The 246,051-nt window shown below is 42.4% G+C and overlaps 8 protein-coding genes across 23 annotated transcripts; 6 read left to right on the top strand and 2 right to left on the bottom strand.

Moving 5' to 3' along the window:
• Window positions 1-2,621: 2,621 nt before the first annotated feature.
• myo10l3 (myosin X, like 3) lies at window positions 2,622-60,107 on the top strand. Its single transcript, XM_070975631.1, has 41 exons — window positions 2,622-2,864; window positions 17,243-17,341; window positions 27,330-27,488; window positions 28,368-28,555; window positions 28,762-28,896; window positions 29,388-29,512; window positions 29,625-29,638; window positions 29,744-29,828; window positions 30,091-30,197; window positions 30,477-30,606; window positions 31,580-31,698; window positions 34,049-34,195; window positions 34,869-34,969; window positions 35,324-35,390; window positions 36,020-36,112; window positions 37,405-37,473; window positions 39,736-39,818; window positions 39,908-40,016; window positions 41,312-41,392; window positions 43,207-43,331; window positions 43,522-43,636; window positions 46,673-46,779; window positions 48,539-48,946; window positions 49,053-49,083; window positions 49,211-50,038; window positions 51,433-51,556; window positions 51,881-52,124; window positions 52,242-52,337; window positions 52,542-52,635; window positions 53,748-53,803; window positions 53,907-54,049; window positions 54,162-54,356; window positions 54,494-54,651; window positions 55,076-55,199; window positions 55,737-56,034; window positions 56,145-56,352; window positions 56,451-56,587; window positions 56,684-56,807; window positions 56,890-57,345; window positions 57,928-58,119; window positions 58,300-60,107. Exons 1-41 carry the CDS (start codon window positions 2,844-2,846, stop codon window positions 58,402-58,404), a joined length of 6,300 nt encoding a protein of 2,099 aa, XP_070831732.1. The 5' UTR covers window positions 2,622-2,843; the 3' UTR covers window positions 58,405-60,107.
• A 1,332-nt stretch (window positions 60,108-61,439) lies between these two features.
• On the top strand, window positions 61,440-65,342 carry pttg1ipb (PTTG1 interacting protein b). The gene is made up of 7 exons (XM_070975738.1): window positions 61,440-61,603; window positions 61,949-62,004; window positions 62,683-62,791; window positions 63,308-63,410; window positions 63,797-63,862; window positions 64,362-64,408; window positions 64,789-65,342. The coding sequence occupies exons 1-7, from the start codon at window positions 61,486-61,488 to the stop codon at window positions 64,830-64,832; spliced, it is 543 nt and encodes a 180-aa protein (XP_070831839.1). The 5' UTR covers window positions 61,440-61,485; the 3' UTR covers window positions 64,833-65,342.
• Window positions 65,343-66,211: 869 nt separating this feature from the next.
• sumo3b (small ubiquitin like modifier 3b) lies at window positions 66,212-69,889 on the top strand. The gene is made up of 4 exons (XM_070976429.1): window positions 66,212-66,344; window positions 67,163-67,291; window positions 67,447-67,518; window positions 68,603-69,889. Exons 1-4 carry the CDS (start codon window positions 66,324-66,326, stop codon window positions 68,666-68,668), a joined length of 288 nt encoding a protein of 95 aa, XP_070832530.1. The 5' UTR covers window positions 66,212-66,323; the 3' UTR covers window positions 68,669-69,889.
• Window positions 69,890-74,800: 4,911 nt separating this feature from the next.
• fmnl2a (formin-like 2a) lies at window positions 74,801-124,927 on the top strand. 10 transcript variants are annotated; one of them, XM_070976687.1, is made up of 30 exons: window positions 75,172-75,371; window positions 92,037-92,120; window positions 95,769-95,849; window positions 101,280-101,356; window positions 104,453-104,536; window positions 105,757-105,912; window positions 106,787-106,822; window positions 107,444-107,488; window positions 109,208-109,316; window positions 109,540-109,616; window positions 110,618-110,711; window positions 112,049-112,123; window positions 113,329-113,439; window positions 113,725-113,874; window positions 114,336-114,437; window positions 114,708-115,029; window positions 115,239-115,433; window positions 116,421-116,441; window positions 117,318-117,442; window positions 117,530-117,732; window positions 117,872-118,106; window positions 118,222-118,290; window positions 118,375-118,455; window positions 118,548-118,677; window positions 118,783-118,946; window positions 119,058-119,159; window positions 119,332-119,427; window positions 119,914-120,037; window positions 121,013-121,132; window positions 122,933-123,065. In XM_070976687.1, the coding sequence occupies exons 1-29, from the start codon at window positions 75,258-75,260 to the stop codon at window positions 121,102-121,104; spliced, it is 3,354 nt and encodes a 1,117-aa protein (XP_070832788.1). In that variant the 5' UTR covers window positions 75,172-75,257; the 3' UTR covers window positions 121,105-121,132; window positions 122,933-123,065. The 10 variants fall into 10 exon arrangements, with proteins under 10 accessions (XP_070832791.1, XP_070832788.1, XP_070832789.1 ...); XM_070976688.1 differs by lacking the exon at window positions 121,013-121,132 and adding an exon at window positions 122,426-122,472 and having other exon boundaries at window positions 122,933-123,036; XM_070976686.1 differs by lacking the exon at window positions 121,013-121,132 and having other exon boundaries at window positions 122,933-124,927.
• A 104-nt stretch (window positions 124,928-125,031) lies between these two features.
• prpf40a (PRP40 pre-mRNA processing factor 40 homolog A) lies at window positions 125,032-140,165 on the bottom strand. Of its 4 annotated transcripts, XM_070976692.1 has the most exons (27): window positions 140,111-140,131; window positions 137,233-137,313; window positions 136,937-137,080; window positions 135,661-135,744; window positions 135,104-135,122; window positions 134,981-135,000; window positions 134,795-134,836; window positions 134,514-134,624; window positions 134,178-134,298; window positions 133,872-133,896; window positions 133,427-133,642; window positions 133,091-133,196; window positions 131,345-131,409; window positions 131,082-131,246; window positions 129,951-130,059; window positions 129,697-129,847; window positions 129,421-129,554; window positions 129,185-129,299; window positions 128,803-128,894; window positions 128,557-128,673; window positions 128,095-128,232; window positions 127,847-127,942; window positions 127,676-127,762; window positions 127,490-127,580; window positions 127,335-127,396; window positions 127,073-127,228; window positions 125,032-126,275 (listed from the first exon to the last, which is right to left on the bottom strand). In XM_070976692.1, exons 1-27 carry the CDS (start codon window positions 140,111-140,113, stop codon window positions 126,186-126,188), a joined length of 2,640 nt encoding a protein of 879 aa, XP_070832793.1. In that variant the 5' UTR covers window positions 140,114-140,131; the 3' UTR covers window positions 125,032-126,185. The 4 variants fall into 4 exon arrangements, with proteins under 4 accessions (XP_070832793.1, XP_070832795.1, XP_070832796.1 ...); XM_070976694.1 differs by lacking the exon at window positions 137,233-137,313 and having other exon boundaries at window positions 140,111-140,144; XM_070976695.1 differs by lacking the exons at window positions 134,981-135,000; window positions 135,104-135,122 and having other exon boundaries at window positions 134,795-134,873; window positions 140,111-140,165.
• A 26,932-nt stretch (window positions 140,166-167,097) lies between these two features.
• Window positions 167,098-168,227, bottom strand: rprma (reprimo, TP53 dependent G2 arrest mediator candidate a). The gene has a single exon (XM_070976146.1). It carries the CDS (start codon window positions 167,968-167,970, stop codon window positions 167,662-167,664), a length of 309 nt encoding a protein of 102 aa, XP_070832247.1. The 5' UTR covers window positions 167,971-168,227; the 3' UTR covers window positions 167,098-167,661.
• A 2,446-nt stretch (window positions 168,228-170,673) lies between these two features.
• Window positions 170,674-206,645, top strand: galnt13 (polypeptide N-acetylgalactosaminyltransferase 13). Of its 4 annotated transcripts, none has more exons than XM_070975942.1 (14): window positions 170,714-171,148; window positions 174,705-174,972; window positions 182,723-182,891; window positions 185,250-185,416; window positions 186,212-186,419; window positions 188,387-188,557; window positions 189,300-189,417; window positions 190,143-190,323; window positions 192,076-192,215; window positions 195,413-195,511; window positions 196,124-196,258; window positions 196,556-196,585; window positions 199,636-199,853; window positions 204,875-204,973. In XM_070975942.1, exons 2-13 carry the CDS (start codon window positions 174,831-174,833, stop codon window positions 199,819-199,821), a joined length of 1,746 nt encoding a protein of 581 aa, XP_070832043.1. In that variant the 5' UTR covers window positions 170,714-171,148; window positions 174,705-174,830; the 3' UTR covers window positions 199,822-199,853; window positions 204,875-204,973. The 4 variants fall into 4 exon arrangements, with proteins under 4 accessions (XP_070832045.1, XP_070832043.1, XP_070832042.1 ...); XM_070975941.1 differs by having other exon boundaries at window positions 199,636-199,845; window positions 204,875-204,966; XM_070975943.1 differs by lacking the exon at window positions 196,556-196,585 and having other exon boundaries at window positions 199,636-199,845; window positions 204,875-204,966.
• An 8,878-nt stretch (window positions 206,646-215,523) lies between these two features.
• On the top strand, window positions 215,524-240,262 carry kcnj3a (potassium inwardly rectifying channel subfamily J member 3a). The gene is made up of 3 exons (XM_070975806.1): window positions 215,524-217,077; window positions 218,650-218,866; window positions 238,406-240,262. Exons 1-3 carry the CDS (start codon window positions 216,400-216,402, stop codon window positions 238,999-239,001), a joined length of 1,491 nt encoding a protein of 496 aa, XP_070831907.1. The 5' UTR covers window positions 215,524-216,399; the 3' UTR covers window positions 239,002-240,262.
• Window positions 240,263-246,051: the final 5,789 nt, after the last annotated feature.

The raw sequence follows: 246,051 nt of genomic DNA, 5'->3' as shown, positions 1-246,051 counted from the left end.
GTTTGTTTATTTAGCTATATGATTAAAAACAGTCTGAACAATAGGCCTTGAAGTATTTTTGTCTCCTTAATAATTCCTTCCTCTTCCGAGAACACAGTTAGGGTGATCTGTAGCTGTTTTCCTGCTGCAATCATCCACCACTGGATATTGAATCCTCTTCAAAACAAGACCACACTTCAAAAGAATTGCTCACACTTCACCTGCACAATTGTTCCACTCAAACGATGAAACCAGCATATGTTGAATGATTGAAACCGTGGCAGGAGTCGAGAACTGCAGGTCATATGATGATCCTGTCCCCTCCCCCCGTGGGCTCTCTGGGGATCCTGATGACCAAATGGATGTTTTGTTCTCTTTGTCCTCTCAGGTAGAGTGGAAGAAGGCCTTGCTCTAAATCTACTGTCTGCCTGTCAACTTGCCACAGTTTCGCACTGCGGGGTCAAATTAGTGACTGTTTCAAAGAGCAGCTCTTTCACTATTGTTTAGTTTTGGCAAATGTGTAATGGATAATGCTTAGTCAGTGCAATGCTGAATATCCTCAGCAGACCTCCTTGGCTGCTCTCCGCCAGAGCTGGCATTCATCTCTGATTTTACGATTAAGGTCAAATCTTTACCTGATGTGACATGATGTGGACTGTTCTACACAAACGCCCCTTTGTTGCTTCACTGTATATCCATATCCACTGGTTTATGCATCTGTTTTACCACTAAGGTCAGGAAAGGACACAGTTTTCATAAAAACAATACTTATTCAGAAAGTGAGTGTTCTCGATGGAGAATCAGGTGAGTCTGTCGACACTGCCTGAGCTGAAAGGTCTCTGAGTGGTAGACAAGCTTTGGCATTGGCAAAAGGATTATTCAAGTATTATTCTCTTAAAGTCCTTCCAGGAACACACAACAATGATTAGGTTGTTCTTATTAAAGCTGCTGCTGACCTAATAATAAGGAATTACTGACCCACTCCATTAAACCTGTGTACTGTAATACAGACGAAAAACACTATGCATTTTAAATGAGCAGAAAGATGCAAAAAGGAGCTAGAGAGTACACATATACATATGATTTCTCTTAATTCTAAGCTGCTTTAATTTATTGAATTTAATACAATATGTGTGCATTAAAGCAGGCCCCTCAGAAATACTTTGAGCTCAGCTTAACATCAGTAATTCAAAGAAAAACTGAAAAGCATTTCCAAAATGTATCGGTTGGGCTGTTGGTCTATTAAGGATCAAATTAAATTGTGTCAAATATAGAATACTATAATTATATACATTATACTTATTTTAGCATAAAGAAACTGCATCACCACATTTGCCACCCAAACCAAAATCCTGAGAAAACCAACAACATTTAATAAGGAGAAAAATAGAAAATACAAAAAAACAAGACAGAAAAAAAAGACTTTCTGTTTTAGAATAATGCTGAGATTGAACAGCAACATGCAGCAAAGCCACAAGGATCCAACCTGAGGGCTCTGGACAACATCATGAAATGAATTTCAGAGACTGGTTAAAACATTGTGACATGTCGCTCTATTAGCTTCCACACAGTCAACACTGATTACATAACAGGCACAACGCAGTTTACTGGACTGCTGCAGGACTGTTGCATATAGATTAATGTCTGTCTATCCACTGCCATCCACAGGTCATGGCTGGCTCATCTTACTGGAATAAGACTGCAGATTAAAACGTGTGTGTTTTCCTCTTGTTCATCGGAATCGATTGCATAACCTTAAAAGACAACCAGCACAATTCAATCTGGTGAATCTTGAAAATACTCTCACTGGAAGTAATTATTATCTCAAATGGGAGAGAATAGGACTTAGGAATAGCACCCTCTAAAGAAAATGGCAATAAACATCTAATTGCATTTTTACTTTATCCACATCAAACTTCAATCTGTCAGTCTTTAATTCATCGTGAAACAAATCAGCTTTACAGGAACTAGATCTAAAAAAAATGTAGACTGGAATTAGTTTTTTTGTTTGTTTGTTTGTTTAAATAAGGATATTTGATCAAAGATTAGTACAAATCTGTTGCCAAACATTTAATGCTGCCTTCCAGTGCTAGACAATCTGATATACCTCGGTGCCAGAGGCACATTTATGGTCAGTGCCCCAGCCAGGGTCTCATCTATTGGACTGGAAAATCTGGTCTTTTCATGTCAGCCTTGATCACAAAATGCTTGCATTCTGTCCAATGCAGAAAGATCAGGCTGCACATGTCCTGAGACCCGCAACAGTCAATGACTAAAACAAAGCAGACTGGCTCCCCCTGATCTTCCTCTTCCTCTTCCTTCTCAGTTTATTTTTCCCTTAGGAGGAAGTCAGAAATAATTCTTAATGCTAAGTCTGACACACACTTGGAGAACTTGGTGAATTCAGTATCAGCAAGCAAGTCTAATTTGGCAACAATGCCTCCCTTTGTTCATTTACTCCTGTCTTAAATATTGCTGTCTGAAATGTGCACATCCTTAAAAAGCATGCAAGCCTTTGTAGAGATGGACACAAAGAGGGCGTATGCTGAGGGGAGGTCCGGGACCCTGCAGGCTCCACCTCCCTGCATAATATGCCGGGTTCATTGAAATGACTAGACAGCAGAAACACAGCACCACACAGGCTGCACGGGACTCTGGACAAACTGCTCCGAAGTGGAAGAAAACAGGACTGCGCGATGGCTGTTTCTGACTGGTAGAGTCTGAGCCGGGGACGAAGAGAAGATCCTTTCCTCTGTGCGGAGGCAGCGGATGGAAATCATTCGGGAATACAGCCTCCTCTCCTCCTCAGCTGTGGTACCCTGAACTCAGACTACAAAGGGACGTGAGGTCGGGCACTGGTTAAAATGGATACTTTCTTTTCAGAGGTGAGTTTGACCACTTTCTCTTCACGGGAAACATGTTTTTGCGCTTGTGTTTCTACTTTCAACGTGACCCCTGAAGTCTTTTGGGACCGCGTCGCTCTTTGTTTTGTTTGAGGCTACTATGCGGCGCTGTGCCCGTTTCTGAGCCTGGCTGGTTTCAGATCAGCTTTAATTGTAGCTTCTGTAAATTGTTAGTTAACTTATCAACAAAGTGCAGCACTTTGTCTACATTTACCCTGCTGTGCTTGTGCTCTTTGTGATTATTTTTCAGCCATTTATACATATACATGTACCCCAGACTGGAGGTGGTGGTGTGGCTGCACTGGGCTGGTTTTCAGGATGCAGCTGTAGTGGCAACAAGCCTCAGACACATTTAAAAACACAAATGCTGTGCATTACTTTTTCTGCCCAGATCATCTAATTACTGGCAAACAAAGACAAACAGTACTTGAAGCACTCACGTGAGAGCATCCCTACCAATCTCTGCCATCAGATCCATTATTTTTTCCTCTTTTGTACTTTTGTGGCAGAGAATCCAGCGCTCACTGCCTGTAAAAGGAAGCTGCGTGTGTGCCCATGTAGGCTGGATGTGTCATCTTTAGATCAGCCCAGACAGGAGCACACTCACTCGCTCAGAGAGGCCATGTAGAGACCGGCTATAGGTCTGATTTGTCATCCTCCTCTGACTCAGAGGGCACACGGAAAGACAGACGGTGTGTGAGTGAGGCGAGTCTCATCCACTCATCGTCCCTCCACTCACCTCCTCTGTCAACAGCATCAGCAGTACCTGACCCTCAGTGATGTGCTGCTGTGACGCGGAGGTGATTGTGCTGTTTCTATAGAGGCTGCTCCATACTCTCACAAGGCGTGTGTGTATGACACTTTGGAAAAGTTGCATTTAATATTTCCTGTTCCATACTAACTATTAAAACTCGTGGTCTAAACTCATATTACAAGGATGGGAAAGAACTGAATTCTTGTCATTTTTGGCAAGATAGTGGTTAGACTGAGTCATGTTTCTCAACAAAACGCCATCTTTTTTTGACCCCAGTCAAACGATTAAAGCATTAGCCTCCAAAAGCCCATAAAGGTAGAACAATGTACTAAATTCTCAATATTCTATTATGTAAACCAACCGTGTAGTGAACAGATTTAGATGAGCTAAATTTTGGGTCAGCAGAGATCATTGTTGTAATTTGGTGTGTGTCCTTCATCCTGTACCAACTGTGTGAGATTTCCCCAAAGATTAGTTTGAGTTCATCCAGGAGTCCTTCTTTTCCTGCTGTGGCTACGTAGCGCATCGCTTCTCATCCTGCGATGTAACCAAACTATGCTTTCCTGTGTCTTGATTGACAGAATTTATTTGGGAACAACTAAGTTTCTATGTGTAATTTTGGTCAGAACGTGTCGGTCTGAATGATGACTGCTGTCGTTCGATGCTTCTGCCTTTTTTTTGTCAAAATATTCAAGTGGGATGTCCCATTTTGACCACACCATAGTGACAATGTCAGGAGTGGTCATGAATGGGCTGCAGCTGTAGAAAAACAGCTAAAAAGAGGTATTTGATTTATATTTTCTATGAAAAACAGCCTTCAAATGAATGAATGAATGCACTGTCCTGGTTTTATTTTAAATGACTTTGGGGTCATGGAAAGAAGCCAGCGTCCTGAACTCCTCAGTGCGACCAGCGTGGATTTAATTAAGCAGGAATTCTGGAAGTGAAGTAAGAAGAAGATTAAACTCAACTCAGTGAGAACAAATGCAGTTGGATAAATTTTAGGCCTCATTCATTACTGTGTACCAGCGAATCAGTCGTGATGTGGATGTCAGCACATGAATGATATGATCTTTTTTAAGCCTTTGCATATAATTTTTTAACTATGTTTAGTGATTTATCTCAGTCAGTTTGTCTGGTTCTGATCTACTGTCAGCTTCCTCTTGCCTGTCACAGTTTGTGATGGTGAATATGATGACAGGGGTTAGAGATAGGGGCATAGTAAGAGGAGTGGCAGGTAAAAGGGGTGTGTGCCCAGAGGAAAGCCCATCCTGTCCATCAGTGTGACCTTTCCTCTCAGGAGTTGACACAACGCCATAAAACCCTCAGCGACGCAGCCTCAACTCCACACCCAATCCGTCCTCTGAATGGATGTGACACTGACACTGAACACACACAAACACCTGGAGTGTGTCACAGATCTGGCCTGTGCCTTCTGACATTTTGGTCATCTTAGACTTTCATATGTCACTAAATATGATCTCTATCTGCTATGTATTCAATTCAATATTCCTCAATTCAATTCAGTATTCCTTTATTCGTCCCTCGAGCTTGTTTAAAGACAGGTTTGTCTCTCTTCCTCCCTTTCATCTCTTCACAGATGAAACATTGTTCACACAGTTCCCACAGCACAAGCCTTTTCATATTTTATGTCTTTGTGAAACATCCTGTTGACGAAGTTGAATCTCAGGTATGTGCATTTCTAAACTTGGTAATCAGTTCCTTTACAGCAGCAGCTGCCACACACTGTAAAGCCGCATGAGGACCTTTCCACACCCGTTAACTCCTTCCTTGCATTACAAACCAAATTTGTCTCACTCAGAGACACTCTGACGGAGGGAATCCCAGATTCCCAGCCTTGACCCCTCAAATTCCCGGTCATGGCCGCCTGTCATCCGTGCATTGTGAAGCTGTTGTGACGAGGCTTTAGGTTTCACACCATCACTACTACCAACCCCCCCACCCCCCTCACACACACACACACATTCTCCCCCATGCTGAAACATCCCTCGTAGCCCTGTGTGCTGTTTATGTCTGGATCTTTGAAGTCGGAGCCGTGGATCGGCATGCTCGGTAAGCATTCTGCGTTGAAATGGGTAACGTGAGAAAGGCCAACCTGCTCCAAAGGGTGGACTATTTTTCTACTGGGGATCTTTCTACCCAGTTGTCACTTCCTCCAGCTGCCACTTTAGAGAGCTGAGAATCTTCTGTCTTCACTTCCAGCCATGCAGACGGCTGAGGAAGGAAGGAAGTAAAGTTAGGATGTAAGGAAGGGTGCAGAAACGACAAATGTATCCTGCATTCCTTTGAATTTCTTCTCCCCTGACTTGTAATTAAGATTGAAGTGGTTATTGTGTGCATTATCACATCCAATTAGGGGAATTTCAAACAATGCTGTAGAGTCTTGAAGCTGTGGTGAATCAACAGCGCTGGTTATTTATGAACAAACAGAGGGAGGTACTATTAAGGCAGTGGTTTATGTGTGTGTCAGCAGAAGTCCTGCAGCTTTGGTACAGTCTGGAGGTGGTTTAATCTGTCACAAGAGTGCTCGGACTAATTACCAACAGGCATTGTCTGACCACACACCAAATAACATGGATAATCCTTCCTCATAATGGCACAGATGCCTGGTGTTAGGGGAGGCGGTTTAGGTTTGGAAACCACCGCTCATGGTAAGAATTTGGTGAATTTTCCATTTTAACAACATTTGTCCATTTTAAGTCTGCTCTGAAACTAGAATCAACCGTTTGCACTAGTAGTCTGAATCTTCCCTTTTCGCCTCACTGGCTTGTGTTTGCATTTCTTGTGTCTCTATCAGTAACCTGACCCTGGTCTATCAGCCCGCGGACCGTCACATGGAGGGCTCAGTGCTGTGATAACCTCCTGCTGACACCACGCTGTTGACTTTAGCTTTGTCACCATCACTACATCACCGAGCTTTTCAGACAAGCTCTCTGTGTTTGTAGGGATTAAAGGAAAAGAACGTCTTCATACTAATAACAAACGATGCAGCGCTGGAGCTCGCTTCTGTGTCTATTAGCTCATGGTGATGGACAAACAGTGGCAGAAGAGTTTTGACGACTTTTTCCGTGGAGTAAATTGATCTTATGGGAAATGTGCTTAATCTCTTTCTTGCAGAGGGTGAGATGAGAAGATTGATACCACTCGTAAAGTTATGAATAAATGGTTATAGCCTTATAATCCATAGCATGACCTTACAGTTAGCTTAGCATAAAGACTGGGAATGTGGAAACAGCTAGCCTGACTGTGTGAAGGTAATGTGAAGGTAATTTAAGTGACCCTTAAAGCAATGAAAACAGAAGGGGTTTTTGCTTGAAAAAACACTGTAATTTTGCAAAATATTATGTCCTATACCACTAATACAGTAGAATTCAATACTGGAGATAAGAAATTGTACCCTACTTTGGACAGAGTCAGGCTAGCTCTTTCCCCTCTTTCCAGTCTTTGTGCTAAGCTAAGCTAAACTACTGCCAGCAGTAGCTTCATATATACCGTAAAGACACAAGTATTAATGTCTTTCACTGATAGCCTTCCTGGTTATAGTTTGCAAACCTTGTTCGTTACACTCCCTCCAGTCACACAGTGTTCAACAGAAGAACGTCATATAATGTTTTAAATTCACAAGACACAGCTTATAAAAACATGTTGCGTTCGGTCTACTCTCCAACACCCATCCTTCCTGCCCTCCCTGTGTGTGTGTGTGTGTGTGTGTGTGTGTGTGTGTGCGCGCGCACATATCTGTATCAGGGCAATCCCGGGTGTGTCATTCTCTGAAATATAAATCACCCTAGGCATTTGGGCGATTCACAACTTTTTTGCCACCTCAACAAGGTTATGATGAAAGAGAACACCCTCAATCAGTGTCTGAGAAACCTGAGAATTGAAAGTGTCATGAAGAAGTCATTGTCACGTAGAACTACGTCAGGATGGTTTGACGTACTCGTAAGTAAGTGAGTAATTTATTTATATAGCACATTTCATACGCCAGGTGTAGACTCAATGTGCTTTGCATGATACAGGAAGACAAAGGACGCGATAAAACACATACAACGCTGGATCCTGACACAGTAAAAAGACAAATCGGATTAGAATAAGGGTGACAGGAAACAAACAATATTTGATAGGAGACAAACAAGATATACAGTTTCTCATTTTGGCAAATCAACTGTAAGTACTCTCACATGGGAACCTTCATTAAAAGCTTGTTTAAAAAAGAAAGTCTTTAGCTTGGTTTTAAAAGAAGACACTGTTGGAGCTAACCGAATTTCATGAGGAAGAGAGCTCCAAAGAGTGGGACCATAACAGCTGAAGGAGCCATGAGTTTCTTTGAGGTGTATTCTTGGTACTGTGAGGAGCCCTTTGTTTGATGTAGATGATGATGTGTGTGTGATGATCGTAGTGATCGGACTAAAAACAACAGGTACATAGAAAAGTGGCATTTGTGTACAAGGGAGTTAAGAAAAACAGCTGTTTAAGAGAAGCAAGCTGTTCATTTAAATTTTTTTAATCTAGTCTGTCGTAAACGCTTTTAAATTTCATTAAAGGAATAGTTTGACATTTTTGGAAATAGGGATCCATTTGCCGTTTTACAGGGCTTAATGTGCTGAGCTGCTTCTTGCTAACCTAAGCTAAGCGACTGCTAGCTGTAGCCTCATATTTAGCCTATATTTGTAAGAGTGATATCAATCTCAGGTGTGGTGTCTCTTCTCCATGTACACCTCCAGTGGGTGAATCTGGGCTTTGGACCCAATCAATCCCGACAATCCGCAAACACAACAATTATTTTTTATACCAGATTTGCCCGCAGCGTGCGTCAGGATTCTTACATATAGAAGATTGATCTGTCCTTTATCTGTTAAGCAGCTGGTTATCGCCCCGCTCCCCGCACACAATAAAAGTCTGTCGGCCTTCACCTTGGCTGCGCTACCTGACAAACACTGTGAGCTGGTAATCAGAGTCGCTTAAATCCTCTCAGTTCGGAGGTCTCGTCTGGCAGCTTAATAACAGCCAACCTGTGATTACTGCTCCCGGCCCAGATGTTGACTTTCCTTTTTTAGCCCCCTATGATTACTGCGCACAGAGGCAGCCTATTACTGCATGGAGTGTGTTTCTCTACACACACTTGCCTGTATATTACATTTTCCTTAGGGTGTAAGTTCCACACATCCACGGGGGAATGTAGTTAAAAAACATTTTTTAAAAAGCAGTAAAACTGTTGACTCCCTCGAGATGAGGTTACTGCTATAGTTGTAATTTCAGGACTAATTGTATGATGAACGCCCCGCCGGGCCTAAGTACACGTCCCACACTGCGTGACTGCCATGGCCTGAAGAGTCCAACTGGCACCTTGGCGCTTAACAGAAGCAAAGAACACAGCATGGCACAATCCACAGTCATGACCTGTTAGCTTTCCCATCCACTCCCAGTTTGTTTTATTAGACGTGAGTGTGTGTGTGTGTGTGGTTTGGCCTGAGGTTGTTTGTGGGATCATACACTTTGATACTGAGACTCTTCTGAGGAGGAATGTATCATGTTTTCAAGACTCTACATATGTTTATCTCTCCCACTTGAACCCACATCCTCAATCCTCTGGCAGAATATAAAAATAATCTCCACATTCCCCCGTAAGAGGGAACATTTCTTTGTCTTTTTGTCATTGTTCAGCCGTTCCCAGAAAGAGGCACATCAGCACTGTGTGAACTTTGAAATGCTGCACGACCTCATATGTACATCTCCTGTGTGTCCAGGCGTTTGGCCCACGGTTACATCATCCTGACCACCAGAGCTCCCTCCCTCTGTACCATTATAAATTAAGAGCTTTAAATGTGATGTGTGTGCATGTGCAGCTGGTGACGCAGCTCCTGAGAGTAGTGGGTGGAGGCTGCTGTGAGAATATTGGAAGTAGCTGCATTATTTTCCATCATTCATCATTTTCATTATTGATTTATGTCCTGATTCGTTTTTTGTTTTGTTTTAGGGCTGTGTGTATCTAAGTGTATTGATACCAGTCTACAACATGAGAAAGTAATGACAAATACCCAGAATACATCCCAATATATCCAATTATATTGATCATTACATTGATATATTTTGTCATCTAATTAGTTAATCATTTGTGTTAGAGGTACAACACACACCCAAATTTGTGAACTGTGTAAGAAAGGAAGGTCCCTGTGAGTCATAACGAAGGTCAAAAGCAAAGTAGCAGGTCACCCAGTGATGGCTCCACTCAACCCTAACAACCACTGCCCTGCTGGCCGCGCCCCAGATGTCTCACGTGGTCAAACACACACATCCTCCGTCTCTGACAGCCCTGACTGAGCAGCATTCCTGAAATATCTCTGGCATTCCTGCTGTGTGACCCCATAACAGTCCACAGATGAGTACAGAGAGGGCAGATATATAGATGGCAGACAGCAGGAGGAATGTGCCAGGTGGCTCCGCAGATACTCAAAGTCACGAAGCTTTGCCGATAATCCAATCAAACGGGCAGTAATAATAATATTATTTGCTGCCTCTTCATCCCATTTTGTTGTTTGGAGAAGTATCGTAACCCTGAGCGTAGGATCAGACTGATACTTCGATCAGTGTAGAACAGTAGTGGAAGGAAAATATGTTCACACAGGATAAGACTGTAAACCAGGACACTGTGCCAGGAGTCTGTGGCGGAGTGTCAAGTGCTCCTCTTCTTTTTGTTGTGCTCCTGAAGACATAATTTGTTATGCAAATTCTCTTCAATGTACTCATTAGCAACATGGCAGATTAGCTACATGAGATGATGGTGGGGGAGGTGCTTTTTAACTCCCCCAGACAGACAGACAGTAGACACACACACTCCACCAAACACACCCAGACACATAAACACAAAACCTGCCCGCTTTGTTTGCAGTGAATGTTGTGACTTGGTTGTTCCGTTTTGTATGTTAATGAAGACAGTTTAAAAGACAGTGATGACAGCAAATTGCTGCTGCATTGCATGTGTTTGATTTCCGTCAAACCAGTGACACAGTTGCATTTAGAACGTCAGCATTTGCAGACCGTCTGCTGCAACAAAAACAGTCTTTTAATATGAAAATGGAGTACAGGTTGCCTCACAGTGTTAACCGTTCAGGCTGCTGCCTCCAGGCCATCCTGCTTTAAGTCTGTTTATAGCTTCCTCATTGGGGGGGGGGGGGGGGGGTCAGGCTGCTCCTTGGAGTCAAGAACAATTGATGAACTGCACCCTCCACCCTTTAACCCCCTTTTCTTTCCACCACAGAGTGGGGGAAGCCCTGCTCCCCATGGGACTCCTCCTCCTCCATTAGCTAATTTCTGATCAGCTGCTCCCTCCATCATTAATTCATAGGTCTTCCAGCACAGATGCTGAAGGGTTGCCTTTAATCATCTGATTTCTCCCCCCGGCCGGTCACACACCCCGCCCTTCCCCGCCCCTGCCCCATGCTGGCTGTGGGCATCGGCTGCAGTGCGTGCAGCAGGCTGGCAGACGTTACAGGAACAAAGAAACAATGAAATGTAAAGGGGGCATGCAGAAGCACACTTGCATTCAAATCACTGTTAGTTATTCTCAGCTCAGCAGTTACATGCAACGTGATGAGCCGGGTGACTGCGGCCTGATGGTTACAGAAGCTAGCATGTTGCCAGAGGGCTGCATGACTGAATGCGTGGAAAGTTGGTGCAAGAAATTTCCCTCTTGAGAATGACGCTTAACCTCAGTGGAGCTGCTCAGCAAAAGAAAAGAAAATACAAAAATGCCAACAAATATCAAGCTGAGTGAAAATGTTGCTGTAACAAGATAAGAAATAACTGTCTTGCTTTATTTGTAATGTGAAATTATATCCAGTAAGTTTCAGCTGAGGTTTTGCAGGCTGCACAGCTTGTGCCTGACTGGAGAGCTTGTGGCCAAAGACCCAGAGCAACCTTTGCCCAGATTCTCCTCCCAGCTGCACTCAGCCCATTTGTTTAATCTCACCAGCTACTTGGTGGATTCACCCTCATTTCACTCACTCAGCATTCAGGAGATTTGATTTCAATCCCTGAATTTGGCTCCCTTTTGATGGGACAAAGCAATGAACTCCTGCATTGTTACCTGTTTTCTTTTTTCCCCTGGCTACATACATTCCTGTTTCATTATTATTCTTTGCATATATCCATTACAACCAAATTTCAAATGCAAAACATTAACTTTTTCAGCCACAAAAGACAGAATCGGCTAACCAGCTGACCGCCTTCCTCATGTTTTCACCAAATCTGTTTCAGCCTACAGTCCAAAGCCATGCAAGTTAGATAGACTGGAAAATGTCACTGGTTTTTAATGGTTTTAAAAGTAATTTTACCAACAACAGACTTACTTTGCACACACACGCTGGCAACATACAAGCATCAATATGCTATTTGACCTTATTAATGGCAGGCCATCCAGCCAGCCAGTGTTCTGGACTGCACATCTGCCCAGGCATCATAAGTGAGGTCACAAAGAGTTAAATGACTTGGCCTCATGCCTCTCTCTTGTCATGATAATGCTGTTATGTTCTGCTATTTGAGGTGCAAATGAGGTGCTGGGCCGTGGTCCTCTATATAAAAACAAGACATGTTTTTGAACATCTGCTTCTAAATGAGATGCAGTAGGTCGCTGGAACCTTCTTGACCAAACACGACTACAAAACAAATACTGATGTTGAAAAAGTCATTAAGGAAGAAAGCCAGGAAATGTGAGAGGGACAAGTGAAAGTAACAACAGCTAGAGTTTCTTTTAGAGGAAAATGTTCCTGTGAGTATGTTCCTGTGATCCTCCTCCACGTCTGACCACAACAAATGAGATGCTTGTCAGGAATCCAGCTGGATGTGCTCATCACTCAGCCAGGCATCAGTCCTGGCCAGCAGTCAGCCCTACCTACAGCACCAGCAGCCGTTCGCTGCTGTCTGCTGGGCAGGCGTTCACTCACCGCTCCATGAAACCACACAGCGATCCAAGAAATTGTCTTTTCATAACTAACTGTTCACCCGTGTTCAAGTCAGGCTGAGTTAATTAGCTTTCTTTTGTCCTGACTGATGCGAACACCTGATACCGCCTGTGCTCATGCTAGGGCAGACAGCAGAGAAAGAGCCATGGCACCTTGTTCTGTGTACGCCCTTAAATATTTAAGGCTCGTTCATTATCAAATCTCCAAGCTGGATGTCATTATGCAAGCTGCAGAAACTCAAGCCTCCAGCTTTGCGATCAAATCATTCAACCTGAGTGGTTTCTGTGTCAGAAAGCATGATGGGACGTCGGCGTGTGGCCTGCTTTGGTGGATCGGTTTACAGTTGTCAGCTGGTTCTGCCTCAGCGGTGCTACACGCGCTCTGTGACATGCAGCATTAAGAATTTGAAATTAGCCTGAGCTGGAAATGTCACGGCAGGAGTTGAGCTTTGCTTTTTAATGGAGCTATTAAAACATCTGGTTACTGAGACCTGATAATTAAACACAGTGAAGGCTACTAAATGCACACTGTACTTTTCAGTGATTGTTATCCATGAAGTACACACACTGTTTCTCTGGTTTGGTCAGTGGTTAGTGGTGCTGCAGCAGGTGATCCAAGTTTGGGGGACTTAACACAAGCTGATACCCGTGTCCTGTTAGGTCCCAGCTGGCCTTTGTTTGGGATATTTCCGCCTGGTTAACTTCTGAGCTCTCAGTCAGAAGTGGTTGCCTTTGTCCTGACTTAGTGACGGAGCTCCTGAGGATGTAGGGGACGAGGGGGTGGAGTTTTGGAGAGGCCATCTGTTGCTGACACAATTCATCTCTACTTTATACCCTTCAGCTTCAGACACACACCAAGCCAACATATAAAGACACAAACAAATGGACAAACACATCTGGTGTTGCTTTCTTGAGCCCTTGAGTCACTGGAGAATCCCACCACTCTACCAACTTTAATGGCTGATCAGTCATCCAGACAAATCCCTGTTTCTTTAGGGCAGACCTAAATGTCTAAATGTTTTCAGGATAGATTTTTATAACATATGACCATTTGCCAACAGCTAATGATCTTTACTTTGGCAAGACGCAGCAATGAATGCTCTCTAGAGCCAGTGTTTGGTTTGTCCGTTCTGGGCTACTGTAGAAACATGGTGGTGCAACATGGCAGACTTCATGGAAGAGGACCCACTTCATCTGTAGATGTAAAGAGCTCATTCTAAGTTAACAACAACACAACAATTCTTATTTTTATGTCAATATACACAAATGAAAACATGCTACTGAATATTACATTACATTTCTGCCAATAGAGCCCCCTAAAGCTCACACACTGGTCCTTTAAACCCTTAGAAATTCAAAACAAATTGAGTCATATTTGGGACAAGTGTTCTTGCATATATTAAGGATGCAACAACTCAAAGAGGGTAAGGGGTTTTTTTAAGTATAGTTTTGTCTATTGTCTTTTTTTTTTTTTTTGACGATTTAGTACAATGTTAAAATAAAAGCAAACTAAAAAAAAAGCAATGTGAGTGTCAAATCATTTGTAGAATCTGATACATGTGCAAAGTAAGGATCGTTTTTTTGGAGCTGTTTCCACTAAATGTTCATTGTGGTGCCTTGTGGGCAGTTCTCCAGAGAGCAAGCCAAGCCAGAATCTTTATGGGGAGCTTGTTGCTGACTTTTGGTTTCCCATTTCCGGTAGCGTTGCCTCATTTAATTAACAGTTATTATGTTGATTATTTGGTCTCTTATTCCAGTTGAAAGATTAGAACTGTGTGCAATGAGCACGCTGTTTGCAGATTCTTTATCTGTCTTTATCTAAATGGAAAGTCCGAATGGAAAAGCTCCAATGTTCTGACTCAGCAACTGAACCATTCAAGTCTGGCTCTTGGAAAATTAATATTTGCGTCACTGAAATTGAAGCAATACTGGGATGTGGTGTATAAACACACAGCCTCATGAGCCATCCCACTGTTTTCCATGCCACGACTTGCCTGCTGTATTGTTCTGTGTGACATGTCATGTAATCTGCCTTTTGTAACAGCCTACTCGCTGCATGTTTCTTTGTCAGCTCCACTGCGAGTACAAACAGCCTCTACAAGACGACAAGTACCGGCAATACTTTGCTGAATTCAAGTCCCTGTGATTTCCAGTTATGTAACAGCAGCTGATCTTCTTAAAATCTATAGAGTAAACACTATTAATCTCCTCGCTGGACCTCAGAGAACTCACGTGAAGCAGCTTTTCCCTGAACTGGCCTTGAATGCCATGCTGGTACCAGGCAGACACAGTTGGTTACTGGTATGGAAGTCGCGAATCGTCTCATATTAAATGGAAGTTAATGTGTGGCCTTGTGTTGAGAAGAATACCTCTGATACATTTGCATCCTGATGTTTGTCTGCCTCTTTTTCCAAACAATGGGAGGCGGGACTTTATCAGGTGCCTGCACCCTTCCTCTTTCCCCTCTTGGTCCCCCCACCTCAGCCTCCGCCTAATTTACCAGACCCCCTTTATCCCACTCCCTGCTGTCCCCCGTGGTTTGAGAGAGCCACATTTAGCTGCCCTCCATTAGCTGACTGAAAGAAAAAAATCCTTGATGATGGAAGTGGGTTTGCAGACTGGCTGCTTGGGCTGAGTGACCCTTTGTCCAAAAAGGACGCCTGAATCACAAATTAAAAGAATGAAGACCAGTCATTACTCTGGGCTGTTGAGCTAGCAAATTTAATGGACACAAAATAATTCTTCATTGACCTAATTTCCTCTTTGTCTGTGATTCAGTGCTGTGACAAGCAGCTTGCATTTCATGTAAATATGTAGTGTATTAAACAAAAGCATCTCGATCTTTGTTCTGACCCTGGCGGCAAACGCGTTGTGCACCATGGATGAGAGTGAGTGTGCGCACTGTTGTTAATAGTTAATGAGGATTGATGTCTGGAAGTGGTGACCTTGTATAAGGTTTCCTAGTGGAATCCATGCATATTGATCTCTTCAGTTTTATGCTCTGTTGGACACACAATTCCCTTTCGCTCCGTGTTTTCCTCGGCCACCTCAATGGTGGCGCTTGTGATGATTAATGATGTTTCTTAGAAGTGCACATCCTGTGAATCTTACCCTGGAAGACAAAATGTGCAGGTTGTGTTACATGAGTTGTAGGTCAGACTGCAGGTAGGGGAAATACAAACAGGATTCTTAGTGGAAAAGTTTGACATTTAGGAAGTGACGCTTTCTTGCTGCAAGTTAAGTGAGAAGATCACTCTTATAACCTCGCATTAATCCACAGTTAATTATTTTTACACTTCAGTTTTTGTACAGTTTAAACAAACCAGATGTGGCATGTGAATTGGTGAGCTTTAGAGGTGTTGGTAGGCAAATTTTCTGACCTTCAAAGTCAGCCAGGCTAGCTGTTTCCTCATGTTTCCAGCCTTTATGCTAAGCTAAGCTAATTGCCTGCTGGCTGCAGCCTTAAATTTAATGGATTTGAGAGTTGTATTGATCTAACTCTGACAAGAAAGTGAATATTTCCCAAAAGGTTAAGTGTTCCTTTAAAGGTCATAGATTCAGGTGTATTTCATCTATAATTCATATTGTTTAACCAGAGGCCACATTTGTTGTTTTTGAACCATACAAATGTGGATTTAGTCTGAAAATATTTACAGTTTAGACAGTACAGGCATTGGTTCACTACTCACCCATTACAGTCATTAAAGTGGAGCCTGTTCTATAAATGTATCTTCCACCCCTGTAAGGAAATGACAGTCAAGTCTGAGCAATCAGTCCCAGATTCCTGTTATTGCTGCTTGTTAGTGAGCCGCTAACAAACATGTCTGGGAAGGTGACTTCACATAAATACACAAACATTGGAGACCAGGCGGCCCAGATCAGCTGTAGTGCTGTTTTTAATCTGCGTCTGGAACCAGGACCTATTCTGGGACCAAGGCAAGAGGTGTGTTGTTTATTCCCTGATTAAAATCTAAAACAGAAGAGAGGATCATGGTCATAGACACATGCGTATTGATTGATTTGCTAAAGTGGCAAATGCTCGTTTGGCACCATATTCTTCTATTTTATGGAGTGAGTTAGCCCTCACAAATACTAAAAATCTTTGTGACAGTTTTACCGAGTGAGTATGACTCTGAGTAGTAGTTTTAGTCTCAGACACACCCTCTGCATGCAGGTCTGGCAAACAGCTTTGCTCTACAAAAAGGCAATGACAGTTTAATAAGAGGATGACTGTGCCAAGCCTGTGTGGTGAAGCAGTAGCTATGAGGCAAAGAGTGGTGAGCAATGCTGAGAAAAAGAGAAAAATGGAAAAAAGGATCAAGGAAGAAAACTTGAATCCCTGCTTTTCTAAAGTAGTCTCTGATGTCTCTTCTGACTGAGCCGCTATTACTCACCTGGCACATTCATGTTCCACCTAAATGGCTATGGATATTTCTTTGATGTTTTCCTGGATTGAACTTTGCTCTCTAGTAATGATCTACATAAGTGGCAAGCTTGTTCATAATATGTGTTTGTGATGCAAATGTACAGTATGTTCCTCATCAAACAGATGACTCCGATCTGACCGCTGCTCCACTGCTTCTGCCTCCAGATGTTGATGGTGTTGTTGTGGCTATTGTCTTGCAGGGGGCCCATGTCTGGCTGAGACACAAAGAGCAGCTCCTCCCCTCCACCGTCAGCTCTTGTGATGACTCGTCCCTGGTCCTCACCACTGACTATGGAAAGGTAAGAAGACCTCTTTTTCCCTGCTGAAGCGTTTATACTACCAGTGATTCACTTTAAACCATCTCAGACTCTCTGTGCCCACATTTTATAAACCCATTGAAGTTGTAATCCTTAAGATTTCCGTCCTGGTTCATTCCATCATATGAGCAACCATGTTCTGATTTTATGCTGCACATGGCTTGCAGACAGCAGACAGTAGGGCACACTGAAAGGAGTTGTTGAGAAGTTGGAGGTTTGCAGCCTGCCGCCTGCAGCTCTTCATCTAACAGCTCACTGTGGCTCCTCCTCCATTTCATTACATCCAGCAATATTTTTAAACCAACCAATCAACGCTGAAAATGGCTCTTGTCTTGTTTTGTAGACACATGAACTATAGCCTCAAGTGCAAAGCTCACAGACAAACATTGCATTTCCTGTGACTACTTCATGATAGAAGTCAACTCGTGTATCCTCAGTTAAGTAAGGGATAATGACCGACGAGGTGTCTCTCTCTCGTTGTGACGCGTTACCAAGGTAACCGGCTCTGGCCACAGAACGTGCAGCTCGGTCGGCCGCAGCTGTTATATTAGGCCTAATCAGTGGAGGGAAGTGAGATGATTGCTTAACGTTATGTTACGTGATACAGAGTATAATTTCAGAGTGCAAGTGCACCTCTTACTGCTTGTGTGTGTCCAGAGGATGATGCAAAATTTTGTTTCAAAGAATCAAAGTCCACAGATAGTTTCCTAAATCGTTTTTATAAATATTATCCACCATTCACTCTGTATGATGCAAGTAAGTAAGTAAGGCAAGCAAGACAGAAAGACAGGCGATGAACTATTTAAAATTAAATGCACTGTGAAATAATGTATGTTAACATATGTTCAGAGTTTCTGTTGCCATGGTTACCAACTAGCGTTTGAGCCAGCGCAATAATTTAGAACAATCAGGCTATTTGACCGGAACTTTTTTTATAGGTGTCCCACAACACTTTTCAACGGACACCCTGCAGCCAATCAGAATCGAGTATTCTTCCAGACCATGGTATAAAGTCTTTTAATGTGAAGCTGCAGCAGTGATAAATGTTCAGTTTTCATTAGAAGTAAGTTAATAGAGCATTTTAGAATGCTGTCACCAACACCTAGTTCATAATACTGCAAATATATAAGTATTGCAATACTCTCATCATTGGGCCATAGACTCAATCATTGTTGTGTCACCTCAACTGCCAACAGACATTTATTGAAATGAAAATCTTCAAGTCAGCACTTGCATTTAAGTCTTACAGGCTTTAACTGGCATAGTGTAAATGTAAAGCCTCCCCTCATCTGTCATCTGTAATTTGAAAGACTGCATCATAACTTGGGAGCGGCCCAGTGTGTATGTAAGACGACTAATTGTTTGCACATGTGTTTCATGTCAGGGCATAGCGGTGGGATCAACACCTTTTGTAATAAAGTAAGAATGACAGGAATGGGCTCCTTGTGTCAAGTCACAGGCCTGAGCTTATCTGTTTGGCACTACATGGTGGTCTTTGTGTCTGGAGGAAATCCTGTTCGAGAGAGAGAGGCAGACAAACAGAGAGAGAGCGAGAGAGGGAGGTGGCGATGGATGGTTAAAAAATAGTTTCAAATGTTTGTGGGTCAGAGAGTGTAGATTGAACACGAGCTTCCCGTACCACTTTTATCTTGTGGAATGCCTTTATAGCGAACAACCCTGTGAGCGGTGCATGTGATCGTCTGTTCATTTGGACTTTGTCAGGTCAGGGCCTGGGGAAGGAACAGGGTAGGGTCCAAGGACTGACAGGATCTCAACATGTCGCATCATTTCCACCTCCAGACTCTGTCACATGGCCATCATCCTAACCTCAAGCCAAGGCCCTGTGTTATTCCTCCACTGCAGTCCTTGACGGTTCATACAAAGAAGGGTGACGTGTGAAGGAGAGGAAAAGCTGCTGCCCTTTGTGAACATTAAGAGCGTTTAGCTAAGACGCGGTGCTCAACAGTCTTATTCTCACATCGGAGTTTAATACAACTCACTTTTAGTTTGTATGTGGGAGAAAGGAAGGAAAAACGGTATGTAAAGAGTTAAAAAAGATGTCCACGTCCCCTCATCCTGAGCATATGTGTTTGATGTTTCCATGGTCAGCGGTTTGGATTCTTGTAGCGTGAGAAATCAACCACGTGTTTTCAGAAGGGCAGGGATGACTCTGACTGATGGAAACACCATCTATAGCCCTTTTCACACGTGCAGTGCACCCCTGAAATGTTCAGGGACATTTCCTGCATGAGGTCATGTGTGAATGGGAGCAGGAATCGATATTTGGGTAAATCTGCAATCCAATCGGCCAATTTCCCACCGCAAACCCACCCAAATACATTTCAGGGAAAATGCTGGTACGGATGTGTTTGAATGAAAGTAGTAACATTGCAGGGACGAGCATGTAAAGGGTTACATCTGTCTGAGGAAAGAGGCTTTCATCTGACGCGAATGAACTAATCATAAGACTGCACTGATGATGTATTGAATGCTTTTTATAGTTGAAGCAGATCACGAAAAAACCATTACTTGTCTCGCAAACTTGCTGAAATGCGAGAGCAAAGACAAAAACAGCTCCTCATCCGCCACATTCCTAAAAATAATAAGATCTTCTTCTTCTATTGAGTGTTTTTGGTGGCGGTTATCCATAAGTGTTGCATTATTGCCTTCTGCTGGACTGTCCATTGTCCAATCTATTCCACCGTTGCCAAGACAGAAACGCGTCTGCATGTATCTGCATGTATGAACAGTGAAAATCACTAATGATGCCCAACACGTTAAACCCAGTAATTTTCCAGGACGTATGTGAGGCCATCACAGCTGGGAAGGATTCACCACACCAGGTCAGAGGTTGAGAAATCGCTCAGACCACACTTCTTATTTGTTGTCCTAATATGACGGGGGAATACCACAGGGTGTTGTTCTCAGTCCAAAAACATTTCACCATCCTCAGTGGGATTTAAAAAAATATCCAGTCATATGTATGCGTATGACTCGGGGTGGGATCAGGGTGTTGCAGCTTAGCTGAAGCTGGTCTCATATGATCTTCACATGCGAGCTCAGGATGTCATCAGGCCAGGCGTATGGGTGTCTCCTCTTTGTCCTGAGACTCTGCAGCAGAATGACAGGAATGTGAGACTGAAAAACAGACTGTCTCCGTCTCCAGGATCGCCGGCTGACCTTATGTGATCCCCTTATCCTGGATGATGTATCTGCTGTGTTTTTTTGTTTTTTTTTGCATTTCCCTATTCAGGCATAATCTTTATTTTACCCAGCTCCTCTTGTATGTTTGGGGTATTATGTGTGTGTTGTCTGTCTGTGCAGTGTCAGAGGCGGTTTGGTAAATGTATCCTGGCAGCATTCTCCCCTCGGGGGGTGGGATATACTATTATCCATTGCTCACTGCTCACACTTATGGCAGCTCCCTGCCTGAGTGCTCAGCCCACAGACTCAGGAGTGTCCGCCCCAGCCTCAGCAGGCTGACCTGGATGCTGTCACATTTACGATCATATCAGCATTCATCACTGTCTCATCCCCGGTGCGCCACAGACCTGAGTGGACCTGTAGGATACAGCAGGCACACTGAAGCTGAATGTGGCTTTGTGTGTGTTTGAGTGCATTCGTGTGTGTGTGTGTGTGTGTGTGTGTGTGTGTGCACGCGCGCGTGCGTGTGTGTGTGTGTGTGTGTGTGCGTGCTCCGTGGCCAGATGGCACCAGCTGGATTAACAGTGTGCGAGTTATCCCCAGAGGGGTGCACATGTAAAGAAAAGCAGGAAGAGGCTCTGTCACCTGAACTAAATAGCTGCTGCTGGTGGTGATGTCATCTTCAGCTCACTGAACACAATAAATTGAGACTGAACTGTGTTAGTGTACGAGCCCCAGATGCCATTTTTATTCATGAGTCATTTGACACATACAGCATATAATACTGCTGTAGCTCATACTCTATATTTCTGTCAGGTAAAAACACTATTTTGCAATTGACGTTGGGCTGAGAGAATTAGATGATTAATCTGTAAATTGACTGACAGTAAAATAATCCACAATGATTGATAATTGATTGAATGTTAGATGAAAATTTCAAGAAAAATACCTTCTTTAGTGTGTCTAAATTGTGAGGATTTGCTCCTTTGCTTTATGTGATAATAAGCTGAAAACCATTGGGACACTTGGCCAAACAAAGCAAGCAATGTGATGACGTCATATTAGTCATTCTTTGCCATTTTTTTTTTTTTTTTTTTACATTTTATAGACCAAACAGTTAAGATTTAGCAGATTAATTAATGCAATTTTAATAAAATGTAATTTAATGAAGGTATTTGCAGTCCTAAGTTGATGGTCATTTCACAAAATGAAACGTCCCTGAAAAGTAAAGACATTTTCCTTTTCATCTTTTGCACAAATTATTATTAAATCCAATAAAGACAGCCGTTATTTTATTCTTTGGCTTTGCTTTGAGATGAGGTTTGACTCCTACCAAGTGTGATTTCTGAAGTCGTCCACGGCCTGCAGCCTTACAGTCTCTGAGGTTTAAAATAGGTCATTGATGGCCCCTCAGTCTTTTCTGCATTATTGGTCAATGGAGCCTTTATGTGAGCCTTTATGTGACTGATGTGCATTCATGTGTGCTCAGAAATAACACACGCACACAAACATTAATATGAACATCTGTGTGTGTGAAACAAACACTTTCAGGATTTGGGTTTGATGTTTGTTAGGTGATACAAACATGAAAAATATTGCAGGATCTAATGTAAAACTGTTTTTTCACAGTTTCTCCTATTAATAAGTCTGTCTCCTTCTGCTCCCTCCGTGTCTCCGGGGTCTGGGTGTGATCCCCCTTCAAGCAGATGGATTGAGTGTAAGACAGAGAGAGAGTCAGACAGAGAGAAAAAAGGAAAAAGAAAAGGAGGCAGTGATAAACAAGACAGTGTTTGTGTACACAAGCCTGTGATTTTCTATCTGCCCATGTGTCATTTCCAAAGGCTTGAATATATATCTGCCAGTAGAAGTCCACCGAGGCTGACCCGCCCGAACGTGAATATTCAGCAGGGCTGGTCGAACAAAGCAGCAGCAGGGTGTGGTTTCAGCGAGGAGGAAACAAAAGCAGAAAAGAAAGTTTTAAATTCAGACGGCTGCCGCGGTGAGGAAGACTGCTCCCAGCATTTAGTCTGTGCCGTTTTGGTGAGACTTTGCATTTCCTCTGATGCATTTTAACTGATGATCACCTGAAAACAAACAAAAAGAAAATAATTAACCAAGACTCAATGAACAGTAGGGATGCAGCTAACTGTTGTTTTCATTATAGACCAATCTGATGATTCTTTTCTCAGTTAATTGATCAATTGGTTTAGGAAATTTCAGAAAATCCAAAAATACCACAGACAATCATGGAATTGTTGTTTTGTCCAACCAACAGCCCAAAACCAAAAAATGTCCATCACATAAGACAAGTAAGAAACATTTGAAATAACAATAAATTATCAAATAGCTCCTGATTGTTTCATCCCAAAATCCAAGACTCAAGGAAAGTTGTTTGTTTGTCTGCCGTGTGTCCAGCAGTGTACGAGTGTCAACACCAGGCTCCATTTGGAGAGGATCAATCTGCTCAGTGAACGTTTTCACTAATCAATAACGAGTCACATGCTGTTGTAAGTGGCATGAAATGAATCTCCAGCCATCATTACAGCACTCACATCAGTAACACTGATGCTGTTGCTGCATCCCCACCTGAAACAGGCGGTGCAGTGATTTCCTGACATGCTCTGAAATCATGAGCAGGAATGAATGAATCGCTTTGACTACAGCCAGTTTATGCTTTTTGATTCTGAATTCGGGCCACATCCAAACTGATTTTGCTTGTTTGTTTTTTTTTGTTGTTGAAGTTGGGAATCAATACCAGTAGACGCACACTGTTACATCACTGCTGGGTTAGTCAGGCTTTTGCTGGAGCGTTGTAAGTTGTCGGCAGTGCCATGTGGGTCAGAGTATGATGGTCTACAACTCCTGCAGGAAAACTACTCCACGATAATTGTTTTAATGGACCCGTAATAGAACGTTATTGCTCCTCCTGAGGACTGAACTGGAAATAGTAAAGAGTATTAGTCTGTCTCGACCTGATCTGCTCCATCTGCCTTTTAGCTGCGTCTACAGGATGCCGTTTAGTCTGCAAATTATTTGGAAACCAATTTATGAAGACATTAATAAATATTGATGCTGTGGCTGTGAGGACAGAGCTCAGTGACTTATCTCACAGGAATGAAACCAACAATGCAATAAAAGCCCACAGCGGGGCAAACCGGAGGAATGTGAGACATCTTTTGATGCTGGAAACTCCGGCTCAGTTTTCCTCGGAGCATCTCTGATGTTTCCAACATGACAAAGTCCCCGAGGCTCTGAAATCTGAACTGTGAATTATCGAAAGAAGATAAAAAACAAAGGTCGCATCATATGATGAGGAGACAGAATAACAACACGTACACACACACACACGCACACACACGCACACACACACACACACACACACACACACACACACACACACACACACACACACACACAGTTCCCTTCTCTCTTGTCTTATCTGTTTTTCTTGAGAAGTGATGAGGGTGCTTTCCAAGTACGCAGCTCATTGTGCGTTTGGCCAAAGCAGCCATATTTGTTTTCCTCCTGTGAAACACGAGGACGTCACTGCAATCGAGAGTGTAACATGGACCTGCCGCTTCTTCTGATTGTTTGTTATTCTGTATTATCTTCGCTCTCAGTCACCTCAATGCATCTTTGAACGTGTGCTTTGAGAATGTAAAGAATGCCTGATTTCTTTGGTTCGATTGGGTGTTGAACAGATGCAGTGCAGGCTGGTAGTATTTTTCATTTTACAACACATTATTGTTAATAAGATAAAAAGATAAATAGTTGTAATATTGTATATGTAATACTTTTATTTTGACACATATGAAAGAATGCTCTGCATGTCCAGCAAAGACAAACAGCTACGACTGCTTTTTGTTTCACTTTAAAGTGGCATTGTGAAGAAATAACACACTCTTCCTCTCACATATGAAAAGTTGAATGCATAACTAATAAAATACACACTTTGCCAGTTCAGGACACCCAGGGGATTTCCTGTTACAGCCTCTCCTAGTCTGGTAAGAAGAAGAAGAAGAAGAAGAAGAAGAAGAAGAAGAAGAAGAAGAAGAAGAAGAAGAAGAAGGACAATCCCCTTTATTTGTCACACAATTACATACATGCAACACACGCCATGCAATTTGGTGAAACTTGTCCTCCACCTTTAACCCATCCTGGTCGCCTTCCTCCACGGCAGACCAGGAGCGGTGGGCTGCCATTTGACCGCCGCCCAGGGACCCATTCTCTTTTGTCACCATTGGTCAGGTGGTGATCTTCTTGCATGTTTTTAGTGGGGGTATTTTTATGGAGGATTCCCCAGGTGAGCACGGGGAGAACACGCACACAGAAAGGCCCTTTTTCCTCAAGCAACAGGCAGGAGGACACGCCACCAGCGCCCACAGTGGGATTCGAACCGGGACCTTCTAGCTGTGAGGTGACAGTGTTAGCACTTGTACGACCGTACCACCGTATGACCACTAGCTTATGGTGGCTAATGTTAGCTAATTTAGCAAACTCATGAGCAGGATGCCATTAATGCTTTTAATTGATATATTGTTCACATTGGAGATAAAAACTAACTTGGATTTGTCTGTCAAATAACGTTTCACTCTCACTCATTATCAAATTAAAGTGTTTGTATGACGACACTTTAATCCACCGGAGCCCAGGTGTTGTCAGTGACGTCAATCACATTAAGTGAGTGATGTCATTGAGTGTAAAATGAATATACTGATTAAGGATGTAAAACAAGTGAAAAGCCTGTTTGATTTATTGGTCAGTTCGGCTGTGTCTGGTGAATCAGGGCCAATTTGCCAGAGAGGAGAGGGTGGGGTTAAAACTGAATGTTAAGGGACATCTGGCCATAAATCTGCAAGCTTCTGCTGGATGGATGACATCACTGCACGTGCCGCTTTTCTCCCCAAGGTTTTCAGCCTTTCTTGATACAGCAAACACATGAAGCAACCCACCGATTACTGCATTGTTATTGTGCTTACGCCCATTCTCTAATGGACATCTAGTGTCCAGAGTCAGCTTATCAGTCCACATACTGGCGAGGCTTTTTGCACACTTTTATACAGATTCGATTTAGCTAATGCATTGCTTAAAGATGAAAAAGATGGATTTTACACATACATATCAATGCAGTGGTTTATACAGAGTCAGCCTTTCAGCAATTTTATCTCCTTCAGTGCTTTACATATCTTTAATGTGTAGAAGCAGACACGGATATCGTCTGCTGTTGCATATCTTATTCTTATCTGACTCGTGCTATTTATAAATGTATATATTTACTCTATCATATCATTGTTTTGGGACAAATGCACGAGGAGGGAAGTTTACATGATACACAACAGCCTTGGCACAGAAGTGTCTTTGATTGGACAACAAAGACAGTAATAGAAGAACTTGTGGCTTTCTTGTGTTGCCACTGACTTTTTTTAAAGCTGCACTAAACAATATTTTCATGTTAACAATGGGTCAAATGGCTGCCTCTAAATACAGAAAATTATCAGACTCTGCAGTTCCCCTCTGCTTACGCTGCATTTTAGCAACTTTCAGCTCATTGGTTTGGTTTTATGGCCCACACTTTACTGTAATCCCACCACTCTTGTCAACCCTCCTGTATTTAGCTTTAAAACAGCATAAAACCCCTGATAAACATACTGTACAGGACGCGCCCAGCACCAAACATCAGGTCAAGTTAGTGACTAGCTGTTGATGATTTAAATAGTCAGCCATTCTGTTCAGACAGTGGAGCCCAAAAATAGAGCTAAAAGAGGAATATGAATGTGGGACTTATGTCTGTGTTGAGTTTGCAGCTTGATCCACTGCATCAAATTGGCCCAAAAATCAATGAATGCTGCTTTTGATATGGATTACATGAGGGGCTTTATTCCCAAACATTACTCACCCGTTACAGAAAGATTCAGTAGTTGTACCTTCAAAGATTCAACTTTCATCTCGAATCAATCAGCAGCTTCCTGAGATCCCCAGCAGCCTGACTCAGCACTTCAGTGAAAACCAATGTCTGGTCCCAACTGGGACACAATTAACCATGCCAGAAGAGCCAGCAGTAATGCACTGGGACACCACAACGCCAGCTCCTTGTCCATCAGTATTGATCTAAACACTGCTTCCATCAAGTGGCCGAAACAGTTATAAAGCACTACTCTGTTCTCTTAGCTCATGTATCTTCCATTAGACTTCTGACAGCCACAAAGTCTCTCTGTTGGTTTATTGGACTGTTTTTATGCCACCATAGAGACACTGCTTCTTCTTATTGATCCCTTTATCTTTCTCACAAGCTCCATTTTGATGCATTTCAAGTCAAAACTTTTCTGCTGCATCTAATTGTCCTGTGACATGTACCATGGCGAGAAACTTCATGTACAGAGATCAAGAAGTGAGTTGAACAAATCAAGGTGAGATGTCAGGGTGTGAGTCAGACAGGGGGCTCTCTGCCTGTCAGGTATGCTGGCAGCAGGCGCAGGCAGGCACACAGCAGGGATCCAAGCTGTCATTTTAACCTCAGTTACCCCTGTATCATCACTCGAATCTGCCTGTCATCCATGCATGCCTGTGCCATGGTCACGGTGGAAGACTGATGTTGTGCCAGCAGTTTGGTTCAGATCTGTGTAAACTTGTCTACCTTCCATCATTTCAACCCCGAACAGTCAGCCTCTGGCTGCCTTTTGATGGGAGATACCGAAAGCGAATAATTCTTGCACATGATTCAAGCCCCCCTAATGCTGCATGTTGATGCTATGCCGTGCAGGCTGCTGGTTTACATGCAAGGTTGTGAAAACTAACTTTCTGGATATGTTTGTGTGTTTCCTTCCAGGTGATCTACTTGCAGAAGGCGGAGGTGAACAGGGAGACGGTGTACCCGATGCACCCCAGCAGCATCCATGGCGTAGAGGACATGTCCACACTGGCAGAGCTGCATGAAGCCGCCATCATGCACAACCTCTTTCTGCGCTACCAGAAAGACAACATCTATGTAAGGCACCATCTTAATCTGTGAGCGCATTTATCACACGCCGCCATGAAGTACCTGGAAACTGTGGGTCCATTGTGTTGCTCAGGGGTGTATTTTTCTGGGAACTGGGGATTTGCAGCGCAGCTAGACTGAGATTTCAAAGTGAAACAAAGCATTGAAACCATCAAAAACATCAACGGGAAGTCTGAAGATATGATTCTGATATCAAAAATAATAAATAACAACTCAACATTATACAGATAACTCCTAAAATACAATGAAGAGTATTCAGAGCTGGATTTTCTTTCAAGAATGTAAGATTATAGATATGTTTGTTTGACCCCGTCTCTCTGTCCCAGGATTATTTTCACAGCAGAGCACTGAAACACGACCCACGCTTTGTTAAAGTAATCACTGCCCACAGACTAACTTTGTTTTTTGGAATCCTATCTCCTAATCTCATCTCCGAGGGCTCGCCCGGCCTGTCTGCGTGGCATCGCACAACGATTTCATTGTGGAATGATGACCCACAAACACACTTTTGTGAGGCACTTTTCCCCAAAGCGCATTACCCGAGCAGGAGCAATGGATCCTAAAATATTACAAGCCTTGGTGCAAACTAGGCCATGTGCACTGCTTTAAGAGTATTACTGAGTCCAGGTAGTGTGTCAGAGGAAGGAGACAGGAAACTGGGTGAACCTACTGAACGGATAGTTTGTAGTAGTTGTACTGCAGAGCTCGTGCCTTCCAAGATATACAAGCTGCAAATTCTAGTTCAAAATACCATCATTTTCCTTTCCTCCCATGTGTATTCTGCAATCATTTTTGATAATCTGTGACTTCCTCTCTTTTCTTTTATCCTCCTCTGTCTCCCTTGTGCTGTTCTTTCATTTCCCTCAGACCAACATTGGTTCTATCCTGGCAGCAGTAAATCCCTACAAGCAGATCACGGGCCTGTATGACGGCGCTGCCGTCGACCTGTACAGCAAACACCAGATGGGGGAGCTGCCGCCTCACATCTTTGCTGTGGCCAACGAGTGTTACCGCTGCCTGTGGAAGAGACACGACAGCCAGTGTGTCCTCATCAGGTGAGGAGAAATGAACAGCTTCGCTTTGAAATATAGGATCCACATTGAACTAAAGAAAAGATCCCTATTATTACAAAGCAGCATGAAGCCAGTCAATTCTAAATATACATTAAATTATGATTTTTGATTGCCTCTGAAAAACTGAAATAAGTTGATCAGGTTTGATAGATCCGTTCATGCATCCACTCCTGTCTTTGTGTCTTCAGCGGGGAGAGCGGTGCCGGGAAGACGGAGAGCACCAAGCTGCTGCTGAAGTTCCTCTCAGTGATGAGTCAAAACTCTGCAGGTACTCCTCTGTCAGAGAGGACCACCAGGGTGGAGCAGGCCCTCGTCCAGAGCAGGTACCGTCTGAACCCCAAGTCTGTTCATGCATAAGAGGCTGTATGTTAATATGTTTAGGTCATTTGACTCATAAGTCATAACGTTTTGGCACTTTAAGGTATATTTTGTCATCAGCTTATCTTTCATGCTTATCATATTTTGTTTATTTTTATGCATTTTGTTTGTAGAGTGGTTTTAGTAGTAAGCTGAGTTGAATCTTGTCATATCTGTGAGTTTGTTATAATGCATTGTGCTGCTCTAAAACACCATTTTTACCATCATGAGTCACAAAGATTTCAATCAAAAAGTGTAGAATTTAAGGAAATAACCAAAAAGGTTTGTTTGGTTAGTGGCTCGGTATGAAAACCAGCAATACTGATCAATGACACGGGAGTCTCTATGTCTGGATCAACATCTGGATCAGAATTCAGAGTGAGTGACAGGTATGTTTAAGAAAGGAGCCTCTTTAGTTGAGGTTTGATTTGTTTGATTGTGTCTCCTCTGTCTGCAGTCCCATCATGGAAGCCTTCGGGAACGCTAAGACCGTGTACAACAATAACTCCAGTCGCTTCGGGAAGTTTATCCAGCTCCACTTCTCCCAGAACGGAAACATTCAGGGAGGCTGCATCATTGACTGTATCCTTCAGCGGTTCACTTATATTTACTGTAGAGAGGTCAGATGTCCAAAGTGTCTGTCTCAGAGGACGTATTCACTGTGAGTTTGTTCTCCTTGACTTTCAATCATCAGATTTACTGGAAAAGGTAAGTCTGTGCAACAACTGGGCTCAGCGAGTGAATTATTTGATTTAATCAATATGTAAAAGCATCGTCATCAGCAACATTTTAACATTTTCTTCTCTCTCCAAGAACCGTGTGGTTCGACAGAATCCCGGAGAAAGAAACTACCACATCTTCTACTCTCTGCTGGCAGGGGCCGACAAAGACCACAGAGGTTCGTTTTTACAGACTTTTAAAGGACACTTAAACACACACTTGTATCAATTAAAGGCAGGCAGCGAATCTGAGGTGTTATGCAGAAGATCAATCAAATACATGCAAACTGTAAAAAAAAACAAACCCCTAATTTGAACAAACAGGAGCAAATTAATGTGTGATAGTTGATTTTGTCTCTCTAGCTATCTCTGAATCCATTTAATGACTAAATGTTCTGCATGTTTAAGAAAAATATACTGATACATGTCTTTGTGTTGCAGACATGTACTTCCTGTCTGAGGGTCCTGAGGCGTATCACTACCTGAGCCAGTCAGGCTGCGTGCAGGACAGCAGCCTGGATGACAAGCAGCTCTTTGACAGTGTGATGGTAAGTGTAATGGTGTGTTTCACCCCCAGAGGGCGCCATAACCCTTTAAGATGAGCAGAACGCCTCTTCACCAGGCAGAAACTAGACTTCTAGGAAACATGAGCCTGGGAAAATTTTGATTTGATTGTGTTATGTTGGCTTTGGAGGCACATTTTGAATTCTGTTCATACAAGTGTTTTATAGCTCCAAGGAGAAACAGAATTAGGTTTAACTGCTGTCACGTCTCGAGCGTGTCCTTGTAGTGACATGTTGTCTGACGTAGTCTGTGCTGCGTTGCAGGAGGCCCTGAAAGTGATGGAATTCACTGAGGAGGAGATCAGAGACGTGTTCAAGTTGCTGTCTGCTGTCCTCCAGATGGGCAACATTGAGTTCATGACGGCTGGCGGCGCTCAGATCACTTCTAAAGGCGGTACGAGAAAGAATTAAGTGAATAACAAGTTACAGATTGATTGATCCTGACAGAGTTCTCAATCTGTGCCACACTGTTGAAACTGCAGGACACACAAATGTAAAACACATGAGATTCTAGAAATACTTTAACTTAATTATTTCATTGGAAGTTTTCTATAAGGAACTATGTAATGTGGGCCTAATTCTAAAACTGCTTCCTCGGGAGTCATTAGGAAATGATTTGGAAATGACAGATCCTTAAATGAAAGTGCCAGAGAAATGACTCCTTACCTCGGAAAAACCAAAGTATTTTTAGTCATCAGAGCGCAGTGCTTACCAAACAGATTCCCATTTTGGAACCAAAGATACAACCAGCCTTTTTAACCTCGGGGGCTCTTTGGTGAAGCCATCATTACTACTTTTACTATTTTACATTCTGGTCAGTTTGCTTAGATTTTTATACATATCAGCAACAGAAAAAGCTGCAGACGACAGCTTGAAGTGTTGGAAAAGTGGATACTGAATGTATGTGATGTTTATCAAACAGTGGAAAGTATTTTATCATTCTTTAATGCTCTCTTCGGGGTTTAAGCAGAAAAACAAGGTGCAGTTAAAAAGACTTTGTTGTTTCTGCTTGAATTTACTGAAGAAAGCTCTCTTATCTCCCTGCTGATGTTGGACCACTGTGGAGTATTCCTTATGCCCCTGAGTTTGATTGACATTGCACCAGCAGACAGCAGACTGAACAGGCTGTAACATGAGCTCAAGGCTCCTTTGTTCGCCGTGTCTGACCTCTTTTCCAAAGAACCAGTGAACTACAGTGCCTGCGGAGTACTACAGCCCCACCACAGAGTAGAGTTTCCTATAGACTGTACAGGATCGCAGTCTATATGTCACATCTGTTGTTTGACATCAATAAGAGTCACCTGAGCCGTCTGCATTCGGCATCAGTTGTACAAACACTACAGCGAATGCATGCGTGTGTGTTTCAGTGGTCAGTAATGTCAGCGAGCTGCTCGGCCTGGACTCCTTCCAGCTGTCGGAGGTGTTGACCCAGCGCTCCATGATCCTCAGAGGAGAGGAGATCTGCTCGCCTCTCACCGTGGAGCAGGTAACAACACATCCAACCCAGCCTCCTCCTCCGCTGCTCCTTATAGGAATCACACAGAACAATCCTGAAACATGTCCTCCCAGATTTCAGGGATTCTTCAGAGGTTTTTCTGCATTAAAAACACTGAAACATACAGTAGATGTCTGTTTGTTGCCCCCTGTCCTCACTCATCTCCCCCCAGTCCTGGTGACACACACAGCCTTTCTTCCAGCGCTCTCCCCCACATGCCTCTCCAGATCCCTTGCGTGACTCCCAGCCATTTCCTGCTTTTTGTCTGCCAGATTCCTGGCACAATAAAGCCATCATGATAGTGATCTGAGTCAAAAGCACAATAGAGCCAATGACTGAGGGTGAAGTGAGAGTCTTCTCCTCACCAAGACGTTGGCGTAATAATTCACCCGTGTCTCTCTGGGCTTGAAATGTCCACGCTGTAATTACTGTGAATGTTTCACGAGTCTTTATCTGCATGTGTTATCCTTTTCACCGTGTGCCACAAGCACATTCTGATGCAGTCCTTTTTGGCTGAGCTCAAGCCTCGGGCCCACTCATACGCATAAATATCAGCCAATATGCAGAATGGACCTTTGCTATTATCACAGGGACACGAAAGTCACAAGAAAGCTTTTCATCACCAGACAAAGACCCTGTGCTGTCACCCTGCTGCTGCTTGTTCTGCCTGGCCTTTGAAGCAGCTTGTCTCTTAATAGAGTTCATTATTCCAGCCCTGGAGTCACTAAGAATGGCTTCTTCTCACAGCGGCCAGGGGTCACCCACCCCGCAACTGCCTGTGCTAGCCCCTCCACCCCCCACCCCCACCCCCATCCTGGACAAACAGCCATTCTTCTCACCCCTGTGACGGAGATCCTGGAGCCACCAGCACTCAGTTCACACCCGCTAGTTGCAAGAGGTGACGGGGCATGATGGATTACTCAAAAGCCCAGGAGCATTGTTGCCCCAAATACAGTACACACCGCCGACTCTCTTGTTTTGTTTTCAATTCAAGCACAATGCCTGTGGAGGAAGTGTAGCTGGCAAGCTCAAGCTTTTTATACGCGTACACGGATGGTGTCTGGCCGCAGAGGCCGACTTCACGGCAGCTGGAGAAAACCAGAGCTCGGTCAAATGGCGATTAGAAATATCTTTTGTTTGACATTTACCTTGCCAGTCACAGAGAAGCAGAGTCTGCAGTAATGACAGTTTGAAACACACTTACTTGATGTGAAATGGTCTTCCTCAGCAGAGTGAGTTGCTCAGATGGATCTGTTAGATGTACATACTTTCCATGATTCTCAAGCTCTCTAGGACTTCTCATCCACGTGGGCTCCAAAGATGAGGTTTTACACTTCAGTTTGTTTCTGACACTCATGTTATGCGTATGAATAAAACTCCCACTAGTCTGCTAATCCCAGCAGGTTAAAATACATGTAATACACGAAAAACACATATAGATATATGCACAGTATAGGCAAGATATTATTTTAGTAATGTTCCCATTATAAATAGTGTATGGGGTGGAAGAAGTATTCTTATCCTTTATTTAAGTAAGGGAACCAATACATGTAAAAACACTCCATCACTAACAAAAGCCTGCATTCAAAATACTACTGAAGTAAAAGTACATAGGCGTTATTAGCAAAATGTACTCATAGTATCAAAATAAAGTACTTATTTTACAAAAAAAATAGTCAGAGCATTTTTCTAATATATTATTCTATCATCTCTATTACACATTTTTTTGTAAAGTCTTACTCTGAAAAGTAAATGTAGTAAATTAAAAAGTAACAGCGTTCACTGTGGAGTAGAAGTATAACATAGAGTAGAAATACTTCCTTCCATCATTAGGGCTTTTCTGCCTCTGTGGGAGGTGAGAAGAAACAGCATAGGTGTCATTTCCTTGTGCGGGATTTAAAAAAGTAGAGACAATCCTCTCCGAATGCACATTTATACATTACTTTGATTTGCCTTTGTTTTCCCTGGATTGTTGAAGTACAATAAATGCCGCCTGCGGTGCGTCACTCTGAAGATATGCAGGCGATAAACAATGCTGTCTGTTGTGACAACACACATTGTCTTACCTGCTGCCTGCAGACAGACGCTGACATAACACACCTTTGTCTCCAAACCGCTATTTGTTTCATAGAGGCCTCACACACCCCATCAGTCAAACAATCAAACATGGCGTGTTTTTAAAAGCTTCGACCACCATCAGATCGAACTGATGAAGTGTATATGGTGAAATGTTGTATGTTGTGTTGAGTGTACAGTCTGCAGAGTTTCCTCTTGCTTGTTTTTCATGCCTGACTTGGTATCCAGGCTAACTTTTCTTTCTCTTCTGTCCTGATTTTTGCAGGCTGTGGACTCGCGAGACTCGGTTTCCATGGCTCTTTATTCCCAGTGCTTCTCCTGGATTATAATGAGGATCAACCAGAAGATCAAAGGGAAAGACAACTTCAAGTCCATCGGCATCCTCGACATCTTCGGCTTTGAGAACTTTGAGGTGAAAGTTCACTCGTCCTGTTTTAAGCTTCATTCAGCAAAAGAGTACAAGTCCTTACCTGAAACTTCTCACTCAGCTTCCCATTATGAGTAAAGAGACAGTTTTAGTTTAAACGTATTCCACATGAGAGACTTGAGTATTTTCTTTTCCTGCTTCTGTGCACCAGCTTTACAAACATGTCCATCAGCTACTTTGATAGTAGGATTTGACAACATTTGGCTTGTTTGGTCACCATCAGTCAAATCTGATCACTACATCACATAGTCCTGATGAAGCATGTTAACTTTAAGCATTTACAATTTGAAGGCAAGTTTTCAGGAGATTTAAAATATTATTTAAACCTTTTAGTGAAGTGAGATCAACTTTAGCATTTTATGCACATTATTTGCTATTAAGAACTGATCTTTGAGTCCTCCTCCGCCTCAAAAATGCCTTCTGCTTATTGCCTCTTCATCTGGATGTTTGATCCTCGCTGTGCAATGAAAATTGAAAACATCCCCTGTGCTCACCTCAAATCTGACTTAAACACATAAAGACATCTCGTTTAGTAGGCAAACTTTTTAAGGAAACACATTTGCATGCTCATGGATTGTGGAAGTTTTAGAACATGTCTGAAGAGGATCTTTAAGCTGTAAAACCGATGGTTTTGAAAACATGTTCTTCCGTCGTGCAGGTGAACCGGTTTGAACAGTTTAACATCAACTACGCCAACGAGAAGCTCCAGGAGTATTTCAACAAGCACATCTTCTCACTGGAGCAGCTGGAGTACAACAGGTAAAGATGTCTAATATGTGTAAACAACTAGAGACATACATTTCTAGAGTTTAGGCCCGTATGCTGGTGGATGCATTGCAAGTAAAACAAGACTTTTCATGTGCTGGAGACAGATATGGCTGGGGATGGGGGTCGGGCCTCCTCATGGTAATGCAGGCAAACTGCCAGAGGTTTGCAATTGGCTCAGTTTCTCCCCCAGACAGTTGTTTTCTTGTATAATGGGCCAGGAGCTTGGACATGGCTCATTTCATCACATGTCCATGCAGGACAATACAGCCATTGTATCTTCCTAGTTGTTTATATTTGTGCGTATACATGGTGTGTGTCTGTGTGTGTGTGTCTTTGTCCTCACAGGGAGGGGATCCAGTGGGAGGCCATAGACTGGATGGATAACGCAGAGTGTCTGGATCTCATAGAAAAGGTAACAGACAGTCAGTCAGACCCCGAGAGAGCAAAGTCACAACGAGGGTCAGCCGCTAACCGCCAGCCAGAGTGTGCCGACCCAGACGCCACATTGTGCTTACATTGACCTCCACCTCCCACTCTATTATTATATAGTCTCATTTTGCATGTTGTATGCACAGTAATATACACCAGCCAGCGGTTGGAGGTATGGTTGAAGTGAAGCATGAAGACACTTGGTGTTATTCTATCACCGTAGTTATAATGATGGTTAAAACTGAGCTCCTGCAGAGCTTCAGGGCTTGTGTCTCAAAGGTTTCTGGGTCAAAATCACAAACGTGAAAAGTTCAGGGGAAGAAGAAAAACTACACTATAAACGTTTTATCCCTGCTATCCCTGTGATCCCTCCTGTATAAGCATGACAGTGTGTAGCTTTAGAAATGTGGAGTAAGGTGTTGCCAAACATCGTGCCTGCTCAGTGAACCCTCTTTTTCTACATAAAAGAGAAAATTGAATGAATTACTATGCTGTTTCCTGGATGCATTGTTATAATAAAAGCTGCCAGATGTGGCCCAATGGGATTATAACTAGTTCCATCATGACTGTGGTGTGTTTCCTCTCTGCTCCTCTTGTCTGTCTCCCCTTTAGAAACTGGGCATGTTGGCTCTTATCAATGAGGAGAGTCGCTTCCCCAAAGGCACGGACTACACCCTTCTGGAGAAACTACACAGCCGACACGCAGTGAGTCCACACGCACACACATGAAAACATCTTTCACACATGCCGCAGTGCACACATAGCATATCCCTCCCAGGCAGCCCCTCACAAAGACATAAAAATGACCTATATCCCTCCACCAAAGCTCCTTAACCCCAGCTGCAGAAATGCCTTCACCACCCACCAGCTCAGACAGCCTCAAAGAGTTAAACCTCCCTCCTGTTGCCTCTGGTGCAGCACTGAACGTCTGTCTGTGCGCCACTTGTACACGCCCCCGAGCCGCTCTCACATGCAAACACAACAATGCTGAAATGTGATCAGCCATTCTCCAGGCCTGATCAGCATTGTGCGCAGGAAAAAAGAGTGTCCTCAGAAAACCCAGCAGGGTTTTCTATGGCTGATGGAAAAAACAGGAGGGTCACGAAGTGAGAACTGCCTGACCTCTGTCTGAGGTGTCTGCCTTCAGGGTGAAGCATGTGCTGAGCTTTAAGGTCATGGTCGAAGGAGTGAGAGAGAGTGGCTGGGTTATTTTTAGAGCCAACATCATCAGTCGATTATTTCATTAGTTGATTGACAGAAAACTAATCCGAATGAATTATGAATCATAATTTCATTGAGGGAAATGTTTCTTCAGCTTCTCAAATGTGATTTAACTGAATTATTTTTAGTCAAATCAGCAGATAGAGAAACAACTCAATGCAAAAGTAAAATCAGAGCAACCTTACCAAACAGGCCTGTAAATTAAGTAGAAGACAAAAAGTAAGGACAAACAGAAAAAAGGAGAGAAAAACTCTGTTTGTAATGTAAAATATCGCAAGGTCATCTCTACAGTGCTAATGAGTGCAAGGCAAGTATCAAAAAGCAATAAACCGAACCACATTTATTTTGTCTCGAGGTCATGTTAGGTCATGTTAGGTAAAACATGATGAAGTGCCCTTTAGGCGACACCTCTAGTGGAGAAAACGTGATGGAGGCACACTTCCAGTGCAGAAAATTTGTTGTTATTGGTCATATAACCATATTTTTAATGTACGTGTGACCTGAAATGTTGAATTTTAATAAACCCCACCTAGAAAATATAACACACTTTTAATGGAGAAAAGTAGAGTGTGTTGCTCTACATGCTATAAGAGGGTTTTGAACTGTTTCGCCATGAATGCATCATGACTTTCTATGTGCTCGTGCCTCACTGTCTTGCCCCTTACAATCTGCCACTGCTCAATATAAAACCTGCTTGTGTGCTTTATTCGATTAGTGCTAACTAAGAGGACATGAACGGCATTTCAGTCAGTGCTGTCTTTGTCTTTCCTCCTCAGACAAACCCATATTATGTGAAGCCCAGAGTGAACGACCACCAGTTTGGCATCAAGCACTATGCTGGAGAGGTAATTAACACTGTGCCAACACAAACACACACAGATACAGAGCAAAACCAGGTTCACCTTCTTGCATGAATAAAAGGTTGGGGAAGTGAGGTAGTTGTTGGATGGATTGCAGGATCGTCTTTGCCAAAATCTGCAACAGGATGTTGATGCCGCGCCCCTCCTCCGCTATCTTTTTCCCTGAGTCAGGAGAAACGGCAGCACCGTCACCCTCTCCTTCCTTGGCTGACACGGTGGCAGAGATTACTCCTGACGGAAGTGTAGAGAAGGGCGAAAGACATGAGGGGAAGATGCACAAATGGAGAGTGGACAGGGCAGGAGGGATGGGATGTGTGTGTGTGTGTGTGTGGGGGGGGGGGGGGGGGGGGGGGGGGGGGGGGAGAAAGATTCGCCTTGATTAAGAATGGCCTCATGAAGCCAGCCTCAGACAAGGTCTCTTCAGTGTGAATGTGGCAGCACAGTCACAAGCCTGGCATGGATGTCTATGGTAATGACCAGAGAGGACAGGCAGGCCAGCCAGTTGTTCTCTCTCTCTCTCTCTCTCTCTCTCTCTCTCTCTCTCTCTCTCTCCAGTGTGCCTCTCTGGAGAGTTTTAGTCTCCTCTCTGAAAGCTCCTTCTGTTATCTGAAACGCTGCCGTGAGTTCAGGGAGAGAAATAGTAGCATCCTCCCATAGATTTAATTATCCATGCGGTGCCAGGGAAGCGAAGTCGATGTAAATGAAGTCTCTCCTCGTCAGACGTGAACTTAAACAACAATCAAAGAAACACACTTTTTGTGAGCTCGGGTGAAATCTGAAATTTATTCCTAACTTTGCAAACGCAGCATTGCAGATGGACTGAATTTTCTTTCTGTGGATTCAGCATATACCGCATGCATGATTAGTGCACTCGCGTTCAAACTGTGCATCTTTCCTCTTGATAAACGAATTTCTCTGCATCCTAGTTAACCGACCCTGAAACTGTCAGACACAGAGAGCCTTTTGTGTGAGTCTTTCTTCCAATGACAGAGGAATGGAGTGTAATTAGTGTGTCTGTGATTTATAAATACATGTGTCGTCAAGTTTGGATCTCATGGCTCCCCGTGAGCCTCAAAGCTTGGGAATGGGGGATGGGGGGTTGTTATTGGACTCTAGTATACACACACAGCTGTGAACAAAAGCTCACACACACACACATGCACACAAATGGGCTTATGATGAGATTAAAGTATGTATTTTAATATTATTTCTATGCATCTTCCAGCGTAAGATACTTCATATGCAATTTTATTTTCGTGACAAGGAGGCACACACGCGAGCAAACACCCATACACACACAAACAAAACCTCAGAGAGCATTACTGTGGGTCGGGGCGAGCAGAGGAATGCTGTGTTGCTAAGACGAAGGCTGAACAGAACTCAACAGGTGACTGAATTTACACACAGGCGCACTGCAGAACACGAAGAGGCCCGCCCCCTCCTCGCCTTTGTTCACGCCGAGCACTCAAACACACGTCTATAGTCCCCACTGGTGTCACACTGTGTGCACATATGTGCGAATGTTCTGAAAACATCGATCACCCGGTCTGGATAATGAGCCTTCAGAAGATAAAAAGAGTGCACGTAAATATGGAAGAATTAGCTTTATTTCCATTCGGTCTCTAAGCATTTAAATTAAGGGTCTATAATGACACCTTCACTGTAGAAAGTCATAAACATGCCAGACTTAAGATATTTCATTTTCCTTTGATTTCGCTTTTTGCAGTTTGCACACAAATAGTTTGACTGTAACTCGTCTCCACCTGTGAGTCAGGAAACACTGTCTGAACAAAGCCATCTGATTTTGCAGTACTCATGCGCTCACAGGCACCGACTCAAGGTTCATTAACTTTCAGTCTAATTTGAATCAATATTTTATGTCTTCCTTTATGTTACAATAGCAGATATCTCTGTGGTTATGCATCATGATTCCCAGACAACAAAAATGGTAAACAGGTGTTAGTGTGTACTACTTTTATGTCTCAAATGATATTAACCGCTGACTTTTACAGCTGGATGTGTTCTCTTGCTTAATAGAATATTTGATAAACCCGGATTATATTTGGATAATGCTGCAAATCCAGGCAAATTGCAAGTTTGTTACTTCTGCTCATATATATTTGCACAATGCGCAAATCATATTTCTTCTTTTGTTGTATTTCTTATGTTAGATAATTGTTCTTTCTTGTATCGCTGTAACATGAATGAAGTCTTATTCTATCTCTGCTCTTCTCTCTGGTGATGTAGGTGCTTTATGACGTGCGTGGGATCCTGGAGAAGAACAGAGACACCTTCAGAGACGACATCTTGTTCATTCTCAAAGACAGCAGGTGAGTCTATCACACTCCGAACATAACACACACCTGTATGATTCGCTTCACATGCACGTTTTCACCCGCTCTGCACCGTGTGCCCGCAGACTCGACTTCATCTACGACCTCTTCGAGCGCGTCGGCAGCAGAAATGGAGATGAGACCCTAAAGATGGGCACGGCCCGACGCAAGCCCACCGTCAGCTCTCAGTTCAGGGTGAGACTGAAGCTTCCATGATCTAACCATCTGATCCCAGATTGTAAGATTGTGCCCTCACACAGACGGTGAATTGTCTCCCATGTGCCGCTGCATATGATGATCACTTAACCCTTAACACTTGGCCCCTTCCCTCGTCGTGATGAGTGTGAGCGTGGGGGCACAGAGAAAAAAGAGGGCAGAAATCATGGAGAGACGGAGGGAGAAGGAGAATGCAGTCAGTGTATTTGATCTGATGGGTGATGGGATGTATGAAATATGTGGTTGTGGCGGTGGAGGGGGTGCAGTGGAGGGCTTAGCTTAGCCTGTCCTTACTGCAGTGTGGAGAGAAGGAGCAGGGGAGGATTTGGCAGGCTGCCCTGGCTTACAGTTTCTAAAGCCAGGGGATTAGGGTTGATGGCTGGGCAGAGAGGGGCCAACCAGGGGCCAATCACGCTCGGCTCTGCCAGGCCAGGCCTCGCTGGAGACAGACTGTCTGAGGCGGCGAGGAGAGCGAGGCTGACATAGCCTGCGAGGTTCAAGGGTCCTCGGAGTGTGTGTTAAGTGCCTGTGTGTGGGTGTGTTAAGGTAAATACAGACAAAACCCTGTAAGAGACGGGAAGTAACAAGTTGCATTTAATCTGCATGGTTTGAAACATGTTGTTCACAATACTTTTCAGATGCTGCACACTTTAATGTATCTGACATTCTCAGTTTCAGTATTTGTACATTGTTTTATTGGTGCTTTAACTTAAGCTTAAGCAGGGTCTGTTGTTCTTCTACAATTGAGTACTAAACATTTACACATGAGTATGATCTTACGTTACTTGAGTGTTTCTATTTTCTGTTACTTTATGATTTGACTTCATCGGATTTAGAGAGAAGTATTCTAGTTCCGGGGAGAGGGAAGTCTGGGCGTCCCTGCTCAGACTGCTCCCCCCGCAACCCGGCCCCGGATAAGCGGAAGACAATGGATGGATGGATGGATATTCTAGTTTTTTATTCCCTTACAAATTACAAAAGTAATTTGTGTCTGTAATTGAGTCCTAAAAGTCTTATTTTCGTAAAACAAATGAAAAACATACACAAACACACACACACACACACACACACACACACACACAAACACACACAGCCGCCGAAGTACTGAACTAATGGCGTGTGGCTTCATATTTCAACTTTTCTTGACTTTTGCATTTGACCGCAAGGTGAGAAGCACATGAATAGATAAGTAGACATTGCGGAATATATTTGGGCTGAAGAGCCAGCGTCTCTGCTGTCTCGATCTTAATCCTCTTGTTGCTGATGTGTTTCAGGACTCTCTTCATTCCCTGATGGCCACACTAAGTGCCTCCAACCCCTTTTTTGTACGCTGCATCAAACCAAACATGGACAAGGTAGGTCATGCAAATTTCATTGCACCAAAAAAAAAAAAAAAAAGAAATGTCAGAAAGCCCTGCCAGGTCTTGTCAAGGTCAGCGCTTGCAAAGTTAAACCTCCTTGGTGCTATACATAGCTCCCATTTCTCAGAGCTAATATTTAGTCTCATTACCACAAAGTCATAGACATGTTCCACCTGAAAAGGAACTTTTCTTTTTGTTTTTGCTGCAAATTTTCACGAGTAATAAACTGATGCTGCACGCCTGCTTTGGCGCAAAGACTCTCACTCCTCACATAAAAGGCCTGTGTACCAGCACATTCCTACCACTTTATCCCCTTTACCAGAGGTCAGAGGTCACTGCTGGCCACTCCAGCTGCAGCGGCTTGGCTGATGCTCTGCTGATCTGGCTGCATCAGTGGAATGCCAAGATAAGACTACAGTGCTGTGGCTGAGGTGCAGCCAGCGGGACGTTTATTTACTAGGCCTCCTTTCCTCCGCTAATCTTTACCACATATCTGCAAACCTTTTCAAAATCTGCACTTATCCAAATTTACTGGATTTTGGATAGTTGGAGCTCTCTGTGTGAGAGAGTGAATTGACTGCTCTGTAATCTAGTGACACTCTTTCTGCTACTGTTACTTATTAAAGTGCACAGTGTGGTGATTGTCTCCTTGCCTCCCACACCTGATGCGTCATTCCCCAACTTCTTGCTTACTTATCACCATGGAAACTGCACCATCTTCCTCTCGCCTTCCTTTTCTCTACCTGCCGCCTTTTCTCCATCTCTCTCTCTCACTGGTTCTGCCTCACGTTCGTTCACCTGGCCTCGGTCGGTTGAGATGGAACAAGCCGCATTTCTGTAAATCCTGCAGAATGACAGGACTGCGTGCACGATCCTCACGGGATTGCATGCATGCAAACACGCGCCGGTATATTTGTGTGATTTGCATGCACACACTCTCCTTGGAAAAAATGTCATGGAGGGAAGGGTCGGCTTGTTTTCGCTCAAACAAGTCCACATGCCGTACCTCTTACAGCTGCCTAAATCCTCTGCTAAAGAGCAGAGTTCAGAGCCCCGAGGGGGATACACCTTTATGTGTGTGTGTTTAATTACGACCATGAACACATGCAAGCATACAAGTGCCTTTTGTATCCAAGTGTGTGTGTTTCCATGCATAGTAGCATTAGCCTGTAATTAGACTGACACATTTTGGGAATGCTGCAGTCCTGTGCGAGGCTTATCCAGTGTCGTGTGTCCTCTGGGTGACAATGGCCTTCGCGTGGTCCCCCCTGTGCGATTGGACAGCCTGTGTAGAGGTGTGAGGCGGCAGACATCACAGATCTTTCTGATAAGCGGGGCCTGAGGATCACTGGTAACACAGAGCTGTGAACAATGCAGCTGATTATTCCAGAAAGAAAGGTCTGCCCGGTTGGCAAGGTCTTGCCCAACACTGTTCAGGTTTCTCTCTGATGGCGTGTGTTTTCTTTTCAGTAACCTGATTGTTAATGTAAAATGATAGCGCTCACCATGGTAATTTACTTTTTAGTTCAAGTTTAACTTGACTCAGCAGTAAGTTCTTTTGAATTAGGTGTGTGGGCTCAACATTTGGAGGACTGTGTTTGCCTGCAGTGTTTAGCTGCCCCATAGCTTCCTCCAACAGATAATCACCAAAACATCAATTGTGCTGAGTAAAGCGTTTATGCGGGTCAACTTTCAATGCATAGCTGCTGCTGGAAAACGACATTATCGAGTAAAGATAGAGCTGTTAGTGTTAGCAGACATTTTGGTGCTTGTAGTTTTCATGTTGTTTTGTTGTTTGTGATCTACAGAAGGCCAACCAGTTTGATCCTGATGTGGTCCTGAACCAGCTGAGATACTCTGGCATGCTGGAAACTGTCAAGATCCGCAGAGCTGGATTCCCTGTCCGTCGAACCTTTAAGGACTTCTACAGCAGGTCAGCAAAACACCAAACCAATACTGTACACGTCAAGGCTGAATTATGTCACACAATGGAAAGAAACAGACCAGCCAAATGAAAGAAATCAACCTCTCGCGTGCTGAAATCCCAAATAAGGAATTTTGCCTTCCGCCGTTCAGTTTATCTAAATGTGTTTCGGTGTGTGTGCGTTTGTGTGTTTCCACAGGTACAAGATGATCCTGAAGAGCAAAATCCACTCAGACGATGAGAAGCACAGCTGCTCAGAGCTTCTCACACTTCATGACAAAGCCAAGAAAGAGTGGCAACTGGGGAAGACAAAGGTGGAGCGCGCACACACACACACACACACACACACACACACGCACACACACACACACACACACACACACACACACACACACACACACACACACACACACACACAAACTCCCACACACACATGCCCAAACTTGTTTTTGTCACTCAGGAGTCACTTAAGCATGACTTACATTCATGCCCTGGATACTCACAGTAACCATAACCGCTGCCCCATCCTAGCCCCAACCCTTAACATAACTTTCAAGCTTATCCCTAACATTATCCAAAAACAAAGTCCTAACCCTGAATTTTTAGGTTTTGCTTTGTGGGAACCTGCTTTCTGTCTCCAGAATGGAAGACGAGTCCCCGTTATGCAGCTGTGTGAACATATTTTGTCCCCAGAGTGTCATTAATACAAGCACAAGCTGGGCTGAGGGATCAGGTGAAATGTCATTATGTTTTCCACTAAAATGGACTCAGCAATCAATCACCTACATGCCGTTCAAAACATGCCCAACAACACAGAAATCACTGTTTTTCTCATATTTTTCTAAATGTGTGGGATACAGACGATGAGTCTGCAGGAAATCATGATACACTGGTTCAGTCTGGTGTCTTCTGGGAATGACTCTTTCTCAAGAAGTCAAGCTGCTGTCATTCCCGAGCTGTTAATGTGTGCCACAGTTTGGACGGCCCCAGCTGTGACTCATGTCCCAAAGATTTTTCTGGCCGGTTGTGGTCAATCTACTGCTCTCCTGTTGACAACCACACAGTTACATGGCTACTCCTAAAAACCCTGACACCAACAACTGTTACTGTAACTGCAGCCCAGCGCATGGGCTTACAGTAATCCTGAGGCAGCTTTATTGTAGCTGGAAGAGTGTTAGCCTCTTGACACTCACCGATTTAATAAACTAAACTCCCGGCGAGCGATTTGGAGGCGGTGATGAAGCGTTGCAGAGGTTAGAGGAAAGCCACATCTCATGCATCCGTCTTTAGAAAAATCTGTTGCAGCTCTTCTGATTCTTATCTTTCCCCTCTCTGCACCTCTCTGCTGCCTCTTAATTTCAAACAATCATCTACTAACCCTCACAAAGCCCTTTCTTTTTTTTCTGCACTCTCATTGAATGATTAACCTTTAATGATTTGTTTGATCCAGACAGCAAAACCTCTTTGCTTCATGTTGAACTCAGCAAAGTTGCAGCAGCAGAGAGGGGATATAAATAAAACAGTTTTATGGGCTTTCTTAAATATCAGCTTGTCACTAAATCCACATTTGTCCCACTGTTACATCCTGCTCTAAGTTGTGGTTCCTCCGGCGGCCGTTAGATCACTGAGACGTTTCAAATTTGTTGGTTCCCTTTTGGACAGTTTTGTTGTAATGCCCTGTTTGGCTGGCACACTATGAATAGCATCAGCTGCACACATGGCATGCTGAAATATACGTTGAGACCGAAAATGTTTGATGTGAACCACATGTTGGTTCATAATAAACATATAACCGGTGCATAACCACTAATGTGCACATGCCTGTGTATATTAAAGTTGTCACACATGCACACAGTTTGTCTGGAGTCGGAGTGTATTGCTGAGTTCAGAGGGAGAAATCATTTTTCCTGTGTGTGGGTTAAACTTTTTTATGCGTCCAGGGTCAGCTCTTTGACCTCTGGCTGACTCTGCTGATGATTGCTCCACCTTACACTGTATATATAAAGAATATATATATATCATGTGTTTTATACTTACATAGAAGGAGAAGGAGAAAGGAGAGCACTGTTTTCAAACTCAGTCTGGCTGAATCTGTGTCAGATTTTGTGTGTTTTTGACAGCAGCGTCATATTTTTGGGCTCAGGGAAATGTAGTGTGGGTTGTGGGAAGGGGGCTGAGAGACAGAAGGGGGCTACATTTCCTTTGGAGAAACAATCTGTGTGTAATTATATACGTGCTGATTGTGTGCAGAGGAAGTGTGTGCCCAGAATTAGGGGCTTGTGTGACGTTGCACGGATTGTGTGTGTGTGTGTGTGTGTGTGTGTGTGTGTGTGTGTGTTTGCAAGCCATTTGTTTTACAGACGAGGGAAGGATGTGGACGAAGTGGAAGCTTCCTCCTCTCGCAGACTTTACAGAGGCAGGCAGGGCCGCAGCTGTGGGATCCTTTGATTAGTGGAACATCTGGGACACAAACACACACACAGTCACTCAAAGGTCTCTCCCCCTTGTAGACTCAGTTGATCCTAAAGGCAAGCAACAGATATCGCATTATCACATAAACCCAGATAGGCAGCTGGCTGGTTCTCCCAGCCTGCTCACATGGTCAGACAGACCAAATCTGATTATGTTTATAATGTCACATCGCTACTGTGTGTTCATTTCTCGCTTAAGGTTAGGAGGAAGTGTAGGCTGTCAAATGTCCCACAGAGGCTGTTCCAACTTTGAGAAAGAGTCTCCAGGAGCGAGGGAAGGGTTAACTAAACTCTTCCCTTCATAAGAGCAAGGAGGGGTGTGGCTTTCTATCTGGACACCAGCCACCATCCCTCCCCCTCATCCCTCCATCCCTCCTCTCCCTACCTCTCCCTCCCCTCCCTCTCTGTGCCTCTCTGCCTGTGCACGTCAGTCGAGCTACCAACGCAGCGGTAGCAGCAGCAGCAGCAGCAGCAGCAGCAGCAGCAGCAGCAGCAGCAGCAGCAGCAGCAGCAGCAGCAGCAGCAGCAGCTCAGGAAGGACGCCTGAACACAATGAGGCTCTGCAGCAGCGGCATTAGCAGCGACACTGCGGTCTCGGTGCCAGTTTTCCCCTCTGCTCTGCTCTGCAGTCAGGGCGAGTGGCGAGCCTGCTAGCCTCAGCTGCACCACAGCTTCCTCTGCAGCGGGCACAGACTGCTGCCAACAGACAACAGGGGCCCTTCACATCTCTGTGGGCCCTCTTTTGCAGCCTTACCAAGAAGAGGAACTAACCCATCCCGTTTCCTTCCACCCCCCCACACACCCCACCCCCCATCCTCCCTCTCTGTGTCTCTCTGTCTCTGTCACTCCCCGTCGGCCGTGGCGCTGCTCGTCCCGCAGGTGTTCTTGAAGGAGGCCCTGGAGCAAAGGCTGGAGAAGGAGAGGGAAGAGGTGCGGCGCAGGGCTGGCATGGTGATCCGCGCCCACATCCTCAGCTATGTGGCAAGGTGAGCGGTGGAGTGTGGAGGAGGGGTGGAGGCTGAGTGGCAGCGACAGTTGTCAGTGTTTATTTTGTAATAGAGGTGTACAGCCTGTGTGTGTTTGGGGAGGGCTTGGATTATGTGCATATGTGCATGCCTTTGCACACGTGTTTACCTTTTTGTCTGTGTGTGTTATGTGGGTTCATATACAGTAACAGAGCATGTTGTACACACACAGATTCTCTAGTACATGAAAGGTATACAGTTATTTCAGTTCAGTTGAGCGAAGTATGTATGAACCTCTTCAAGCTTGCTGACTCGCCAGTGGTTCACTTATTACAGACTCATGCATTGTTCAAATCTACTGAACTTTCCCTACTGAAATTCCCAGAGTTTCCAAAGATACCAATTGTGTCAGCAGAATTTTGGAGAAATGTGTCGCACTTACTACAAAGTTCTTGGACTCCACACAGGTGTGCGAATCATAAACTCTGATTGCAAAAGAATATACAAAAACCTGCACTGTGGATCACTTTTACTCACTTTGTTAATGATGTTTCAGTCCTGAGACCCTAATCAAGTACAGTCTTCTCAAATAATATTTTGTTTTGAACATCTGAGGAACTGAATGTCATTAATAAAGTGAGTGGACAGTGTACAGGTTTCTCTTGTTCTTTCACAGTTGGACAAATGTCTAAAATGATGCACAGGACATCTAGAGTCGATCTATATGATATAACAGTGCCATAAAAAACACACAAGTCTTTAGATTGAATGTTTCAGACAGTGAGGAATAAGATCAACCTTAACGCCACTTATGAAGTAAAAGAAGGGAGGAACTGCAAGTTATATGATGATCACAATGTCTAAAGCACTTGGCAAGTATGTTTTGAAAAGACCTGATCTGGAGTGATGTGCACGTCACGCCCCTTAGTTGGACAGACTTAGTTATATGCGGGCATGAACAAGACTTTAATTTGTTGCTACACTATCAGCCGTTCAGCTGATGTTTATTTTCGCTGAATAAATCTCAACCTTTTCAGCCTGAGCAGCAAGTTTCTTTCACCACTCTGCCTGTCAGACACGACATCCATCACTGTGGTGGTTAAAAAAACCTGCACACGCAGACACCCCGAGGCATGTACCGTAATATAGATGTGCCCCACCTGCGTGCTGCTCTATGTAAGGTCACATACAGTCCTCTGAAAGGCTCCATTGGGAGAGTATAATGGGACTGATGACAGCGTCCAGGTTGCGAGTTCCCATCCCTTCAGAGCCGCTCCTACTAAAGACAGAGGCTCGGGAAGTTCCCTAAAGACACAAGTAAAGCCTTTGTATTATTCCTTGTAACATTATCTCTGTCCTGAGACCAGTCAGAGGCCATGGAGTGATTACTGTGGAGACTAGGCCAGAATAAGGGTCAGAGAGTCACAGCAGTGTGTGTGGTCCTTTACAAGTCACGTGCGTTTGTGTGTGCGTGTGTTTTATACGTGTGTGTATTCAATGCACAGTGGGTGGGTGATGGGGCTTAGTCACAGGGCTAAACAGAGCAGCCCACACGGCCGCAATGGAACAGCACAAGCTCATCAGACTCTAAACATTGCGCAGTTCACAATGTACAGGCTTTTTTACCAGTGTGTTTATTTAAACAGAGAATACCAGCGGGCTGCACAAGCGTCACAAATATGTCTGTGGTGACACACAATGTTCTCAGATAATGTTGGATTAGATACGGGACTGTGCTGCGATGCTGACTGCCAATGTGTGCCTTTGATTTCTTCATCAGGAAACAGTATAAGAGGGTTTTGTCCAGCGTCGTCACCATCCAGAAGAACTACCGCGCTCACTTTTGGAGACGCGCCTTCCTGCGCCTGCGCGTGGCGTCCGTCATCCTGCAGAAACACCACAGAGGCCAGCTGGGCCGAGCCCTCTATCGCCAGCTCCAGGGGGAGAAACAGAAGCGAGAGGAGGAGGAGAGGAGGCGAGTAGAGGAGGAGAGGCGGAGGATGGAGGAGGAGAGGAGGCAACGGGAGGAGGAGGAGGAGAAGAGGAAGAGGGAGGAGGAGGAGAGGCAGCGGCAGATGGATGAGGAGATAAAGAGGAGGGAGGAAGAGGAGGAGTTGATGAGGAGGGAAGAGCTGAGATTGATGAAGGAGAAAGAGGAGAAAATGGCGGCTAAAGCAGAGGAGAAGAGGTAGAGTGATTGACTTTTTGTGATACGTTGAAGAAGTGTTTATTGATGATCTATCATTCCTTCATGAGTACGTTTGTCAACCCAATGTCTTTCATCTTGTTTGTAGGAACTCGCTGGTAAACGGCGTTTCTCAGAAGGTAAATCTTCAATTAACCCTAAAAACAAAAAAATATTATTCACATAACTGAGCACATCATGAGACTTGAGTGTGGTGGCATAAAGTATTTGAATATGTCTCTCCGTCTTTCCTTGTCCCGTCTACAGAAGGAACTGTCTCAAACTCTGTCCAACAGTCACACCTCCGAGGAGGAGAGCCGTCAGATGGAGGAGATCCTGCGGCTGGAGAGGGAGATCGAGCGTCTGCAGAAGCAGCAGGAAGACGGCGTCTCTCTCCTCGGAGATGTCTCTCAGGAGGAGCGACGCCAAATGAGAGACGCTGAGATCTACAGACTGGAGAAGGAAGCCTCCCGTGTGGCGACAGAGTTTCTGGAGCTCCTGGACTTTGGCGGTTTGGAGCCGTCCCTCTCGAGTGAGGAGAACCTCCACGACCCGACTGAATCTACCGCCCCTCTGGCTGAGGAGGAGGTGGATGAGGGTTTCCACGCTGAGGACGAGTGCATTCCTTTGCCTGACTTCCCTCCTCCGGCTGTGGTTCCTCTGGACAAGGAGGTGTTCCACAGTATTCCCCCTCCTCCACCTGCTTTTGCAGAAGGACTAGTGGACACCCCTTCCTCAGCCTCCTCTCCTGCCCTGGCAAAGCTCTCCTCACTTACCCCCAATGGACTGAGCAGCGCCCCTCCTCACACAGACTCCCAAACCTCCAGAGCTTCTCCTCCTGCTGTAGTCACTAATGGAGAAAGGCAGTTGTGCCAGACGGCCAGCAGGGGGTCAGACTTTGAGCCTGTGAGCGAGGAGCCGTCCCACTCGAACCTGCCAGACACAGAGTCGGACTACGACCAGGAGGAGTTCGAGGAGGCTCACGGGAGCTCGGGGGCTAGCATCAATGATGGCCATATCACAGATGAGGAGGTGTTACGAAAATCCTCCTGCACCCAAAACAGCCTGGACTCCTTCAGAGGCAGCTCGGACTCGGTGAGAACTGCGAGGCTAAGGCCGTCGCCGCATGTATACGGATATTATTTAACACGAATGCCCCCCCCCACATGGCGTTTGTTTTACAAAATATCTCCGTACACACATGAACTTAAAAATGATTAGAAAACAAGCATGCCAGGTCAGCAGGTGGCGATAAAGTGAACGTCAAACCCCAGAGAAGAACATTCTGAGCGTGGCTTATTTTCCTTGGGTGGTAGTCACTTAAAATCACAAACAATAGTAGCTAATTGTTAATTTACTTACAGTTATTAAACAGCACAAACTAACCAGTCGTTCACTATTGTTGTCTCAGATGTGTGCTCATTGCACAAAGCAACATTGGATGCGTGCAAATTGGCATCACCATTTCCCAAACACTCCATTTTACATAAACGCATGGATACACAGAATCTGGAGTTTGAAAAATCTGCACTTTAGAAAAAAAAAAAAAAAATTTCTCTGTTTTGGTGACCTAAAACGCTTCTTTCCCAAACGCAGGGGAAAATATCCGCGTGGTCGGGGTCTAAGAATCATTTCTATCTAATGCTACACATCAAATCCAGATGGGTAGTCGTTTGGAGTCCCATCAGAGGGACCAGTGGAAGTAGATTTTGTAAATTACAGACATTCCTTTTGGAAAAAATGGACATTATGAGTGACTTGAATTACAGTTGAAATGGAAAAATTCAGATTTTTTAAGTATGTTTTGCCCTCATATTGTTTCCAAACATGGAAATTGCTGCATTTTCCATTTCCATGTCAGATCTAACTTAAGGCATTGTTCACACATACACTGGCAAACACCTAGATTTCCTCCGGGTATATTATTCTTCCCACGCATCCACTCAACACCTAAACTGCATACCCAGTATCCAGTGTGCACATGTGCAAGCCTGAATCTCTCTCTCCTAACATATCAAAAAGCTCAGCTCATGTTAGGATCACAGTGAAACACTGTTGCAGTTATTTGTTTTGGCTCTGCTGATGAGCATGTGAATCTATTCCCAGATACTGCGAGTCAAGCAGAGACCTCAGACACTGTCAGATCAGCAAAATGTCAAAGGGAAAGGAGGGACTCATTGTGTGTGTGTGTGTGTGTGTGTGTGTGTGTGTGTGTGTGTGTGTGTGTGTGTGTAGATGTGTATATACCAATTTTATGACGATGTTGACAACATAGGAACAACGAGGTCAGACAGATTTTGGCTCTGATTTAAACACTGAAATTGCAAAATCTGCCTTCTTGACTCCAACTTCCTGTTGTCCTCAGGAACCCCAACCTATTCTTTCTTTAAACTGAATTACCAAAGTGCAGGTTTTAATATTTAAATGGGCGGCACACTTCTTGCTCACATCAATCGCTTCTAAAATCCTAAATGTTGTTTGTGTTTCAGTTCATTGACAGCGATGAGGACAACAATGGCTATGTGGACACAGATGAGGAAGTTTCCAATGGCAGAGTGAATCTGCTGAATGGCAGCGGGCCTCCGTACTTCCACGGCTACCTCTACATGAAGAGTGAGTAGTTTTACCAAATCACTGGCCAGAAGCCACGCAGATGATTTATGTGCAGCTGAACCCGGATTGTGTGGTTGTTTCGTCAGTTTTAGAAACGTCAAACAGGCTTTCTTTGTCTCGTTCTTGTTTGCTTTTCTTTTATTTAGGTTTTAGTGCTCGTCTGCTCACACTGTATATTTTTGTTAAATGCAGTTTATTGTTTGTTTTTCATGTATTGTATTGAATGTGCGTGGGTGCTGTTTTCATTTTGAGATCTCGCATGAAACAGCATAAATAAACTGCCTTTCTTCCTCCCTCGGCCCTCCGCGCCTCTCCCTCTCTCAGGTGGTCTCATGATCCCTTGGCGTCGTCGCTGGTGTGTCCTGAAGGACGAGACCTTCATGTGGTTTCGGGCCAAGCAGGACTCCGTCAAATCCGGCTGGCTTTACAAGAAGGGAGGGGGTATGTCCACCTTGTCTCGGCGCAACTGGAAGATGCGCTGGTTCGTCCTGCGGGATTCGAAGCTCATGTACTTTGAGAATGACAGCGAAGAGAAGCTGAAAGGAACCATCGACGTTCGCACAGCCAAGTACGTGTAAAAAATCATGCTTTTCTGTCTTTTTGGTCACTTATATCGGGGGTCTGATTATTATTTCTCAAAAGAAATGCTTCACTAAGCTTTGGTCTACTTTGGGTCTCTCTGCAGGGAGATCCTGGACAATCACGAGAAGGAAAATGCACTGAATATTGTGACCGAGGAGAGGACATACCACATCTATGCAGAGTCTCCAGAAGATGCCAGGTGTGTTATTTCCATATATTCTACAGAAATAGTCAACTAACTGTGGCTGCTCTGTAGGTGGTGTTTTCCTTGGTCAGCGTCTCTCTGACAGTGATGTGTGGAGATGAAGTTCCCCCTTGTGGTCGCCAGTGGAAGTTCATGGTGTAATTTTCAATTACATGTTTGCTGACTTTTACTTTCTGACCTCCCTCTGACCCCATCCAGTGGTTGGTTCAATGTGCTGAGTCGGGTCCACAGCGCCAGCCCGGAGCAGCTCATGGAGATGCACCACGAACAGGCCAACCCAAAGAATGCAGTGGTTAGTGCTGTTTTACCTCTCTACTGCCTGGGCCCCAGCCTCAACTCCACTTTTCAACAGTAATGATGGTGAATGTAACTGAATCAGATGAAGTATGATGGTCCAGATTTGGGTCATATAGTAATTTAAGATGAAGAGGCAGAATACACACACTGGTGTATCATTGTTCATTTTTATGTATGTCAAATGATTGCATTGTAGTCATAAATTAAACAAGGCTGAAAAAATAGAAAGCAGCTAACAAATATATACAGCAGGGGTCTGCCATATGAGAAAATGAGGTATAGGCCTGCATGTGCTGCTGTGTTGGAGGTTAATTATTAAATGTAATGTGATTCACTGTCAGAGTTAAACAAGTGTTGGGATTAGACATCTCAACCTCATGAAGCGATTGCTAAAATTGCAGGAAGTGAACAAATTTCTCCCCCAAACTTTTTTTTTTTTCAAGCTATTACTTCCTTCCCTTTTCATGTGTGTGGACAAGGGCAACACCCTGGATTCACTCGAGGAGGGGCTGTTCAAAAATCTGCCATTGTCTGTATTCGTTCCGCTCATTGTGCCTCACGTGAATTTTGCCTGACTTTCGAGCCGTTCAGAACAGCTCTGCACACATTTGCCTTCAGACTGCATACCAGCAGACCATGGCCAGCAACCCCAACTCCCTCTGGAACCCCTTCTCCTTTTCACTCCAGCCCTCAAGGATCCAGTGTGCCAAATGTGCCTGTTTCTACATCTCCTTGACACCAAGAACTTTTTTTTCAAGTATTTGTCAGTCATTTTCTTTTCTTTTTTTGTAACCTTTTTTGTTCGCTCTCCCCACAATCCACTTCTCCAGACCCTTCCACATAACCCAAAAACAAAGCATTGCACTAACAAGAATGTATAACTAACAAAAGACTAAATGTGTGGAAGACGTTACAGTTCATGATTGAGGCCTTAAATCATACTTTCAGATTAAAACTGCTCTCCGGTGTTTACTGTCAGGTTAAGTTAGTTAGTTTTAATCATAGAAAAATAATGCAATTTGAAGAAAACCCACCAAGGAAAATATTCGCTAATGAGCGAACAGCTAATAACATTATTTCACTTCACCCACTCTTTTCTCTGTCCAGGGCACACTAGATGTCGGCTTGATTGATTCTGTTTGTGCATCAGACAACCCCGACAGGTGAGGAACGACCAGTAAAGTTAAAAGATGCATTGATGCAACAGCCTGAGTGGTATGACACCGTGTGCACAGTATAACAACATCTGTATGTTGTGTTTCGCAGACCAAACTCATTTGTGATCATCACCGCTAACCGGGTGATCCACTGCAACACAGACACGCCCGAGGAGATGCACCACTGGATCGGCCTGCTGCAGAAATCCAAGGGCGACTCCAGGGTTGACGGGCAGGAGTTCTTAGTCAGAGGTCAGTCAGCTGAGACACACACTCATTGAGAGGGGACTCATGGACTTATGATGCAGTCGGATACTAAAATCTAATCTAATCCACTCTCGCTTATTTATTTATCCTCTTTCAGGCTGGCTACATAAAGAGATGAAATCAGGAGCCAAAAGCACTTCTCTGAAGCTGAAGAAGCGCTGGTTTGTTCTCACCACTAACTCTCTGGACTACTACAAGTCGTCGGAGCGCAGCGCCTCCAAACTGGGAACTCTGGTCCTCAACAGTCTCTGCTCTGTGGTGCAGCCAGATGAGAAGGTCTTCAAGGACACAGGTCAGTTCAGATCAACCTTACTTATCTTCCCAGTTATCAAGGCAAATATACGACTATGAGTTTAATTTGGTCATTTTTCAGAGCACTTTGTGGAGAAGAGTGATTTTGTTTCTAATTGCTTTCTGCCTTGTTGCCAGGTTACTGGAATATAATCGTCCATGGACGTAAACACTCTTACCGACTTTACACCAAAATGCTGAATGAAGCCATGCGGTGGGCGAATGCCATACAGGGAGCGATAGACAGCAAGGTTCCCATTGAAACGCCCACACAGCAACTCATCAGGGACATCAAGGTATCTCCTTTCCTCCCACTGGTGTGCTAGGTTGCTAATGCTAATAACGCTCGCTATGCTAATAACTGTGTGCAATGTCTTGCTATGAAATTTTGTGCTACGTGTGATATTATTTTAACTCCAATTCTTTTCAGTCATGCAAACCTTTGGCAGGGACACACACTGTGTTAAAGTGAGGTACTTGTACTCACTAAGTGTGTGCTGTTATCTCCTTTAAGTCTTCACCTCAACACTAAAGTTTACCTTTTTTCCTGACATACAGTGTTTCCTAGCTGTGCTGCAATGATGATATCAATCACTGCTGTTTCTAAACTGACTTGATGAACTCACTTAAACCTAAACTTCCGCCTGTTTAACATCTGTTTGATCATAATTCATGACCACTTTGCTTTAAGATGACTGACCCAGCTGTCTGTCTGCCCAGGAGAGCAGTTTGAATGTGGAGGCTGTGGAGCAGACCTATTGGAGGAACCCCATCCTGAGATACACCCAGCATCCTTTGCACTCCCCTCTTCTACCTCTGCCCTATGGAGACGTCAGCGTCCACTGTGAGTGTTGCAAGCTATTGCTGTTGTCCTCCCCTGACCCTGACCAGATTAGATATTGCATTTGCATTGTTGGATAAAACACATGAGAAGTGAAGCTGGACCCTGGAACTTTTAACAACCTCTAATTGATCTGAGGCGATCTCTGACTGATCTCGGAGCAGAATAAGGGGTTAAGAGTTATGAAATGTAAAGCGGTGCCACACTACAGGGAGCCAGTGTAATTCAGCCAGGAGTGATGTGTTCCCTGCGTCGAGTGTTTGTGAGAGGTACATAAACATAAAAGCTCATTGGCAAGAATAAAAAAATACAGGTGTCATTATTTTCACAGAAAAATAAAACAGATGGCTGTGTGATCCACCTCTACAGCACTGTGTACTTGGAGGAATATGACAACTTCAGACCAAAAGCCTCCCACTCACTGCCACTTCTGTTTGAAAGTCATCTAATGCCATTTGATTCATTACTACTTAGGGCAGGTATGAAGCCAGGAAACAAGTTTGAATTGGAATTAAAATCCCGTCTCTGTCTGTCTGTCAGTGCAAAAGGAAAAGGGTTACACCAGCCTGCAGGATGAGGCCGTGAAGATTTTCAACTCACTGCAGGAGATGGAGGCAGTGTCAGACCCTGTGCCGATCATCCAGGGAATCCTGCAGACCTGTCAGGACTTGAGGTCATTGAGAGATGAGGTTTACTGTCAGCTGATCAAACAAACCAATCACGTCCCACACCCCAACAGTCCTGCCAATCGCGCCCACTGGCATCTCCTGACCTGTATGAGCTGCACGTTCCTGCCTAGCCGAGGCATCCTACGCTACCTCAAGTTTCACCTCAAAAGGTGCTGTGTGTTTTGGACCCGTGCCGTCAATTCATAACAATCTTGTGGTCACAGGCCACAACTGGTTGAAACTTCTTCTTCATTGTCTTCTTGTCTTTGGGTGTTTGCAGGATTAAGGAGCTGTTCCCTGGTACAGAGATTGAAATGTTCGCTCATTTCATCGGCGAGTCTCTGAAGAAGACCAAGACCAGAGAGTTTGTTCCCTCTCAAGAGGAGATCATGGCACTGCTTACCAGACAGGAAATGACCACCACGGTGTACTGCCACGGAGGAGGCTCCTGCAAGATCTCCATCAACTCACACACCACCGCTGGAGAGGTGAGCGAGCTGCAGTTGCTGCTACACAGGCTATTTTAAATCTTCCTCTGACTATATGCTAATACTAAGCTTTTTTTATCTTGGATTGCTTTGTCAAGGTGGTGGAGAAGCTAATCAGAGGTCTGGCGATGGAGGACAGCAGGAACATGTTTGCACTCTTTGAACACAACAACACTATTGACAGAGCTGTGGAAAGCCGGGTTCTTGTGGCTGATGTTTTGGCTAAATTTGAGAGGTATGTTATCTAACTATTAGATACTATTACAAAGGAAACCAAATACCCATTGAGGTACACCTGTTTTGAATGACAAGCTTGTGTCTTTTCCACCAGACTGGCTGGCAGTGAAGAAGGTGAGGACGACGGCCAATGGAAACTCTATTTTAAGCTGTACTGCTTCCTGGATGTGGAGAGCATGCCAAAAGAAGGAGTGGAGTTTGCCTTCATGTTTGAGCAGGTGTGTTTTACTCCTCTTTTATTCAGATTCTTTCTAATCACATGTTGCAGTTGGTGCTAATGATGATTTGTTGTTCTTTCAGGCTCATGAGAGTTTGACCCGGGGCCACTTCCCTTCCCGAGAAGAGACCCTGCAGCACCTGGCTGCGCTACGCCTGCAGTTTCTATACGGAGACAAAGCACGAGTCACCTGGAGCCTGGAAAACGTCTACCCTGTGGGACGCCTGCGCAGCCGCATTCTCCAGTTTACCAAGGTGGGGGGAGCTTCAGGGTCCGGCCAAACTCTGGAGCGTCGGAGGACCAGCTTCCTGGACGGGACCCTCCGACGGGGGTTGAAGACGGGTTCGATGAAGAAGCAGCGCATGGAGGAAGAGCAGATGTTGGAGATGTGGATAAAGGAGGAGATGTCTGCCACCAGGGCGAGCATCGTGGAGAAGTGGTCCCGCCTCAGGGGTCTGGACCAGCATCAGGCCATGCTCAAATACATGACCATCATCAAGGAGTGGCCAGGGTATGGATCCACACTGTTTGATGTTGAGGTAAGCTTCCTGGGTCTTCGATTTTGGGTTCAGTCAAGGTTTTCTCAGGTTACCTCGCTGAGAAATTGGAAGAGTGCAGCCTGTCGCCTGCAGCTTCATCTGTGGCTATAACTATCAAAAAATGCAAAAAATGGTCATTGACTTGTTTTGTAGATGCAATTTTGATGAACAATATACTTCATAATGAAGGTCAACTCATGTTTCACCAGTTAAATGCTTTTAATATGAAGCTGCAGTATGAAGTGTTCAGCTTGCAGTTTTGCAACATTATGCAACATTTTTTATGGGAATGTTGAGACCAGTTCACAATATATTGCAATATATTGCTGTACTTTCATCAGTGGGCCTTATGCTCAGTCACCATTGTGTTACCTCATCTGGGTTTAGATAGTGACTGAACATTTATTTGTTCAAGATTATTACTTTAATGTGAATCTGTCAGCTTGGTTGATGCCCAGTCTTGTTAAAAAGGTCTCTATCGTCCTCGATACTAATCCAGCAGATTGGATCAGTGCATTTCTATTTGCCATTCCACTGCTCACATTGGACCATGCTCATGTATTCCTGTGCTTGTCTTTATAGTGCAAAGAAGGAGGTTTCCCTCATGATCTGTGGCTGAGTGTAAGTGCTGAAAACGTGTCCGTCTACAAGAGAGGCGAGCCCAAGCCTTTGGAGACTTTCCCATACGAGCACATCATTTTCTTTGGCGCTCCGCAGCCCTGCACCTACAAGATCACTGTGGATGAGAGAGAAATGTTCTTTGAAACACCACAGGTACATCACCTTGTCTGCAGATATTAAATTATGCATGTTTGTAAGAGGAAGCAGGATTTCTGAGTTTCATATGGTTGAAATGCCAGAAAAAAAAACTTGCTTATAAGAAAGTTATTGTAGAAACATCTGTGTATCTTTGCCAGTCTTCTGACCATGTGGTTCATCTGCACATTTCTCCAGGTTGGAGAGATCACAAAGATCATGAAAGCCTACATAAACATGATCGTGAAGAAGCGCTGCAGTGTGAAGTCTGTGTCCAGTTATGGAACCAGCTGGATCAGGTGACTGACTTGACAGGACCCGAAACGTACTCAGCGATAGTTCACCTGACGGATAACAAACAAGCCTGGGGAGAAGAGGCAGAGATGGCGAGAGGATCAAAACACTTGGACAGCTTTTGACTGGCGACACAGACAAACTCCATCCAGAAAGATTCCTTTCTGTACAGACACAAAAATGTTCATCTTTACTGCTTGTGGCAAAAAGTAGGAACATTCAAGCATCTGCACCATTTTAAGCTTTACAGTCCTGAGTGTGGCTTCCCTCTAAACATGTTACTCACTCTCATTAGTCACACTGGTCATGTCTCACATCTTACTTGAAATGTACTTCAGGTATCTTTTAAATATCCTGGAAAACCACACAGAGCTTGCACTCTCATTTTCCACCAAACCCTGTGTCTCACAGTTCAAAGCAGGCATTCATTCAACATCTGAATTAGCATTTTTTTTAATTTCCAGAAGAGTACATTTTATTTAAAATGAGTCAAAAGAATGAGTTGCAGTAGCAAACATACTATGAGTGAGTAGACACCTTTATCCATGTTATTTGGACAGATATTATACCCCATTGTAATGAATGTTCTTCTGAATGGAGATTCCCTCAGGTTACTGCTTAATATAACTGTCCCAGGGAGATTATCTCCCTCATCTTGCCTTATTTGAGTTTTTATTTAACTTTCCTGGACTAATAGATTCAGTGCAGATACAGCCTTTCAGGAATGGAATATGTTAAGTTTCAATGGTAGTTATGGCTTCCAGTGTTGCATTTGCCTCTTAGAAGTCAAATAAATGCAGCAAAAACAAAGAAATTCAATATGAATTACCACTGCATCAGTGGAGATGCAATGTCAGTAACCACTGCAGTCAAGTATTTTCTCAAAAATCAGTTGAGCTGTTTGTGCTTCTATCTTTGAATGAGTCCTTTGTGTTGAGCTGTGTTGCTGTGTACTGACTTGAGAGCACGTCTTTGAAACTCGTAGCTGAAAGTGATGTGTTTTGAGAAGCAGGCAGAATATCGCTAGTTCAGAACGTCTGTGTCTAAAGATGTCTGTTACTGTGTTTTTTTCAGTGATGTCAAAGGCCATGTGAGGGTAGGGTATTTATTTATTGAAGTATCAGTGAATTGGGAGAACAAGCAGAGTGAGCGAGGTGAACAGTGTGCTGGAAATGTGTCGATGCCGTTATCCCACTGCTTTTGTTTATCTATTATTTGTGCATTCAGGGACACAGAAGTGTAGATCCAGAAATAGACAAGTTGTCCATAACTTACTGTTGATTTTCTCCATTTTGTGCCCTGTGTCTGAGCTCTTGTCAACATAAAATAACCTACGTTAAGTGTGTTGTCCCCAACATGCTAAATTCCTTGTATTATCCTGCTAACCTGAGGACACGTCCGCTCCTCCACTGTAAAGGAACACAAAGGAGTCAAGCCTATGACAGACGACTTACAGTATAGTTCATGATAAGAGTATGGTCCAAACATAATGAGCTTAGTATTTACCTCACACTGCATCACCGTCTTCCATTGCTCTCCAATCGTACTCACTTAGGCGATCTGGTCAGCTGCCGGCGGCCACACCAGAGACTGATCTTGCCGTTGACGATGACTGTATTTCTGAGATTTCTGATTGTTTTGAAGAAGAAAAATCAGAAAAATGTTTTATATCAGAATTTAAAGATGCTTTAATAAATTATTGTATTTCAAAAGCTGTTTGTTGTGTCATGTTCTGTCATGTCTTCCAGAGGACAAAACAGTATGTACAGCAAATAATGTAAAAATATATCATGAGACAGCTAGTATAAGTATTAGCACCTATGTGTATTTATACCAAATCACTCTCATTTTTGTGAATAACAAAAAAATGAAATGATAAGAAAAGAGTGAAATGAATGCATATGGTGGGACAAATTATACATTTAGCATTCCTAACAGTATATAAAGTTTGGTGACCTCACATAATCTCCACAATAGCTGCACAATTTATGCTGTGATCATGCAATATGGATATCCGATTCTGATTGCATCAGTGTTAATATTGGACTGTACTTAAATGAAGATGTGATGTGGCATTGCAGACATATTAGCAGCTCTGTACTTGTACTTCTATATCTGTCAGATATCCCAGATGTCTCGGAATTATAACCTGTACGGTTTTTCGCACTCGGGTTCTCGTTATTACGATCTGAACGATATGACTGGAACGCACCATTGGAGGTCTAATCAGCCGGAGTGATTGTCGACACCTGTGCAGGTCAGCAGGGCCTTTGAACGTTCCACAGGTGAAGGTCGCTGGTTAGTTAACTTTTTTAAAATGGTGAACTGAAATAAATGAGTGGATAAATTAAAAAAAAAAAAAAAAAAAGAAAGGGAAAAACTACCCGTTAGCTATGTTTCACTTTGTTTCACGGTTTCTCTACATGTTTTCCAAGGTGCAACAGATAACTTCGTAATGCCTATAAGATCAAGATACACTGTTTCATAGATCAGTTAAAACTGTAGCAATTCATTTATAAAGAGTAATGGATTTAACGTTCCAGTCAGCTGTCAATTCTGCTCTTTCAAATGTCACTAAAGTCATTTATAAGAGGTTTCTCTGTTTCTAATAAGCCGTCAGCAAAGTCAGGTATCTGACTGAATCTTAGTAAGTCCGTATAAGTCTTTAGCTGTGGACGCTGATCTGTTGATAATGAATTAATTTTAGCGCAGATGCTCTGAAGCCTTTTTGCAGAGAGGAAATAGCCAAAAATGAATTTATAATATATCTGTCGATGTAATGTGTCATGCTGAAGGAGGATAAACAGCTTTTTTCACAGCTTGAGCTTTATGTCCTATTCAGCATTAATAAAGTCATTATTTAAAGCATTTAAGTGTAGAAAGGAAGCCTTGTTGAAAAGCAGCAAAGGCAACATAAATGATCTTTTACATATATTGAACATTGCTGAAGACTTTTCGGATGTTTCCCTCTGCAGCTGTTTTCATGACGTCAGCGTCAGGAGTGCATGACGTCAGCCTCGTAAACTGGAGGTCCAGCCTTCAGTGTGGCTCCTCACACGCGTTAGTTTGTTCCTTATTTCCACGGAGTCGATGGTTTCCTCTCGCTTCACAATGTCCGGAGTTTGCAGAGCTTCAGTCGCGGTGTCTGCCTTGATTTTCTGCGGTATTATCATGACCGCAGAGGCGCAGACTCCTTCTCCGGCTCCGAGTAAGTGTCTTTTTTTAAGCTTTAGCTGCTGTGCTTTGTTTTGTCCAGCCACAGTCAGATCAGGCGGCTGTCACATGACAGCAGCAAAATGGATTTTCTGTAATCATATGAACGATAAACATCTCAGTTCACTCGCCTCGTTACGGACAAACAGAGAGAACTTTACCCTGTTTTTTTCTTGTAGTAAAGTATGTCAGTCTGACTCGCTGAGAACTTTGTTGTTGGGAGTACTGCAAATGATGTCACTGCAGAAAATCAGACCTCTTTATTTACTTTCTTGGAAGCCCGTTTATACAACGGCTGGGACCCACAAAAACCCCACACAGTTCCTTACCTCTGTTTCAGATCCTTGTGCCTCCAGATCCAACACCAGCTGTGCTGAATGCCTGCAGAATGTGACAGTAAGTCAAACCAGGGCAAACACCATATTCTTTATTCTGCATCCTGATTCTGATATCATCCTGATTCCAAAGAAGTTGGAACTTTGTGTGAAACATGAATAAAAACAGAATGCAGTAATTTTCAAATGAACTTGTGTAATTGCAGCAGTTTTAGGAAGTGTCCCTGAGCCCATGTAGTCATATCCTTTATGCGGTCACGTGTTCACAAAGTGGTGAACCTCGCTTTATCCTTGTGAAGAACTTTCACAACTACCCCTTTCATACCCAATCATGACACTCTCACCTCTTACCAATGAACCTGTTTATCTGTGGAATGCACCAAACAGGCGTTCCACAACTTTCCCAGTCTTTCGTTGCTCCTGTCCCAACGTGTTTGAAACGTGCTGCTGACGTCAAATTCAGAATAAGCAGATATTTACAAAAATCGGTGAAGTTGATGAGGTCAAACATTAAATATATTGTCTTTGTACTGCTTTCATTTGGACATATATCAGAAATTATTAGCAAATTGTCACATTCTGTTTTATGCATCTTTTATGCAGCGTCCAAACTATTTTGGAATCAGGTTTTTGTATACGAGCATATGTATACTCTATACTTTGTTTTGTTCATGATGTTTTACTATAAATACCGAAGATAAGACACTAAGCACAGTGTTTGTTGCTGTTTTTGTTGCAGTGCTTGTGGTGCACGCCAACCAAACAATGCCTTGACTACCCTATAGGAAACATCCTGCCCCCCAGCAGTGTGTGTCCATTGAATGATGCCCGGTGGGGGCTGTGTTGGGGTAAGAACTTTAGGCCTTAGATAACCATTAATCTGAGTTTTACCTGCAAGTATTTTGGATATTTTAGGGTTTGATGGTTGGAATGTGTGTGAATATTTTAAGGCTTTGAATTGTCAGTCCCACAAAAAAGCTATGTGAAGACCTGACCTTGCCTTAGGAATTTGGGATGAGCATTGATCCTGTGTTCTGTAATTATAGGGGTCAAACAACAAATCAATCAGCAGATTACTCAATAGTGAACATAATTGTTAATTACAGCCCTTTTATAGGACTTTTTTCAAATAAAGTCAGTAGATGCGTCTTACTAATTGATTACTTGACTTCATAATGATTCAGTAGCTAATTATCTCCACAGAAGAACCATATCAAACTTCTAACTGGCTTATCATCTACTAAAACCACCCAGTTGTTAACTAAAATCCAGAAGTGTCTGTTCAGTAGGATTTATGATGTGATGACCTTTATTGAACATGAGTGTTTCCTGTCGCTCTCTGTGCATGTGCCTCTGATTTCCAGTAAACTTCCAGATTCTGATCATCACCATGTCAGTGCTGGCTGGCATCATCATCATCAGCATCTTCATTTGCTGCTTCTGCTGCTGCAAGTGTGAACGATTCGGGTAAGCATCGAGTCACATGAAGCGTTAACTGTGAAATCTGGTTCAACGTGGAAGGAGGAGGACGGGTGGGGAGAAAACACAAAGGGCTGCTTTTCTGCGAGGGTGGGCTGACACCGCCGTCTCCAAAAGCCTGCCAGAATTTGTATCTGCAGTTTAGCTCTGAAAATAACATTGCCATTTTTATTAAGGCATGCTGTTGCTCCTTCTAAAAGCTTATTCATTGACAGTGATGTCTTTGCTTAAAATAATTCACTATGGGACTAATTAACTGACTATTATTTGCACTGTATTTGGCTTAAGTCTCACCATGTCATTTATATATTGCAATGTCAGTGTGGATTCTTTTATCATTATTACTAATATAATCACATATTCTTGAATTCCAGAAACAAAAGGGAAGACGCAAAGGTGGAGCGACAAAACCGCATGAGGAAGGCTCGACAGAAAGAGAGGTCAATAACCAATTTAATGACTTTATACTCAAATACAAAATGCAAGGATTAGTTTCCGTCACTCAGTAGAAATATAGCCGTAAACAGGCTCTCCTACATGTGGCACTGCTGTCATGTTAGGTAAATAAACACATATTCATTATGATCAAGGGTGCAAAAAGAAACCTTTTTCCTGTCTCGCATGATGCAGATGGAAAACTAGCGGCCACATTTAAACACATCTCATCGATCACCACCTCCATGCACTAAAATGAAGTTTTATTCATATTAATGTTATTTTATTGATTATCGGATTTATAATGTGTATGATTTTGGTCCAGATAAACAATATAATATAATTTTTAATGTTATTTAAGATGTGAAATATGTTTTTGGCGTATACCATCAGCATATTACAGCAGTGCTTTGTGTTGATCTGCCAGGAGTCAAACACTGCAGGCTCGAGTGCAGCCAGCGATCTCTGTTGTCTAACAGTTTGTCTTTGTTTCTTCCCCAACAGGAGAACAGAAATGCAGCTGAGACATGATGAAATCAGGCAGAAATACGGTGAGACACATTTCTTGTTTGAAGGGATTAATACACGTAAACCTGGAATGTCAAAGGTGTTTGTTTTCACTCAGCTTTTTTTTTTTCACATGCACAGTGATGAAACAGTACAGTAAAAAACACAGAAAGATAACATAGATACAATAAAATAAAGAAATTTGAATGATGAAACAAGGGAACAGCAAAAAGTCTTAACTGTTGAGACAAAAAAGGAACAACAAATTTGATTCAGTAGTGCCATCTACTGGTGAAAATATACAACGCACATACCTGATACACGTTAAATTTCAACATTTTTGACTACAATGATGGCAAGGATGTTGGAGTTCATTGCATTAAACCTTCATTTTTAATATCATTCTCTCCATTGTTCTTTTCAGGTCTGGCAAAGGATAATCCATACGCCCGTATGGACAATCATTGAGAAGAATCTCAGCTGTGATTCCTTAAACAAATCCCTTAAGATGATCTTACTGATGCCATAGATGATACACACGTAGCATTTGATAAACTGTGATTATCTGATTGGATTTCAGACGGTTGGTGTTGTCAACAACACGCTCTGAAATCGTTTTGACGGGGTTCGCACTATATTTTAAACATGATCTCATCACCTAATATTTCTTTTTTTTATACATGATTGCTCTCTGCTGTTATGCTAGATTAATATTTCTTATGCCTTCATTTTGATGTGAGGAAATTAGAGGGAATTCTGGTCAGTTAACTTGTTTTTCTGTCCACACAGGAAATTACAAAGCAAACACAGTAAGATTTTATATAACTCCAGAGCAGATCAGTGCATGTGGTGCTTCTTTTATAATACGCAGTCTCATTTTTACACTATATTTGTAATATACACAATTTTACTGATCGTCATTCATGTCTAAGATACAACATCTTGTATAAATGTTCATTTATAACATGTAACAGTTTTTACACTTTTTTTGGATCAAATTGTGACCATCTTGAAATTAAATGGATACGTTTTTTTTGGGGGGGGGGGGGGGACCTTTTAATTTCCAAATTCACAAATTTGCTCAATTTTTATGCACATCCACTCAAACACAAATACAAGTGGGGTCAACCAAAATACAAAGTGTTTTTTGTGAAAATAAAAACAAAAGAAACTGTTTAATACCGACAAAGTATGAAACCATAAGTCCCACGTGAAAATCAATGTCATCATTTTGCTCTCATCTCACACTTCCTCTTTGGTATTTAGTAAGGACATGCAAACCTTTCTTCTCTATTCGTACATCCTTTATGATGTCCCTTCAACTTTCATATTCAGCAACCCTTGCTAACTCTATCACCGTCCTGACAAGGAGGCACACCGTGGACATTTCATTTCAAGAGAACAATTTGCCATTTAATTTTTATTGCCATCTGGGCCCAGCCCTTCAGTGATTATCGAAAAAATAAAACATAGTCTCCCAATAAATACTAATAATCTTTTAAACTGAGTCTTCGTGACCTAGTGAGTTTGTGTTTCTTTAGATTTTATCCCATAAATAAGAACTGTTTATCCTTCATCAGTCTTCTTTCTAAAGGAAACATTTATTACCATCATATTTGTGGTTGGTTTGTTGTCTCTCTTGCTCAAACTACTGTAGAGTTCAAGTTTAATAAGTGAACTATGTGAATCTTTAGTTTAAATCTTCTGAGTGGGTTAAAGGGGGGTTTGCAGAGGGGCCCTTTTGTTTTACGTATCTCACGGGTATGCGCAAATTATCTTGCGCGCTCACGTATCCGCGGCCCCGAGGAAAAGCGGAGCACGTGACCGTTTTGGTCGAATTACAGCCCACGTTTCAGTGCGCGCTCCTGGTCCTAGCGAAAGAGCCGGAGGAGCTGATAACCCGCTTCACCGTTAACAGCCTGTCTGCACGTTTTCAATAAATCCGGGGAAAATAGCACAATGTCCGAAGAAAAGCCAAAGGTCAGTAACTCTCACGGTGTTTCTCTGCCGCCATCCGCTCATGATGCCAGCTGTAAGTTAACGTTAGCACGTTCTGCTAAGCTAGCCCTGCTTCCAGGCTCCAGATACCGCATTTGAGCGGGTCGACGGAGAAAACAAAGGTTGACCAATTTGCGGATCTTTTGGCTTTAGGCGCACAGTCGTCGTGTTTGCACTGCCCCACCAGCATCAGTGTCTGCTACTGCTACTCACGGGTTTGCCGTTAAACGGAGCGAGGTTCGCCATCGTCGGTATCAGAGATTGGCAGTGAAATGAATGATTTGTTTTTCCTTTCATTTGCGCCATTGTGGCTCTCTGCGCCAGTTCGCATGGGGACTAGCTTGCTATGCTAACCAGGGGAAGAAGCTAAAGGAGTAACGGTGTATGAGAGCGCTGTTTGGACGCTGAAGCCCGCCTCTAGGAGCAAGCTGGTCTCATAAATATGGCTAACTTAAATTAGCCGGCTAGTTAACTTTGCTGTTGTTGCAGATTGACGTTATGCCGGTGTTCAGATTAACGGGCGGCCATCAACGGAATGCGTCGGTGGTTGCTTGTAGTAACGGCAGATGTTGAAAACAGGAAGAGGAAGCGTCTTCCTGAATGATTTTTAGTCTTAATAAATTTCAATACACTCTCATCTGGGTCTTTGTGTCGCCTGTAAGTTACGTGAGTGTAATGGTGTCACGATTCAGTGGCCGCACACTGAAGTCGATGTCATTCCAGTAAGGACAACAGTTACCTGATCACAGGTGTGTCGCTGCTGCTGCTGATGATGATGATGATGACGGGTTTTGTTGCAGGAAGGAGTGAAGACGGAGAACGACCACATTAACCTCAAGGTAGCTGGTCAGGATGGGTCAGTCGTACAGTTCAAAATCAAAAGGCATACTCCACTCAGCAAACTAATGAAGGCATACTGCGAAAGACAGGTACGTTTATTCTGAAAGGCTGAAACATAAACTTCTCATACCGTGTGCTAACTGTTGACTTCTGAGCTTACTATCAAGCTGTTTATATTGTTTTGATGATGACTAACTGAATGCAAAATCTCACTAAAATGCTGTTTGTCTGTTTTCTTTCACAGGGATTGTCAATCCGTCAGATAAGGTTTAGGTTTGATGGACAGCCAATTAATGAAACAGACACACCTGCACAGGTTGGTGAAAGCTGATTGTTGAGTGTGTTTTTACAGTTCGTTTTTGGTCAGTCATACTTGATTTCTATTTCTTAAAGCACAAACTGAGGAGTATTTGTCAGAGCACATGCATTAGTTCTTTACTCAACATCCATCCATCAGTGATGGAGACAGTGAAGATGGCGCCATTAATCGTCGTTCATTATGTGAGCCTGTGTGTGCTGTGAGTCCTCTTGGACTGTGTGGTGGAGAGGAGACTCCCGCTGTGATTTTTAATTGCACATTATATGTCTTTATGATATCTAAATTGATTTGTATCAGAAGTGAAAGACAGTTTGCTCCTTTTTAAATGTCCCCATTTATTGGCCTAATTGCAGTAATCATTGAGCTTCATCTAACAGTACGTAACTTTTGTTTCATTTCGACACACCCAGCCCAGCAGATTCCCTGTTTCCACTCATAATGCTAAGCTAAGCTAATCACTAGCTGGCCTCTAGCTTCATTTTGAGCTTACCAACATGAGAGTGGTGTTGATCTTTATCTAAATCTTGGCAAAAGCACTGATAAGGATATTTTCTCAAAATGCCAGATGAATGTTGATCGTATTTGTGTGATCAGTGTGAAAATATATGATACTGTCATGTGGAGGGATGGGTGTTATCTTTGTTGGCTCAAGGTGAAAATGATTTTTGGAAGACACCTGATAACACACCCAGCGCGAAGAGCAGCGTTCATTCAGGGCTGCGTATGGTTTTAAACGTACCCCTGTATGATACCAGAGTTTGAGTGCTGAAACTAAAGCAATGCGTTTCTTCAGTAACTTACTGTGAGGATGTTTATTTTGCAACCTTTTTCTTTCATTTAACAAAAGAAGCCAAAGGTTAAAACACAAGCAGCCATCCAGGAAATTACAAATTACACACAAGACATTTGTCTAAAAATGCTGACAAAAACACAAACTAATGCCAGCTTGTGGTGCTTTTGACACTTTGGTATTTGTGCCAAAACGTTTTGAGGGTTTGATGCCCAACTCTTAGCATATCCTCAGGAATAAATGACTTCTTGGCTCTTAAACGACTGATGTCTTCTTGTTTTGTTCTTGCAGCTGGAGATGGAGGATGAGGACACTATTGATGTATTTCAACAACAGACAGGAGGAGTCTGTTCTTAAGTGGGATGTGGACTCTTGGAAGAACATCCACACCATTATTTTCATGTTGTATTTGTTTATTTCTGTTTTTACTTGATTCTTTTTTTTCCCCACTGTGCGTGGCTACACGTCAGGCTCTTCACAACATCAAAGATCCAAGTTGTTGGTTGTTGTTTTTTTTTTCATTTGGGGCCAAATCCTCACTTTGAGATGCAGGGTAATTTTTTAAAAAACAGGCTTTCTTCACATAAATGGATGATTTGAAATTATCCGAGGCAGGGACACGGCTCAGACCAGATATGGCTCGTAATGAAAAAAACAAAACAAAACAAAACACTGCTTTCTTTTGATGTTGAGACGACCTCCTGCATGTCTCATAAACCATAAGCTGAACTACATGCCAAAATCTTTTTGTTTGTTTTTTGTTTTTTTTTTAATTTTTGTTTCAGTTTCCCAGACCATTGTAAACATTCAAATTCAGGATGGACGTGTGTGTTTTTTCCATGTACTTGATATTGCAATGAGGAAGACTGCTGGAAAGGAGCCTGTGGTTTCTCTCCACAGACGGGAACCGCTATGACATATTTCTCATGTAACTTTTAGTAGTCTTCTTTTTAAATGAACAGTTAAATGATTTGTTGTATCCATGTCCATTTTAGCTTAAATATTTGCTGAGAAAAATGCAGAGAAAGATGCATATGGATGGTTTACCTCATTGCTGTCACCCTCAATGCAGATTTTACTGAATGGTAAATAAAGTACAGTAATGTTTCTGGACCAAAAAGCTAAATGAACAGTGTTCTTTTATAAAAGGGTTTGGTTAATATATAAACTGTGGATGTAAAAGGGATACCGTGACTCTAACAGTGGTCTCAAATTGATTTTCTTTCCATCTTTTCAGGGCTTAAGAATAAAAATAATTCACCTTCACCAGTCCAGAAATTGAGTGATCTCATCTAAGATTATACACATCTCATATTTCGTTGTACAGACAAATATTGAGTCAATGCTGTGTTGCCAATCTGAACCCATTTGTCCATCAGTTTATCCAAACATCATCAACAGATGCTTAGTTTGTTTTGACTCGTGTGTTGGTAGAAATCTTGTTTTATAAGAATGTCCGCCTTCATTTTAAACATTCACGTTTGTTAGATTTGCAAGGTGACCATGGCAGATATTCCACTTTTTGTACATTATTTGTTGTCCCTATACTGTATACAATAAATATAGTTTGATACTCAACCTCTTGAATTATATACATATATTACCCTCCATTTGCATGCTATAAAATTAATATTTTAGCTGTTCTGCACGACACAATGCGGCGCAAATGTTTTGAAATATTCACATCTTGGGTAGAAATGAACATGCAGCTGTTAAGAGGTGTAAGGGAGGACTGCTGGCTGCATGATGAAATGATCAGGCCTAGCCGGGATGGTGGTTTGATCTGCGGTGAGCGTTTAGTGTAACCAGAGTCGCAAATAAACATTCTGGCCACTAATTTGTTATTGTGGAAACCAGGAGTCATTGTCTCCAGATGTGAAGCCAAGCAGCAGAGGTGAATTTGTCCAAGGCCACAATTAAGTGTTGTTTTAGTGTCCCTTGAAAAGACTTGAAGATATTAAAAGAAGCTCATCTGTAAGCAGGGATTTGATCCCGCGTGGACGATACCCTTTACGTACACTAGAGGGCATTGTTGTTCTGAAGATCGAGAGGGTCACTGCTCGCGTTGCTGAATCCACACATCTCCAGCTCTGAAATTAAAACACAAAGACACGTTTGTTGCTCCACTCCAGCCTTGTGAAGGCCATAACTTCACGAGTCTTCTCTTATTTAAGAGGACTTCATTTCACAGATGTTGCTTCACTGTGCAGCCAGATGAACTCCCTGGGAGCCTCCTCACACTGGTCTGATTGTGCTGCCTTTATTTTTGGCATCTCCTTTGCATTTTATATTTCCTCGTGGAGATATCTGAAGCCTCGCGTATTTCCCCAGACCTCTCAGAGATGCAGCTGCAAGGTGCCCCCTCCACCCATACATTTGAACCCCCCTCTGGTTTCCAATGCACAGCCTCTTGGATGAATATATGTTGTGTTTGATGAGAAGCTAATTCACCAGTTAAACTGTTTCAGGGTTGTTTTTCATGGTGCCACTTTCACAAATCACCTGGATTGCCTGAATTTGTGGAAAGAAGGACAGGGCCAGAGACAGTAATGAAACACATTTTACATAATTAGAGCGTATGAATACACCGTATAACCCAAACTCTGTCAAGCAACAGAAGAACACACTGACATTAACAAAATTCATGTCAGCGTATTACAGTTTTTTTTATTGTTGTTTTGCGGTGAGTCACCATCAGCTGTCAGGGACGCCCGTGAGGCAGCACATATCCTCCATTGTTTTTTCACTGCAGTTAATGGAGAGACACTTGGTATTATTGTTTTACAGCTCCTTCATTGTCTGTTTTCTGCCATGCACTGCTCTGCTGTCAGCGTACAGTAAGGCGCATTTGTTTATTATTGTGACAAGATAATAGGTGCATTACTGAGTCTAACTACACAGCCACTTATGTGTATTTAGAACAAAAAGGACAAAGGCATGGCAACGCATGCAACTGCTTCTGGCCTCCAGACCCCCAGGGGCCCCCGAAAGACCCAGTTTCACTGTGTGGCGATTAAAGCCCATTTTAAACTGGTATGGGCCTTCAGCTGGGTCCTGGTTTATTGCCTGACTTGTAAGTCCTGTCTTGAAGACAGTAGATGTGTCAAAATCTAGATTAAGATGCTGTCCTTAAATGGTGCATATTTCAGAAGTAATTTGTGTTTAATTTGAGTACCACACAGCAAAAATGGTACATTTACTGTACTGTACACATGCACAGAAGAGTGGAAGAACAGGGGCTTAATGGGGGTCCAACAGCTCATTTTTGCACCTGAGCTCTCTAGCAGGTTACCCCTGGCCATAGTCCTTCAAAATCCTCCAGTTTCCTCCTTATTTTCTCAGGATTCTCTAATAATTTATTCACTACAGTCATACATGTGCCACTGGGTGCAGAGACAGGACAAACTCATACATTACATTTATCAAAATAAATAACAACATAAGCATAGATGGTCTGCCAATACTTTCACCAACTTTTCCCTGGAAAGATATGTGCACACTAAACATGAGCACAACTCACTAATCATTTTATTTCCTATGTATTTATTGTTTTTCATATTGGTTAGGCTTAGGTCTGACCTTTAAGCTCCTGCCCTCACAGTGGTAGTTGCATTCTTGATATGTTACCAGACTGAATGAGCAGCATCCTCTGAGTAAATAAAGTAAGTGGATAAACATGTAGCACACAGTACATAGTACACAACACAGGAGGAGGGGGTCTTCAGACTGCAAATCAGCTTAACGTGGAACACGTAATGATCGTATGAGGTCAGTCAGCTGTGTTTTGTGTCCGTGGTGCGTCCAGCCAGCGACCTCAGTTGTGACGCCCTCCACTGTTGAACCAGTCCAGCAGCCTGAATGAAACCACTGTGCATCTGGAGAACCTCTGGATCGTCTCCAGAGTGCTGCATGCTGATGTCACCCTCTTGTGCGTAATGTGGTCTCCACCCTGTCAGCAGATCAGATTTCACCCAAATGCATGTTGAGATCCCGATGGGGAATAAACGTGTCAGTGACTGCGTTATCATAAAAGATGTATAATAATTCTTGAGTTTATCTATTGTAGCCTTTAAATGTACTAGAGGCACCAGAGTGAAGGGTCACTGAGTCACTTTGAGTGATCACGCCTTATTTTACTGCTGATGTTTTGACTTAATGATAGCTTTGTTCTATTCACGTGTCCCAGTATGACATGACATTACACCAGGATGCCCAGTACAGGATCCTGTAACTGAAGCAGCCATCCATCATTTTATTATTTACACATGTAATTTACATGTCAAAGACAGACACATTGCTCTCACAAAGGGATTATTTTTACGTCAAACACCCAGATATAATCTAGGCAAGAGACCTGTGTGTATTTGCTAAAGGATTTGTCCCGAGGATATTGTCTGCACAGAGATGTTAGAGACAGGAGTAGGAGATAGAAAAACATTAAATTCATCACACATTCCCCTCAGGTACAGAATCTAATTTGAGAAAAAGAAATTAAGTAAATGAATTTTATTTCTCAATTTGCCAGAAATCCACTGAAGGCATCTCATGGAGCCCTCTGAAGTGGAAACTGAGATTAGTGATACAGCAACACTCACGCTTAAGCTTTACAGTTATTCAATTTAATGCAACTTTATTTATCCAGCTTGCCATCCTGATCAACAGATACACACAATAGAAGAAGAAAGACAGAAAAGACAAACACCAAACTTATCTGCACCTGCTGTTCTCGTCCCCAAGCTGAGGTTTAACGGTCCTATGTTATTTAGCTTCGGCTTTCAAACATTGTTTGACTCAGGATACAACTAATGTTAATCATGTTGTTTTAAAGCACACACGGTTTATTTACAAGACTAATTACTGAATGCAACATGCTCGGGATTTTCCCACTGTTATGGCTTACAGAGACATTTATATGGAAAGGCAGAAATGTTAGTTACACCTGTGCTTTCCCTGCTATGGCAGGCCAAACTGTGTGCTAAAACAATTAGATCATCATAATCATAAGTAGTGACACATTGACTGGAGCTGCTCGTTTAGAAATGATTGTATAATGTGATGGTCCGTCTGGTTAACCACAAATATGAGACAACAACTCATGTGTGAGTGTTTTCTTATTCCTGACTGACGCAAACCTTAAATTTTCCACAGTGTTGAGAGGGATTCATTTAATTGGTCATATCATAGGACTTTCTGACAAGTATAACTAATAACTTATCATGACTAAATCTACATGTGATGCATGGACTGGAGCTGCTGGTTAACACGCTCTCAGGCCATTTTGGAAAGTGCTGTTTTATATGATAGTTAGTCTGGCTAACCTCAAATGTGATAATTGACTGACACAAATCAGACACTTTCCTCAAAGTAGAGCAGGGTTACGCTTTCGGCTAATTACTCTAAAACGTTCTCTGTGTATTTCTTTCCAGCGGTGAAATGCAACTAAGTACATTTACTGAAGTTTTGCAATTAAAGTATTACAATTTTGACATGCATGTACTGTACTTGAGTGTTTTCATGTTATGCTTCTTCAACTCCTTTACTTTTCAGAGGGAAACGTTGGACTTTTTACTCCACTACATTTATGTGACTCTTGTTACTTTTCACATAAAAAACATATCATGTGCTTATATGATATGATGCAATACTATAATACTAAACTACCCACATTACACAACACTGGGTACTATATGTGTTATTACACACTTATATTCTTTCCTTAAGTTTCTCTATTTAGCTGTACTAATTCTGTCCTTCTTTCCTGTTTTGTACTTATTGCATTAATATTGCATCTGTGGAACACAAATCTACTACTGCTACAGTAGTAGTACAAATATATCTTAAATACTGCAATACTTTCATAGGTTTTCCATGAGCTCAATTACCATTGCATGAAAATCTTATTAGAATTCTAAATTACTTTTCTAAATCAGGACTTTTACTTGTATTAGAGTATTTTAGATTATAATAGTAGTTCTGCTTTTATGTAAGTAAAGGATCTGACTGCTTCTTCCTCTGCTGTTACTTTCAAAAGCGTCTACTGGCAATAAAATGGTCCTATAATCAATAAATCTACACATTAAATGCAACAAACTCAACATTTTAAGGCACATAAATTGAGGGAAAGGCATACAAATCTACTTCATAGAGCCCCTGTAAGTTTAATCATTTCTAAATTGCCTAAGGGGGGCCGGGGGTCGCTAAGGTTGCTCTTTCCCACAGCACTCAAAGTACCACAATGCAACACAGAAAATATCTCCTTAGCTACGGCTTTGGGAGCTACGCCCCAAGCAGAAGAAGAAGAAGAAGAAGAAGAAGGAGAAGAAGAAGAAGGAGAAGAAGAAGAAGAAGAAGAAGTGGGAGGCTTGCCACTGAAAGCGCTCATTGTCGAGCGGGATGAGAGTGTGTGCAGCCGCGGTGTGTGTATGTGAAAGAGAGTGTGTGTGGAGCCCCCTCCCCTCCTTAAACTAGCTGGTCAGCAGCGGAGGGATTAGTGAAGCCAGCTCCACTCACCAACTCACAGACAAGGAGGTGGGGGGGATTGCAACAAGCGTGAATCATGCACGTCGTCATTACTACCGACTGGGAGTGGAGCCGAAATTGTGCAAGATACGGATAACAGCGAGGAGAGGGTCCGTGCGGATCGAGTCAAGTTTCCAGCTCCCCTCATTCTGCCGTGAAAATGCCTCACCGGGGGCTCCGCCGCCGCCGCTGCCGCTCCTGCTGCCGCTGCTCGGACCCGTCGCGTTATGCCGCCTCCCTCACATGCGCTTAATGTGGAAGAAGTGACCAGGAGGAGACCCGCGAAGGAGCCGACGGAGCAAAAAACCTAAGAGGATATTTTCCCTTTTTTTCGGCGCGTGGAGACTTTTCCTCAAGAAGTGGACGAGAGAGGAGGAGAAGGAGGAGGAGGGGGTGAAAAGTTGTACTTGTTGGTCAAAGAGGAACCATGGGGAACGCAGGGAGCATGGACCAGCACACTGATTTCAGAGGACACAACATGCCTCTGAAACTGCCCATGCCCGAGCCAGGTGAACTGGAGGAAAGGTTCGCAACCGTGTTGGTAAGAGCGAGAATAAAATCGTTTCCATCTGTCTGTCTCTTTGTTCCCTCCATGCGTCAGTGTCCTGGGACGTGGACAGCTGTGTGTGTGTGTGTGTGTGTGTGTGTGTGTGTGTGTGTGTGTGTGTGTGTAGGTTGGACCTCTGTTCATCCAGCACGCCTGTCCTTTGTTGTTCAGAAAAAGCACTATTCTGACTAAAAGAGCACAGATATACAATAGATTTGCATCTGTTGCCCTGCTTGATTGAGTCCTTTAACCCTTAGAAAAGTTGTGATGAAGTTCTTGACTCCAGCAGCCACTTAAATCTTTTTTTTTGACTCAACAAGTTTCTCATTTCAGTATCCCGATCTGAAAACACACACCAGCTTTTCATCCAACTGTTGAAATCCTTCGAACATCACATTCAGGCTCGTGCCTTGACTCCAAATAGGAGATAATAAATATTTACTGCGGCCTGCGGTACGTCCAGCCTCGGTGCTTCTGTAAATTTCCAAGTGTAGTCACATGAGACACCTGCAGTCACAACATGGCAAATGATTGGTTTTATGGCAGCCTCCCCCCCCTCAACTTTATGAGCCCAGACGCTGGCTCACTACTGAAGCGCCCAGCATGCCAGGCCCCCTCAAACATCTGTCACATCATAAAGCGTCAAACACGTCTGTCAACAATTATGTTACCTGGGAGCGAACGCTGAACATTCCTGGTGCAGTTGAGAGATTTGACAGCGCTTAAAGGGGATCTGATGTCAGATGGACCCTTAATAAAGACCTAAACTAAGAGGAAAAGTGTTTTTATTGATGGTGTGCTCAAAACCTTCCATCACCAGTATGCTGACTGGTTTGTGGGAGTGCAGTTGTAAGAAGGACGGAGCTTTGCCTCTGAAGCATTGTTCAGCACCTTCTCTTGTGCTCCAAAGCATCGTTATATAGGCCATGATAGACTTTTTGCTGATCAGGAGAATTTCCGGTACACAGCTCCCCCAGTCTGTGAATAAAGGCCTAAACAGAAGAACAGTGGAGTGATGGTGAAATCTGAGAGCTGGCAAAATGTGGGTCAAACGTGATTGTCGCCCGGCCAACTGCGCTCACAAACATTAGCCGCCCTGTAGAAGGAGTTCGGGTTCTTACTGCTGCGTCACTGTAAACGCGTGATTAAGACGAGGATGAAGGGTTAAGTTTTCTACCTTTTGCTGCGGGTTTCTGCCGCAGAGCTCTGCTTTTGTTAATGTTGGTGGCCTGTAAGCCCATTACAGAAAGTGGATCAAGTTGAGGCGGAAGCGTGTGTGTGTGTGTCACGGTGTTGTGTTGTGATTGCTGCTTGTCAGACGCTGATGAATCCCATTCAGCAGACTTTGGGGCAGAGAGTTTTTGACGTCACACCGCGGAGGGATTTGAGCCTTCTTCTTAATCACCTCCTGCCTCCAGTTTCTGAAGGTTTCCCCTCTCGCATGTGGGCCTGTAAGCGCTCTGAGCAGTAAATGCCCGGGGTGAGAGAATGATGAGGTAGGTTTGGTTTAAAGCTACCTGTCTGACTGGAGGATTTCGTGGGGCTGGCTGTCAGAAGAGCTGATCCTCATAGCATGTGAGGAACTCCCCCACTCCCTCCTTTCCTCCTGCCTGCTGCCAGCATGATGCCTCAGCTCTTGGCGGGATGGAGGACCTCCAGCATCAGAGGAATTTAATGCTGTAATCACGGCATTTAGTCTTATTTACCGCCATTTTAACCCTAATGTGCCTCAGCCGTGCCCGATGGCAGTTGGCTCCATTGATTGCCAAAGCGAGTGGTGCTGTGTGACCCTGATGACCCCACTTCACTGTGTGTCCCAGTGGTTTCCAGCGCTGGTGAACATTAAACATTACAACATTAAACAACATTAAAGTGTTCTTGGCTGCTGGTCAGTGGCCCTTTCACCTACTTGTTAATCATTTCTGATATTGTTTGAGATACTAATCGTACTTTACTCTGGCATATTAACACCCACAGTCTTTTGATTGCCCTTTCCTGTTGTAAAATATGAGTAACAGATTTGCCTTTAATGCTTGCTGTACGTGTGTTTTGGACTTGATGCAATACAGACTCTGTAAAACTTCTCAACCTGGGCGTGGACCAGCAGCAGGACTGTTTACCTGCCACTCCTAATATGTTTGATCATCAGGCCGGTCCTGGATCACAGTAGGGAGCGGGTTGGATTAAAGGATTGTGCAGCGTTTGACCACACTCAGCCACTCACCTCGCCAAACCCTTGAATTTCTTATCAAGGACGTACAGTCTTTGAATTTGGGTCCGTGCTGCGTGATGTGAAAAGCCTCCTTTCAGACGTTAGCTCATGACCTCCATCATCTGAGCTGACCACAGTTGCGTATAACCACATGCGTAAAATAAAGCCATTCCTACAGTAAGAATTGTGTGTAGATCTTCAGCTGTGGAAGTTATTTGATTCTTGGATCTGCAGCCGATATCGGCCTCTGCTGTACAAGCATTTATTGGCATTTTAATATGCGTTGTTCCCGTTTAGATTTCGATACAGAGCCCAATACGCCCAGTGCAGTGTTTGATTTAAAGTTAGCTTTGACTGTATAAAGGTTGTTCATAAACCTTCTACTTAGCCTGCGTATGATGTACATTTCCAAATTATGTAAACTTGAAATAACAGTTTTAATCAACTTCCGCTCATTCAAAGTTAAATTTTAACACTCCTTGCTTGCTTAAGATAAGGCTGTGTCTGGCATCATACAAGCATTTGGCATCGATGTTTTAACTCTGTGGCTCTGTCACACGCAGTGATGTGTGCGACTCTACTGCTGCTTTCCAGAAAAAAGTCGGGGTTCACTGCCGGCTGAGTCTGCACTTTCTCCTAAATGAAACGCTCCCATTGAGGTCTGTGTCTCGAGAATCCCCAGAGCCAAGGGCTGATCTTTGAAATAGGCTAATTGTAATGCAAGGCCTCTGCCATGATAAGAGAGGCTGATTCATGTTTGACCTTGGCCTGTGAGGTGTTGTTTAACCCCAAATATTCACTGGTTAAAGTAGTAAGGGGAGGTAGATTTCCATGCTGCTGGAGTTTCTCCCGTGTTTACCAGTTTGCTTTTTGTTTGAGGCCACCTCTTTGCTTTGTATGTCTCATGAATATTACTGTGATGCAGTGTTTTGAGGGTTTTCCTGTTCAGCTTCAAGGGAAGATGGCTCTGTAGTTACCCTGTGAAGCATGTTTTCAAGCCTTCACCTCTCCTTTGGTTGCCATAGTTTTGGTGAGACAAGTCTGCAAGAAGAAGATGGGTCGCACATGATGATTAGCCAGTATCAGGGCAGCCCGCTTGCACAGCACAGCACTGATATCCCCGTGAATATACTTTAAGCCTGATCATATCAACATCCTGGTGGATCAGTTTGCTCTGCGCTCATTACCTCAACAATCCAACACTGTTAGCCGTCCATTAGAGGGTATAAGCAAAGCTTCAAAGTGGCAAGTTTGTCTCTCGGTCTGTAAGTGCACACTGGCTGAAAGCATGTGAAAAGACTGTAATCAATCTCTGTGAGTCACATGTACAGCATGAGCCGGTCTATATGCTTCAAGCTGAACCACAGGAAAATGACTCTGTGCAGCAGGAATTCAGCTCGGGCCTCATGTCTGCTCCTCTGCCTCAGCCAACCACACAGCTGATATCAAATTAGATCGTACCCACATCCAGGATGCCGTCCACTTCAATCTGATCATGTAGCGTTCGCTGAATATCACGGCTGCTGTCGGCGAGGCAGAGACGTTTACAGCTATTGCTTGTTTAAATGCCATATGGGGGACTATAGGCTTAGCCGTCGTTGTGGCTGCTCCTCTCAATCGTCTGCCCAGATTACATCTAAGCTGCTTTGTTTAAAGGCTGCTGAAGCACCTCGAGCTGCTGTTATTTGTGCTGTGAGGCCCTGCATCTGAAATCTACTCCGCAGATTAATCACTTGAGTAGCCTTCGTGTTCAACTGAAGTGTAATTTGTCACTTTGACAGGTCCAAGCTTTCCGCGCTTTCATCCTGAAGACCTACCCATAGGTATTCAGCTGTAAACCCAGACTGAAGGTGTATTTAACGCCGTACCAGTCAGTATTTTTATATGAACAATGGGTCAAATGAGCATGTGTAACGTGAAAGGTGCAACTTTCAGTGATGAATTGAGAGGAGTGTCACCGACTCCCTCAGTCCTACAGAGGGTTTTAATGAACAGATGTTTTTCAGAGGAGCAGGAAGAGACCAAAGCAGAGCTACAGGAGAGTGAACACTGGATTTTGTCAGATGGTGAGAAACTTGACTCCGGTGAATGCAAACGTTGCCTTCTGTCTGCTTGCTGTGTAAACAGTCGGCTGTTTGCTAACATAACAGAAGCCATAGCGACTTAATTCAGCCGTAGTGTATCAAAGGTGTGGGTGATGTTCAGCTGTTGAAGTTGTAGCCCCTGACTAGAGGCGGGCTTTAGGACCCTTAAGTAATATCACAGTATGCTCTGCTGAGCCAGAGGACTTTGTCTGCTTGGTCTAGAACTTTCCTTGTGCTCAACCAGGTGCTTCTGCTTGAGGTGGTGAAATAAGTTTGTTGTAAGCCACCTCCACGCTCCTGTAGTCGCTCTCCTTTTTGGAACTAACTCCTCCACCGTGGAGCATCCAGCAGTGCTTGTTATTGCTGTGTGTAACAGCACAACGTGATTGTCAACAATGATATGATTTTTTTTTTTTTATCATCTGAAGATCATAGCAGCAGCAACGTGAATGATACGGCACAGGCCTATACAGACGTCGATGAATGCTCCTTTGTCGTTTTTTTCAGCATGATGTTGTTGTGGAAAAGATGTTTTTTCTTTAATGTTTGCTGCATCTGCATATATATTCTTCAGACACACTGATGTGAATCAAAGCCAGTAGAGTTTCACAGACCTGAGCGGTCTGTATCTGGAGGCCTGTGGTGGTCCAACACCTTTACCAAGACACCTTATATTGATGTTTCTTTAATTTGTCACATAATTGTATATGAATGAAAAAACTAAGAAGAAAAAACAGTTTATTCTGAAAGACGGTTTGACTTTCAGAGTTTGACAGACTGTTAGCTTGTGCGAACGCAGCCATCCCTCCATCTCCTACATGGCTATACAGGACCCAGGAAATGACTCAGCGAACCCTCCTAGTTTTTCCATGTTGACTCTTCTTCATTAAAAGCCAGAACAATGGGTATTGTCTGAGGAGCAGAGGGTGAACAGTGGCTGAATCCCGTGCAGCGGGCCCGGAGAACAGAGTCGCTCTTTATTCTGTGGAGAGCCCACGACGGAGCCTGGCACTGGACCCAGACCCGGCAGGCTGCAAAAGGCCACCGCGCATACCCAAATATGCGTGTGTGCGTACATGCTTGTGTATGGCCATGTGTGCCTCCGCTGTGTCGGAGCCCCAGGACGCTCACCCGCCAATTAGCTGTAACAGAGCTGAGCATGAAATGCTTGGGGAGCAACGAGATCCGGCAGCCGGCGTTGCCGGCCTTCGCTGCTTCCCAGAAGGGATGCGAGGTGCTGCGGTGTTGAACGATAATGTGCTGCTCAAAATCCCCGAAGCGGAGCCTGGGGGCATCTTGCCTGGCTGGCAGAGGGTCCGCTGATTATGTGGGAACAGGTCTCTTGGCTGTGTGCAGGCACCGCTGAGTTGAAACCACTGGGGCTTCAATCAGTATTGTACTTCTCGGTTCAGTTTTGACATCTGCACATTCGGGGGTGCTGTGGTTTTCTGCACTGTGGCGGGTGGCAGAGAGTACGTCCAATATCGACCAAATGCTGCAAAACCTTTCAGAGGTTTCAGTATGATCATACCTAATGACGACAGTCCTTGACCCCTGTTTGGGTGCTGGATTAATTGTCTCAGGAGTCTGGCTTGTCGGAGTGACCCTCTACATAAAAGCGAAAGCAGCTGAGCTTTTGTTTGCTGTTTTGAACCAAAGAGAAACTTTCCCCGGCAGATTTTTCACATCGCTCACGATGAAGGGTTCAGTTTTGGACGCAGCCTCGCTGCCAGTGTTGTCCAACAGGACCGGTCTAAGGGCCACACAGAAGAACAGGAGCGTCGCTGCCGTGTGGAGAAGTGCATTATGGTCGAGGATCTGTCCGGGCTCCAAGGTGGCAGCTGCGCTTTAAAGCTGAGATTTCTGAGCCAAAGTGCGGCACAAGATTGGGCGCGTTGTTATGAACTGTTGAGAAGTGTTTATGGTGCCGAGCTTTTTATCAGGAAGCGCGTCCAGAAAAGCCTTCAGCGGTCGGTGTCACTGTGACAAATGAGTGGCGTGTTGTGACTTCAGGGTCGGTGATGTTATTCTGTCTTTTAGGGGCCTTGAGCTTTAGTGAGTGTGTTTACTGTTTGATTTTCGGCTGAATCATCGTAATGGTTTCATCTGTTGGCTCCGTCGTGTCACTTTTTGGAGCTCATAATGTGGATCTGCGAGGCTCTTATACAGAGCAGGACTCGTCATCTGTCAGCTGACATTTTGGAGTTAGTACACGTTATCCATGTTTTTGGACTTTTTACAGTATTTACGCTCTGTCCTTCCCTCCAAATGTATGTTATCCTCACTTTGTACTGTAAGACTTTGGCTGTTGAAAAGGCTCAGCTGCTGACTTTAAAGCAGCCTCGCTTCTTTTTAGGCTTTTCGTCCTCGGTCTTTTTTTATTCCCGGGACATATGCTCCCTTTGAAGCTGCCAGTGTCAAAAAAGGCAGGTTTTGTCGAGTAACGACTCGGCGGAACGAACATCTGCAGAGCCAAATGAGAGGGCCTGTTGCATTTGAATGTGCTTCAGTGCTCTTTGCTGGAGTTTGATATAGGCCCCGTCACAGCTCCAGACAATGCAGCAGTCTGTTGTTTCAGGCTGTAGTGGACAGAAGATGTGCCTCTCACAGTGGACCCCCCACATGAAACCAAAGCAGTGTGGAATGCTCATGGGTTCGGGTTTAGATTAAGTAATTCAGCTTTTTCCAGTAAAGCTCAAAAGCCAAAGCAGTGATAAAATGTGCTGCTGAAATGAGTTTATTGTTTGAAGATTCATGGCATCCCGAGCTTCTGTAGGCTTTATTCCTTTCTTTCTTCAGGCAGGCATTTGGTTAAAAACCCATTTTGAATTAGTCTCTCTCAGAATACAGCAGATCACCGAACTTATTATCAGAGGGTCACTGGGGCGAAAGCAAAGGTGAGCAGATCATTTTTAATGAAAAGCCTGTAATGACTGGCTCGTGATTCATAATGCAGAACAGATGAGTGCATGTATCTGGTTCTTATAGCAGTGAGTGAACAGGATCAGTCACTCAAAGGTTTTCGTTTTGCCAAGTTTGACAGCGAAGACACAAATTGGATTTGGGCCAATCATAATTTCTCTGTGGGTCAGGCACTTTGTCCCTGTGTGGCTTGCTGGATTGCTTCTTGCTGCTATGTTTTCTGCGTTTTCTTCATTGACAGTGAGGCAGTGATGTGATCAGCGCTGATGTATTTTCATTTATTGTCATGTATTATTAAGCTCCCATTAAGCTTTTCTTCATTGGATGATACAGGAGCACATTTCTGTGATGGGAAGCTGCAGCTCAGAGTGCATCACTCATCTCATCAGCGGAAGGGACTGTGCAGCTCTTAGTGATGAATTCTCCAGTGCTGGAGAGATGATGCTTTCAGATGTCAGAGAAATCACAGTGATGGGATTACTGGGTTAAAGTTTACTATAGTGTGTTTGGGCTTTTTAATTCATCCATTTAGTTCAGCCAGAGGTATTAGCAGCTCGTACCAGAACTATCCCAGACGCTGAGATTAAGCAAAGAAACCAAGCCTGTTATGCAAGAGCTGAGTCAGTAAGGTGTCAAAGCTTCTAACTATGAAACGATAGAATAGAAAACATCTCCAAACACCAGTCAAGCCTGCCAACAGATAGTTTCCGTATCAGCAGATACAAACTGAAAGCACAGCTTTCAGGATGTGCGCTCATGTTTGTGCCTGCTATTAGTGCGTAGGCCGTGTTTAAAAAAAACATATTTTCCACTTAAATTAGTCTGAATCTGCTATTATTTCATGTTGCATCAGATTATTTTTATTATGACGCCTGTTTTGTGAAGTTTGTCGGCACTTATTGTACAATTCTGTTGTTCTAAGGCAAACTGATAGACTCATTAAAAAAAGGATGGATTTATTACAGAAGCAAAAGTTGACCGTGCTAAAAATGTGAACTTAAAGCAATTAACTAATTTCTACATCACAACTTTGCAGATGAGTGTGTGGTCGTATATGTTGGGATGTTGGAGTTGGCAGAAAACAGATTAAAAGCTCTAACAGATTATATACTTAGCAGCATCATGAAATTAGTCGGCCCTCTTTTTGTGAGCTCCTAAACTTCCTGTTCGTCCTTCTGCCACCTACTGAAATGAAGTTCATTACTGTAGAAGTAACCAAAACTTTATCTGGAGGTGTTGTCCTTAAACCTTACATAACACATTTGAAGTAAACCAGTGATTTCACTCTGTAACCCGCTGCACTGTTGGTTTGTCTCACAGATAAACAATGTTTCTGATTCGTATTCTTTGCTCGCTTCAACACGGACTCCACCTCAGTCCAGACACTTTCGCAACCTCGCAACATCTGGCCTGGCTGGAACTCCTCTGTGTTCGTGTATCACTTGTTTTATTTGGACAACTTCCCGTTGCTCCAAATCATCTCCATAATGTTTGCGGTATTTGGGTAACGTCCAGCGTGAAGGCCACTCTGCATCAAGATTTTACCCACGATGTAAACATTGCACCACCCTTTTTTGCAATGTACTTTATGTTCGCCCACAACACCGCCAAGTGTCTTCCCTTCCCTTAAGATATATTGAACAAAAGCGGAAACGGAGAAGCTTGGCGTTAAACTCAGATTTTAAGATTTTGCACAGAGGAAGTTAAATGTGATTCCATTCGCTTGCAGCTGCTGTATTCTGTCACTGCTGATTTCACTGCGTTATTAATCATACACAGCGTGGCATTGCATGTCTGTGGTAAGGCTCACTGAATGCACTTCCATAAAGCAGTCTGGTGGCAGTAGGTATGATATGGAGACAATTACACCAACGAAGTGATAGCTTGCATAGACTAGCTGGTGCAGACTGATGAACTGCTGACACTCGGTAATATCATCACACTGAAGTAAATGAAAGAAAGCTCACTGGAATGTGCTCATAACAAGTCTGTTTCAAAGCTGGTTTAGGATTTGCAACATTAATAAAAGATGGAAAATATATTCACGTAACTAAGCATAACAACTGATAGTGAACTGTGGGAATGTTCGGCATCAGTGGTGTAAAGTGTGTAAGGATGAGTCGAGTGTGGGTGGTAGAGTTACAGGAAAATGACCGAAGACAACCTAAAGTGAAAGCAGAGTGGAAGCGTCCTGGCTGCTCAGCAACAAACAATAAACAACTCCAAGGAGCCTCTTGGCATCCTTTGGCCACTCCCTCCTGAGGTGCAACTAGCCGGCTCTGATCAGCATCTAAACACCAGCACTCCTTAAAGACAGGGAGCTGGAGTGAGATAGAGAGAGGTAGATAGGAGAGAGGGTTACCGACAGGCTGTCATAACCCCTCCCATAAAGATGAGGTTGGGTTGGTTCCTCAGCCGCAATCAAAAAATGATGTCATTCCAAAAAATCTAAGGACATTTCAATAACCTCACTCTGTGTTTGCCCTTCAAACCACCCACTTCATATACTCAGACTGAGCAACTTTAATATGTAGAAGAAGCAAATTAAGAAGAGTAGAGGAGCAGGGGCTGTGGTCAGTATAAACTACAAGGGGCTTACCTCCACCACCCACATAGGCCCAGATAAGAGACAGGACTCCTGTCTCCACAGTGGAGTAATTCGACCGGTCAGAGTTGAATTTCTTGGAAAAGAAACTGGCCGGGTGGTCAGTATCATCCATTATCCAGTCTGCAAGAGTGCAGCTACCAAATTTGCAACAAGAAGAGAGAATCCACACTAATGAAAAATGGAAAAGCTATTTATTTATTAAGCACAACAACTCATTGTGAAATATGTTGACCATCAGTGGTGTAAAGTATGGGTGGTAGAATTAGAGGAAATGAACCAAAAGCAACCTAATCTACAGTGAAAGCTGTACTCAAGGCATCCTGGCTGCTCAGCAACTTCTCGGAGCCCTTTTGGTATCCTTTGGCCACTCCCTTTTCAGGTGCAGCCAACCAGCTCTGACCAGCCTCCGAACACTGGCGCTCCCGGAAGACCGACAACTGCGGAGAGCCAGAGAGACGTAGATCGGAGAGAGAGGGTGGAAATGAGAGGCCGGGCTCAAATGTTTGAACTCACCATTCCAGCGAACAGCTTCACAAACACAAACACTACTGTCTCGATGGAGGAGGCTGCTGAGCCGGAGCAGGGGGTCCTGGGGATTACAAAGCTAATCTGAGGACAGACAGGGGACACCTGTGCCCTCAAAGAATGCCAGGGATTACACATCCACGCTGCGCTAATGAGGGGAGGACAGCTCGGTTTGGATAGCGCATGCCTCGGGGCTGTTCTCCCTTATGTAGGCAGTTATCGCTCACAGCCTCCTCTGTGAATATGTCACGTTTTGACTGTTATGCGTTTGAGCTGCAGGGCTCCTCCACTTCCATAGCTGGAGCGTAACGCAGTTGTGCAGTTTGTCATGTATTAGTATACCTGGGGAGGTGTTTTACAACTCTGAGAGTAGCCCGCGGCGCTAACCTCATTATAACAGTGTAAATGCCTTGAAAACGCAAAACACTCCCGTGACTGATGAAGCAAGTATTGAGAGAGAACAGTACAGCATCCAGTCATTTCCAGAGTATTGAGCAATTTGCGAATATTTGTTATGACTAATCGTCAATAACTGTTGCAGCCAGAGGTTTTCTTGTTGTGGCATGTCACACGATGTCTGTAATGCTCATTTGGAAAGACAGCGAGCGGTCTTAAAGGCCAGTAATGAATTAGAGGTTGGAACATTGCGATGAATGATGCAAACTGGGTGTTTACAACAGAAAGAGATGCGACCGGTTGGGGTCATTCGATTTTTTTTTTTTTGCCTTGTGTTGTATTCTGAGAGCGGGAAAACAAGCCTTGATGATGTGGATCAAATACTGCCGGATCTGCCTGAAAGGAGGTCTTTCTGATTGTGTTGCATTAGCAGGAAAAAAGGTAGAGATGGTCGAGAGAGGAGAGCGTGGGCATGTCTCCGGTCCCCGGGGACAAATCAATCCCTGAAAGAAATGTGAGAGGAGGCTGGGTGGATGAGAGGCGCTGCAGTGCTCACTGTTGTCAGTATAGTGCATACATTAGAGGAAGTTAACAGGGTGAAGCATGGGCTTGTTTCCAATCACTTAACTGCTTTCAAGAAATGATTTTCCAGCCACGGTAGCTTGGTTTTTAGATTGTGTGTTGGAACAAGAAGGCTGTCTAAGTGAGCACTTCACCTCCAGTTTTTGGCTTTGCTTTATGCTTTTTGCTGCCCAGCTGCTCCAGTTGTATCTGGTTCATTTGATGAGTGCCCTCCAGTCAGAGAATTCCTCAAGAGTAAAGTGAGGCGAAAGCCAGTATGTGGAAGTTAACTCATGTATTGCTTATGTATGGCAGAACAGTCCACTTTCCCTTCCCGTTTCAGTTTCATTCCTGGTGCTTGATTATCAAAATAGTTGGTTTTAATTTTCTTTTGAGTGACTAATTGATCAGTTGACTAATCATTGCAGCTCTCCTATTGTTTTCTGATGGACAAGAACAGAGAACACAATGCACAGGCCATGAATGAACTGACATATTTGTAATTAAAGACACTTTTAGTCGAGTGAGGGCTGACATTATTAACAAACTGTCAGATTGCCTTATAGTACGTGCACACGCTGTCTGCAAGAAGAGAAAAAGGTTGTCAATGAGCCCGTGGTCAGTTTGCACACCTCGTCTTTACACTCGCTGCCATTCAAATTGCTTCTTCTCGGTTTTGTTAGCATAGTTTTCATCTTTTCACAGCAACCACAAATAAAGCAGGCCCTTCACGTGGGCCGTGTGTTTGCTTTGGGAGCCAGCTGTGCTGCCTCCACAGACCTCCTGGAAGGTAGTGGGCTGGTTGGTGGGCTTTGAGCCAGCTGTCTATTTTTACTCTTTTTACGACTAAAGCGCACTAATGAGAGGATACATGGACGCTAACAAGTCAAACAGTACCATTAGATCGATACCAGGAGCTAACACACATCCTTGACCGATCAGGTATGGCCTACTGTGGCTGCACCGTGATGCGCTGAGATGTGATGTCCGCTGTTTTCCAGGCTCTGTGAGTGCAATAAAGCATTTGCATCACCATGCTTTTGCTCCTTTTTCAGCTCCTGAGCAACACGAGAACCATTGTTTTGGAGTTTTGTTCTGCAGTTTCACTTTCCTCAAATAGATAGCGAAGACTAAGCAGACTCGCTGTCTGATCTGCGCTATTACGGCTGTATTTTAGCTGCAGCGCTGAAAGAAAAGACAGTGTGACAGTGGGCAGTTTGTGTTGTGTAAGTAGTTACTGCTATTCAGGCTTGACTGTACATAGAAATGTTAAATGGAGCATGAGTGGTGCTTTTCGTATAATTGTGACTCCTCTTACAGCACTGCGCACATTTTGCCGAGTTAAAGATTCTCTTTTTTCTTCTCTTTCGATTCAGTATTCCTTTATTCGTCCCGCAAGGGGAAATTCCAAAATTTCTAATTCAGCAAGCCTCATTTTAAACTAGAATTTTTGCCTGCAGCCAAGTTTGCAGCAATAACATTATGTGGCTTTTAATCCCCGAAAAAGTTAAGGTTTATTACCCGTGCCTTTAAGATATAGCACTTTCTTCACTTGGTGTCCTCACTTGATTTGTGCTGCTCTCCTTTACTCAGCAAGATTTTTGCACACTAAAACCAAAAAGAATACTACATTAATTATCTGCTGATAATCCACCGTTCAGCCTGGAGCGCTCAAGCTGGACAATAAACCAAATTTATTGATTAACATGTTATAGGAGACTTATTGACCTAAATTTGCTCATACCACCAGTGTTTCCTATAACCAGTATGTCAAGAACTCGCTGGCATCAATATCGTTATTCAGAGCAAATGTATCAGGATATACATCCGTCTCTAGTGACACAGGATTCAAGTTTGAGCTAAAAATCACAGCTTTAGCCTTTTCCAGTGTTTGTGAAGGAATTTGCTCTCTCACAGTACAGATGTGGGACAGCTGCGCTGGAGATGAAATGTCAGTTTGGCAGCGTGAAGTTGGGCTAGAGATGCCGAAGTGTCGAAACCCCCACATTTCACAGAGCGGGGCTGGCCGTCAAGCACAGTAAATTCCACGATATCCCCGCTTGTCGTCTTCATTTTGTCGCCGCCTGGATCGAGTTTCTCAAGCTTTGTCATTGTTTCTAACGATGTTTTTGCTGCCTGGCACGCTTTTCTACTTGATGTTTCTTACACGTTCAACCTCATCACATTCCTCGTGTGTGATACGTCTCCTTCCTCAAAACACTCAAGTTACTCACATCACGCTGGCTTTTTTTTTTGCTTTTAGGACATAAAATCTCAACATGACAGCTGGCATGATGATGGCAGGTAGCTGCTGTAGTTACCATGCGATTTATTGCTTGTTCGCAGTGTAACTGTACAGATATGTTTCTCATATTAAATGCAGTGTTCTTGGCTTGCATCAGACTGACACTGATACTCACTGTTGGCTCCACTTAGTGTGGTCGAACCATGAGATAATTTTGGATATAACACAATTTGTCTGTGTCTGTCAAATGGGTCAAACCTGCCATAATCCTGTTGACACGATTGCAGTGATACTTTCATTACTATGAGATCTCCTAGTGAGTGAAATTTAGGTGTGTTCGTATTCGTCAGGGTGGTCCGCCATCAGCTGTTGGTAAAAAGCTGCCACACCGTTCTCAGCATCACCCTATTAATGCCACACTCACACACAAATTGTGTGCTTGTAGACACAAGGTAACCTGACCCCAGCGAGCTGAGTGCCTGTCACAGCTCATTAGCATTGGGATGAGATGAAGGCTGGAAGTGGTTCTTTGCTCTAGTTGAAGCCTCACCAAGCAGGAAGCCCACAGCGACTCAGCGAACCACCCAGCCGGTCTGCAGGAGCACAGCACCTACATCAAGCACCTACATCATTACCACAAACCCATTTGTTTCCAGGCAAACAGGTCCGCAGTATCCAACCATAACAAGAGAGAAGTCTCGAAATAACTTAATGGTTTTACACTCGTTTAATAGGAGCTTGCATCCAAAAATTGCACAAGTCTTTCGTGTGTGATACAGTGAGACTGTTAGTGGCTTTCTGTCATTTAATGCGACCGTCTACTCAGGTGTCAAGTTGTGTTTTAATGTGTTTAGGGAAGGAAAGTGGGTACTAACTCTGGTTAGCAGCCAGACTGAGTCAATGGAGCCCCTCCGACTCCCAATTCCCTGCAGTCAGCACAGCAGCGATCAGCCGGCTCGCAGCATCTGCTGAATACTAATGCGATGTCCTGATCGCTCCTGTAGAGGAGGCTAAACAGGCTACAACCTGTGTTTGTACTAAATAAGACTTAATGGTTGCGCTTCAAATCGAATTTGATGCAAGAAATCAATTGGGTGCTTCGTCGAAAGCAAATTGTGCTTTAACATCAGGATTTAAATTCATCTCGCAGGTTTATTGGCCCACCTGAGGAGGAAATCAGTCGAGCTTCATCGATGTCTGTTCACAAAAGCAAACAGATTAAACTACTATCAAACAGAACATAATATAATGAACATAAGGAAATAAATAGTCACCACACTGATTAACTTTTTATCCCATAAGCTTCTCTTATTCCGTTGTTATCCGTTAAATCATTTGTATAAAGCTGTTGTTGTTTGTTCCTCCTCTCATTAGCAGTTAGCAAGATGTTTACAAGCAGCTCTGCATTGATTCTCTTTTACGAATGCACTCTTTTAATATTAAAACGGATGCTTGAATAAATCAATAGCCCAGCACAATCTGTAATGTACAGTATAAAATATGAAATACTTTTTAAGCTCCAAAGCAAGCAGGAGATCAGACCACTCCATCAGTGCCTGATGCTACCCTGCTATTACTCGCTCCTGGAGACAGACTGGACCCCAGGATGTCCCTCATCCATCTTCCTCTCACCCCCCCCTGTGAGGACAAGCGGAGGCTGGCTGCTGAACACACACTGATAGATGATCCAGCCCAGAAAAACTGAGTGGTTCATGATGGCCACACTTTCCCCTGTTTCTATCCTCAGCAGTGGAAAACAGTCTCACTAATGTTTCATATCTGTTTGAACTGAAAGCTGCAGATGAATCACTTTCGATGTCGCATTGGTTTGACAGCTTTTGCCTTCAGTGGCTGTTGTCCGAGGAGCACGCACCTACAACGCTGTTTTCACGTGTTTAATATGTAGTTTGTGTTTGAGCTCAGCTCCAGCTGGGTTAATTTCTCTGCTGCTGACATGCTTGCTGCTCCTTCGGTGCTCTTCATACTGTAGGTGGTATAATTACATGCTGGTTAATTGTTCCAAGCTTTTCTAACTCACAGGGGCGTCGTGGGGTGACTCAAGCTTGTGTTAAAGTTTTAGACAGCTGCAGAGCTGCAGAGGTGTTCATGCATGAAGGAAAGTAGAGAAAGCAGGATGAAGAAAGGCGTTGTGTAACAGTTGTTGGATGATTGGGGGTTGTTTTCAGACATGCTGTCAACCAACACATGGGTCAGATTAGACTTGTCCTGAAAAGCGCACACTTCTCTGGAAATCATGAGCGTCATAAACCAGGAGTGTCTTGTTTTAGGAGAAAAGGATATTTAGAGCTTTGACTCGCTCACACTCTCATCCGCTCACATCGTCTCGGGATGTCTGGTCAGCTGATCGGTGTTGATGCAGTTCAGTATGTCAGCGTCAAGTTCGGGCGCCTGGCTGTCAAATTCAAAGCGCTAACTCCGACAACAGAGCTTAAAAGTTTCCCCTCTCTGCCTCAGTGTCACAACCTAAGTCTCATTAAAGAGACACCTCCTTTTCCCAGGTGTCTTGTAAGACTCCTCCGCAGCACTTCACAATCGCAGATATTTTGGGCTGCTCTCATTAGTGGCTCCTCAGTCGGCCGTATATTTACTAACTGTTCTGTAAGAAATGGAACATTTTTAGGGAAAGATGTTTTAACCAGGGGGAGTTGGGGTGGTTCTTGTCAGGGAAAGTGAAGGACGGTTGTTTTGTCCTCCCTCGACAGCTGCTCCGAATGCGATGCTTCATTTTGTGATGTCTTCTGCTGCCTTATTTATAGTTGCACTTTTGCACAGTCTTGCTCCAGACAGGAAGGGAACCTGTTGATTTATGTGACCTTGTGACCTTTCTATAGCAGCACCATCGCACCACATTTTGGCTCCCATTACCTATTTGTCATCATTACAATGTTTAGAGTCAAGATAATGGTGATAATGAGTTCTGAATGCTGTAGATGATGCGTAATGCTGCTGAAAAAGGAATCACAGACCGTTTCCCTCCTGTGTGTGAGCTTCAGTGTTTTTAGTTAATCTGGGATGTCTGTTTTTACTGGACTCATGTGACTGATTCTCCACATCCAAATAACCTTGAGCTTTTTTTCTCTTGCAGAACTCGATGAATCTTCCTCCAGACAAAGCGCGGCTGTTGCGGCAGTATGACAACGAGAAGAAGTGGGAACTCATCTGTGATCAGGTGGGCATGGAAGAAATTGCTGGAATTGATTAAGCTTAGGTACACAGTTGTATGGCTGTAAAATCAACTTCCTTTACAGTTCGACAACGTAAACAAAGTGATTCTGGTCTAATCCTGGAGGAGGTCTGTCCCACACACAGCACCAACGCTCCAGTGACCCACCTTTATCCTGTAAGCCTTTCCCGGTCTTAACACTCTGCCCTGGCTTCTCTTGTCAAGTGGGTTAAGTGGCGCAGCAGGGCGCACACATCAGTTGGCCAGTTAAAAAACTCAGCCTGTCATTGGCATCAGGGCAGCATGTAGGAAATAACAGAGGGTGCACGTTGTGCAGTCAGCTGTGGTCTGAGTGCTCCACTCAGCAACCTCTGTGCCAGAGAGTTTTTCTGCCTCCCTGAGCAGAGGATGAAAAACAGAGACAAGATCAAGACCACCACCCACTCGAACTGTATTGATAGCCACTGACCCCGAAGGTAACGGTGCCAGAGAGAGCTCACCCAGCCGCTCACGAGCAGCCAGAGATCCTCTTTCAGTTTGCAGAGGGCTCCCTGTTCCTCTGTCAGACCTGAAGTGAAAATAGTTGTTTCCCTGTTAGTGTCAGTGCAGCAGCTTCCAATAACTTGTGGTTTTAATGACAAGTGTCTTGTTTCATGATACCACTCACTTGCTAAAGACCAAAATGCAAATAAATGTCCTCTGTCTATGTGTTACCCATGTTTAAAATGACCGGGATCTACTGTAGTTGTGACGTTTCTTAACTATATAGCATTGTAAATCCTTTGCTGGATGATTAAATACCAAAAAGTTGAGGTTTACGGTAGAAGACGGTCATTTTTTCCACCATTCTAACAATCGGGCATCAAAGAATATTGCTAAACGAGTCATCCAATGTCTTCATTCCTCTCTTGTTTTCCCACCAAGCCTATACCCTTGACAGCACGGGCAGCTCTGGGAGTAAAGTATTTTCTGTGTCACAGCTACAGTGAATCTCTTTATGTAACCATGGCAACAGTGATGGAGGGAATCAGGGAAGCGGAGATGACAGGTACATCCCCTTTGAAGAACAGGCCCCGCAAACACCACCAGAGGTTGAAATATTAAACATTTTTAGGGCAATTATGAAGATTTATGAAATATGGAGGAAGCTCTTGATGTGAACACAAGGTCAAAACATCCAGAGTGAAAGGGATATGATGAACTCATCACTGTAGAGACTTCGTGGCAATCCTGTGGATTTTTCCTACCAGTGTGAACTTCGGTTCGGTTTGAATCGGTCTTTATGCATAGCATGCTTATTGTTTTCCCTTCTTCTCTGCTCAGTAAGTACAAACTCTGTAACTGCCACGGAGCACGCTGGGACCTGTTTACATGTTCTATTAAATACCAGACGTGTGTTCTCTATAATAGTCTCTTGCTGCATGTATTTACTGCCTTACATTCCTCACAGTTCTTTGCATGCAACAGGGTATATACAGTACTCATTTACTACTTTGCACACTCTTCCCTGACGCCACAGTCGTCTTTCCTGTTTTTGTGAGACAGACACACTCTGACAGTGATGAATGCAATGCTGCCGATAATACCCAGCCCAGAAATGTGATCCGATCTCAGTGTCTGTATGCAGAGGGCGGCACAATGATGGCACCTTCACTATGTGATCCAATACAATAGCCTTGTAACAACCTTTGAAGCTGATAACCTAATTTGTTTACACTGTCAGAGAGGTGTTGAATCTCTTCTGTGGTCATTTGAAGCTGTAGTTTGTGTTTTTTGTTGTGTTGGATTTCATTTTATTACATTTCTGTTAGTTTGGCCCTCCCCTGGATTTAGGATATGAACAAAATGACAACACCTTACAAAAAAATGGACTTTTTCTCAACTGGATGTCAGCAACTAGTCCACAACGATTGTCTTTAAATGACAAAAGGCATTCTGGGAAATGAAGGAGAATCTGTAACTCACGTAGAAGAACACAGGGCAGGTTTTTCATTCACCCCTGCAGAGATCCAGGGCTTAGTTTCCAGTCATGCAACTTTTGACTAGACGTGGGAAACAAGAAACAACTGGCTGTATGTTGGTGGGAAGACTTTTAGGGATCAGGTCCTTGTTGTTGCACTTGCAACGCCCGACTTGTTGGTTTGGGGCGTCTGAACAGTGAGAGGTCACATCAGAAGACAGGTTTGGGGTTAACAGCCACCACAATCCTGATGCATCGAGTTTCATCATCAGTTTAATTAATGGATTAAAACCTAAACAATAGCCACACTTATTAAATACATGCCTTTTGCTCTTTATCCATGAAGGATAATGTCTTATTTTGTACAGAGATACGTATAAAATATGCAGTGACTCCAGAAACCATAGAGCTACCTCCTGGTATGTGGTTTGACAACTCTGTGACTTCCTACTCTACTGTCCTGAGGAGGAAATATTTCACATGAGAAGCTAATCAAAAAGCAGCACACTGAGACAGACTCTTACAGTTGTGCATCTGAGGTCCTTTCATACTCTGGTATGCATTGAAAATCAAATAATGCTGATATATAACAGAAAAAGTCTTAAGTTGGAGTTTTCTTTAAAGACTAGTCGGTCAGTTGTCCCAGCTAATTGCTTCGGCCAGGATATGTCTTGATGTCTTTGCCCACATCATACGAAGAATACATTTCCTCCCTGGCAAGCTCTTTAGTCTCAAACTCTGATACAGTGTAGTGTGGTAAACAGAACCATTCACACTGCTGTGGTGTGGCGTTCAGCCCGATCCAAATACTGTTTCCCGCTCAACACACTGATCCAAATCCAGCACTAATCTCTTGTATTTATATTTAGAGCACAACAGTGAGGGGTTTGACCTAAAACCTGTTCCTGGCTGAACTTAAAGACATGTACACACACAGCCACACATGTTTGGCCGCACTCCCCAGGCAGGTTATGCTTTATTGCCTATTAAAACTAATCACAGTCATTAACAGCGAGATTGTTTATGACCTCCTGCACGCAGAATGACCTTAGCAGAGTTAGTCATCTACCTGTGTGTCAGATATGCACAACTACTGATGCAGAAATCACTGTTAAGCTTTGAATTTTGTGCTAATAGAAGAATGGAAGTATAACAAGCCATGTGTTAATGATGTTATAGCGCAGCGCAGCTGTGACTGTGACAACTCGAGCCATTCTGAAAGTACCACACTTTATCCTTGAAAGGGTCCAGACAGGAGTTTTCTAAGAAGCAAACATCTAGGAAAAATTGGGCGATAGAGTGCTGGTTCATTACACCCAAGGTCTGTGCAAACAAAGCACGTGTGACTAAGGCTTGTCATGTCCACCGTAGCAGGACGGGAGGAATCACTGTTGTTATTTTCTTAAAGAAGAACATAATCTGGGTTCCCATCAATTAAAGGATGACTCATGATGACTGTAATTTGCTCAAACCCTGTTCAGTTTTAATCTGATGGCTTTAGTTACTTAACCCTGTACTGGAGATGTGCCTGAAATCAAGGCTAAATCCATATTACTGCACACTTTCCTTCTTGTTATTACAAAAGTTTTGATGTTTAACTTCCTCTCTCTGTGTCTTTCTGCACTTTTCTGTGCTGGTGTTTTCCGTTCCGTTTGCTCGTCTCACTCTTTTGTTTTCCTTTATTTTTTTGACAGGAGCGATTCCAAGTGAAAAACCCGCCTCACACATACCTCCAAAAGCTGAGGAGTTATCTAGACCCAGCAGTCACAAGGAAGGTGAGTGCCCTTGCTAACATGCTATCCTGTTCCACTGGTCTGGCTGTTCCACTGCTGCAGCTTTTCCTTCCCCTCTGACCCTCTATCTCTTGTTCGGGATTTCCCTTCAGCGAAGGAAAGATCGCATACGAGGCTTCTGGAGCAGGCAGCTTGGGACCTTTAGTTACAAAACAGTCAACAGTGTGACTTTGTGAGAAAGGAGACGGTTGTTTATCTGGAACGCCCAGGTTTGAGAAACATCTGCCCAGCTGAAGTGTCTTTAAGCAAAGCACTGAATCCATGGCTGTGGCCTGGCCGGCATGCTCTGACCTCCCTGTTAGGACGAGCAACGGAAAAAAAAACGCTAAGTTACTTGAAGGCAGAGGAGAGAATAATGGCACTGAAGACGGACAGAGAGAGGGATCTAGTTTGCTAATTGCTTGCAGCATGACAGGAGCTAACAGAAGGTATCTTAGCTACATGATAAAAATGGCCTTATGTCATCTAAGCAGTCAGCTCCAGCTTCCCTGGCTGCTTGGAAGAGAGAAAAGGGAGTAAAACGGGGGGCGTTAAGCAAAGTATCAGCCAGCTCTCATGCTTCGCCAAAATTAAGTCTTTTTGGCCTGGGTGAGAGAGCCGTGGAGAGGGGGGTGGGTGCTGGGAGACCATTCTCTGTGATAAACAAATTAACCAACAGACTCTGCCAGAATAACAACAAATCACTGAATAATTACATTTTCACCGACTGGAGTTAAAATTTTACATCACAATAAGGCAGCGACAGAAGCATGAACAGAGCTGTAATTACTGTGGCAAACACAGAGACGCATATAGACACATGAATTCCTATAAATCACGGCACGCACACACAGAGTGGAGGAATCACATTTCTCCTGCTTGATTTAATTAAAAGGGCAAAAAAGTGTGTGATATAGTTCAGGCCTGATGTTGTTGTGCAGGATGGTGATTCCTAAATGGTGTTACCTCAGTCAGGAATTTTGCTGTTTGGCTAGAGGTGTGTGGAAAGATTTTGGAGTAGCTTGACTAATTAAAACCTGGACACCATGTGTTGCAGTATGAGTGTATAGTTGGCAAGCAAGTCGAAAATTTGAAACGTTAGCTAAAAGTAATGGATAAACTGAAATACCAAACGTAGCTATTATAAATTGTTGAAACATATAGATAAAAGTATTAGATAAATGGTTGATATATCTGAAAGTGTAGATAAATAATTTAGATAAACAGTTCAACATCAACTAAGATTAAACAGTTTGCTAAAAGTAAAGGATAAACAGTTATAGCTAATAGCTAAAAGTAGCAGTTGTTATAATTAGCTAAAAGTAATGGGTACATTGTGAAAAGAATGTATAAATTATTTAAATAGATAACTAAAAATAAGGGATTAAAGGTTTCATTAGCTACAGATAAACAGTTAAAATAGCTAAAAGTAGCATTATGTATGGTTACCTAAAGGTAATGGGTGGCTAAATTGGGAAACTCTTAAAGTAATGGATTCATAGTTGAAAAAGCTAAATAGTTAGCTAAAAGTAGCAGTTGGTATAATTAGCTAAAATTGATAAAAGGTTGAAATAGCTATGGAAAACAGTTGAAATAGCTTAGCTAAAAGAAGCAGTTGGTGTAGTTAGTTAAAAGTAATGGATAACTAAATGGAGGTAAAAAGCTGAAATTAATGGATAAATTGTTGAAATAGCTAAGAAAAAAACAGTTGAAACAGCTAGCAGTCGACATGGTTAGCTAAAAGAGGCAGTTTGTATAGTTCGCTCAGAGTAATGGCTAAAAAGTAGTGGATAAATGATTGAACTAGGTAGTGGTACAGACAAAACAGAGGGGGACCACTGGACTCAGTGACAGCTAAACTCCTGTGGTTCTGATGCCTCATGTTAATGCCTGAGAGACTGCACACATAGGAGGTCTGATAACACCAGGAAGCAAGAGGAGGCTGACGCAGGTTAAAGCAGACAAAATACTGCGAAGGTTATAGCTTGACAGTTTGGGATAGGGCAGCGATAGTCTCAAGGTTGGAGATGCAGGCTTATTGACAACTGGTTTGAATCTCTAGACTGGCTGTAAAAAAAACTATATAGAATGAGTATTCAGTCTTCCCTGATTCTTCACCTGCTGCTGAAGTGCTTTTGAGTAAGGCTCTTAACCCCCAGCTGCTCCATAGGAGATTTAAGGTGGGTGCACTTGGTACATAAATGTGTGTTTCTACAATAGGAGTGTTTGGATGTGTGTAAATGGAAGGAACAGTCATGATTTGACATGGGCTTACTACAGCAAGGAGGCTGTTAGCGTAGCTTAGCATAAGGACTGGAAACAGAGGGAAACAGCTAGCTTGGATTTCTCATTTTTAAGGTGATAAAATCCTCCTGGTACCTCCAAAATTCACTACTTAACGTGTTATATCCATACAAAAACATGTAAATGTTTGCTAATACTGAAGGTGTTTTTTTTTTTTTCATGCCAAGTTGTGAATTTGTGTATTTTCCAAAACATCAAACTCAGAGGTGGTGACCATGTTTGAAGCTCCCTGGGTGTAAACATTCAACACGGTCATGGCTGAAGGATCTCAGACAGACAACATTTCCTAAAGTTTGTTGTTTGTCTACCAGAGCTTATCTAAGCCACTTCCTCCCTCACTTTATTTTGATTAAACTCATCTCTGGCTGCATGATTAACTGGTTGTTGGGTCTATATTAAACCGCTCTAGACGAGGCAACTTTTGATAAAGATGCCCAAGCATGCCTTTGTTTATTTATCATCTTGTTTTTAATGTTTAGTCTCATGGGCCTGAGACACGTGGGGTTTTTAGAAAACGTGTTGACTTGCTGCCTCTGCCTTTCCCTTGGCTTCCAAACCTTGAAGCAGACAAGGAAACAGGAACTACATGAAAGAGTAAAGTGAGAAAGGCAAGGGAGAGGGAGGGAAGGCACAATAATGGAGAGAGGTTAGAGGGAGAGAAAGAGATGGGCAGAGGACGAGAGAGAGAGACAAAAAAGAAGCACGAGAGGAAAAGAAAGAGTTATGGGCTTCTTTCTACATTCCTGCTCCATCCCCCTTTTCTCCAAACTCAAAACAATTGCCACTTTGTGCCGCTGTGAGAGAGCTGGAGGTCGTTGCCTCTGCTTTCCATAGGCAGGCTCCGATGCATTCCTCTGGGCAGCTCCCAGCCAATAGGCAGCCAAGGAGGAAGAGCTCCAGTCCAACTAGTCCCCAAGAATGTATCAGCCATTGATTTGTTTCCAGGATGACCCCTCCTGAGCTCACACTCCCCAAAACCTTTTTTCCTGCCTCCACACTCTCAGCGCTGTCTCTTTGCCTTTACTTTCCCCTCTCACTGCTCCCTCCCTGTCTCCTCCTCTTCTTCTCCTTTCCCCTCATGTCGTCTTCACCCTCTCCCCCCGCTGTCGGCTCCTCTCTCTTCCTGCTCTCTCTGTGTTGCAGCTGGTAGTACTTAAAGTGTGGAGTGTAGGGCGTTTGGTGGGAGAAGGAGGAGGAGGAGGAGGAGGGGGTGCCTCTGGGAGCCTGCGCAGTACCCCGAAATATGCTCTGCTTTCCACACAAACACACAAAGGGCTCCTCCCTAATAAAAACACTCTGTTTCTCATCTCCTCATGTGCCAAACACACACCGCCCAAGCCCAAAGACTAGAGAGAGAGAGAGAGACCCCAGCTATGGGAACAGCTCTCCTCTGTGTGGATGTTAATAATAGGTTAACACAGGACTGAGCTCTGTTTCCTCCCTGATACAAACACATCATGGAAAGTGACCAGGCCCTCCAACTCTGGGTGGATACCTCTCTCCTCTCCTCTCCTCTCCTCTCCTCTCCTCTCCTCTCCTCTCCTCTCCTCTCCTCCTCCTGTAGAGAAGTGCAAAAAACCCTTTAACAAAAGTCAAAAAACACTTTGATATTATTGTTGAAATTTTGTCTGGTAGATCTTGTGTAGAGTTGTAATTATCGATTATTTTCATTGTTTATTAGTCTTAACAATTATTTTCCAGATTCGTTTGTCCGTCTTAGTTTTCCAAGAGTCCAAGATGACGTCTCGAAGATGTCTTGTTTTGTCCAACCAACAGTCCAAACCTAAAGATATTAAATTTACATCATTTGTCCCTGAAGAACTACGTTAATGATTAATAAGTTATTAAAATAGTTGTAGATTCATTTTCAGTTTATCACCTATTTGATTTATTAGCTAATCATATCAGCTCTTGACACAATTATTTGAAATTTCCATTTTTTATTAATTATACATTACGTCTTACACTGAAGAAAGAACACGTTAACCATTTTTAATATTAAAAAACTCTTCTTTATGAATATATTCATATTATGGGAAAAGAAGAATTTTAAGGCTTTGTGTTATTGTTATATTTTTCCATAACATGAAAAAAATACAGAAAAAAAAACAACTTAAAAAACTCTTAGTGTTCTGCTGTAGAAAGTTTGAAACTGTTAGAAATCCTTCTTATTGATAACTTTTCCTGAAGTTACATAATTCTCTATATTTGAAATGTTGAACTCGATTTTGGGTTTTTTCCCTTTTTGACATGAGTTAACTTGACAGCAACTACATTTGGAAATGGTGCTTTTTTTCCCTTTTGACTGTCGTATTTTTACCCTCACAAAATATTAAAAGGTGAATTTTTACTTTCTCATGTGATGCAACAGCTTCACTCCCTCTCATCAGGAACCACTGGTCATTCACGTTGCTTGAAGGGCCTTTTTGTCTGTGGTTTTTGCAGATCAGCTCCCGTCAGAGGATGAAATCAAAGAGGAACTCGCTCACGTTCTCCCTTCTGTTTTCCACCTCATTCACTGGCAGCTCATGCCTGCACACACTTCTCTGTTATAGCTGTAGCCACAGTAACAGGGCCAAGAATGTGTGTGTGTGTGTGTGTGTGTGTGTGTGTGTGTGTGTGTGTGTGTGTGTGTGTGTGTGTGTGTGTGTATTTGTGTGTGGGTACCTGTGTGTTTGTGTGGCTGCGGGATGTCCTTGCAGGGCTTGAGAGGTAACCAATTAGGTTGCTTGATTTTATCATGGTGCTACCAGGAGGGATTACTGCTATATAAAGAGCCAATGTGAGCAAACAAGATAATGGGAGCTGTTCCATATTCACAGTTTCCAATGAGTCAGCTCGCCATCTCTTTTAGCCTGTTGAATGGTTACTGGCAACTAGAAGACCCACTTAGAAAATCTTATTAGAACAGCTCAATCCCAACTTTGATTTTTTTCTTTTGTAATCAGCGCACAAGGTTTGCCTGCTTTCACATTTAAATGTCACTGCGGTTTATGTCGATGTCTGTTTCTCTGACCTTTCTGTCAGAAAAAGTTTCCTCCAGCCAAAACATCCCTATGCTACCACTTGATGATTTACAGTTCTAGTGGTATGGTGAAGTATTAACTCCCCCCTTCTTTCCTTCCTCAGAAATTTAGACGGAGAGTTCAGGAGTCCACCCAAGTCCTGAGAGAACTGGAAATTTCGTTAAGGACCAATCATATAGGGTGAGTCACTGCAGGGCTGTGTGAAGCTTGCGTAGTGTTGAATGTCCAGGACCTGGTTATATTAGATTCAAGGGAGAAAAGTCTGACATTCCACACACTCAAAGACGTTGACGCTAACCCCCACCACCATCCCCCATTCATCTCGGGTGCTAATATTACACAGAAAGCCATGAGGCGATGGAGAAAAGATGAATCGATTGATTGTTTGGGATGGCTGACACATGAGCAGCCTCTGGAAGGAAAACACATTTTTCTTTCAGTCGTTGAGCCGCACAGCTTGATGCATCAGTGTTTCGGTCTGCCCTCTTCAAGAGGTACTATTGGAGAGGTTGCTTAAGAGATTGTGATTTCACAACAGATAAAAACACTAAAGTATTCATGTGTAATTCCAGGTACTCCAGCATAACAAGCCTCAACCTGCTGCAGCTGATATTGATTCAGTGTTGTACAGTCAAGCCTCAAGGAAAGATCAATATCTCAATGAGCGTCACACAATGTCTCAGTGTTTTGTCTCTCTCTAGGTCATGGGGCCTGTCTCTATGATAAGAAACCCTGATAGTTAAAGACTGTGATGGATTGCTCGGCATCGTTAATGAGGCCTAATGCATTGTGGGATCTGTAGGCTCCAGGTCCCTCATTCATCAAGATAACATCTAAATGAATATGTGATGGTCGAATAAAGAACTGCAGTGCACAAAGAGGACAATAATACAACCAAAGTGCCGAAGACTATCAATTTGCTTTAAATATCCTTTATAGTTGATGCACTTTATTACTTAACAGCTCTTATTTTATGCAGAATGACAAACAAGACAAAACAGACCTTGGGGAGTACAACTGGATTTCTTTTAAAAACACAATTTCAGTCTGAAATAGATAATTACCTTGTTTTCCGAATAAAAATGGAAACTTGTTGGTCATTTCTGCTGACATTTGTGTGTCTGTGATATACGAACTGATCCTCAAGGACATGAAAATATTAATAAATTGGATTCTGTGTGCGCAAATGAGCATCTAACGCTGTGCGTATAGGAGGTTCATAAATGAAGCCCCCGGGTTCTTTGGTAGGAGTGAGGATGAGGACTAGCAGCTGGGAGGGATGTTGAAGGTGGGCGGTCACAGGAGACATGGAGACACCGTCAAGGACAGGAAGAAGCAGCCATGAGAGCATCCGCTGACCACAGACTGTTGTGACAGCAAAGACACAGAGACACACTGGTTACACAACAGTCACAGGATCCCAAATGCACGCACACGTGCACAAACGCACGCAAAGGTTATCTAAACTACATCTCTTAATCCCTCTGCTTTTCTCTTTTTCCTCCCTCCCACACACATATTGCTTTACTTCAATTCGTCTATTTCACTGACTCTCACACAAATCATGTCGTGTTTCTGACAACACGTCTCTCACACTCCTACACACTGATTACACACCGATCATATTCTGCTCCTCAAACCAAAATAAACTCCGACCGCAGCCAGACACGACGTCCGCCTGGCAAGTCAGTCAAGGCACTGTTTACATGGATTAACTCTTTTGAGAGACCTCATGTTGGTAAACTAGATTACATAAATAATCTACCTAATCTAGATTAGACAATGAAGCATTACCATAATGGCAGGGGGACGTGGGGGGGGGGCTGGGAGGGGGGCTGGCAAGGGAGCAGGATGTCACCCGCTCAGACGTCGAATGCTTACTGTGTCTTTTCAGAGGTGAAACAGAGAAATATATCCATCATGGAGGCTGCGTATAATAGGCAGATTGTCCCTGTACGAGCGCTGCTGATGGTAACGCTGGCCCCCTGCCTCCCTGCCTGCTCCTCACATGTTGCTCAGTGGTCAACAACATGTGGTGAATGGGAGGATTGTTAGTTAGTGTCCTGGGGTAATGACTACCATGTGGCCCAAAAAGGCCACACCTCCAAGCCCTTTTAAAACACGACCAGCCCCGCCAGGCACCGCTTTACTGGGCGCTCTTTTAGCCTCGCTGGCCCCCATGTAGTTACACCACAGGGGAGCTAATAAAGAAGCAGCTAGTTGATTTTTAAAGCAGTTTAGCCTCTTCATTTAGCCTCTTCATCAGCACGGTACCACTCAACAGCCTGCCTGCGTGTCATTATGTTTATGCCCTGCAAATTTCTCTAATCACTGAGCGATCGGGTCTGTCGAAGCAGTCGGAGCTCCAATAAGAAGACGTGGGCACCTTCATAGGATGCCATTAAATAAAGATGCTCTGTGGTTCAGCTCACACTGCTTATAAATATGGAGGGAGAACAGCGCATGCCAAAGGTAGTGGAGCTTTCCTGCGAAAAGCTCGGCTTTTCTGTGCAGAATAAAAAATGAAAGCCCGCCGAGTGCTGAATGGGTGGCCCACTTCAGGGCCTGTAAGGAAGGTGAGAATGGGCTTTTGATCATTCTGGGGGCTTGTCTCTACCAGAGCTAGAAACTGTGTGTGTGTGTGTGTGTGTGTGTGTGTGTGTGTGTGTGTGTGTGTGTGTGTGTGTGTGTGTGTGTGTGTGTGTGTGTGTGTGTGTGCGCGTGCGCGCGTGCGTGCGTGCGCGTGTTGTGGGGAAACAGAGATAGAGAAACCAGGCAGAATCAGTAATGAGATTCTGTATGTGTGTGGATGCCACTGCTTTTGCAAACACGTGCATGTTTGCTCCCCTGAGCCAGGAAGCTTTGAAGTTTTTCAAATGGGTCATTACAATTCTTCTCGGCAAAGTGAGGGAGAAGCTGAGGGAGGGAGGGTGAATAATCTGAAATATCTGTATGCCAAGGTCATGTGCGGTCACAGCCTGTGTAGAGGAAGTGACACATTATATACTATACAAAAAAGGGTCTCAAATATCTTATTGTAGATTTCCATTATTATTAGAATAAGTGGATAGATCAGAGGGAGAAAAAGCCCAAACCTTCCCCTCCAACTGCATTGACTACTACCCATTAATATGAAGCGTTTTTAGTAATTAAGACAGAGTATGGTTTCTTTCCACATGGAAAGCAAAGTAATTCCAAACTGACCAAACGGTTTCACAAGAGTTTGCATGCTGCTAAACTTTTTGTTGAGTCTAACTTGTTTTCGTCTCTCTTAAGGTGGGTGAGGGAGTTCTTAAATGAGGAGAACAAAGGTCTGGACGTGCTGGTGGAGTATCTTTCTTTTGCACAGTATGCCGTCACGTAAGTCACTACCAGCTCTTTCTCTCTATATCACCATAGTCTATATGCAGAAGTGACAAGCAAACAATGCTGCCATTCTGCAGTGCCGCTGATGCATCTCCACACAGCACCAGCACCACTGCGGCTGCTGCCTGGTTGTCAGAAACACTGAGTCACTCGGGGCTCATTGCTGACACATTGGCACTGTGTGTTCTACCAACCATAAGCTTCTATTCATAGATTGACGGTGTGATTATTAGTCAGTCACAAGGTCCCTGTTCAGGGCCAAAGAGCCACGCAGTTAAATTTTTAATTCACTCCCCTGTTTCACCATATGTTATTATGGTCTGTCCACATTATGAATGGTTAGCCGTAAAAGTGTGTTTACCCTCAGTACCGCTGCAGCAGCATTTAAAAGTCATGGAAATGGCCGGACTAAAAACTGGAATAGATCATGACAGGTATGCTGTAACTACCAGCTCTTTCCAAGGTGTCTGCCAAGTACAACACAACACGAGAGCTTTCGCTTACCTATTATGTCTAAACTAAAACCTCAAATTTTAGCTTTAGCACTGGAGTTGAGCACATTTTCACTTCTGCCAGCGATCATTAAGACCAGTTCCTGCCCAATATAGGTGATACAGTATACGGGACCTAGTACAGATATATCTGTATTTTTATATTTATATTTATATTTGATTATGTTGAGCTGCTGATGCACAGTAATATATACAAGTGTGTGTGTACTAGCTTGCTAACTGATGAGGCTTTAACCATGGTTGGTTATAGCAGTGTTGGTGATGTGCTGGTTAGCGTAGCATGTTATTATCTCATGTTCTCTTATTGTTCAGAATTAGTTTATTTGGTGAAGTTTGAAATATTTGTGTGATTCTTTCAATTTTCGGTTGCATCCACATGATTTATTACAATTCGCTAATTTGTTAGCTAAATTAATGTAATGTAATTTTGTCTTAGCTAGGCTAGTTTAGCTAGGCTGGTTAGCTTGATGGTGAAGTGCTTTGATGACTGACAAGGAAAGGCCTTTTGCAGGCACAATGTTATCCAGGTGTTAGCTCACTTTGGTGCCAAATATTTTACAGTGTCTGTCATTTTCAAACAATTTTCAGCTGTAAAATGTTCTGCCTCAGCCGTACATTCAGTAACCGCATTTTATCGATTCTTGAAAAATGTTCTATCTGAAACAAAAGAGGATTATGGGTTTTATTTTCATGGTGCGACAGGTTTGATGGAGACTGTGTGGAGAACAACCCAGAGGCTTTGATGGATAAGTCTAAGCCCTGGAGCCGCTCTATAGAAGACCTACATGGAGGAAGCACGCTGCCATCCCCCATCACTGGGAATGGCATCACACGCGCTGGGCGACATTCCACGTTACGGTACGATGCACGCAATCATTGATGGTTAACAAGATTCACCATTCACCATGTGGTTGATGTCATTTTTATCTTCCTGCAGCTAACTTTGACTTTCAGGGTGTGTTTTTCCCCCTTGTTGTCTTATTTTAAGCCAGAGCAATGTGGTTGTATTGTGATTATTTTGAGAAGTCACACATTTCACATGATGCCGCTGTAGCCCCTTCATGTGGTCATGAGGTCTGTAAGACTTTAAATGGCTTAAGACACACTTCTGCAGTAAGCGGCAAACTACCATTTGTCTAGATGTCACACTCAGGCTGATGTTGTTTATGATTATGACACACGATTGACAGCAATCTTTCATGTGACAGATGATACAGCAGAAGGCAAAGCTCTGTTTTATGGAGCAAATCTTTTTCTTCTTTTTTTTAATGTTTTGTTTTTATGAACACCAAACAGACCATTTTAACTCCATATCCTGCACACAGAGGATTTCACAGCAGTTAATTCATAAGCCCATGCTAATATAAGCACAAATCCCATTCAGTTGTGCATTATTTCTTTAATCCTCCCTGTCATTCCATTGATGTTTGCCCTTAGTTTTCATGCTAAGCACTAAAGATAATACACGTGGAATAAGTCAGTGTAGCATAGACAGAATGGACATGTTTTCACCCTTTTTCTCTCCTGTATAACAATAATTTCATTGGAAGGCTTTGGTGGGAATGTCCTGTGTTTGCAGCAGTTTCTTCTGCACGTTACATTTTGTAATATCCGACGATCCAGATGTCCCCTCGTGTCGTCTCTCGCGAGCATGTACACTGTGTGTAACAGGTCAGAGTGTCTTCACTGAGGCTAACTGTCTCTTCTGTTCTGTCCTGGTGTTCCTCCATAGTCATCTGCTCTTCTGTCTGCCAGTCTTCCACAGCAGGCAGGTTCACTTTGCAGGCTCACAGTGAGCTTTCAGCAGCCTTAACCCTGCATCCCTGCTCCCTCCCAAGACACACACACAATCCCCCTGCCTCATTGTACAATATACCTCCCTGCTAGCGCTGCCCAGTTTATTTGTCCCGCCGTCTGTGTCGGGGATGTGAATTATTTGTACTGCCAGCCTCCCCTCCTGCGCTTCAGACAGAATTCTCCTTTTCCTCGGAGCAAATAGGTTTTTCTGCACTCATTGTTCTTGCCTCTGTGCCTGTGTGCTGCTTGTGTGGCTCCCTAAATGCCATTCTGTGCAAAAGCTAGCCTAGTTTCTACAAAAGCTCTGTGAAAGCAAAGGCTTTTACTAGACTACAACCACTAATGATAGATTAGGTTGCCTCTGAAAGTCTTTGTATTTTGGATGCATTATCTGTGAGAGGTCACATCAATTATGAAGCATTTGCTCTCATCTGCAGTCGACAGTTTTCTAATTCTTAAGTGTCCATCATACAGAATCTTCGTCCCTTTACTGTGTTTGTTTTGCTTTAGATTAGTTTTTAATTGGAATGATGTAAGATCACTAAGGGTCAAACTAAGATTTGCGTGTCTTCCACATTCTGCCACCTTAAAGGACACCGAGCACACTGAGCTGTCCCAAGTGCTCTCAAATGCGACGGTATGTGTGACGAGCTAGAAATAAGTAGCTGTGTTAGACGTGTTTTATAGCCTGTAGTTATCGTTGTAGTGGTCAATGTTCTGTGGTGTTATGTAGAACACGCTCTGTTATTGTGGTCGTGCCCTTTTGAGAAAATGGGCACGATTATTATTCTTTTTTTGTATTCATGTCTTATCAACCGTTAAATCCTGGATGGCAGCAAACTTTGACAGCACCTCTCACTTCTCCTCTTCCTTCAGTTTCAGATATCTCGCCTGCTTTGAGTTGTATTCAATTTGGCTCTGAAATGTGACAAACAAATGAAGCAGGAAAAATTCTGTTTATCTCTGACTTGGAGAACATCATCCATGTCTTCACATGTTTTTAGAATAATCATTTTATTCCTTCTCTGGAGAGCTGATCGGAAATGAGAACCATATTACTGTGTTAATGGCTTCCCTCCACAGATTTCCTGCTTGTATTTGGGAGCCCCTTTCCCACGCTGCAGTGTCAGACCTGAGATCCCTGGAAAGCCTGTGTCTGCTCTTAGATGCAAAGTGTTGTGGTTACTCATTAGCCACCTGAACACTCGCACTCTATTTAGGCTTTCAAGGTGCAACTTTAAACTGTATCTATATATTTTTGCTTGTTCTCTGTTTGATTGGATTTAGTTTCCCGGTTCAGTCATTTGTTCTTCTCTGTAAAGCTCTTTGGATCAACTGTGTTGTGTTTGATGTGCTATGTACAGTTTAGTTGAGTCATTTTAGACAAGTCGAAGCAGATCAAGGTGTTACATTTTGCTGGTGTTAGGTAATCATTTATCATTAGTGCTTCTTAAGAAATATCGTTACTCATTTCCTCCTTTTTTGCCACTCCTCCGTTTGGGTGTTGATTAATCAGGAGAGGAAAACAAACCCAGATGAACTCCTTTAAGATTACTTTTGCTGCTACGTGAAGCGGATGGTGGAGTTCTTTCTCATAAATCTGCTGCTTTTATGTCAGCTAGTTTTGAACCACGTCCTGCTGAACATGTGTAGGATACTCAGATTCAAAGCACTCAGAGGCACATTTGTTTTCAAGCTTATTTCCATGCAAACTTTCCTAATTAAAGAATAGTTCTTTACTATATTTGTCCTAAAACCATCTCGCCTTTTTTAGACAAACACACCACTCTGTGACTCACAGAGCAGTCACACCTTTAGACATGTGAGCTGACACGAATCGGCGTGTCTATCAGTAGCCTGGAGACACATTTTTCTCCAGAACTCGGGCTGGTAATTGAACCTCGTGACAAAAGTCTGAAAATAAACCGTTTTGCTCTGACTGGCTCTGCATATTATTCAGTAATACAGCTGCTCCAGCATTTCTCATTTTATCGTGAGAGCTGCACCAGGAGGAGAGGCCTTGTTTTTGTCCACATAAAGCTGCACAATCACTGGGCTGCATGCAAATGACTGGCTTCTATTGTGTTAGCTGTAAGTGATATCTTTGTGAAGGACATAAAATAAAACAATTGAAAGGGGGCATCCTGTGGCCCATGGCAGGGCTGTAGATTATGTGGTCTTTTGTGCGTGTTAATGTAAGGTGGCGTGGCAGTTTAATAACCTCCCTGTGTGGAGGAGGTGGTGTGTGATGGAGGCAAATGCTTTCTTATTTATCCAGTGCGCTTGTGTTTGCGTTCAGACGCTCACAGACTCATCCACATCTCATCTGTATTGTTGTTTCTGTCATTTGTTTTAGTTGCAACACACTGCCGAGTCGGAGAACTCTGAAAAACTCCAGACTGGTCTGCAAGAAAGAAGATGTCCATGTCTGCATCATGTGCCTGCGTGCTATCATGAACTACCAGGTCAGCCCTCTGCACTCCCCACAGGGCGTCCACACAGACCGCATGTCCCTCCAGAATAAAGCTCACTTATCTCACTGAAGCCAATTTGTTCCACCGCTGGTTCTCCATGTTTCATTTATTATACAGAGGAACGTACGTCTTGCTTATTCTGTGGGTCCTCTTCTCTGTTAATTAGCTTATTTGTCTCTGTCTTATTCCCTCTTGTTTGTTTTTCGTCTTCCAGTATGGCTTCAACATGGTCATGTCACACCCACATGCTGTGAATGAAATTGCACTAAGTCTCAACAATAAAAATCCAAGGTAAGTTAAACCAAAATGTTGAAATGACTTAAAGATAAACATTTAAGGGACTAAAAGCATTATGTGTTTTTTACATGAATACCTGAGTGTTTTTATATAGCTCTTTGCTCATACAGAAATATCATAAGAGATTTGTTACATTTGGAGCTGAAAACATCCAGATATTTTACCAACAAAGACCCAAATCCATAATGGAACATTCAGAGTCCAACATTAGCCTCAGTGCACCTGCACCGTCTGGTCCAGAGTGAGTGTCTTTGTGGCTCAGGGGCACATTCATCCCAACAGCGGGGTCAGGGCACCGCCGGCACACTCCGCTGCAGTGGCAGCTGCTTACGGAAACAGCCAGCAGAAGGACTCTCCTCTGTGTGTTTATGTTTGTGTGTGTGTGTGTGTGTGTGTGTGTGTGTGTGTGTGTGTGTGTGTGTGGGTGTGGGTGGGTGTGTGTGTTTTCACTTCATGCCCTGAGGCTCGTGGATTTCCTCAAAAGTGGATGTGAAACTACTTCACATCACCTGTCACATATCATCTCAAACAGACAGAGAAATCCTGCATGGATGAACTGGAGAGTGGGCGCATGCACACACACGCGCACGCGCACACACACACACATAGGGATTAGGCCTGAAGCATTCATTTTTGATACCTGCCTTTTAATCCAGTGGATCAGATGAAAATGTGGAGCCTTTTTGTTTTTTCTTCCTCTCAGGTTGTGACATAACATATTTTCAATGAGTTATTTAAGGCAGACCTCACGTCCTCAATATGTCAACATAATGCATTTTTACAAAGTTTTGTTACTTTTAAAACAACTTAAAAATATATTAATTGTAATAAATACTGTAATCGATCCACTCCACACAGAGGTTTCAGCACTGGCAGGATGTTAAATTACACTGTTTTCCACTTTGTTTGCTCCATGTTTAAGTACAGGTTTGCCGCAGCGCTGGCGCTTGTCATTTACCAACCATTCCTGCGTTTATTTTCTCCTTGTTTTGCAGAACTAAAGCCCTGGTCCTGGAGCTCCTGGCGGCAGTTTGTCTCGTGAGAGGAGGCCATGAAATTATTCTCTCTGCGTTCGACAACTTTAAGGAGGTACAAGCTGCACGTAGAGAGGAAGTGAGGTCTGAGGAGACGAATATGTCATTACATTTCGCCTGTGCCGTTTAAAACGGTGACTCAGCCCTGGAGGAATGCTCCCCAGGCAGGCGTGAGACCAGCAGATTTCTCATTCCTGCACAGAGGATAGCATCTAGGAATTCTTTTGTCCGCAGATTAAAGACAGCGGTTTAGCTGCATTACACAGGAGGACTCGTTCGACATCCAGTGAAAACTGTTACGTGTGTGTCAACAGGATTTGGCAGACACATCAAAGCTCAGAATAGCAGAGAGAAAGATGTACCAGACAGCCTTGCCTGACCCTTGCCTGTCGGGATGAAGTATTCTGGCTGCTGGAGAAAAGAGTGGGAGGTTTATGATGGAGTGGGCGCTAACAGCCGCTCCATTTTGTAGCATACAGCCCGCAAAAATGGGCTGACTGCAGTTAATGCAATATTTACACCCCTGAATGAAATATTGAGTGTTGCTCTCAGTGGCATTAGTGGGAGAATATAAGGCTTTGAGAAAATGTAGCTCGTCTAATGAGATGAAGGTTAGTGTCATAATAGCGTAGGCAGATGGAAGCATTTGAGGACACATTTCTGTATCTTTTTTTTTTTGCAGATTTGGTTGTTTATGTCCCCCCTTCAGTTAAAAAGCAACACTCTCAAACGTAATGTCATCAGATCTAGTTTGATAAGTGACTCTGACATCCCAGGTTTGATGGAGGGGCTGCAGGCTGAGACTTGAAAACATTATTCAGAGGTTTTTGGATACAGACGCCCCTCCTCTTTCTCCCTCTCCTCCTCCTCAATTCTTTATCATGCTCCATCTCACTCATTGCCCTCCAGATGAACCGTCTGAACTGCAGAGCATCTCTTTCTCTCTGCTCCTTTCTGTCTGTCTCCCAAATTCTAGTTCAAATGTGCTTCATTGGCAGGACAAAAGATTCCAGTATATGTGGTAAAAGTTGTACCACAAGCCATATTAAACAGTGTACATAATCAGACAGCTTTATAGAAAATTGAAGAATGAGAATGATTATTTCTCTGAAATCAGCTCAGAATCTCTGAGGTTACGGCAGTCTGTGATGTATTTAGCAGCTTAAATCATTCATCCTCTCTTTGAGAGAGAGCATTTATTTCTTCTGTCGCCGTGCAAGGGCAGCACAGAAATTAAAGCTTAAATCAGAAAAGTTCTTGTCTGAGGCAGCATATTTCATGGTATTTGTGAATTATGAGTCTGTGCTTTCACCTCTGCATCAATCACTGGGGGTTGCTTTCTATGTCTAGACTCCGATAAATACAATAAATGAGATGTGGTTTGTTTTGCAGGTGTGTATGGAGACGCAGCGGTTTGAGAGGCTAATGGAGTATTTCAAGAACGAGGACAACAACATCGACTTCATGGTATGTTCACGCACACACTCCTAATGGCTTATTGATTGCACTGCAATCCCTCGAAAATCCTACGTCGCCTGACAAACCGCACACGGCTTATGGAGGTCTGAGCCGAAGAAGCTGTGAACGAATGCTGTTTCTTCATTATCGCTGTAAGATGTTTAGAGGCAGCGATTAGGACTAAATGTAATCTCTGGGTTAGACAGGTGCACAGGGATGTCCAGTTGTGATGAAATAAAAGCTCGAATCACAGTGTCAGCTGCTCAGCGAGAAGGAGATTTTGTATATTTTGAACACTGCTGCAGGTGTCCTCAGATGTTTGTCCAAAGTCAGAAATAACCCAAGGAAGATAACAATTTTGCTTCCAGTTCGATACACACTCACAGGGCTATCAGTCTCTGTGCGAGCCCTCTAATTTTTCTCATCACGGCACAAACTACAGATGTGTGGTGCAGTGCGTGGAGGATTGAGCCCTCAGCGAGGAACCCTTGCCAAGTCTGTCATTTCCAGGCCGAGTGGTGCTAATTACCCTGGCAGATAAGAATAAAAGACACTGTGAAGAAAGTGCCAATTTAGACATGATTTTATTCAGTGTGTGTCCATCTGAGTGACTTTAGTAGATGTGAGGCAAGTACTGTATGTGTGTGTGCGATTGAGTGAAAACCAACAGATGCTGTGTTTGAATAGGCCTTCAATAGGACTTCTGTCACAAGTCCGCCAGCAGTCCCTCGGTAGGCTTTCATGTGACTAAAGCAACAGACTCTGTTGAAGCTGCCATGTTGCACCGAGACAACTGAGCTTCTTATCGGAAGTTCATTAAGGCAGTGTCAGGATGAGAAGAAGTGTGTGTATGTACAATACACACTGTGCGGAGACCCTCCTGATCTGTTTATGCAGGCTCCCGCAAGTCAGCCGATGCAGTTGAAGTGGTTGATTTTGTTTGTTTGTTTTTTCAGATCCTTTTTTAATCTGCCAGATAAACTGGATCTGCCCACAAAGCAGGCACAATAATGAGCGTTTATACACACACACTTTCAGTGGATGTCAAATGAAAAGGAAATAGATGTGATAATGAGCATTAAGCCATTTCACAGAAGTAACAGCTGCTGTGTAAATAGATTTTTAGCTTCATTCATTTGGATCTCATGACCATGTAATTTTTATTAACAAATCCTCCTTTATTAACTGTATTTCTCCTGTTTTTTATTCCCCAGGTGGCCTGTATGCAGTTCATCAATATAGTCGTGCACTCTGTGGAGGACATGAACTTCAGAGTTCATTTGCAGTTCGACTTCACCAAGCTGTGTCTGGACGACTACTTAGATGTGAGTTGAGACATAATGGTGCAGGACAAATGGACAGAATCTTATTAGTCCAGAGCTTAGGTTGTCACTATGGCACCCTTGAGACAGAGAAGCAGTCAATAAAGGCTTTTCTCTCAGAAAAAAACTGGTCAGTTTAGTAAATCCTCGTGTCCTCCCCCGCTACGTAGGTGAGATCAATGCTGGCCTCGGAGGAAGAGATGTCAGCCATGAAACATAAGATATCTCCCTAACTACCTTGTTCTTATCATCATAATATCTCCCTCTTAATGTGTGCATGTTATCCAGAAACTAAAGCATACAGAGAGCGATAAGCTGCAGGTCCAGATCCAGGCCTACTTGGATAATGTGTTTGATGTGGGAGCCCTTCTGGAGGATGCAGAGACCAAAAACGCTGCCCTGGAGCGCGTGGAGGAGCTGGAGGAGAACATGTCACATGTGAGTATGATCCATGGTTGATTTTACTCTCTGAAAATGCTCAAAAGTGACTCCGCGGTCTCATTGCTCTTCTGTCGCTGCGGGTTAATGTCCAGCATGTTCGCATGGTGATGGCACAGAGACTTGATAGGGTGCATGGCAGTCTGTTTGAAGCTCTGTCACAGTTACTTATTATCACACAGTACCATCTCGTGGGGAGTGGGACTTACTATGATCTCATGCTCTTAACTGTCAGCCACCGTAAAACGACACATTTTATATGGACACACACACACTCTTCTTGCAGCATTAATAACTTTTAAGGCCTCACAATTAGTTTTAATCCAGACAAATATGAACGTTAATTGTCCCACATCAGTGCCCTGCTGGATCTCTTTGTTGACATATTGAGTTGGATGTTGTCATTGCAATGAGTTCATGTTAACATGTGACCCTTTTCCACCTGGCTGTTGCTCTTATAGATGACGGAGAAGCTGCAGGACATGGAGAACGAGGCCATGTCCAAGATCGTGGAGCTGGAGAAGCAGCTGATGCAAAGGAACAAGGACCTTGAATCAATCAGGGTCAGATTCCAGCTCTGACATTCAGATTCACCTTTTAATGTGTCACATAAGAACTCATATTACCCACTACAGTACAAATAGAAAGGCAATATTTATGCATCTTATGCACCCACACATGGCATAACATATTTACATTGTATCATCATTTTCCAGTAAATTGCTTTTAAATCAGGACATTGGATTATTTTTTTTTTTGCCAGCAAAGCTCCCTATGAACTCCACGTTTCCTCAAGTTTTTTACCAATCTGTCCTTGTCCCTCTCCCACACAGGAAGTCTACAAAGACACCAACTCGCAGGTACACTCGCTGCGGCAGATGTTGAAGGAGAAGGACGAGGCCATCCAGCGACAGAGTAACCTGGAGAAGAAGATCCACGAACTGGAGAAACAAGGCACCATCAAGATCCACAAGAAGGGAGACGGAGACATCTCTATCCTGCCCTCGCCTCCCTGCGGCGTGGAGGGCTTGCCAGGTGCTGTGATTGGAGGAAATGGTGCAGTTGTCAGTCCAAATCATGTAGGAGTCGTAGCGGGAACGCCCACTCCTCCACCACCGCCTCCTCCACCCCCTCCACTGCCAGTGAACGGCATGTGTAAGTTTAATATTAGTCCACTTTATCAGCATATAAACTGTTATTCACAAATTTTTCAGTAGTTAATTTTATATCATTTTAAAGTGAAACTTTACAGTTGCTGAACCCTCCATTAGTGAGACTTTCTAAACGTCAGGATCAGAGATGTACAAATTGTGCAACACTTGCTGCCGCCTCTATTTTTGTTTACCGTCTTTCCCTTCTCCCAGTGTCAAATGGACCATCATCGGCCATTCCTGCTGCAGCTGCTCCCCCACCACCACCGCCTCCTCCTCCACCTCCGCCTCCTCCCCCAGGGCCGGCCTCAGAGATCTCAGCACATCTGCCTCCTCCTCCTCCTCCTGCAGCCCCCCCACTGCCCGGCTGTGGGACACCCACTGTCATCATGAACTCTGGGTTAGCAGGTAAGGTCATTTAAGGGGAAAATTCTTTTTTCGGTACGACAGATAATCATACTACCAGTAGCTCCAGCTGCAGCTTTGCTTCCCCTGTCAAGCTATAAGGAAATCTAGCTGTATTCCAACTACTTAACAAACTTTAAACGTTAATGCCACCTTAACACTTCCTGCAGCTGCTTCATGGTAAAAGCCTTACACTGACTGGAATGTGCTGAAAGTGTACTTGAGTTAAGAAATGCTGCTTGGAAGGCTTTTACTGTGAAGCAGTTGTATGCATACAGATGCCACTGATTGGCTATGCCTTGTTGCTCAATTAAGATAAATCTAAATCTGTATTTGTTGTTAGCCACAACTTGCATTCAAGAGTTCATTGTTTGGTGCACCAGAACAGTACGGTAAAGATAGATGGAATATTATAATCTAATGTAACAACAAAGCTATTAATTTTCAGTGGATGAAACTATATATCTTGTCAAATTATGCAATTTATATACGCTTAAAGACAGTTTGAACTAAGCTTTCGAAATCTAACCTATCAAACTTACTGTCAGGCAAGCTCCTGCGCAGATGAGTGCTGGTAAGGCGGGGTACTCGTGACTCGGTGAATCAGACTTTTCTGTAAGCAGACCAGCCTGTTCTGTAATGTATGTAGATGAGGGTGCACATTCCTTAGTATGCCCTTATTTATTTCAACTGCACAAAGCAACAGGCCTTTGTTTGGAGCAGGCTTGTATTAGAAAGCACGTGTTTATTTCTGATACCTTTTGATTTCCTATGAGTAATTGGTCATGTTTTAATACAAAGCCTCATTTTGATCCAGTTCCGTTTGCCCTATTAAAGTTACTGCTGTTAATTCAATCTAAACACTTTCTGTATCTTGAGATCCTTTACTCTACCAGGTGTGTTTGGGATGTGCATGTGTAAGCTTTCTCACTAACTCTTGCCAATTTCTTAATGATTTGTCTTTGGATTGTTTCTTTTTCTGCCAACCAGAGGGACCCATCAAACTTTTCTGTAGGTTCCGCTTGTCTTGTTTGGTGTTTTGTCCCTCACTGTTCCCTTCCTTTATCACATGTTTTGAAAATGGTATTTTCAGTCTCAGACTCCCAGTAGAAATTCAGGAACGCCTCCCATTTGGTAACTTGAAGCCTCTTCAAAATAGTTCATAATTGTGTCTTCTTTTTTCAAACGCATTTTCTGTTTTTTAGTTCTTTCTAACAAACATGAGCTTGACAAATATATAAAACCACATTTTCCAAAAAGATGACTTTTTGTGTTGTTTCTATCATTCAGTTCTTTCTCTCAGAGTAAGATTTGATTTTAAACAAGAAAATACCATATTTCAAAATTCTGCATGGTTTACCTTCACACTTTACTGTAGTTTTGTTATTGTGTGTGTGTGTGTATGTGTGTTTTTGTATGAATTAAGTACCGCCACATCTCAAAGTGTTGGTTGCATGCTGAGACACAACGACCTGCTGCAGCAGGCAGAAGATAGAACGTGATAGGCATGAAGCAGAGCTGGAACGACAGCCTTATCTTTGTGTCACCGCCTCAGTCAATCAGCTCATGTGGCCACAAATAGCCATAATCTGTCAGGTAAATAGTTTGTCAGCGAGCCAGCCAGGGCATACCCTTTGGCATTACCACTCTGCCAGAAGCTGACAGGCTCACTCTGCTTGAAGTATCTCCAAGTGTACTTTTGGTTTCAAATCAATATTGTCATCAACATGAAGTAGGATTGTATGTTTTTAGAGTCACATCCATGTGTGTCACCAATCCCAGATACCTGTCTACCCTTTGACCTGCACGTGTGTGAATGTGCGTGTGCGTGCGTGTACTCTGATAGCAGATGAGGGTGCTGTGCTAATTCTTCTGTATCCTGTGTAGCTGTTAAGATCAAGAAACCCATCAAGACTAAGTTCCGCATGCCTGTCTTCAACTGGGTCGCCCTGAAACCAAACCAGATCAACGGGACTGTCTTCAATGAGATTGATGATGAGAGGATACTCGAGGTAGGAGTTCTCTCTGTTACAAGTCTATTTCTGGCCTCATTTCTACGATAACAGAACATGAACATGTTATGTGTTGCCACCTTTAAGGACCTGAACGTGGATGAGTTTGAGGAGATGTTTAAGACGAAGGCCCAGGGCCCGGCAATTGACCTCACCATGAGCAAGCAGAAGGTCATCCAGAAGGGGCCCAACAAGGTGACGCTACTGGACTCCAACAGAGCGAAGAATCTGGCCATCACACTGAGGAAAGTGGGCAAGACTCCTGAGGAGATCTGCAAGGCCATTCAGATGTAAGCTCCTTCAAAATACAGCAAAAGACCCAAATTCCATGTTTTGATGTCCTTTATTTTCACATCCTATTGTTTGAAGACAGTAAGCATATGTTATCAAATGTTCTGTGTCTTTTGCTCTACCCTTCCCGTCTCTCAGCTTTGACCTACGAACTCTGCCGGTGGACTTTGTGGAGTGTCTGATGCGCTTCCAGCCCACAGAGAACGAGATCAAAATCCTGCGGCAGTTTGAGAAGGAGCGCAAACCGCTGGAGAGCCTGACGGACGAGGACCGCTTCATGATGCAGTTCAGTAAAATCGAGCGGCTCATGCAGAAGATGACCATCATGGCGTTCATCGGAAACTTCTGTGAGAGCGTGCAGATGCTCACACCGGTGAGAAGCAGGATGTCTTTTTGTGTGGGACGTTATATGTGAAGTCATGTGCTGTTACGGCCACAGAGAGTGACTATACTCGCTAAAAACCTTCTCATGTCGTCCTGACTGTTAGCAACTTCACGCCGTCATCGCTGCGTCTGTGTCCATCAAGTCATCACAGAAGCTAAAGAAAATCCTGGAGGTATTTGAATCATGTGCATCTCAATTGAACATGATTTTAAATGAATGCATGGTTTCCTTTCTCACGTTCTTTCTTGTCGGTCAGATTATCTTGGCTCTCGGAAACTACATGAACAGCAGCAAAAGAGGAGCAGTGTACGGATTCAAGCTGCAGAGTTTAGACTTGGCAAGTTTCCTCTTTCTGCCTTCAAAGCCTTCCACTTTTTTGTTCTGAATGTTTTGTGGAGTTTTGAGTTTTGTCTTTGAATTTCCTTACAGCTACTTGATACCAAGTCAACAGACCGTAAGCTAACGCTGTTACACTACATAGCCAATGTAGTAAAGGAGAAATACACGCAAGTTTCCGTCTTCTACAACGAGCTGCATTATGTGGAGAAAGCTGCAGCAGGTGAGTCGTACAGATCAGATGTGCATGGTGCCGCGCATTCTTGTTTGACTTTTTATCATTCAGCGACTGGTTCGCAGTTACTCACACTGCTGCTCCGGTTCACAGTGTCGTTAGAGAACGTCCTGCTGGATGTTAAGGAGCTGAACAGAGGCATGGAGCTGACCAAAAGAGAGTACAGCATGCACGGCCACAATACCATGCTCAAAGACTTCATCGCGCACAATGAGAGCAAGCTGAAGAAGCTGCAGGATGACGCCAAGATTGCACAGGTGACATGAGCACACCTTGCAGTGTAATCTGCCTGTTTTTTGTATTTTTGTAACTCTGCTGAAGCTGACAGGGTTGCACATGAAGTCTTCTCAACGTTTTGTCTTTTAAAGGATGCCTTTGACGAGGCGGTGAAGTTCTTCGGGGAGAACTCCAAAACAACGCCACCCTCCGTCTTCTTCCCTGTGTTTGTGCGATTTGTTAAGGCGTACAGGGTGAGTTGGACAATTATCTCAAACACAATCGCACAAAAGAGTGTTGCATTTCTATAATGATGGAGTGTCTAAAGAGAGGAACTAAATTGATGCGGCAGAACCAGAGTTATTGTCTCGTAGTTACATTTTCAGTTTGCAACCGCGTGCACATGACATGTATGTGTGATCTCAGCAAGCTGAGGAGGACAACGAGCAGAGGAAGAGACAGGAGCAGATTCTGATGGAGAAACTTCTGGAACAGGAGGCCATGATGGAGGAAGACCAGAAGGTAAGTGGCTCGCCTTTCCCGACTCTCATCCCCTCCCTCTCTGCACTCTCCCCCCTGCTTTCTAGGGCAGGAGGCTACAGTGGATCACAGCGACCAGAAGGTAAGCCGGTCCCACTTCCTCCCCTTCCGCTTCACCCTCCAGACTCTTGATCACAGGATTAGTTTTGCGACGACCGCCCGCCTGCCGGGTGTAGTTCTCTCTGGCTCTGCAGTCTGACACCCTGCTGAGCCACATCACATCGGCTCAGGATCAGCGGTTATACTTCCTAAATGGTCCAATTAGCTCACACATGCACACAGTGCTGGTGGGAGAATCCTTTGTGGATTGTACTCATGACTGAGAGTAAGATTATTAATAGAAGTGATGATGACTCACTGTGTGTGTGTGTGTGTGTGTGTGTGTGTGTGTGTGTGTGTGTGTGTGTGTGTGTGTGTGTGTGTGTGTGTGTGTGTGTGTGTGTGTGTGTGTGTGTGTGTCCTCCTCAGTCTCCGTCTCATAAGAATAAGCGGCAGCAGCAAGAGCTGATCCAGGAGCTCAGGAGGAAACAGGTGAAAGACAGCCGCCACGTCTACGAAGGCAAAGACGGCGCGATTGAGGACATCATCACGGGTAACGTCACCAGGGCCTCGTTGCAGTCTCTGACCACACACACACACACAGGGCGCTCTGCATGAAGGTCCTCTCCGGTGCTGTATATTCAGTCATTAACAAAGGGATTCTAAACCAACTAACACAATGACTTTGGCTCTTTCAAAATTCAGCTGTCAGATGTTTGAGAACCAAAGGTATAATAACCTAATGAGTGCAAACATGCACTGACAGCTCAGCTAATCCAGCGACATCCAGCTCAGATGTGTCTGATGATCATTGCTTATCTTATCTGCTTTGTCATTGCTTTGTAACACCATCTGTATGTAGACAGGGCCGGGCTGTGACTAGCTCCTAGAATATTAATTAATCTGAAGGGATCAAATAGATCTTCTGTTTGCTTCTGTTTGAAGGGCAATGAGACTGAACACAGGCAGTGGTGGAATTTAACATTTTAAAAACAATGTGGAGGAACTTATACTTACATATTATATCATAATACGTCCTTTTTATGCTACTTTATACAGCTTTTTCACTACATTTCATTCTCAGATATTGACTTATCACTCCACAACATACATATATTTTGCCTCTATAGTTACACTGCATTAACAATCCAATAATAAATATTAAGTTTTAATATAAGACATGCTTTTTACCCCTCAATAACATTTTGTTGTTAAAACTTCTGTACTTCTTCCACCACTAGCCACAGGAATATAAATGTGCCTCAAGTGTTAAAGATGTGAAATTCAGATTGAGTCAATAGTCAAAGTAGGAACCCTGGAGTAATGACAGTATTTTTCAGGCCCTTCAGAAGCTTCAGCTGCTAGAATTCGCTCTCAGACACACTTTAAAGACGTTTTCCCCTCCTGATGCTGTTGATGGGTATTTGCTTAGTGCTAACCAGTGCTAAACCCCTGTAGGAGTCTGCTTTTCTTATGCTGTGTTTGTCTTGTCTTGTCCTGGCTGTTGTCCTTGTTGTTCTCAATGCAGTGCTGAAGACAGTGCCCTTTACCGCCCGCACAGCCAAGCGCGGCTCTCGGTTCTTCTGCGAGCCCGCCCTCAATGAGGAGTACCATTACTAAGCTTATAGAACTGTCTCTCCTCTCTAAGGTTGCTGGAACAAAACGTTCTCCTCTTCACGCCTTCCTCTCCTCCCACCTCGCATGCTTCGTCCCCCCCCCCCCCCCCCCCCGTTTTGACCGCCCCACTTGACTGTCACACCTCAGATCTGAGATGCACACACACGTCTGAGCGATTGTGTTTGTGTGCGTGTTCACCTGTTTTCTCCCCACCCAGAGCATGACTTGGTGTCGGGGGTAACTGGTTTTCTCTGCCCACCTGCATGAAGTGTGACACCCCCATTTATCATCATTATTTTATCAATCATGGCAAACCATAATGTCACAGAGGACACCGCCCCCAAGGTCATACTCTTATCTGTACTGACAGGAGATTAAAATTGGTGAAGAGTGCACTTTTTCTCATCAAGTAACGGAGCAGAAAGTTAAGCCGCGAGCTGCCATCTAGTGGTGACAAACAGAAAACAAATACTGACTTAAGAATCGAGTAGTTTTCACTCACCATCTACATGGCAGGTATGACTGAAGTCATGATTGTGTAAGCGCCTGTGGCATTATAACTTGCTTTTCTGTGTGTTTCAACCAATGTTTTAATGTGTGTTTATTATCACGTATCATCCCTGCTGCTGATGCATCTTCTTGCATGCAGATTGCTTCATCCCTGCTCTGCCGGTTAGCGCGTGTGCTGTGCTTGCTCACCTCTCTGACAGATGACTTCCTGTGGTCTGGCAGGCTCACTAATATTCTGCATGATGTCTTCATATAATCATTTGCAGTCTGTCATTGCAGCTGCATTCTGTGTGTGCTACTAATACGCAACCAGGTGTTTTCACTGAATTTCTGTGCATGTTTTGTGGTGCTTAACTCATTGGTAATCAGTGCTTCCCTGGCTGCATGCATGCTTTGCTTGGTTTTTGGTCAAGATGCTGTTGAACGTAACAATCCTGCTGTGTCCTGGAACCACAATTGTTCATTTTAGTTCACATTTGCTCTGTACTGGACTTTGAAACGGGCTCTTCTTCCGTCCTGCTGGTAGCCACTCCGCAAAGCAGACTGGGTTTATAAGACAGAAAAAAAAAGAAGCTGCAGAAGCTTTGATCCTCCACTCCATCCTCCTTCCTGCCATTTGAACCAGTTAACCTCCTCCAGCTCTGTCCCCTCTCATGCCTTTACCCTACTCTGGCCTTTCCCCCATGCGGCCTGCTGCTACTTTGCTTTGCAGCGCTCTCTTTGCAAAGCTAGTATGAATATGCTGGGCTGACATGTTCTGGTCGGCCTCCTCCTCCTCCATTTTTAACCTTCATTTTGTCTTCTCTTCATCTAGCCCTAAAGAAGAATAATATTACTAAATTTCCCAATGTCTACTCGAGGGTAAGGAACTCCTCCAGTAGCACCCCTGTAGTGGTGGATGTGTCCCAAACCTGGCAAGCATCTCTTTTTTACCTCCCTTCCTGTTTTTCTGTCTTCTCATATAGAGTCCACTCAGCACTGACCTACCTCTCCCTCTGTTTTCATCATTATTTAACCTTCATGACAGTGAAATCTGATTTAAAAAAAATAGTCCTTTCAGTAGTTTATTCATCCTTTTTATGGAGAAGATGCATCTGTTTGACACGATGCATGGAAGTCAAAACTGTGTGGCCTGTCTCAGTCGTAACACCCAGAGACAGCTGACCCGCGAGGCTTTTTTTTCCTGTGTAGAACTCATGCTGCTTTGAAAGACAGGCTGCCAGCACTCTGAGCATGTGGGCTCATCAGAAACACCCTGACAAGTTGACTGACAGCTCTTTTATTCACCCTCCCCCCAATCCAATCCCTTCTTCCCTCTCAGATTTGAGGAATCAGCCTTACAGGCGAGCGGACGCTGTGCGGAGGAGTGTCAGGAGACGCTTTGATGATCAGAACCTGCGGCCGGTGAACAACGGCGAAGTGGTCATGTGACGAGGGAACAGTGCATGTGCTGGGGGACGTGGGGGGGGGGTGATGGCGAGGATGTGTAACGCCAAGAGAGGGCGAGACAGGAGGTTTGATGCAGATTGAAGGATAAGTGGAAGATGACAAGTGTTGTAGCAACCATAGAGGAGTGTATGTATATATATTACATAAGAGTACACGTTATTCCATGTCTGTGGTGTCGTAGCTTTTCACGATGAAGGACTGGGACATGTGTGAGAGTGAATTTAAAGTGTCTGAAAGGTTGATTGAGAAACCTTAGACAAGCCAAGTGCCTCAACTTATTTTTGTGGGCTAATGTCACGCTGTCTTCTGTTCGTCTGATGGCTGTCTTTAATATTTCCCACTTCGAGCAATACAACTTGACCTGGCTTTAATTTTAAAGGCGTGTAAAATGGACTTGCGGTGGCCTTAAGAGCCACGTGAAGAGATGCTTCCTTGGAAACATAATGTAGAATGTATGGGACCCGTTCCCTTTAGCTGTTACAAATATTACGTCCTCTAGTGCTGAGGGTACACTCTGTAGTATCTTGGTACATTCCGGTGCTCCTTTCCATTCCTCGTACTATACAAACGTGCTCAACCTGCACTTTTTTTTTTAAAAATCTCATGAGGCTTTTCAACTTTGACTACAAAAGGGCTGACGATCAGGCGTGAAAACGGTGATTGAGCATTAAAAGTCTATATTTATACTAAAGTAAGTATAAGGAGGATGAAGAAAAAGGCATCAAAAACAGTCATTCATGTCAAAAATGAGACCGGGCTAATGTTATCATGCATTTATCAGGCCTCTCCATGCTGAAGTGGTCACTATCAAGCCTGAATAGTCGGCCGCCTGCTTGCATAAAACTGCCCCGTCTGTTTAAAACGTTGCTTTTCTGCAGCAGCGCAGCAGGTTGTTTGGTTTCTGGGAACAAATAAACAGAGTAAATGAGCCTGTAAAGCATCACACCTTCTACCAGAGAAACTGCACGAAGGATACAGAACCCTACTGGACGATCTCATTGTCAAAACTGGATATTCTGTAACTTTTTTTAATTTCATCTCTGCCAACTTTTTTTTTTTATACAGGTTAATTATAATCCAGGCTACTGTGTCTACTCACTTTATTGTAATTTTAATGTATAGTATTTAACCACTGAAAGGATTCCTTTAAGATCATGTTTCCACCTAAATGTGTCCACGGTCATTAAAAACATGGCAAAGCAAAGTACACAACACACACACACACAAACACACACACACACAAATCCTACATGTACAGATATTTTGTTACAAACCATTTTTGTTTTTTTTACTTAATTCACATTACCAGATGGTTAATATTGTACATATTGTTTAAACAAAAGTCTTCATTGCCTTGTGTTATACAACTTGAATGTTATTTTAACTTATAGTTTTTGTATATTTAATTAAGCCAAATGAATCTCCAGTAGTGTTAAATCATGACGTCTCACTGTCACGCAGGAGGCAGCCAATCACTGGATCTGCCTGTGGGTGTGTCACAGGGGCGTCAAAGCCAGCGACTAAACAGATTTTAACTCTCACATCGCACACGTTGTATCGAATGAAGCGCGTTTCTATTGGTCGACCTGTGATCAGCTGGTTTTGTGGTTTTGTGATGCACCCTCCTGTGATTATCTCCACTGAAGCACGTGCTGCCATTCATCTCCCTTTTCTCTCAACTTCACCGTCTGTAATAGTGACATTTCTCTAACTGGATAATACTGGCATGTTGTTGTTTTTTTTACTTTCACCAGAAATGTATTTTAGGCAGTTTGTGCTTATTACAAAAAATAACAAGCTTTTTAAAAAAATTTAGGTGATGAGATTTTCAATGAATATGATCAAATAAAGTATTTACATTGAATATAAATCTGTTTTTCTTTTCGGGGTGTTGATTTAACTTTACGGTCGTTTTGGGGGCTGCAGTTGAATCGTATTGTGCTAAACTGAGAGGTCACATCTACTCAAGTATAACGCAGCACAGTTCAACAACTTTATTTAGACATCCAAAACTGTTTCAAAAGAAAGTGAACATTCGTGAAGCGAGGATTTACGGCAGAAGTGTTGCATCAGATTTAGCTGGGTGAAATGAAAAACACACTGAAATCGAATACTGGTCATCCACGTAGTGTTGACAGATTCCCCACAGATATGCTGTCCTAGCGGCTGATGTAGCTATCAATGAGTGAATGAGTGATTAAGTTATTTCTACATGTGGTCAACGAGCATGCGGATCCTTTGAAGGGTTTGGTAAAAGGTACGTCTGTCTCATAAATGGAAGCAAAGGAGAAAGCGACAGGGTGAGCGTAGACCTCTGCCAATAGTCCACTCTATGATAAGCAAATCTGCAAGTGCGAACATCATGGTTATTATCATCGCTTGTTCTTGTGAAGCTTAAGCTCAGACATTTTTCCTGAATATCCCTGGTGGAGATTATTTGGATGTGTGTAAGCTGCATAGTTACAAACAAACCAACAAACCAGAATGAAAACATAAACTCCTTTTGACGGATGTAATCAGAGAACATTTACCTTTGACCTCACTGATTCCCTTAAGTATCCAATTACAGACATTATCCGTTTCCAAGTATTTTATTCCGTTTCACTACAGTATGTCAATTTTAACAAACGCTCAAATCAAAATCTTTTTGGATCATTCCTCAAACAGCCGCAGTTAAGTTGGATCAAATCAAAATAATCTCTTTCATCATCTTCATCTTCATCTCTGAATGCGTCCACAGAAGATGAAGGAGATGTCTTAAAATCGGTTTCAGCCATAACATGAAAGACACTTTTAGTGGAATATAAAAAATTATTGGCAATGAAAAACATTCACAACTACAATCAACTAAAAAAAAAAAAAAAGTACTTAAAGCTAACAAAAGCAACAGAAAGATAGCCTGACATTTATCGATTGATAAGCTGATCAGTTTCCTGATATCAAATTAGTAACCCAGTAAGTGTGTAAGCTCAGTGTAGCACATTCCCATAAATACCAGAGAAAGGTGTCATCTCACACAGTGGCCCGGGGTGGTGTGACCAGTACGGTCAGATGAGCTCGGAGGGGAATGCATGTTTGTAGATGTGTACAAATAGAATTAAAGGGCAGCAGAAGTGCCATCTTCATCACGGCGCATCCAGCTGTTCCAGTAAAGTTCTTCTCCTTTTCTCCAACTCTCCTTCACTCAGCTCACTGCCTGACGTGTCCCAGCCGCCCTGAACACATCACAGCAACACCACCACTCAGGAACAGGGATTTTAGCAACCAGTAGACAAAAACTCCCACCATGCCAACACACACACAAACCCTCTAAATGAGGGTACGGTCATACATGCATGAAATTAGAGGCCTGTGAGCAAATTTGTATCTTGGCTTTGCGTGGAGCTCGGCTTTGGTAAACCTTCGCCTCGGCAGGTGATGGTCATTGGCGCGACTGTACCCTGAAGCTGCTTTTCTGGGCTGCAGATTCGAGTTTAAAGAGTAATTAGTCATAGGTCCAAGACTTTAAAAGCTACTTAAATCTCCATCAATCTCAACATCCAGGCAACCCTGACAACAGGGATTTAAACAGCAGTTTGGTGTTGGGAGAAATGGAGAAAAGTCGAACTGCCAGGCCAATCTTCAATTTGATGAATAATGGAAAATCCTTAAATCAGCCTTGGCTGCACTAACTGGAATATGTTTATTTCACACGATCCAAATCTCCCATCAGAGGTTAGCCTGTATTTACTTTGTCAGTACCCTTTATTTAGTACCTAAGCCTTGAAGAAATCCTGCTGTATGGGAGGGGCAGACACAGCGTCTGTAACTAACAGCTACGACCAGTTTCATCCATGTTTATTATCAAGATGAAACATCCCCAAGGACTTCAGCTTATCTGCCACGCAGCCTGAGCATCATCGCACAAAGTATGCCAAGTGTGAAGGTCCCTCAGGCCGCTTGGTTTCCTTAACAACGCATACTCATATATAAAAAGAGTTTTTACATCGCAGCAGTAATAAAGACAACCAACCTCCTCTTTCGCCGCTTTTCTTTTGGGAGACTTTTGTTTGGAGTCCGAGCGAGATTTCCCCCGAGACTTGTCGTTCTCTTTATCTTTGTCTAGGTCTTTTTCACGCTTGCCATCACGCTCTCTTCCTTTCTTGTCGTTGTCAGAGTCTGGAGATGCCTGCTTGTTAGAATCAAAATCAGTGCTCACACAAACACAGCATGCCCATTTACATTATACATACATATACACAACGGAGGGATTTGGCGTTTTCCGGAGTACTTACAGACTTGTGACGTCTCTTCTTGCCCTTCTTCTTGTGCTTCTTGGATTTTTTATAGCTTCTCTCTGGTTTCAGGCAGAAAATGTCAGTAAATGTCAATACTGCTGCTGCACCTCCTCCACATGATGATAAACAAATCTTCTTTGAAAGCCACTCACCAGATTCTCCGCTAGACGAACGTTCAGAAGGAGATTTAGACTGCGACCTCTTTTTCTTCTTGTGGTACTCCTCGTCCTCGGACTCTGAGCCCTGTAAACACATTGATTCGGAGATTAACGATGCATGATATGAAGTAGTGACATACAGGCAAAGGGTGTATTCTTATAGATTACTGATGTACGAACCGATCGAGAGCGGGATCGTTTCCTGTGGTGCTTCTTGGACTTCTTCGAGTGCTTCTTTGTCTTGGAGTGGTGGTGTTGGCATTCATGCTATTAAAAAAAAAAATACATGCCATGTTAAACATCCCGAAGATGGACATATTCAGTCCATTTCCACTGTCACGACACACTTACCTCTAAGACATGCATGAAGTCTTTGAATATCCTTTTCCTCTCTGACTCCAGAGTCACGTCTTCAAAGGCCGATTCTTTTAAGAATCTATCTCTGACCTGAAATTGTGGGATGTCAGTTGCCACAAAACACAACAAAGACAAAGAGAAGCTAGTGTTTATTACTTTTTATGAATAATTTAGAAACTAGTGGAGCTAAATAGCTGAGAGGGATATTAAGAGAGGACAGTTGGTGCTGTGAAACCACATACCCCCTCCCATGTCGTCTCTGGCTCCAGTGGTGGCGTGGCCTGCTTCAGCATGTTTTTAAAGGCTGCTTCTTTCCTCTTCATCTTCCTGGCCTCCTCCTTCTCTCGCTCCCTCTCTCTGGCCTCTGCCTTCTCCAGTAACTACACAGAAAGAGGTTGCAGGATGGGTTAGAAACAATAGAAATATGAAAACGACGAGGAAAGTAGAAAGTAAATGTTTTTAAGCTTGAGATACTATACTACCCTCTTTTCTGTAGCCATCTTTGGCTATGGTTATTAGCTGCCATTAGCCACTTAGCTCAGCTGTGCAGCTGGTGGCCCAATTAGCTGACTGGAGCTGACCTGAGCTATACTATCAGACTATTGCCTCGAGGAACAAAGTGGTGTGAAGACACAGGATGGGCTGGGGCTGGTGGTTAGAATGCTATTGTCAGGAAAAAAATCTATATAGGGCACAAGTCTTACGCTGTTGAAGGCCAGTTTGATGTTTCCTGCATCCAGTGTGGTGGCTCTCTTGTCTGAGCTAATGACTGATCCAAAGTCATCAAAACTAGTGTTGACCTCAACCAGAAAGCCTTTGTCCTGGCAGCAGCACACAAGAAAGGAAGGAGAAGATGAACAAGTTAGATGACATAAAATAAGAACACAGAAAAACGAACCTGCAGATGTAAAATGAACAGTTTTTTTCTATGAGAGATACACCAGCCTTACCTTAAGAATATCTTTAATGATCCTCTTTTCATCGTGGTATCGAGCCTTCAAGTCCTCCACATAGAATTTGAACAGATCCAGGGGAGTGGAACCTGAAGGACAGACAGAAGTCAGAAAATGTAGAGAGTATCTTTTATGCAGCAAAAGAAACCAACATGGTCAGCAGACCACTGCAAGGATGCAAAAGCTAATTAACTATTACACAGGACTCTACGCAACAGCACTCTGCTGTAGTTCATTCAGTATTTACATCCTGAGCTGTGTATGCTGTGTTTCTGTGTTCATGTCATGTGCTGCTGTCTGCATGTCACATCTGCGTGCTTCAGAGTGTTCAGCCCATGCAGACGTGTGAAGCCACGTGTGCTGCGGCCTGCTGTCCTACCCGGCTGGCCCAGCATATTGGCAAAGCGGATGTCTGAGCTCAGGGTCGGGTACATCTCCATCCAGGCAGACATGGAGTGAAGCTGACCGTGGTCGTGGAGCTCATCCAGAAATTTCTGGGAATAAACAGCAACATATGAATACAGGACAGCAACTGCTACCCGATGTTCACACAAATAAATATGACTTCTGCGACTGTGCGGGAAACAGAGCGCCTCCCCCTCCACTCCCTCTCACCTGGAAGGCCTCCCTGTTCTTGCGTTGTCGTCTTCTCTCCCGAAGAAGAGTCTTCTGTTTCTCTTCCTCCTCCTCCTTCTCCAGCGCCCGGATGTGCTCCTCAAAACAAATGAGAGCATCCTCCTTGTCCATATCTGGAAGCAAATAACAACACTGTCAACAGGCAGAATTCACACACTCACAAAGAAGCAAATGAACCTGTTTTATTTTTGTCTTGTCACTTCTACCCTCTGAACTAAAGTAGGTAAACAAAGACATGAATTTCTGCTCTCTTACTCTGCAGCTCTTCGTCCTCTGCAAAGGTAGGGTTGTCCAGCAGGTACTGCTGGGCCTCGGACCAGGTGGTGCGGTATGTGACGTTAGCCATGTTGTCCAAAATGTTCTTCAGGGCTTCCCAGTTCCTCTTTCTTAGCTGCTTGGCTTGCTCCTAGAGACGGTATACAGATGAGGAAACCAGGATGTTGCCAGTGTTCACAAAGCCCACGGTGAACAAGAAAACGTTTCGGCTGAGCCGTAGCACGAAGCCTTACCTTCTCTTTCTTTGCAAGGTAGAATAATACATCTTCATAGATCTCCAGCCTGTCTCTCTCTGGTACACAGCTCCACACCTCGAGCTCACTAAACATCTGTTCCGCTTTCCTGGATTGCACGCGCACACACGCACACACGCACACACGCACACACACACACACACACACACTTGTTTAGAATATATTCACTCAATAACCCACATGAGGGCAGCATTTTACAGGCCAAATTTAACTTAACACACTGGTTCTTAATGCTGAGTGCAGGGCAGATGCTGTAGAGTTAATACAAACTCATCATGTGCTAACAGAAACAGCAGTTGAACTTGTTAAGAAGATCTTTCATGGTGTGAAAATCTCTCTTTTATTTCTTTGATGGCTGCTCCAAACTTGATGCTCAGAAGAGGCGGAAGTGGTGGTTGACTGTCGTGAATTAAGGTGTTAAATGTAAGGAGACACGCGAACAGACAGCCACACCATGCAGCCCAACTTCCTGTTGTGTACCATCCCAGATTACAGCCCCAGTCACCACGACAACCTGAGTGCCAGCTGAACTCTGAAACTGGCTCTCTGTCAAGGTCACCAGTCAGTCTGTCTGTCCCCTCTGTCCATCATGATGACTTTCATCCCAGTGCCAAGCCAAAGTACGCTTGTGAACTGGATGTAACGCGCAAGACCAAGCATCAAAACTCAACATTTTAGTGCTGTCTGCAGAATGTCTGATGTATAACTTGCTACATGTTTATGAGTGAACAAACTGATTTGGTGCTCATTAAGCAAAAAAGATGCTATTTCTAGTTGGTGTTTCAAGCATCTATGCTGCATTTCTGTGTGAAATTCATTAAAAATGAAAGATAAAAGAGAACACCAAGGCAACCAACAAATCACAATATTCCTTAAGTCTGCTCTTTCACTAAATTGTTAAACATTATGTTACAGCGAACACGATTGACAAGAGCTAACAGGTCAAAGCAGTTTGAGTGGAAGCTAACAGTGTTGCAACTGAGTGATGGCATGCAGAAGCCAGAGATGACCTTTCACTGATCCCATCTGCATAATCATATTGACAATTCAGGGAAGCACAGGTCAATACAGGAAAAAACTAAATTGTATTGAGATCTCTGCAGCTCTTACTTGTATCTGGTGGTGGAGGTCATCTTCTCGTGGTTCTCCAGGAACCTCTGAAAGGTCTCTTTAGACTCCTTGTACTTAATTCTGGCCTCCTCTTTTTCTTCCTTCTCAGTTTGGACTTTGTAGGCATTGAACGCCTGCTTCTTCTCGCTCAGTTTGGGAAGCGCACTTTGTTGACAAAGAAGAGTGGGGATTCAGAGTCAGATGGGCATAGTTATCACCTGCGATTGTAAACGGGACAGACTGATCCCAGGAGAGTAGCGTACCTGTAGCGAGGATCATTGATAATCATTTTCATGGCCTGTTCCCAGGAGGAGTTTGAGGACACACCCTGAAATACAGAGGATAAAATTCAAAGTCACGATGGCCGACACTCTTGAACTGACGAGTTAAACATACATGTTAAATTTCTAAACCAACAGATGAGGGGAAAAAGGATTGTTTCATTGCACGTGAGCCAGGCAGAGGAACAATGAGCTGTGCTGCTTTGTCTTCACACATTTTCTTAATTACTAATAGATGCTGGGTTAAGAGGTGTGGAGTGGCAATAATTCAAATAAGTGCCATCAAGGACTTACGTAAGCGCCCTTTCTGCCACTTGCCTCTCCCAGGGAGTGACTCCTTCATCCATTATGAACTGATTCCACCGTGCGTCTCAGCCTTGTCAGTTGTCACAGTTATTCTAACTCACTGAGGCATGCCATTTTCTCTCACTGTCTTAATCCCAGTCAGCCCCGTGCCTTTGATCCAATAAAGCTAATCATAAAGACACAGCCATTAAGATCTTGCAGGAAATGGCAAGCAATCTCAGAGGAGAGCTTTGTGCACAAAATTAAAATGAGCCTAAATATAGCAGCATTCAAGGTGGGTGGTGCTAGGCTGCCTTTGCGACTGAGCACACAACACATCCGCAGCAACAGGAGGTGAAGCTTAACAATTGTGCTAAGACCTCCCAGGGGCTTATGAGGAGGGACAGGGATTAGATCCAGATCAAAATGCAAAGGAAGTGCCGGTATACACAGCAGACATTAGGAGAGACTGATGCAGTAAAAATTCAACTTAAAAACAAACTGTTTTGAAGTGTGTGTGAACTGTGTCGATTTGACACCGCGGGACAGCGCCGCATGACAGACGCAGTCACAAAATCAGTTTCCACTGTCCAATAACTGCTGTTTTATATAAATATTAAATATTCCGGCTGCACACGCCGTTTCCTCCTTGTTTTCTGATGTCTGCCCTCTCTTGCTCCTCTCCCAAATCGGTGAATTAAGAGTTTATTTCAACCCAATCAAAGATAGTGATGACTGCTGGAACAGTGGAAAGACGAACTAAGAGGGATTGTGGTAAGTTTTATTTTGTTTTAGTCACTTTTGAATGAAGTGTGTTTGACTAAATCAATAAATAAATAAGAAAATCACATTTTTTGTGAATGGAGTCTGGTGGCTTTGTTAGTTAAACAAATGGATCTTACTCTTTAACAATATGTTATCTTTGTAGGGGTCCCTCCATAGTGTTGTCAGACACTTATCACAATCTGAGTCAGTCAGTGGTTAAACCAAACACTGTGGACGGTGCACAAACGCCCGGAGGCTGTTTTGTGGCTGCCAGCTGTTGTGCTCTCATTCAACACTGAAAAAACTTTTTTTTACACAGCCCTATCAAGTACTAGCAATTTTTAAACAACGAGCACATAATGAGTAAACTACAGCCACCTTGATGGTGAACTGTCTGGACTAAATTGGATATTTTGCATTGCCAACTGAGCTCCACTTCAGTGGTGAAGCACTCAGCCCTACAGTGTTGGGAGGCTGTGAAGGCACGCGCAAAAGCTAAAACCACATGAACAGACACTAAGGTATAACTAGGCGAGCATACGGACAGGATCTGAATGACTTTTTTGTATTTGACCTGCTAAATATCAAGTAATGTGAACATGCAGGCTGACAGACTGTCCTACAGCGTGTGGCCTCCAGTTCATCTACATGTTAACTCCATTTGACAGCTCGACTCACCTTCTCCTTCAGCAGCTCTTTGAAGGCCTGCTTGGCCTCCTCTTTCGTGTTCCATTTGTACGTTTTCTTCTGAAGTTCTGGGCGTTCTTCCTTTGTGACTTCAACACTGTGGGCAACGGAAGATGTTACTGGAATAGCTCGGCCAGGTTTGCATTAAGCATTTACTGCATTAATTAATGAAGCACAAAAATAGACCTCTTAAGCCACGAACACATTAAGGGTTCTGTGCACATGAACTCAGTGTCACTGCGACTCCGCTGTGCTGGTTTGATGTACATGGCGTATACGTGAGGACTGGACACAGCACCAGTCTCTGTATCAGACATAACTGTTTACCTGGCTGTGGCCTCTGTGGCGGCTGAGCTCTCTGAGGAAACCACAGGCGCATCTGCAGTCTTGACCTCAGCTGTGTGATGCACGGTCGCCTGAGACAGGTGTTCCTCTGAGACTGCTGTTGCAGTTTCCGCCTCCATTACGGTTGCCATAGTGGCTGTATTATCTGCTTGCACTGCAGGAGCTGCTGTGGTGCCGGGAGCCACTGCCTCCGTCGCTCTGAAATCAGACCATGACAGGTCAAATCACAACACATGATCGGGGGAATGTGAAGCTGAGTGGAACATAAAGGGTCACTACATAAACATGAAGAACAATCGTATTAACAATAAAATAAAAGGGTTTTGATAATGAATGAAGAAATTATTTGGAAAAACTGCTGGGTATATAGTTAATAATGCATGACGCAGCAGTGAAGACAAACTGAAGGTAAACAGGAAGCTCTTACCCATTCTCCTCTGCTTTGATCATAGCTGGAATAGACAAAAGGAGATAGCTGTTATTGTACTTGTCTTCATTTCAAAGCATGCTGCAGATAAGACAACAGTGCAGAGATAAATGTGCTGCAGGAGCCATCATGTGCTCCTGTATTTGTGCTTCCTGTGTTTCTACATCAGTGACGCCTAAAACCTCTTCAGTAGCCTGCCGTTCGTCATGCTGTTAAAGTACATCCATGGAGCGCAGCGTGGTTCAATATGGACCACCACTGCCCTTCTCACAACAGATTTTACATCATCGGGCAGCAGCTCTTTACCTTCCAGATCCTCCAGCTCTTTGGGCTTGGTCCATCTGGACTCCTTTGTCTGAGAGTTGTAATAATAAGGCTTCCCTGTGTCTGACTTGTACTCCTTCCAGGGGCATTTAGAGAGCATTTGCTAAAAAGAGGAAAAAAATGAAGAGAAGTGAAATGTGATGTCAGGGTCCATATGAAAATAATAAATTACCTCAAATATCCAATCTGTAGACTAAAAACAGTCAACACTGGCTCAATCTGGTTCATTTACATTTATGTGCACTGTCCCTATGTGTAAAATTTACATAACATGTTTAACTATGATAAACATGTTATGTAAGTGATGAAGGTTTGTACCTCTGCAGGAGATTTGAGGTCGTCTGGTTTCTCCCATGTGGACTGCTTTGTCTCTGTATTGTAATAATAGGTCTTCCCATCCAGTGATTTGTGTTCTGTCCACAGGGACTTCTGAGGCAGACAAACAAAACCAAAAACACAACAGATCAGTTGCTTCAGTGTTTAAAAAGCAGAAACAGAGCAAGAAACCATTTAATTTGGGACATATTTTACTTTTACAGGTCCTCGTCAACATTGCCAAGTCTTTCACATCCATCTCTCCATTTCCAATGTGCACTAACCTTCTTTGGCTGCTCTTCCTGTGGAGATCCGTTTGTGGTGCTCTGCAGGGACAAAAGCAGCAAATGAAATGTTGACAGACTGCAGTTATTGAGAAGACAGAAGGCAAAATACTGGGGCTAACGGCAAGAGCTCAAAATTGAAAACTTGCGATTACTGCATATAAAGAAGAATTATGTTGCACTTACAGCTGTTCCAGGTGCAGCAGCTGCGAGTACAAAACCACAAATAAGTCACACACTGTGCTTCTAATGAATACAAAATATGCAAGAATATGATTTTTGAGTAAACTGACAAATTAAGGATCTTACCTGTGGAGTCAACACCAGGCTGTGGAAGAGACAATTTTATTAGTGGCTTATTTCCCCAGGAAAGTTTACATTAGTGCTTCTCTACCACTGAATGATGAACATACAGCTGTGAATACAGACTGATCAATCACAATACACAGTAACTGACAAAGCTTTCCTAATTAGTACATAACTACATACCCTCAAGATGCAAAAATATACTTGTGATGATTAAGTGGAGCTCTAAAACAGCCAAGCTGTTACCACAATAAATATATCAGATTGCTAATTTGCATAATTCGCTTACTACTCAGTAAAAAATCAAAATGCACAGAACATCAACAGTGAGGGGCTCATGTGTTTGCAGGAATTCACAGTCGATTTCAATTCAATGTGTGGAATATACTGATTTGCAATACTAATTATGATAAATCATACATAAAGAAAACATCAACAACATCACATCCAACAGTGATAACTTGACCGTGCAAATGCTTTATTTAGCATTTCACAGACTGCGGCATATTTTTAGGAGGTGTGAAGCGGAGCACTGATGAAAACGTAGTGAGAAGAGTTACCGGTCCCGTTGGTTGTACAGCCGCAGCTGGCATGCGAGGGGGCATCATCATCCCTGGCATCATCGGTGGCATCATGCCTGGCATCTAATAAAAGAAGCATCATGAAATATTCATCTGGCATTTCCATACCACCTAGTGCAGGCAGAAGTATTAAGACACAGTGTGAGACAGGGTGGGTGTGTGTGTGTGTGTGTGTGTAGGGCTGCTTGCAACTGGGGGTGAAGGTGAGACTGAAACTGAGTGTGCTGTGCTTATTTAATGGTGTGATGCCACAGCTTGTGATCTGTGAAGCAGCCACACACACACCAAACTAACATTCGCCTCACCACCTTTTCAACCTTGTGTTGCTGGCAACTTGATCAAACACCCCCCAATATCACACCTACTTATATGCATGACAGGGCCACATATGCTTGCTAAATGTGATCCATTTTTGCTTTAGAAGATAAATAAATACATGCATCTAAAAAAACAAAACAAAAAAACTACCTCAGCAGGAACCAGTCAACCACTGGTTGAGTTACAAAAAGAGGCACATTTTGTCCTGTCTTTTTAAAAGACTGTGAAACAGCAATTAGATTAGCTTTGGTGCAGATACGCTAAACAAAACATGGAAGTTAAAAAAAACTTTTCTTATTCCAACATATGACTGAGTTGAAGGTACACTTCACTTTTTTACAACTGAAGCTTGATTTTTGTTTATTTCTGACTCTCAGTTTTATCGGTTAAGACAACTTTGTATTCACTAAAGTCATTTCTAAGATCCCAGAATGACAACATCACTAAAACAAATTTGCCAGATTAGCTGTCACTTTTTTAAGTGAACGCACCGTTACTGTTGCATGTCATTCAATCATTTATTCATTGTTACCCTCAATACAAAGGAGGACAATCCATGTGTGCACAGACCAAAAGCATCTACAGTTGGTCAATGTTAAACCAGGAAGTCAGTCTGTTAACTGTGATGGATGTGCAGCATTTGCCTTTGATTCTCTTCTAACTTGGAAGTTTGTAAGTAGCCACTTGTCACTGGCAAAGCAGTTCTATGACATATTTCTTCCTTCAGTAAGAAGTCTGAAAAACATCAACCTTGGACACAACGAAAAAAGGGCCGACATCAAGTGCCGTCCTCTATTGAAGAGATTAGAGATAAGATGTGTGAAGTGCCGAGTCCATGTTTGACTCAGATTCAGAGCATGATCAATACTCATGAGGAACATCAGAAACACAGGTCACAAAGCCCTTACAACCAACAAATCCAACAAAATAGGCTCACCTGTGCCATTGGCGGTGCCCCCATTGGTGGCATTATACCCGGGGGAATGATACCAGGAGGCATAGGAGTCATGCTGGGCGGTCGCTGTCCCAGGGGCGGAATTCCGATGGGAGGGAAATGAGGCGGTATTCCTGGTGGTCCCATCTAGACAAAGCGAAAGAGAAAGACGCAAAGATTAAGGACGACCTTTAATATCTAAAACTCAGGTTCAACTCAACTCAAATTCAGCCCTGTATGACATCTGGAAACAAGAGGGGAGAAGCTAATTGTCATAAACATATCTATCACTGACTTACAAATGGAGGAGGTATCCCTGAGGGCGGTACACCTGGATAAGGTGGCGCTTGGCTCGGGCCATTATTAGCCTCCGATGAAGACTGTCATGGATAAGAAACACCACAGAGAGTTAACTCACAGCAGCCAGTGGTGCAATTAGCAGTTAGCCACCAATGTCTTTTTTTTTTTTTAACATTGTTAAAAAGTTCTTAAATCACAGCTCTTACTGCAATATTAAAAGTTAATATTGTAGCTAAGGTAAAAGTAAAGTTCTATCAAGACATGCACAACCTTTCTCATTAAGTCATCTCAGTCAGCTAAATGATATACTTCACATTTACAGTTAAATATGATTAAAGGAGTGAATGAATATGCCTGTTCAAGTTTTAAAAAATGTAGTATCATCCCACAATATTCCTTAAAAGGAGGGTTGGCCAAAATATAAAAAACTCAGTGTAAGACAGTATAATTTTAACACACCATAACGACAGCCTCCAAAATCACCAGAAAGTGAAATCAAGACTTCTCTCAGCCAGTTTCAAACACTCAACATTATAAACTTCACAATGATTTAGTGCAAGGCTGCTGTATTAGTCTACATTAGCGTTATGGAAGCGTACTGATGACAAAAGATTTGAGAGAAATGAAAACGAATTCTGAGCGATACTCAGTCTGCAAGTCGACCGCTGTGAGTGCCCAGGCACAGGTTTGTAAGAGAGGAATCAGATCTGAGCGTGCAATCCCGATCACGTGTGAGTTTATTTCTGAGTCTGCTCTCTCAAGTTTCTCTAGCTGTTTTGGCTGAGGTCACTTGAGATCAGCAGAGGTTGCTTGTCAACCATTTTTTACTAGCAGGCTGCAACAGGACACCCATTTCAGGATGTCAGGGTCATGTCTTTCTCAAAGCTAAAAGTCTGCACAATGTCAGCTTTGAATATATTGCTCTTCTGTAAGGACACTACTGTACTGACTATTTAGGACAACATATCCTGTGTAGCCTACACTGGAGACTGAAGTTCAGTCAAATTCTGCCAATCCAAATGATTCCCTTACCAGCGCTGCCTAATTTATTCATGCTGCCTTGTTGGGTTTGTGCCACATCATTCTGAATGTAGCCACATCCCATATTAATTTTATTATTATCATCATTATAATTGAGTGTTAAACCATTATATTTTTGAATCCCACAGTTGGATTAAATCACAGTAAACCAAACCACCATATATCTGGATTTTTCATGTGATGTTTCGAACAATTATCTCGGTTAAAATTATTCATAAATATGGAAAACGAGGAAATATGAACACCCTGCATCTGGTTGAAAAAAAAGAGAAGAGAAAAAGCTGAAAATTAGTAAAAGAAGTTAACTCAAAGATAACATGGCCATGATGACATGGTAAATGGTAAACAGACTGTATTTATATAGCACTTCCCTGGTCCAACGACCATTTAAAGGGCTTTTACAACACAAATCTGCATTCACCCACATTCATACAATGGTAGGTATGCCACCTGCTCATTACGAGTGTAAACCATCCAACTTTAAGACTTCTAAATTAATTTGATCATGAGCGTTGGTCTGCCATTATGGCTTAAAAACTAGATACTCTGCCAACAAATACTGTCATTTTGTGTCAAGGTGTTCTGATTTTTAAGATACTACTGACAACAAATACAGCAATTTGTCTCAGTCTAGTGGTTAAAAAAATACCCGGCTCTTATTTTGACAGTAGACGATGATCCTTCACTTTCATATCAAATTAATAATCCATATTTCTGGCTGTGTAACGTTTGTTACGGTTCGTCTCGCGCACTCAAATCACGTGTGCAGGACTCCTTCATCGCGCACGATCTAATCTGCGCGCGTGCGCTCTCAGACGTTGATTTGAGATCGAGTAACATTAGCGCCCGAATTCATTTTGAGCTCTCAAATCTTTTGTCGTCGACAAACTTCCGTACTCCCATACTGTAATAGGCTAAATGCCACACTCCGCATTTCGTTACAAATAACCAAAGAGTACATCGGCTTTCAAAATCCACTCCTCACGTCAATTATTATGTGTAATTTACTTTAAATGAAGTTACAATTCACAGCTAAACATGTCCTATAGAAATGTCACATTATTAAGAATTATACTGCTAATTAAGGCTTATGAGACCTCACTATAAGAGATTGTATATGTGAGGGATAGCGAGAATGCATTGAAGTTACAAAATGTACATACATATATATATTTATAGAGAGAGAAATAGTGAATTGCTAACGTAACCCTAGTTATAATGTTAGCAGTGTCTGACGGGCTCTATGGCCGCAGGTTACTTTCGCTAGTCTTTATCCATTTTACACGACATTAAATCTCAACAAACCAATACGTTATTAAATATCTCGCCTTTGCATCAGAATAATGCGAACTTGCTAGGCAACTAAAACCGTGTCATATGCTGTTCGTGATGAATGACTCCTGACTCTGTCTAAACCCTGGCATAGAAGAATGGTTTACGTACAGCTACCTTGACGATTAAAATGATAAGCTAACTCTTCAACTAATTAAACACTCCTTTTACTAGGCTTACATTTTGGCTTGTGAATACCGTTACATGCACTTACTGACGTTACATGTAATTAACCGACTGCTAAATGTTTTTGATTTAATGTTGTACTGGACATCAGTTCGGGACATAGTCTGAACCATGACGATTGTGTGCCGCTATCTTAGCTCAGCGCTAACACGACATGCTAACTTGTGATGTTCACGGACGTGCAACATGATTATAGAATCACAGAGACAAAGAACCGGTAAAAAACCAAACGCCAAAAAAAAGTACAAATACGCCATTTCCAGTTATTAGCGTTTACTTTACTGTAAATAACCCATTCTTTTGAATGGCTGTACTCACCATGTTGACCAAAATGTAAGAACCTCCGAAAAACTTGAACACCTCTCAACAACGCGCAATACGATTGGTCCAACTCTGTCCAAATGCTGAGGGGTCAAAGGTGAAAATTCTGTCGCGTCATTCTGCGTTAGTAGTGTGCAGACATGCGCAAAAATAGTCACTGTCTCTTGCTCTGAAATAGTCAGCAATGACATGCAACAACTGAGCCATCTCCACAAGAAATGAGATAACTACATGTGCGGAGAAAGACTGATATGTGACAAAGGCAGTTAAGAGGCCCTCTGGGTAAGTTTTTCCTCTCAAATGCAACAATTCAGCCAGTCATGGAAAAAACAAGACAAGCTGTATACCAGTTATGGAGGAAATACTCAGATCCTTTTTTTAAGTGAAAGTAGAAATACTATGGTGCAAAAATTCTCCATGTCAAATAAAAGTCCTGAATTGAAAATGTTATGTAACTAAAAGTACAATACAGTAGTAAATCAAAGAATACTCACCATCCAGAGTATTGTATCCATAGTATTGTAGAATATATTATTTTGTTACAGCTAACAAATACATAACATTATAGTTTGTCAGTGTGGAGTTACTTTGTATGGGCAATTACATGGGTAGATTAATAGTATAGTACTCTGTCATATCATATAAACACATCATATTTTTTTATGTAAAAAGTAACCATTAACAATAAGCATCAAAACATATAGTGGAGTGAAATGTAATAAATGTAATAGGAAATGTAATAGGTACATTCAAAGTATATAAAAAAAGGTTAATGTGTGCAAACTTTCAAGATGAGACAGAGAAGATACATCTAAAAAAAAGATACAACCAAACTAGACATAAAACAGATAAACAATATAATGCATATAGAATTATACAGACAAACAGGTATAAAAATACTGCAGAGGATTGTGGTCTGGTTGATAACTGTACTGTACGAGTGGAGTAAATGTCTTATATTATATAGGTATTACAGTAATGCAAATTACTCTGTATACATGGTTGGCTTTGTGTGTCTCTTGTGCTACATTATGAGCAGTAGGTTTATGTACAGCTTGCATAGGCTACTAGTATTGTTACTTTCCTATCGTAACAGTTTACTCACAGCCACTGAAAGGATTTTTTGTGTCAAAAGGTGAATGATACAGCATAAACTATGGGGAACAGGTGCTAAATTGTATTTCTTAAATGTCATTATAACCAAAATTACATTCTGTGTTAGATGATCCACTTATTTGCAACCCTCAGCCTGCCTTTCCGTGCTCATGATGCAGAATTATTTGCTGAAGAGGTTTACACTGTTACAACAAGCGCTATTTTAGATTTTATAACAGGTGCCCATTTCAGAAGCCAGAGTAGCTGTCGTTCAGACACAGCAAAATTACCTTGGTGTATTGGGGATCATTTAGAGAACTGGCTGTGATTTTCCAATTATTGGCTCCTGTGACACAGTTCTCCTGGCTGTCTGTGCCTGGAATGATTCCCAACTACGGTGGGAAATTAGAAAGTGGTCACTTTTTACCTCTTTAAGTGCCATTCACACGGCTACGCTCTTCATCCACCCTGCTCCTCTTGCTCCTGCATTCTGGTCATACATTTTTCACACAAAACAAGGTTAAGCAGCAGCTCACCCATGATGAGGCTTATTCAAACAGAAAATTAGTTTGATGGCCTAATGAACACATTTATTTTCATCTATTGCTGGCTGAGATGCTATGTGAACTGTCTTAAACATTGTGAATGATCTGGTTTATGTATTAAAGATCTTTTCAAAATGAAAAATGGATATTACAGATGTGCAGCTTATCTATATGCTGCTCAGTGCTGTTGTTTACTGTGGACTTGTCCCTGGGATTTAGAGGGCTATTGGAGTGTGAAGCATGCAACAAAGAGATGGGATACAGATGAGCCCACACTTGAGGTAGACTGCAATAAACTCTGATGTATTTACTGACAAGTGAAGGAGAATTCCCTATCCATTCTCTTAACAAGCCAAAAAGAAAGCAAGGCGACAGTGAGGGGCAGTGATGGATCGAGCTTCAACCTAATGATTGGAGTCAGTCAACCACAGTGCATCACTTGTCTTCAGGGAAACAAACATAAGACCAGCCATGAATCAACACGTTGCATAGCTGCAAATGTTTTTGGTTGGACTGAATGATTAAAAAAAAATAAAAAAATTACTCTCTTGTAAACAATTATAATTCTGATCTCAACAAATTAATTACATTTTTTTTTTATCTTAGTCGGGGACATTTTAACTAAAAAATTCTGTATCCAGCTGTAATTAATTAGGAAAACATTTAGAAGTGCTGGTGGTTGAAATTTAGTCCCTGACATGAACAGCTGGCATTTTAACTGGTTTGGTGTCACGATTGTGAATTGTAATAGCTGAAATTCACATGTAATAATAACCAAATTAAAAAAAAAAACTCTTTAACTCTGCTCTACTCTATTCTTTAGTTGTAAATGTGTCAGAAAAAAAGACAACAAATGAAACTTAAAACTGGTTGCTATGACGCTGCCTTGGCGCTCTTGAACGCCACAGAGGCGCTGCCACCAGCAGGGGCGCTGTTCTGTATCTGATCACATGCACACACCTCATTGCAGAGTACAAGTGAAGAAAGATTTTCCTGAAAGCAATCAATAAAACATGTCTGACAATTCAAATATCAGTCGGCTTAACTCTTTGGATTCAGACTTTTATTGATCTCACATCATCTTTTATTCATCGTTAATTTTCTTGTAGACGACGAGTTTGATCTGACGCTCAAAACTTTGCAAACAACTGCTCCTATATGCAGCAGATATAAGCAGAGTATATTTATGTGCTTTGGTGTTCTATTTATACATCCTAACACAGTTTGCCAGTGCCTCATTGTTGTGTGTGTGATTGATTCACAATATATGAGGTGGTCAATGTTTGCCTCTGGCCATTTGACTCGGTGAGCGTCGAGTCCAGCATGCTGCTGACCTGCCTTACAGGCACTCTTCTCTCATCTAACAATTGGCTTCCTGTCAGGCGCGGTCACATTAACAATCAACAACATGCAATATTACATCTGCAGCGTGCTTTTCAATCTCCCCTCTGAAATAAAGGAGCCAGAACACCTCTAAATGAGGTTATAGGAGTCTGTTTACATTGTTTTTAAACTAGAAAGCTTTTACAAAACAAGCATTTGTGGGGTTTTTGTGAGAAAATTGTCATAACAGTCATGATTTTTTCTTTTTATGGTTCATAAAACTTCCTTTCATTTGGAGATTTTTGTGTTTACTTAGGATCACTTTCTCTCTAACTTCAGCCACAAAATGGTTGACACGATAACTGATTTAGTGGCACATATAGACATAGTGTGGTATATGTTTGTATTGCTGTAGCATATGGTAATCTGCCCTCAGGGAGTGATTTTTCCTGGCTATTGGATAAGTATCATCCTTTTTAAAAGCAGGGGCTAACTCCACAATCATACCTCTTTAAGTTTTTTGCTGTAGTTGTTGCTTGAGAAGAACGTGTTTTGTGTAAAAGCATATTTATCCTCTGGCTGATTATTGACAACTGTGCCGCACGATCAGTTAAAGCATGACCTCTGAGCCAAAAAAATCAAACATTATCCATTTACTTCATGCTACATGCAGCCTGGTCCATGTGCAAGTTTACATGCCACCGCTTGTATCAAACCCCGGGATCACGATTGCGAACCTCAGCTACACCGAGCTCTGCAGAGCAAATTTAGAACAGGAGTCGAGAAACTATTTTTGGCAAGTTTCCTCTCTGGGTTGCAATTATCATGCAAGAACACACAAAGCTGTTGATTTCTGAGTACCAGCTATTCACGGTCTCTTGTTCTGAAATAGTTGCTGATTTCATGGATATTCCATCATTTACACCAAAGGGTCTACTGTACTTCCCCATAGCCATGCCACACATGCGTGCGCGCGCACACACACACGCACGCACGCACGTACACACACACACACACACACACACACACACACACACACACACACACACACACACACACACACACACACACACACACACACACACAAACCATATACCACCGTAGAAACCCCATGATGTTAAAGCACAATGGAGAATGAGACATGCCTGCTGAATGTCAGAGTAAATGTCAGGCTGTATTTGGCTTCATTCGTACTCTTTTTCTGCTTTAAATAGAAAATATCTAAAAAGATTTGTCTTCTCAGCAACATGACACTCAGGAAGATACCCGGGCTCAGACGATGTGAGGTATGAATGTCTTCTGTCTGACAAACCTGACTTCGTGCTCAGCACTTGTGAGCTGCTGCTGAATGTGTTCTTCACTGGCCTACGAGGACGTGTGAGCACTTTGAGACGCACTGTCATCTGAAAATGGATTGGTTGAGATGGACATAAAGACAGTGTGTCCCAGAGTGTCACACACACTCACACACACTTGCTCACTATCCCTGCCTGACAGATGTCATTTGCCGCCCAGCATTAATAAATATAGAAATAAAAATAATGCATACTCCTGTTAAACTCATCATAGTAGGAAATGTGATTATTCACTTTCTTACCAAGAATTATAAGAATATCTCTAACACCCTCATGTCTGTGTGGTAAATATGAAGCCACTGCTCGCAGCCAGTTATCTCAGCATAAAAAACTGGGAGCAGTGGGAGAACAGCTAGCTTGGGTCTGCTCAAAGGTTAAAGAGCTCACTCTTTGAAGGTATAGCTTAACATTTTCCTAAATACATTTATGTAAATTTGCTTCCTTGTCGAGTCCTAAGAGAAGATTGATACCACTCTCGGAACAGTACCAACCGCCAACCTTCAGAGCTGAAAAATTAAGCTAGCACAGAAGTGTCAAAAACTGCAATTCCTCAAATGGCCACTTGAGACTGGCTCAAAAAGCCAGTCAATTCCCCATAGACCCCCATATTAAAATGAGAGGACCCGCTCCCTCTGCAGAAATAAAGATCTTATTGCAAGGTAATGAAAATTCTTATTTTCAGGTGATTCTCCACATGAATATCATATTCTATTTTTGCATCATTCTGTCAGTTGATCCCCCTGGATCATACACATTGGTCCTTTAACGCTCGGCAAGAAAATTAACAAGTGTGTTTCCCAAAATGTCAAACTATCTCTGTAAGGTGAGGCCAGAAGTTATAAGACATTTCCGACACAATTTTGCTCTGCAGTGACACACAGCAGTGACACACAGTGACACACATGGCTCTTTATGTGGCAGATTTAACCTCTCCACCATCTCTACGTGTTAGCGAAAGCATTGGTTTAATTTACATGACTGACGTGTAATAATGAATTCACAACCTGATCAAAATTATTTCAGTTGCTTTAGTTACTGAAATGTCATGGATTTAGTCCTCATCCAGTCATTCAGTAGGCTCCATGCAATATTTCTGGCTGGCTGCATTTTGGAATGCAGCAGGAAATACAGTTTATCTTTGATGCGTCAAAGGTACGAAAGAAGGTGCTGAGTGGTTTTCATTTGAGGACTGATGCCCAGCTGTGGGCACTCGCTGGCTGCTGTGTCTGTGGTTTATAATGAGAGGAAATGGCTGGAGAAAAAGGGGAGAGCAGTGGGAGCACAAAGAGGATGCCAGGGGATTTATGTGTAATAGCAGCCCACGAAATTGGCCTTTATGCTCCATGTCCTTCGTTTCAAATTTCCTAAAGAGTATCCTGTTGCTGCAATGTGTTTTTATGATTGTGCTGCTGGAGGGATGCATGTTTGCTGGAAAATAACAGGGATTGCATGGAACAAGAGCCGTTATGTCTGAATGTAATATGACTGCTATTCTTTGAGCTATTTTAGAAGTTTCATGAAAATTTCCTGCAGGTAATTTTCATATGAATTTCATGTCAGGCCAGATTGTGGTGCTTCTTCCAGTGTATCTTGCCATGAATATTATACATGTAGTTGCATCTTTGCTTGCTTGTGTACCCTACAACATAATTGGCAATAATAACATAATCAAGTACAGTGTAAAGCTCATTCTTATTCCTTCTGTGCAGCATTTTAAATCAGTTCAGCTGCTCTTTATTTTGTATTGGAGACACTTACATGTATGCATTATGCAGCTGCATATGAGAGCTTTGTACTAAACATCACAGGTTTAATTAAAACATGAGCTCTCCACCAAGTGAGTGCAGAATCACATATACTAATAGTCATAGGATAAATATTTTAGCCACAGGATTTTTGCGGCTTATCTTGACGAAGAGCAAGTGGGTTATGGTGTAATCTCTGGATCAGCTATGGCTTTTAACCACACTAACCACACTGCTTTTGCAAGATTACTTTGAAATATAGTCTGCTTTCAAGAGAGAAGCCCATTTAAACCCATCTGATATTAGTCCTATCTCCCAGGAACAGCATAGGACTTTCTTTCCCGAAGGAAGAGAAAAATACGCAGGATCGATAAGCACATTGAGTTCCACTGCTGAATGTAATTGCTGTTATATAGTTCCTCCCCTCTTCACAGAACATTGTGTTCAGTACATGAATGAGCGGTCAATTAGCTATTACAGTGCTCATTTGTCTGTATGTAATACCCTGCCCGTCAATCAGACAGAGTGACTCAATGGAGATAATGATGCTCACTAAACTTCATGAGTGTGAATGCATGTGTCGTCTTGGCTCATAGCAACAAATCAGAAGAGATAGGCTCACAATCAGGACTATCTGTAGGCCTGATGTGGCATCTGTTTGTGAAACTGAGCGTAGTTGTTTTGAAAGACTGTTGAGATCAGGTGGGGAGCCAACATCAGGTGTGGAATGAGACACAGATCCCAGAGGGAGCCGCTGTGGGAAGTGTACTGTAAAATGGGGCAGTGATGGCAGGTTCACCACACCTTGTTGAGTTCCACAGTACTTGACAAACTGGAAATAAATACCCCAAAAATGCTCATCCAGAGGAACCGTTTGACATCTGTTATGCAAGAAGACTAATTCTGTAACACAGTGGAATGCTTCTAAACATCTGGCAATACCAATTAGACATGCAAGATTGACCACTCGGGCCACTGGAGAACAGAACATTTTGTTTTGAAGTTTTGTTGTGAGAAGTTTACTGGATTCATTCTTTGCATATGTGTATTGTCCACAGATTTTATAAGCTGCTTTTTTTTTTTTTTTTTGTAAATTGTCTCATCTTAATGTGCCAGCAGCAGATGAGGCTCCAAAAACTGCAGGACATAATTATATTAGTAAAAAGATGTCGTGGTTTTGAGCATGGACTGTAACTTTTGACCAGTATTAATATGTGTGAATTTCACTTCAAAGTTCCATTTATTTTTTGGTGCTTTAAACCACATTTGACAGTATTCATCACTGAATGGAGCTGGCCAAGGTGTCATCATGTGATGTAAGTCTCTATTTTAGTAAGTCAGTAGTAATCAAAGTCTGTTTTTGCCACAGCACGGCGTGAAACCAGGGATGAAAAGGTTTTACATGTGGTCGGTCTATCATGCTGATCCAGACTAAAAACTGCCGTGAAGATATGTCAGAAGTTAAGACTTGTCTTTGTCCAACAACTTAAAACTTGAAACTTCATTTTTGCATTGGAGGTGTCATTTTGTGATTTTCCTATCTTGAGTACATAATTAAAAAGGAAAGTCAACAGGTTATTTTAATTTAAATGTCACATATCTATTGCAGTTATACCAGCGGACTTGGAATTAATTTCCCATGTCACGTTTCACTTATGTGAAAAGTAAACGTAATATTTTATTTTTGGTCCATTTTATGCTTTCTATACAATTATACCTTTGAATTTATTTATAGGAAGTTTTTTTTTTTCCCCTCATTGCTCTATTTTCTGACTATTCCATTTTCAAAGCCTCCCTGGGGCCCATGAGACCCTCAAAGAGTCAGAGAGACCCGTTGTCCTCCCAGATGTGGTGACTGACACAGCATTATGATATTCAGTTAGCTGAAAGCACCTGCTCCCAGTCGGTAATGAGTATGCAGAGTTTGCTGCACATGAACCAAGTGGCAAAAACCTGATGGAAACTGTGAGCCCAGACAAAAATAATGACCTAATGTCTGAAGCTCAGGTGGGTCGGCTCCATTTAAAAATCCCTCACCACTTTAACTCACTGACACATTTGATATTTCATTATAGTGATGCCTTGAGCCGCCACTGGAATGTGATGAAGCAGTGTCATGTTGCTGTCTGAGCTCTCTCTCTGCTTGTTTTCAGAATTTCTCCAATCCACAAAGCAATTTCTCACCACATAGTGAAAGGTCATTGTTGTTATGTGATCAAAAGTTAATGAATAATGAGGAGGGGTCCAACATTTTCATGTTAAAATAACACTATTAGTTGAAAAAATTAGTTGAAAAATTCATTATTAGTTTTAATGAATGTGACGTAATTAATGTGTGAGATAGATTTGTTGATGATAGTGAGTTATTGATAATGTAAGTGTTTATAATACGTGCTCTTTGCTGTTTGTGCATTGATGATATGTACCTTTGACTCATTTTTGGAAAGGACAAATACAAATACACTCATGTTGTCAGAACAATGTGGGGAATTTAAAAATTCCTCCGTGCAACATTTCAGCCAAATTGGACACTTCTGAATGTGTCTGCATCTGGCGATCCCTGATTGTTAATTAGATATCATGTTAAACTGTCATTCTCTGTTTGCCTGACTTATTTAATTTGCTCCATCCCAAATGCTCTCTTCCCCCTTATCTCCAGGAAACAGTTGGGCTGAGGCCATCTCTCCGCTGGCTGGTGCAATCCTATTGACTTCACACATGGAGCAGTCCTTTTGTGCTGTTTCTCAGACGCTCTGATATCACAGGTCTGTCCTGTCAGAGTTGAGACAGGCATTTAATTAAAAGAGCATTGCTGAGTTGTTTTTCACTGTCTTGCCTTGAGCGATACCACTTCCACTTCAGTGGGTCAAGAGGTATTTGAGGCACTAACTTTTGGTATTTCATCTTTTTTAAATGGGATATCCAGTGGAGAGAAATTGATAAACCTCTAGGCCTCTTTTGAATGGTCTCTGAAGCACATCTATGATGATTAAAAGTTTGTGATCGCTGATGTGAAGTAAGGTGGAAATGCACCACAAGATTTGGGGGATATTTTAGAAATTCTTTGAAATGAAACTGCCACTTTAGTGCACTGCATGTAAATGAGTGTATGGTACCATTTCCCCTACTGCTCATTTACTTAGACTGAAGACTTTGTTTCACTCACAAATTGGATGGCACGTGTTGCTCGAAGTTCACATATAAGATTTTGAGTGAAATGTCTCAACAACTGTTGGATAGACTGAAGTGATCTCTGTCCAGAACTTTGGTTTATAACCAAATATCTGTATAACTAATCTCATTCCCATCACCCTCAGTTGTACTAGCATGCTAAACTAAGGTGTTGAGCATGAAAAACATAATATTTGCAAACTCTCATCATCATCCAAAACTGCAGAGACTACCATTGGATATGTTTTTGATATTATACGAACTAGGTTGCAATGACAGATAAAACAAATAGAGAAACATAAGTGCAGTCAGATAAAGAAAATTTTCACACATACCGGAACAAAATGCTGTGGTTGTAAAGATAACTTATAGATGAACAAGACAATACAACTGCTGCAGGCAATCTATCCACACCTGCCATCTTTCAAATTAAAATAAGGAGCTTTAACTTCAGGAAACCACTCTCTGTTGCACCTAACAGGATTAGAGGGTCCACAGTTGATGGAGGAAATTACCCATTAGAACTAGCAGACGTGGAAGACTTATTTGGGAGTGTGCAGGACACCTTTGTGTGTTACACAGAGCTAAACCCAGCTGACGCATATGGGTGAGATAGCAGACACATGCACAAAGCATCAGATGCCTTCAGTTAGTATGGCAAGAAGAAACTATTGCGGGAGAAATCCATCAGCACAGTAACAGTTGTGTGAAACAGGTACGTATAAGACAGAGCGAAGCATAACTAGCAGCAGCTGCAAAATCAGTGAGAACTTCGAAAATAGCTCTGCCTCATTGACTTCATCTGTGATTGGTGCCTTGTTTGAACATGATTAGTAATTATAGCACTGTTCTTATTCTGATGGTGTACAAAAATTCAAGTGGTCTGACAGAAATTATGTGATACTTCATTAATTTAGCCTTGCAGCAAAAACTTAAATTTGCAACATGTCTGCATGCAACTCCACAGGAGGTTTTGTTTAGAGCCCAGTGTGTTTGTTTGGGTGTTAGTCAGCAGGATATCTGACATAAAAACAAAATTTGGTCGGATGTCAGGCAATGGGGCTGCATGCTGAGAGCCCTGCACCTCAGAGGGTGTCCCCATGTCATACTGCCACACCAGCTCTCATCCACCAAGACTCGTTTCTGGTCTCATCATCATCGACTTCTGGTTGGGCAGGCAACTGGGGCAACCAGCCTATGGACATAAGTCTCCTTTTTGTCTGTTCCTGCATTGTTAATGATGTTTTTCTATTCTTCATTGTGCTCCACAGTGTTTTCCGCAGATTCCACTGTTTTCTGCACAATTAGTCAAAGGAGCAAAAGGGGGATTAGACTATGAGGAACGTTGTAAGAACTGCTGAAAGTAATCTTTTGATAATTTATCTGTCATCTGTAAATTACCTGTGCAATAATCTGTGCAATTCATCCTGTACATAACAGTCTGCAAATACAATTTATAACTGGATAACACTTATTTTTATATAATGCTTATTTTTTATAATGCTATTTTTATTACACTCTTTTGTATATACTTGCTGTTTTTTACCTTACTCTATCTTTTACTGGTGCTACTGTAAATTGGAATTTCCCCTTGCGGGACAAATAAAGGTATATTGAATTGAATGTTCTCACCAGTGTGAAAGGCAGACTGAGTTGTTGTCCGGATCCCTTGGCATCACTTTTCAGTGTGCAGGGTAGTCCAGCAGACTTCTATAGAAGTCTTGCACTGTGTCAAATAATGTATAAAGAGTGAGAAAAGTCAACTATCCATCCATCCATCCATCCATCCATCCATCCATCCATCCATCCATCCATCCATTTTCTATGCCGCTTATCCCTTTCGGGGTCGCGGGGGGGCCGGAGCTTATCTCGAGGCGGGGTACACCCTGGACCGGTCGCCAGCCGATCGCAGGGCACATACAAACACCATTCACACTCACACCTAGGGGCAATTTAGAGTCACCAATCAACCTAATGAGCATGTTTTTGGTCTGTGGGAGGAAGCCAGAGTGCCCAGAGAGAACCCACACATGCATGGGAAGAACATGCAAACTTCACACAGAAAGGCCTGACCCGGGAATTGAACCTGCAACCTTCTTGCTGTGAGGCACGCACACTACCTGCTGCGCCACCGTGCAGCCCCAAAAGTGAACTAATAAACTAAAAATCAGGATGAAAATATGGTGATGAATGACTCATTTAACTACAGATATTTCTGTATAACCTTGCTCCTATGATTTTTTTTACACTACTAAACTCTTAAATGTGGTTGTGATGGGTTTACACACTGCAGTTCTCCTATGCCTCCTATACATTCTCTATGTTATCAGTGAGAAAGTGTTATTGCAGACAGTCACACTCACTTTCTCTCGTATAAAATGACGTCTACACAGCACACATTTCTTAGGCTGTTGCGTTCAAGGTAATCACCATTAACTACCTCAACAGAAACTGGAATGTGATCATGTCACATCAATCTATTAAAGTACTCTCTGAAATTTCAATACGATACCAGTGATTGTGGTGTTAATGTTGGAGTGGCAGCTGCTCCTTGTTAGAGGTGCTTATTAAATCTGCAAGCCCACCACAAGCCCACTAACATGCTCATTTCCATTATAAGAATCTTTGAAGGATGTGGTGCCTATTATCTCTAGACCTGAACATAGGAGTAAAGGTCAGGAGCTGGAGACATTAATTCAGTTATAAAGGAGTGAAAAGGAAAGAACAATCCTTTGAACAGCAATTTGTTGTCTCTGTGTGTGATGCTTTGACCAGACAAAAACAAGGTTTAAGAGCGATACAGGCCACAGCTGAATATTTATCAAGCAGCTCTCAGATTCCAGCCTGGTGTCCTGGCTACTCAAATATGAATCTCAAAGTGTCAGTTGCCTTCTGTCAAATCTGTCCGACCTGCCAGTGATCAAAGCCTGCGTTCAAAGGCTAATATCATGTGACAGTTGTCAACCCCATGCAGCATGTCACCCCGCGACATCCTTCCAGGAAAGCACAGTACTGTATGCTGCTCACAGCTATCTGTTAAGAAATGGGAGCATGTCCATCTGTACAGTCTTTGTACAGAAAATACATGGACAGAGATGTTCTTTGGTCTGATAATCGAATCTTAGACAGATCAGGAAAATAATGCTGTCAAAGTGAGTAACGGACAGAGCATTTAACAGGGGCTGCACACACAATAGTAAGTTCAAGATTAGAAAAATGATCTAGCCTGTGCAAAGCTGAAATCCATGACTGGTACATTTGATCATTTTGTCTTTCTCTCTTTTAACAGTAACATTTTATTAGTTTAAAACATTTTATTTTGTTAATGTCTGTGTTGTGCATTTTAAATCTTTTTCCTTTTGGCCATTTTCAGGCAGCGGAACAACCTGTCAACACAACACTGACATTTTATCGCCGTATCACAGGGTTGTTGAGAGCACAGAGACTGAAACAAAACAGGAAAGATCATTTATTTTTGCAGATGTAAAAAATGGAGATAGTGAATCAATCAAGGTGTGACTTATCTTGATGTAAGCTTTTATTGATGGGACTTATTTAACCTTATTCTAGCACAGGTAAGGTGTGCACCCCCCAGCACTGCACCTGTACTAAAGATTTGGTTTTACAGCGACACTCTTGTGCTTATTATAGACCAAAATGCAATTGGCAGTTTCTATATTCACCCTAATGATGTCATTTGCATGTTTTAAAGCTGCAGTTGTCATCTTTCTCTTCTTATAGATCTCCATGAGGGCAGTATCCACAAAGGAGTATTTTGAGAAGAGCCTCTGAAATTGGATGCCACAAAATCAAGTGGGGATTATGAGGCTAACTGGTACTGAGACACTCAATGCCACTTGTCTCATTTCCGACCAGATGCCTGAGCTGAGCATTTCTGCTCACCCACAATGAGAATTATTGATTGCAGACACAGTCTTGGCTGCCAAATTTGTGCAAAACTCAGCAGGGTGGCATTGTTCTCTAATGAGAAAGAAAGAAAAATGTGCTGCTCGTTAGTGGCAAAGTTATCACTATACCTGTTTGCTATGGCCGGTCCACTACCTTTTACATCTGTCCCTGTTCTTGTCTCCAGGAGTCTTGTTGCTATGTACATTGCTATCTACAGACCCATCATTCCTCAGTAAACACATTATCACATTTATGGGTATTATTAGAGTTCAATTTATGTTCCTTTTAGCATAGAGCAGTCTGTCAGACACTGATTACAAAAACAATGCATTTATTTTGTTGGGTGTGTGAGCAGTTTTAATGTCATGGTTTTAGGGAAAGATGAGGGTGTGTGTTTCCCCTGTGAGAGATTTTCCATTTGCATTCACAGAGCCAGGTGGTAGAGCCTGGTGGCACTGAAACCTGCTCTGCTCTGGATACAGCTGATGTGTTTTGACTTTGCTGTCACTAAAATCGCAGGCTGAAAGCAAGCAGAGGGACACTGTGGACCCCGGAGAGAGTGACACACACTGAGATGGAAAAAGGTAAAGAGGAGAGGATTGAAGACCATTGAAAACCACAGGAAATACTAGACAGAGAAAGACGCAGGTTCTCGTGTTCTTCTGCTTAAATAAGCTCCATTTCAGTCCCGTCCACCTCAAAAACCCAGCAGCTGACATGTTCTGTTATTACATTTTCGTCATGAAATGAACAATTTCCTAAATGTCACCTGTAGTTTTCAGGGCTTACTGACCAGCAGAAACAGTCAGTAATGGAAGTCGCTTGTCATACCGCCTCAGGGATATGTCTGAGCCACACCTTCTCAGACAGTTTATTTGCACGCGTGTGTATGTTTGCATGTCCTCATGCGATGTATGTGTGTGCCGCTTGTATTGAGAGAGCTTGGAGTTCACTAACCTCTATATGCCCATTGCTTCAGGGCTTCAGGGGTGACTGCTGTCACTTAGCTGTCAGAGGGTATTAATCCTAAAAACGCATATACAGTGACATGCTTGAGAAGAAAAGTGCAATGCTTTCTAGTCCTTTCCCCACAGCTGCTGCTGTGCACTGACATCGTCTTAGGTTAGAAAAGATTAAAGGAGGTGGCAACATTATCAGCCCATTTCATGTCAGTTTCATCCATTTTGTGCCACAGCGCTCCCTGTGCATCACATCTGCTGTGTAAAAATAACCCAGCGTGGCATGGCACCACACCGACTGAGCTATTTTTAGAGAAAACCTTTGGAAACCAATTTGGCTCGGCAACAATATTCCCAGACAAAGTAACACCCGTGTCTGACATATGACGGAAAGGCCCCCCTCAGAGGCTTTGCTCTGATGTGCATTGCGTGATGAAAGTGGGGGGCAGCAGAGTGCTGCTTTCCCTCTGTCCGCTGTGGGGTTGCTCCAATAGGGACCTGTTCTGCCTTTACTGCCTGTCAGCTGAGGGACTTTATGTTGAACAAGTCCAGCCTGGCTAGCTCGCTGTGCTGGCTACTGTGTTTGTCAGTGACTCTTTTGTGCTGCTATCAATCTGCCCTGGAAAGTCATCTGGTGAAACAGCAGTGTTCGTATCTGCTCTCAGTTGAGCAAAACACGTGACAAGCAGCAGTGGAAAATCTCATGGATTCATACACATTGATTTTAATTTTGTCTCATGAATTGAAATGAATGGGATGAACGTGACGGGTGGCAGCAGCAGTAGCAGCAGCAGGGAACACTGGTTTGGCCTGTATGTGAACTAAAGTTTGAGTCCAGAAACCAGGCAGTTGCTAGAGTTTTAAACTCTGATTTGTTGTTTACAGGAATAAGTGTTAGAGACTTATTTTGACTCAGAATGCATTTTTTTTAGTACAGCATTGAAGTGCTGTTTGGTGTGAAAAGTAGCAGCGAGGAGCCATTATGCTCATGGTTGTCATGTGCAGACAGTTGTTATTAAAGAAACACTATTTCATGCACATGGTGCACTGACAAATGTTTGCCAAGAGCAATTATTTTGTACAACTATTCAATGTCTTTATATTTAGTTCTTCTGACTTTGCATCCTTGCAGAGGCTCCACACTCATGAGCATATGATAAATATGCAGCTACAACCAGCAGCTGGTCAGCTCAGCTTAGCAAAAAGACTGGAAACATGGGGAGACAGATAGCCTGGTTCTGCTGCCTGCAGTCATATTTACTGTTCAGACATGAGAGTGGTGTCAATCTTCTCTGTAAGGTAGGTAGGTTCACTGCCCATTTAGAATTTCTGAACTTCTAAAAACACATCATTTAAGAAAACAACAATAATAATGTGGTAAGAAAATCTGGTTTCTTGCAGGTTTTTTCTGGCCACATTGTCAAAAAGCCAATAGTACTTCAGCAGAGTGACTTTAATAGGTTTGAAAAGGACACAGAGAGTACAGATGCTCCGTGTCAGGCGCCAGAGCAGGTCTCATTGACAGGTAAATGTGTGATGAGAGGTGTAGTGAAAGGCACCATCGGTCAGGTGAAACCCCGAGGCGTTGTCAAGGGATGTGATCAGCTCTGCAAGTGGTGGAGAGGAGGAGGTCAGAGTCAGAGTCACGGAGTCAGACTAAAATGGTGCATGCCAGGTGCAGCTGCTGAGATCGGTTGTGACTGCAAGGCTCAGATTAATGACAGCCATGACTCTCTGGCACCTCTCTCACAGCAGCAGTGCTGTGGCAGGCTGTTAGTACACAAAAAACCCTTATTTCCACACTTTAAGAGGACATCTGTCCACACTAAAGCTTCCTCACAATCATACACCCGCCTAGTTTTTGCCAATCCTGGATGAGCTAAACCATCTAAATTTTTAAAATGCATCCAAGTTCATTTTAGCCCGTGCACACTAAGATGGCTTTTCTTCTCATACAATAATGGAGCTTTTTAAAGAATGGCCATCAGGATTTAACTGTGGAAGGGGAAAATTAAGCTTTTGGAAAAACATGACATATACCTGCCCAGATGTTGTTAGGGACAGTGCAGGCAGTAAAGTTAGAAGGCAACTTTCTCTTTTATGTGTTCTCTGCTCGACAACACACGCACGCACACACGCACACACGCACACACGCATGCACGTCCACACGTGTTTTCACACAGAAAGCTGAAAGAAAAATGTTTGCCTGGCTTTATTTGTGTGAGATTTGACTGCTGGAGCGTTTGTCCAGTCTGTGTTTATTGGCCCTAAACAACCAACCGACTGTACAGATGTTAGCTGTGAGCTAGCTAGCGATGTACAAACAGAGTGTGTGTTTGAGTGCTGTGTGTGTGTGTTTATGTGTTCATGGTCAGCTCAGCCTCTGACAGCCCCCTTCAGTTTCTCTTCATCAAATACATTGACAAAATTTTGCTCATGTTGAAACATTCAAAGAAATGGGAGCACGACTTCTTTGCCTCAGTTGGTGCTGCGCCTGAGCCTGCAGACATTTGCGTGCAACCATTGACTTGATAAGCTGCCTTGCCCTCTCTGACCATGGATCTCTTCTTAGTACAACAAAGAAGAAAGACGGCCTGTATGTGACTTTGTCCCACTGCAACTTAAGAAAACACATGCAAATAGATAAAACACAAGCACACGGTAAGGACACGCTCGTTGTTGTGGTTTGTGAGTGGGACACCAGGATGTCCAAGCTGTGTCCGGCCATGTCCATCACTTTTTAGTGTCCCCTGGACACAGTTTCTATTTAGCGTCTGTGCTGCTTGAACATTGAGCTCTCAAGGCCACCGTATCTTTGGTTCAGCAATGGCCTTCTCAATAAAGCAGTGCGCAAGGAGAAACAGAAAAATCTGTGAATGAGAACAACAAAATTTGCCAACCAGAAGGAGGAAGAAGATATTATTTCTCCGTCAACCTGTTGCTTCAATGTAAATGTAGATTTTTACAAAAACAATCTGAAAATGCTACCGTGGACACTTTTAAATGTAAAGTGCATCTTCAGAGCTGTCTTAAATGTTGACCTCGTCCATCCGCCCTGGCACAACCACAGCTACTCTCTCACCCACGTAACTGGGAGTCTGTTTGGACACATAGACGCCTCTCCTCCTCTTCCCTTTTTTAATCACAAATCAATTTCCTCTCAAAGAGGACCTGGGAGCTGTTTAATGGTTACAAAGAGGGGAAAACAAGCAGAGAAATAGATCAAAGCATCTCTAACACAAGGCAGGTGCAAAGCTCCGAGAGCCAAGCTTTTATGTGGTGACTGGAGCAGCTGTGTAGATGAGCCACAATATTACAGCCCGGCTTTGTTTTTCAAATAGGTGGTTCTACAGCTCAGACCCAGTGTAAATGGAATGAGGTCACATAGGATAGTCATGAATAGGCTAATCATATCTGAAATGCTTGATTGGATGACTGGTGCTTTAGAGGAGATGTGGTTTGCAGCTATGACATCTAATAAGAGCTACTTAAAGGCTAAATTACATATTTGTGATTGTGATTAAAATGTCGAGCTAGAATTCTGAAGATGTTCAAGGCGTGCTGGTGTCATTTCTGGCATCATTGCAAAAAGGTGTTTGGTGGGGTTGAAGCTCGGGATAATAACCCATTTTTAATAGAAAATTATACCTTGAATAACCTGCTTTGTAAGACTGTTTGGAAACCTGAGCTGATGCAAACTGGCACACTCAAACAGGCGGGAGTTTATTGGTCATGTGATGTGCCTGACCTTTCATTTGTAAGAATAAGCAGTGGGGACAACAGAACAGCAGAGGTCTTTGAAAAAGCGGCTCCTGGAGTGTGGTGGGCTGGATGCTGATCCTTTGTGACAGCTGTTGTGCTGTAAGGTGTGGCTCCGCTAGGCCAGGATGTCATTTCACACACACTGCTGCAACACTCTGTAGACGCAGCTGCACCTGTAATGCTGGCCCTCATAGCTTATAAGCAGGGGAGAGAAAGGTGTCACACACACCACATGGTAGAGGTAACACTGTGATGAAGAGAGGGAGATCTGCAAGAAGTGAACAAAAGAACCCTGAAAGGGAGATGCTATCTGGGTGCTATTTGCTGTTATTTTGGCTCATAGATTTGTGAAATAACACATCAACAGATTTAGCTTGTATGGGAAGACCTTCTATAAGAAAGAGTTTGGTTCCTTGGCTGCTGCATATACATTGACTGTACAGTGACTGGGACTAGCTGAGCTATATTAGTACATTTTCGAATGTCATCCCATTCAGCGGCTGTGAAGTCACACGGCACATGTGAAGTGAAGTGGATGATTCTGACACTGAGTGATTGACGCTCTTCTTCTGTGCTCAGATACCATCATTTGCACAGAATAGCATTTTCACAAGTTCTCTCCTTTTCTGACTCATTTGCTTTAACTCCCCTCTCCTTCAAATCTTGGCTTTTTCTCTCTGTGTCGACCTGAATCTCTTCTGCTTTATGATAGATCTGTACTGTCAATGCAGCCTCTTATCTTTGCTCACCAAGTCTCCCCTTCAAAGAATCTGTCTCTTATAAAATATGATACTTTTAATCAGAAAGTCATACAATGTACATGAGAGTAATTGTTCTCTGTCACAAAGGCAGACTTGTCATTAAGGAAGTACTGACAGCTTGTTTTAGTTTTAATCATGGACTTACCTACTAGGGGAAGTGGAGCGAATCAACTTTATTGTTTTTGCTGTTCTTCTTATTGGTGTTGTTGTTGTTATCATCATCATTATTATCGTTACTACTTGTTTTCTCTGGAGCTAAACTGTAGCATTGTTTATATGGAGGAAGTCAGCGATGTGACTGAAACACTCTTGCAGACAGAACAGGGCGATAATGGCACTACGCCTGGGGGAGGAAGAGTTGCAGCACCGTGAGACGCAATTCAAGGAAGCTCAATAAGTCATGACCCTGTAGAGGTTTTATCATACAGCACTCGGCCTTACTTTCATGCGCTGTGACAGAACCAGGAGGTGCACCATTAGGCATGAATTCCCAAGGTAAAGCATTGGATCTGGAACATGGGACATGGCTTCGATGGCAAATCAGACTATACCGTTCATACTTCAAGTCGACAGTGTTGTCGGTGAACTCAGTGTTCCTGTGTTCAGGTTTCCTATATATAAAATAGGTCTATCAAGAACTAGATTTACTCAGTCTACATCAAGCATGTTTGAGTGTAGAATCAGGGGCTGTGCTCGGTCTGAGCTAGCACAGACCTGCTAAGTGCTTTAGCGCTGAGGTGATATTTCAGGCTTGATGTACCCCGATGGTATGAAAATCCCTTACTGGAGAAATTGTACAGTATGGTGCTCCTATCAACAGCTCCATGCAGCTGAATTCTGGACATACTGTAGTTCCTTTAACCCTCAAGTGGGAACATCAAGGAGAAGGGCATTTCAGTAATTTAGTCACTATATAATAAAGATGCGAATCAGAGTTTCTGCAAAATAATTCTTTAGCAGAGATGGACACTTTTAGATGGGAGACTTTGTGAAGTGTGGCTGGAGAGGCAGTGTGGATAGCATCAGATTTATCCTGATCAAGTTTAGGGTAATTGCAGGTCATCCAAGCATTAATATCATGTAAGCTGTCTGTCAGGTTGGATTATGGTAGAGTGTCTGAGGGTTACGTGTATGCGTAGAGTTGTGTGTCATCAGCATAGCAGTGAAAATTAAGGCTATGTTGACGAATTATGTCCAAGTGGGAGAACAAAGCTGATGAACAGTAATGGTCCAAGAACTGAGTTGTAGGGGGACAGTATGGGAAAAGGGGTGTGTGGGAGACCTGAAGGTGCTAATGGAAATTAACTGTTTAAGTGTGAGGTGGGACTTGAACCATGAAAATGAAGTGCCAATGACATCAAGTAGTGTTTATGACCAGTTGTTGACTGGTCTATTATGACAGAACATAGCAAAAACAGCACTTGAAAATTTGTATTCTTTCAGGAACAGAATTGTAAAAAAAACCAATGTCATTATGCATAAATTCTGTTGTGAGTAACTTACAGAAACAATGTTGATGAGATCAGAGGATGATCAGGGGAGGACATACTGTATGTAGGGTGGCTTCGCCAAAGGTGCTTCATTACTGGTCCAGTGACTGAGTGCAGCTGACAGCTGGGGCATGGGAGTGAGCCACATAGGCATGCAGGACACTGCTACTTGGCAGGCAGGTCCAAACTGTCACCGCTGATTTCTACAGTCAGGTCTGAAGAGAACGCTTCTCATCAGTGTATCTTTGTTCAGCCAAGAGTACTGGAAAGGACTTGCATACAAAACATAATCACATAATCGTTATAATTTTCTGTGGCCTCACAATTTATTTTGTGCTTTATGAGATGTTCAAGTCTTCTGTTTGTGAAGATCATATTTAATATGATTAATAATAGATATCTGCTTCAGACATGATCCTTTTGAGTCAGAAACTGCTTCTCTGTGTCAGTCAGGTCTTAGGAGACTAAGTGACGGTGCTGATGATGATGGTGATGATGATGATGATAATGGCTTGGGACCTGAGGATGAGTCAGTGTCTATGATGCCAGTGTGAGCTAGGTGTAGAGCTGAGGTCTTGAGGTCTCTTCATGGCCCCTGAAACCACCTGTCAGTGCTCAACACAAAGAGCTCTGGGCACAATCGTCTCAAAGAAAGACCTTTTCAATAGTCTAATGAAAAATACATGTTCAAATACACTTGAGTCATGGTGACAGGTTGGGAAAAATGTGGTGCAGCAAACTATAAAAGGAAAAGGAGCGCCAGTGGGTCTTTGGTGCTCTGTTGAAGTATATATTTAAAATAAAAATAGGAGAAAATGTCCCAAGGTTACACCCAGACAGACACATATAGTATCAGAGATGTTTTACAGCATTTGTCCTGAGTATCTGTTGTTGTGACAGGCCATTCAGCACAGGAGTAGTTGCACAGTTAGCCCCTCTAGCATCTTGTATACAGTACAACCATGAGAAGAGGCTTGGGTGAGCTTAAGTTTGGCGTGCAGATGCTACAAAAGTGAGGACAGAAGTACTCAAACATGTATGACCTAAGGTGTAAATGCCAGATAGAGTTAAATAATGCATATTTCTATTTTACATCTTGCTATATGATTAGGAAGCTTTGCTCATCACACCTGCCATACATTAGTAATGGCTTTCTCCAATCTAACAGGCTGCTATGCATTAGAAAATGTGATTTGTGAAGTCGAAGTAGATCCAGAAAATGACAGTTAATGGGGCATTACAGGGCATTAAGACGAATAGTGGTAGAGTATGCTTAGTGAGTGTATATTACATGCTGAATGGGGTCAACTAATGCTCTGGCTGGGGAATAGTTCAGGTGATTATGATTTTACTGAGATAAAAACGATCCAGGAAGCTTGTATATTGACTAAAGTGAATACTATAAAGTGTGTCTATCCTAAGAAACTGTATGTATGGTGGCAAAGTCCTCGTAAAGCTCCCTTGAAAGTTTATTTTATTTTAGAAAAAACCCACTTGAAACTCCATCAGCACTTTGAGTGCTTTCTTGAAAAGGTTATTACCTTTGTGGTTATGGTGTATGAAGAAACCTTCCTCTAAAAGCAAAGTAATAGTTCACTTTCAGAGACAAGGCTGTGCTGAAGCTGATGTAGCTGCCAGAGAGCTGCATGATTAGAAGGTCAATAAAGCCTGAAACACGCTCACGCAAGAATTGAAATGGATTTCAGGGTCAATATCACATCATCACAGCTATTATTTTTAAAGCAATGAACACTCATTACGCATTTGCATGACTGCAGTGAATAATGAGTTCCTGCTGGTCGTCTATAACGATCCTGCATTGCATCCCTTCAGAAGAAAAGCCAGAGATTATTCAAACAGGAAAATGTTTAGTTTAGAAAAATCTGGCGTTCTCTCTAATTACACAAGTACATTTGTTTCTTGACAGAGAAATAAAATAATGTTATTACCTCAAAAAACAGAGTTAATTTAGAACTGGTGCTATGTTATGAACACACACACACGTACGTACGCACGCATGCACGCACGCACGCACACACACACACACACACACACACACACACACACACACACACACACACACACACACACACACACACACACACACGTGTGTAACTGGTAACATGGGGACACACCATTGACATAACACATTCTCTAGCCCCTTACTGTAACCTGAACATTAATCTTATTCTAACCCTAACACCAAGTCTCAACCCTCTAAAAGCAGTCTGGACCTGTGGGGACATCAATTTTGTCCCCATGGTGACAGGAAGTCCCCATGGGTTGGCGTGCAGTCAGGTTAAAGACCCCACAGGGACACAAGCTTACACACACATACACACACACACATACTTTACTTACACGAATTCCCCAAAGTCTTAACGTAAATGTGTATCCAACCCTGATTAACCTGTTATGTTTTCCCCTTTACTGGCAGAACAGCACAACAAGCTAAAGCATGGAGCAACATTTATTCAGGGTCATGTTTCTGTCCAGCTAACAAAAGTAGGTCCAATATTCTCTTTTAACTCTATTTTGGTCTCCGCCAACTCCTGAGGGAAACATCTTCCCTGGGCTGTAAAACCATTACTAAATCTGTGTGTATAGTCCTCTGGTTCTTAGTAACAACTGGCTAGTTTCAAACTAGCGATTTACTAAATTGGGTTGGACATCTGTGATGTACTGGAATAACAATTTGTGTGTCTTGGCTCAGACATGTAGACCATATTCCATATTATCTCGACTCGACACTCTGAATGGCTCATATATTAACATGCTAATCTTAGTTTTTCCATTTGGTTCAGGATGCAATAGTTACATGTGTCAACAACTAACATCTATCCCAGAACTAGTTTGTGTGGTGCAGGTGTTTTAATTTGTTGTTGTCTAAATCTCCATTAGTAAACCCTTACATCATAACTAGGTGTGAACTAAGTGTGAACCTATGAAGAGCTTATGCAACTGGCTGCTATCCTTCAGCCGCTACTGTCTAGTCTCTACTGTAACTTTTTCTTTCTACTGTGTTTCTGCTCTGTTGGGATGGCAGTATACAGGGAGTTTATTAGAGCTTTACCACTGAGAACAGCCGCCTGCTCTGGCTGAACACAACATTAAATTTACAGCCTGTAAAAAGAAATCAATTAGCTGAAAGGTGCTTAAACGCTCTGTGGATCTGAGGATGACTGCAAAAGTTGGTGATAAACCGTGGTTTCCTCACCACAAGATACAACTTTTGGCATCTTTGACCCATCGTTGATATAAAAATATTGATTGGCTTTAAAATAACTAATGATCTTATTCATATCTAGACTTGTGAATTTCCCTTGGGGATGAAAAAAGTATCTATCTATCTATCTATCTATCTATCTATCTATCTATCTATCTATCTATCTATCTATCTATCTATCTATCTATCTATTGAAAGTCTCAACCTCGACCAGCTTTCTCCTAATCATCCCCATAATGTGACTATATCAACAGACTTTTGTTCCCACAGCATGCCCCCTAACACACGCGTGCGCACACACACACACACACACACACACACACACACACACACACACACACACACACACACACACACACACACACACACAGGATTACAGTAAAGTGCTAATGGCAGGATTGTTCAGATGTTAAATCCCTGTGATGTTTTAGTGTGAAACAATCAGGGGTACAACAGAGCCATGACTCATCCCATAACTGGAATCAGAGATGTCAAGTAATGGATTCATTCTTCAAAAACAGTCTGCATGGATTTGTCACAGCTTGACTTCCACAATTACTGCGGGTGTCGTAGAATCCAGACGCCGCATGATGTCGGCAACAGCTTGGTTCAGACTGAGTAGGCATTGCTGCTGATGGAAACGTCTGCATTACACAGCCTGTGTTCACTTCTTTTTAAAATAATCTATTGAGTCTCCTACTAAAGTGAAGTTCCCACTGGTGTCAAAGATCTAACTCAAACCAGAACTGCCTTTGAAGGCACCACAGTATAAAATCAATATGGTGTTCATCAAGTATTATTTTCATGGAAAGAGATACAGTGGAAGATAAACAAGCACAATTTGATGGCATAGATAACACACCACAACAGTGTATCTTTCACCACAAAGAAGCAGATTTAACCTATGACCTTAGCAGAGGAAGGCTGGATGAGGAGCTGTGGGAGAATAGGAGTAAACAAGGGAGGTGATGGGGGGCTGCCTTGCTTCTATTTGGAGCTTTGAGTCACCATCCAGTTCATCGACTGGACCTCTCCTCGCCAGCCAATCACATGAGACCAAGCTAGGACCCGATGCCTCTTTTAGCCCACAATCAACACCCTGCAGATGCTGTCAAAGTTGAGCACAGCACACATACAGTAGACATGGGATAAAATACGCTGTGCTATATTGGTGATGTGCTGCAGGTATATGATGAAAATGTGAGCATTTGTTTTTTCTTGTTTGGCCCTCAACACTTCCTGCCTCTGGGAAGATATGTGAGAACATACTGTAACACCAAGCAAAAGTTATGAATTGAACAATGTATTTTTTTTTTTATGCCCCGGTTTTTGGAGTTGCTCATAACTCCTGCAGAGGACTATCAGTTTGTTGGCAGCAGGACTACCAGGGGTATGGATGACTGTTTGCTGTTGCCATCTTCAAAATCTCTCTGAGGATTGGTGTGTGACAGGTGTGTGAAATCTTTGAGTTGGCAGTAACAACCGTCTGTCAACAAACTGACTGCGCAGTAAAGTCCTTATTTTTAAACTTTAATCTCCAGCTTTACATCTACCTCTTACAGCCTCTCCAAATCGATCAGAATCTCGTCCGAATAAATGTTGTAGGAGACACAACTGGATACACTAACAGTGGTTCAGCTGCAGACAGAAGATTGTTCTCTGCTGGATATTAAACTGCCACAACGTTTCCCTGGGAGCTATTCCCAGCTCTCCCTAATGAAAACAATCACACGAAGCGGAGAGAAACACTTGGTGTGACATATAGAAAGTAATTCTCCCTTTTGTGTTGTCTTGAAATTGTTAATTTTCTTCTACAGTCACTGCAACATAACATGTACTCAAGTTAATGATTTTTTTCTCCAGGAGTGAGGTTTCATTTTGTACAATGGAAAGCCAGAGATGGTTGTCCATTAATCTCAATCCACCAGTCTCCATTACAAAACTAGTAAATGTAGATAATTGCTTACAGTGTTAATGTGTTATTCCAACTGTGCAGGATTCTGCATTAGGTGAAAATGAGGCAAACAGATACACACTTATGAGTATGCTTCATCATGCACAAGCTAAATGTATCTTATAGATTATGGAGAGCGTGTGACCTTCATGTATGCATGCAAACGTAGCCAGTGTGATTTGTATATTTGCAAAGAATCGCTGCAGGTGCAATTTTAAATCTCCTGTGACTAGACTAGTTTAGATTTAGACGTCCTGTGTAACTGTAGCCTTTGAAAGAGGCGAGACAAAAAGGGGTTGAAATGAATTTTAGAAATGTACAGTGCATACAATGCCTCAGCTGAACTTCCATCAGGCGGACAGAATAAAAACATCTGTAAAATAGAATACGATCCAGTACAGCTGACATGTGATAAAATCTGTGCTATACTATGGAGTTTTGGTGGAGGGGTGCTGCTTCAACTGCGGAAGTGTTTGAAGCTGCTTATGTTGATGGTGTTGCATTAAATGACATTGCATTGCAAGACGTGCCTGATATATTCCACCATAAACAAAAAGGGGGAAACATCTTAGAATATATTGCAATCTATGAACTACAGCATCAAGCCTCCACCTGTTCAGCCTCAAGTGAATGTTGTACACCTCACAAAGGTAGTATTTATTCTAATCCCCTATATACTACATTGTGAGAGCTTGTTTTAATTTTTTTGACCCCAATGGATGCAACAGGTCTTGCACTCCCCTAAAAAGCTGTTGAATTACTAATTTTTTAATTTGCTTGTGATGGATGGATTTACAATTTTTGCCTCCTCATATTTTAGCTGCTGCACACACGCTGTATCTCATTAAGTTAAAGCTCACTAAACATTTTATCAATATTTGTGATGACTGTATGGATTTCATCTAAATCCAACATGAGGACACCAAGCATGTGGTCCAAGACAGCGGCCAGCGTGACAAGCTGCAGTCATCCATAATCAGACAGAATAAGGCCTCGTCGATGGACATGAGGAGAGCAAGAGGAAGGAGAGGTGAAGGACATTTAAGGAAAGGAAAGCTTCAAACAGTCTGCATTTGGAGCACAGGTGGGCAATCAGACAGCAGCATATTGCCAGGTGGCTTCATCCTCCCTGGGCTGACATGACAAGTCATTTCTGAAGCTGCTGGTTTCACCCTGGGGAGCTGGCATCCAGGTTAGCCAGGAGCAGAGCACAACAGATGCTTTGACGGAGGGAGGAAGGATGTAAAACGCTGCATGGATCAAAATCTGACCCAGACGGAAAATCTAAGTTTTTACACAACACCCTCAGACACTATAAATACCTTTTCCGAGCAGCTAAAAGGAATGATTTTCAGCCGAGTGAACTGACATAATGTTGAGATTTTGACCAATGGAAAAAGAAAATGAGAGGAGAATCTTTCTGTGTGAAGCCATTTCTTCTTCTTCACATATATATATAGAGAAAATACACTTCTTCACGTCAGTTCAAATAAATCAAAGCAATAATAACTCACATTCTCTCTTGTTAACATGTTTTTGTAATTACCACAATAAACCCAAGATCTGAATTAAATCTCTTTTGAAATTTCCAAGCATGTCATTTTAGTTTCTAAAATCTAAATTACCCTGGCGCAGGGCGTGGCGAGGAAATATTCATGGCAGAAAAATAGACCTTAATTAAGAGGAAATCTTTAATTACAGAATGAATTTATTCCAATTAACAAGATACACAGCATGTTGGGCTCTCTCCACCGCCCCAGAAGACACTCATACAGTTATCAGCAGGAAATCCAGAGAAATACACTCATCAGTATATTACATATTGTATGCAAAAACACATACAACATACAGTACATGTTAAACATTAACTTCTCCATCGCATTAGCAATATGAGAGGGTATTTTTAAGCAGCAACTACGAAGACTTTGCCACTTAGGTGACAAAAGATGCTGCTTGACAAACGGTGCTTCAACTACAACAGTGCTTGACTGAATACTTTATAAACAAAGAGGCTTAAAACGCTCTATACCTCTTGGAGATGAATGAGTCTTTTTTTGGCATTAAAAAGCCTCAAGAAATAAGGTGAAGCCTCGGTCACCAGCAGAGCTTAGTTACCTCCAGCATGGTGGTGGTTTCTGAGGTTTTTCTAAATACCAATGTGAAGACAGGGGCAGCTGGTCATCGCATTGTCCCCCATCTGCCTCCAGCAGACTTCACGTCTGATTCAAATCACAATATAAAGGTCCTCGTCAGTCAGTAGGCTCCCACAATTACTGCCTCCGTTTCTTTGGACGGTCTCCTGTCAGTCACTAAAAAGTTAATCATCCCCTCTGACTTTATGAGAAGGTTGCAACCCAAGAAAAATATGCCAAACACCACCGTGAGGGACAAAACGCACATGACGGCTATCTGGACCACCCTCATGATGAAGAGGCTCCTCTCATCCGGAGCGGCGGCCACAAAGCCGTTATCAGTCACCACGGATGAAAAGTTGCAGCAGAGGAACTCCTCTGTCTTGTTGAGCAGTCCGCCCTCCGTTTGGTTGAAACCGGTGTTATTCATTTCCACTTTAAAAAAAAAAAAAAAAAAATTAAAAAGATCAAACTTTTAATGCGAGAGATGCGAGAGGCAGAGAGGGGAAAGGCGCGGTGCTGGCTCGACCCTCACAGAGATTATCATCAAGTGGAAAGTGAAGACGGTGAATTGAAGAAGTTCCGTCAGATCAGACCGCGCTCTTCTGGAGTTTAACACGCTGCTTTGGCATCGCATTACTGGAGGTTTGGAGGTTCATGTGTTCAGTCGCCAGTTTCAGAGCGGAATGAATCCACCAACCCGCGATTAAATAGCCAGACGCTACCTGCCTGTGTTCGACCGCCGAGCGCCGGAATGAAGCGGCAAGAGCGCCACCATACGACCGGACTGCACGCGCGCCATGAAGGTCCATGTGCATCATTACGCACGCACATGGTACATCATGTTCTGCGTATGTCTTATGAGAGTGTGTATGCAGCCTGCTGTGTGAATGCATAACCTCTGTACATGCACATTGATTTACCAGTGTTGACAGAAGGGGGGGAGGAACAAGAGGAATCCTGCATTTAGTCTGATCTTTGGGAATTGAAGTATTTGCGGTTTCAGGTTGATTATCAATTAGCAAGCTTTTAAAAGGGTAAATTGTTTTAATTGCAATTAGTATGTGCTGTGGACAGCACTGACCGGAAAAACCTAAACGTTCAACAGGTTCAATCTATCTATTGATCGCCTTTGTAGCTAGTTACCTCTTTGCTCTTTGGACACACACACACACACACACACACACACACACACACACACACACACACACACACACACACACACACACACACACACACACACACACACACACACACAGATGTTGTGTTTTTATCACTTGTGGAGACATTACATAGACTTACATTCATTTCCTGGAGCCTTACCCTAACCCTAACCCTAACTCCTAACCCTAACCCTGACTTTAATGCTAAAACCCAAACCTGACCACTATTTGCCTATTCCTAACCCTATACCTAATCTAACCTTACCTAACCTGTAAGCCTGTCTGTAAGTTATAAAGTCAGTTGCCTGTACAGTCAGCAGTAAACATTTCCTTAACATTTTGCATTTTTATCTCTCGAAACAAAAATGACTACTTATTTCATGCAGCCCGTTGCAAACTGGTGATGTTTAAGGGAGTTTTTATTTCTTTTGTGAACATTTTATCAGTCGATAAACTCTTCTTGGAAAGGCCCAAGTGTTACTTTCACATTCACGACGGCTCAGTTCTTTTCAGGAAGTCGTGACAGTGAGTCATCTTGAACAATACAGGACCCTGAAACTGAAGCAGCGAGCAGAATTCAACCTTGGCTGTAATTTTCTTACTGTTAAGTGTGAAAAATGTCCTCAGTGAAAAAGGGCCCATGGAAGTGCTGCACATTACAAAAACTAAACAACAAGCAGAGGTTGAAGTTCATTCTTCAGATGTTGGTGGTAAACATGTCATAAGAAGACCCCAACATTATGTCCTCCACATATAAAAACAAGTGCGAGTGCAAGATCATCACTCAGATGTTTTTTCGTTCCAAACAGCTGCTCAAAGCCAGGACTTAAAGTCTTACTCCCTCTCTGGAACGAAAAGGAACCAGGACATGCACTGACATCTAGTGGATGTTTTGAATTTTGGTGCAGCCCAGTATTTGTTATCCATACAATTATGAAGTGAAGTCAGATTTATCTCACAGCGCACCTACCACAGAATATTTGTCAGCTGTTGCATTACAGTCAAGCTCAATGAAATAACAATAAAAGCGTCATGTAAAAAAAGCAGTTTACAGTCTGTTACTGCTCTCTGTTCACAGCACATCAGATCATGAATTGCTGAATGGGAATTAAATGAAGGGCTTAGACTTGATCCACATCAATGCCCGGAGGCCAAGCCAGCGCGTAAGCCCTCTCACTGGTAGCAGCAGATGGCAGCATTGTTCAGCATGACTCACCTAAGGCCTCTCCTAAAATAGCTGTGATCTAGACAACAGTGTCAATCTGCCCAATTTAAATTAACTGGTCCGTAGACACACACACACACACACACACACACACACACACACACACACACACACACACACACACACACACACACACATCAAAGTGTATGTACTGAATATTTAGGTGTGTTTATTCAGCCAATGTCTGGCTGTACATTACTTAACTGTTTCTAGTTTTCCCATCATGATGCCTAACCCCATCGTAAGTCTTCACACTGTCATTTTTGAAGCTCATTAGTCATGTAGGCTTTCCTTGAGATGACAGAGGGCTCAGAATGTGGCGCTATTACTGTATCATAGTTGATTTCAGCCTTATAATGAAAATTAGATATCTGCAAAACATTAAGATACATTTAAATCCCTGAATGAATCTGATCTACTAGAATTAAAAACAGAAAAGCTCAAAGCAAAAGTACACATTTCGGAAAGCAAGAAACTGAAATACAAATTGCAAATTCACTTCGAAGGGAGTTTTGATGCGCGAAAAACAAACAAACAAGCGCGCAAACAATAATAATAATAATTAAAAATAATAAAATTAATACACAAAATAAAATGAAACAGACATTAGTTCAGATGTGTTACAGTAACATCGCAGCACTGATGACTGTGCTGATGGTGCACGCGCCTACATATCCCAAGCGCACATGATGCTCCACTTTCATGAGGATTTGTTGAGCGACGTCGCCTTCAGCCTATCAGAGAGGAGCATCGAGGCACTGGCAGGTCGGTCTGAGCTGATGTTAGATTGTGCTTAACGTTATCTCGCCTGTCGCCTCTTACCGTCATAATATTCAGACGGAGAACAGGTGCGTGCCAACACGTATGTCGCCTTGACCGCATCGGCGTTAACGAATGGGGGAAATTCATGGAGACTGTCCGTGTTCACCGGTTTACTGCGGCTCAGCTGAGGGGAAATCATATCAAGGAGTCCAGACAGGTACCATGAGAGAGGCACTACCGGACGGACAGTATCACACGGGATTGTGGACTGTTGTGTACTGAGATGGACTGTGTAACTTAGGTGTCACGTCGAGACATTGCGCGTTTGCAGGAGCGTTTTATTCAGTTTCATGTGAGCCACCGGTGGTGCTGTATACCGGGTCATGCTGTCTGCGTTCAACACGTTGCCTGAGAGCGACGCTGGAACAGGTCACTGGTTCACTCCATCCATAATTTAGGTAAGCTGAGTATCCTCGGTGTACGCGGCGTGCACACCTTGAATTAGGTGAACGCTGCGCGGTCTTATTCCTTTACGCACCGTGTCAGTGCATGTGATGATGCGAATGATGCTGCTGATCATTTGATGTGGCATTAAATCAAGGTTACCGCGTTTATTGGCCCTTAACTGCTGTTGTCACAGTGTTTTTTCCGTTCTCACTCCTGTCACAGCCCACAATGAATAGAATAAAGTCAGTATATAATGTGCATGCATGTGAATGGGAGATGATCAGAGTCTCTCTTTCTCTGTGTATATGTGTTTGTGCACACCTTTAAAACCAGCAGTGAAGAGTGTAATCTTTGTTGTTGTTTGGGTTATAAAAGAAGCTGCAGGCATTGACCTAATGGGCTTATTGTAGGATCAGCTCTATAATCACCTCCTGTTCCTGGTAGGGCTGAGTATAGATTGGTATTTTTCAATACTGGTCCCAATGCTAATATGATGCCAAAACAACAACAACGTGTGTGTGTGTGTGTGTGTGTGTGTGTGTGTGTGTGTGTGTGTGTGTGTGTGTGTGTGTCTGCCTTGACAGATTTCAACATTTGATGCCACAGACACAATTTGTTCTGGACTCAGAAAGTATTGGCGTTTACAACAGAGATACAGCTGTGTGACTGCAAGATGGCTGGTTTGAATCCATGCCTCTGACAGCATGTGAATGCACCCATGAGCAAGGCACTTCAATCCCAGTCAGTCTCTTATTTGTCAATAGCAGAGGACAGCTCATATTGCTGTCACGGTTCCGGTGTTGTTGATCCGACTAGAAGCTCTCCTGTTGAATGAATGGATGAGGAATATGGAAATTAGCTCATAGCACTACACCAGACATTTCACAACAAAGAGTTTTGCTAACAGCAACATCAGCTGTCACTTCAGGAGGCGGTTAATAATGCCTGGTGGTTTACACTTGTCTCAAAAAGACTTGGAAAAAGTGGCTTGTAAAGACTGGAGGGACCTGTTTCTAGAGCTCTGTACAGCAGACAAGAAATCATCCGTGCAGATGGTTATGTTAATTGATTCAGGCTTCTCCGGACGACACTCCAGCAAGCTGCCGGTCGCGCGGTTGGGGGTACCAAACCCAAACATGTCCCTGCCACTGATGCACCAAAGCAGATGGTTTGAGATGCAAACAGACAGAATCATCACTGATCTGCCTACGATGTGAGTGGAGGTGATATGCTATGCTTTGAGTTTTACTGAGACCGTTTTCTTGATTGCACTCATTATCTGGAAGTCTGCATCCACTCGGTTAGGAGTCAGTGAATGTGTTTGAATTGTGTCTGTCTGAGATCATCCACTGCGCTGCAATCTCTGGAGCTCCTGATGCAGCTGGACAGAGGCTGCCTTGTTTTTGAATGAGATAAGAATTAGCCCTGGGCAGCGTCAGACCCCGTGATGGACATTTAGACAGGGAGCGGAGAGGACAATGTGTGCGTGTGGGTGTGTGTGTGTGGGGGGTGCAAAACCATTACCATGCTGCGAGTGAAAGATAAGAAAATCTGTTGGTTACCCCACAGGAGATACTGCAGGCGTTTTCTGCTAATTGTAAAAGTAAAGGGTGTAATAAGTTACTAGACATACATGCATCTGCAGTCAATCATATGCACAAAAAATCATGTTGTTATTATTTTGACAGATATTGTGATATGAGTCACATTTTAGTCTGAATGTTCTTTGGGTTTAATTTTCACTGAAAAAAATGCAAAAATGATGATGATGATGATGATGTGACTTTTGCCGTACCAAACTCACAGCTGGAGAATATGATGCGTAGGCCAGGTCGTCTCTGTCGCACCACAGTCATTTATGATGGTACGTTGAGACACGTTTTTACTTTATCAAAAAATTGCAGCGCCTGCAGTTTTGATAATATTTCGATTAATTTTTCAGCCCGAGCACAAACCTATTTTTACGAGCAATGAAGATTTTACTATGTGATGTATATTGCAGCCTATGTTTCTGTTCTGAATGCCTAAAAGGCCACTGGGTATTTGTGCATTTGATTCTCGATGCTTGAAAGCATTTTTTTCATCATCCCACTTCCATTCTGATTATACTTTCATAAGCCTTTCAGTCAACAAAAAAAACTATAATTTCAGTCAAGCAGGAAACCTGTTTGACAGAAAATGATGTTGTTTTTCATCAGAAATATTGTGCGGCGCACATCCCATGCCAGCGAGATATCTAACCTCCACAAATTGCCTCTGGTATGAAAGCTTCCCAGATGGTCTTAGCAGCGCTGCTCTTGTAGGAAGTGGGAGAAGTCTGTAAGGGGGAAATTAGCATTCATTCATCCTTTCAAATGGAGAAATGTGGAGGGTCTGGGGTCAGTCCAATGTGGGAAGTCGGGTGTGACCTTCTGCCTCATAAAGGTCTGTGCACGACTGAAGGCAGCAACACCCGTTAAACCCTGTTTTTAAAATACAGCAAACATAAGAAAGCTCTATTCAAGAAAGGAAACCTGGAGCGGACCTCACTCGCCCGTCCTGACTTGCATATATGCTGTTGTTTTTAAACCGTGAACCCATTACACACATGCAGAGCACTGGCAAGTTTATTCTTCAGCTGCAGTCTCTCCCAGTTCATCCTAACCCAGCCTTTCCTCCTCCTGATATGACTCTGATAGCCCGCTCCACTGACTCCTGATGAGAACAGTGCTCTCTTCTCCCAAAGTTTAAAAGCTGCTCACCTCTCTGCAGCCGAACTCACCGGGACCGTTTTTGTGTGAGGTAACTCGATGCCAGATATTGCTGTAGCGCTAAAAACTGAGTTGGCCACCTGCCATGCCTTAATGAATGTAACTGATAGTGGAAACGCTGAATTTTATTCGATGCTGTCGAAGCAGCTTTTTTCCCAGTGTGGATATGTCACGTCTGGCTGATGCCAGATCTGCTAAATTTAACTTCACGGTTAACCTTTAACCCCTCAGCGACCAGTGCAGCTCGTTATCAGATGTTCTTACTCTCAGACACAGATACCTGGTGTGGCCTCCACCTCTATCAGTCAATGTGTACACACATATATATATACTTAACATGTTTTTCCTTTCTCTTCTTTCTCTTCTCTACCTCGTTTTGTCTCCTGTTCTTCACCTCCCTCCACATATTTGTACATATTTGTTCTCCCATGAACACGCTCATATGTACACCAGATTTCACTTTGTTTTGTTCAGAGTGGCAGTTTTGTTGTGCTTTTCCTTCATTTTGTTTCACTCATGTTGGTTAAAACTATTCCACTTTTTGTATAATGTGACAACATATAAAAACTGAAACAATGGAAAAATGGTGTGTAACCTCAGATTGTGACTAAGGTGAAATGCTTGAAGTGAAGTCTGGAGGAGATGATTGCTAATCACTTTTACAGGAGGCAAATATTGATCTACTTTAAACGTGGCTCCTCACTGATTTTGCTGACATCATGTTTCATCAAGTTGATCTTCATACCTTCATGATTCACAGCAGGAAGACTGAAAATTGTCTTTCTTATTTTCTAATTTTTTTGTCTCTGTCCCGCAGGATGACGCCTCTCTGTCAAACCTGCTCGCTCTCCTCCCTGTTTCCTCACCCCGTCTCCGCAGTTCATCCGTAGTCCGAGCGCTCCTGAGCACCGTTTGGCCGCCCGGCTGACATCACGGGGAGGTGATGCGACGGTTTGTCTACTGCAAGGTGGTGTTGACCACCTCTTTAGTGTGGGTGCTGGTGGACGTGTTCCTGCTGCTCTACTTCAGCGAGTGTAACAAATGTGACGATCGGAAAGACCGCTCGCTGCTCCCTGCCCTCCGAGGTGAGTCTGCTCCGCTGCTGCTGCACCGGTCATTCACAGGATAGACCTAATGGGGCGGGAAGTTTTCAGGGGTCCATTCAACACTTTACTCCCTCTGGCTTTCTCATTGCTGGTTATAAAAAGATGTTGATGTAAATTTTCACCTTAATCAACATCCTGTGCATCCTTAACCACTGAAACTATGCTGTAATACTGATTTCCTGTGTTCATCACAGTGAATGACATGTCTGTTTGTTTTTCACCAAGATCACATTTCAGATTTATTAATTAGAAGATAAACCCCACGAGATGCACCATCTTGCTTTCAAGGGGACCCTAAAGCACAAAAACATGATATTAGAAGAAAAAATAAATGCATAAATAATAGTAATGATCATCATACTAATATACACACACAAGGGTTCTTCATCCTTCATCCCTGTTTCAAGTGTTATCTGCACAAAATGAACAAGAAATAGAATAGAATAACACTGCAAGACAAAATAACATCACTTCAAAGCACAGATAAACAAAAAAAGATGTTAAATACAATCAGAAATGAGAAGTAAGACAGAAGTAACTGAGCTGAGCAAGTTAGGAAAAACACAAATAGTATCATTGTGCGATGATGCAGCTTTAAGTAGGGAATGATTTTTCTGCATTTCTAAGTAATTTTGTTAAAAATACATTCAGATATGTTGGCCGTGATGGATAACCTGTCTCATCTATTCTAAAGCAAGTTACTACAAATAGATTTTAACATTATTCTGAAATGAAGTGAAACCAGCAGCACACAGAGGTGGAGATGTTTTAGCTTTTAGCAGTCATAATTCATCCTTCTTTAAAACAATAATTACACCAAAATTAAAACTAATACAGGATTCTTATCAGTAATTGTTAACAGAAGCGATGAGCGTGCTTGCTGAAGGCAAAGTGAGACCGCTCTCCTGATACAGCTTCCGCGTTTAGAAAGACGCAGCGATTTAGAAATACATGAAGTGGAGCTTTGATTTAGGTTTTCTTTCAGATGTTTTGATGTGGAATAGAGCACGTTTCAACACAAATATCTCAGCATGAGGAACAGCCAGGTTCAGGGAACATACAGCGTGTTTGATCTGGAGGCAGCGATCTGCGTGCGCTCATGTTTGTAAGATTACATCTTTAGAAAAGAGCTTTTGGAGTTTGTAGGATTATTGAACTCCAGTTAATAAATGAAGCAACAATTAAATAATTCCCCTTTTTGTTTTGGGTCTCCGCATTTCAGATCTTGTAGAATCTACTTTTTGCTTGGCATCGGTCAAACAAGCTTGTGAACGTAAGCCGGAGACTTAAAACGTCCCATGGTTTCACCAGGATGCTAAACACAATCTTCATCATCCATCACAAATCCTATTAACATGATGAAGTTCACTTAGGGGTAAAACCTTTGCCTGAGAGGTCAGAAAAACCTGCTGAAAAGCTGAAGCTAAAGCATTTTAAAAAGTTACCTGTAATTATTAGTGGTTATTGATCTCCAAAAATGCAAAAACACCAGATTGATTGTCGGAGTTTTATGATATGAAACAAGTATAGAGTGGGACTGTAAGACTGACTCTGTACTCAAAAGCTTGAAACGGCCTCAGTCTGTGTGTGTGTGTGTGTGTGTGTGTGCGTGTGTGTGTTCGTTCATTCGTGTGTGAATGTTGAGTTCGACCTAAGCCACAGCACCTCTTCTGCAGAGTTCATTTCCTCACACGCTCTGCAGTAAGCAGGTTTCTAAGAGGCTTGCTAAGCTGCTTTTAAGGTTAGAATGAGGCAGAGCAGCCAGTGACTGAGGCTGATTACTACACAAAAGTACACTGTTACACTGGAGTCACTTTGCTTATTTAATGACTTAAATATGATCATATGCTAACATGTACAGTATGAAGTGAGTGTTGGGAATGTTTTTCAGATGCTGGTTTTCTGCAACACTTCAGGTTATAGGTTATATATTTTAAGTTTAATCCAGCTCATTCTGACCACTTTTAATCTGGCACTGATTCGCATGTTCACTTTTTGATTGGAATCAGTTTACCCCAATTTTATTATTGCTTAAGCCTTTCTGAACAATCAGGTGATTCAAACCATTCAGGTAGTGGCTGTGTAGAGAAAAGGTCAACATATTGTAGAATAGATAGAGTAATTTTCAGTCTGCTGGAGGTTCAAAGTGAATGGAAACAGCATTGTTCAATTTTTGGTCGCTCAGGGAAAAAAATGATAAACAATGTGCAGGCGCCACACATTATGACATTGGCTAACCTGTAAAATATATGGTGTTAACATTCAGCTAAAAGAGGCTGAAAAGCAGTGAAGGTAGAATTGTTGGGTGATCATCTCTGCGGCATCACGAGGGACACATTCACGTCACACAGAGCAGTTTGTTTGATGACTATTAATATTAGAAAAGGATCATTGCTTACAGCAATATGGTAACAATAAACTTTATTTGTATAGCACCTTTCATACACCAATTGTAGCACAAAGTGCTTTACAAAAGAAATAATTTACATGCATCAATTGGTTCACCTGGAAAAATAGACATGAGTGACCATAAAACAGGGATAGAAAATTAATGTAAAATAATAATTAGAGTAAAACAATGCCCGTGTGCTTGCTCTACCAATTGGTGCCTCTGAAGCAAACAAGCATAACAGACGTTCCCAATTTCCCAAATGGTGGGTGACTGAATTTCAATCTTTTTCTTCTTTTTTGGCTCCATTGAAGAGTGCGTGTTTTAAACTGGTTGAACCGTCCTTCACCGGACTGAGATTTGTGGTTCTACTTCCTTTATGTTACGTAAGAGAAGTACCTGATTATGAAACTCACTTCCTTCAGGCAACACATTCACTGCTGAATATTTCAGGCTTGCTTTTTTTTTTTTTTTTCCAACCGTCAGTTTGTCTGTATTTAAAAAAAGGGGACTGTCAACAGATCAAATGACTAAAAATGGTCGGTCGATTGGTTTATGGAGATGCGATAACACACAGGAGCTGAGGTGAAGGTTTGAGTCATGACACCACAAGGTGTCCTGACTTAAAGCTGTTTTTCAGAGCACAGAAATATCATTCTCACTGAGAGTTACTGTTTTTAGACCATTCTCCCCTCACAGAGGAAGCCTCGGGGTGCTCATACCTTTGCAGGTGTTAAACTTGAATGTCACACAATACTTCTGATCCTAATTGCCTTGAACCATCTTGTGAGCATCGCCTCACTCTGCAGGGCGTTTGGGCTGCTGTGCTGCTGTGGCTCTGGCTTTGGGTACCTCTGGTCCGTTACTGTGAATCATTAAGTGAGTAAAAGATGACCTGATTTCCAAACAGTGTAAAGTTATGATGACACATTTCTCTAATATTTTAAGCAAGAATACCTTTTTATTTCCATCTTTTGCACTTTCAAAATAACATTGAAGGAAAAGTGCCTGAGGTAAAAGTTTGGGCACCTTGCAAGGTCAGTACTGAGGAACACCCTTAACACTCCCTGTGGCAAACATCACAGCTTGTAAACACTTTTTGTAGCCAGCTAAGAGTCTTTCAGCTCTGGGTAGTTTTCTACCAGTCTTCCTGCAAAAGCCTTCTACTCGCATGCACTGCTCTTTTGAGGTCTGTCCACAGATTTTCGATAGTGTTCAGGTCGGGGGGGGGACTGCAAAACCTTCAGCTTGTTTCTTTTGAGGAAGTCCATTGTGGATTCTGAGGTGTTTTTAGGATCATTATCCTGTTGTAGAAACCTTCCTCTTTTCATCTTCAGCTTTTTTTTATAGTCAGTGTGACGTTTGCTTCCAGAATTTGTTGGCATTTAACTGAATCCATTCTTCCCTCTACCAGTGAAATGTCCCTTGTGCCAAAAGCCCAAAGCGGTCCACCCCCATGCTTGACAGTTGGAGAGGTGTTCTCATGCAGTTCTGCACCCTTTGTTCTCCAAACATAACTTTGCTTGTTGTTGCCAAAAAGTTCTGTTTTATCTTCATCATTCCACAGGTCTTGTGTGCATCAGTCTTGTTCGGACGGTACTTTGCAAACTGATCTTGTGGTGGGGATGCAGTTTTCTTGTGATGACTCTTCCATAAAGGTCATATCTCTACAGGTATCTCTGCACCACTGATGCAGAGTCTGCTAAATCTTGAATGAATTTCTTTTTCAGTCAAATGGGGACTTCATTTGGCTTTCCTGCAGTCCTACGAGCAGTTCACTGAAAGTTTTCTTGGTCTTTCAGACCTCAGCTGGACCTTCATTGGTCCTGTTAACTGCCATTTCTTCATTACATTACAAACTGAGGAAACGGCTACCTGAAATGGATTTGCTATCTTCTTATAGCCTTCTCCTGCTTTGTAGGCATCAGTTATTTTAATTGTCAGACTGCTCAGCAGCTGCTTCGAGGAGGCCACAGCTACTGATTGTAGGGACAAGTTTTGAGGACTCCGAGTATTTATAAAGCTTTGAGTTATGCATCACTCATCCTTTCCTAACGATGATTGTGAAAGCCGTAGCCCTAACAAGCTAATTAAGGATAGAGTTGGTAAAAGTATTTTGAAAGCTCAAATCTCCTGGGGTGCTGAAACCCTAATTGTACAAAACAAAAATAACACACTAGTCTTGCTTAAAATGTTCAAGAGAATGTTTCATCTTGACTTTTGGGGATCAGTCCATCTTCTACTCACTTAACTTTTCACAGTAGCAGAATTTTTGGCCTGTCGCTGTTTAATGCAACGCCAGCTGGGTCAGACTGACAGGCAGGAAGCAGAGCGGAGCCACAGAGGGAAGAGGTGGAGGTAAACTGCGGAGGAAAGGGAATTCATCAAGCTTGTGATGGAGCCTCCAAATGCGCACCACCACACAGACCTTTTTCCTGCGACGCAGATGAGAATGAAAAGAGCTGGAGGACAATCTGCATGCAGATTAGTGTCCTTGACTGGAGGTATCTTGAAAACAGGCATCAAAGAGTCCAGCTGAGCTCTCGCAAGACATTTCAATAATGAATACAGCGTCGACAAGGATTGCACACGTGCGTTTACAGAGGCTGCAGTTGTAATTCACATAACGGACAAGTCGACATGTGACACTTTATTTTTGTTCAGCACTGAAATATGAGTGATAGTGTCTCAGAGCACTCATTACCTGTGAATGTGAGGGGAACCTTTTCATTGTAATTGCTTGGCCTGACGCTGCAGGCAGGGACATTGAATTAGATTGATCGACCCAAGGACAGACAGAGCCACTGTTTTCTTCCCAGATGATCGCGGTCATCTTTTATAATGAATGCTCTGCGACCGTAGGGCTTGAAAATACCACCGAGAGTTCGTTTTCTAAGGCTCCTCTGATCTGTGTGTTGCTAAGCAAAACAGGACTTGTGTGTCTGAGTGTTTCTAGACTTAATACTTGATCTGTTTGTCTAATTTCACAGGTGGAGAATTTTGAATGCGCAGAGGGTGAAAAATGATCATTTAGAGTCAGGAGGGAACTAAGTTGTTAATTTGAGCATGTGGCAAACACATAAAAGTCATAGATTATTTCAGACGTAATTTGTTAATCTTTTCTAAGAAAAATAACAGCCTGTCTAATGCAACATAAATGTGCTGACCTTTGCATTGCAAATACTACGTAAAATAAAAAGTAGTAAATTAGGTTAAGGGGTTGGAAATAAATCCTTGCAGGTAGGAGATCCTTGATTTACCCCATTTATCCCTACACCCTGAAACCCCAAAATGAGACGTTTTAGTTAAAACTACACAAAGTCGACAGCTATGTTAGTGTCTCTGGCCGTGGTTTGAGTGAAATACTAATGTCAGCATGCTAACAAGCTCACAGTCACAAAGCTAACTAGCATTTATAAGGTTTATCGTGTTTACTGTCTTAGCTTAATGCATTAGCATGCTAATATTTTCTTATTAACATTAAATGTAATCATTGAGACATTTCAGTCGCTAGCGCCGCGCAGCCAATGTCAGCATAGATAAAGAGTTAAAAAAGTATGCAAGGTAAAGACATAAAAAGAAAAGCTTCAGTTGCTTCTGCAGTTTTGACTCAGATGTCCTTTGGCACAACATTTCGTTAACTTTTGCAAATTCATGCTTTTTTATGTGAACCATATTATTCTGTCAAAGTCAGCAACATTTGACTATCATGTGCATCACATGTAGGTTTATCCTTGCTTGAAAAATATGAATTTGTTGGATTATTTTGAAGCATTCACGTAACAGAGAGAGCAGAAATGCAGCGGTAAACTGGGACTGACAGTTTACCTTGTTATTTCAAGGCCCGAGGACTGTCTCCTACAAAATTCACAAAGTGTTCTGCTCTCTGCGCTTGATCACGTATGAAAGTGCTGTTCCATTCATTTTCCAGTCAGGTTAAGATAAATGTCATTTTTCAGTTTTAAAAATCTGTACGATTGGTTGTTGTGGTGAAGGCAAAAAAAAAGTAAATGCAGCCCAGACTGGTGTTGATGGTTTGCTGGATTTTCCCTGAAGATTCACGAGCTGCGTTGATCCGGATCTTTAGAGTGATGGATTGAAGAGGCTGAGCATGTGTTTGATGGACATTTTGTTCAATCATCCAGCTCAGCTCTCGAGCTGTTTCCATCAGATTTAAGCCAATGTCCAAATGGAGGGTGTCATCAGCGCCATATAGAAAAGAGTCGGATCAGTTGAGGTTAACAACCCAGCAGACACCAGACCGGCTCCATGAGGGGTCGTAGGGAATCCTCTTAACCTGGGGCCTGCAGCTAATGTGAACTGTGTGCCCCCCTTTCATGGAAATCACTGCTTCTGCTCTAAGAGATTATTACGAGAGAGAGAGAGGGGACAGTGATAAATCCATAGAAGGTTATTTACCTTTTGGTGAAGGGAGCTGCTTCGGTGCAGCAGCAGCAACAGCAGCAGTGCTGCTGTTCCGTAGGCCATGATTGCAGGAGCATACAGCAAAGACGACTGTGGTAATTCTTGAAAGGATTTTGCCTTCACGCTCCTTTTTCATCTATTAATACATTCTCCCAAATCTCCGAATTCAAAACCTCCTAATAGATTAAATTAAAATTAAAATTATAGCTGCCGTGGTGCAGTGCTTAATACCCACTCAGCCCGAGCTACAGCAGCCGGGAGAGGGCTTAAACAGACTGCCTGCATCGTCTGTATTAAATGTCTTTTTCACATTCACCGATGTGTGAGGAAACAGATTTTTTCCCCAACCAGTGCAAGTGCGACATTTTCTGTATGTGCTGTGTTGTTAAGGCTTATTAAGGGGAATACGACACACTCTTCATACCTGCACATCCTGTATGCATTCTGCCTGTACATGAGCTGCTTTTATTTGTTATTATGCTGTTCTTGGAATCAGGGTTCAGTTATGTATATGTCATTCTCCTTCACTTCCAATACCGTATTTCTAATATAGTCATTCAGCTTCTGCACAGTTAGTTCATTGAGTTCTTGAAAAACCACCACAGCTCGTTTTTTCCCCCCACTGGTTACAACAGGGCTCACAGCCAACAGGCTGAGGTCAGCGAGGTCAGCCACTACTCATTACTCTCAGTTCCATTTATGGAGGAGATGTGGAGCATTTGTAATTTAGTGGGATTTTATATCATAGTAGCTCTTCTCATATTGTTTCCTTATCAAGAAAAGACTGTATATACAAAGTGATTTATTTCACAGCCGTTTGACCTTAATTTCTCTTCTACTTACTAAAAGAAAAGCCCCAAATAATGGGTCTGATTTCTCATTCGATATGCTTGTTTTGTCTCTGTAATGTTCCAGCGGTGATATCTCGGAGCCATGAGGGTCCGGGGGAGATGGGCAAGGCAGTGAACATCCCCAAGGACGACCAGGAGAAGATGAAGGAGCTCTTTAAGATTAACCAGTTCAATCTGATGGCCAGCGACATGATTGCACTCAACAGGAGTCTGCCGGATGTGAGGCTGGATGGGTGCGTAAGCTTGGGCGTTTTCCAGATGCATGCTGTGAATCACACAACTGACCCTTTAACACCCACACACACATGCACATGCACACACATCCACTTTCCAACAGAGTAGCGTAAGTCCTCACCTTGCTCCTCCATGGCCTGCAAACCTATCTTTGATACCCTTCACACATTGCACAAGGCACCCTGGTTTCTTTATCAAAAAGCTGACATTTACTCTCTGCTTTTCGCTTCTTCATTTCTTGATTTCTTCACACTTTAATGTCCGCAGAATTCTATGCCTGGTTGGCTAGAAACGGTTCCAGTATTCAGACAAATGTGTTCGCTGGGTCAGCAAAGCAGCAGGGATCCTTTCTGTCGTCCAAAGAGCCTCAGCGGGGTTGCGGACAGTGACTGTTTCTGCAGATGAAATGCTCTGAACTATCAAAGCAATGTCAATCTCGTGATTAAAACCATTTTTAAACTGTTTGTTGAGTCCATCAGATTTTATTGGTATTAATAACTTCAGCTAATGTGAAAAGACATCTCTAATTATGGCCACTGTTTCAATGCAGAATCCATCAGATCCCTCAAGTGTGTACATTAGGCCTGACATTTGAGTGGGAGCAGGGTTTTGTTTACTGTCACTCAAGATCCACTTGAGCACTTAATGAAGATCCAAGGAGCAATTTGTGTGAAACATGAGCACATTCGTCTCAGGCTGCTGATATGCGCTGGCATTCGCCTCTCGTGGAGACATTATCTAAGTGATTCATGTTTAAATATTCCAGCTGAACACAAGTTCTCCTCAGCACTTTCATTAAGTGGATTGCGAAGGCCCTGCCAGTCACATACATCGTGAAAAATAGGCCACAAGAACGTCTTTTCTTCACGCCTACGCTCCACAGTATTTCTACACTATTCCCATCTATACCAAGAAACCGCCAAGTCAAGTCTTCTTGCAATGTGGAGATGCAACTATAAAGATCATTTTGCCTGCGTAGTGCAAAAGAAGACCTGCATTACTTGGAAAAGGCAACACTCAGCTGATTGCATTCCTCCAGTTTTCTCTCCGTTATGGCTCCATACTTCTCTCAGTATAAATATTGCAGCAGTTTTATTACAGAGCACACCTTAGCCTTGCAGAATTTCACCAACTGGGTGGTGGAAATTACCCAGAGCCACGCAGAATTGTCGCTTGCTGCCTCTGAAGGGTGATAACATTTTGTCTTGAAGGCAACCTCCTGGCCTAGTTGTGTCAGTCAGTGCTGTCACTTTGAATAGACAGGACTGAGCCAGCAATGCTGTCTGCTCCGATGGCTTCTTTCACCCTCCGTCACCTCCCGCCACCCTCCTCCTGCCCTGGCCGTCCACCTCCTCCACTTCTGTCACGCAGCTCATTCCTTATTCAACATCATCCACTACAGTTTGCCACATTCTCCCTCTTTGTGACAGACATCCCATCAAGCCAAGGACACGCCGACATGGCTGTCAACACCGGTTTTACTTTTTCTACTCACTTTCTGCAGATATTTGTCAGTAAATCTCATATGACAATGTTTTTGCACTGACGACAGCATTGGATAGCAGCAGGACACGCTAATGTTCTTTTCTCAGACACCTCTCATGCAATGTAATGAGCTGCGGGCGTAGAGAACCGCTGCTATTGCAGTTTGAAAACATCGCTGTAGTTTTAGACAAAATTTTGTATTTTTGAGTTTGAGTACGCACATGATTATGTTCAGGTTTTAGCCATGGCTAAGTTTCCTTTAGCTGCTAATGATTTTATTTTCAAATGACCACTTACTTTTTATAATGTTAAATATCATTTAGTCTAAAAATGTCACAATAGTAAGAAATGACCATCAAATCACTGTTCAATCAAAATTTTAAAGTTATGAAATTCCTGAAGTGTAGGTATTACAAGCTGGTTATAAGTCACTGTAAGTGGTCATTATTGTCATTGACAGTAATAGGATTAAACCTATGCAAGAACAGCACACAAAACGATGTCAAATGTGTTAATTAATTTGTTTAATGGGTGCCCCAAAAGACTCAGCCGACTCAAATTATAGATAACCGAAAGTAATTTCTGCTTTGCCTGTCATGACCTTTGACCTTATACATCATAATAAAATACTTTATAGTGTGTTATAAATATTTATGTGCTGATAACTATAATTATACAGTGTTACAGGCAGATTATAAGTAAGTTTATGATGTGTGTGTCGTATGGGTGTTTATTTTGGGGATTTTTATGAAATCTTTCCAAGGTTTTCCTCTACATGATTCAACAAACTCATGAAAACACATGAAATATTCTGTCGGGTAACTTTCCTGTGTTCAGTTCTGCTTTACTGACTTCTTTTTTCGCTCCATCAGCTGTAAGACCAAGGTGTACCCCGATGACCTGCCAAACACCAGCATTGTCATCGTGTTTCACAACGAGGCGTGGAGCACGCTGCTGCGCACCGTTCACAGCGTCATCAACCGCTCTCCCAGACACTTGCTCGTGGAGATCGTGCTGGTCGACGATGCCAGCGAGCGAGGTTGGTCGTCTACGCTCGAGCTAACTGAGCTGCAGGTTTAACTCTGTAGTCAAGAATACGGGATGTGCTCAAGTAGGATGATGTTCAGTGTGAACAGTGTGGGACACAACCAGGCTGAACCAGGCTCAGCAATATAAGACCATTAATGCAGTGTAGCTTTTTATTATGATAGCTGGGATTTGGGGAGGCGGTCTTTACTCTTCACAACAGTTTACCTTTTGTTTAGACTGATGAATGCAACTGCACCTTCACCTCATCCTTGTGTGCGTCTTTTAACTTAAGTCTCATTTGCATTATTAGATTTGTCTTTTTCTGTGTGTAAATTGATTGTGTATGTGTACTCCTGTTTGCACACTCGCTTGCCTTGAATGGCCCCTTGAGGGACTAATAAAGTACTTTAAACTGGAATTAAATTGAGATGAGGATAAATACACAAACTAAATTAAGATGCGGGGCTGCAACTAACATTTGTTCTTGTTATTGATTCATCTTTTGGTTATGTTCTGGATTAACAGATTAATCTTTTGGTCCAAAATATGTCATAAAATCATGATAATAATGATAACAGTAATACAAATTTTACTGAGCCTCAGTTCATTGTATTTACATTTCTTCCAAAAGCCAAAGATATTCAGTTTAAACTAATACTCATCGAATCTGATCAGATCTGAAAAGGTGAAACTAGAACATTTTTGCCATTTTTGTAAGGAAAATGACGACTGATTCTCAAAATTAATTAAAAATCAATTTTCTGTTGATTGACTAATGGATAAATTGTCTGCTGTTTGGTTCCAGACTTCCTGAAGAAGAAGCTGGAGAACTACGTGCGGACTCTGGAGGTGCCGGTCAGGATCCTGAGGATGGAGCAGCGCTCGGGTCTCATCAGAGCCAGGCTGAGGGGGGCAGCCGCCACCAAAGGCCAGGTCATCACGTTCCTGGACGCCCACTGCGAGTGTACCGTCGGCTGGCTGGAGCCCCTGCTGGCACGCATCAAAGAGGACAGGTAGCACCACCGAACCGACCAATGAATCCTTCAAATGTAATGTTAATCTTTAAATAATGAATGGACTCGGCTAACGAACTGCTCATTGTCAATCATTTTAATTGCATGCTTGTTCAGTCCAGAAACACGCTCTGATATGCTGGTATTATCACGTTTCTCTGACGTTGCATCATCGGCCGCTTGGGCCAAAGCTCCGTCTGAATATTGATGGGACAGCAAACCCTCAGTTATGAATACACTGCTCGAGCCTGATGCTGCTGATGGAAGAAGATAATCATTTTGCATCGTCTGCTTCTGCTGCTGCCTCAGAGGAAAACCTAGCTCCAATTACTGTAGCTCTGTTTTTGTGTTAACTCCGCAACAACCGGTGTTCGTAGTCGCTGGTGAAGTCGAGATTGAAGAGGCCAGAGCCACGTTTTTTTTGAGCTACAACAGATCCATGTTTGGTGGAGACGGTTTCTTGTTCTTGTGGTGACAGCGGATGTTTTCTACAGCTTAGCATTTGTACAGTTGAGATGAACATGATAATTTAAAGTGACAAGGTGTTTCTCCGGTAGCTTATATTTATCAGAGCTATTATTTCAGGCTTTAGCTTGCTCTTTAAAAACAGGGTGAATCCGCCTTGTCTGTGAATGACATTAACAGATGGATGGATTGATAATGATTCTCCTGCGATCCATCTCTTATCTGAGGTCAGACACATTCATTTTCCCTAAGGAAGAAATCAGTATCATATTCCACTTTTACTGAATGCTGCTGCAGATGTATTGGTGTCTTTAAGCATGGGCGCAGACTGATGAGGTGGTGAAGGAAGCTGTGCTCACATGATTGATGATCCAGGTTGTTACTGAGGGGGCTGCTTGACAGCAGGTTGGTGATATTAACATTCTGTCCAATGTTGATTGTACTCTGTCAGGGTATGGAGAGTGTGTTCAAAGTCATGTATAAAACATCAAGCTGATGCTCGTCGCTGTTAAGTGTGTTCCACTGCTGTGCATTTCATCTGAAAACCCCCAAAACTCAGCATCAAGGCTGTTATTACAGAATTCATGATTTTATTATATTATCATGATGCAACCCCAATTATAGAAAAGATGGGACGCTGTGTGAAATGTAAATAAAGTGAATGAGAATGAGATAAGTCGCTAATCCTTTTTGACTTATACTCATAAAACAGCAGGATATTACAAGGATATTACTACATGAGCTCAGGAACACTTTTTTCCAAACTTTTTTTTAACCAGGTACAATTAAGCTTGAAATTCTATAAATAGAATTTTTTTTTTAAATATTTCTGGTGCAAAAGTGAATAAAAGGGCTCATTAGACCTTTTGTAATGGTCTTATGCCCTATGGAAAAGAACAGACATGCAAGTTGCTCGTATATATTTGCATTCTTTATGGTTTAGATAACAACCTGCAGCCAAACAAACCTGCTCACTAACAAAACAAGTAGTATCGTTACTACTATTCTAATAGTAGTATGCATTTGTTTTTTTTTATTAATGCAAGAGCAGCTCAGCTACATTATGTTATATGGTTTTGTCTGCAATGAGTGAATTAGTCGGTTATGCAATGAGTCAAGCAGATGATGAATTAGCACCAGATTTGATAATTGATTAATCAATCAACCAAAATGTCTAATATTCTCCGCTTCCAGCCTGTTCGTCAGACAAACACGACGTTTGATGATGATCTATTCTTCGGCTTTTCGTTGACTTAACCATTAATCAAAAATTTAACACTCAGCTGATTGTAAATCCTCCATTTTCTCTTTCCGTTAACACATTAATCAGTAACATAAGTGATACTTAGCTGCAGCCCTGCTGTGGTCGACACTCGGTAGTTCATTTTCCTTACTCAAAAGACCAACCATGACCATCTGTGACCAGGACTTGCTCTCATTCGGAGTATGTGAAGTCATCGGTGTATTTTAGCATGGATGTTTTTGTGTCTTGTGTCTCTCAGGACAGCTGTGGTGTGTCCTATCATCGATGTCATCAGTGACGAGACGTTTGAATACATGGCGGGCTCAGATATGACCTATGGTGGATTCAACTGGAAGCTGAACTTCCGCTGGTACCCTGTTCCCCAGCGGGAGATGGATCGACGCAAGGGGGACAGGACGCTTCCTGTCAGGTACACTGAGAAAATATTTCCTCCTCCTCTGAAGCTAAATCTGGATTTTCCAGGGGAGTGTGTGTGTCTGACGTTCCACTACCATACGTGTAATGTCTTTTGATTAAGAATTAACAGAGAGGAGATATAATTACACACAAAAAAAGGTGAAGAGACACTTTTGGTAAGTTGAAACAGATGTTCGTTCTCAGTTTCTCACCGGAGCTGAGAATGGGTTTATGTGTGATGGCAGCAGGCTACAGAGAAGACATGGACAGTTAGATGTCTTCACAAGAACTCCTTTCATGAAGAGTGCCATTTTTATCTGCAGACAGAAATAGATCTTTTTCCTTTGTGTGTCCCCCTGATGCAAACAGCTTCCTAAATAGCATCCTGATCACTGCGCTTGTGCTCTGTTGAGGTCTAATTATGTTGGAGCTCATTTAATTAAAAAAAATAGAAAAATAGAAACTCTGCTCTTTGTTTCCGCTACACAAAACGAGGCACGGTGTGTCGTCCCTATGCAGATCACTCCCAGCAACAAACAATATCCTTAATTAAGGAGCGACTGTAACATAGACTGAATTAAAAGATAGAAGTAATTACCTCTCTAAGGCTTTGTTTCAAATTGTCAAACAAATTGGTCTTTTATTAAATTCTGAATGTTCCTCAGAGTTGCACTAAGATACTAATAAATACAGCACCAAGTGAAAAGGTTTTTTTCTTCTTCACTTTTTGGCTTAATTGTTTGTGTCTCTTGCAGGACTCCCACCATGGCTGGAGGATTATTCTCTATAGACAAAACATACTTTGAAGAAATAGGAAGCTATGATCCAGGCATGGATATCTGGGGTGGAGAGAACCTGGAAATGTCTTTTAGAGTGAGTGGGGGGGGGGGGTCTCACGTCAGTTGATGTCAGTGGTTACAGGCAGCCTCCCTGTATCGCTTCCTCTTTAGGTTCAAGGCAGATGTTCAAGGAAAATATAACAGGAATCATGTCTAGTGACAAGAGATGTTGTTGGTTTATCAATGATTCACCTGTGAATTCATGATTTAGTAATCCACATTGTGGTTACAGTGTCTCTTAACATTTGAAAATATGCTCGTCTATTTTTACTGTTTCAGGGAAAAACAAGGAAAGGATGTAATTATTGCTCGTGTCAAAGTGCGCTTTCCTCCCATCGCACCGTGTTTTGCAGTTTCACGTAAATGGAAATGACAATGAAATGTGTTCATTGCTGAAAGGTAGCAGGCAGCAGTGACGAGGAGAGATGCTCTGAATTAAGTCCAGGTTTTATTACCCTCCTGCTCTCCTGGACTGTAAGATTCAGGTCAAAAAGGTTTTAAATTTATTCTAATTATTCTATAAGAAGACACTTACAAACAAGATGCTGGCAATTATACGGTTGTGTTTGTCAGTCCATGCTGGTATAAAACTATATATATATACAATAAATAGAGACTTACAGACATGGATGTAAATGCAACTTGACTGGTTAGCGGAGCCATACGACCGCGAGGTGGTAATTGTGCTTGTAGTGACTGTATTTGCCTGCTGCCGTGCCATTTGCTGTACAAATCTACATTGTCTGCATGTGTCTGCAGATCTGGCAGTGCGGTGGCTCGTTGGAAATTGTCACATGTTCGCACGTGGGCCATGTTTTCCGGAAGGCCACCCCGTACAGCTTCCCTGGAGGAACGGGCCAAGTCATCAACAAGAACAACAGGCGCCTGGCTGAAGTGTGGATGGACGATTTCAAAGACTTCTTCTATATCATATCACCAGGTACAGACTGTTGGTGCCACTGTCTGACTGCACGTGTCTGCTGCTGCAGCGGCAGAGTCAAATGTTGAGGACTTTGCTAAAATGGCATGAATTCTTCATGTTCAAAAAGTTTTGGGAAATGTAAAGTTCAGTCTGGATTTTAATAGATGTTTTATTCATTTTGCGCTGCTGTTCAAAAGCAGATATGAACAATCCTCATGAACCGTCGGTACTGCTTGTGCGCTGGCTGATATTACATTTAGCAAATTGGTGTGAAAAGGGAAGACTTGTCTACCCTCTTTTATTCTGTCATTCTCTTTCATGGTACTTTATTTTGCTCGTTTTTAGTCTTTTTTTACTCTGCCTTGCATTGGAATTTAATGCTGCTTTTGTCATCTCCAAACCGAGATTAATTATTTCCAACTTGCAGACACATTTTTAGCACTCCTCCGAAAATTGGGTTCAGAAATTTGTCAAAGATGATCTCCAACAGAGCTCAAATGCACACGGACAAACCGGAGCAATATGACTGTGCAGATTGAGAGATGAGTACCCCTCCATCTGTCGACTTAGTAATGTGATTACCCTTTAGCAGACAGCAGTGTCCCGGAAATCTCTGGTTAAGTGTTTTAGATGCCAGCCAACCTATGAGGGATCATCCGTAATCTGCCTTTCTTATGGCACAAATTGTGACCTTCTCCTCCGCTCAGTCAGGCAGGCTTGTGCGCAGGCAGGTGTGCAGACAGAGCTGTGATGGATGAGCCTTTCTGCGTATTGTGGCCCCACAAAGACTGTCTCTTCCTCCAGGACATTAGGGAGAATGATCTGGGCCAAGCTGCTGCCAGACCTCACTTATTGGCATAGAGGAGCACAGTATGTTGCTCTGGCTCAGTTTGGGAGTGGCATCTAGTGATCCTATTAAAAGTGCGTCTCCCTCCTCGTCCCCTCCTCCGCTCTGGTGATTTCAAGATCAAAGAGGCTATTCATCATCTGCAACATGTGATGCTCAGACCCTACAGAGAGAGAACGGGGAAATGGAGAGCCAGGGGAGGAAGAGTGGCCTTCAACCCCACAGCTTTTATCTGCCAACTTGAGATTTCTATTTCACACACGAGTGTAAGACACCGGCGTTACACACGGTGCCGTTTGCATTGCCTGGCTCGTGTTTGATGGATAGTGCTGTAAGTCTTACATGTTGGCTGGTTTTTGAAAATTGTATTCTATTTTCCCTTATTGCAATCATGCACTTTCATGATAAATTACCCCAATGGATCTATCTACATGCAAGCTACGAGGCGCTCTGGGGAGAAACCATCTGCCTAATGTGTTTGTAAGTGTCTGTGCCCAGTCGCTGTCTAATCCTTCCTCAGTCTTCAGCTGCAACGATCTGCATCTGCGGATACATGATGCAGTTCCCATTTGGCTTAAATAACACACCTCATGGAGCACAGTATTCCAGCAATTGTTGCATTTGTGCATTCCTGGAGGAGATGCGTCACCTTTAACATATAAATGTGTGTATAAATAGGATTTGACTTAGTTTCCTCATATGCCCTCCGTGCAGAATTAGGTTATTCATGCATTAATAAATAGAAAATCCTTCCATGACCACCCACATAGCCCATATTTTCAGGTAGGATTATAAGGTGTTTTTTTATTTTTATGAAGGGTCCCTCTGGTGTTTAGTCTCGGTGGTGCAAGAAAACCAAAAAAATTAAATACTGAGTGATGTGTAGTGATGCATACGGCTGAATCCTTGTCTTTTGTGTGCAGGCGTGATGCGGGTGGACTACGGAGACGTGTCTTCCCGCAAAGCCCTCCGTGAGGCCCTGCAGTGCAAACCGTTTTCCTGGTATCTAGAGAACGTGTACCCAGACTCCCAGATCCCAAGAAGATACTACTCACTTGGTGAAGTATGAGCTTTCTCGTACTCTGATCTCCCATAATGCTGCAGATGCATTGCTATGGAAATGCAGAAATATCCGTCACTGCAAACTGAATTTGAATTTGAATTGCTCAGTTTGAATAATCGCATTAAAAAACTGAATCTGAACAACATAATTTGACATTGAATGTATTACTCTGGAACTGAATTCCTATATAACTTGAAACTATATGTAATTTTATGAAATTGAATTCATTTAATGTGTATTTGATCCTCACTGAAAATTCAACTCACTGTATCACTTCTCACAATTCAATTTCAGTTCACTCAGACACACATCCGGTTGTTGAGGAAGAGCAATCGAGTGCAGATTCACAGAACTCCTTCTCTCGTATCTTTATCCAAGAGTGCTGTCTTTCCATTTGAGAACATGACTTATTGATTTCACGTTCAGATTATGGAATGCTTTCCCTCCAAACCCTGCCCTCGCACTCAGATAGCCGCAGCTCGTTCTTAGATTCGCTTTGCTTCTGCTTAAACTTAAAGGTTTCCTGCGCTCTGGCTTCAACCCTTCTCCTCGCGCTCAGGCTGCTCGTGAAACAGCTGCTCTCAGGTTTCCTGTGCAGTAACCCTGTGAAAATAAACCAATAGAATGCCAGGTGTAGTGCTGCCCAATGAAATGATCCCTGCCTCGTTGCACGTGCATTCGCTCTATTTTAGGGCATGGAGGGCGAGAGTGGATATGAATTAAGAGAAATCACCCATAAGGGACGCCTTGACAAGTAAAGCACTATTAGAGTGTGAGGGTGAGAGTATTGAGGGAAATCACTACAACATCTAAAGGTGAAATCATTGAGTCATGTTCTCAGATTTAAGAAACGCGCTCTTGAATTAAGAGAAAAAAATTCGAGGTTTCACAGTATCATGTTTTTCTTCTTCTTCTTCTTGCTTCTTCTAGTTACAATGAATGAATAAAGGAATGTAAACAGAAGAGGTGTTTGGTTAAACAAACGCTTTATCATAATTTCACAAAACAAGATGTCCTTTATTAACACCAATAACACTAATGTGGTTGAATTCAGTCCTGCAGATAAGCAGATGGGCACATGGTATGATAACCATCCAGTTTCACACCACGGTATATCGACTGCAACCCTACACTGCATGTGTGTCCCACTGAGCTGAAATCGAATTGTAAGAACTGAATGTGGATGTTTAGAGAGCTGAATTGTGAGTGAGGATCAAATACAGTTTCAGAGCAAATGAAGTCAGTTTCATAATATTACATTCAGGTTCGAGTTTATTGGAATTCAGTTCCAAACTAATAAATTCATGGCCAAATTACGCTGCACAGATTACGTTTTTTTAATGTAGTAATTCAAGTTGAGCGATTCAAATTCAAATATAAAGCATTCAAATTCAGTTTGAACTGACACATCTTTCTGCCTGTCCGCTGCCTCCCTCTGCCTTCAGTCAGATATGTCCTTGTGCTGTCGCTTCTGGGTCGCGCTTTCAGAAAGACAATATTGCTGTGAGATAAATCAGAAAATCTCAGGATCCAGCAAAGGCTGAACGAAACCAGATAAAAACAAACAGCCCCAGCTGTTCGTATTGAACGTGCATGATAAACAAACAAGTGAATGTTGGTGCAGTCAGTATTGATCCTAGTCATATGTTTACACAGTTATACTATGAATGCTGGCGAGGTGAGATAAGGCTCATCAAAAATGAATTTCAAAATGCGGAAAAAGTGCAAATACCAGTCAGAATCACTCTCTCAGTTTTTAAACTGTTAACCAGCACAAATCTGAAAAAATAGGAGACATTAAAAGTCAGAGATGGAACATACAAAGCAGTTCTGTTGCACATTAAAAAGGGCGTTGTGGAACTGTGGGATAATTTGCAGCTAAAGCACGAGGATTCATAGTTAATTGTTTTCAGGATTTCTATAAATTCAAGTTCCTTTTAAAAGAGATTTATTTTGTAAGTGACCTGAATTTGCCTGGTGATGCCCGTGGCTCCGTGTCGACAGCGGCGCAGCATTGGGGTAAAGTCAGCTCTGACATGCAGTGTGCTGTCTGCACGATAGACGGAGGCCATTTAAAAGTAATGTCAGCTGAAGAACTCATGGTGAAATGAGCTTGTAATCCTCCAACATTCATACAGCTGAGGATAAAAGGAGGTATTTTTTCATCATGCTGCTCTGCTCTGCTGCAGCACAAGCTCGCTCCCTCTCCTTCTCCCTCTCTCTCTCTCTCTCTCTCTCTCTCTCTCTCTCTCTCTCTCTCTCTCTCTCTCTCTCTCTCTCTCTTGCCCCTGCAGCACCTCAGCTCCATCTTCCTCCAAACCAGCTTTCTCCTGACTGATTCTCATCCTCTATAACACACAGTCAGCCTTTCTTTAACAGCTGGAACCATTAGGTCTTATATCACTTAATTATGAACGTCCGTTTCCTGCGTGATGGGCATATTAAGTTGCTTAGGCAACATATAGAACTGGCTTAGCTTTAGCTCTGCCAATGTATGGGTTCATTAGAGAGCTGAGTTGACTGGAAAGTTAGTAGAAGCTCTGGTAGCAGGAGGTTTCTCCATTTCAGTGTTAAAAATGTCTCAAAATAGTGAAAAATGGCCACATTAGTTTGCAGGGGGCATCTTTAAATACATTCAGTTTACAATACAAAGAAAGGCTTCAAATCTTAACATTTTATAAGCTTAAATAAAATAATTATTCAGTCATGAAAATATTTGCTGGTTAATTAGACATGAAAAATCCTAACTACTATTAATTGATTTTCAGAGTAGTTAATTTTTGTCCATTTGATTATTAATTCTTTCAGTGTTGTGCAAAACAAAATAAAAAAAAAAATGCAAGGATTTATAAATAATATAAAATCTGAGTAATGGTGAAGGATCCCTGGATACTAAAGCGGAAGAGGAACACTTATGGAAAAATGTGGCGGAGAGAAGATGATTCATTTTTAATGAGAAATATTGAGCAGGACCTGACTGGTTTCTGTTCGGCTTTGAAAAGAATACATTTGTTTTGCTGTTTGGACGTGCAGTCTGCAAGTAATACGTACAGTATACATGATACCCTGAGAGGAGAGATACACACTAAGATTTGCAAAGGTTTAACTGTATATATTGTCCACATTGTGAAGATAGAGACAGAAGGATCGTTTCTAAAGATATTTAAGTAACAATTCTTTTTAATTTCTGCCTGCAGATCAGAAATGTTGAGACCAACCAGTGCGTGGACAACATGGGCCGAAAGGAGAACGAGAAGGTTGGCTTTTTCAACTGTCACGGCATGGGTGGAAACCAGGTGAGGGGAAGACGTGCAGACACTTGAATAGCATTTTTATTATTTGTAGACTGGATTTTTAAACTCTCTGCACACAATGTCTCATAAACACTAACTGGGAACTTTGAGAAATATTTCCTAAGGGCTGTAAATGGAATGCAGAATCAGTCTATTCAAGATTAACACTGAAGCAGCCGAGCCTTTGATATGTCTTTATCTTGGATACATGAGCTCTGGGATTTCGCTTTGCTAGAAAGCCTCAGTTCAGTCAGGGTGAGCGCAATGAGTGAATATCCAACTTTCAAGTCAATCCACAGATTTTCAATATGAGTTAGAGAGTTTTTTTTTCTTGTTCTTAAGTCCATTGTTGATTTGGCTCCATGCTGAGGTTCACTGATAAATCTTGTATGTATTTATTTTTTTATTGTTCCCTCTGGCCTCATGGCTCTTGTTACGGGTTGTTGTGTAGCTGCAACGCATGAGTCAGAATCTCAAGGTAATCCTGTAGTTACAGGAAACATAAAAAAGGAGAATCAAACACTTTGTCTGTAGAAAGAACGCAATCACAACCATTCCTTGAATGCACCATGATGAATAAAGTCGGCCTTTCTGAGTGAGACGTCTCGTTTCCAGGTGTTCTCATACACCGCGGATAAAGAAATTAGGACAGATGACCTCTGTCTGGACGTCTCCCGCCTCAACGGGCCTGTCGTCATGCTCAAGTGTCACCACATGAAGGGCAATCAGATGTTTGAGTACGATGCTGAGGTAAGATCTGCGCTTCACACAGCAGCCAAATAATCTGTTACCCGGCTGTTACACTTCTTGCCTCCTGATGGCCGATGTGTTGAAAAGGACTTTGATGAAGTGCTGGTTGTGTTTGTGTCTGTGTCATGAGGGGTTTGCTGTGCAGTGTGTGCTCAGTGAGGACGTGGGTAGAACTTGAGTGTCTGTTTGCGGCCACCAGATGGCGCTGTGTGTCAGTTTTTGAGCACAGCAGAAACCCAGTCGCTTTTTCCACCCAGCAGCTGTGTCTCTCCTCTCATGTTCTCTCCTTTCACATAGTATGTTGGCAAGTGGGAATATGATTTTGAGGTAAGCTTTCCAAGTCATCGCTCCCAGAAAATTGCCCCATAGTCTGAGTCCTGTGCAGTTTCGTGTTAAAACCCAGACTGTGAAGTGGATAGTAGTTATTAGAATAGATCATTTTAATCTCAATGTGAACTGGAGCCTTTTTAGTAGAGGAGTGAAATCAAATCTTGAATGGATTTTCATATTAAAGCATTAAAAAAGTTTATTTACAAAATTCAGCCTCGGAAATACTCCCAGTCCTGCAATAAATCCTCCCTTCATGGAGGTTATAATGCTCAGCTTGTGTAAACAGTTTAAGAGAGGTGGTGATTCAGCCTTATGGTCATTTTGGAGGCTGCAGTTTGTGGCGCTGTTGAACTGTATTGCATCATACAGAGATGTGTTTTTGCTTTTAAATCTACCCTCATTGAAATATATGGGGTGAAAAAAAATGTTGCTCACAGTCAACATTAATCTACCGTGTCTGCCACAAAACAATCAAACACTAAGCGGCTGGATCGTGATTGAAACCTGATGGCAAGTGGCTGAAAGTGAACCAGTGAGAGATAAAAATAAAGTGAATGTCTTAGAAATCAGAAAAACACGGCAGTGATGGTGGAAACAAATAACCTAATCCCTTTGTGTTTTTAAGTTCGGTGGTACATTACAGAGCCTATAGCCTGTAAGACACACTCAGAGGAGACAGAAGACAGGCTTGTAAATGGAAAGCAGGGTGACATTTTGAATCTCACCGGAGAATGGAAATATTCTCCTCAAGCCCCGTTGACTCAGAACTCAAAGCACATTATGGATTATACAACTCACAAAGCATCTTTTGTATTATTTTTATATTCATTTCTTTTTTAAACCACGATGAGACGCTTATAAAAGGCTGCAGTGAATACAGTGTCGCCTGTCAGTGATTGAGATGTCCTATCGCTGACATGTACTGTAGATATGACAAGGTGAGGAAGCCTGGAGGCCTCTCCATCAGGCAGCGAACAAACCCAAGGAGAAATCCTTTTATTACTCTTTGTTCTCTCGGTGCATTCTTAATATGAACATTTTGAATAATTCATAAACGAAGAGGACTGGTCCCGGTTGTAAACAGCATTGGGGTTTCACCGTGTTCGGTGGCCGAGGTTATTTTTAGCTCAAGTGTGACAGACAGGGGCTGAATCGTGGACTACAGTGCCATTAACATTTCATCTGGTCATCAGCTTCACATTCACAGGAATACCTGACTTTTTCTATATTCCTGCTGTGCTCAGTCCTAACCGTGACAGACAGCCTTCCTGCTTTCTAACCTGCTCTGCTGTTTCAGCCAGAAATAAGCTGCGTTGACTCTTAATATTGCAGTTACCGTACAGAGGTGTCTTGGTCTGGGGGTGTATATTCAGCAGCACAGATGCTACTGAATGATCATAGAAATATTATAGGATACTACAGGCAGCAGTGTGTCTCTATGATCCTCTCGCTTGTCACTGAGATCATGAAGGTGAGGCTTCTTTATAGAGTATACAAACTACAGTACAGTGTAGAATTGAGTATTTTTTTTGTATATAGTTTAGAGAATAGTGTAGATTCAAGATGAAACTGACAGAAGGGCACAATTATAAATCTGTTAGCTGCTTCTATATATTGATAAATCAATGGACAGCACCATTGATTTATCAATATGCAGCACAGTTAGACCACTGATATTTCAGAGCCGAGGTGGGGACATAGATTGTAACTAAACCTCGGTTAGATAAAGCATCAATGAGTCAGACACACTGGACTAATATAATGAACTAAACAACCCCCCTCTCTCTGCTACCAGGGGATGGAGAGGTGAGGTGGGGGTGGGAGGTTAACCATAGGGGTGCATTTTGGTCAGTTTGCTAACAATCATCTGCAAACAAACCATGTCAGAATATATTTTATACAGTCATGTGTTCACAGAGTGGTGAACCTCACTCCATCCTTGCTTGTGAACGGATGAGCCTTTCCAGGATGCGTCTTTCATACCCAATCATGATACTGTCACCTGTTACCAATGGACCTGTTTACCTGTGGAATGATCCAAACAGGTGTTTTTGGAGAATTCCACATCTTTCCCAGTCTTTTCTTGCTCCTGTCCAAACTTGTTTGAAACGTGCTGCTGCATCAAATTCAGAAAAAGCAGATATTTACAAAAATCAATGAAGGTAATGAAGTAAAACATTAAATACATTGTTAACATGAATGCTGTTTACAAATACAGAAACTCCGATGTGACATGAACATGGCATAAACAGACATGAGCCAAATTTCAAACCTTTTCAAGTAACAGATAATTGACAAAAACATCTTAAAATTAATCAAACAATACATGTCAAAATCCATACAATACAGAAATAGAAAAAAAATGAGTGTCATTTTCATTCCGCAAAAGAATAAATGGGCGATATCAATGAAGAAGGTCTCTTTGATTATGAAGGTAACACTCTGTACCCTATAGAGTACATACACAATATAAACTACATGTTGTGTCGAATTGAGAACTGAGTATTTTATAGATCCAAGATGAAACTGACCGAAGGGCTGCACCAAGAGAAAACGGTGCAATCACAAATCTGTCCACTACTTCAGCACCACGGACAGTGCCATTGATTTATCAATACACAGCACAGTTATCCTACTGATATTTCAGAGCCGTGGTGGGGACATAGATTGTAACTTGCACAAACCTCAGTCAGATAAAGGATCAATGAGTCAGGCAGACTGGACGAACACATTCAGCCAAACAACCCCTCTGCCCCCCCACTCTCTCTCTGCTCCCAGGGCATATTTGTGCGAATATCTGAAATATTTCATCATGACGCAGCAGAATTGTCACGTTTTATTTAAAGGTCAGCTGTTAAGTCCTGGTTTTGAACACCTTAAAGAAACAACACATCTTTTCTGTTTGTATTAAATGTCATTGAAAAAGCACCTCTTATTAAACTGGAAAAGTTGGCTGTGAAGAACAGATGGATTCATTTAACAATAAGTGATGACCCTCAGACTTACCTTCACTACCATCTGTCCCTTTCACTCCCGGCTCGCCGCAGAAGCACACCTTCCTCCACATCATCACCCAATCATGTCTGACCATCAGCCGTCTGGAGGACGGCACCTACGGCCCCACAGTGGAGTACTGTAACAACACTCCCATACAGGCCTGGATCCTCCACAACTACACACGTCTGGAGGTCGCCAGACGCCTGTACTTCAGTCCCACTGATTACTTTCTCTGAGCTCCGTCTGCTGTAGGGCCTGAGGTGAGCAGGTTAGTACAAACTAGGATTAGAATAGAAGCTGGTGGTCATTTTAGCTGCTCTGTAGTGGTGTAGTTTCTCGTTAGCATTGTTAGAAATTGAAGTAGATTCATTTGACCTGTTCGGGCTTTAATAAGCACCTTTGTGGCCACTTGTTGTCTCTGAGTATTTTTTATTTACCTTGTCTTTGTCAGTGAGAGCGGATGAATGCAGAGCTCCTTGTTATGATGTTGATCTTTGTGGTATTAGTCACAATGTGCACGCAGATTGTTTTAGGAAGCATTAAGTAGCTTTTACCGGTGACCTTTCAGAGGGACCGTATGAAGATGGAGCTAGAAACACCTGACAGATGTCCCATCAGGATGGGTCTGTGTATAAGATGCTATCTGCAAGACCTTTAGCCAGTCTTCATGCTAAATTAGATCTCATTTGACATTTATTTCCCAACATAAATATTTTATTTTGATGTGAAAATTGGCTGCTGCTTGGACTGCCAGCGTTCGGTGAATGATGCCTGAGGTGGAGGAGGACATGTTTATTTTTAGCTGATTATCTACGTGCGGGGCTGATTGAAACGGGCTTGCCATTGTTTACAAGTTCGTTTGAAGTGATCCGTCATTGTACACCAGCCTTTCATGGCCCTGGCCTCTCAGGCCACTCTCCTGTTGGCCTGAAGCAGCTGTGTACACTGTGTGCCATGTACTACATATCGTCTAAGCAGTGAATCCAATTCAAATCAGTGCTCTTCACCACTCTGCCTGCTTATTTACATACTTTTGTTAGGAATGTTTTTTTGGCTCAGTGTTTCTGTCAGTTTCAGGGTTGTTATTTTCCCGCATCTTCCAGTCTCTCCCTAATTTTCTCTGTATCCAATTCTGTTCTGCTGAGTTATATGGAGGGTGCACCTCAGAGTCCAGAATTGTATTTCTCAAAAAGCTGAAGAGCGGTTTCGCTGTAGCATGCCACAGTTTTTGTGTCCAAGCAGGGTAAATTGGGTAAGGAGCTCCCAGGGCTGCTGGTGTGTGTCGGAGTTGCAGCAGTAAAGTGACCTGCTGTTAGATGGCCTGATTTGTTGCTCACACTCAGAGGTCCTCGTGGCATAGCCAGCGCAAGAGGAGAGCATGTACACAAGAGCAGGGCACCATTAGAGCAAATGAGACTGTTGCCTGACTCTGCCCAGAGACAAAAAGGAATCTGCTGTTTTTGTATTTCCCACAAAAAAGCAGCTCAGCCCTCGAGATCTCCTTCCAGAGTCAGCACAAGATCGCATCAAGCAGGCGGTCTTGCTCCTCTCAGCAAGGCCAGCGTGCTGCTTGGTGACAAAGAGGATAATGTTCCTCAACCGGGGCTTATGGTTAGAAACCGTCCTCATTTAATTAGCCGGCCTCAGCTGTGCACACACTCAGCAACTTGCAGCGGAGACACGGGTTGGTTTGCTGGGAGGCAGAGATGGGAGTTTTCTCTGCCCCAGAGGAGGCGTGAAATAATTATGAGCAAAGGACAGGACCTCCACATTTCGAGTATTTCATTAAATGTGGAATAGTTTTTCAACCCTCTGCCATTACACTGCTCGTCTGTCATCTCTGCCGCGAGAGTAGGTTTGGATCTTTTGAATGAAAGAAAAAATACTATCTTTTTATTGCCTGAGCCAGGTTCTTATGATTTATAGATTAGATCTATAAATAAATGTAATGCACTGTGGAAGGAGCTCCAGGAGAAGCTCCGTGTATGAGCATGCCTTGACAGGGAAGTATCTGTTGATTATACTGCCTGCCATTCGCACATTCTACAAAAAATGGCTCATTTCTGATTATCTTCACTTATCCTTAAAACTGTGTCGGGGGAACTCTACCTCTGTCTGAGCTGTAGCTGCTGTTAGAAAAATGAATTATTTTTTAAGAAGAAAAGTAAAATGTCTCTCATGTAGAGCCACTTTATTGTTCTTTTTAGTTTTTTGACAGGTGTGCGAGGTCGAACGCCACCTGCTCTCTTTGTTCTTGTTCTGTTTGAACAAATGTGCCTGTAGGGCGGTCTGCGATGTGTACTTCAAGAAAAGTGTGTGCATGTGTGGGTGTGTGTGTGTGTGTGTTTGTGTGTGCACTTCTTTGTATCCAGACAGAGCATGTCAGGCCCTTGTGTTTTATAGCTTAAGATCAAACATGGCCTGAGTGTCTCTGTGTGCTCATTAGTCTGAATATCCTCTGTCAACAGTCGAAGCACAGTCTTGTTTTAATGAAAAATTTTGCCGCAACCATGAGGTAAATCGTGCCAGTGTGCATGTATTAATGCCACATGCAGCCTGTGGTTTGTATTTTTTCCATATGTATGCTGTTTCATGTGTGCTGTGCTTCTTAATTTGAAAATGACCCCCAAGATAACTGGTGCAGACCGGCGAAACCAAGGTGAAACTCTCAATTTGTGATCAGTTATCACACATGTTGCAAGTTTTCTTTTAAAAATCCTACATTACAAGGCTGAAATGGCGTCTTATTAGCACCTGACAAAAAGCACAAATTTATTTCTAACATCGTTTTCCAAATTTCTCTCATGGCATTGTTTTCCTCAGCGGAGGCCCTGCGTCTCCTCACAAACCAACTTCAGCCTCTCTGCTTCTCTGCATGCGATCATTAGGACCAGAAAAGCAACTCGAGTGAGGAACGAAATTGCGGAAGCGTGTTACTTCTGAGGGAATGAACATAAATGGTTAATCAAGGCCATTGAGAGCCCTCTTCCAGTTGTTAGGGAGGGGGGTGTTATCTCTGGAGCTCTGGTGCCACAGAGGATTTCTGTGGTACATGCTCATGTGGTGCTTGAGTTCAGCTCATCACAACAGGTGTGCTTTTCCAGTTTGGACATTTTAAAAGCGCCTGCTCTGTCTTCTAGTGTCTCTGGTTCATGTCATAAAACTAGAGCAGACAGGACTGATGGGTGGAGAGGAATGTGTGGAGTGGAGCAGGGCATAAATTTGAGCTCATTATTGTTTTGAGGTTATATTTACACATGTATTCTGCAGAGTAAACAAAAAAATAACGGGAACATTTTTAAATTCACCCCTAAAAACACTTCCATGATCTGACACAGAATCCCACATCTGTTAATTATGAATGATATCGATGAAACAATTAGAGGATGAATTGATGTGTCAATCAGCCCAAGGTGTCGCTGATAATGATGGCAACACAGTGTGACAGTGAGCCAGCACGCACAATACCAGGACCCTGAAGCTGAAGCAGCTGAATGGAATTTAGCCGTCATTCATTTTACTATTTGCTCTGCTTTTCCCACTGTGACATGTCAAAATGTCATTGGTAGTCTTTCGGTCTCAATGATCTGTATTAGAACAGTACTGAGATGTAAAAATTATCTAACTCAACATGTAAAGTCGTGGTTCTTCGTCCAAAGGAATGAAAATGTACATTCAAGATGAAAATGATTCTCCTTCACATCCTCCACATGCCGCAAAAAATTTTCCATTTTCCAGGAAAACAGGAACAGTGGCAGCTGTTGAGGCGTTTTAATTGTAAGCTGGTGCTTGTCATGATTGCGGATTGATGTCTTATTCAACCTTTCATTTAGGTGAAACTTCCCATAATTTATGTTTTGCTGATATTTATGAATATTAGCATTTAGGTGTTTTGCATGGTGTTGAATGAGGTTTAAACTATATACAGTAGGAGCAATAATATTGATGTAGTAATTACAGTAGTCACAACATTAGCAAAGGCACTAATTGTGCTAATTATATCACTTTCATTAACTTTTTTGTTGCACACAAAGGCATCAAAGTTACACTTCGCAAGATTTTCCTCAAGAAAACAATGTACAGAAAGTCATCCCTCTCAAGTTTCAATTATGACTCAGTAAAAGTGCTGTGGTGGTGTATTTATCATCAGAGGCCCTGTCCTCTGCCTGTTTCTAAATATATTCAGGGAAAGTGGATTGTTTTCATAATCAGAACATGCAAATACCTAAAGCTACCACATGACCACATATATGCAATAGAGGTCAGTCGTGGGGACGAGCCCCCACGGTTAAACAGTCCTCTCCATTTTGGTCAAATATCTGTGCAGTCTTGTCAAGTGTGGGCTACACATGGCTAATATTTTAAGCTAGTTGGATGTTTGATGGCAACAAGCACCTCCTCCTGCTGTCGTCTTCTGTCCCACCAACCCATTTGTCAAATGTCCACTGGCGTTTTATCCCTCGTTTATTCTCCCAACCCCAACTCCAAAAAATATTCTGTGTTTTGGCTCGATTTTCTCCATCAACCATTTGTTCATTTGGTCTCTCTCAGACAGAGCAGGCAGTATAAAATTGGTTTGCAAACCAAAACATTGAGATGAAAGTGACAGAAAACTGCTAAGAGCTGTAGACAAGGGTGTTGATTATCAGAGGTACCGGTGCTACTAGCAATGCTTTTACATTACAATGACTCATTTGATTTTCCAGAATGTCCAAACTAATACTCATACAGCTGCAACATTAGATGCTTAGTTTTAGTCCAAGTAGAGATTTTTGTTCCTTTGAGACTCTTTTTTGACATTTTGATGCTGTTGATGCTCATTCACAGAGAAATCCTTCCTAATAAAGTGGCAATGAAGGCAGTCTCCACACCAACTGGAGCCCTAATTCTCCAAGCAGCCTCGGTGCTTGCTGTGTTGTATAAGGGGCACGACTCTCACTTTTTCTCGACTAGAACATCCTGCTCTCTTGATGTTCCTATTGTCTTTTCTTGCTCCAGCTCCAGCTACCGAGTGTAACAAGCTCGGGCCATTTACAGGGTCGAGAGGTATTTTTGTGAAATGCGGGAAATCAATAGTTGAAGTGTGTCTGTGAAGGTTCGTCTTAGTCATCCAGGTGGATTCAGCTTTCTCCACAGAGGTGTTGAAGTGCAGTCGATGAGGCAGGTTGAGGGAAGCTATAACTGAAAAACTTTAACACCAACTTTAAACAGACAAAACACTGGAAAGTGCAGATTTATTTGTATGCGTTTGTACATTAATGCGTCTGTGTTTCCGTCTTCTTTCTCCAGCGACTCACCCTGCTGCATGTGAACAGCAACCAGTGTTTGGACATGCCATCTGAGGAGGACAAGATGGTGCCCACCCTGAGAGACTGCAACAACAGTCGCTCTCAACAGTGGCTGCTCCGTAACATGACCCTGAGCGTCTGATCCCTCACCTCGCCGTCCCCCCACCGCTCTGTCCTCATCCTATCCAGTCCTGGCTCTCCACACACTCACCAGGTGGCTATTACCACACACATTATACGCCTCTTCCCGTGTCAGCCTGGCCAGCGATTGCAGAGATCCAGACAGCAGCGGCTTATCTTCCATTATGGAGGCGTCTCCATTTACGGCTCGCCGCAGGTTTCAGAGGGGTCGCAGCAGCCATTCGGGTGGCCTGACGAGCTGTGGCTTTGGGGACCTCGTCATATCCGGGCAGGGAGAACGATGTGTGAGGTCTGTGCATGGAGAACACTGAATTTAAAGCACTCGCCAGTCAGCCGGCTGCTCCCCTGCATCCACTGTGCTGCTCAGACTGCTGCTTAGCTGCTGGATAAACAGTCAAACAGAAGAAGAGCATCTGTAACAAGAACATTGCAAGCCATGTCTCAGCGATGGTCTGCTCTGTAAATGACCTTCCTTGTGCTGTGTACAGTACATGCAGTGCATTGATTTCCACTGTAGGTACAATCTCAAAAACAAGACTGTTGTTGTTATGACTGCTGCTCATACTCTTTCCATATCAGCGTCTGAGTTACATTTAATAACAGGGATGTGATCTTAATGGACCCCGACCAATACTCGGTTTGTGAAGCCGATGCAGAGTTTCATATTTGAATATTTGAGAGTGATAAGAGTCTCATAACCATGCAGGACACACTGATATTTGTTTTTAAAGTCACACTGAAATTTGAACTCTCATCACTTTCAGTGCATGGAAATGCAAACTCTAATTATAGTACAGCTATTGTGTGTATTTTTCCTTTTTTTTTTTTTTTTAAAGAGGATTAAATACTCTGTGGACCAGTGTCTCGCTGCTGACTGGGGAAGATAGTCATTTTTTTCCTTTTTAACAAGCCCCCATAGATTTGGCTATCAGTCTCATTCAAACCATCTGTTCCTTAACAACAGTCAACATGTGGGACGACCCGTTATTTGGGAAAGTGGAAGTTAGTTAGCCTAGCTTGCTAATGGAACTAATTCCCACAAGATGGTCAGTGCTGTATTCTTCCTACATACAGAAAGGAGGGGGTCCAGTTAGCATTAGCTATCTCTTTTACAGATATGTTGTTTAAGCATGAGGAGTGAGATTAGTTAATGTTAGGGTAAGAATATTAGGGTAAGCCAATCAGATGCAGAAGATGGGTCATGCCTTCACCATCCTTTAAGAAAAAAGGTGTTATCGATGCAGAAAAATCAACAAAGCTGGAAATGTGTTTTTGTAATTAAAAACTAATTAAGGAAAAATATACACAAAAGATGTAAGTTGTTATTTCAGTTTGACTTTAACATAACAAATTAACAAGATTTTATACAAAAAAATCTCTTAAATTTGATTGTTAAAGAATTGTGAACAAACTACGTAACTTGCAGGTTTACTCACCAGTGCCCCCGGTGGACACACAATGTAAGGGAGACACTATTTCACCTTCGACATATCTTTGGCTTTTCTTTAGGAGTTACTTGTTAATTGACATATATGCAGATAATAACAGAACTGTTCTCAGCTAATATCATCCGATTTATTGGTTGGGCTCCAGTTGTTAAAGTGGATTTCTTGAGTTTCCCAAAAAAACAAGCTGAAGGTTTTAAACCATCGACTGTAAGACAAGAAAAACAACTTGAATGATCACATAATGTTCCATTTGAGTGAAACAGGGGTTACAGTTTGTATGGTACCGATGAAAATGTGAGGCAGCTCTCCATACATACTGTATTGAGGTTATTTATATTATAACAGGCTTTAAAGAAATGAAAGAAGTGGCTGCGGGGAAGGAAGTCGTGAGTAATCGAGACTCTGCTCTGAGCAGATGTAATTGATTTTAAATGAATGTAAGCGTTTTCCCGAAATGACAACTACAGTATTCTGAAATACTTTAACCGCTCTGTTTTATTATGGCTAGCCGAGAGTATCGTTACTAAAAACACATCACTTTTATCAGATTCCTGCTACTAATATGTCGTTAATATCTTGAGAAGTCATGATGGAGCCGAGTAGTGACGTGTGCCTTTAGAAAGTTGTTTTGTATTTGGTTCTTTGGTTTTTAGTTGATGGTTTATTTTGCTGTTGAAAATGGAGAATGTTAAATCTTTTTTTTTTTTTCATTTCAAGTTAAAAAAAAAAACTGCTGCATATTGATGTTAAATAATTGTCTTATCTCATGAATATGTCGCCGTCATGTTAATGCTTGATCAGATAAAGTCTATATTACAGTATATCAGTACTCACCCATCGGCCATGCAAATACGACAGTTCCTTTCCACCACATCGTCAATAAGGATCAGGCAACAAATGTTATTGTACATATAATGCTGATGACATGTTTCTATCACCACTGTTGTTGTACATACAGAACCAATTATTTTTCTAAGATGCTGTAAAACTTGAACACTCCTCAGAGAAACAGACATTGAATGGTAAAAAGATCATGACGTATTGCAGTTTTATTTGGAATCGTGGTGATAAAAACCAGTGCTTACCTTGGGTTTTGAAATTGCGGTGTGTTTTGGAAATCATCATCGGCCCCACGAAACCAATTCTCAGACTACCTAAAGGACCTTAGGCGAGTATACATGAGGGAGCAACTAATGGTGAAATACTATCAATGCTGCTTGAATACTGAATCCTTGCCAAGTGCCTGCTTGGCATTCAGAATAAAATTCAATCACCTCTTCCGTGTTATGCACACACTTTTATTGTTTTTCATTATCTTAAAGTGCATGGTGTTAAAATAGGAATGTAATGTTTCAATGTACTGGTTGCAAAGTGATGTTACCTGTTTGTACATTTTGCCTTTTTTTTTTTGTAGAAAAAAAAAAACAAACTTTGACTGAACATAGATTTAGTATTAATTTCAGTGTTGGACAACTGATGAAAATGTGAACACGAGCACATTGCACCAATCAGTTGTTTAATAAACCTCGTTCTGGAAGCTTTTAAGACCCCGTGCATCTCATCTGTGTGGGCTTTTAAATGAGGTAAATTGCAGCCTGTCTTCCATGGTGACCGCAGAACACGCATACCACAGGATGCCATAAGAACTACATTGTGATGGATGTTACTGTCCTCTTTTTTTCCCAGCATCTGTAAAAGCACCTGCCATCAGCTGATTGCAGTTCAGCTGAGAAAAAGTACCTCTGACTCGGCTCATTACTCCATACAAGGAAGGCTTGACCTTTCAGGTGACTCTGGCTTTGTTAAAATCTGAAAGGCAAAATGACTCTTCCTGAATGGGACGCAGCAGAAAGAGCTGGAGGGTCAATAGAGGGCAATGGAGGTGGAGAGCAGGGAATATCCAGCTGACAATTAGCCTGTGAATATTACATTGTTGAAACTGATGATTTCATTACCAGTTCATTTCACAGTATTTTGATCAGTTGATTAATGATTTATTCTATCAAAGAAAATTGGTAAAATGCCCATCACAGTTTCCCAGTGCATAGCGTGACGTCTGATATCTCTAAACCCAAAGATATTCAATTCATAATGATATAAGACGGAAAGAAACAACAAACTGAGGCATTTGAGAAGCTAGAACCAGCTAATGTGTGGTATTTTTGCTTGAAGCCATTCATCACCATTCATCAGACGTGTAGATTATTGATTTCTCTCGATGGATTGATTGATTAAAGGAATGGTTTGACGTTTCACGAAATACGCTGTGATGCCGCTGTTCCACAGCCAGTTTTTCTGATTACCTTCATCATTTTTTTCTCATTCATAGTCCGACCCTACTCTGTGTCTCTATGGCTCGGACATTTTCTTCTAACCTGAACATCCCACCAATCATCTAACCCTAACCAAGCAAGAAACTCCAGCCAATCAGAGGGGCATTGGGCGGGTCATTTCGGACATTTTTCTAACTATTGTTAATATCGTTAATTGTTACTACGCTGGGCAGTACAATATTACAAAATTATTTAAAGTGACACTCTTACTGCATATATGCTATATATTTTCATTTTGCTAACTAATAAATATTTGTAAACCTCTCCAAAGTAGCCATTGCAGAGGTATTAATACTAGATGTTGTGGAGCTGCCAACACATCAGCGGCACACCACACTCTCAGCAGGGGCCCTGACTGCAGTTTCAGACAGTCTCACACCTGTCGTAAGCAAAACCCCAGTTGGTTAACTGGGCCTGCGAGGATAAGATAGCGGGCCTGTGGCTCGGCCAGGGGAGTCCATTAACGGGTGAGATGCTTTAAAATAACAGCTCTAATGGAGGCCTTATCTGTGGTTCACTGCGACTCTCAAAGAAAGTAAGCTACATGTTTCTCATGGAGGCTGTATAGTCCTCTTATTATATAAAGCATTGTCATTTAGGCTTGGGAAATGCATAGATAACTGTGGCTTTGTCTTAAACCTTTAAATGCATACCTTGGGTCAAGGACCATATTACATGCTGTGTGATTCACTCGTTTTATTCAGTTTATCCCTGAAGCTATTCATCTAGCTGTTTGTTATTTCCTCCAAAACATTGGTATGCTCTTCAGACACCTGAGGTATGTAAGAGCAAGTAATGCTGTTTTCTTGTTCAGCCCGTGCTGTGTGGTGCGAAATATTGGATTATTTGACCCCTGTGAGCCTTGAACAGATATGAACAGAAGTTTAGGTGGGAAATTACCCTTTGGTGGAAGTGCTAACAACTCATAGACATCTCAAACCTTTGAAAAAGGGCTCCATGTAGATGCTACTTTTAAGGTTTGTTTTTTTTTAATTGTATTTTATATTATGTTTTTTTAATGAGCAGCCTTCATTTGAGAACTAACTACTATAGCTGTCAGATAAATGTAGAAGTACCACATTTCCCTCTGAGTTAGTGGAAGTACAAAGTAGCATAAAATGGAAATAACCGAAAGTTTTTACAGCACTTATGCATTATGCACTTATGCAAATATGTACATGTATATAGTTACTTTTCACCACTGACAGCAACATGCTGGTGCAGCATCAGTGTGTCAGGTTCAGTGCAGCAGAGCAACACTCTGAAGCTGCTAATGATGAGGACGATATTTATTCTGCCAAGTGTTCGGTCTGATCATTTGAAAGCAGAATTGAGGCATGAGTACGACAATGCTAGCTCAGAGGTCACTGGTACAGTGGACCGCTGCAGGCTGGGCATACAGCCATGTTGTAATGAACACAAGACAATTACTGTGATTTGTGCTGACTAATTTATGTTTGGTAAGTGGCAGTCATTTAGTAGTAACAGCAGCCTGCGGGTCACATAAGTAAAAAAGACAGTGACTCCATGTTGACAGATACCTATAATGTTTGATTTTTTTGTTTGTATTTTTGCATTGAGAAACAATGAGTCTATGCTCTAAACAAATGAAAAGCAATAATTTAAAGTTGAATCTGTGTTGCATATAAACCCAGGCGATGTGGAAACGCTGAAAGTTTCTTTCTTTATCACCCCACTGTTGAATGCCTCAAACAAAAGCTCACATTTTTACCCTTTTTCCACTGATGCTCTTATCCAGGCCACCTTTCAAGGGCACTGCAGCAGGAATTGAACCTCTTACCTTCTGGTTATGTGATTGTCTCTCCAACCTCTTTCCATTTGACCATCGTGGCGAGAAGCTCTTAACACTTTCGTGCCTCGACTTAAAATACGATGCTATACATTTTCTGTCCTATTTCTCCAGGTGTCTCCGGTGTGCTTGATTGTCCTTCTGTCTCTCCCTGCTCAATATATGGGGTTCCATCAACTGAGTGAATCCAATAATGGATAGAGGCAGAGAGGGGGGAGAGAGGAGGATAATCAACCCCCTGGATGTGCCTTTTCTTCTCACTCGAGACCAGAGGAGAAATCCTGCACTTAATTGTTGAGGGGACCTGAAGTTCCAGAGCGCCTGCATTGAAAAGCAGCTTTAATTAGACATGGTTTGAGGCCAATATCTCAGTGGGGGTCAGATCTACTGCCACAGGAGGCCCACACCCACACACATACACACAGAATAATGTACAGTACCTGCCCTTAAATGCACAGAGCCAGCCAAAGAATTCAAGGGAGACATTACTGATGTATGCATGCAATCTCTTGAGTAATTTTTATTGATTTGCAAGGAGGAAGTGGCTCTAACAAGCTTCTCCTATGTGATAATCCTCTTTTAGCGACGAAAGCAGTGATTAGAAGGAGGGGCCCTGCTGCTTTCAGCAGTAATTGTATAGTAATCAATCATCAATCTCCAGGAGCTGTTCCACAACACACTCCTGTTCAGTTGCTATTTTTGACCACAGTGACAACTAATAAGGTCTCGCTTCAGCTGAGAAACAAAAACCCAGCAGACAGAATAATATTTCCATTTACTTTTAAGGATTGTGTCTATAATAATTCCTCATCTGACTCGCTCGCCTCCACTGAGGATATGTGGTTAAACGCAGCTGCTTCTTTCACCGTCGCTCATAAACAGCTGCAATGTCCTTTGATTACCACAAGATGCTGACAATCTCTTATGTCCCTTGGAGGCTCCATATTTTGACCCAGTTGCTGTGCCCCATGGAATCACTGGTTTAAGAATCCACCACATGGTTTAACATTACATGCCAAGCATGAAGGGGAGCCTGTTAGTGCTTCATAATCCAGTGAGCATGCCTCAGATCATGTTAAAACCTAATCGTTGCAGAGAGAAAAATCATAGTGCATGTCTTTCATGAGAAGGGGATTGTTTGTTTGAAATTAAAAAATCAATATTGCAGCAGAAAAATACGATTAAAGAGACTTTTTAGAGAGGAAGTCGAAATTTGCGGGAGGGAAATAGAGGAACAAATCCATCAAAGTCGACATCAAAGCTAAGGCGGTTTTCCCTGCTCTGTCTCTGATTGTAGAGATTATAAAGGAAGATGGAAAATTAGAGAAGATTGTCTGAAGTGATTGGCTGATCTTCTCAGAGGATGACCTCAAGTGCTATCCAGGCTGATTCAGAGAGGAGGACAAATGCATCTTGTGTCCTATATTGGTCTGATTAGATTAATAAATCAATCACATCCCCACTCTCCCATCAAAATGATGTTCCCCACCCTCCCATCAAACTGATGGGAGGGTGGGGAACATCAGCTCTGTTAAAAGACATGCCAACCATATACAGCACTCGGGTCAGTGATGGTGGTGGAAGATTGTGTCTCATTGTGGAAAAAGCAGCAAGCCTTTTCAGGGGATGTTGCAGAAAAATTACTTTGTGGAAGCAAAATGTGCAAAAAACAGCTGTTATTAGATAAGAACTCATCTGCATATATTCCAATTTAGTGCAGTGTTACACATCCTCTGTGTCCTGGTGTGTGACAAGAACAAGACCAGACCTCTGTCTTGCATTTAGCTGTCACAGACAAAGCCTGCTGTATGTGTCGAGCAGAGTTAAAAATGTATTTCTGTGGGTTTGTGAATGTTTGAATGATGATTCAAATAAGGGTTTCTGTAGACTCCCTCATGGCTCATTATTCTAGAGACACTGTTTACACCACATGGTATATTGTAATTGTCATTGTGAAAAACACTGATCCTGAGATGAATCCACATGGAATTTAGATCTCATTATTTGAAACATGTGAAAATATCTTTGAAGAGGAAAGCAAACTGCATGTGACTATTATCCATTTCTGTAACGAGATTTGTCAATATGTTTTTCTGCCTTATCACGTAAAAGTGCAGTATGTAAGACCTGGACAACTGTCAAATTCATACTTCAAACAAAAAGGGGGCAGCATGTATGCAGAGTAACCCCAAACTGCTGCTAATTGTTGCTGCCATTACCTATTTAGTTCAGTTAGCCATGCAGCTAGCAGTCCTATTAGCTGACTCTGCCCACGACTGGGAGCACCAGAGGAGTGTTGGTGGTATTTACAGTGCGAACGCTGGAGCTTTGCACTGCCTGGAGGACGAGGATTTGAGTGCTGGGGTGGGGAATGCTTGCAGAAAGTCGGCACCAGAAACGGGGCCAAGTCAGGGGGCACTGAAACAGGGATAACCTGTGCCGAGGTGAGACATGGTGACATGGTGAGTTCAGGCGGGACTACATAGGACTACCTCCTCTTGAGGTAAAAAGTGGTATTACGAGACAGGGTACGCTGGGGCTAGCTGTTAGCATGCTAACGTCAGTGGAAATATCTGCAACACAATACATAGAGGTCTTTCACATAATTTATTTCTTCAAATTCTGTTCATAATTGTTGTTAATTTGAAATGTTTGAAACAAAAATTCTTATGTATTGTTCCTTTAAAGGTGTTTTTCATCTTTATCTTAATCTCCATGAGTGATGGGATCCTACATGAACCCAATTTTCTGCCAGTTAGAACAGTTTTGGTTATTTCTCATAAGAGATTTCTGGTTTTCCTTTTGTCTCCGTGCTCTTCTCACTGGTCTGAAGTGGGCTGGACTTAGTCAGAAAAAGGTGATGTCATCAACTTGCTGTGCACCAATCAGGATTTGGTAACATTTGAACCAGAATCTGATGACAGGTGGTGGACTGTTTGGTCTCTTTCAATCAAATGTAATCACACCACATGCACACAGTCCTGATGAAGCAAATCAGATGTGATTTTTGACGGTAAAACGACCCCTAAAGGTGCGTTTGCTGCTTGTTGCATATTCAGACATGGATATTTAATGTTATGGAGAAAAACTTTGATCTGAAGTTACTTTAATACTTAGGAACATGAGACAGTAATGCAGACAGACTGCGTCATCAAACAACCCGCTGCATCCCTAAGTTAATTGCTTTTTCTAAATGTGCATGCAGGAGAGACACTTTGACAAGAGTTGTGGAGAAACTTTTGTTTCAATTAGTATCTATGAAATACAGCAATTAAAAAATCTCGAGCTCATTTTGCTGCCTGTCTGGCTGTTGGCCTGTCCAAACTAATAGCCTTATTTTTGCTCTGCAAATATGTGACTAGCCTTTTCCTCCTAATGAGGGCCAGAATGAGCGGTGGATGACCCAAGTCCCCCTACACTCATTATAAAAGCACAGAGTCCTGCAGACGCTGTAGCTAATGTTCACCTGGCTATTATGATGGCCGGATGACTGATGGGCAAATCTTTTCCTGTCTGTCCCCCTCAAGAGGACTGAATCAAAGAGCCTTGCAGACAACACTGGGAGGCACATCAACATCGCACTGAGCTGCCATGCAATCGTTCATTTGGAAACGATTATGTCAGGCCTTCGTGCTGTTTTTAGAAGCTACAGTAGGACATGCTGGGCTCAGACTGGACATGGAATATTACGCCGTGAATCACAGGGAGCTACAGGATAACAGGAGAGGTAGATTTCGCCTGGAACCAGACTGACTCGACAACATATTGATCCGTGCGAGCCCAGACAATGGATCCAAAAATGGTTTAGAACAGCTACTGTGGACATGTACAGTATTGTTTTGCACATAAAAGATCAACAGATGCTGCATGACATGGCAGCAGAGTGTAAAAAAAGAACTGTTTCACACTCACAGGAGATGCTATATGGAAGTAACCCTGTCTTTTGCATGAGTAATGAGCTAATTTATAAGGAGGTTCAATTGGAGGGCTTATTCATTTATTTATCTACTAATATTTACTCTTTCTGGAGTGAAAATGATCAAAATTGAATCGATCCCTAACCTGCTTTGTTGTTAATACACCATTGCCTCCAGCTAAAACTGGTTGTGATTTTCAAAGCTGCAGTCATCAGTGATTTCTTGATTAAATGATAATAGCTCTTTTAGGGGGAAGAATATTGCCAGAACATGCTGATTTAGTACATCACGATACTGAGTGGAGACGGAAAGAGAGAAGGGAGAGGGGTGCAGAGAGGTAAACTACGTGTGAGAGAGGTGTCGCTGTGTTGTTCATCCTGCCTCGTGTGTGTTTGAGAGACGGTGTGTAAGCCTGGGTAACTATGGTGTGGGTGTATTCCTCTGTGGCCGTGATCTCGGTAATATGATGAGTGAATTCTGGGTAGTGCACGCTGGTTGGAGCTCTTTGTCCCCCTGAGATACAGTGTGCTGTGAACGTCCACGGCTTTCCTGCAGAACTTGTTACTCTGTTAAGATGTGCAGCGTTCACGGAATAAAGTGAGGGCAGTCACCCGTGGGATGGAAGTGGGGTCATCAGTGGCCCTTAGCACAGGTGACCCAGAAAAACAAGCAGCAAACGAGGTGCATTTGCAAATGTCCACTGCCTTTCCTTTGACTGCAGATATATTTTGGAAAATTATGGTGAACAGTGGAAGTAAATAAAAACAAAGGTGTAAAATACTGTTATTTTAATCAATGTGGCAATGTTACAAAGAGCCAGAGGCCTGTTCACTCTGTGCTCAGAGGCTAAAATGTGGCACACAATGTGATTATTTGAAAGTCATCATGACATCTTGGCTGCAGCTTCACATATTTGATCACTTGAAAAAAACAAAAAAACAAAAAAAAACCTGTCAAATCAGGCAAACCCTCTTCCCTCCTCCTCCAAATTGTCTGTCTTTGTAGTACCACTAGGCAACAGTGAGTGCATCACTGGAAACGTGGAAGTGCGCAGGAGCCGCGCAGGGAAATCGAAGGGAAAGAAGCATCTAAGCAGCCAAAAGAGCATCTGGTGGATCTCTACCGCTGAACCATGAGAATCCAGCCGACATTTGTCTAAGGCAGGGGAATAGGTGCCCGAAAAGAGCCTGGCAATCAGCGTCGATGCGCGCAGCCAAAAATGACGACAGTGGGACAGTGATTTTCTTCCTCCGGCTCGTCATTTTTTACAGTCATATGCTTGGATGCAATTCATCTCCTATGTATACAGATCACAAAGGAAGGACTGGAAACCGAACAAGCTTCAACACAGCCGCAAGTGCGCAAAGGGACGTTTCATCCTGGAAACGGTTTCCAGCGACTAATTACGCAGAGATATTGGTGTTTCATGGGCCGTTGAAGGATTTTGAACTTTCGCATGAAAACTTACTCTGTGAGTACATTTTTGAACAGGTCGATACAGCCCCAACCTTCACGGGCGATGAGTAATCCACGACGCAGCAACTGATAAACCTGTAAAAACCTGGACTGCGACTGGCGCGTTTGGATACCTTATCCTGTGCGTCTCTTATTTTTTTTTTATATGGCTTCTATCTTCGGGGTTTGTAAACTACTCGCGCGTTATTGATATTTCATGGCTGTAGAGTGTAGCAACAGTGGTGTGTGGCGAAAGAGGACGGTGCAAGACTAACTGGGGCGAAGACAGCGCACTTTTATCGCCCTTATTTCCAAACAAGAGACATTGCGCACGGGCATTGACGACTGCAGCAACTACAACCCAGACTTTTTTTTTTATTTATTGAATCCTTTGTTATTCCTTTCGCTGCTGTCATCGTAGTATGTCTGCACTTCGAAAGAAATTTGGGGACGATTATCAGGTAGTGACCACCTCATCTAGCGGGTCTGGATTCAATCAGCCCCCCCCAGAGAAAAAGAAGAAGAGGCAGCGGTTCGTGGACAAGAACGGGCGATGTAACGTCCAGCATGGGAACCTGGGTGGTGAAACCAGCAGATACCTCTCAGACTTATTCACAACACTCGTAGATTTGAAATGGCGCTGGAATCTATTTATTTTCATCCTCACCTACACAGTCGCTTGGCTCTTCATGGCCTCTATGTGGTGGTTCATCGCATACATCAGAGGAGACCTCAACAAAGCCCACAATGACAAGTATACTCCATGTGTGGCCAATGTCTATAACTTTCCCTCAGCCTTTCTCTTCTTCATAGAGACCGAGGCCACTATAGGATATGGTTACAGATACATCACAGACAAATGCCCCGAGGGGATCATTCTCTTTCTTTTCCAGTCGATCCTCGGATCGATCGTCGATGCCTTCTTGATCGGCTGCATGTTTATCAAGATGTCTCAGCCCAAGAAAAGGGCCGAGACTTTGATGTTCAGTGAACATGCGGCGATTTCTATGCGAGATGGAAAACTAACTCTCATGTTCAGGGTCGGCAACCTGCGTAACAGCCATATGGTCTCTGCACAGATCCGCTGCAAATTGCTCAAAGTAAGTGATGCTACTTTTAGTCGGGAGGCATCCAGTGTTTTAGGTCTGTGCCCGTTGTTTATCATGGCCCAGTCCGTGTTGTTCTTTTTCAGGAAACAGGTACTGAAAGGCCTACACACTGACATTTAAGCCTACTCCTAACTGTGCATGAAGCCATGATGCCTTTCATAGACAAAGCCTCATTCTCATTTTAAAGTACTCTGCACTACAGTGGCGCAAATCATACAAATAGGCCATCAAACTGTTAGCAATCATTGACCTAACCACAGTACAGAATCCATCCATGTCACAAATTACATAATTTGCACAACTGATAGAAGTGAAAGATAATCCATTAAGTTTGGCCTTCATCACACCATTTAACCCCTACATCAGACCATGAGAAGAACGCGTTCCTATGCCTTTTACTAAACTGTGACAAAGTGATCGTGTGTTAGAACTTGGCGCAAACGTGCTGCTGTTCCTCCTCAGGAGAGCATCATCTATGGATTTCCCTGCTGTCAGCCTCCTGGCTCACAAGAGTCTAAACCCATAAAAAGCCTAACAATGCTCTCTACAATGCATATCCACCAATAATCATGGTAGTATAAAGTACAGGTATACAGTGACAGTGGAGGCGATTAAAAGTATAAATTCAGTTTTACTACGCCACACTGCAGTATTCTACTTGTTTCTAGCATCCATGTCCTGACACAGCAGACAAATGCAACAGTATAAAGAATTTCTTCTGAACATCTTTTTATAGCCGAAGAGTGTACAATAACTAGCACCAATGGGTGAAAATACAAGCTTAACAGTACACTGAGTATCCTCATATTTCCCATCCCTTCCCTCCACCCCCATACGCCCGAGCAGACAATAGAAAACAAGAAAAAAAAAAGTGTGGTTATATTTTCTGAAACAGCACTTTATACACCTCTTTTTATCCAGAGGGTGCACTAAAGCCGTGGGAACTTGAAACCACTCAAATTGTACTTAGTGTGCTAAAAGTTGTATTCAAGATGTGCTTAAATATGATTTAATTATACTGCTGATGTGTTCTTGGATACTTTTGCTTATCAAAATGGTTCATTTTTAATAGATTTGCAAGAGCACAACCTCAGTCTCGTTAGCATCTGGTGTGTGCTTAAGTATACGTAGATTATACTTTGAAATATCAATGACCACCATGCTATATATGTCATGAAGCACATTACACTCTCAGAAGAGCAGATATGCATGGAATATGTTCAACACACGAAAAATATACTGGACTTTCTTTAAAGAGAATGTTCTTGCATTTGACTGTAATATCAAGAAATTTTTACCAGTTGATTAGATGAAGTTGTTTCAGAAAGGATCAATTTTAAGACTCAGTGGTTCAAGTCAAATTCATGCAGACGCCTCTTTAGATGTCATTTAAGAAGGTTATAATCATTTTTCTGAAGGGCAGATGATTTGTTGCTCTCATTGCACATGAAACACACAAAGCTCACACAAAGACTCTGGATAATCAATAGATTAAGTCTATCTTGCCCCTTCCTTCCCCCACCAAACCTCTCTGTCTCTGTCTCTTCCTGTACGCTTCCTTAGTCTCGCCAGACGCCTGAAGGCGAGTTTCTTCCGCTGGATCAGTTGGAGTTGGACGTGGGTTTCAGCACCGGGGCAGACCAGCTCTTTCTCGTCTCACCACTCACGATCTGCCATGTGATTGACACCAAAAGCCCCTTCTACGACCTCTCCCAGAGGTCCATGCAAACAGAGCAGTTTGAAATTGTGGTGATACTAGAAGGAATAGTAGAGACTACAGGTGAGTAACCACACACGTTTTTACAGGCCTGCTGTGGAAAGCGAGAGCCTAGAGTCTGTGTTACTGCGTGTTATGGCTGCAGGCGAAGTGTACACTGGCTGAGGATGTTGTGTTGTCTTTTTCTGCAACAAATCTGATGAACAATATTGAGCTCTTTTATCGGTGTTGACATTTGAATCTGCTGACATCCAAGTGAACTCACTATTGAGCTTCTAATTGCATTTTACTGATTTTTGTTCCTGTGGCAAAGATGCAGAGAAGCTAGTAATAGCAGTGGTTAGCTTTAATACATCAGAGATTTTGTGTTGCAGGCATAAACTTAAACATTTTTTTTCATCTATGCATTGAAATACCTTCTGGGTTTGGGGGAAATAGAGCCAAGTTTCCAGCTAAATATGTGCGGTGAACACTTTCAAACTCTGGCAGGTCACTGTTAGGCTGTATACATTTCCTCTTTCTCATCTGAAGAAAATTCCACTCCGCCTTTGTGCCTGTGCAGCACCTACCTCATGGCTGCTGTTCTCAGAGGGGATAATAATTTGCTTTCTAAGGTCCCTTTGGAATTAGGGAATTCCATTTCCACCAGATGAGTAATGCCCCGAGTAAAATTCTTCCACTGTGGTCATTTTAAATTCAAGCGTTTATTTGACACAGCTGATGTAGTGTGGGGAGAGCTCCTTCAGTGCTATAGAGGTAACAGTTGTAATAGGTTGGTTCAGAGAAAACAGCATATGGAGGTGTGACAGAGAGGCTTACAGGCTCACAGTGTAGACAGCAATTAGCAGAAATATCCAGTTGCTATTACATAGTTCTGATAGTCATTTAGTGCAGTTTTATTAAAGCGTCTTTGCAGCTGAGATGTGATTCTTCGGATTGTGACGTGATGCACATGCAGTCTGGGTGCAGAGGCCGTATATCGCTCACAATAATAGCGTTATCATTTTTGATATGATAAGTAATTCACAGAATACTTCGAGTTGTTGACGTCATGATGTGATATTGTTAAGCACAGCAACAACAAGCACGACTGAAAGTAACATCGCTATCGGCTCCACAGAGGAGGAGTTGGCTCCGAAAAGGGGAGCGATTACAGTCACATGGAGGATGTTTGGTTACAAAAGATCAGACATATGACAAACCGCCGTAGCGTGTAAGAAGTACAAGAAGACTGTAACAACAAAAGGGGGCCATACAACAAACTTATTTCACCATCTCAAGCAGAAGCTCCCGGTTGAGTGCGAGGAGAGCCAAAAAGAGCTCATTGTGAGCTCTAAACCAAGCAGACAGACAGCACTGGCTCAGCATTGTGTCGCAGAATCTTTGGCAAGTTCTACTTTATATTTTGTCATATCTTCAATAATAGCATAATCGCAGAAAAACCCTGAATATTGTGATTTTATTTAAAGGCCGTATCGCTCACCCCTTGTGTTGCAGCATTTGGTCTGCTCAGCGTTTTAAGCTGCAGTTTCTTGCTTTGCTTCTTCTTTCTTTCAATGATTTATTTATTAATTCAGTTAATAAGCAGAAAACATATGGTGCAAAAATCTAAATGGCATGTTTCTTATGAGAGTGATTGTAATGTGCAGGTAATTAGCCTGAACTTGCCTGCCGCTGTGTACGGGCTGCTTTGGTTTTAAGGTATGTAAATATTCAGAGCAGCCATGTGATTGAATTATGATTGGGTATATCAGCAGACATTTAAAGGATTACAGTGGCTTTCATGGAAGTGTACGGCATCATATCATCCTCATCTCTCAGTTTTGATTAAACTGGTCCGGACTGTTTTGCTCACCTTTTTACGTCGCAGACACGTCTGCATTAAGGAGCAGTTGTGGTTCTGTGAAGTTGGTGGAAAGGCTGATGTTGAAACAATCTATGGTTAAAAATTTATGTACAGTGAAAGTCTAAATCCTCAGACGCTTTCATTTCTGGCCAATGTAACTCTGTTTCCATGGCAACCGCTCCTTGAGTATTCAGGATTGCAGCACTGCACCTAAACTTAGGTTTTTTATTCCTATGGTATAGGAATCCTAACACGGTTTCAGTAATAATCCGGGCAAACATGTGATACCGAACATGAAATGAAACTGCTTTGTTGACGACATCATCTGGTATTAAGGAGGATCTCTCTTGAAATATGAAAAAGCACATGGAGGCGTTACTGTACTATGAAGCCTGCCAGAACAGGTGATACAGCAGAGAAAGAATAAGATAAAATATTTATGAGGCTTGTTGTTTACTAGCGAGGAAGCCGCCCAACTCCTCAGATCTGTGTTGTTTTTTTGTTGTTGTTACGTGTGGAAAAACCACTGTCTGGAACACAAGTTGCTGTCCGCTGCACATTAAAGCTTCACAATTACTGGCTCCTTGTCCTTCCTACTAGATAATAACAGACACAATAGTGTATCCTCTTTGACATAGTAACCTTTTGTTCCCTGAGATCACACAAAAATATTTTGGACTGGCTGAAGTAACGCACAGGAAAAGAAAAAAGGAGTGCAGAGCACGTAGGAGCCCTGAATTGTTCCATTTTGCTGTAACCTCTGACAACCTCTACATTGTATAAAAAGGTATGAGCTGTTCCTTGTTCCTTTTGAATAGGAGCCCAAGACAGTTTTTGATCATTACCTCAGTATGATGCACGTTCCAAATGAGACATGTAGGATGTCTGGTAGCAGCATATTTTCTTCTGGAGTAATGCCAGTTGTGGCTTTGTGGTATCGAGTTGGCTTTCTAACACAGCTGCGGTAAGATGTTGTGCTGCTGAGGATAAATTGGCATTACATCACGTTGCAATTAATGCACTGTACATGCTGTCTGACGGCTTGCTCTGAAAAACAGGCGAGCTGTAGGGGGAGAAAAAAAGGGCACAAACAAGAAGCTGTTAGTAGTTTTGGTCGAGTTAACAGCATTAACACGTTTAATGTCTAACAGTCAATACAAGCAACACAATCCACATCGCCCCCCAACAAGCACCTTTAGAGTCACCACAGTGTCATTGGCTACAGAGTAAATGTGCATGTCGGGCTCTGTGTGTGAGCCATTCCTCCCCTTGTTACTTTGTTGCTGTGAATCTGAGCACAATAAGACCAAGCTGAGTAACTTCTGCATTATTTGTGCATTGCAGGCATGACAGGTGTTTGGATAAGAAAAGAGGACTAACACTACTACAGTGAATAACAAGAAATGACTGCAGTCCAGCCGATAGTGGATATTTGTGTGCAGCACTAATACCAATTAATAATAAATACAATGTACACAAGAAATTCAAATGTTATTATTGGGGAGTTGTGACAAAAATATGTACTTATTAGATTTTACAGCGTGTTCATTCTGAGTCCGCAGTGCAGTAACATCTGCTCAGTTGAGATATGGTCTGCTGGAAAAACTGATCCCAGTTTCTGTTGTTATCTCAATATTGCTTCTTTTAATTATTATATGACAATTTTATATACTACTTACAACCCTGATTACAGAAAAGTTGGGACGCTGTGGACCACATGAATAAAACAGAATGTGATAACTTGATTTTTCTTTTTGGCAGACACTTTAATGTTTGACCTCATCAGCTTCATTGATTTTTGTAAATATATGCTTATTTCAAGCAAGTTGGGACTGGAGCAACTAAAGACAGGGGCTACGTTTACGCGTAGCAGGGTATTTTGGAAAATGGATATTTTTGCCCCTCCGTTTTCAAAAATAACATTGTGCACACAACATCGTTTTCAAAAATGTTGTTGTTTACGTGAACCCGGATAAATACGCCGTCGAGCAGCACCATAACTATGCCAAACCTATGGGTGCGAGTGTAAACATAGGTCGCTCACATGATGTTAAGTATTTTCAGTCGCTTGTTGTGACGTTTCGGAACCTAAAACGCCATTTAACCCTGTTTACGCATAACCAGCGTTTTCAGAAATCTCCACTTTGGTGTAGTGTAAACGTAGCCTGGAAAGTTGTGGAATGCTCCAGAAACACCTGTTTGGATCATTCCACAGGTAAACAGGTTCATTGGTTACAGGTGATAGTATCATGATTGGGTATGAAAGGGGCATCCTGGAAAGGCTCAGTCGATCACAAGCGAGGATGGAGCGAGGTTCACCACTTTGTGAACACATGATTGTATAAAGGATATTGGCTCATGAGCTCAGGAACACTTTGTTTACTTCACAATATTGACTCTTGCAGTACAGTATCTCGTTTTTGCAGCTAAAGTATTAAATTCTTTATGCTTATCTTTAAGCACTCAATATACTGGATCTTGGTTTAATATCAAAAGTGAATTGAAATGCACAACATGTTTACTTGAAAACCAAACCTTTTCCAAAATGCTCTTGTTGCCTCACCATGACCACACATGGAAACCCTGGTCTCTAGTGTTGTAGTCCTGCGCTCTGTATGCCCACCACCCATCCCGACCACCTCAATATGAGTACCCTGCTGTGCATGAAGTGACTGCTCATTACCCTAGAATCAGATTTGTGGTATATACTGTTTGAGGACACATTGTGGATCTGTGATAAGCCAGGATCAGCTAATAATGTGACCCTTTAAAAGCTATTACACACTTTTGTTCTTCACACAGGTGTTTTCACTGATGTTGCCTAATTAGACCTCTTCTCAAGACTGCGTTTGACTGACAGCTCCCAAACCTTGCTGTTTAGGGCAGGACAACTTATACTGTTACCATTCTTACTGGTCTGTTGCGTTTGGTGACATGATGTGATTTCCAGCCAGCTTAAACCTGATTGGTGACCTAATCAGACCGAATGATCGAGAACACCTGTGTGGTCGAGTGCTCTTCATAGCAGGCATGTTGATTGGCCATAGTAGGTAGAGCAGAGGCGCTACTAACAAGATTTTGGCTACGTTTACACGTAGCAGCGTATTTTTGGAAAACGGATATTTTAGCTCCTCTGTTTTCAAAAATAACATCGTGCACACAACATCGTTTTCAAAAATTTTGTCGATTACGTGAACCCAGATAAATACACCGTTGAGCGCCATCAACTATGCCAAACCTTTGGGCGCCGGAGTTTTTAAAAATGATCGTTTTCTGTGAAAAAAACTCTGTTTGCGTGTAAACGAGAGGCCAAACCGCATGAAAACATGTGCGTTTTCCCTAAGTGTAATTAAAAAAATAAAAAAAAAATACTTTGAAGTTGAACTGATGTAGGTTTTCATCCACTACTGTCATGCAAATACTAAATGGTTCAGCCAGAGAAATGGCTGGTGGTACAAATTTTCCAGTCTGGTGCTGTTATTTCACTGCAGAAGAAGAAGATGCTACAAGATAACCTAATTAAATGAGTCAGTCAAACCTCAAATGCTGGAAAACAATGTAGAAAAGCCATTGGAAAAATGGCTTTTATGTTCAGTTTGAGGAAGGTCACAGTCTCCTCGTCACTTTTTCTTTTTATCAATACACCAACTTTTCCACCTCAGCCAAGAGTGAAAACTTGTTTGTGAGTTGTTTTGTTTCCACCGGTGGATCGAAATGTGCTTCATGTCGTAGTGAGCCCGCATGCAAACTGAAGCAGCTAAGTGCAGTTCAGCCATCATTAATTCCATTATTTACACCTGTGATTTTCCTGCTGTGACATGTCAGAATTTCTCCTATCAAAAAATAAAAAAGTCAACAAAAACATGTGAAAATATACAGTATTAATAGAAGTGCAGGGTCATTTTTACTGTACCGCTCCAGAGCTGATGATGACCTGACTTTGACTCATCATCTGATTCAGAACTACTACATGCCGTCTTAAAATACATCAGAAGTTTAGATAAGTGTCCCATTAACACCAGCAACACTGTTCAGCATTACAGAGGCTTAAATACCAAGCCAGAGGCAAGCTGTTCATTAATGGAGCTGATTCTTAAGAACCCAAAATAAACTGTAGCTGCCAGTAACAGACGTTCAGGTTCCTCCAACCATGAAGCCAATCAGTGTATTGCGGCTGAATTCATTTCATGATTTCCAGAGTTGGATTTGTACAGGATGCAGTTACACCACAACACCCTCTGTATGCCGAGGATGTGTATTTATATCATTTAAAATGAGGCAGTTTGCATATTAGAGAAATAATAACTAACAAAGAAAAACGGGCGGGTGATTTCATGTTGATTACAGAACAGAAAGAGGCCTGTCAGCACATTAGTCTCTCCCTGACACTTTGTGTCGTGTTTGCGGTCTAACATGGTGGCAAAACACAGCGTTAAGATCTTCACAAGCTCTGCAAAGTGTTTTTAAATTCACTCATCAGCCATGAAAAGCAATGATTCATAAACTGTAGCTTCAGCATAAACATTTTTTTCTATGCAGACTGATGTGACTTTCATGCAGATGTGTGGCGTGTGATCACTGCACTTGCTGTGAAATTGATAAAATGCTGCAAATAAGTCATATTTAGAATGTTTCTCAGCTGAACTGCCTTTTTTTTTTAGGATTTTTAAACAGAAAGTTTACTTCTGGATAAACTTGGTGTTTATTTAAATGCTTGTATTTGATTTTTTTTTTCCTGTTTTATGGTTAGATTTTATTTCAGTCACATTTGTACTGCAGGCAGACACTGTGAACTGACTAATAATCTCCATGTTTGCAAATGATCTTCCGCTGGATGTGCATGTTGCACGTGAAGCACAGACATTTCATGTCTTGATTTGGCAGGTTACGGCCAAAACGCTCTCTCCTCTTCGGTAAAGTCGTGCCTTGATTTTGATTGTTTTGAAAGATTTCTGTCAGCCCCCTCTTTTTCATGCTGCTACAAGGCTTTCCTATGATTCACTGCTATAGGATGAAAAATAGAATATCCCAGCTATCTGCTCATTTTAAAGTGGGTGTGGGTGGCAGGGGGTTGGTTGCATATAGACTGGATCAACTGGTAATGTTTATTCATGTGTTTTTGTGTGCATAAATGCATTATGTGACTGGAACAGCTTTGAATAATGAATCGCCTACCTGTATGCTCAATATTTGAAATTGTGCAACTGTATTTTGTAAATGAAGTCTGTGTTTGGACCTGTGCAGTATTAAAGTTTTAGGAAAAGAAGCATAATTAATATTTATGAGCAAATATATCAATTCTTAATGAAAAGACGTACCGACTCCAATGTGCCAGCGCGTGGGTAAATAAAAAATCAATTACCTGACCTGTGTTACGGAACGATTTTTTGTTATATAATCCTATCATCACAGCTGCAATTAAGTTATTGCTGTTGTGCAACAAATATACATAAAGGCTGAATTTATAAAATGAAACTAATGGTAATAATTGCTTTGATGCAGACTCTGTACAGCAGTGAAGCCAGCCAGCATAATTAACTGGACACATCTATTGCCACTGATTAGCCGAGCAGCCAATGTCATGGCCCGATCTGTGTTTTATCATCAGCAGCAGTAATTGAAATGAAAATGGAGAGCTCTCTCTTTCGCCAGAGGCCTAATAGTTTAAATCATATGAGCAAGAGGCCGTAGCCCCTGAGGTCTGCGGTCGCCTGACGTCAGGAGCTTCAGAGCTTCGGTAAACACTGGCGCAAGTGAACCCGGGATATGAGCCAGCTGTGCAAGCCTGCGCCGTCCTCCGGATAAACTGACCATAATTCATTCTGAATCATTACACTGAGAGTGTGTCCCCTCTTCCTGGTGTCGCGCTCCCTGCCACAGCCCTGCGGGGTCAAAGGGTTAAAGTGGCTTCAGTGGGGACGTTAAGGCTGCAGATCAGGTGAGAGCGGGAGTTTCCAATTAAATGTAATGTGCTCAGGGTGAGGACTCAGGAGAGAAGTGGCGGTCCCCGCTGAGCTCCAGCTGCGATGAGCCGCATACTTGGATACGTTACAGCTCCCTTGTTAGAATGTACTCCATTGGTTCATTTGACTTTATTCACGTTTTCCAACCTTGAATATTTCAGCATGACAAATATGGGTAACGTTTGCAGTGTCAGAGGTGTAGTGATACATAAGGTCTAGATATCAAAACAATAATGTCCCGATACACTTTATTCAAACTGCATAGACTGCATGATATTACCATTTACTATATTCATCGGAATTCCAAAAGTTTTACCAGTGCTGGACAGTAAATATACTTTGCTGTTCATTTTATAAAACATAATGCATTTTTGTAGAGGAAATTACCCAACAGCATATCAATTAACTTCACCTTCAGCTTTGACTCTTTAATCTTTAAGTACATTTTTCTGAAAATACTTCTGAATTCTGAGTGTCAATGCAGGTCTTTTACTTGTAATGGAGTATTTTTAGATTGTGATATTGCTACTTTTACTTGAGTAAAGGGTTTGAATACGTCTTCCACCACTGGGTTTTTACAGATATCAGAATTGTGTTTCTTTCTGGTAATAGTACAGTAGATTTGAAATGATTTCAGAGGCCGGCTGATGTAATACTTCTTATATGATGCAGTACATACATGTGCAAGGAATGTACATAATATTATGAAGATCCATATAATATCAGGCAATCTTTTGCAATAGTCCTGCAATGAATGCTAACTTTGTGTTGCATAGTCCCATTTTACAGTCAGAGAGGTGCTGGTTCAACTAACTGTTGAGTCTTGATTGTGGTGTTGTTGAGCTGGATTGTAGTATGTTGTGTACTGCATATACTGTAAAGAGTAATATTTTAATTGTAATTCAGTTCATTACAACAAGAAGAAAAATTACAACCTCAAAAAGCTCACAGAGATGAGTCAACACCTCACACAGACTAAAAATTAACCAAACTTTAAAAGCTTCACAAATATTTGTTGCAAGTAGTTTGATTACATTATAAAGGCGTTGATGATATTTTGTCCACCCCCTGTATACTGGCATCTGCTGAACAGCTACCCATTCTGATCTGCACGGAGGCAGCCTGGTTTAACTTGCCTGTTGGATCGAATAACTGAAATTAGCTTTACTAATTTTAGATAAACAAACAAGAGTATTCTGTGAGATTTACCTCTTATGGCTACTGTACATACAATAATTGCACTGGGGATGAACTCCACATAATGGGCACTGCAGCGAACCGGCTATGACATCCTGGATTCATTATCCCTTTTAGATGAACTGTGCAGGCTTCCCGAGGGGGAGCACGGTAATTGTGTCTTTAGGGATTTGTCAAGTCCCTGTTGGATGGCAATAAATCACTGGTAGAGGAGGTGTGGCGGCAGACCTGGGATGAACTTGTGTGCCGAAAGCACCAGAAATGTATACCCCAACAATGCCTCCGCCTTCTCGTCATGCCGCGACGAGTTAGAAGTATTACCGCTAGGTCTCGTCTATGTCGACGTGTGTGCCATGTTGTTGTGAGAAGGTCACTTTTTCAGTAATTAACAACACAAACTGTAGACCTCAGTATTAACCCCTGTCTAGATGGAGGATGGACACCCAGCGCAAAGTATTATGGGTCCATTATTGAAACGTAGCTCCACTTGTTAAAGAGGCTATGAGGAGGGCTGTGATGCACTTGCACTGTTGGTCATCTGCAACGTTTTTTGCCTTGAAGTGCAGGTGAGTTAGCTCTTTTTGTCTTAAATGCAGTGCATGTTGTCTCCTACCAAGACCCTCCTCTGGGAAGTGTTTTTTTTTTTTTCACTCAGACACGCTCGAGTTTACTGGAATATTCTTCTCCCGAGCTCAAGTGACAAACTTGAAAAAAACAGAAGGGACAGTGTCTTTACAGTGAGTTACCTCTCTTTAGCACCATCTAAGTCTGAGATCTCTTAAAGCTTAAAAAGCCTCTTTTGTCTCCTTCCTTTCAGCTGTAACTCCTCTTCACGACTTAAGTAGATTTAATAGCTGAGATCAATATGAGATTACAGCTCTCACTCATTCTGTTTTATGGAAGGAAAATGGTTTTCTGATCATTTCTGCACTCAATATATTATAAAGAGCCCTGGTTGGGTTGGACAAGTCCCCAGTGTGATTTTTCCTATATGACCAATAGTGGATGTTTGCCCTAAAGGAAATCCATCAATTGCCGTTTTGCTCAACTGGTTCCCTTTACAGCAGTATTCAGAATTGCCTTTACTTGGTAATATGTGCTCTCCTGGCTGTGTTAATGGCCTACAGCCATATGTTCCTCTCGCCTGCATGACACCCCACCTTGTGAGGAGATGGTTGGCAGCTCCTGCTCCTATTCCTTTCCCTTCCTTCCCTTTCCAACAGCCTCCACACTCAAGCAATTGCCTCAGCGTCCAGGCTCTTCCCCTCCCCCACAGCAGTACACTTCTCCTGCCTTTTCCCTCCATCAGCGTCCTCCTTGTTCTCATTGCTCAGCCGATGCGGTATGGGTGGAATAAACAACTGGAACCTACCTTCTAAAACAGGATTTAACAGAGGGAGGGGACTTATTTCTGTCTTTGAAAAGTCAAACTGTGGAAAACGGGTCACTAAATGCTTGTGCATTTTTCTACACTTTACCACTTGATGGTGGTCACCATAGAAACAGATGATCAGACAGGACTTGTGGCCACAATAGCAGTGTCTGTATCACAATGAGCTTTTTGTATTCTTTTATAGGTACAATTTGTTCCTTCCTTTGCGACATTTCATTGAAAAGAATAACAAGTCTGTTGCGAAAAGCCAAACTACTCAGAACCACATTATTCAGACATGTGAACTGAACTTTCGTCTCTTTGGTAAACACACTGCCCTGCATCATTATATTCTCCTCCTCTTGGGCATTTAGTGCAGCAGCGTCATATGTTTTAACACAGATCCAAAAACAAGACAAAGGGAAATTCTGCTTCCTGCTTTGCAAAAAAAAAAAAAAAAGAAGAGACAGGAACTGGATAATTAATTGCATTAATTATTGTTCCTCACAATCCGGTGATGTTACAAAGGCATTTTGTGGATAGCCTTGGCCGCAGCGAGTGCCCGACAATGAGATCAGGATGAATCTTGGCTGGTGTTGTGTGGCGGTGCTCTGTGCATGCAGCGTCCAGAGTCTCATGCTTGTTTTTGCTAGCATTTTTCTCATACATAACACTTGAGCTGTTTCCACAGCCGTGATAGACTGTCAGGGGACTTTGCTGACAGCACAGCACTGGTGAGTGAGTTTGTATGTGTGTGTGTGTGTGTGTGTGTGTGTGTGTGTGTGTGTGTGTGTGTGTGTGTGTGTGCATGTCTGTGGTCATTTGAGTGAAAGAGAGAGACATAAAGAGAGAAAGAGATAGATAGAGAGAGAGAGAGAGAGAGAGAGAGAGAGAGAGAGAGAGAGAGAGGGAGGGGGGTTATTTGTGATTTTGTCACTAAATCGGAGGTTTGCAAAGAACTCTTTGACGCCCACCTTCCTTTTTTCAGTGACTCGCATTGTTAGAGTTCATCTAGGAAGTCATTTGAATAAACCTTCATTTCGCATAGCAGTCAATTTTGAGTGTAATTTGCTTGGTGCCTGTGGGTTGTTGAATCATATAATGATGCTGCCCCCCCCCCCAAAAAAAAAGAAAAAAAAACAACCTGTGCCTGGTTTGACAGATCTGCAGCAAATAGACCTCTGCTCTCAGGTCTTTGCTCTGTCCTCACTGTGTCAAGTGCAGATCTGCAGCTGAGAATCTGACTGAGCCCGTCACCAAACGGATATGATCCTCCAGCTCCTACAACCTGGATGAGCTTCTTTTAGACGAGCCAGTCTGTGAATACCACTTAGGTTTTTTTTTTTTTCTCAGCTACTATCAAGAAACACTGGCAGGCTGCCTCCGAGTTTACAGTGCTTTTCTATTCCAGCCCCCAAAGAACCCATTTTATCTTTGCTGTCACTCCGCTGAGTCTGCGGCTGCTTCACTTTGTTAGACCAGAGAAGCAACCAGCTCTGTGTTATCAAGGACAAGTGCATTTATTTAGAGTCTCAAGCTGAGATGGCTTTTGGGCATTGAAATCTCAAAGTTTATTCTCAACACTTCCTGCCTCTTTGCTTTTTGTCTGCCCATAATAGAATCAGCTGGGAGTGTGTGCAATATTGCATAGACTGTACAGTGCAGATACAGCACCTGTAATCTCCAGACAGGCGGCCCATCGCAGTGCTGTGTATTCATTTCCAAAGTCCACTTCATTTTTTTAAAATCTGCTTTTCTTATTTGGATTATTCTTGGAGATTTGGTGTTTTAAAAAACATAATTGTTGCAGAGATGTAACACACCTGCACACATCTATGCAGAAAATGTTTCCTCTACCCCCTCTGAAATGCACCTTTAATGAGATGCATTTTTTTTATACATATATCTGCTTTGAAATTGTGGATTCAGCAGAGGATTATTCTAATGCTGCTCATGCTGTCACATGGATATCGCATACAGCATGGGAGCAGTAAACTGCCTGGTGAACTTAAGTGATGAGGGACTTCTGAAGGGATTTCACACTTGTGCAGGATTGGCCAGTCAGAAAAGATCATATATCCCACAACCTGTATACTGTATTCGTAGTTGGAGATGTCACGGAACAACTCAACCGAGTTGCCATTATTTGCAATTTAATAATATTGTATTTTCTAATTGTGTTGCCTGATCGTTTCTGCTTGGATATGCAGTTGTATTATGCTGCATTTAAGATATTTGTCTTAAGATGATTGTTTTTTTACAAACAGTATTGTGCAAATTCATAATTTGTAATTCTTACTTCCAACTTGAGATTTCATTCATTTGTGTTTAATCCAAAATAAATATGAACGATGTGAACAAAGAAATCCATCTGAAAGCATGAAAATCCCCTAAATTTGAGTGACAAGATTTGTACCTGACAGCGATAAACAGAGACAGCAGAATGTGACAGCGGGACCATGACAGCATTCAAATGTTTCTTACACGTTACAGCAATAAACAGTTTTATATTTGATATGTAAGTACATTTTACTCTAATACTTGTTTTCTTTGCCATAGGAGATATTAATTGATGATTAATCGATTGATGTTTTTGACCGTGTGGGAGCGGCGGAACAAGATAAATACAACAGTGACATATTTATGCCTCATAAAGTTGTTGTAGAGTTAGCTGTTAGCAAACATTTGGCGAATTATACCTCCAGCAGACACGGAGGAACATTAATGGTCATTCAAAGTCGTTCCTGGCCACCTGGAGAGGCTAAGTCTACTGTTCACTCTCCTTTAAGATGTGTTAGGGTCAAAAGTTCTCCACCAACTTTTGAGCTGAAAATCTCTTTAGCTGTTAAACGCTCTGCTGTGTCCATCTGCTAGTCGCTGACTTCGTCTGCGGTTTGGTCCTGAGCAGTAGTGTACTGTGGGTTCATCAGAGCTTTTTTGTTCCTGTTGCTGGAAACGATGCTAATGAGAGCATTCATAGTGAGAGCGCATCAGAACATGAGTTGACACCAAAACAATGACCTGAAAGATGCTAAAACGCTCTGTAGAGCTTAAGGGAACCGCAGGGGGTCATTTTTACCCCTTTCCAATCACACGTAGCCATTTTTAATCATTTGTAGCATAACATTATTGATTAGTGCAGTTTCAAGCAATTCTTGGATGCAGGACTTCCATCTGTATTTCTGTATCCGCTGTGGAATCGCTGCCTTTACTCAAGAAAAGGTCTGTAGCACTTCTTCCACCACTTAAGCTGATTGATCATTTTGAAACACTGACCGTTAGCAGATAATAACTTGAACTGAGCCTTCAAATACCCTCACATATTGATAAAACTGCTGCATAAGAGACAGAGTAGCCATTTAGTAATTTGCAGAATCATTATCTGCTCAAAAGATTTTTCTCATTGTACACCTGGTGTGAAATATAAGCTCCTGCTCTGAGAACCTGTAAGCCGATGTACACACTCTTTATGTGAAACATTAGTAATATTACTGGAGGGATGGTGCAGGATCTCTTACTGGGCTGCACGTTATTTTGAAGGGCCACTCCACTGAGGATTTCAAATGTATTGGTTTTGGCTTATACTGAGTCACAGAGGGGAACAGGTAGCTATTTACAGAAATTAGAGGTGTAATGGATCCACAGAGCTACGAATTTCTCTCCTCATGTGCTGAATGAGGAATTGTCTCATCGTTGATTCTAATGATGTTTTGTTCCTCCTGGTTTTCTTCTGGCCCCTCTTTGCCGCAGCAGAGCTAGTGCTTTTTGTTTTTTGTTTTTTTGTTCATGAGTTGAAGACTGAATGAATCAGATTGCATATAGATTGACTTGTTTTCATTGTGCTGATTCCATTGATTGATGAATTTGATTATTTCAGGTTCTCTGTCAACCAATTTCCTTTGTTTATAAAAAGTGAGAAAATACTCCCACCGCAAACAGTCAGAGCCCAGGTTAACACATCCAGATACTAACAGTCCAAAGCCTAAAAATGATTAACTTATAAGAAAAAGCAAAGCAGAAAATCTTCACAATTGAGAAGTTTAAAGAGTCAAAGAACATTTAAGCAATTATCATGGCTGCAGATGAATTTCATCTCAAGTGACTGTAGATTAACTGACTGAAACATTTGGCTCTGATTCCAGTATATCACATTTTAAATATGCAAATACCATTCTTTGTGTTTTTGAACTTTTGGTATGAGTCATGAAAGTGAGTAATATCATCATTTCAGGAGCAATCCAAAGATAAACTGAGGGATTAAATGTTCCCAAATGGGTTGAATATATCTGTGTCAAAGGGCAACAGCCACTGCATTAAACTCAGAGAAGTATTGTGAAGAATCTTTAAAGAGCTTGAAAAAAGCCTCTTCTGTTCATGGCTCATTAAAAGTTGACATTTTGGAGGTACACAAAATATACTAATGTGTAAATTCAGGCCCTATAAAACATTTTAAAACAAGAATGCAGACAGATGTGTTTAAAAATGTGTTCAAAAAATAGCCTGAAGTTGTGTGTGAGGTTGTTTGGTTTCACTTTTTAAACATACTGTAGGTTAACTTAACTAATGGTACCGACACCCTAACTGCCTGTGACAACATCGGAGGTGTTTCTGTCCCACTGATGTGATGTGATAATTGATTCTTGTATAGTTTTTGTTTGTTTACTCCCTGCATTGTGTGTGTTTATGACACAACGCTCATATGATACAGAACATAGCGCTACGGATATAAAACACTGCAATATACTGTAAGAGTGACAGATGATAGAGGAAGAGAAAATTGCTCTGTGCTGCTACAAAGATGACATTTGTAAGATGAGGTCCAGCCTTCACTGATGAGAAGTCACCAAAATATATGATTTACCCACTCCACCAAAGCAAAGACACTCTGAGCTGGGCTTTGTGTTGTAAAAGGTCACATTTCAGTGACAGTAAAGCCATTTCGGTCTGACTCTGCAGCCGTATGGATGATTTGAACCTGCCCTCAACGGAAAATACATTTTGAGCAGTTTGGCTGTTTTTTTTTTCTTTCTTTCTTTTTATCTGTCATGATCCAAGAGAGAGACTTTTGTTTTGTCACTGTTACTTTTGACCAAACTCAGCAGCGAAAAGGTTTATGGCTGTCGCATGCACACATTCCTACAGTTTTGTTTCCATAGAAACACTGAGTCCCAGGCAGGCGTGTATTTTAGAGTTACATAAGCCTTTACCAGCAATACGAAATACACACTGACATGGCTACTCTCATATGACTGGATTTCCTATTTTTAGAATTTCTATTCAATAACTGCGGAAAATGTTAAAATCAGGTTTTATTACTTCATGCTCGTGCTACTTTTAGCTGCGTAACTGCACTATGTTATTGTCTTACCGTCTCTGTCTAACATCTTCCTCTAATAATGTGAAAAATTCTGTCATAAGTCAAACTGTGTCGTGGCCTCGGTACAAGTCGAGGCACACAGGTCATTGCCATCGCTGTGCCTGTTAATACCATGTGCCATACGAGTGTGGGTGTTGCAGAACAGCTGGTCTTTGGCAACACAATTGTACACGTGCGATGCAATTGTGTCTATAATTATGCATGGCTCAGGGATCCACCCTTGAATAATGTATGGAAATTAAATGTATATTAATGACCGTGATTAAGTCTAGCTCACAGATAGCATTATTTAGTTTTGAAGAAGGGTGCAGCTGATTAGACCATCCACATGCGTGAGATTCATATGTGTGTATGTGTATATGTGTGTGGGGGGGGGGGCTGTGTGTTGAGTGGTTCAAGAGGAGGGGAAACAGGTTCAGCCCCAGGCCTGCAGGGTTCATAGGTTTCCACAGACAGAGATTTTACAGTAACTCATACACCATCTGCAGGAACAACAGAGCATTATTAATAGATGTAAGATGAAGCTATTTGGGTCCTGTGTATTACTGTAGCAACCTTTTGCCTCAGGCACAATTTCATTTCACTTGTTCCAACCTTTTTTTTCCTATCATGCACCAGTGCAGTTGCTATTGATGTTTTAGTCCTGTATTTATGATATGTCCAGTTAACGCCGCTGCATTGACGGCGCTATTCAATAATGCAGGCACAGCTGACCTCTGGTGCTGATTATTTGTTGTTAAACCAAAAGAGCCAACATTTTACACCCTCATTTTTCTCAGAATTAGAATGTGTAAGCCTGCCGATGATCAAATGGTGGCTATGTTTTGACATTTTGATGTATGACTGGAGGCAGCTTAAAAGGCTCACAATGCGGTAAGATTTCCATTCACACTTAACTCTCAATCGCTTTGGCCCTAAAGTTCTCATTAGCTCTGCCCGCTTTATTCACTGCGGCTCACTTCCATATGCCTAAAGGCTCCGGGACTCTGAAGCAATAGTGCAGAAGTAATATTTTGAATACCCCAAACGCACTTGATGTTCAGTCTCTTGCACATCTGCAATTGTGTACAGAGCTGTTATCAGTGAATTATTTTATGACCTTGGGAATCAGGCGGAATCGCAGATGCCTCCAGTTTCAGTGATCGCATTCTCACAATCAGCGGCAGCGTCTCGCTGTGAATGAGCACTTCATCTTAGTTTGGACCCAACTGTCGCTGCTAGAACAATATTAAGCTGGTAATTAAAACATGTGATAATAACCTACTGCAGTCGCTGATTTCCTAATGGATTTCAACAAGCTTGAACATGAGTGCCTCCAGCCATTTCTCTGTGCTAAAATAAGGGCTTTTTGGACTGATATGGAAAATTTGGTGTTTTGTTTTAGATGTAAACCTAATTATAGACTCACTATCAGTGAGAAATGAAGTTTGTGTTTTCATCAGAATGTAGATAGAGCTTTGGTCTAAGCAGTGTTGTATGATGATGCAGGCAGCTATGATAGCAGCTGTTGAATAATGGTGATGAGTAATCACTAATAAGCATCCAATAACTTTGCAGAAAAAAAAATATATTGTTGATCATTAATTCAAACCTCATGATTTTGCTAATTGCATTAATTTGTGTCTGAGGATGTGAGGGGAATTTTTAAGCGGGGATTTAATTCAGAGTCCCCTGTGAGCGAAAATTTATTCAAAGCGCATCATAATCTTCTATCTTGTCCCGAATTTGCAGTGCATGGTTACGGGTACACACACAAACACAGAACATGCGAAATAGGATATTTTGTTTTAATTTGTAATCTCCAAATGACAGAATTTAATGCTTTTAACTAAATTGTCACACCCATTTAGGCTTTTCTCAAGCTGAACAATATTATGTAACAGATTCTTCGTGTTACTTTTTTTTTTTTTTTAAATTTTGGATTAAACTGGATCCCTTTATTGTGTCAGAGAGCTCTGAAGAAATGTTAGTGCAAGCTAGACCTTCTGAAGCCTTTGCCTGCAGCCATTACTCCTGTGGCTTTGCCTCTCCAGCAATTTGATTATCTTAATTCTCTATCTTTTGTAGCTAGTAGCCAAGCTTAAGGTGTGGACTGAACTGTTAAGTAGCATAAGAGGTGGTGTGGAGAAGACCTGTGCTTTTTTTTTCTACTGACTGAAACAAGCCTCGCTCTTTCCTCCTTTAAATGCATTGAATGTTATTACCTGTCTTTGGTCGGCCTTAGCCTGTTTTGTATGCATTGATGTGGAGCCTCGGGTAAACAAAACAGAAAAAAAGTAAATATGATTAAACATATATATGCTGATATCAGATTTACTCTTTGAATATGCATTTCCTGCTCCTTATGAACAGTAATTACAGAATCAATTGGATCTGAACAAAAGTCAGTGTGGACAGAACTGAGGATCACCTTTCAGTGACCGCATCTTAATTTGCAGCATTGCGTTCTGCTACATCTACATCGAAAAGAAATGAAAAGACATGAAAATGCATGAAATTATGGTACACACACTCACACACTAAACAATGAACATCTGTTTCCATTCTCCTGCGTGAGACTCGTGCCAGGTGATGAAAGTGCAGAATCCAGAACGTTTTGTGGTTGTATGGCACGATGTGATGTCACTGGTCTCTTTTAGTCAAAGAATGCTTTACAGCCTATTCAAGCATGGCGTCACTTTTCCCTCCACTTTATTCGCCATTGCTCAACCCCATAGAGATATTCATCTCCTCATGGAGGTGTAAAGTTTATGACCACCAGCCACGTGATCAGATGTCCCTCTTGGACGAAATGAATGCTGGATGTTTGGAAATATCTGCAGGAGATTACCAGGGATGGGTCGGGCTAGATTCTCTCCCAAGTGGATAACAAGAGAAGACATAATGCAAATGCAGAAGTCAGGTTGACTGGCACTGTTGTATTTCCATATCTATAGCTATCCCTCATATGTAGAGTATATATAGTGAATATGTATAGTTTTGTATTGCTTTACTGGAAGTGCTAGTTTCATTTTGTGCCATTACTCTCTGCAAAAATATGAATGAAAATAAATGAATAAAAGTTAAGTCTACTGAAGCATTTCTGATTAATCTCTGTGACGTATACTGTGAGGTAGCACAATCCACAGTTATACTTGAACCTTGGTTCATGATAATTGCATAAATGAATCAATAAAAGATACTCCAAAGACAAATAGTGATACATACTGTGATGCTACCTGTTGGTACTTATTTTTAGGTCATTGTGTAATCAGTGACAAAGTGTTACTGTTGGCAGGCAAATGTTTTGGCAGAAGAGTTGATCCTGAGATGTCTATGAAGAGTTTTGGTTGCATTAGTGCGTTCTCAGATGTGAGTGAAGAGAACCATTTTGAACTCAGTATGGAGCCCAGTGTGTTACCAGTTGTACAAAACTAAATAATTAGACACTATAAAACACAAACAGCAAAAAACTCAGCTGCACCTTCAATTATTTTTTAAGTTAGGCTGGAAATTGCTTGTAAACATCACATTTGGAAACAGAAAAATCAATTAAGCTTTTATTTAGGCAGCTGTCTCTGTAATGTAGTCAGTGCTTATTTATTGAGGCACATTTTTTTTGTTTGCTTTGTGATCTTAAAATGGCAGGAGTCCTGGTGAATACCATATTGATTCTTATGGACCAGTGCCAAGCATATTATTAAATCATGCCTCTGTTTGTTTTATGCTGGAGTCATGGAACATTTCATCCTAAAATGTTAGGCTCTACTGTGTTGGGCTGTAGCAACACAATGACACATAATTTTCCATCATTTTTGAAGCCTCAACACAAATCTGTCTTCTCTGTGTGTTTTTGTCTCTTTGATAGGGATGACCTGCCAAGCAAGGACGTCATACACCGAGGACGAGGTTCTGTGGGGACACCGCTTCTTCCCGGTTATCTCCTTGGAGGAAGGCTTCTTTAAGGTGGACTACTCTCAGTTCCACGCCACATTCGAGGTGCCCACCCCTCCATACAGCGTGAAGGAGCAAGAGGAGGCTCTGCTCCTCTCCTCGCCCCTCATGGCTCCATCCCTGTGCAACAGCGGGGAGAAGAACAGCTCTTTGGACTGCCTGGAGACCCTGGAGGACAATGACAGCACCACCAAGCTGCCCACCAAGCTCCAGAAGATCACAGGGCGGGACGGCCTGCCCAAGAAGCTACTAAGGATGAGCTCCACCACTTCAGAGATGACTTACAGCTTTGGAGACCTGCCCATGAAGCTGCAGCGAATCAGCTCTGTTCCCGGTGTCTCTGATGATAAGCAGGCTGGTAAGGCCTCCAAGATCAACACAGAGCCCATGAGTAAGTCAGTGGCAGACTTACCTCCCAAGCTGCAGCGGCTGGCTGGGGGAGGAGGGGGCAGGATGGACGGACACCTGCCGCCCAAACTCCGAAAGATGAATTCAGATCGCTTTACATAAAGCAGGCAACATATTTTACCTTATGCCATCCACCTTTATTTCCCTACCTGAAGTCCTTGTACTATTCCTAATTTATTAATGGACAATATTCTTATATTTAAAGAAATGTAGAATATGTGCACAAATACCTTATATAAAGTAGGGTGATGGAATTGAGCACATTTGTTCTGGGTGTAAGTGTACATGGTATGATGGAAGACCTCTGATATTTTTTTTTAGGATGATGTACAATTAGCACAATCTGGCATGTAAGAAACAGCGCATGTAGAACAGAATCTCAATAATTTCTGGCATGACATTTATTGATATATTATTTTACAAAAACAGTTTCATTAATGAATTTACTGACAGTGAAAAATTGCACAAAGCCATATGATTTACCACATGGAAAACCTACGTTATATGGTTCTGATTTGTGGTGACGAAAGGCACATACATTTGTTTTGAGTTGATTGCTTTTGTTGTTTAATGTAAAATTGTGGCAAAGTTATGTTGATTGCATGCTCCTCTTATTGACTTAGCTATACAAAGGTAATAGACGAAGATGTTTAGCCTTAACTATATTACCTTGTTTCCATTTTCATGTTTGTTCACAGCTGGATTTTTGGTATTTCATATATAGACTATTTTACCATGTGCAATTTTATGAATTTATTGTTTATCAAATACAGAATATGTTGCTAGATGATGCATTTTGCATTGGAAGATGCATTACTGGCATCATATGACCCGTCTGAACTGGGCACAATGTTACGCAATTTTCACTTGCTTGTTAAGGTAACACTTAAGTTGAAAGAGTCAATACTTGTACTTGATAAGCACAAAGCAATCACTATATAATACCCAGTGATATTAGAACGCATTTATGGGCATTTGTCATTAAGTAACTGCTTAGAGCAGTAGTTCAGTACTGTGCAATGACTTTGATTATATAACAAAATCAACTTAATCTAGGCCCATGTGGTCATACAAGACACTCCATTAGAATTTCAACTTAGGTGTTACTGGTTAGATTTAGAGGTGGGCCTGTAAGGAAATCATAACCTTTGTCTCAAGGGCCCATAATCTCCCTCCTCTGTGATGAAAGCAATAATATAATGATTATAATCTTTATATAGCCACAGGGTCTACCACAGCCCCATATTCATTCTGTTTCCTGAATACATGCCATGAAATCTGGTTTTCTCTAAATGCATCAAAGACATTGTATGATACCCAATCTCTTCAGGAATAAAGATCTAACATAACTGTTTAACATCTTGATACTTTGCTTAGATGTAATGCATGTTTTACCCATTCAAATCGATCGAATGTTATGAATATACTTATTACAGGGTGTGGTCAGAATGATGAAAGGCAAGCAATAGTCACTGCAATGAGGTGACCTGTGTTTATGCATCTACCACCAGATAATAGGCCTACCAGTAATCATTGCCCAAAGTTAAACATATTCAAATCACTGTGCACATAACAATTTTGACTGTTCATCACATGTCTGTACAGAAAAAATATGTAGCTACAGGCAGCAGCCAGTTATTTTAGCATAACATAAAGACTGGAACCAGCTGCTAGCCTGGCTCTGTCCAAAGGTGAAAAAAAGTCCACCTACCAGCACCTTTAAAGTTCAAGACCAATTAACACATGATAGTATTTGATTATAAGACATCTGTTTAATCTCTTTGTTTAATCCTATGGGGGGAAAAATTGTACAAAACATTACATAACCCCATGTAAAAAGGCACATATTATATGATATGTTAATTAGTGAGCGTTAAAAATGTTGATTTTGTTAGCTTTTACAGATCCAAGCTAGTTGTTTCCCCTTGTTTCCAGTGTTTATGCTAAGGTAAGCTGTAGCTTCATGTTTACTGTACAGATATGAGAGTGATATGAATCTCATCCTAGTGGAATTGAGAATGCCACTACAGTACATACCAGAAAACGTATACTACAGTTACTACATCTGTTATTTTCAAGGACATTATTTCTTTGTAAATGTCCCGATGCAGATGTGCTTTTAGAAATTTAATTAGCAAGCCCCAGTAGAAATGATATATTTGGATGATTACTCCAAATTTCTATACTGACTGATCATGTGTTATCTTTAGTAGATAACTGGACCAAAACCCTGTCAAAAATATCAAGAGCAGAGATGCAGAGATTGTATCTTTTTAGAGTCAATGGTACAGTCTGCATAGCTTTTTCAAAAACACGAAAGATACAACATTCACAGTGGATCGTTCGTGCTATTTTTGCACGTTTATCTTGCCTTATTGACAACACATGCAGGGCTGCAAACTGATGTGATCTGTTTCTAAATCTGGACCACAACTGTGTCAGATAAAGGATCCCACATCGACACAGAGCCAGTGCCACTGCCAGAGCTCTTTTCTTCTGGTGCTTTCATTGTTTTGATCATACCCTGTGCAATCGCTGCTGCTGTTCATATTTCACAGTGCACTCTTTGTTTCGTCAAATACACTGTGTAAATAATAACTGTATTTCAAGAGATACCTTAAAGGACTTGTGGAGATAAAGTCAGTGCCATAACTATAGGTATCACAGACAGACCTCTCCTCTGAATCTTTCAAATAAACCCATGGGATGGATCAGAATAGCCAAACTGCTGATGGCATTATCCTCTGACTCCTTGGAAAGGGGGTCCAAATCCCTTTAGGCCACCTTAAATCAGCACTTGCTCTGCCAGAAAACAATTGCCCTTCATCACCAAGGAGATCTTTGCTCTACATGTCACTTTTGTTTGTTTGTTTTTTGTCTTTTATCATATGAAGTCTCTGCAGCAGAGCCATTGATGCCTCTCCACAGAAATAGCATTTCAATACTAAAATAATTGGCTCAAGTGTATTTGGAAAATGTGGGAGGATTGTAGTAGGAGGCAAGAAAAGGGTTATTCAGAGTTTAAAATCTTGTTAGCATTCCAGAAAAAATGTAAGTCTTTGGGAGATGTCTTGATAATTTCCATTATCAGGTTTCTTGTCAAAATATATCTGACACAGACTCAGCCTGTGGCAAAGAAAACAGCTGGCCCTGCTTGCTGAGGACAAATGAAACACAATTTTGCACTGAAATGGCAGGAATTTCTATTCCCCTTAAAAACTATTGAATTCAAACGGTTCCCTTCAATAATCTGTTTACGTGCCTCCACCAGAGGAACAGTGCTTAAAGTTAGAAACATAACTCTACTGTGCTAAAAAAAAAAACAACTAAGTAAATTAGAGTGAAACTTCATTGAACATTCCAAATTAAATATGGCATGCTGACCGGCTGTTTGAACTTGCTTCTCTCACTTCTCAAGATGGGATGATACATGACGGATCACAAAAGAAGAATGGTACAACATAAGACCGAACTGTGGGTGACTTTGCACGGCATGAGTCACTGCGAAACAAGACAACTGTCCTCACATCGTTACAGTGGTTTCCTGAGTTTCCCTTTTACTGCAACAGGCCTGCTCTACCATTTCAGATGCAACACATGAATGTGTCTCATGTGATTTTAAAAAGTACAAAAAAAAAAAAGTCTTCATCAATGGGCAGGAATGGCATGAAGAATCCACTTCCAGTGAGTGGTTACAAATAAAAAGCCAAATATGTGCTACTACACATGTGAGTAGGCCAAGTGTGCCAAGTGCCCCTTGATGTATATTTTTAATGTGTGCAAATATTTAGAAAAGGATTTTTAATTTTTAACCATCCAAATGACTGTCCGCGGAGCCCCTCCTCTGGACTAGTGATTGTCCAATCATAGCTTAGTAACCATAAGTATGGTAGCCCATAAAGAGAGTTGCAACACAGTCAACAGTTCTTAACAAATACTGTGCCAATGTAATTCGAACTCCAACAGTGAGAGAAAGGTCACGCAAGGCAAGCCTTATTTACACCTCAACCCCCTCAGCCGTGCACTCTGTCCAGCCTGTTCCCCAACCCATGGTCGCTCTAACTGCAATTAATTTGAGTTTGGCCAGCTGACATCTGCTTATGGTAGCTAGCCAAGTGTTGCTTATGTTAGTGAACTGCAGTTAGAATCTAACTAACGTCAATGTACTCTAGAAACCAAATGAAAGCAAACAAAAGTTTGCAGACATACAGCTTTCTTGTTAGGAGTTGGGTCCAGGACCTCGGTATGAAAGTGCTCCAGGATGACTGTTGTTTTGTTTTTTTGTGCAGCTTTTATTTTCCTGTGGAGTAACCCAACAACAAACTTTCAGCGCTGAATGTTGAAGTTTATGTTGATGTTTGTTTGCTAGGTTAACCACTCGCAAAGGTCCGGTGAAACGCCACTAAATATGTGGATCATCTCAAAACAAGACAGGGTACATTATTTACGTTCAGCTGTCTTATGTGAAACTGTTTACGTTGATTTAACAAGTGTTAGTTGTGTTGTTTGTAGCCATTACAGTAGCTAATGTTACACCTTTTCCACCATTAGCCAACCCAGCTCCTCCCAAACTTTTTTTCTGTCGCCTTTTATTCATTTTCTTACATTTTTCACCCTTATGAACAACTTTTGGTACTCAATAAAAGCTCCTCCTGGTTTCTTGGTTTGGTTGATCTGAGCAACCGTAAACGATGCGAAACATAGTCATTTTGAGTGTGTGTTACAGTGCTTCCTATGCAGAAAATCACTTCTGGCCCTCCATTTGCATTCATGAGAGGTCAGCTAAGACATTACAATGCCAGAAAATGCAGTCATTTCACCAATTTGCCAGCTAACGTGCTTGGTAAACCTACTGCTTCTCAGTTTTCTTCTTCAACGGCTCAGTGATTTCTCCACATTTTCAAGCAGTGTTCATGTGGTGTAGTAAGAGCTACACCCTGTATACATTGTGTATGGATGTGGGTTTCTTTTGCTTATCCGTCTCCATGACTCGCTAATGTTAGCAGCTCTGTCCTGCTTTATTGGATTTGAGGAACTTGCTTGTCAAGCACTTCAGTATGTAAGATAGCGGTCAGTGCTATTCTGACGCACACAGGGTGGGGGTAAAGGGGGTTTCTGAAACTCCTTGACCTCTTTGGAGTATACTTAGCATCAGTTTTTTTAGCATAATATCATAACATCATGTAAGTAGCCATGAAGGCATGTTAAAGATTGTGTTACAAGGTTTAAAAAGAATCCGCAGATTAACATTAAAAAGTTAGCCTGGGACAGTTCATGAGGATAACGCTAGCTTCATTAGTGAGCTAACTATCTGATATCAATAACTGTCATTTCAGCTGACAAGATCTACCTCCGCCTGAAATAAAGGACCCATTGTTTCAAAAGAGTGTAGCAAATCTGCCCCCATCATCATCATTAACTACGTATATGCCATATGAGAATGGAAAGATTAACAGGCGTAGCAGCAGTAGGCGGTGGGACTTAGTGAACAGAGTTGTTTTGGTTTTGCTTATTCTTTTGTTTTTCTACATGTGACACTCTACCCATGGTGCTTTTTTCCTTTAAAAAACCTCCCTTCCCCCTCCCAGATCAACAGTGGGTATACGAGACTATATATATATAAACACTCCAGTTATTGTGTTTTATCACATATTGAAGTAGAGCTGTATTATCTGTCAGTATGAGCCCAGCTCTCGAGTATAAATGTAACCTTGCTCGACTGACAGTCAGATTTTGTCACCGTCACATACTTGTGGCAAGTGCTGTTACATGGCGATTTCTGTCAAGCGTCAGATTAGTCTTTAGTCTATCTGACTAGAGAGTGAATCAACTTTCAAGGCCTCTGTAGTGATTTCCAATTCATTTTTATGGCAGCGGCTCCTGACTCATGAGCTCTGGGTGTGATTTACTGAGGTGCAGGTTGGGGTGGGAAGCTCGGTGCTCACTGCAGCTCGAGGCGATCAGGATGGTGGTTAGACAATATCTGCACCATGAAACAAACACGAGGGTGGTATTGGTGTTTGTTGTTCAGCATGCCTTTTGACACTGAACATAAACTGAAGCCACATTGCTAGAGATGGGCTCTACTTGTGGGAATAAAATGAAGAAATGTCAATGTACATGGATATATTTGCCAGTAACACGCAACAGCTGTGTTCTTTAAAATCAACACAATACATTTCAGTATAATATTAAAAAAAATATGGTGATATATTATGACTGTATTGCTTATATTCTTTCTAGTGTCTTTAAATTGTGTGATTCTCTGATATTTTCCTTTAAACTTCGCAGTCCATTACAGATCCCCAAAGATCAGTGCCGTCCTACGACAGAGCAAACTGAACAAAAGACAAAACTGACAGGGAGATGAGAGAAGTGCATTACAGGCAGCAGAGGAGACCCAAATTGGTGTGTGGGATGAATAATGCATTTGTCTCAATCCTTCCAATCCTGTAAGTTTGTGAAATGACAGTGATCAAAGTTGAGTCTGGAAGGGATGGTATTAAGGGGGAGATTAAAATGGTTGAGAGAGTGTAAAAGAGAACACCAGAGGGGGAGAGAGGATATTTCTGTCTCTTGTCAGATTCTGTCATGACTTGTTTTACATTTACACTTTCCCTCTTTATCCCTTAGCTTCTATCCTGGCAATACAAATAGGTTTGATAATTCACTGTGGAAACAGCTGCCACAGCGTAATGCAGCCGCTATCAAGACAGCACACTGCTGTGTTTTACTCTCTGACGTTTACACAGCAATCAATCAGCCTCTTTTTACATATTTATTTGCACAGTGGATTGTCAGAAGTTTGGATGCGTGGTAACAGAAAGGTGGAAAGGACAAGAGATGCTAAAAAAAATACGTCATCTGTTTGTCTTCCATCGTTTTAAACATCCACATACTCACAGAAACACAACCACATCCCTGCATACTTCTGCATCCTCACACCCACACCCACACACACACACACACACACACACACACACACACACACATATACAGCCACAACAGATGCCTTGTCTCTGGTGTATTGTATTTGTAAGATAACGGGCTGGTGTGGGCGTCTGCAAAACAGCTCAGTTTGCACCTGAGTCAAAATCTATCTCTGCTTTAGTCGCCAACAGCGCATGGAAAAAGGAGCTGAGGAGGACACAT

Source organism: Chaetodon trifascialis, chromosome 12 (assembly GCF_039877785.1).
Source record: "Chaetodon trifascialis isolate fChaTrf1 chromosome 12, fChaTrf1.hap1, whole genome shotgun sequence".
Classification (NCBI taxonomy): domain Eukaryota; kingdom Metazoa; phylum Chordata; class Actinopteri; order Chaetodontiformes; family Chaetodontidae; genus Chaetodon; species Chaetodon trifascialis.
This window is presented reverse-complemented; position numbering and strand designations above follow the sequence as displayed.

Excerpts from the sequence above, each read along its gene's own strand:
- myo10l3 (XM_070975631.1), top strand. The coding sequence starts at position 2,844 with ATGGATACTTTCTTTTCAGAG. Across the intron at positions 31,699-34,048 it reads CGCCTCTCACCGTGGAGCAG|GCTGTGGACTCGCGAGACTC; the intron begins GTAACAACACAT and ends TGATTTTTGCAG. Across the intron at positions 49,084-49,210 it reads TAAACGGCGTTTCTCAGAAG|AAGGAACTGTCTCAAACTCT; the intron begins GTAAATCTTCAA and ends TCCCGTCTACAG.
- pttg1ipb (XM_070975738.1), top strand. The coding sequence starts at position 61,486 with ATGGTTTCCTCTCGCTTCACAATGTCCGGAGTTTGCAGAGCTTCAGTC. Across the intron at positions 63,863-64,361 it reads AAGGCTCGACAGAAAGAGAG|GAGAACAGAAATGCAGCTGA; the intron begins GTCAATAACCAA and ends CTTCCCCAACAG. Across the intron at positions 64,409-64,788 it reads TGAAATCAGGCAGAAATACG|GTCTGGCAAAGGATAATCCA; the intron begins GTGAGACACATT and ends TGTTCTTTTCAG.
- sumo3b (XM_070976429.1), top strand. The coding sequence starts at position 66,324 with ATGTCCGAAGAAAAGCCAAAG. Across the intron at positions 66,345-67,162 it reads TGTCCGAAGAAAAGCCAAAG|GAAGGAGTGAAGACGGAGAA; the intron begins GTCAGTAACTCT and ends GTTTTGTTGCAG. Across the intron at positions 67,519-68,602 it reads AAACAGACACACCTGCACAG|CTGGAGATGGAGGATGAGGA; the intron begins GTTGGTGAAAGC and ends TTGTTCTTGCAG.
- fmnl2a (XM_070976681.1), top strand. The coding sequence starts at position 75,258 with ATGGGGAACGCAGGGAGCATGGACCAGCACACTGATTTCAGAGGACAC. Across the intron at positions 118,291-118,374 it reads AGCTAAAGAAAATCCTGGAG|ATTATCTTGGCTCTCGGAAA; the intron begins GTATTTGAATCA and ends CTTGTCGGTCAG. Across the intron at positions 119,428-119,913 it reads TGATGGAGGAAGACCAGAAG|TCTCCGTCTCATAAGAATAA; the intron begins GTAAGTGGCTCG and ends TGTCCTCCTCAG.
- prpf40a (XM_070976692.1), bottom strand. Across the intron at positions 130,060-131,081 it reads ACCTCCACCACCAGATACAA|GAAAGCGGAACAGATGTTTA; the intron begins GTAAGAGCTGCA and ends CGTGCAATCCAG. Across the intron at positions 128,233-128,556 it reads TCAAACTGGCCTTCAACAGC|TTACTGGAGAAGGCAGAGGC; the intron begins GTAAGACTTGTG and ends CTTTCTGTGTAG.
- rprma (XM_070976146.1), bottom strand. The coding sequence starts at position 167,970 with ATGAATAACACCGGTTTCAACCAAACGGAGGGCGGACTGCTCAACAAG.
- galnt13 (XM_070975942.1), top strand. The coding sequence starts at position 174,831 with ATGCGACGGTTTGTCTACTGCAAGGTGGTGTTGACCACCTCTTTAGTG. Across the intron at positions 174,973-182,722 it reads GCTGCTCCCTGCCCTCCGAG|CGGTGATATCTCGGAGCCAT; the intron begins GTGAGTCTGCTC and ends GTAATGTTCCAG. Across the intron at positions 190,324-192,075 it reads CTTCTATATCATATCACCAG|GCGTGATGCGGGTGGACTAC; the intron begins GTACAGACTGTT and ends TTTTGTGTGCAG.
- kcnj3a (XM_070975806.1), top strand. The coding sequence starts at position 216,400 with ATGTCTGCACTTCGAAAGAAATTTGGGGACGATTATCAGGTAGTGACC. Across the intron at positions 217,078-218,649 it reads TCCGCTGCAAATTGCTCAAA|TCTCGCCAGACGCCTGAAGG; the intron begins GTAAGTGATGCT and ends ACGCTTCCTTAG. Across the intron at positions 218,867-238,405 it reads AGGAATAGTAGAGACTACAG|GGATGACCTGCCAAGCAAGG; the intron begins GTGAGTAACCAC and ends TCTCTTTGATAG.